Source organism: Chiloscyllium punctatum, chromosome 7 (assembly GCF_047496795.1).
Source record: "Chiloscyllium punctatum isolate Juve2018m chromosome 7, sChiPun1.3, whole genome shotgun sequence".
Lineage (NCBI taxonomy): Eukaryota > Metazoa > Chordata > Chondrichthyes > Orectolobiformes > Hemiscylliidae > Chiloscyllium > Chiloscyllium punctatum.
In genome coordinates, this window is record NC_092745.1 from 116,987,413 (window position 1) to 117,275,770 (window position 288,358).

Below are 288,358 nucleotides of genomic sequence, written 5' to 3' on the forward strand. Positions count from 1 at the left end.
CTGTAGCATCAGCTGGTGCAGGAATTGAACCTATGCTGTAGCATCATCATCATCGTCCAGCATTGCAAGTCAGCAGTCCAGCCAACTGATTCTGTATTTTAACTTCAATTACTAAAAAGAAACCAACTCCACTAAATAGAGATATTGACCAACTTCTGTCCGCTCCAAACTGGCTAGGGAGACAATGGCATTAACCAGTTTGAAAATCGAGGAGACAACGGAACCCTTCGGAGGTAGTTCACACATTGTACAAAATTCAAGATCAGGAGTTTCCATTGTCCCACAATACTAACTAGATGAGGAACAGGAAATCCAATATGGATTTAAACAGAGCTTTCTGCAAGCTGAGCATTGGGGTGGAGAGGCTGAGTGTTTATGGATGTGATGCCAATCAAATAAGTTGCTTTGTTGCTGGATGGCATCAAGTTTCTTGAATGTTATTGGTGCTGCATTCATCCAGTCAAATGGGGAGTATGCCATCACACTCCCAACTTGTGTTTTGGAAGATCAGACTTTGTGGAGTCACGGGGTGAGTTACTTGCTGCAGGATTCTGAGCTCTGACCTGTACTTGGAGCCACAGTATTTGTAGTGATTTGTACCATTTAGTTCCGAGTCAATCATAATCCCTAGAAACCAATAGTCAGGAATTCAATGATTGTGAAGTCATTAAATGTCAAGAGCGATGGTTTGATTTTCTCTTTTTCGGAATATTCATTGCCTGGCACTTGTGGTGACATAAATCTTAGTTTATACTTGTCAGCCCAAACCTAAATTTTGTCCCAATCCTGTTGCCTTTGGACACGCTTTCTTCAGTATCTGAAGATTTGCAAATTGTGCAGAATATTGTGTAATCATCAGTGAACATCCCTACTTCTCAACTTATGATATTGATGAATCGGCTGAAGATGGTTAGACCTAGGACACAACACTGAGGAACTCCTGCAGAACTGCCCTGGAGCTGAGATGACTGACCTCCACCAACCACAACCAGCTTTGTCAGTTGTGGCTCCAACTGAGGAAAGTTTTCCCCCAATTCCCATTGAATCCAAATCTGTTAGGGTTTCTTAATGCCACATTTAGTCAAATACAACCTTGATATCAAGTGCAGTCACTTTCACATCTCCTCTGGAGTTCAGCTTTTTTGTCCATGTTTGAACCAAAGCTATATTGAAGTCAGGAATTGAGACACCCTGTCAGAAACCAGGGTCAGCAGGTTATCACTAAGCAAGTGTTGCTTGATAGCACTGTTGATGATACTTGTCATAAATTCACTGATGATTGAGATTAAAATAGTAAGATGGTAATAGGTTGGAATTGTCCTGTTTTTTGTGAAGTAATTGAATGTCAAGAGCGATAGTTTGATTCTCTCTTGTTGGAGATATTCATTGCCTGGCACTTGTGGTGGCGTAAATCTCAGTTTTCACTTATAAGCCCAAACCTGAATTTTGTCCCAATTCTGTTGCCGTTGGACATGGATTGCTTCAGTATCTGAAGATTTGCAAATTGTGCAGAATATTGTGCAATCATCAGTGAACATCCCTATTCTGACCGATGATATTGATGAAGCAGCTGAAGATGGTTCGATCTAGGACACAATTACCCACATTGTCAGAAAAATGCTTGTGTTATACCTGTACTGGAACAGCTTGAAGGGAATGGCAAATCTGGAGTATACTTCTTCAGTACTATTCACTAGTGATCTTGGGAGGAGGCAAGATGCATCATCTATTCAGCACTCCTGGCTGAAGATTGTTGCAAATGCTTTTGTCCTACTTTTGCACTGATCTACCATTGTCGAGAATGGGGATATTTGTAGATCACAAGTTTTTTCTTGTAGTGGTTTTGTTTCGTAGCTTCACCAGATTAACACCTGATGTTCAAGTAGGCCTGGTGCTACTCCAGCATTCTTCGTTGAACCAGGCTTGATCTTAGTATTAGATTGGGGGGGTATGCCAAGCCATGAGGTTGCCATTAGTATTTGCATACAATTCTATTGCTGCTGTTGGTCCTCAGCGCCTCATTGGATGGCCAGACTTGATTTGAGAGATATATTCAAAGTCTATTCCATTCGGCATGCTGTCAGTGTCACACTTTGTGATTAATGTGAAGGCAGGACATTGTCTCCACAATGGTTGTGCGTGGTCATTCTTCTCAAGGTTGTCATGACAGATGCATTTACTGCATCGGTGTGAATGAGGTCAAGTATATTCTTCTCTCTTGTTGGTTCCGTCACCACCTGCCACAGATCGAGCATAGCAGCTATTTCCTTTTGGACTTGACCAGCTCGATTAGTAATGATGCTTCAAAGCCATTCTTGGGGATGGACTCTGAAATTGCCCGATTACAGTACATTCTGAGCCATTGCCAATTTCAGTTTTTCCTCCAAGTGGTGTTCAGCATGGAGCACTGATTTATTATCGGAGGTGGGGACCTCTCGTGGTAATCAGCAGGAGCCTTCCTTGCCGATGTTTGACTTGATGCCATGAGACTTCACAAGGTCTGCTTTCAATGTTGAGGACTCCTGGAGCAGCTCCTTCCTGACTGTATGCCACTGGGTTCAACCGCGGATGCATCTGTCCTGGTGGTGGGACAGAGATAATGATGGTGTTGTCTAGGACATTACATATAAGGTATGATTCTGTAAGTATGAATACGTCAGACCAATAGCTCTCCCAATTTTGGCAGTAGCCCTTATATGTTGGTGAGAAGGGCCAATGTCATTTCTGGGTGTTTTGGTTGATGCCAGGTTTTTAAAGTTTGAGGCAACAGAGTCCATTGCTAGAGGTACTTAAGAGTGAACCACATTGCTGTGGATCTGTAGGCCAGACTAGGTTTTCTCTTTCTAAAGGACATTAGTGAACTAGATAAGATTTGATTCCAATGGTTTATTGGTCATCATTTTGATATTTATTGAATTCAAACTCCTCCATCCACTGTTGTGAAATTTGAATCCAGGTCCCCGCAGTAAAATAACCTGGATTTCTGGATTACCAATCCAGTGACAATAACATCAAACTTCTCTTTCATGTTTTGAAAATTGAGGTAATGTTTACCTCATTCACAATTTTGATAAATGCTTCAAAACATACAGTGGAGGCAGGCCCTAATTTTTCTAGCATATTAAGTGTTCCTGATATATACTTCTTTAAGTAGCCAAATAGTGCATACCTAATCATCCCTCTTTAGTACTGACAACAAACTTCTGGGCCGAAAGGTATCCTATACTGTCTTAGCTCCCTCATTAAAAATAGGAACATTAGCCTTCTTCCAGTCGTTGGGGGAAGGAGGGTTGGTTAGGTTGGAAGAAGGGTGTTAGGAGAATCTGTTCCTATTTCCTTGAGATCCACTAGAAGGACATCATTTCAACTATCTACTTATTTTATATCAAGATTTCTAATTCTGTCTAAAACAATATTTTAATGTTTTGATATTAACAATGTTAATGACATAATTAAATTGGTTAAGCACCAACTTCAAAAGTGAGAACGGATGCAAGGTACTCTTTTAATGTTTTCGCCATACCAAAATCTGTTTCTTTATAGGCTATTTCAACGATTTGATATTAGTGCTTGAAATCTTCATATTACAGATAAACTTTTTTCCCATTACTATCACAGTTGTTCAGAATCTTCTTTTCCATTAAACTTTGTAGCTGCTTTTGGAATTGGAAATGTCCTTGTATTCACAGTGTTTTGTTTATGTGAATTTCCATTTAAAATGGTGGTGCTGTCCTACGCAGCTGAAGCTTGGTCCATGCCCGTGGAGTCATCTGTTGCATCATTTCTGCTTGCATTATGTTCCAAGCAGTTAAGTATGGAAGCAATTTATCTCTTCGCTCAAAGAAAAATCATGTAAACAGTGGTATTGTTGAGCGGGATGTATACTATGTGAAGAAATGCAACCAAAACAATGGCTGAAAAAAACCCATTTTATTTGCAAAAAGTATAGGACTATAATGATAAATGCCAAACAGATCAATGAAAATTATGTGCGGGGAATGGAGTGGTGAAAGGTCGAATTCTGGAATTTTGACAGGAATCATGCCTGAATTGTAAATAAGCAGTTAAATCGTTTGTCAACAATTTCCCAGGACGTGCTGTCAAGCACCAGCAGCCACAAAGCCAAGAGTCATGTAGTCAGCAGTACTCCGGTAAACACCTTCCGGAATATTAATTAAGATATTCTTTCCAAAGGCTTCTTTGTAAAACATCCATGCAACTATTAAAATAAATAACCGCACATTTGCAACGATCTTCCCATGTGTGATGACGAAAGATTGATTTGTTTTAAAAAGGCGCAATGGATGTTTATTTTTTTTTCACTCCCCAACCGATAAAGTAAAATGTTATTTGGCCCCTTTCTCCTGAAGGCCTGATTCCCCAGTGTCCCATGGGGAACTCGCCCAACTGGCCATTGATGATTATTTTTCTCGCAGCGTCGAGTTTCCTTCGACTTGACACCTGCCTTGTTGATCTGATGGGAGTTCATTCCCATTTTGTTTTTCTTCAGACAGGAAACCGGGTGCTGCGAGAAAAAGATCAGTGGTATTATTTTTTTCTCTCTCTTAGACCACCCCCAACCAACCCATCCAATTTTTCTTTTCCAGTCAGGATCCTGCTGTCTCTCTCTCTCTCTCACCTGGTCAGGAAGCCGCCACCATTTCCATGCTTTCCTGAAGCCCCAGCTGCCACTTTAAAAAAAACAGCGACAGGGGAGAGAGGCGTCGGTGAGGGGGAAGGCGCTTCCACTGGCGGAGGGAAAGGAGGGGGGGAAGGCGGTTGGTGATGGTGGTGCTGGAAGAGCAAACACGCACTTGGCGGGGACAAAGGATTGCGCCCGCTCGTGTTTCTGACAGGAAGCCGACCGCCAGGCTGTACCCAGCCGATACCACCAAGCCGGTTCCCGCGGGGAGGGCTCAGCGACGGCCTGCCTCCCCCCCCACCAAGCGTCCCACCGCCCCCTTCTTTCCCCTCCCCTCCCCCCACCCTCCCGCCTTCACCATCTCCGGGCACAATAGCGAGCAAAATGGCGGCGGTGCCTGGATGGATGGAGGACGAGCGCTGACAATAAAACCCAGCCCGCCGCTCCTCCGCGCATTTCCTTGTGCCAAAAAAAACAAGGTATGTGCGTGTTTTTTTTCCTCCTTCCTGTTGCAATAAGCTCACCTACAGTAGAGAGAGAGAGATAGCGATGGTTGGGGGTGGGGGAGGACGAAGATCGGTTGGGAGTTTTGCTTTATTTTTTTTGCTTGCCATCCATTCCACCACCAATCTCCCCTTTCTCTCTCTCTCTCTCTCTTCCCAGTTCCTTGGCTGTTGGGTTGTGGTTTGGACTCAGCCGACTCGACAGCGTGACAGGCAATTCAGGCGGGACGGGGCACACACTCCTTGCATGTCTTCCTTTGCCACGCAACATGGCATCTCCGACCAATTCTTGCACCCCCCCCCAACCTTGGATTTTATCATTCTATTTCCCACCACTCCAATAACTACAACAGCAAAAGTTGGTTTAGTCTTTTTTAATGTCAAATTTTGAGCTTTGTGCAGTTCTTTATTTTGAATAGATTCTGCTCTGCACTGCAACTCTACCCCACACGCATAAAGTGAACACTGGCATTGATCTTGGGCAAAATGGGGAAAGCATGTCAGGAGTGTGTTGTAGAAATTGAAAGGAGCTGTGCTGTACTTCAGAGCCTGTGCCTCCAAACTGGATTGTTGGTCTTTAAATTTGCCCTTATTTGTTTTGAATGGTATTTGGTGGCTTTTGTCACCATATTCAAGGTCAATGATATACAATGCCATTCATCTTTGGATTCTATGTAAGGCAATTGAAGTATTTTTTCAAATGCTGTCATAGAACAATGGCTGTACAATGGATTCACAAGTAATTTAATTTAAATCTGGAGAAGATTTAACAGAGTGCTATGAATTACGTTTTGAGTACTTGTATAAAATTTCTAAATACCTGTAAATTTTGTAATCCTGCCCCTTCCTTTTACGTATGTTTAATCAATTGCAGATTATAATAAACTCTTCAAGGGGCACGAAAAAGTTCACAACTATTGGTCACTTGATGACTGGTGAAGAGCAAAGTTGTTTTCAAGTTTTAATTGTGATTGTAGTATATTTAGGTCCAGAAATACAAGGGTCTGATGCTATCTAATTTTGGTCTTTTATTTTGTGTGCGTGTTCAGATCTTCCTGAATTTCATTTAGTAGTGCAAGATTCTTGTAGGATGTTTAACTTGCTTTTTATGGCATGCTGCCACAACAATATTCACTATACTTCAAATATTTGCAAGCTATCTATGGCCAGGGTGTCTGGCAAATACTCTTTTAAAAGCTTCTATGATAATTGGTTTCCAGTATGAATGTTCGGCTTGCATGTGCTTTGCATGCAATTTGTTGTTTCGTTTTAAACTAAACACTAAAATGTAATCTTGTCCATTAAACATTTCAAACTGGATTATTTTCATGCAAACAGTAAACCAGCTTGATGTGAATAATACAGAATCGTTGTCACTATCTAATTAAACTTAACTGATTTGCTTCATAAATAAAGGTAAAAAAAGTTCTTGTTTCTCTTTGAGACAAAGACCACCTTTTTTATCATCTGAGATATTTGGTAGGGTTCTGGTAGGTGACTGCTGAAGTGACCTGGACCTGGAAAGTTCTGTTGTAAGTAGGATTTAGCAGATAATTGAGTTTTGGACAAGTTGGCTTTGGAATTCCATCTTTGCACATATCAGAAGCTGAGAGAAAATACCTATTCAAAGGAGGCCACAATGTGTTTTGTATTTGTTGTTCCATGTACATGGATCCTAAGTGAGTTTCTCACAGCAGTCTTAAATTGTTGATGTGAAAACTCTGAAGTTTTCAGATTAGCCAAAAGAAGCACTACAAGGGCAATGTGAAAGCGCAGAGCTGACTTAAGTTCTACATAGAAACTTTGTATTGGTAAGCAAGCAAAGTTACAAAAGTAAGTAATGCCCAAATGAGTGAACTAAATGTGGTGCAAGGTCTTGGCAGTTGTATATCCAAGTTGCATGGTTTATACCCGATGGAATGCTCTAAAGTTTTTTTCTAAACTTGTGAAGATTTGTGGTGGAAAGTTATATTCAGCATTAAACAAATCTATCTAGTTCTTTCTAATTAGAAGTTGGGAAGAATTTGAAGTTGGATCTGTGATTTAAAGCATTAATATAAAATAAGCCATACTGCAACCAGTAAAGGTAGTGGAAATAGGGGTGGGGGGGAGGTGGTAGGGGAGGAGGTGTCTAGATTAGAGTGGTAACGGGGAAAAGCACAGCAGTTCAGGCAGCATCAGAGGAGCAGTAAAATCGACGTTTCGGGCAAAAGCCCTTCATCAGGAATACAGGCAGAGAGTCTGAAGGGTGAAGAGATATGTGAGAGGAGGGTAGGGGTGGGGAGAAAGTAGCATGGAGTACAACAGGTGAGTGGGGAGGGGATGAAGGTGACAGGTCGAGGGGGGGGGGGTGGTGGGAAAGGGTGGAGTGGATAGTTGGAAACGAAGATAGGCAGGTAGGACAAGTCATGGAGACAGTGCTGAGCTGGAAGTTTGGAACTGGGGTGAGGTGGGGGGGGAAGGGGAAATGAGGAAACTGTTGAAGTCCACATTGATGGCCTGGGGTTGAAGTGTTCCGAGGCGGAAGATGAGGTGGTCTTCCTCCAGGCGTCTGGTGAGGGAGTGCCGGTGAAGGAGGCCCAGGACCTCCATGTCCTCGGCAGAGTGGGAGGGGGAGTTGAAATGTTGGGCCACGGGGCGGTGTGGTTGTTTGGTGCGGGTGTCCTAGAGATATTCCCTCAAGCTAGGTGTGAGTTCACAATCCGAAGGTGTTGAACTCAATATTAAACCCAGAACTTTGTAAAATGCCTAGTCTGAAGATTGTTAAAAATCTCACAACTGGGTTATAGTCCAACAGGTTTATTTGGAAGCATTAGCTTTTGGAGCACTGCTCCTTCATCAGGTGGTTGTGGAGTATTAAGATTGTAAAACAATTTATAGCAAAAGTTTTCACTGTGTTGCAACTGAGATGATATCTCGAAAAAGACCTGGATTGTTTAAGAGTCTCCTCTTTTAGAATGACCATGTTGGTTTCAGTTCTTTCATATATAAACCCCAGACTTTTTTAAAGTTACATTCTCAAGTGAACTTTAACAATAGGTGATATGTCAGTTCAGATAATGCATTGAAGGTTTAAGGTTAAAGTCTGTGTCTCAATGCCCTAAAAAAGGGGTTTACAGAATCTTACATGGATTCATACAGTTCTTTAGCAAAAGAAAATATAATTCTGCAAGTATGAATTCACCCCACAAATTTGTGTAGGTTGGGGTGGGGGGGAGGTGAAGGGTGGTGAATGTCAGAGTGTGTGTGTATGTGAGGGGGTGTGTATGCGTGAGTGTATGAGAGGAGGTCTGTGTATGGGTCTGTAGGAGTGAGTGTATGTCTGAAGATGAGATTTTATTCCTCCAGTTTACATAGTGATTCGATGGAGCATTGCAGGACCGACAAGTGGGCATGTGAGCAGGATGCTGCATTAAACCAATTGGCTAAGGGAAGATCAGGGGTCATGCTTGCACATGGACTGGAAGAGTTCTACAAAGTGGTCACCTTGTCTGACTTCATCAATATTCACTGTTGTAAAACTGACAGTAAGTTCTGAAGACCACATGCATTGCTAAAGGCAGAAATCTAGTTAGAATATGCTGTCAGTTGGTTCTACACTTTTCAGTACATTGCACAGTTGAAGTTCCAGCATGTGGTAGTCAATTAAAATAATTGGAATTGAGAATTTGCCCTTTTTATAGTGTTCGTCTTGGTGTAAAATATACTCTTCAAAATGTTAAACAGTGAATGAGATGTGTCTAGGTTTTTAACGGTACTCCTTTCATAATTACCAATGAGAGCTTTCTCTGGAACGGAAGAACTTCTGTTTTCAAATATGAAATTTTTAAATTATGTTTTTGTTTCACTTGTGTTAATCTGGTGTATGTGTCTGACCTTTTGGATTATTCATTAGGGAAACAGATTTATTGAGGTCAAATTGTGTACAACCTAACTTTGAATTTTTGAAGAATTAATAGGAAGTGTTGATGACGATGATATGGTGTGCATGGACTTCCAAACAACTTTTGACAAAAGTGACACATAGGCTTTCGAGGAATGTTGAGTAAAAGAGATGGTTGCAACATGGATATGGAGTTGGTTATTTTGGATGGGAGGAAAGTGTACAGAGATCTGTAGGGAATGGCACTAGATCTATTGCTTTTCTTGAATTTTTTTATTAATGGCCTAAATTTGAGTAAAAGGCACAAATTAAAAATTTGAAGATGGCAAGAAACTGGGAAACATTGACATTTGAGGATGATAATGATTGACCGAGAGACCAGAGATGAAATTGGTAAGTATGCTGTTGAAATGTAATGTCGCGAAGTGTGTATTTTGGGAGGAAGAATGAGGAGAGGCAACATACAATAAATTGTGCAATTCTAGAGGATTTTCAGGAACAGAGACCATGGTACAAATCATTGAATTTGGTAGGATTAGTTGAGAAAGTCACTTAAAAGGTTTTGGGAACCTGCGATTCTACTCCCTATCGTCATTATATTACAAACAGAGGAAAAGTGAACTTTGCTAATTGAACCTCAACTTGTGTATTTTGTTCAGTGGCATGCATCATGTTTAGGGAAGAATGTGATGATGTTAGAGGAAGTGCTGAAAATTTTGAGAATGGTTACTGTGAAGACGGTCTTCAGTTATATGGATAGCTTTGACAAGTTGATGCTATTCTCCTCTAAAAAGAGAAGGTTGAGGGCTTTGATGAGCAGAACTTGAAATCGTGATGGACCTTGTCACAAAGCTGGTCCATTTCTCAAAGTTGGTGTGTCCTTGATTTTTTTTTCCCCAGGGGGTTCATAAAGCAGCCCAGGCTCCCAAACGGCTGAGTTGGTGCAGAGATGATTGGTTTATTGGGGCCCTTTATTTTTGTTTACCCCTAAACAGACGATACCTCAGGCCAAAGGCTCTCATGTTTTAGAAATAATTTTTGTCATGAAAGGGGAGTGGCTAGTCCTGGCAGCTGAGGTTTTTTTGGTTCTGTTCAGCAGTTGTGTGTGAAACAAGCTGCTGACTTGTTTCTCTCCTTGAACTGTAAAGCTTTGTTTGATTTTACCTTTTGTGTAAAGGGATGTGTGTATTGGGATTGTTGCAAGTGTTTTCAGAACAGCATTATTAAGTCAGGTTTGGATAGGATAAGTTATCCGGTATGCAGAGGCTCACTGAAGACTTTACCTAATACGGTGATGATATGTCTGAAAACTCACCTTCCAGCTCAGCGAGAAAATCTATATCCAAGTATTCTGTTTCATTCTGTAATTTTGTGAATTACTCTTGTTTGTTTGAAATGTGGCAGTTGTCCCAGCTAATTTACACCGGGAATATCCACTATACACCTAGGTAAACAAATAGTAAAGTTACGGTCTGGGCTACCTGCTTACAAATGTTTTGAGGAGTCTGGCCTAATCCATAACAATCTGAACAGACAAACCATTCCCATTGGCAGAAGGGTTGAGATTCTGATTTTAATACAAGGAGTAAATAGGTTAAGCAGATGAGTTTGAAGCTTGGATAAGGACATGGAATTATGATCTTGTAGCCATTAAAGAAACTTGATTGAGAGAAGGGCGGGACTGGCAGCTCAAAGTATCATGCCTGAAACTTCTAAAGAGACGGCTGTATAAGGGGTGGGGCATTACTGATATCATAGCTGTGACATGGTGAGGGCATCTTCGGGTGGGGGGGGTGGGGGGCTCATCCAGTGAGGCCATATGAGTGGAACTCAAAAAAAAAAGGTGCAGTCACTATGATGGGGTTTATATTGTATGCCTTCCAAGAGCCAATGGGAGACAGAAGAACAGATATGCAGGCACATCATTGAAAGATGCAAAAATCATGTTGTAATGAGTAATTTTAACTTCCCCAATATTGATTGAGGCTCCATTAATGGGGCTTAGTGTCAGGGGCTTAGATGGGTCGGAGCAAGGATAGACTGGAACTTTTTTTTTCCCCTGAAAGCATAGTGTGTTGAGGGGTAACCAGTTAGATGTTTATAAAATCACGAGGAGCACAGATGAAATGAATAGCAAAGACCTTTACATGAGGATAGGGGAATTAAAAGCTAGAGATCATATTTTTAAGATGAGGGTAAAGATTTAAAAGGGACCTGAAGGTAATGTTTTCATAGTGTGGGACATACATGGAATGAACTGCCAGAGGAAGTAGTAGGTGCAGATGCAGTTACAATATTTACAATACATTTGGACAGGCACATGGATAGCAAAAGTTTAGAGGGGTATGGGCCAAACCCTGCAGACATATGGGGCTAGTTTAGTTTGGGAAAACCTGTGCACAAGTTGGACCAAAAGGTCTGTATGATGCCATAACTGCATCCAGGAGGGTATCTTGAAACAATATGAAGATGGCTCAACTAGGAAAGGAGCTATATCAGACCCTATTTCTTGGGGATAAGTCTGGCCAGATGATCAAAAGTTTGTGGGAGCATTTTGAGAACAGGGATCGTAATTCCATAAGTTTTAAGATAGCTATGGATAAGGATAGGCTGGTCCTTAGATGAAAGTACTAAATTGGGGTAAGGCCAATTACAATAGTATTAGACAAGAATTGGAGAAACTGGATTGGTGGCAGTTATTTGCGGTTAAGTATACATCTGACATGTGGGAGTCTTTTGAAGGCCAGTTGATCAATGTCCAGGCCCAATATTTAGCTGTGAGGATGAAGGATAAGGTTGGCAAGATTTGGGAACCCTGGATGACACAAGATATTGAAAGTTTCCTGAAAAAGGCAGTGTAATGTAAGTTTAGGAAATTGAGATCAAACTAGGCCCTTGAGGAAACTGAAGGAAGTGGGAAAGAAAGTAAACAAGAAATTAGAGGGCTAAAAGGGACCATGAAATAGGAGCAAGAGGCTGGTTAAGGAAAGTGCAAGTCTACTCGAGGACAAAGGAGGGATTTGTGTGTGGATCTAAAGAAGTAGGTGAGGTTCCCTAATCAGCACTTCACATCGGTATTCACTGAGGAGGACAAAAATGATGCTTAGATTAGGGAATGCTGTTGGTAGTCCAGAGCATGTCGATTTAAGGAGGTGATGCTGGGTAACTTGAAAAACATAAAATTAGGTAAGTCAAACAGTCAGGGCAAGCAGCGGCAAGGTAGGATTAATAAATTTAAACTGCATTTATTTCAATTCAAGAGGCCTAACAGGTAAGGCAGATGAACTCCGGGCATGGTTAGGAACATGGGACTGGGATATCATAGCAATTATGGAAACATTGCTCAGGGATGGGCAGGACTGGCAGCTTGATGTTCCAGGATACAAATGCGACAGGAAGGGTAGAAAGGGAGGCGAGAGAGGAGGGGGAGTGGCATTTTTTGGTGAGGGATAGCATTACCACTGTACTGAGGGAGGATCTTCCTGGAAATCCATCCAGGGAAGTTATTTGGGTGGAACTGAGAAATAAGAAAGAGATGATCACCTTATTGGGATTGTATTATAGACCCCCTAATAGTCAGAGGGAAATTGAGAAACAAAGTTGTAAGGAGATCTCAGCTATCTGTAAAAATAATAGGGTGGTTATGGTAGGGGATTTCCAAATATAAACTGGGACTGCCATAGCATTAAGGGTTTAGACTGAGAGGAATTTAAGTGTGTACAAGACAATTTTCTGATTCAGTATGTGGATGTACCTACCAGAGAAGGTGCAAAACTTGACCTACTCTTGGGAAATAAGGCAGGGCAGGTGACTGAGGTGTCAGTGGGGCCAGCGACCATAATTCTGTTTGGTTTAAAATCGTGATGGAAAAGGATAGACCAGATCTAAAAGTTGAAGTTCTAAATTGGAGAAAGGCCAATTTTGACGGTATTAGGCAAGAACTTTTGAAAGCTGATTGGGGGCAGATGTTCACAGGTGAAGGGACAGCTGGAAAATGGGAAGCCTTCAGAAATGAGATAACGAGAATCCAGAGAAAGTATATTCCTGTTAGGGTGAAGGGAAAGGCTGGTAGGTACGGGGAGTGCTGGATGACTAACAAAATTAAGGGTTTGGTTAAGAAAAAGAAGGAAGCCTATGTAAGGTATAGACAGCAGAGATGGAGTGAATCCTTAGAGTATAAAAGGAAGTAGGAGTATACTTAAGAAGGAAATCAGGAGGGCAAAATGGGGACATGAGATAGCTTTGGCAAATAGAAATAAGGAGAATCCAAAAGGTTTTTACAAATACATTAAGGACAAAAGGATAACGAGAGATTAGGGCCCCTCAAAGATCAGCAAGGCGGCCTTTGTGTGGAGCCGCAGAAAATGGGGGAAGATTCTAAAAGAATATTTTGCACCAGTATTTACTGTGGAAAAGGATATGGAAGACATAGACTGTAGGGAAATAGATGATGACATCTTGGAAAATGTCCATATTGCAGAGGAGGAAGTGCTGGATGTCTTGAAACGGTTAAAGGTGGATAAATCCCCAGGACCTGATCAGGTGTATCCGAGAACTCTGTGGGAAGCTAGAGAAGTAATTGCTGGGCCTCTTGCTGAGATATTTGTATCATCGATAGTCACAAATGAGGTGCCGGAAGACTGGAGGTTGGCAAACGTTGGGGCCACTGTTTAAGGGTGGTAAGGACAAGCCAGGGAACTATAGACCGGTGAGCCTGACGTCGGTGGTGGGCAAGTTATTGGAGGGAATCCTGAGGGACAGGGTGTACATGTATTTGGAAAGGCAAGGACCGATTAGGGATAGTCAACGTGGCGGCTTTGTCCGTGGGAAATCATGTCTTTCAAACTTGATTGAGTTTTTTGAGGAAGTAACAGAGGATTGATGAGGGCAGAGCTGGTAGATGTGATCTATATGGCCTTCAGTAAGGCGTTCAACAAGGTTTCCGATGGGAGACCGATTAGCAAGGTTAGATCTCATGGAATACAGGGAGAAGTGGCTGTTTGCTTACAGAACTGGCTCAAAGGTAGAAGACAGAGGGTGGTGGTGGAGGGTTGTTTTTCAGACTGGAAGCCTGTGACCAGTGGAGTGCCACAAGGATCAGTGCTGGGCCCTCTACCTTTTGTCACTTACATAAATGATTTGGATGCGAGCACAAGAGGTACAGTTAGTAAGTTTGTCGATGACACCAAAATTGGAGGTGTAGTGGACAGCGAAGAGGGTTACCTCAAATTGCAATAGGATCTTGACCAGATGGCCCAATGGGCTGAGAAGTGGCAGATGGAGTTTAATTCAGATAAATGCGAGGTACTGTATTTTGGGAAAGCAAATCTTAGCAGGACTTATGCACTTAATGGTAAGGTCCTAGGGTGTGTTGCTGAGCAAAGAGACCTTGGAGTGCAGGTTCATAGCTCCTTGAAAGTGGAGTTGCAGGTAGATAGGATAGTGAAGAAAGCTTTTGGTATGCTTTCCTTTATCAGTCAGAGTATTGAGTACAGGAGTTGGGAGGTCATGTTGCGGCTATACAGAACATTGGTTAGGCCACTGTTGGAATATTGCTGCAATTCTGGTCTCCTTCCTATTGGAAAGATGTTGTGAGACTTGAAAGCGTTCAGAAAAGATTTACAAGGATGTTGCCCGGGTTGGAGGATGTGAGCTCTAGGGAGAGGCTGAACAGGCTGGGCCTGTTTTCCTTGGAGCATTGGAGGCTGAGGGGTGACCTTTATAGAGGTTTACAAAATTGAGGGGCATGGATAGGATAAATAAAGTCTTTTCCCTGGGGTTGGGGAGTCCAGAACTAGAGGGCATAGGTTTAGGGTGAGAGGGGAAAGACATAAGAGATCAAAGGGACAACATTTTCATGCAGAAGGTGGTATGTGTATAGAATGAGCTGCCAGAGGAAGTGGTGGAGGCTGGTACAATTGCAACATTTAAAAGACATTTAGATGAGTATATGAATAGGAAGGGTTTGGAGGGCTATGGGCCAGGTGTTGGCAGGTGGGACTAGAAATGGGTTGGGATATCTGGTTGGCATGGACGGGTTGGACTGAAAGGTCTGTTTTCATGCTGTACATCTCTATTACTGTCTAAGTCCCCACGGTCTGATGTGGTCTGTTCCAGGATATTGTGGGAGGCAAGGGAGAGATCTTCGATAGAGACTGATTGTGTTTTCTTTAACTACAGATGAAGTCCAAGAACATAAGAACGAGGAACAGGAGTAGGCCATTTGGCAGCTCGTGCTTGCTGTCCCATTCAATAAGATCATGGACTCAGCTCTGCCTGACTGCCCACCCGCCATAACCCTTGATTCCTTTACTGTTCAAAAAAATCTATCTACCTTTGCCCTAAAATCATTCAACGAGGTAGCCGGAACTGCTTCATTGGGCAGGAGATTCCAGCAGTTCGCAACCATTTGGGTGAAGTAGTTCCTCCTCAACTCGGTCCGAAATTTGTTCCCCTTAAGTTGAGGCTATGCCCCCTTGTTCTCGTTTCACCCGCCAGTGGTAACAACCTCCCTCCTTCTGTCTTATCTATTTCCTGCATAATCTTGTGTTTCTATAAGATCAGCTCTTGTGCTTCTAAATTCCAATGAGTATAGTCTCTGTCTACTCAACCTCCCCTCCGAAGCAAACCCCCTCAACTTCACAATCAACTCCCCTGTATGCCCTCCAGTACTAGTACTTAGTGTCTCAGTTAAAACAACAGTACACAGTACACCTGGTGTGGCCTCACCAGCTCCGCATACAGCTGCAGCATATCTGCTTTTAACTCCAATCCTCTAGCAATGAACGATTGCATTCCATTTGCTTTCTTAATTACCTGCAAACCAACATTTTGTGATTCATGCACAAGGACAACTAGGTGCCTCTGCGCAGCAGCATGCTGCAACTTTTCACCATTTAAGAGTCCATTTTGTTATTCCTACCAAAATAGATGACCTCGTATTGTACTCCTTCTACAAAACCCTTGCCCAATCACTTAATCTATCCATATCCCTCTGCAGACTTTCACTTGTTCCATGCATGCTTTGCACTACCACTCATCTTAGTGTCATCTGCAAACTTTGACGCATTTGGTCCCCAATTTCAAATCCTCTATCTAAATTATAAATAGTTGTGGTCCCAAACTGATCACTGAGGCACACCTTTAGCAACTGACACCAACTAGAAAACCACCCATTTATCCCCAGTCTTTGCATTTTCTTTTCGCTAACCAATCCTCTATTCATGCTAACACATTACTTGTAACAGAATGCAAGTTTATCTTCTCCAGCAGCCTTTGTGCGGCACCTAGTCGAATACCTTCTGGAAATCCAGATGCACCACATCCACCAGTTTCTGAAGACTGGAGAATAGCCAGTGCTATTTCTTTTCTTTAAGAAGAACAACAAGGAGATCCAGAAAACTATAGACAAGTGAGCCATACGTCAGTGGAAGGTAAATTATTGCAGAAGATCCTTGCCATAAAACACAAGAACAGAAATTAGGCTATACATATAACATTAAGTAATAAATAGGAATCAGACTGGAGGAGCAGATAGTGTTTTCATGTTGACAAGTTGTGACTAGTGGATTGTCACAAGGATCAGTGCTTGGACTTTAGCTATTTACAATCCTAAATTACTTTGACAATGAGCCCAAAAGTAATGTATTGAAGTTTATTATGATACAAAGCTAACTGGGAATTAAAACTGTGCACTAACAGGTTGCACAGAGACTGAAGAAAGGTTAGGTGTTGAGAAGCAAGGTGGCAGATTGAATACAATGAGAATATGAAGTTTTTCACTTTCACTATCCGAACAGAAAAAGCAGAGCTTTTTTTTAAAAGGCATGAAACTTCTAAATGTTGATGCTTGGAGACTTGAATACATTCATGCGAGGGACAAAGTTGTTTTACAGGAACAGCAAGTGACTAAACAGGCAAATAGTGTTTATGCCTGTATTGCAATGGGATTGGACTGTAAGAATTTTTTTATTCATTCATGGGATGAGGGTGTTGCTGGTTGGGTAGCATTTATTACCTATCCCTAATTGTCTAGAGGGCAGTTAATAGTCAACCACACTGCTGTGGGTCTAGAGTTATATGTAGGCCAGACCAGGTAAGGATGGTAGTTTCCTTCCCTAAAAGGCATTAGAATCAGCATAACTTCATGAAAGGGAAGTCATATCTGACTATTTGAGTTTTTTTTAAGGAAGTCTAAACCAAATTGGGTAGAGGGGAGCCATTAGATGTGCTGCATTTAAACGTTCAGCCGACTTATGACAAGATACTTCACTAAAGATGAAGTGTTGTCTCCCAGGTTCCAGGGTTCGTGATGTCTCTGATCATGTTTTTGGGATCCTTGAGGGGGAACAGCCCCAAGTCATGGTCCACGTAGGGAGGCAGAGATGGGCGTTTGAAAGCAGAAATTCAGGGAGCTGGGGTGGAAGCTTAGAGATGGGACAAACAGATGTTATCTCTGGTATGTTGCCTGTGCCACGTGCTGGCGAGGTAAGGAATAGGGAGAGAGAGGAATTGAACACTTGGCTACAGGGATGATGTAGGAGGGAAGGTTTTGGATTCCTCGATAATTAGGGCTTATTCTGGGGTAAGTGGGATCTCTGCAGTCTTTACCTGAACCAGAGGGGTACCAATATCCTAGGGGGAAATTTTGCTAATGCTGTCTGTGTTTAAATTAATTCAGTGGGGCGATGGGAACCCACATTGTTGTATGAGTACACAGGAGGTTGAAACTAGTGAGGTCATAAATAAGGTTTCAAGGTTGCAAGAGGGCACTGGCAAGCAAGAAGTTGGTTTGAAGTGTGTCCATTTCAATGCAAGGAGCATCCAAAGTAAGGTGGGTGAACTTGCAGCATGAGTTGATAAGATTTTGATGTGGCCATTTCGGAGACATGGATAGTGCAGGGACAGGAATGGTTGTTTCAGATTTCGGGATTTAGATGTTTCTGTAAGAACAGAGAAGATGGTACAAAGATGTGGGGGCGGGGACAGAGGGATGGTGGGAGTTGTGGCATTTTTATTCAAGGACAGGATTGCAGTTGTAGGAAGGATGTTTGAGGACTCATCTACTGAAGTAGTATGGGCTGAGGTTAGAAACGAGAAAGGAGAGGCCACCCTGTGGGGAGTTTTTTATCGGCCTCCAAATAGTTCCAGAGATGTAGAGGAAAAGATTGCAAAGATGATTCTGGGTAGGAATGAAAATAACAGGGTAGTTGTTATCGTGACTTTTTAACTTTCCAAACATTGACTGGGAATACTATAGCTCAAGTACTTTAGATGGGTCAATTTTTGTTCAATGCATGCAGGAGGGTTTCCTGACACGGTATGTAGACAAGACACCATGGGGCAAGGCCGCATTGAATTTGGTACTGGGTAATGAACCTGGCCAGGTGGTAGATTTGGTGGTAGGTGCGCACTTTGGTGATAGTGACCACAATTCGGTTATGTTTAGCAATGGAAGGGATAAATATATACCGCGGGCAAGAGTTATAGCTGAGGGATAGGCAAAAACGATGTGATTAGGCAAGATTTGAGATGCATAGGATGGGGAAGGAAACTGCAAGGGATGGGCACAACTGAAATGTGGAGCTTGTTCAAGGAACAGCTACTGCGTGTCCTTGTTAAGTATGCACCTGTCAGTAGGGAGGAAGTGGTCGAATGAGGGGACCATGGTTTATGAAAGAAGTTGAATCTCTAGTCAAGAGGAAGAAGGTTTATGTTAGGATGAGATGTGATGGCTCAGTTGGGGCATTTGAGGGTTACAATTTAGCCAGGAAAGACCTAAAGAGAGAGCTAATAAGAGCCAGGAGAGGACATGAGAAATCATTGGCACGCAGGATCAAGGAAAACCCTAAAACCTTGTGTAAGTATGTCAGGAATAAATGACTAGGGTAAGATTAGGGCCAGTCAAGGACAATAGTGGGAAGATGTACGTGGACAAAGAGTTAGGTGGGGTGCTAAATGAATATTTTTCATCAGTATTCACATAGGAAAAAGACTGTTGTTGAGGAGAATATTAGACTATTACAGGCTATTAGACTAGACTGGATTGCGATTCATAAGGAGCAATTCTGAAAAGTGTGAAAATAGAATGAGTCCCCTGGGCCAGATGGGATTTATCCTAGGATTCTTTGGGAAGCCATGGGGAGATTGCCAAGCCTTTGGCTTTGGTTTTTGTTGTCATTGTTTATAGGAATACAGAGGAACCTTGATTATCTGAATTAAATGGGCAGGCATTATTTCATTTCGGGTAATTGATTATTCGGTTACTTGATTTTCTCCGGGCTCTGCGTTTTCTGTGAAGTCTGCTCCCCGTTCAGACTAGGCAAAAGAATACCGTACGTGAGAACCCCCACCCCACGTCACCAGCCCTGTCCGCTCCTACCCCGCCCCTCTGCCAGGCCCAACCCTGCCCTTTCCCACCCTGCCCCCGATGTCCCCAACCCCATCCCCTCCAACAACCCCCTCCTGTCTGCTCCCACCCCGCCCACCTCCAACACTCTTCGCTCCCACTCCATCCAACACTGCCCCCTTATCCACCTCCCGCCCATCCCAACCCTGCAACCCTGTTGATTCTCCACCTCCCACCCCAACCGTCCAATCCCCGTTTGACCCAACCCCCCCCCTCCCTGTGGCAGCCGGACTGTGTGTCAACAGTAACTCTGCTGATTTAGTGCGGTAAGTCTCCAAATAACACACACGCGCATGCGCACAACATTTTGACAGCTTCCAAGTTTCCCTTGTACAGGAAGGACTGTGTTGGAAAGATTATCTGGGGACGGGAGATTTAGGGTACATCCCTCTGTAGAACTGCAGGGAAAGTGTGTGTGTGTGGGGAGAGAGAGAGAGGGTGGGAGATCATTAATTTAGAGATGGTGCCTGGACCGCCCAGGACTGTTCTTGGCAGCAATGAGCTGAGTTTGTTTTTAACCATTATACCTGTAAACAAAAGATGTGGTCCGGTTTGAAACAGCTCTTTGACGTAATGTTTCTATCTGAACTTTGAGATCCCCTTTGGATAGTCTGATATTCGGATAATTGTTCGGATAATTGGGGTTCTTCTATAGTCAGAAGACTGGAGGATAGCAAATGCTCCCTTGTTCAAGAAGGAGAGTAGAGATAACCTGGTAATTATAGACCAGTGAACCTTACTTTGGTTGTGGGCAAAGTGTTGGAAGTTATAAAGGTTATAAATCCTATCTTTTATCATCTGGAAAGGAATAATCTGATGAAGGATAGTCAGTACAGTTTCGTGAAGGGTAGGTCGTGCTTCACAAACCTTATTGAGTTCTTTTGAGAAGGTGACCAAACAGGTGGATGAGGGTAAAACGGTTGATGTGGTGTTTGAGTTTCCGTAAGGTGTTTTGATAAGGTTCCCCACGGTAGGCTATTGCTCAATGTATGGAGGTTTGGGATTGAAGGTGATTTTGCAGTTTGGTTCAGAAATTGGCTGACTGAAAGAAGACAGAGGGTGATGGTTGATGGGAAATGTTCACCCTGGAGTTCAGTTACTTGTGGTGTACCGCAAGGATCTGTTTTGGGTCCACTGTTGTTTGTCATTTTTGTAAGCTATCTGGATGAGGGCGTAGAAGGATGGGTTAATTTGTGGATGACACTAACATCAGTAGAGTTGTGGATAGTGCCGAAGGATGTTGCAGGTTGCAGAGGGATGTGGATAAGCTGCAGAGCTGGGCTGAGAGGTGGCAAATAGAGTTTAGTGAGGCAAAGTGAGAGGTGATTCACTTTGGAAGGAGCAACAGGAATACAGATCAAATCTAATGGTCAGGTTCTTAGTGTGGATGAGCAGAGAGATCTGTGTCCATAGATCCCTGAAAGTTGCCACCCAGGTTGATAGGATTATTAAGACATACGGTGTCTTAGCTTTTATTCAGAGGGATTGCCTTTCGCAGTCATGAGGTCATGCTGCAACTGTACAAAACTCTGGTGCAGCTTTGCTTGGAGTATTGCATACACTTTTGGTTACTGCATTATAATAAGGATGTGGAAGCTTTGGACAGGGTTCAGAGGAGATTTACTCTGATATTGCCTGGTATGGAGGAAAGGCTGAGGGACTTGAGACTGTTTTTTGTTAGAAGAAGGTTGAGTGGTGACTTAATAGATTATCTTGTATGTCTGAGGGTTTGATAGGATGAACAGTGAGAACCTTTTTCCTTGGATGGTGGTGGCTAATACAAAGGGACATTGCTTTAAATTGAGGGATGATAGATATAGAACAGATGCCAGAGGTAGTTTCTTTACTCAAGTAGTAGGAGCATGGAACAGCCTGCCTGCAACAGTAGTAGACTCGCCAACTTTTAAGGGCATTTAAATAGTCATTCGAGTGAAGTATGGACGAAAATGGAATAGTGTAGGTCAGATGGACTTCAAGTTGATTTCACAGGTCGGCACAACATGGAGGGCCAAAGGGCCTGTACTGTGCTGTAATGTTCTATGTTCTATATGGTAAAAGCCCACACTATTGGCGGTATTTAATGGCATAGAGAATTGGCTCATGGGCAGGAAACAGCGAATGGAAATAAGCGGTATGTTTTTCATATTGGCAACCTGCGACGAGTGGAGTTCCGCAGGGATCAATGCTGGGACCACAGCTGTTTATGGTTTGTGTTTGTTGACATGGAAGGAAATGAAGATACTGTAGCGAAATTTGATGATTCTGGGTGGGGGGGGAGAGGGGGAAGGCAGGCAGAGAGGGAGGGAGGGAGGGAGAGAGAGAGAGAGAGAGAGAGACAGCAATTTAGAGATATTGATATGTTAAGTAAGTGGGCAAAATGTTGGCAAATAGGAGTACAAAACTGCAGAAAGCAAAGGGACTTGAGAGGTACTATTTCAAGGGCTTAGAGTATGAGAAGATGGAAGTCTTACTGCAATTATGCAAGGCGCTGGTGAGACTATATCTGGAATACTGTGCAGCTTTGGTCTCTTTATTGAAGGAAAATAACATTTTATTAGAGGCAGGTCAGAGAAAGTTCACTAGGATGAAAGATCCTTGATACGGATGGACTTTCGTGAGAACAAAGGCTTACAGGTTTGGATTCTACTCATTGGAGTTTAGAAAAATGATAGGTTATGTCATTAAAGCATAAAGGATTCTTAAGTGGCTTGACAAGTTGAATGTTGAGAGGACATTTCCCCACCTTTTGTAGAATTTAGGACCTGAGGACAAAGTCTCAGAATTAAGGTCCACCAGTTTAAGACACTGGTGAGGAGGAATTTCTTTTCTTAAAGAATTGTCTTTGAAATTCCTTGCAATCGAGCGTCCTATGGCCAGTGTCCTTTTATATATTTAAGGCTGAGAGATTTTTGATCAGTGGGGAGTTGAGGGTTCCTGAAAAGGGCAGGAAAGTGGATGTGTGACATGTCGGACCAGTCATGATCCGATGAATCCTACACGTTCTTATTTCATATGGTCTTATTGTAAATGGGATTACAATGGGATGCTAATTTATTTTGCTGAAGCAGACTTAATGGTTTGAATGACCTCTTTCTGTTTTGTAATTTCACTGTGGTTCTAATTTTCTAATCAGTCCTCGATGTTTTTTAATGATGCATTGGGTGGAGGTAACCATGGTTTTTGTTGTGCTTCTGTTAAGGGAGGACAAGTTACAAGCAAAAATGAGACAATCTGAGAGTCTTTGTCGCTGGATTTCTGCGTGAGTGACTTGTGACATCAATGTAGGGTTCCCTAATCAGAACATGATGCATTTTTATGTCTTTTGTATTCTGAGCCAGCATCACTGAATACAACCTTTTTTCTGTGTCCTATACTTCTTTGCAACTGATGTTGTTCATTGCTTCCAGTGAAGAAGCAAGACTGCTGAGAGGTAATGCAGAGTGAAGAAAAATATATCTAATCTTGGAAATAGCAAATTATTGATATTGTGCTACTGAGACATTGAAGGTCATAAGTTTGATTCTGTGCTGTTAGCTGATATCAGTGCATTGGCAATGCCAGGTGTTAAAAATGCTTCACCACCTTGGGGGGCAAAGATTCTGAACTTTGAATCTTTTTGATTTTTTTTAATGAATAGTCAAGACAGGAAAATGAAACCGAGAGCAAGGTCAAATAAATGATCTTATTGAATGGTAGCACTGGATGAAGTGCTGTAAATCTTCTCGTCTAAGTGTATGATACTGGAAAGGCACAGCAGGCCAGGCAGCATCCGAGGAGCAGGACAATTGATGTTACAGGCATAAGCCCTTCATCAGGAAGGGTTTATGCCCAAAATGTTGTTTCGCTTGCTCCTCTGATCTGACTGTGATCTCCAGCATCAGTGGTCCTCACCTTCTCCTAGCTGTAAATCTTCTATTTGTTTAGAGGGCTCTTACAGATGCTAAACCATATTACCTGGCATTTGTTTGCCATGCATGATCATCTCCATAAAGGGAGGAACCCCTTGACATTCTATGACGTGACTAGTGTTAAATCCCATCTATAAAAATCCTCAGGGCTACCATCAGTATTCCTACTAAGCTTCGTGGCTACACAGCCACTTGCAAAGTCCAATCAGTGTGTGGACGCAGCAACTTCAGATTCTAGAAGACACTGCTGTGCATGGATATCAGAGGCAGGTACAGGACAAGAAAACTAAAAGATGACCGGTTACTGTTGTATAGAAACTGAATGAGAGTAGCAAAAGAATGTAGATACAAGAATAATTCAGAGACTCCGAATTCAAGCTGATGTATCAGGTAATATTTTCCTGGATAACATGGGAACACCACCACATGCAAGTTCACTCCAAGCCACTCACTGATATCTCTTGGAAATATAATTGTTTCTTCAGTGTTGCTGGGTCAAAATCCCAGAATGCTCTACCTGACAGCATTGCTCACATACAACAAATATGTAGCCGTTAAAGGAGGCAGCTTGCCACCATTAGGGATGGGTAATAAATACCAGCTCAATCAGCAACATGTTTTTAAAAAAAAGAATAGTGAAATAACATTCTTCACTTGGTTAGGTATAGTTCCAAAGTCCCCATTTCCCAAAGCTTTTCAAATAGCAGTGTCAAAAATATTTTGACACATACCATCTGGAAGGAGACAGGAATCAGGAATGTGGAAACCTCATCACCTGTATATTCACATCCTAAATTGTGCATTGGGATGACTTGGAAATTACTTGATTGTCATTGTGTCCTGGGACAAAGACAGTAACAACATGGATTGCAGCTGTTCAAGGAAATGGTTCATCATTGGCATTGGAGATACCCACATGCCATCAGCAATACTGTTACCTATGTAGTGCCTTTTTTTAATGTAAAGTATCCATGAAACAATAGTCCTTTGTACAGGAGTGATAGAGTTGGGCGTCCAATTTTGCATTATCGAGTGTTATTGGGGCAAATGGCCAAAAGCTTGGTCAGAGGGGTCCACCTGGGGGAGCATCATAATGGGGAGATAGAGATATTTAGAGTGGCTTCCAGGACAGTGTTCAGACAGCTAAAAGCATGACCCTGAATTGTAGAACCATACAAATGGGAATGGTCAAGAGGCCACACTTAGCTGAATTCAAATACCAGACTAAATGTAGGTTTGAAGATTAGGATAAGGAGGGTGAGGTAAAAGATGTCAAAATCAGGGCAAGAATTTTAAACTGAGTGTTGCTTACTTGCAGGGCAGTGCAGATCAGCAAGTGTGGTTAAAGGGTGAGTGAGACTTGAGTGAAGACCGAGACAGTGTTTTGGATGACTCCAATTTGCAATGAGTAGAATTTGCTCTGTTGAAGTGTTTTGAAATATATCTGTTGAATTTATTAGGAAGTTGAAACTAAACAGATGTGATGTGCATTTTTTTCTTAATGCTGTCTTCATACAAGAACAGTAATATAAAATTTTTCAAGGCTGGACTGATGCTGAAAAGAGGGCATTAAGTGACAAGAATTTCAAATTTAGTTAGGTTTAATGCCAGAATAAATACAGTTGCAAGAATAGTCAGATGTAACCAGTGCAGAGTATTAACTATGCATTATTAACTTTACATTGTAAAAATACAAAATGCTGGATGTACTCAGCAGGTCTGATAGTGTCTTTGGATGCAAAAGAGGTAATATTTTTATTTAGTAATCTCTTAGCCAAACAGAAAATCATTACAGTTGTGCCATTTTTAATTTAAAAATTCCACATCTTTTCTATCCAATATTGCTATATTCTGGATTTATTAATGTACCATCTTACAGAAAATGTAAGCTTATGTAAATAGTTTATTACGTAAGTGGTTTGGCGATTCTTATAATCCCTTACTGATACAAAATTATGCAACCAAGTTTATTTTTGATACTGCAAGCTGACCTAATTTAATTAGGCCACCAACTCTGCAGTAGTAAATACCTTTTATGCTTTAACGAGCTGCAGGTTAGTTGACACGACCCCTAAAATCACCTGAAAATGCAGGTAACTATAAGAGAAAAGACTTTGCATAACCAGTTTAACTGGATAATGAAAGACAAGTCCCTAAGGAATTTTTAGCGTACTGTAGATAATGGAATAATCTTGCATGGGACATAGAAGCAGAAACTAGTTCCTTAAAACTATTTGGCCATTCAGTAAGATCACTTTAAATCAGTTTGTGTCGTAGTTGTGGGTATGTTAGCTGAGCTAGGAATTTGATTTGCAGACGTTTCGTCCCTCGTCTAGGTGAGGCTTTGGAGCCTCCTGTGAAGCATTGCTGTCTTGTCACTTCTGGAATTTATTTGGTTCCATGCTTGCTACCTCCAGTTGCCAGTTCAGGTTGTTCATAGTGGCCAGTGTATTGCACCTAGGTCTATGTTCTTATTAATAGAGCATGGCACTCATCCACAGGCTTCGAGAAATTCTCTGCCTGTCCTCTGTGGTGGTGTTGTCCCAGTTGAGTTTGTGGTCCTTGTCATTGTGTGTGTGTATGTGTGTGTGTGTGGCAATGAGGGAAGCTGGTTGTGGCGTTTAGTGGCTAGTTGGTGTTCATGAATATGGATTGCTAGTTGTCTGCCTATTTGTCCTATGTAGTGTTTCGTACAATTTTGCATGTAATCTTGTGAATTAAGTTTGTCTTGCACATGATAGGTATAGGGTCTTTTGTCCTGGTGAGTTGTTACTATTGGTTTATGGGCTGTCATGAATCCCAGTGGTCCGAGAAGTCTGGCTATCAGTACCGAGATTTTTGTTATATAAGGTAGCGTTGCTGGTGACTTTGGTTGTGACATGTTTGTCTAGTAGGCATCTGCAGATGAAGTTGTGGGGATATCAGGTTCTTGGCGAATACTTTCGTTTTTCCAGAGAATTTCTAGAAGAATGGCACTTGCCCAGAGACTCCAACAAACACACAGATGTAGACCCAATATACCGGCCACTACAACGAATGCTGCTGGAACCGGCTACCGGAAGTAGCAGGACCGCAACCAATAAATTCCAAAAGAGATAGCACAGCAGCGCTTCACAGGAAGCTCCAAATCACTGAAGGTGTCACCTGGACAGGGTTGAAACATCTGCAAATCAACTTCCTGATATCCCAACCCAATAGAGTCCCACCTGCCAGCACCTGGCCCATATCCCTTCAAACCCCTCCTATTCATAGACCCATCCAGATGCCTTTTAAATGTTGCAATTGTACTAGCCTCCACCACTTCCTCTGGCAGCTCATTCCGTACACATACCACCCTCTGCGTGAAAACATTGCCCCTTAGGTCTCTCTTTTATATCTTTCCCCTCTCAACCTAAACCTATGCCCTCTAGCTCTGGACTCCCCCACCCCAGGGAAAAGTCTTTGTCTATTTATCCTATCCATGCCCCTCATGATTTTGTAAACCTCTAAGGTCACCTCTCAGCCCCTGAAGCTCCAGGGAAAACAGCCCCAGCCTGTTCAGCCTCTCACTATAGCACAAATCCTCAAACCCTGGTAACATCCTTGTAAATCTTTTCTGAACCCTTTCAAGTTTGACAACATCTTTCCGATAGGAAGGAGACCAGAATTGCATGCGATATTCCAATATGGCCTAACCAATGCTGCAACATGACCTCCCAGCTCCTGTACTTGATACTCTGACCCGTAAAGGAAAGCGTACCAAGCACCACTTTCACTATCCTATCTACCTGCGACTCTACTTTCAAGGAGCTATGAATCTGCTTTATTCAGCAACTCTCCCTCTGATCTTACCATTAAGTGTATAAGTCCTGCTAGGATTTGCTTTCCCAAAATGCAGCACATCATTTATCTAAATAAAACTTCATCTGCCACTTCTCAGCCCATGTGCTGTGTAGATAGTTTTCCTGCAATGATAGGGATTAAGAATGATGAATTTACATGTAGTGATGGTTGAGCAGGAGAGATTGTGTAGCACCCCCCAGATCTCCTGTGAATTAATAGAAAGCACAAAGGGTGGGTAGGGTCAGTAGCTTTGGAAGGTGAGTGGATATGATGCATGTAATATTGTGTTATGGTTTATGAGCATAAAATGATTGTACAGTGGCAGAGCTCCAGTTAATGTCGCCCGGTGAATGTGAGATGACAGAGAGAACTTGGTGTCACTTATCCATGAAGAACACAGAAGACATCTTCCTGTGCTACTGGGCAGTCCTTGTAACCTGAGTCACAGCACGAGAATTAAAATCTTTGTCTTTGCAAGCTGTGGTGTTAACTTGTTTTAACTGACTTATTTTTGCACATAAATTGTTTTTGATTTACAATAATATTGAAATCTTGTGGCATAGACCTGTCATTTAATTATTTGGTGATTTTTTTTTGTTTTAATCTCTTTTTAAATTTTTAATGGTTCTTAACATTAGTGTAATGCTTTTAGAAAGAGATCAGGTTGTTAGATTCAAGAATCCAAAAACTTTGTGGTCCTTCTCCAGTTCCTGGGGCGTCACTTGTTAATTTGTCATATTGTGCAAAGGTTTCTAGGCCAAATTTATCAGTTTACAGTTAATAAGTGAACAAAACCATTATTAACTCTCAAACAAAACTGCAGTCGTCATTCACTGAGAGCAACTAGTAGTTTGCGTTGACAGAATGGAGGTAATAACAAGGGTAAGAAGACATTGGTAGGAGCAGTCTGTAGGCCCCCTTTTAAAAAGAGAGGCAGTACGTTAATCATCAATTTTAATCTTCTTGTAGATTGGGAGAATCGAATTAACAAAGGTAGCCATAAGGTAGAATTCATAGACTGTGTCGGAGAGAGTTTCTTAAAGCAAAATGTTGTATACCCAACCAAGGAGAAGATAAAAAATATAACTAAGCAGCTAAATATGTGATCTGAGTAAAATATCCCTCTGAAAATAGTAAACATGACATGGCAAAATTCTTCAGAGTTTAGTGTGACAATCAAGGGTTGGAACCACAGTGCTAAACTTAAAAAAGGGGAATGACTGAAATGGAGTGAGCTAAGGTTAGAGTTTAATGGAAAAAATGGTTGAGGAGAAATGGCAAATGTTTAAGAAGACCGGTTATGACTCTGAAAAATGACGTCTCAGTGAAGAAGGATTTTAAGAGGTTAAACCCTTGACATTGCTGTTGACGTGAAACCATAAGACATTTGACAGGATGCAAAACTAGGCTGATAAGTGGCAGATGGAGTTCAACCTGGGAAAGTGTAAAGTGATTCACTTTGGAAGGTTGAATTTGAATGCAGAATACGGGGTTAAAGGTAGGATTCTTAGCAGTGTAGAGGAACAGAGGGATCTTGGGGTCCATGTCCATTGATCGCTTAAAGTTGTCTCCCAAGTTCAGGATTTCCTGAAGAAGGGCTTATGCCCGAAACGTCGATTCTCCTGTTCCTTGGATGCTGCCTGACCTGCGCTTTTCCAGCAACACATTTTCAGCTCTGATCTCCAGCATCTGCAGTCCTCACTTTCTCCTCTCCCAAGTTGATAGGGTTGTTAGGAAGGTGTATGGTGTATTGGCTTTCATTCAGCAGGGGGATTGCATTTAGGAGCTGCATGGTTATGCTGCAGCTCTATAAAATCCTGGTTAGACCATACTTGGAATATTGTGTTCAGTTCGCCTCATTACAGGAAAGGTGTGGAAGCTTCAGAGAGGGTGCCATGGAAATGTATCAGGGTGCTGCCTGGACTAGAGGACATGTCTTATGAAGAAAGGCTGAGGGAGCTAGGGATTTTCTCATTGGAGTGAAGAAGGATCAGAGGTGACTTGATAGATGTGTACAAGACATTGATAGGTATAGTTAGTGGATAGCTAGAGACTTTTTCCCATGGTGGAAATGTCTATCATGTGGGAGTGTAATTTTAAGGTAATTTGAAGGTAAGTTTAGGGGATGTCTGAGGTCAGCTCTTTACCCAGAGTGGTGGGTGCCTGGAGTGCACTACTGGCAGTAGTGCTAGGGTCAGATATGTTAGGGACATTTTAAGCAACACTTGGACAGGCACGTTCAAGTTAGTACAATGAAGGGTATATTGGTTATTTTCTCCTTTTTAGAGTAGGATATAAGGCTGGCAAGACATCGAGGGCGGAAGGGCCTGTGCTGTGCTGTACTGTTCTATGTTCTATATTTTTTAAAATGTCAAACAAATTGCTCAAATTTACTGTTTTTTTTTAAAAAAAGCAAAGCATTAGCAAATGAATGGTATAATCAATGGGGCTATCATGGTTTCATGAAAGGGATGTTATGCCTGAGAACTTTTGAATTCTTTGGGGTAGTAAGCAGGGTAGGTAAAGGGTGACCAGTAGCTTTAATATATTTGGGTTTCCAGGTGTTTGGATTTAAAAAAAAATTAGGCTACTTAGTAAGAAAAGAACCATTAGGGTTGGAAGTTGTATCGTAGTGTAGACAGTGTTAGCTAATTCATGGAAGAGACAGAAGACATTAGGGGCATTTTTGAGGATGGTAACTGAAACTTGCCTGTTATGGACCAGACCAAACCCTCTCAAAACATTTCAAGAAACTGGCTCAGACCCAAACTTTTTGCAAGTTGTTTTAAGCAGATGTAATGCAGATACTCCAGGAGTGATACAGGTGGTCAACCTGAGAAAGTGTGTAAGGTATGAGCAGGTGTGGAAAGAGTAGGATTTAGGGTTGCTTGACACAGGCTCAATTAGCATAACTTTGATCAGATAAGAACTTGCAGTAAACAATGAGGTGCTGGAGGCAAGCGCATTGGTTTAACGTGGTAAAGAACATTTGTGAAATGCCAAATGATTTAATCATTATGTTGATGCTCACTGATTCTAATGGTCACTTAATCGATACAGATGCTGCTTTATTTGAATGAAACACAAACAAACGACAGCAGGATAAGTTAACCTATCGGCGAACCCAACAGATTATCCCAATCTAATGATGCTGTTACCGATGCTGTTACCAATACTTACAACAATCCCCATAAACACCCCTTGGCACAAAAGGTAAAATGAAACATAGATTCTTACAGGAGAGAAGTTGGAGAGAGACTACCAGCCTGGACCTGCTTCTTTCGATCCAGCAGCTTTCCAACACTACTGCTAAAAACCAAACCAAACAGGAAAAGCTGAGCTGGGAGAACTGCCCACTCCCTTTTTATTGGCAAGTATTTTTTTAAAAAACTCGAAAGCCTGTTGCCTGAGGCAGTATCTGTTTGTTACAGTCACACTGGCCTGAAACTCCTCAACTTGGACTTTTGGAGTCTGTTGTTTACAAACTCCTGGAGAAGAAAAACCAAGGACAACATAACTTTGTTAAAGGAGGAACTTCGTCACATGCCACTGGAATTGATGATGGAACCGCAATTAGCTACAATGTATATTAAGCACTTTGGGGAAAATGAATGTGCTGTAGTCAAGTTTGCAGATGAAACAAATGTAGGTTGGAAGGCAAGTGGTGAGGAAGACACAGTTTGCAGAGGGACTTAGAAAGGTTTCATGAGTAGGCAAAAACTAGGCAGGTGGAACATTAATATGGAGAAAATGTGAGCTTATTCAATTTTGGGGGGAGAAATAGATGAGCTGAATGTTATTTAAATAGACAAATGATGCAGCAAGCTACAGCATGGAGATTTTGGGATCCTTGTGCATGAATCTCGAAAACCTAGTCTCTTGACCAAAATACGTGAAATTCATTTAAGCTCAGGATTAAGTCTAGTTGGCATAGATGACTGATTACTTCTATTTTTAAAAGAAATAAGGAAAGTGACATTTGGAATTACAATGCTAGTCAACAATTTATTTCAGCAGTCTCATGTATGCAATTCTTCTCCATCACTTCACTGAACAGTCGCACCTGGGAATTATTAGAGACAATGTAACCCATTTAAGTGTGACCTTACTCCTCCAACTAAGTTCAAATGACCCCCGCCACCTTTCTTGCTGAACAGCACTTCAAGGTGTTCTCAATTTATTGATCTTCTGCCATAAGGTCAAATTGGTACATTTCCACTGTCCCTATCTCTACCCTGTCCCAAACTGAACTCCCCGAAATGACTTTCAACCAGTTTTTTAGATTAACCATTTCTTTCTCTCTCTCTCTCTCTCTCTCTCTCTCTCTCTCTCTCTCTCTCTTTTTTCTTTTCTCTTTTGCTCTTTCTTTCTCTGGCGCACACCAACCAGACGTGTGCTCATTCATTCTCCCAGAACCAGTCATCTTGTTCATAGTTGCTACCCTTGCTAGAGATAACTTGCACAATTTTTTACTGAAGGTGCAGTCAATTTATCAGTAGATGGTTGAATGAGGTATTGATGTGCCTCATTGTTACTGACTCTGTTTCTTGATGTATGAATCTGCTCCTTCGCAGGAACAGAAGAAAGAAATTGAGTTGGGGGTAAATTTGATACAAATGGCTGGTGTAACCATCATGGGTAAAATTATTTGTGACTCTGAATTTTCAAAGTTATGATATACGAAGGTATTTGCAAATCTAAAATTCATAAGTTATCATTCTTTTTTCTCTGAAAAATATTTAGTGTATTTTTCAACCAGCATTTCAAAATAAGGCAGTTAATCAAATCTGATATCTTGCTCCTGTTTATGGAGCTTTGTGCTGTGTGAATTGGTTGCCTGCAGTTTAGTTGGCTGGAAAATGGTGTGATATCCTGAGGTTTTTCCTATTTCTTTATCATGGTCATGGCTGACCCTTCAACTCAAGAGGGTATTTCTCTGGTCTTTCCATAACCTTTTGATTCCATTCACCCCAAGTGGTATATCTAGCTGCCTTTTGAATACATTCAATGTTTTGGTATCAACTCATTCTTGTGGTAATGAATTCCACGTGGCTCACCACTCTGGGTGGAAATGCCTCTTCTCCATCCTAAATGGTCTACCCCAAATCAGGAGACTGTGACCCCTATCAGGAACACTTTCCCTGCAGCTGTGTAGATCCTGTTAGAATTTTAAGTATTTTTTCAGATTCTGTCCCCTGCCTTCATCTGAACTCCAGCGATAACAAACCTAATCTAGTCAATTTCTTTTCATAGGTCAGTCCTGAAATCCCTAGATTCAGTCAGTCTTCGCTGCACTCCCTCGAGTGCAAGAGCATCCTTCCTCAAAAGGATACCAAAACTGCAGACAATATTCCAGATGTGCTCTCTGGAAGTCCAAATATACCACATTGACTGGCTCCCCCTTATCATCTCTACTGGTTAAATCTTAATAGAATTCCAATAGATTTGAACATGATTTCCCCTTCATAAATCTATGCTGACTGTCTGTCTAATCCTGCCACTGCTTTCTAAATGCTCTGCTATAAAGTCCTTGATAGTGGATTCAAGAATTTTTCATACTAATGTTAGGTTTACTGGTTTATAATTCCCTGTTTGCTCTCTACCTCTTTTTTTTTAGAATATTGGAGTGACATTAGCTACTCTTCAATCTCCAGTTGCAGAGTCAGTAGAATTCTGGGAAAAACCACCAATGCATCAGCTATTTTGAGAGCCACTTAACCTACATCCCACAGTAGGTATCAGGCCATGTGGATTTGTTTTCCTTCAATCCCATCAACTTTCTTAGCACTATTTCTCTCCTAATATTGATCTCCCTCAGTTCTTCACTGTCACTAAATCTTCCATTCTTGAACATAACAAATATCTGATTTGTTCTCTTTTGTGAAGACAGAACCAAATTATGTATTTGATTGCTCAGCCATTTCCTTCTCCCCTATTATACATTCCCTCATTTCTGTCTGTAGGGGAACAATATTTGTCTTCACCAGTCTCTTTCTCCTAACGTACCTATAGAAACTCTTACTGTAGTCTTTATGTTCATTTTGTGCTTTATTTCATACTGTATTTTTCCTTTCTTAATCAACCCTTGGTCCTTTTGTTGAATTCTAACTGCTCCCAATCCTCAGCTGTTATTTTTCTTGGCCAATCTGTAAGCTTCTTCCTCTGATGGGATGCTCTCTCTAATTTCCTTAGTAAGATTGGTGCTCTCACCCATTTTGCTTTTGTGCCAGACAAGAATAAACTGTTGTTGCAGTTCCCCCATGTGTTCCTTGAATGCTTGCCATTTCCTATCCACGGTCATCTTTTTAAGTAACTCTCTCCAATCTGTCAAGGCCATTCTCACACCTCCATGATCTTAGTTTCCTTTCGTAAGATTAAGCATCCTAGTCTCTGAATCAACGACCTCACTCTCCATCTTGATGAAGGTCATGCATATTAGAATTCTAATGAGCAAGTTACACAAAGGAGAACCAGTGGATGTGATATATTTGGGTTTCCAGAAGTTCTTTGACCAGGCACTGCAGAGAAGGCTGCCAAATAGGCTACTGGCATGGATAGAGGGTTGTGTGAGTGGCAGAAGTAGAGAGTGGGATAAAGGTGTCCTTTTCAGGATGGTAGTCAGTGACTAATGGAGGTTAGTGTTGCAGCCACAACTATTCACATTATACACAAACAATTTGGACAAAGGAATTGAGGGCATTGTTGTTAAGTTTGCAGATGACACGAAGACAGGTGAAGGAACAAGTATTAAGGAAGCAAGAAGGCTGCCAAAAGGCTTGGACAGGAGATGGGCAAAGAAGTGGCAGGTGGAGTACAATGTAGAAAAGTGAGGTTATGCACACTTGGAGGACAAATAGAGGTGGGGAGTATTTCCTAAATGGGGATAGGCTTTGGAAATCTGAAGCAAAAAGGGACTTGGGAGTCCCGGTTCATAATTCTCTTAAGATTAACATGCAGGTTCTGTTGACAATTTTTAAAACATTAATTCATAGGATATGGACATCTATGACTAGGTCAGCATTTATTGCCCATCCTTAATCTCCTGTCAATGGGGGGGCTAAATGCTAACTGTTTCTGTGGGTCTGGAGTTACATGTAGGCCGGACCAAGTAAGAATGGCAGTTTTCTTCACTCAAGGCATTAGTGAACCAGATGGGTTTTTTGGTAATCGACAGTAGACTCTTGGCCATTATTATACTCTCTATTCCAGATTTTTTTTACTGAATTCAATTTCTACGCTCTGCCAAGTTGGGATGCAAACCCAGGTCACCAGAGCATTAAGTGGGTACCTTGATTAACAATCCAGTGATAATACCACATGTCCATCACCTCCCTCTGATTAGGAAGGCAAATGTACTGTTGGCATTCAATTCAAGAGGGCTAAGAATACAAGAGCAGAGATGGCAGTGAGCGTAGCTCCGTGGCTCAGAAGGGAAGAGGGAGAAGAATAGGAGAGTGAATAGCCTGTCACTATCAATGATGAGAGGAACACAGGATATTCTGTGGCTGTGAGCAAGACTCTCGGATGGTGTGTTGCCTCCTGGGTGCCAGGGTCAGGGATCTCTCGAATAGGATTCTTCAAGGGGAAGAGAGTAGTCAGAAGTCGTGGTACACATTGGTACCAAAGACATAGCTAGGAAAAGAGATGAGGACCTGAAAAGTGAATTTAGGGAGTTAGGTTTGAAGCAAAAAGGCAGGATGAGCAGCGTCGTAATCTCTGGATTGCTACCAGTGCCACGTGCTAGTGAAGCTAGGAACTGAGAGCAAGTGCAGATATGGGTGTAGGAGGGAGGGCCTCATATGTGGATCACTGGGACCTGCATAAGAAATACTGGCTGCACCTGAACTGCAGGGGCAGCAATATCCTGGGTGGGAGGTTTGCTCGAGCTCTTTGTGAGTTTTAAACTAGTTTGGCAGTGGGATAGGAACCGGAGCTATGGATCTGAGGAAGGAGTAGCTAGTGAATAGCCATATACAATGTGCAGAGAGTCTGAGGAAGGATAGACAGTTGGTAGGGCAAAGTTGCAGTCAGTGTGATGGGTTGATGTGTGTCTATTATAATACAATATCAGGAATAAGGGTGATGAACTTAGAGCATGGATCAGCATTTGGAACTGTGATGTTGTGGCTGTTAGAGAGATTTTGATATCACGGGGCAAGAATGGTTGATGGATGTTCTGGAGTTCATATTTTTCAAAAGGAATGGTGGGAGTGGGGAGGTAAGAGGTGGAGGAGTGGCTTGCTAATCAGGCATAGTATCATAGCTGCAGAAAGGGAGTCTGTCAAGGAGGGATTTTCTACAGTTTGAGTGGATATCAGAAACAGAAAAGGAGCGGCCATTTTAGTGGGAGTCTTCGACTAAACCCACCCCAATAGCCACAGAGGAGCATTGGGAGGCAGATTTTGGAAAGGTGCAAAAGTAACAGGGTTGTTGTCATTGGTGACTTCAACTTCCCTGATATTGGTTTAAAACACTTTAACGCAAATATTTTGGATGGAGCAGTTTTTGTCAGGTATGTCCAGGAAGGATTCCTGACTCAGTATATGGATACTGAAGAAGGGCTCATGCACGAAACGTCGACTCTCCTGCTCCTTAGATGCTGCCTGACCTGCACTTTTCCAGCAACACATTTTCAGCTCCGTATATGGATAGGCCAACTAGAGGGAAGGCCGTATTGGATTTGGTGCTTGACAACGAGCCAGGCCAGGTGTCAAATCTCTTGGTGGGAGAGCATTTTGGTGATAGTGATCACAACTCCCTGACCTTTACCATAGTCATGGAGAGGGATCGGGTCAGATTGTATGGAAAAGTAATTGGGGGAGGGGTAATGACAATGCTATTAGGCAGGAACTGGGACACCTAAATTGGGAACATATGTTCCTCATGCATTTCCCAGACAGAAATGTGATTGTTTAGGGGGCGCTGGATAGGTTTGTCCCACTGAGGCAAGGAAGGGTTGGTAGGATGAAGGAATCTTGGGTGACAAGGGATGAAGAACATCTAGTCAAGAGGAAGAACGAAGCTTAAGGTTGAGGGGGCAAGAATCAGACAGGGCTCAAGAGGGTTCCAAGCTAGCCAAAAAGGAATTGAAGAATGGGCTTCAGAGAGCTAGAAGGAGGCATGAAAAATCTTTAGCGGTGGGATTGAGTAAAATCTAAGGGGTACTACATTTTGTGAGGAGTGAGATTGGGTTGATCAGGGATAGTGAAGGAAACATGTGCCTGGAGTCTTAATGAATATTTTGCTTCAGTATTCACTGAGAAGGACTTTGTTTGTGAGGAAAGCATGAAACAGGCTGACGTGCTCGAAGAGGTTGATGTTAGGGAGGATGTGCTGGAAAGTTTGAAAAACATAAGGATAGATAAGTTCCCTGGGCTGGCTGGGATATACCCAAGGTTACTACAGGAAATGAAGGGAAAATATCCTGCACCTTGGTCAACATGGCTTAGTGAGGTGCAGGCCATGCCTCTCAAACTTTTATTGAATTCTTTGAGGATGTGACAAAACACATTGAAGGTAGAGCCGCAGATGTGGGTTTTAGCAAGGTTTTTGATAAGGTTACACATGGTAGGATCATTCGGATAGTAAGGAGGCATAGGCTAGAGAAATTTGGCTGTCTGGATACAGAGTTGGCAGGCCCATAGAGGATGGTACTAGATAGAAAGTATTCAGCCTGGAGCTCGGTTTCCAGTGGTGTTCTGCAGAGATCCGTTCTGGGACCACTAATCTTAGTGATTTTTATAAGTGACTTGGATGAGGAAGTGGAAGTCTGGAAGTGTGGAAGGAAGTTTACTGATAACATGCAGGTTGGTGGAGTGATGGATAGTATGGAGGGCTGTTGTAGGTTGCAACCAGACATTGACAGGCTGAGAAGTGGCAGATGGTAATCAATCTGGAAAAGTGTGAAGTAATTCATTTTGGAAGGTCGAATTTGAATGCAGAGTACAGGTTAAAGGCAGGATTCTTGGTGGTGTGGAGGAACAGAGGGATCTTGGGGTCCATGACCATTGATGCCTCAAAGTTGTCTCCCAAGTTGATAGGATGGTCAAGAAGGCATATGGTATGTTGGCTTTCCTTTAGCAGGGGGATTGGGTTTAAGGGCTGCGAGCTTATGCGGCAACTCTATAAAACCCTCGTTAGAACACACTTGAAATATTGTGTTCAGTTCTGGTCGCCTCATTATGGAAAGGATGTGGAAGCTCGAGAAAGGATGCAAAGGAGATTTACCAGGATGCTGCCTGGACTGGAGGGCAGGTCTGATGAAGAAAGGCCGAGGGAGTTAAGGCTTTACTCACTGGAGCAAAGAAGGGGGAGAGACAACTTGAGGGGTGCAAACGTTGAGAGGTATAGATGGAGTGAATAGTCAGACTTTTTTTCATGGCAGAAATGGCTATCACAAAGGGCTTAATTTTAAGGTGATTGGATGAAGGTTTAAGGGAAGTGTCAGAGGTAGGTTCTTTACTCGAGTGGTACATGCATGGAATGTACTGCCAGCAGTGGCAGTAGAGTCAGACATTAGAACCATTTAAGTGACTCTTGGAGAGGCACATGGATTGTTGAGTGGAATTAATTTTTTGTTTAGCAAGGGGAGCAATGATAGGAGAAGGCAGGAGAATGGCGTAGAGAAACATATCAGTTGTGATTTGAATTGCAAAGCGGACTCCATGGGTTGAATGGCCTAATTCTGGTTCCCTTTCTTGAGGTCTTATGATGAGGTAGTGAATTGAAATTACAAACATCTGGAAGTTCAGAGACGTGCTTTTTGACTGAGTTGAGGTGTCCTGTAAGGTGGTCACTGCGTCAGTGTTTGGTGTCCCCAATTTAGAGGTGGTTGCATTTACGGATTTACCCATGAGCAGTACACTCAACCAGTGTTAGTCTGTAATGTTAAAAGATTAAATGGGACTATCTCTGGATGGTAATTTAATATTAGGGTTAAACTGCACTGTCTTCAGGTGGGTATGAAAGCCATGAAAGAATGTGGATGACTATCCATTGTAATTTACACTTCATTTAAACATTACTCCCCTGCTATTGTCAAGTTAAACTCTCAATTCAATCTCTTCCATTCAGAAATGCTTTCTGGCCAGAGGTATGTCGTACCTGCATTATCTTCAGGATTCACAGTCAGGAAATCGTCTGCATAACAATTCACCAAGATTAGGGCATTAGCATTTGCATTATCTGAGGATGATCTTATCCTACCATTGTACCTGGGTAACATGTGACTGAGTAACTGGGGCTGTTTTGAGGTGGCATGTGACTGGGGGAGTGGCCAGAATATCTGTAAGCAATGCAACTGATCTGTATAAAGGGGATGTTTTCTCTTTGTTCAGTGCCTCTCTTTGACCAGACTTCGCATGCCTGTGAAGAGGATCAAAGGGGATCACCAAGCTTGCACTGTGCTTAATAAATTTGGTTACCTGTTCACAGAAGTTGGTGTGTTGCAGTTACATAAAGTGTGTAAGATCCTCTGGAATAAAAGAACATGTCAATGGTGAATTCAAATGGCAAGTCAGAAAGTAAAATATTTTGTAAAATTCAACCAAGAAAATCCCCAAAAGTAATTAAAAGCTGAATAAGTCGGGCTCTGTCCCTTTTAGATTTTACCACAGTGAAACGAGTAGGACATTCAGCCCAATAGATTAGTGTTAGTAGTGGATGCTGCAGGAGCTTCTTCCGAGCCAGTTCCTCACATTTTATCAAGTTAACTGTCTGCTTTTTTTCAACTTCATAATAGCTATATGCCTATTGTTTGCCTAATTTTTAGTTGTCACATTCTCACCATTTTCTTGGTGAAGACATTTTTTTTCCTGATTTCACAGCTGAATTTAGTTGTGACCGTCTTATGGCCCCAAGTAGCAGAATTCCCCTCATTAAATTTGTTTTATTTGATATGAGTGAGATAAATCTAGTTGAATAATTTTTTTACAGCAAAATGATTGGATCACCATTTTGTTTTGAGGAACATGAGACTTATTGAAGTTTATTTTTCTTAATGGCAGATGATAGTAATTAAAACTTACCATTCTATTGAATCGCACTGAAGTCACCATTCCAGTCTAATGTTTGTGTGTGAAGTTTCATCTGTCTCAATGACAATATCTACAGGAACTTGAGACAATTTAGACAGGCAAAGAAGGCAGCAAAATAGTGCTTTAGGGCAGCAGTGTGTCACATTTTTGAGTGTAACAGTTGTATGTAGATATTTTGTATTTCAACATGTTCAGTTGTTATTAAATACTCCGGGACAGGTGGAATTTGAATCCAGAGGTAGGGACACTACCATTGTACCATGAGCACGACAAATTTCACCATCTGTACGTTGGGATTGTCCTTAGAACATTAGCTTGGAGTTCTGGATTCCTAATCTGGTGACTTTAACACTTTGCCACCAAATCCCTTTTTATTAAAGATTTCACAGCACAGTTGATGACGATTAAGGCTTTTGGTGATGGTCATTTTATGTCAGTGTGTTCAGGCAGGTGGGTTTTCAACCCACACCTCTGACTGAGGATACCACTACACCACAAACCCTCACAACGTGTATGTATGATTGCTGTGAATTGATGTCCAATTTATGTATGACTAATACTAATCATTGTTAATCTTACTTGTGTATTTGTGGCAAAATCTGGCCAAAGTACAAGTCATTAATTTTTCTTTCTTCCTCCTGAGAGATTTCTGGACATGTTGGTGCAAACCTACAGTAGCTGTCAACAAGTGGGATGGACTATTACTTTGCAATTGTATTTATTGTAGCAACATGGGATGAAGAAAAGCTATTCAGTCCCTTGATCCTGGCCACCATTCAACCAGATCATGGCTGATATTTACTCCAAGCACATGCATCTTTTACCCTTGACAATACCTAATTTAGTTATTTAAAAAGATCCATCAGTTTCTGAATCAATTTACAGTTACAACTACAGGTGGTTTTGTTATGATTTGCTTTTTATTAAAGTGAATTCGCTGTAACTCTTTTGGTGAATTGGGGACTCTTTCTTTTCTTCTAAAGTGCGACTTTTAAAATGTGCATTGGCTTTAACATGATAACATTGCCAACACTTTAAGTGCTGTTTCTAAAGCACAATTTTTCTATAATTCAGTGTTGCGCAAGAACACAACCATTGTGTTATAGAAGAGCAGCCTGTACTTATCCTTTTGTTCATTAAAGTGGTAGAGAACACCTAACTGGCTCTGTTAGACAGCATCTCCATTTTAAAATTTTTATCATTTTTCTCAAATCCTTCTATGGCCCTGTTTCCTCCTGACCTCTAATCTGTTCCTGTCCCAAATCCCCCCTCAACTGCACACACTTAATCCTGGAATCTTGAACATCCTAGTTTTTGTCTGCAAGTGGTGGCTATTTCATTTGTTGCCTGGACTCTTAATGTTAGTTTGTTCTGAAACCAGATGCTACTCTTTGAATTGGTACTAAACTTGCTTCCCTTGTTATGATCTACGAGATAAGTCAGACCCCAAAATGAAACTTGGCCTGATAAATCTTGCGTTTTTATTTTAGTTAATGTCATGATTAGTGACTGAAATATATTTCCAATGAAATGTAGATTTTCTTTAACATCAGAATAAAAGTTTTTTTTTATGCTCAAGAAAGAAAAACCTAAGCACCCTAAATACCTGAAGATGACGGTATGTTTTTTTTAAACATCACACAGCAAAGTTTTAACCTGTTTCCTAATACTTTAAGTTGACTTAAGTTAAAGAAATTATACCAATACCTCAACTTTAATGTTTTTATTCAACTAAGTCCTGATAGCTTCTTTACTATAGACTGTGAAGTCATTTGAAGAGCCCTTTCCAAGTCTGATCTTTCCACAAATCTGAGAAGCAAAATGTTCTTTAGTCTAAACTTTCAGATATCTAACTAAATTCCCCTGGTTTGGAAATGTTCCAAATTGAATCCTTCAGCTGAGAATTCTAGGATTTTGACCCCGCGACAGTGAAGGAATGGCGATTATATTTCCAAGTCAGGATGGTGAATGGCTTGGAGGGGACCGTGAAGGTGATAGTGTTCCCATATATCTGCTGCTCTTGACCTTCTAAGTGGAAGTGGTTATGGGTTTGGAAGATGCTGTCTGAGGATCTTTGAATTTCTGCAGTGCATCTTGTAGATAGTATACACTGCTGCTACTGAGCATCAGTGGTAGACGGAGTGGATGCTTCATGGATACAATGCCAATCAAGTGGGCAGCTTTGTCCTGGATAGTGTCAAGCTTCTTGAGTGTTATTAGGACTGCACTCATCCAGGCAGGTGGGGAGCATTCCATCACACTGCTGACTTGAGCCTTGTAAATAGACAGGCTTTGAGGAATCAGGAGATAAGTTATTTGCCACAGTATTCTGAGCTTCTTACCTGTCCTTGTGGCCACTGTGTTTGTGGTGAGTCCAGTTGAGATTCTGGCCAGAGATAGCCCCCAGGATGTTGGTAGTTGGGAGTGATTTGGTGGTGATAACTCCTTTTGAATGCAAGGGATGGTGGTTATGAAGATCTCGATCTCTGCAGGAGTCTCTTGGTTCCACGATTGGTCAATAAACACTCAATCCGTCTGGTCCTTCCAGATTCTACACTTCATTTTATACGGCTGGGCACAGATCATCCAGAAACAGAAGTTAAACACTTGCATGTTCCTCAGAGAAGCTGCGCACACGGCTTAAAACAAAGACATTTTGATACTTTTCTTAGACAGGTATAGGCCAGAATCATACATAATTACCAATTAATTGATGGAATGGTTTTATTGACAGCAACTCAACCCAATGATGTTTCCTGGGAACCAACTTTGTTTTCCAACATTCAAGGTATTCTTACCCCTCGAACTTAATCTTTGCACCTGCACTAAAAAGTCATTTAGGATGGCCAGTAATTTCTTGTCTAGTTATTTCTATGCTGTAAGTGAAGCATTGTCTGCTAATCTCTGTAGAAGCTGACTGTGGTTAGTCAGTTATGCAGCTTTAGCAGAGTTAAAAGCCATTTTATTGCAGCTTTAAGCAGAATTGTCAATTTGCAGCCTCGAAGCCATTTTGTCGTCATATTTGCATTAAGAAGCCATTTTATTTCCACATAACTTTGCAAGAATATGTATTAAGTGGTTGTTCCTGACAACAGCTAGTTACTTCAGCCTATATTCAGGTTTCAGATGCTCAGTTATATTGTGTCTCTTATTGGTGATGGTCATAGATTAGCAATTGTGTGGTTACTTACCACTCATCTGCCCAAGGCTGGATATATTGTCTGGATCTTGTTGCATTTGAACATGGATAGCTTCAGTATCTGAGGACTCACAAAAGGTGTTGATCATTGTGCAATTGTTGACAAACATCCCTACTCACCACCTTTTATGGTGGAGGGAAGATCATTGAAGCAGCTGAAGATGGTTGGGCCGAGGACACTACTCTGAGGAACAGTGATGTCCTGGAGCTGAGATGACTGACCTCCAACAACCACAGCCATCTCCCTATGTGTCAGGTATGACTCCAAACACTGGAGAGTTTGCCCACTGAGCATTGATTCCAGTTTTGCTTGGGCTCCTTGATGCCACAGTCAAAAGCAGCCTTGATGTCAAGGGCTGCCACTTGCCCCAACTCTGGAATTAACTAATTTTGTCCATGTTTGGACCAGGGCTGTAAGAAGGACTGCAGCTGACTGGCCCTGGCAGAACCCAAACTGGGCATTGCTGAGCAGGTTCTGCTTGATAACATTGACACCTCCCATCATTTTCCAGAGAGCAGACTGATGGGGTGGTAACTGGCTGGGTCGGATTGTCCTGCTTTTATGCACAGGGCAGACTTGAGCAATGTTCCGCATTACTGTGTTGTAACTGTACTAGAACAGCTTGGCTAGGGGCATGGCAAGTTCTGGACCTCCAGTTTTCAGTACTGGTGCTAAAATGTAGTCAAGGCCTGTAGCCTTTGTAGTATCCAGTATCACCAACTGTTTCCTGATATCACGTGGAGTGAATCGAATTGTCTGAAAACACGTATCTGTAATTCTGTGGACCACTGGAGGAGGCCAGGATGGATCATTCACATGGTACTTCTGAAGATTTCTGCAAATGCTTCAGCCTTGTCTTTTGCATTGATGTTCTGGGCTCTTCTATCATTTAAGGTTGGGGATATTTGTGAAGCCTTCTCCTCCAGTGGGTTATTGAATTGTCCGCCAACATTTGCGACTGGACGTGGCACAACTGCAGAGTTGAGATCTGATCCATTCATTGTGGGATTGCTAAGCTTTGTCTATCACTTGCTGCTTGTATGCTAGTAGTCCTGTTTGATTCCGCCAGGTTGTCACATGATCTTCAGATATGCCTGGTGCTGCTTCTAACATGGTCTCCTGCACACTCCATTGATCCCCTGTTTTGACTGTAGTGGTTGAGTGGGGGATGTTCTTGGCTATGGGGTTACTGATTTGTGCTGGAGTTCCATTCTGCTGCTGTTTGATGGCTCACAGTGCTTCATGGATGTCCAGTCTTAAGCTGCTACATCTGTTCAAAGTCTGTCCCATTAGCACGGTGACACCGCCAAACAACATGATGGATGTTATTCCCAATGTGAAGACAGGACTTTGTTTCCAAAATGATCGTGGGTGGTGGTCACTCTTATCAATTCTGTCATAGACAGATGCAGTTGACAGATTGGGAAGGATGAAGTAAAGTATGTTTTTCCCTCTTGGTTCCCTCACCATCTGCTGCAGACCCAGTTTAATGGCAATGTCCTTTAGGGCCGTCTGTGGTACTGCTGCCAAGCCACTCTTGGTGGTGGACATTGAATTCCCCCACCCAGAGTACGTTTTGTGCCCTTGTCACTGTCAGTGCTTCCTCTAAATTGGTACTTCATGTTGAGCAACATTTATCAGCTGAGGGAAGATGTCACATGGTTATCATCAGGAGGTTTCCTTGCCTCTGTTTAACCTGAAACCGTGAGACTTCATGGGGTCCAGGCCCCCTGTTGAGGACTTCCACAGCAACTCCCTCCCGACTGTCCTACAGTGTGTCCCCACTCTGCTCGGCCTGTGCTCCTGGTGAGACAGGACATGTATAGGGGTGGTGATGGTGCTGTCTGGGACATTAAGGTATGATTCCATGAGTATGTCACACTTCTCCTTGACTTTGTGAGACAGCTTTCCCAATTTTAGTTCTTGGCACTCTCATGTTAGTGAGAAGGACCTTGCTGGGTCATCAGGGCTGTTTCTGCAGTTGTCTTTTTTGGTGTCTTGGTCGATGCCAGGTGATCTGTCTGGTTTCATTTCTTCGAAACTTTGTAGTGATAGGCCATTTCAGAGGGCAATTGAGAGTCAACCACATTTCTATGGATCTGGAGTCATACAAAGGCCAGACCAGATGAGGATAGCAGATTTCCTTCCCCGAAGGACATTAGAGAACCAGACTGGTTTTTCTGACAGTCTACAATGATTTTCTGGTGATCAGTAGAATCTTAATTTCAGATTTAAAAAAAAAATTAATTCAAATGCAGCCATCTGCCTTGGCAGGATTTGAACCTAGGTCCCCAGAATATTAGCTGAGTTTCTGGATTAATAATCCCTACCGATAATACACGAGGCCATTTGCCTACCCTGAATATATGAATTACACATTGTTCCACGTCGTTCTCATGAGGGGAATGAAAATGATCCTTAAAATTTGTTCTTAATACTGCTGTGTTCCGTTCACAGCAACTTGTTTTCATTACACTCAACACTCAAGTTTTTTTTAAGACCCATAATTTACTTAAGTCCATTCGGGTTGTGGAATTCTGTTTCCTTCAAGAGTACTCTTGGTAAGGTGGCTGTGATTCGTACGGTTTTTGCCAGCTAATGAATAATTCTTTTAAATGACTAGCTGTAGTACTAAACTTCAATAACAAGTTCTTTCTTGAAATTGTTCCAAACAAAAGCTGTGGTCTCTATGAAAACAATAGCTAGATTTGTAAATTGCCAAGTGATGCAGGACCAATACCAGACTTGGTATTTCTTTCTCCACCTTTTGAATATTTCTGCTCGCAAGTATTTGCTTATCTTTTAAGATTTTGTTTATTATTATAATCATTATTGTTAATAAGAATAACTGACAAGTCATTTGATCCCCAATTCATTGCCTCGTAGCAAAGTGGCACCCACACTGACTATGTTGGTGTCAACAGCCAGTTTGAATGCCTTCTCATAATTCAGTGCTGCTAAAAGCCCTGGTACAATTGTCAGCACAACTTTCAAGTTGTCAAAGGCATTCTGACACCTTTTTGTCCATTTACATTTCTGGCTTTTTTACAACAGATTTGTGAAAGGGACTAGTACAGTGCTGAAGTTCAGCAGAGTTAGATAAAATCTTTCCACTCTTGCCAATTTAGTGCAATATTTCATGGCCTAATTGAGACATGGGAAAATCCAAACTAGCCCTTATTTTCAATTCTGTGGGTGCCACTTATGCCACTGTGTGTTGGACAAGATTAAGTTCTTTTTTGCTTTAGAACAATTACTTTTTTCAACCAGATTTATAACTAAATTGTCTTTTTGTTATTGATCAAAATGTATAGTGAAGTATTGTACATTTTCGTCCCAAATTTGCCTGAACATATCCCAGTCATCAATGCAGACAGCACTGTTATTTACTCTTTCAGTTACTTTGTTTTAAATGTTAGAAAGTTCTGGTGAATTTTTTTTATTCCACACTACATGACTGACTTAGATTAAAGTCCATTGGGTATTACAAAAGTTGATGTTTTCTTTTGCTTTACCAGTCAGTGGAACTTTATTATAATATCTTCTAACAAGTCAGTTTTGGTGATCAATTGTGCATGTCCATTTCTTTCAGTGCAGTCCTTCAATCCTGAAATAGATTAAGAATTTGCTTTTGATACTCTATTGACTTTTTTGATAGTCAATGTAAAATCCTTGATACATCTGGCATCACCACCCTCCAGTAAGTGAAGCAAAATGTGGGGTGGGATTCGGTCATTTATACGCTCAGGTATTTGCATCCACTGTGCTGGATTCCCTGGGTAACCAGAGCCCATCGATCCCCAGATCAGAGTGGTATCCCTTCCAGGGACTAGCAACATTGGACCTGTTGAAGAAGCACAGCATTTGAAGCCCAGCCTGGGACCAGCCAGTGATGAGTGCGGGCATGAACAGCAGTGCCCCCAGTTTCCCTGGTTCCTTGCAGCGTCAAGACCCATGGAGGACAAGAAAAAAGGGAGAGAGGTGGAGGGGTGGTAGAGAAATTGACATGTCCCTTGCTTGCCACCCTCCTGAAAAAGATGCCACTCATCAGGGCCTGAACAACTGGGAGAATCTAGTACTAGCAATGCATCCCCTCGGAATGAGGTGGTAATGGCCCCCGAAAGCCCCTCCCCCTCGATTGGGGCAGGGAACATGAGCCTGGCCCCCCCCCGCCCCGCCCCCAAAAAAACTGGACCTAGCACCTTTGGAGGCTGAGATGAGCATGGCTACTTAGGTCTCCCCTATACCATGAGATCTAGAGGCCCTGAGCTGACCTGGGACTACAGTGGGGATAGTTACCCAGAGAGCTCACTGGATGATGCTGATGAAGGAGCAAGCCTCACCCCCTTCCAGACTTATATCGGATGACTCTGCCCTTAGTGGGGATATTTTCCTAGAGACAGACAGTGGCCCAGTGCTGGGAGGAGAGCAAGGTTCCAAACCGCTGCCATTCAGGGAGCTTGCCTTTTGTCAAAGTTTTAGTTGAGTCTACTATTATCAAAACCTGGAGATACAGCAAAGGATCTTCCTGCTGCCCAGCCAAGGGGTGGAATCGCGTAGAACGTAGGACAGTATAAGCCTTTTGGCCCTTGTGTTGTGCTGACTTTTATCCTACACTCAGATCAAAATAACCTATACATGTTCATTTTACTATCATCGATGTGCCTCCCCAAGAGTCCCTTAAATGTTCCTAATGTATCTGATCATCTACCACTGCTGGCAGTGCATTCCATGCACCAACCACTCTGTGTAAAGGACCGACAGAGTTCTGACACCTTCTTTAAACCTTTGTCCAACCGCCTTTAAAATTATGCCCCTTTTTGTGATAGCCATTTCTGCCCCAGGGAAAAGGTCTCTGACTGTTCAATTAATCTATATCTCCTCATCTTGTACCCCTCTATCAAATTGCCTCTTTCCCCCTCCTTTGCTTCAATGAGAAAAACCTTAGCTCCCTCAGCCTCTCTTCATCAGACCTGCCCTCCAGTCCAGGCAGCGTCCTGTAAATCTCCTCTGCACCCTCTCTAAAGCTTCCACATCCTTTATATAATGAGGCGACCAGACATGAACACAGTCTTCCAAATGTGGTCTAACCAGGGCTTTATAGAGCTGCAGCACAATCTCGCAGCTCTTAAACTCAATCCCACTGCTAATAAAAGCCAACACACCATGCGTCTTAGCAACCCTGGACACAGCAGAGTCTGGTTGGCTATGGAATGATGGAATTCTCTGCCTCTACTAGTCATGTCTGCTGGCAGCTGTTAGTGGCTCCGGGAGTGGATAAGAGCAAAAGGCAGTGGTGCCAAGGCTTCCTTTGCAGTGTCCTTGGGGAGTGGAGGGGGAAAACAATCCCTTCTTTGCATAGTAATTGTTTTCAGTTGTTTTAACTGGTGATGTTGTCACGTTTCCCCACCCTCCGTTGAAGCAAAATGCTCAGACAATAGTTTTACCTCCTTCATCTTTATTCCAGGCCCTGGAGGGAGAGAGAACGATCGCCCATGTGCACAGAGACATGAGTTCATGGTCTTCTCTCAAAAAGCAGTTTCTCAATGAATTAATAGTCATTTTACAGGGAAGAGCCTCCAGATAAGACAACATACATATTAATTGGGTGATTGTTACAATCAGGTGAGTATCAGTAGCAGCGACCAAGACTTTTTACTGTTAGAGTGAATGTTTTTAACCTTGTTAACTGGATTCATGCAATGGGTACTTTTCCCCCTGTTAGCTGCCCTTGCATACTGAATGCTTATAATATTGTTGTACATAATTGCTTTTCCACCTTGTTAACCCATTACTGTTGCCTCCAGCACCCCATTGTTAACTAAGTTCCTATCTGATCGGAGTCATGCTCAGCTGAACCACTTGTTTCACAAAACTTCGAACTTTTCCCTGTTTGCTTATACCCTATACACATTCTCAGTGATGGTGGCACATGCTGCAGACATGATATCATCTTTAGCTACCCGCAATGGCATGCAGGAAGGCCCAGCGCAGATTTTATACCCTCTTACTCCTCAGAATGGGAGTACACTGTGAGCATCCTGCTAGAAACTTATATAGTTTCAGGAGACAAAGCCATGTGGGTCCTGGAGTGGCAGGGAAGGGACTTAATGAGTCACCTGGCACCAAGTCTGGAGACGTGGCAATCTTGTTAGCTCCTATTTTTCTCCACCTGGCAACTTTGAAGGTTAAGAAGCACATGCTAGGCTGTCTGCTCCAACTCAGTTCTTTTTGGAGATCCGGTGCTTCACTTTGTGAACATATATGCGTGATGAGATAGGACCTGAGCAGCCATGCTGCTTCAAAGAAATGTCTACTCTTGTCTCCATTGGTGAGGGTGAATTTGTTCTTTTCAGGGGGGAGTTTCAATTACACCTTTTTGAGTAGAAGGAATCATGACAGTATTCGGAAGAACTCAGCATCAGTGGGGAAGTTGAGACCTTTGATTTGATAGGCACCTGATGAAAACTCCATCGCTTTCACTTTTGTGAGGCCTGGGGTCAAAGTGTCCAGAATTGACCACCTCTACATTTCCAGGGTGTACACCACCAGTGTTCTGAAGGCCTCCATGTGGCAAGCTGCCATTTTCTGATCACAACCTGTGTGAGGTTGATGTACTGATACTTCTAACAACCTGCTGCTGGAGGACGAGTGGTTCATGGATGTGTTTAATTACTTCTGGACCAGCTAGAGAAGGAAGCAGGGAGGCATCCCAACCTTAAGGCTAAAGTGGAATATGGGCACGTCTCATGTTCACATCTTTTGTCAGCAGTATGCATGGGTATCGCCGAAGAGGTGGGAATCCAGCATAAAGGAGTTGGAAAAGGAGGTACTGGAGCTGGAGTTGCATCTCAATCAGCTGGATGTGGACCTGTTCCCGTGGGGATGTATGTACTCCACGATCTGCATCTCGTTGGGCGTGTACTTGAGATCGCAGGTCCAGTTCCTCAGATCTTGAGTACGGCGCTCCCTTGTGTGGATGTGTATGGGGTTTAAGCAGGTCGGGAAAGAGTTAAGTTCTGAGTTTTTTGTGAAACTAGGTTCAGCTGAGCATGACTCAGATCAGATAAGAACTTAGTTAACAATGAGGTGCTGGAGGCAAGGATAATGGGTTAACAAGGTGGAAAAGCAGTCATTATGTAGAGCTGTTTAACAATATTGGAAGCATCTAGTATGGGAGGTCAGTTTAACAAGGTGAAAAGTATTCCTTATGTGAAGCCAGTTATTCATTGTGTAACAGCAGATGGCTTAATCTTTTTACTGTTGATGCTCGCTGATTGTAATGATCTCACAGTCAATATGTAGTTGCGTTATTTGGATGCTCCTCCCTGTAAAATGATTATATAGTTCATTTGAGAAACTGTACTTTGAGAGAAGATCGTGAACTCATGTCTCTGTGCACGTGGCCGATCGTTCTCTCTCACTCCAGGATCCATAATAAAGTTGAGGGAGGTAAAACTACAGTGTCTGAGTGTTTTGCTTTGACTGAAGCGGGGAGGGAATGGGATGACAATTCTACTCACTGGGAAAAGGCAGTGGGTCTGCCAGCAGCTCCTTGTGCTGCTTGCCAATGACATCCCTTGTCTCAGATCAGGAGGGCATTAAGGCCTATGAGAGGGACTAATGTACAATTCTCTTTTCTCTCCAGATCCATACAGCTAGGAAGCTCATAGTTCTTTGGGAGGGCATGCCACGGGTCAGTCTTGAAAGTGCAAAGAGGCTAGGCACCCCTCTGAGTTTGGAGGAGCTGATTGGTGCCCTCTAAGGACTAGTCCCCGGGGCTGGATGGGCTGACAGTGGAGTTCCTCGGGACATTCCGGGAGATCCTTGAGGGGTGGGGGGTGACTATATGCAGATCCTGGAGGAATGTGTAGTCTCTGGAGATGCCCCTTGATGCAAGATGGTCATCTCTCTTTTGCCAAAGAAGGGTGATCTCTGTTTGTCAAATTAATATTCAGTCTCCCCCCTCCAGCACAGACTACAAGATCCTCGTCCGGACGCTTTCACCTTGTCTCTGCTGTGCTGGACTTCATGATCCACTCAGACCACTCCTACACCATCTCAGGCCAGGCAGCGGAGTGAATCGGAGTGTCTGCTTGGGATGCTGCGAGCTTTTCAGGTTCGGGGTGCACCTTGTTGCCTGGATTTGACTGCTGCTGCAGAATGTCCAGGGAAGGTCAGTGGGTCTCTGACAGTGGCCCTTGTATTTTGGGAGAGGAGTGCGCCAGGCCTGCACTGTTTCCAGTCAACTTTATTCTCTGCATGGAGCTGTTTCTGTACCTTTATTGAGCATAAGTAGTTGTCAGGTTTGGTCCGGTTTGGAGGTGGTCCTTTTGGCATATACAAGTGATATGTTCTTCATGTTCACAGACCTGTCTGACCTGCAGAATATGCATGGATGCGAGAAGGTCTGCTCTGTGAGGATCTGCAGGAGCAAGTGTTTGGGAACTCTGGTTGGTCTGTGGCAGATATGTCCCCTGCCAGAGGAGCCCTGGTGCTTCATGTGGAGTACCTCTTGCCACCTGTAGTTGGGAGTCCATCTTTGCATCACTGAGGAATCCTGGCTAGCAAATTAATTGAAATGACACTCACCTTAAACACAATAGGACTGCTGAGTGTTGTCTTAGTGCGAGTGCTGGTCATAAACTAGCTGGTGACTGCCATGAAGTGGTACTGGCTGGTCACTTTGCTCCCTCCCCCTGGCTTTGTCACCACCATCCAGAAAAAGCTCATTGACTTTCTGGGACAAAAATTGGATTGCTGCTGTACTTCTGAGTTTCCTGTATGAGGAGGGCAATCAGACCTTGCAGTGATACCTTTTTATATTGAGTTTCCTCCAAGATGGTGCACCCTGATCACACATTTCTGCTGTTGGGTGCACGGCCTCTGCTACAACACAGTTTCTGTCCGTAGAGTTGTCCTGGCCTCAGGATGTCTTCCAGGAGTTTCCTGTCTTCTGTTTGGAACTGATAACAGTCTGGGCCTTGATTGGCTGGCATGGCAGTCCAATTCTGCTCACGAATAGGCGGCTACTCGAGCATGGTTTGTGGTGGCTAAGGGTGGAGAGATCTCTGGATTCAGGCCATTATCAGGATTGGGAATGAGCTGGAGAACGCTGATCTATTTTGCCATGAGAGCATCAATCCGTTTTTGGCTCACAATCTGAGCCATCCAGAGCCTGACGTACAAGGCACTTGGCCCCGACACATCGCATGCACTTGAGGTGGTTCAGGCATGCAGTGGGCTTCTGGACGAACTGATCCCTGTCTGTCTGGAACTCAACATTGCAAGCCAGGCAAGAATCATGCCATCTGCCAGACTCTCTGACTACTGAGTCTCACTCGCAGCTGGTATAATGAAATGCAATTGCTAGACCAAGAACCCCTCAGAAGCCTTCATGAATCCTCCTTTAACTGTTTGTTTGTCAGAAATTGGTTTTCATGGTGCACTTTGAGGGTTCTACAGGAAAACTGAGAATTGCAATTTCCATGATGGCTACCTCTCTCATATATTAAAATGTCTGCAGCAGCTGAAATTTTGAACATTGCATTCAACTGGCACCTTGGGGACGGAACTGTCTTCAGATCTCAGTCAGAAAAGTACATACGGGTGGTTTAAACTTACAGGTATTTGTTAAAAATGGCAATACATTTTATGGGTAAGTTCAATGATTACCTTTCCAAGACGCCATGACTTTATTTTCGAAATGGTGTCTTAGTTATAGAGGCGACTTGAACAGAAGGAAAAAAGTCAATCACAGTTGTTCTGGTGCAAAAGATTATTCAGCTCCTCTTTTTTGCACTGGGTTATCAAGTGAACCTCATTACTTGCTGTCAGTTTCCTCCTTTTCCCATACTCATGCACATTATTTCTTTCATTTACTTTCTAGCCTGGTGTGACAGAAAATTGATGCAGAATGCCACAGACCTCATCTGGCATCTTAAAGGGTAACACCACAACCAACATATTCAATACCCTCTTGAATGCCTCAGTTGAACCTGCCTCCACTACACTTCCAGGCAGTGCACTTCATACCAGATGGTTCACTGTGTGAAAGTATTTACTTTTTGCGTCATATTTGTTCCTTTTGCAAATCACATTAAACCTGTGCTCTCTTTTGCTTGATCCTTTTATGGCCGGGACAGTTTCTCCCTCTCTCTACTGTATCCAATCCCTTCTTGGTTTTGTAATCCTTGATCAGATCTCTGTTTAGTCTTCGCCAAGGAGAACAGTCCCGACCTTTTCAATCTGTCCTTATAACTGAAGCTTCTTATCCCTGGCACCATTAGTGTTGATGCTCGTGTGAGGAAAATATAAAGCAAATCTATTTGCTTGCATGTTGTTTACTTATTCCAAATGGATTTGAGGGGCAAATGTCAACATGTTTGTGCGATACTGTGGAGATAAACCATCGTTAATTTAATGTTTTTGAGTCTGAATAAATTGGATGTGTTTCTTATCCCAAATTAGCTTATTCACATAAATTATCTACTCTACTCTTGTGACATTGGTCATCTGTATCCTTGTCTCAGTCATTCTGTTGCATAAACCCTTATCTACCACTTTACCACGTAAAGACTTAACTATTTCAGTCCTCTCCTGATCACCAATTCTATATATATTTCGGTTGATTCAAAACTCCATGATGCATACGTGCAGCCTTTGTCAGTCTAACCACTAAATAAAACTTTGTTTGCCTTCACTCCTAAGCTCATGTACATGTGAACAGTTCTTTGCCTCCATCATCAGAGTCTGTACCTTTGATCATTTAGACTCCTGGACTTTGGATTGTCCCTGGATATCTTCACTTAGTTCTTAAGATATGTGTTGAAATCTGCCTATTTGACCAATTATTTCTGTCACTTACTATTTCCTTTGACACTCCAGTTTTGTTTAGTTATATATTTGTACATTTGGCGCACTCTCATTAAAAGTGCCATATAAATTGAAGTTTTTGAATTTGCTGATTTTTCCAGACATGAGAAAACAGAGTTGTATAAGTTGCTCAAATAAAGAGCAACTTTTCTATGATGGTTTTCTTTTATGATGGTGAGGTGAGATTTGTGTGGTTCTGTCCCTTTTTGATCTCTTTCATGTCATGGCCTGTAACTGTTGGTCACGTTTGCTGCAATGGTTGGCTGATCCTGCTGCTTTCTGTCACTTGTGCAGAGTTAGTAAATATGTTGGTTGTTCTGTTACCCTTTAGGATGGCAGATTGAGGTCTGTGGCACTCTGCATCAATTTTCTGTCAAACCAGGCTAGAAAGTTATGTAAGGTTGCACTACCTGCTTTACAGTAAGTTACAATAGCTGAGTGGATGTGTTACTATCACTGGATTATAGGCCTGAATTAAAGATTCAGAGACATCAATTCAAATTCCAATGTGATTTAAATTCAGTTAATTAAATAAAGGAGTCCTGACAGCCAGCAATAAAGAAATTCGGTTTACTGGACTGATTGCTGAGCTTGTAGATTTCTCATTTGAAAGATTGGGCCAACTGAACCTTTATTCGATTTGAGTTGCAGAAGAAAGAGAGAGGGTCTTGGTGAAACAGAAAAAATATCAGGGCTGAACATCTTGGATACAGAATGATGTTTTCCCCAGACCAGGGAGTCCAGAACATGGATCATAGTGTCAGGTTATGTGGTAGGCCATTTCGAATGAGATGAGAAAAATCTTCTTCTCATAGGGAATTCCACATGCTCACCATTCTATCACAGATGGCTGTGGAAACCAAATCATAAATCTCTTTATTTCTTAAATATATTCATAAAAGGATAAAGATGTTGAGGTGAATGGGGTGACAGTGTGAGTGTGTCACAGAGGGTCAACCATGAACATGTTCAGTGTTAGATGAGACTTGAATGCCCAAGTGGCCTACTCTTATTTTGTATTTCTACTCTTCTAAACAAACCATAACAAAAATAAATAAAGCAGTCAGTAGAAACTTATTCTGTGTTTGTATGGTTGTGGCAAAGACCACCTCTTGAAGATCCTAGTGACTTGAAACCTGAGTTTGTAAAAGACGTCTGTTCACCAGTGTTTCAGCAAAAAACTGCAGATCCATTAGTGGAAATATAGAACAGGAAAAAGAGATTTACTCAACTGAGAGATCATTTTGAGGTATGAAGCTTTAATAAAGGTGAGGTAAATAGTGATACACATTTTATTCATGTATCTTTGCAAGTGTCTGTAATATAATATTTTCAATCCTTTACAAGCTCTGGGTAAGCAATAGACATATTTAAAATGCAAAAAGACCATTTTGTGGCATTGAAAACCATAATCCAGGACCCAAAGTGTCTGGAAAAACACAAGTCAGGCAGCATTCGGGTTGCAGGTGAATCGACATTTCGAACATTCCTTCATTCCTGATGAAGGGCTTGTGACCCAAACGTCAATTCTCCTGATCCTTGGATGCTGCCTGACCTACTGTGCTTTTCCAGCACCACACTTTCGATTCTGATCTCCATCTGCAGTCTTCACTTCCCAAAGTGTCTGACAATGCCACTGGGATGTGATTGGTACTGTATTAGAATATGAAGATAACTACATACAGTCAAGAACATAGCCTCAAAGTAAGCCAGAGAAGCAGAAAATACATAAAAGCAAAATATAGTGAATGCTGTAAATCGGAAATAATAAAAACAATGCTGAAGAAACTCAGCAGGTCTGGTACGCTCAGTAGAGAAAGCAACAGTCATTGACTCTTTGGAAGAATCCTTTGAGGAAGTATCATTTCGGAGTCCATACATTGTGAAAGGGAGAAACAAAAACAGATGCTGTAAGACCCCTGGTTCGTTTCTCCATGCCTCTGTGTTTTTAAAGCGAAAAAAAAGAAGTTGGAGAAAACGAAATTATAAACCAATTTTGCAGTAATTCTTTATTCAGTTAAGGTTCAGGCGTGGAAGAAGCCACCAAGTAGGTTGGTACACTTAAATGGAGATTTTACAAATATTATCCTGTGTTAGGATAGGAGAACTTCAGTAGCCCTTCCTTGTCCCTAACTTCTGGGCTAAATCTTAGGTTTTTTGGCTACGTCCAACTTACAGTTTTTGGAGGAATTCCTGCCATGAGACAACGTATCTTAAAGTCATTGCATTAAACGCCTACCCTGTCCCATCTTGCCATGTGCTGTTTCCAAAACATCTCACCACTTGGCAATAAGCCCAGAATTCACTGGCGTCCCTTGCATCTGTACCATCTTTAAAGGCCTGTTATGCACTGTATTAAGCACTAAGCCTGGAGCTGTCCTGCACGGTTCCTGACATATGCCCTGGAAATAACCGACTGGGAAAACTGGTGCCTCATTTTGTCAACCGATCCTACTGCACAGAGTGATACTGAAGAAGGACTTCCTCTTTGCCCACCCCCTTGACCAGCAGTGGAGGTCAGGACATTAAACTATGCCATTCTGATCGGAGTTGCCACCTGAATTAAAGCAATCTGTCATCTGGAGCAGTGCCCAGCACTGTAGGAAGAAGGTCAATGTCCTCTTCACTTTGCCAGTATGAGTGCCACCATCAGCTCACCAACTTGACACACACACTCTTTGCTACAATAGCCACCTCCCATCAAGACCCATGTTGTTATCCATTCTTTACTATTTCCTACACCATATTCTCTTAATTGCTCTCATTCATCCCAGGCACCAGCACTTTCAATCCGACATGCCCTTTGTGCTGTCTTCTCACTTGGGACACCTCAGTACATCAATGAGTGTGTCTCTCATTTTCATCTAGAACAGGTTTTCGGATTCAACTTACTGCGCCACAGCCCTTTGATTGGAGGCTTTCTCCTATGACTTGACTAAGGCCTGCTGACCACCATGTCAAGGTTCCTGCCTTTGTGTTTATGCTAAACAACAAGACAAATCAAAAGTATTGTGAACTTATGACTGAGGGTGTTAAAGCTCAAAAAGGCAATGCAAGGTAGTGATGCTGTATCCAGCTAGGCTGAGTGTCTGGAAATGCGTCCTGGTCCAGTCCCTGAGCTGGGTGTGACGCTCAGTGTATAGTGTCTCCTTGCTGTAGCATTGCACTTATAATTGCCAGTGCTGAAGTGTTCTTCGTGTGGATTGGAGATGTGCCATGAAGGCTTTTAGAGACTGGCGTGTATTGGCTACCAATGTCAGTGGACGTTTTTAGCAGTACGTACAAAGGAAGAAAGTATTTCAAGTGAATGGTCCCTTGGAGGACAAGACTAGGGAGTTAATGGGGAAATAGAAATGGTGGAGTGACTAAAACAATATTTTGCTTCAGTTTTTGCAGTAGAGGGGAACCCCCCCCCCCCCCCCCCCCCCCCCCCCCGAGTAATAAATAATGCAATAGTTGGACAAAAGGAGGAACTTAAAACAATAAACTCTGGGAAGGAAATACTGAGCAAATTATTGGGTTTGAGGGCAGACAAGTCTCGAGGGCATAATGGCCTAAACCCTCTGGTCTGAAAGGAAGTGGCTGCCGACATGTTGGATCTGTTGATTGCAAAATTCTAAGATTCCTTGGATGTGGGAAAGGTTGCATACTTTAAAAAGGGAAGGAGGCAGAAAGTAGGAAACTGTAGACCAGTTAAAGAAGTTTAACACTTAATTGGGGAAATGGTTAGAATCCATTATTAAGGAAATAATACAACATTAATGAAGTAGAAACATGATCCATCAGAGACAGTATGCATTTTTTTTGAAGGATAAATCATACTTGACTAATTTGTTAGAGTTCTTCAAAGACTTAACAAGTAAGGTGAATAAAAGTTATCCTGTGCATGTGGTATATTTGGATTTCTAGAAGGCATTTAGTCAGTGCTACCACACAGAAGCTTAATATACAAAGTAAGATCACATTGGGTTGTCGTCCCATTTCCCTATGCTCATATCAGTCGAAGCAAACACTCAGACACAGTCTGGCTTTACCTCCTTCAACTTTCTTCTGGGCCCTGGTGAGAGAATGATCTTCCATGTGCACAGAGAAGGGGGAGAACAGTAGATTCTCAAGGAATTCAATAGCCACTTACAGGGAGCAGCATCCAAATCAGGCAACATCTGTATTGATTGGGTGACCATTACAATCGTTAAACCACTACCCTTGCCTCCAGCACCTCATTGTTTACTGCAAGTTCCTATCTGGTCAAAGTCCTACTAGTTGAGCCTTTGTCAAGCAACCCTAAACCTAACTTTTCCTACCTGCTCATAACCTTGTACACTTCAGGTTAGAGGTAATTTATTAGCTTGAATGGAGGGTTGGCTAACCAATTGAAAGCAGAGAGTCAGGATAAATGGGTCTTTTTCTGGTTAGCATGATGTAACTAGTGAGGTGTCACTGGGTTCGACCCTCTGGCCCCAACTGTTTACAATATATATTAATGACTTGGATGCAGGCACAGCAAACCAAATTTGCAGATGACACCTAAATTAGGTGGGAAAATTAAGTTGCAATGAAGAAATTTTAAAAATAGATGTGGATGGGTTAGGTGAATGGGCCAAAATATGGCAAAAGTTTGATGTGGTCAGATATGTGAACAGCAGGGAATAAAGGAATATAGGCCATGTGCAGGTAGATGGGATTAGTTTAGAATAGCATCAGGGTTGACATGGTGGGTTGAAAAGCCTGTACCTTTGCTGTACTATTCCATGTTCTGTGTTCAAGAAGAGATTATTCATTTTGGTCAGAGGAATAAAGGAAGTTTTTTTTAAAAATCTCAATGGAGAGCAACTTGAAGCTGGTTGTTCCAGAGTTTAGTGTCCTTGTGCATAAATTGCAGAACACTAGAATGCAGGTACAGGACATAATAAGGAAGGCAAATTGTATTTTGGCATTTGAGGTGAGCTAAGGACATTGACACTTGGAACTATGGTGTCATTGACATCAGAGACATGGTTGAAAGTTGGACAAGACTGACAATTTAACATTCCGAGATACAGCATCTTCAGGCAGGACAGGGTTGGGGGGGGATGGAGTGATGAAGAAGTGGAGGTTGTGTTGTATTGTTATTTAGGGAGCTAGTTACTGCAAGAAATTAGGTTTTGTGGAGAGAACTTGAATAAAAAAAGGGTGCAATAATGCTGTTAGGGGTATGTCATTGCCCCCAAGCAGTCAGCAGGCAGTTGAGCAGATAAGTCAATTCACCAATGTGTGTAAAAGCAATAGCAGTTACTATTAGGGAATTTCAACTACTCCAGTATTAATAGGGATAACATTATCAGATTTAGAGGGGTAGATTTATTTGAAATATACACAAAAGCTTTTTATGTCAATATGCAAATAGCACTACAAGGAAAAGTGTAGTGCTGGGCCTAATTCAGGGCAATGAAGCAGGCAGTTGTTCAAAGTGGGAGCATTTTCGTGATGTTCAGAACATTTAAGTTTTAAGTTTGTTATGCAAAAGGAGAGAGTCTGCAAAAAAGGATTTTTGGTTGGGATATGGTAGATTTTATTAAATAAAATCTGGCCACTTTCTCCTGTCTGGGAGCAGTGGGAGACCGAGCAGAGGTGACGTGGAGACCAGGAGAGTGCCTGGAAGGTAAGGGCTTAGTATATATTCTGGCAGCAGCTAAACCTGAGATACGACACATGTAGTATCTCTTCCCCCTCCTCCACCCACCACCACCACTAAGGTTTTTTTTCCTCTCCTTTCTTATATTTATGTGCATTGTTTGGTTTTAGCTTTATATCAAATAACTAAGGCTTACAATGGCAGGGGTCCTCTGACCCATTGCATGTGCCTCTTGCTTGATGTGGGAGCTCAGAAATGTGGCTTACGACCCTGACTCTTACACTTGCAAGGAGTGTCCATCTGCAGCTTTTGTTTGACCACATGACGGCTCTGGAGCTGTGGATGGACTCTCTGGAGCATCCACGATGCTGAGGAGGTAGTGGATAGCATGTTTAGTGAACTGGTCACTTCGCAGGTTAGAATTGCTGAGGGAGACAATGAACAGGTGACCAAAAGACAGAAAAAGAGTAGGAAGGCAATGCAAGTGTCCTCTGTGGTCATCTCCCTCCAAAATAGGTATACACTTTTGGGCACTTGGGGGAAGATGGTGAACCAGGGGGAGGGTAGCAGTAGTCAAGATCATGGCACTGATGGGCACTGCTGTTCAGAAGGGTGGGGAAAAAGACTCCTAGGGCCATAGACATAGGGGATTCTCTTGTAAGGGGAGTAGATAGGCAGTTCTGTGGCTAAAAACGGGACACCCGGATGATATGTTGCCTCTAGGTGCTCAGGTCAGGGATGTCACCGATTTGGCTGCAGAGCATTCTAAAAGGGGAGGGTGAACAGCCAGTTGTCTTGGTGCATATAGGCACCAACAATATAAGTCAAAAAAACAAGATGAGGTCCTGAAAGCATAATTCAGGGAGCTAGGTGAGAAGTTGAAGAGGAGGACCTCAAAGGTAGTGATCTCAGGATTACTACCAGTGCCACATGCTAGCCAGCGTAGAAATGGGAAAAAAAAGGCAGGATGAACACATGGCTTGAGGGAGGGGGTTCAGATTTGTTGGACATTGGGACCGGTTCTGAGGAAGGTAGGACTATTACAAATTGGACGGTCTACACCTGAACCAGACTGGAACTCATGTCCTTGGGGGAGTTTTTGTTACTGCTCTTGGGTAGATTTTAAACTAAGTGGCAGGTGGCTAGGAACCAGAAGAGAAGACCAGTAGACAGCAAGGTGGAAACTAGAGACTGTAAGAATCATGAAGTTAGCACTAATAAGGGGAAGAATAGACAGAGAGCAGAACTGGTGGGCAAGACGATTAACTAAGGGCTTGGATTGGTGCCTGGTAGTATGACATTATTGCAATCACTGCAAATTGGTTGAGGCAAGGGGATGATTGGCAACTAAATGTTCCAGGATATAGATGCTTCAGAAGGACAGGGAGGGAAGTAAAAGGGGGATAGGAGTTGCATTGCTGGTCAGGGCTGTGCTAAAGGAGGACACTATGGAGGGCTTGAGTAGTGAGGCATTATGGTTGGAGCTGAGAAATAAGGGTGTAGTTACATTGTTGGATCTATGTTACGGGCCTCCCAAGGATGACTGAGGTAGAAGAACAAATAGGTAAACAAATTCTGGAAAGATGTAGAGGCAACAGGGAGGTGGTTTTGGGAGATTTTAATTTTCCAAACATTGACTGGGATACACTTAGTGACAGAGGTCTGGATGGGGCAGAATTTGTAAGAAGCGTCCAGGAGAGTTTTCGAGAGCAGTATGTCAGTAGTCCAATGAGGGAAGAGGCCATATTGGACCTGGTGTTGGGGAATGAGCCAAGCCAGGTGGTAGAAGTTGCAGTGGGGGATTTCTTTGGGAACAGTGACCACAATTCTGTAAGTTTTAGAATACTAGTAGATAAAGATGAGTGGTCCTAAGGGAAGAGTACAAAACTGGGCCAAGGCTAATTATATCAAAATTAGGCAGGAGCTGGGAAATGTGGATTGGACACAGCTATTTGAAGGGAAGTCCATATTTGATATGTGGGAGGCTTTCAAAGATAGTGCAAGATAGGCATGTCCTGTTGAAAGCAAAGGATAGGAACGGCAAGATTCGTGAACCGTAGATGACAGGTGAAATTGTATGATTAGCCAAGAGGAAAAAGGAAGCGTATATAAGGTCCAGGCAGCTAAAAGCTGAACAGGCCCTGGACCAGTCTTAAACGAGGAATCAAGCTGACTAAAAGGGTTCATGAAATAGCTTTAGTAAGCAGAATTAAGGAGAATCCCAAAGCATTGTAAGTAATCTAATTTTCTTCTTGTATAAGAAGCAAGCAGATAACTAGAGAAAGGATTGGTCCACTAAAGCATAAGGAAGGAAGGCTGTGTGTTGAACCGGAGAGAATGAGTGAGATTCTGAATTATCACTTTGCATCAGTGTTCACAGAGTCATAAGAGATGTACAGCATGGAAACAGACCCTTTTGGTCCAACCTGTCCATGCCGACCAGATATCCCAACCCAATCTAGTCCCACCTACCAGCACCTGGCCCATATCCCTCCAAACCCTTTCTATTCATATATCCATCCAAATGCCTCTTCAATGTTGCAATTTTACCAGCCTCCACCACATCCTCTGGCAGCTTATTCCATACGCGTACCACCCTCTGCGTGAAAAAGTTGCCCCTTGGGTCTCTTTTATATCTTTCTCCTCTCACCCTAAACCTATGCCCTCTAGTTCTGGACTCCCCCACTTCAGGGAAAAGACTTTGCCTATTTATCCTATCCATGCCCCTCATAATTTTGTAAACCTCTATAAGGTCGCCCCTCAGCCTCTGCTCCAGCGAAAACAGCCCCAACCTGTTCAGCCTCTCCCTGTAACTCAGATCCTCCAACCCTGGTAACATCCTTGTAAATCTCTTCTGAACCCTTTCAAGCTTCACAACATCTTTCCAATAGGAAGGAGATCAGAATTGCACACAATATTCCAACAGTGGCCTAACCAATGTCCTGTACAGCCGCAATATGACCTCCCACCTCCTGCACTCAATACTCTGACCATTTAAAGGAAAGCATACCAAACCCCTTCACTATCCTATCTACCTGCGACTCCTCCACTTTCAAGGAGTATGAACCTGCATTCCAAGATCTTTGTTCAGCAACACTCCCTAGGACCTTGCCATTAAGTGTATAAGTCCTGCTAAGATTTGCTTTCCCAAAATGCAGCACCTCGCATTTTTCTGAATTAAACTCCATTTGCCACTTCTCAGCCCATCTGGTCCAGATCCTGTTGTGATCTGAGGTAACCCTCCTTTGCTGTCCACTACACCTCCAATTTTGGTGTCATCTGCAAACTTACTAACTGTACCCCTTATGCTCGCATCCAAATCATTTATGTAAATGACAAAAAGTAGAGGGCCCAGCACCGATCCTTGTGGCACTCCACTGGTCACAGGCCTCCAGTCTGAAAAGCAACCGTCCACCACCACCTTCTGTCTTCTACCTTTTGAGCCAGTTCTGTATCCAAATGGCTAGTTCTCCCTGTATTCCATGAGATCTAACCTTGCTAATCAGTCTCCCATAGGGAACCTTGTCGAACACCTTACTGAAGTCCTTCTAGATCACATCTACTGCTCTGCCCTTATCCAATCATCTTTGTCACTTCATCAAAAAACTCAATCAAGTTTGTGAAACATGATTTCCCACGCACAAAGCCATGTTGACTATCCCTAATCAGTCCTTGCCTTTCCAAATACATGTACATCCTGTCCCTCAGGATTCCCTCCAGCAACTTGCCCACCACTGAGGTCAGGCTCACCGGCCTGTTGTTCCCTGGCTTGTCTTTACCACCCTTCTTAAACAGTGGCACCACGTTTATCAACAAGTTTGCAGATAACACTAAGAATGGAGTAGCAGAAAGCATAAGGGACTGCCAAAGAATACAAGAGAATATAGGTACACTGGAGAGTTGGGTTGAGAAGTGACAGAGTTCAATCCAGGTAAATGTGAGGTGATGCACTTTGGGAAGTCTAATTCTAGAGTGATCTATACTGTAAACAGAAGAGCCTGGGGAAAAGTTCATGAGCAGAGAGATCTGGGAGTGTAGGTCCATTGTACCCTGAACGTGGCTGCACAGGTGGATAGAATGGTCAAGAAGGTATGTGTATGCTTGCCTTCATCGGACAGAGTACTGAATATAAAAGCTGGCAGCCCATGCTAAAATTGTACGAGACATTGGTTTGGCCGCATTTAGAATACTGTGTACAGTTCTAGTCACTGCATTACCAAAAGAATGTGGACGCTTTGGAGAGGGTGCAGAGAAGGTTTATGAGGATGTTGCCTGGTATGGAAGGTGCTAGTTATGAAGAGAGGTTGAGTAGGTTAGGATTGTTTTCATTAGAAAAAGGAGATGGTGGGGTGGGGAAACCTGACTGAGATTTACAAAATCATAAAGAGTATAGACAGGGTAGATAGAGATCAGCTTTTTCCCAGAGTGAAAGATTCAATAACGAGAGGTCACCATTTCAAGGGGTACACATGGCAAGTACTTTACACACAGGTGCTTAGAACGCATTGCCAGTAGAGGTGGTAGAGGCAGGCATGGTAGATTAATTTAAGATGCGTCTGGACAGATGCATGAGTAGGTGGGGAGCAGAGGGATACAAATGTTTAGAAATTGGGCAATGGGTTTAGACAATGGATTTAGATTGGCTCAGGCTTGGCGGGCCGAAGGGCCTATTTCTGTACTGTAAATTTTCTTTATTCTTTTAAAATAGAGCGGGTAGCTACTTGAGGGCAAATCTACAACAGAACAGTGGGGTGTCTTCAAATAAGTTACAAGCCCAACATATTCTTTTTCAGAGTAAAATGGAGCAACAGGCCTAAAGACCCATGGGTGTTCTGGAATATTCCGGAATGGTTTAAAAAGGAACCGGTATAACGGAAATAAAGGGAGCAAAATAAGAAGCTGTATGGGAGAATGGGACGTGCAGGACCAAGTCAAGAAAGCAATTAGGAGAGTAAAGAGGTGGCCTGAGCAAATGCTATTCGACAATATAAGGGAGATGTAGAATATCTTGGCAAGAGAATAATCAGAAAGAGTAGGGTCTATTTGAGACTGGGGTGGGAGACAATCTGTGCGTTAAGCTGGATGACGTTGGTAGAGTGTTAAATGAGTACTTCATGGTCTGTCTTGGGTGAATGAAGATGCAAGTATGGAATTCAAGAAGCTAGGCTGTTAGGTTCTTGAGCCAATTGATATATGAAGTGAGGATGTTTTGGCAGATTTAAGTTGATCAAGCCCCAGGTCTGAATGAGTTGTATCCCAGGCTGCAGGGGGAGATGAGGGAGGAAATTACAAGGATCCTGACCCAGTTTTTTAAATCATCTTTAGCTACAGTGGGGGTGCCGGAGGACTAGAGGATGGCTAATGCAGTACCACTTTACGCGAAGTGTAAGAGATGGACGAGGGAATTATTGGTCAATGAGTATAATCTCAGTGGTAGGAGCAAGTGAGGACTGCAGATCCTGGAGATCAGAGTCTAAGAGTGTGGTGTTGGAAAAGTCCAGCTGGTCAGGCAGCATCCGAGGAACAGGAGAATAGACTTTTTTCTGGCATAAGCCCTTCATCAGGTGCTCCATCTCCGTGATAGGGAAATTATTGAAGACAATTGAAGGAGAAATTTAATCTCCATTTAAAGAGGCAAGATTTGATCAGAGTCAGCATGACTTTGTCCGAAGGAGGTTGTGACTAACAAATCTGGTAGAATTTTTCGAGGAGGTGACCATGTGTTTGAATGAGGGTGGGGCAGTTGGTGTAGGTTATATGGAATCTTGTCAAATACCCAACTGAAATCCATGTGGGAAGCTGACCAAGAAGGTAAAAGCTCATGGGTAACTTGGCAAGATGGATCCAAAATTAACTTAGTGATAGAGAGGGTGGTAGTAGAAGGCTTTTTGTGATATTGGAGCCCATTGAGCAGTGTCATACCATGGGTCAATGTTGGGTCCCTCATTGTTTGTGATGTTCGTAAATGATGTAGATGAGAATGTGAGACGGATGATGAGTCAGTTTGCAGGTTATAAAAAGATTGTCAACCAGCTGGCCAATGCAAGTGTTAGGTTGCTAGAAGTTATAAATGGCTTAGTCAGATGGGCAGATCAATGGTAGGTGGAACTTAACCTTGATGAATGTGAGGTGGTGTACTTTGGAAGACATGTGCAGGAGACGTTGGACTGGGGTGGACAAGTACTAGCAAGAAGATACTCAACAAATGGCAAGGCACTTTAGAAGCTCAAAGTGACAGATCTTGGGGTGCTTGTCCACCGATCCAGTTAACAGGACAGGTTAATAGGGTAGTTCAGGCTTACAAGACATGTGCATTTTTATCAGTCATAGCATAGCTTCTAAGAACAGGTCATGTTGGCTCTATACAAAAGTTTGGTTAGGGCTCAGCTGGATTACTGTATTTGACAGCTTTGACAAAGGGTCAGTTAGACTCGAAACATCAGCTCTTTTCTCTCCTTTACAGATGCTGCCAGACCTGCTGAGATTTTCCAGCATTTTCTCTTTTGGTTACTGTATTACTGTTCTGGTCACCACATTATAATATCTGTGATTGTACTTGACGTGTGAAGGATATTTGCCTTTGGGATAGAGCATTTCAGTTCAAAAGAAAGGTTGGATAAGCTTGGATGTTTTCTTTGGACCAGAGAAGGTATATATGATGATGAGGGGCTTGGGCAGAGGGAATAGAAAATAGCTGTTTCCATTGGTTGAAGAGTCCTTAACAATGCAGGAAGTTTAGGGGGGAGGTGAGGAAAATTCTTTTACCTGAGAATGGTGGGAGCCTGAAATATACTGCCTGGGAGGAAAGTTGAGGCAGGAAACCTCCGTCTTTGGATGAGTAGAACATGGAAAATTACAGTACTGGAACAGGCCCTTTGACTCTCCAAGCCTGCACCAATCCAGATCCTCTATTTAAATCTTTTGCCTATTTTCTAAGGATCTGTGTCCCTCAGCTCCCTGCCCATTCACATATCTGTCTAGATACATCTTAAGTAATGCTATCATGCCCTCCTCTACCACCTCTGCTGGCAACATCTTCCAGGCACCCCCTTCCTCTGCGTAAAGATATTTCCACGCATACTTCCCTTAAACTTGGATGCTCTCACCTTGAACTCATGGCCCCCACTCTTGGAGGGGGGGGTGCAATATTTCTTGCTATCTCCCCTGTCTATACATCTCATGATTTTGTAAACCTCAATCAAATCCCCCCTCAACCTCTCTTTCTAATGAAAAAAATCCTAATCTTGTCAACCTCTTTTCATAGTCTAGCACCCTCCAGACCAGGCAATATCCTGGTGAACCTCCTCTGCACCCTCTCTGAAGCATCCGCATCCTTTTGGCAATGTGGTGACCAGAACTGTACGTAGTCCTCAAAGTGGCTGAACCAAGTTCTGATACAACTGTAACATGACCCGCCAACTCTTATACTCGATACCCCGTCCAATGAAAGAAAGCATGTTCTGTGTTGTCTTGATGAAGGAGCCTGATAAAGGAGCGGCGCTCCAAAAGCCAGTGCTTCCAATTTAAACCTGTTGGACAATAACTTGGTGTTGTGTGATTTTTAACTTTGTACACCTCTGTACAACATCGGCATCTCCAAATCACGACTCTCTTGTCTTGAGCACTCTTGACCTGCACTGCCACCTTTAGGTTACAATGGACCTGAACAACCAGATCTCTCTCTCTACATCAATTTTCCCCAGGGCTTTTCCACTTACTGTATAGTGTGCTCTTGAATTGGATCTTCCACAATGCATCACCTTGCATTTGCCCAGATTGAACTCCATCTAACATTTCTCTACACAACTGCCCAATCTAGCTGTATTCGCTCCCAGTTCCATTCACTATCTGCGACTCCACCAATCTTAGTGTCATCTGCAAACTTGCTAATCAGACCACCTATACCTTCTTCCAGATCATTCATATATATCACAAACAACAGTGGTCCCAACAAGTGTCCCTGTGGAACATCACTGGTTACAGTTCTCCATTTTAAGAAACTCCCTTCCACAACTCCTTTTCTGCTGCCCAGCCAGTTCTCTATCCATCTAGCTAGTAAACCCTGGACCCCATGCGACTTCACTTTCTCCATCAGCCTACCATGGGGAACCTTATCAAACGCTTTACTGAAGTCTGAGAAAGTGAGGACTGCAGATGCTGGCAATCAGAGTTGAGAGTGTGGTGCTGAAAAAGCACAGCAGATCAGTCTGCATCCGAGGAGCAGGAGAATCAACGTTTTGGGCATAAGCCCTTCATTGGGAATGAGGCTGGTGAGCAAGGGGGCCTGAGAGATAAATGGAAGGGAGGTGGGGGTGGTAGGGGAAGTTAGCTCGGAATGTGATAGGTAAATGAAGGTGCGGGAGGAAGTGTTAGGTCGTTGGGGAGGGTGGAGCAGATGGGTGAGAAGGAAGGAAAATGGACAAGTAGGAGATTCAAGAGGGTGGTGCTGACTTGGAGGCTTGGGACTCTTAAGGTGAGGGGAGGGGAATTGCCCCTGCCCCCACCCCCACCTTAATCCAGTCCCAGCCAACACACACTTTACCGAAGTCCATGCATATGACATCTACAGCCCTTTCCTCATCAATCAACTTTAGACCATAAGACATAGGAGTTTAAGTAAGACCATTTGGCTCATTGAGTCCACTTCATCATTCTATCATGACCGAGCATTTCAACGCCACTTATCTGCACTCTCCCTGTATCCCTTAATTACTTGCAAGATTAAGAATTTATCAGTCTCTGCCTTGAAGACATTTAACGTACCGACCTCCATTGTGCTTCGTAGTAATGAATTCCACAGGCCCACCACTCTCTGGCTGAAGAAATATCTCCTCATTTCTGTTCTAAATTGACCCCCTCTAATTCTCAGGCTGTGCTCATGGGTCCTAGTATCCCCACCTAACTGAAACAAATTCCCAGCGTCCACCGTTTCTAAGCCATGCTTGTAGGTTTCTATTAGATCTCCCCTCAATCTTCTAAACTCTAATGAATACAGTCCCAGGATCCTCAGCCGTTCATCATATGTTAGGCCTACCATTCCAGGGATCATCTGTGTGTATCTCCACTGGACATGCTCCAGTGCCAGTAAGTCCTTCCTGAGGTTTGGGGCCCAAAACTGGATACAGTACTTTAAATGTGGCCTAACATAGAGTCTCGGTAGCACATCGCTGCTTTTATATTCCAACCCTCTTGAGATAAATGACAACGTTACATTTGCTTTTTAACCACAAACTCAACCTGCAAGTTAACCTTTAGACAATCCTGGACTAGCACTCCCAGATCCCTCTGTACTTTGGCTATAGGAATTTTCTCACTGTTTAAAAAATAGTCCATGCCTGTTTTCTTTTTTCCAAAGTGCAAGATCTCGCATTTGCTCACGTTGAATTTCATCAGCCGTTTCATGGATCACTCTCCTAAACTGTCAAAATCTTTCTGCAGCTTCAGAACTGCCTGTCCAATCTGAACCCTACGGGACGCCACTTGTCACTAACTGCCATTCTGAAAAAGAACCTTTTATCGCAACTGTCTGCCTTCTGTCAGACAGCCAATCCTCAATCCATGCCAGTAGCTCACCTCGAACACTGGGCCCTTGCCTTACTCAGCAGCCTCCTGTGAGGCACCTCCTCAAAGGCCTTTTGGAAGTCTACATAGATAACATTTATTGGGTTTCCCTGGTCTAACCTACTTATTACCTCTTCAAAGAATTCTAACAGATTTATCATGCACTACTCCCCTTAGTAAATCCATGCTGACTTGTTCTAATCCAACCCTGCGCTTCCAAGAATTTATAAATCTCATCCGTAATGATGGATTCTAGAATTTTACCTATAACCAAGGTTAGGTTAATTGGCCTATAATTTTCCATCTTTTGTCTTGATCCTTTTTTGGCCAAAGGGGTTAAAACAGCAATTTTCCAATCATCTGGGACTTTCCCTGACTCTATTGACTTTTGAAAGATTACAACCAACGCCTCTGCGATTTCTTCAGCCACCTCTTTCGGAACTCGAGGATGTAGCCCATTGGGGACAGGAGGTTTATAAATTTTTAGACATTTTAGCTTTTCTAGCACTTTCTCTTTTGTAACGGCTACCATACTCCACTCTGCCCCTTGACTCTCCTTTAATTGTTGGGAGATTGCTCACATCTTCCACTGAAGACTGACATACAGTATTTATTAAATTCTTCAGCTATTTCTTTATCTCCCACCACTAGCCTTTCTGCATCAATTTGGAGTGGCCTAATGCCTACTTTTGCCTCTCGTTTGTTTCTTATGTATTGTAAGAAACTTTTACTATTCTTTTCTAATATTACTGGCTAGCTTATCTTCATATTTGATCCTCTCCTTCTTTATTTCTCTCTTTGTTATCCTCGGTTTGTTTTTGTAGCCTTCCCAATCTTCTGATTTCCCAATCTTTCTGATTTGAATCTATAAAGTGCTCTTGGCCACTTTATAGGCGCTCTCTTTTTCTGTGATACATTTCTTGAATTCCTTTGTCAGCCATGGCAGTCTAATTCCCCCTGGATAATCTTTATCTTTGGAATGGACCTCTCCACTCTCCTCATTTACACCCAGACACTCCTGCCTTTCTTGCTCAACTGTCTTCCCACTAGGCTCTGCTTCCAGTTGATTTTCGTCAGTTCCTCTCTCATGCCCCTGTAATTACCTTTATTTAACTGTAACACCATTACATTCGATTTTGCCTTCTCTTTCAAACTGCAGACTCAACTCTATCATATTATGATCGCTGCCTTCTGAGTGTTCCCTTACTTTCAGATTTTTTCTAAAGTCTGGCTCATTACATTGCACTAAGCCCAGAATAGCCTACTTCCTTGTAGGGTCCATCACAAGCTGTTCCAAAAAGCCGTCTTGTAAGCATTCCATGAAGTCCCTCTCTTTGGATCCACCGGCAACATTATTCACCCATTTGCATGTTGAAGTCCCCCATGATCACCGTGACCTTGCCTTTCTGACATGCCCTATCTATTTCCTGGTTCTGACCACTGCTGGGAGCTCTGTACGTAACTCCCTTTTTTTTTGCTTTGTGGTTCCTCAAATCCACCCACACAGACTCCACATTCTCTGACCCTATGTAGTTTAGTGCCACAGACTTAGTTAAGAATGAAATTAACAAGCAGCCCCACCCCCTCTGCCCACCTCCCTGTCTTTTCAATAAGTTGTAAATCCTTGGATGTTTAACTGCCAGTCCTGAATCCCCTGCAACCATTCTCTGTGATGTCTACCACATCATAATCATTCACAATGATTTGTGCTGTTAATTCATCTACTTTGTTACAAATACTATGAGCATTCAGGTAAAGCACCTTAATGCTAATTTTCTTATCCTCATGATTTTCATCACCTCTAGTAGTATGTCTTAAGTTATCCTTCCATTTTGCTTCATCCCTAGTCTCCCTCGAACTTCAGACCTGCACACATGCTAACCTGCTGTCTATCTTTCAACTTGGCTCCATACTCCCTACTGCTTTTCTTCCTCTTCCTCCTGACCACCCTATTTATCCTTTTTGCCAGAACGCTCGTTCCAGATCAGTTCAGGTGGAGACTGTCCCATCGGTACATATTGCCCCAGTTCCAAAACTGATGCCAGTGTCCCATGAAATGGAATCCCTCTTTCCCATACCAATTTCTTAGCCACGTGTTTACTTCCCTAATTTTCTTATCCCTGTGCCAATTAGCACGTGGCTCTGGCAGTAATCCAGAGATTATGACCCTCCAGGACCTGTTCTTCAATTTCCTTCAAAGTGCTTGATACTCCCCAAACAGGCCCTCCTTCCTCGCATTGGCTATGTTGTTTGTGCCAATGCAGATCACAACAACTGGATCCTCCCCCTCCAACACCCTTTCCAGCCAGCCTGTGATGTCCTGCACCCTCACACCGGGCAGGCAACACGCCATGCAGGATTCCCGAAATGGCTCACAAAGGATACTGTCTATTCCCCCTAATTGTAGAATCCCCATAACAACTACTTGCCTTTTTGCTCCCCCCCACCCCCCCACTTCTTGAATGGTCTTCAGCATCTTGTGTCGTGGTCAGCTGGCTTATCCTATCCACAGCCCTTTTCCTCTTCCATACAGGGAGCAAAAATCTCCTGTAGGTTTGCTCTTTGAGCTGGAAGGTTCATTTTCAGATGTTTTGTCGCCATACTAGGGAACATCTTCAGTGAGCCTCCAGACGAAGTGCTGCTGATAATTCCTGCTTTCTGTTTATATGTTTGTGTTTCTTTGGGTCGGTGATGTCATTTACTATGGTGATGTCACTTCCTGCTCTTTCTCAAGGCGTGGTAAATGGGGTCCAAGTCAAATGTGTTTGTGGATAAGAGTCCATCTTGGAATGCCCTGCTTCTCTGAATTCTTGTACGTGTCACAGCTTGGCTTGTCCTAGGATGGAGGTGCTGTCAGAGTCAAAGTGGTGTCCTTCCTTATCTGTATGTAAGGACACTAGTGAGAGGATCATGTCGTTTTGTGTCAACGACATGATAAATAGGCAAAGTCTTTTCCCTGGAGTGGGGGAGTCCAGAACTAGAGGGCATAGGTTTAGGGTGAGAGGAGAAAGATATAAAAGAGACCCAAGGGGCAACTTTTTCACGCAGAGGGTGGTACGTGTATGGAATGAGCTGCTGGAGGATGTGGTGGAGGCTGTGTACTGGATAATTGATTGATACTTTATTCCTACAGCAATGTGGGGAAGTATTGCTGGCATTGGTGAAACTACACCTGGAGTGCTGTGTACAATTCTAGTCCCTTACCCGAGGAGGGAAGCAGGAGCACTGGCAGAAGTTCAGAGGAGATTCTCTCGATTGATTCCAGAGCTGAGGGCTGTGTCTTGGAGAGATTGGGACTTCAGGCCTTTCCCCTCGAGTTGAGAAGAATGAGAGAGGAGATATAATTGAGATATATATGACGCTAAAGGGGGTTCACTCAGAGATGAAGAGAAAATGTTTCCTTCCATGAGGCCATCTAGAATGAGGTTTTAGTTTTATTATAAAGGATGTCTGGTTTAAAGCTATTAGATTAGATTTCCTACTGTGTAGAAACAGGCCCTTCGGCCCAACAAGTCCACACTAACCCTCTGAAGAGTAACCCACCCAGACCCATTTCCCTCTGACTAATGCACCTAACACTATGGGCAATTTAGCATGGCCCGTTCACCTGACCTGCCTGTCTTTGGATTGTGGGAGGAAACTGGCCTGCCTGGAGGAAACTCACGCTGACACGATGAGAATGTGCAAACTCCACACACAGTCTCCTGAAGCTGGGATCGAACCTGGGTCCCTGGCGCTGTGAGGCAGCAGTGCTAATCACTGAACTACTGTGCCACCCCCATGCCAATAAGTAAGAAATGACTACTTTTAACTGGTCGTGAATCTGTATCCCAGAGTTCGATTGATACTGGGGCAATGGGTTAATTGAGTACATTTGAATTATTATGGAGAGTGAGCAGGAAAGTGGTGTTGAGACCAACCATGATCATATTCAACAGCTGAGCTGGTTTGAGGGGCTGATTTGCCAAATGCTGCTCCTAGTTCTTAGGTGCATGTGGCTCGTGCCCATGAAGTGTGCTTTGCCTGGTCATAGAGTCATAGGGATGTACAGCATGGAAACAGACCCTTTGGTCCAAAGCGGTGAGCTGAATTTGCTGGGTACCTGCTGAGGTTCAAAGTCGAATTTTCTTGGGTCTAGCTTGTTTGGTAATATAGCTGAATATTAATGGAGAGTCGGCCCTTCAAAACATTTACCAAGCTGTGGTCCTCCTCATTTGGCGTTTTGGCTCTGCCTAGTGAGAATTTTGCCTGCTGAATTTTGCTGCTGAACCAGCAAAGCTGCTTGGACAAATTTGGAGCTAATCTGAATCCATTTTTAACATTCCTCATCTATTGAAGTTATTCCATCGCTATCAAGTTACCTGATGAAGGAGCAGCACTCTGAAAGCTCGTACTTCCAAGTAACCCTGTTGCACTGTAACCTGGTGTTGTGATTTTTAACTCCGATTTAGTGTAGCAGACAGCCTTTACGATTCTGAAAAAGGGTCACGAAATGTGAAATAGTATCTTTTGAATGCTTTCCACAGATGCTGCCAGACCTGCTGAATATCTCCAATTTCTGGTTTTATTATTGATCTTTTACAGTTGGTTAGTATCAGCAAATATCTAACAAAACATTTACTGTGGAGAAAAAATACCCAAAATGAACAATTTTAAGCCAGTTGAATGTTTCAACCTCACCAATTCAAATGCCAGTTTTGGTTCACAGTGCATTGATTGCCATCAAATACTTAAGGTATACAGAAATAAAGAGAATTTGAACCTGGTGCATTGTAGACCAGCCAAAGGATTCCTATCCATCAATTTTCTCATTGTGATAGCAAGTTTACACACTCTCTTGCTGGTTGTGAACTGACTTTGTTGTTCACAGTTGAAATCCCAGACAGGGCATATGCATTACGTATTTGAGAGCAACAGTGTTTTTGCTATTCAGTACTCTGGATCATTTTATCCCAGATGGGACCATTATTATTGTTTTTGTGCAGATAACATGTAAATGTGGTACATCTTTCCATAGAGCAGCTACAGATAGTTAAATTCTAGTTAATGTATTAGATCCATAGGCATGGAGATCAACAGCTGGAAACAGACCCTGTGGTTCAACTACTCCATGCTGATAAGATATGGGGGAAAAAATCTCTCGTCCCATTCGCCAGCACCTGGCCCATATCCCTTTTAAACCCTTCCTTTTCATATACCCATCCAGGTGCCTTTTAAATGTTGTAATTGTACTAGCCTCCTCCACTTCCTATTGCAGCTCATTCCAACATGGACCACACTGTGCATGAAAAAGTTGCCCCTTCAATCCCTTTTAAGTCTTTCCCCTCTAGGTTTGACGACCAAGCCTCCCATGCACTCGGAGGCTATTCAGCCTCTCCCTATAACTTAAACCCTTCAACCCTGGTAAGATCCTTGTAAATCACCTCTTTACCTTTTCAAGTTTCACAACATCCATCCTATAGCAGGGAGACCAGAATTCAAATTCATTTTAAATTTTGAAGCTGCTTTATCAATTAGAGTCATAGAGGTGTACAGGACGGAAACAGACCCTTTGGTCCGACTTGTCCATGCCGACCAGATAGCCCAACCCAATCTAGTCCTACCTGCCAGCACCTGGCCCATATGTTGCATTTGTACTAGCCTCCACCACTTCATCTGGCAGCTCATTCCATACACACACCACCCTCTGCATGGACAATGTTGCTCCTTAAATCTCTTTTTTTTAATATCTTTCCCCTCTCGCACTAAACCTATGCCCTCTAGTTCTGGACTTCCCCACCCAAGGGGACTTTCTGAAGAAGAGCTAATACCCAAAACGTCGATTCTCCTCCTCGGATGCTGGCTGGCCTGCTGTGTTTTTTCCAGCACCACATTTTTCGACAAGGGAAAAGACTTTCTGTTTATCCTATCCATGCCTTCTCATGATTTTATAAACCTCTAACGTCACCCCTCAGCCTCCGACGCTCCAGGGAAAACAGCCCCAACCTGTTCAACCTCTCCCTATAGCTCAAATCCTCCAACCCTGGTAACATCCTTAAATCTTTTCTGAATCCTTGCATGTTTCACAACATTGTTCCAATAGGAAGGAGACCAGAATTGCACGTAATATTCCAACAGTGGCCGAACCAATGTCCTGTACAGCTAGAACATGGCCTCCCAACTCCTGCACTCAATACTCTGACCAACGAAGGAAGCGTACCAAATGCCGCCTTCACTATCTATCTGCGACTCTACTTTCAAGGAGCTATGAACCTGCATTCCAAGGTCTCTGTTTAGCAACACTCCCTAGGACCTTACCGTTAAGTGTAAAAGTCCTGCTAAGATTTGCTTTCCCTAGATTCCGCACATCTCTTTTGTCTAGATTGAACTCCATCTGCCACTCCTCAGTCCATTGGCCCATCTGATCAAGATCCTGTTGTAATCTGGGGTAATCTTCTTTGCTGCCAACTACACCTCCAATTTTGGTGTCATTTGCAAACTTGCTATCTGTACCTCTTTTATGCTCACATCCATTTATATAAATGATGAAAAGTAGTGGATCCAGCACGGATCCTTGTGGCACTCCACTGGTCAGAGACCTCCTTTTGATTGCAAGACATGACAAAATTTTATATATTGCTTTTTAAAGCTGGTACTTTTAGTAATGTGAGGAAGGTGGCAAAACAAACGCTTCAAAATGGTTAATGTGGAACTTTTTAGTATGAAAAATTTAGTTGAAGTGAATCTCGTTGAAATGCTGTAAGACTTATCCCTTTTAGTTACAGACGAATTCTTTCGACTTGGAAAAAGACAGATAGCTCAGTGCATCTGAGGAGAAATAGCTTTGGCGAAAAAAGCAAGATTGTGAACAATCAGAAGAGACTAGGAGACGGAAGCAGCAAGTGAAAAGAACTTGAAAGAAATGTAAGAAGTGTAACAATTTTTCATAAATATTTTAACTTTTTTCTTTGTCAGTTTTTCTTGACATGGAACATTTGAGAGATGCTGGAATACTGTTGTATACCAGTGTGTTTCACATTTCTATGTAATTTTCTTGGAAAATTGTTTTCAGAATTTGTTGTTAATTATCTTTCCAGGTTATACTATTCGAGTCAAATATTTACATGATACTTTTAAAGTTTTATGCTAGGTTGAATTTTCTAACTTTAAAGTATTTTTGGTAGCTGGGACAACTTTCTGCACCATATCAATTCTTGGAGAAACCAGTCTTTTAGTTCAAATTTCCGTAAGGTCACCAATTCGGCTGCCTTGGTATAGCCATCTCATTAAGGGTGGTAGATATGTTGAAGAGGAAGAAGGAACTATTGGTTCTCAGGCAGTCTTCACAGTGAAACAAACAAAAACAGAAATTGCTGGTGGAGAAACTCTCAGGTCTGGCAGCATCTGTTACCATTGAGTGTAGTGACCCATCAGAACTGGTTGTGACTGAGGGCCACTGGACTCGAAATATTAACTGTTTCTATTTCCATAGATGCAGCCAGATCTGCTGAGTTTCTTGTAGTTTCTGTTTCTGTTTTTGTTTGTTTCACATCTCCAGCATAGGCAGCTCTTTGTTTTATTTTAGCCTTCTGGAGTATTATTTTGTTACTGAGATTAACTCTTTAAAGGACAGTAGAACAAAATGGCAGACCATAACTTAACCATAGGAGTCCTTCCAAGAGGTGCTCTTGCAATGGCAAACCTTTTCCTGCAGATGTCCTTAGACTTGGTTTGTTTCATTAAATGTTCAGACTGCATTTCCACTCAAGATTTTGACCGAGCATAGGATTGATGTTTGCTGCTGATTACCCATTTAATTGGCTTTCTGCCACTGCTGGGTGGGTTGCTGTCACTGAACAGAATAGATTACTGGGAAAAAAAATAGCAGGGGGCAAGAGCACATTTCTGTATCACTGTGATGCATTCTTTTTCAAATTTTGCTCTCTCAATGCTTTCAAATCCTACTTCCAAGTGTCTCCTAAAATTTTCCCAATTAAGAAGAGGCACTTGAAAGATGTAAACTTGCAAGGCCAAGGGGCAGTGAGGCTGACTGGATTGCTCCATGGCAACTGGCATGGACATGAATGTTGTAGTGTCGCCTTTCGGTCCATATGAACAACATTAAAACAGGCATTTCAGCCCAACTGTTCACTGCTCCATACAAGTGTCTGCCTCCTGATCATCATCAAATTTGGCCTGAATATCCTCCTATCGTTTTCCTCTTGCTTATTTAGCTTCCCTTTAAAGGCCAGTTGCTTTAAGAGTAGTCAGATGTTATCAGGTGTACGGCATTCAAAAGATAATCATCATTTTGAAGACCAGCATGAAGTTATGAATTTGTATACCTTCAATACAATAACTTTAGTTTTGTAAATTTGTTGGAGGTTCTCCTTGTTATTGTTACCTGCAAAATAATATCAGATTCTGGAGATGAGTCTTAAGTTTCTGTCACCTCTGGATTTTGCTACTTATTTCAATTCAACTGCTCTTGCATCCACTTTACCAAGAGAGCATTGAGATTTGGTGCTTTTGATGCCAACAGCAAGTTTATTCTCTAGGGAAACTCTGAGAAGGGATGTTGGAGACAACAAGGTGACCTAGATAATTGAACAGGCAAATGAATTTGTGAAGTTAGGTGTAAAATATTATATTTTGATGTCAAGAAACCCTGAAAAGTTTAGAGGAATTAAAGTGATGACTTGACATATGATGTTGACAAGGCTGCAGTTTGAACTTTGCAGGCAGTTATCACTGCTTTTTTTTTGGGACCTTGCTGTACAGAGTTTGGCTGCAGCATTTCCTATGCTACATCAGTGACTTTGGTATATACTTAATTACAAGATGATTAGGGGTTTTGATAGGGTTGACCATGAGAACCTTTTTCCACATATGGAGTCAGCTATTACGAGGGGGCATAGCTTTAAATTAAGGGGTGGTAGGTATAGGACAGATGTTAGGGGTAGATTCTTTACTTAGCGAGTCGTGAGTTCATGGAATGCCCTGCCAGTAGCAGTGGTGGACTCTCCCTCTTTATGGGCATTTAAACGGGCATTGGATAGGCATATGGAGGATAGTGGGCTAGTGTAGGTTAGGTGGGCTTGGATCGGCGCAACATCAAGGCACAAAGGTGCTGTACTTTGCTGTATTGTTCTATGTTCTATGTTAATTGGCTGTAAAGCATTCTGGGACACCCTGAAGTCATGAAGTCGTATGCAAGTATCCATGTTGAAGATGGCGTTGTAGTAGCAGTTTGCTGTATTTTGTAAGGTGATGTGATGTAAATGTAACCTGCTGAACTCTGTGCTTTGTTGATACATGCATCTCTGGGGAATAAGATGAAGGTTGCATTTGTTTGTGTTGAAACACCACATGGGGAGAACATTTTGTGCAAATGTAGCATCCGTGTCAATTTGTGACCATGATGGTGAATTGTGCATGTTTTTGATTTCTGGTAGCCATTATGATGGATTTCATTTTGAACTTTAAGTATTAGAGTTTTATTTAAGGAAGGGACTTAAATGAAGTAAAGCATCACAGTCTTTCAAGTAGTTATTTCAGCATGGTAGAGATAAGGCCTGACAAGTAAACTTTCCTACAAGCCCATTAAAAGTTTGAGAATTCTCAAAAATCCTTAGCATATTTAAGAATATAAATTTATCATTAGTTGTATGGCTGAGAACTGTGCCCTTTGGGGTTTAGGCCCAGAGCTTTTCTCCTGGGTCAAGAGTGTACATATGGGATATTTCCTGGCTGAATAAATAGTCCTGGAAGACTGATTTTTGTTGGTATGGGGCATCCCTGGGGAAAGAGCAGAGGCTGTGGGCTGAGGATGCAGGTAGGTTGTAAACTGTCTCCATGTGCCGGAGACTAATAAAATCAAATTTTGTTCTGAACCCTTATACCTCCTTTTATTTCTCACACAACACCCGTGCCCTATCAACACCAACTAGTGCCATCCTATGATATTCTTCTAGCCACCCTCATTCAACTTTACACCTATAATATTCTCCTCGACACATCTTTCTCCCCATTTCTTTCATGACATAAATTGTTCTCGCTGTCTTATTTTTGTTAACCAATCCTGAATCATGTCAGTACATTACTGTCAATATCTTGTGCAAACACCTTCTATGTGGCGTGCTATTGAATGCCACTTGGAAATCCAAATACAGTGCGACAGCTGGATCCTGCAATAATACTGTGCCTTTAAGAGCCAAGTTCTGTCCTGTTTTTCTTGCAGAGGGGGTGTTGTCACAGTGGTGTGAAATGTCTCCTTTAGACCGGTAAACAGCTTTTGAGTTCTCCCTGGGTGTGTTTTTCAACATCATAGAGATGTACAGCATGGAAACAGACCCTTCGGCCCAACCTGTCCATGCCGACCAGATATCCCAACCCAATCTAGTCCCAGCCAGCACCTGGCCCATATCCCTCCGAACCCTTCCTATTCATACATCCATCCAAATGCCTTTTAAATGTTGCAATTGGACCAGCCTCCCCCACATCCTCTGGCAGCTCATTCCATTCCTGTACCACCCTCTGTGTGAAAAGGTTGCCTCTTCGGTCTCTTTTGTATTTTCCCCCTCTCACCCTAAACTTATGCCCTCTAGTTCTGGACTCCCCCACCCCAGGGAAAAGACTTTGCCTACTTACCCTATCCATGCCCTTCATAATTTTGTAAACCTCTATAAGGTCACACCTCAGCCTCCGACGCTCCAGAGAAAACAGCCCCAGCCTGTTCAGTCTCTCCCTATAGCTCAAATCCACCAACCCTGGCAACATCCTTGTAAATCTTTTCTGAACCCTTTCAAGTTATACAACATCTTTCCTACGGGAAGGAGACCAGAATTGCACGTAGCAATCCAACAGTGGCCTAACCAATGTCCTGTACAGCTGCAACATGACCTCCTAACTCCTATACTCACTACTCTACCTGCGACTCCACTTTCAAGGAGCTATGAGCCTGCACTCCAAGGTTTCTTTGTTCAGCAACACTCCCTAGGACCTTACCATTAAGTGTATAAGTCCTGCTAAGATTTGTTTTCCCAAAATGCAACACCTCGCACTTACCTGAATTAAACTCCATCTGCCACTTCTCAGCCCATTGGCCCATCTGGTCCAGATCCTGTTGTAATCTGAGGTAACCCTCTTCGCTGTCCACTACACCTCCAATTTTGGTGTCATCGACAAACTTACTAACTGTACCTCTTGTGCTCGCATCCAAATCATTTATGTAAATGACAAAAAGTAGAGGACGCAGCACCGATCCTTGTGGCACTCCACTGGTCACAGGCCTCCAGTCTGAAAAAAAACCCTCCATCACCACCCTCTGTCTTCTACCTTTTGAGCCAGTTCTGTATCCAAATGGCTAGTTCTCCCTGTATTTGTGAGATCTAACCTTGCTAATCGGTCTCCCATGGTCAACCTTGTCAAATGCCTTACTGAAGTCCATGTAGATCACATCTACCGCTCTGCCGTCATCAATCTTCTTTGTTACTTCTTCAAAAAACTCATCAAGTTTGTGAGACATGATTTCCCACGCACAAAGCCATTTTGACCAACCCTAATCAGTCCCTGCCTTTCCAAGTACATGTACATCCTGTCCCTCAGGATTCCCTCCAACAACCTGCCCACCACTGAGGTTAGGCTCACTGGTCTATAGTTCCCTGGCTTGTCCTTACCCCCCTTCTTAAACAGTGGCACCACGTTTGCAAATCTTCAGTCTTCTGGCACCTTACCTTGACTATCGATGATATAGATTTCCCAGCAAGAGGCTTAGCAATCACTTCTCTAGCTTCCCACAGAGTTCTCGAGTACACCTGATCATGTCCTGGGGATACATCCCACCTTTAACCATTTCAAGACATCCAGCACTTCCTCCTCTGTAATCTGGACATTTTGCAAGATGTCACCATCTATTTCCCTCCAGTCTATATCTTCCATATCCTTGTCCACAGTAGATACTGCTGCAAAATACTCTTTTAGAATCTTCCCCCATTTTCTGTGGCTGCACACAAAGGCTGCCTTGCTGATATTTGAGGGGCCCTATTCTCTCCCTAGATACCCTTTTGTCCTTAATATATTTGTAGAAACCCTTTTGGATTCTCCTTAATTCTGTTTGCCAAAGCTATCTCATGTCCCCTTTTTGCCCTCCTGATTTCCCTCTTAAGTATACTCCTACTTTCTTTTATACTGTTCTGAGGATTCACTCGATCTATCCTGTCTATACCTTGCATATACTTCCTCCTTTTTCCTAACCAAACCCTCAATTTCTTTAGTCATCCAGCATTCCCTGTACCTACCAGCCTTTCCCTTCACCCCCACAGGAATATACTTCCTCTGGATTCTCGCTATCTCATGTCTGAAGGTTTCCCATTTTCCAGCTGTCCCTTTACCTATGATCGTCTGCCCCCAATCAGCTTTTGAAAGTTCTTGCCTAATATCATCATAATTGGCGTTTCTCTAATTTAGAACTTCAACTTTTAGATCTGGTCTATCCTTTTCCATTATTTTAAATCTAATAGAATTATGCTCTCTGGCCCCAAAGTGCTCCTTCACTGACACCTCAGTCACCTGCCCTGCCTTCTTTCCTAAGAGTAGGCCAAGTTTTGTACCTTCTCTCGTAGGTACATCCACAAAATGATTCGAAAATTGTTTTGTATGCAATTAACAAATTCCTCTCCGTCTCAACCCTTAACACTATGGCAGTCCCAGTCTATGTTTGGAGAGTTAAAATCCCTTACCATAACCTCCTTACAAGTTTGTTTCTCAATTTCCCTCTGACTATTAGGGAGTCTATAATACAATCCCAGTAGGTGATCATCCCTTTCTTATTTCTCAGTTCCACCCAAATAACTTACCTGGATGTATTTCTGGGAATATTCTCCCTCAGCGCAGCTGTAATGCTATCCCTTATCAGAAATGCCACTCTCCCTCCTCTCTTGCCTCACTTTTTCTATCCTTCCTGTAACATTTGTATCCTGGAACATTTTAAGCTGCCAGTCCTGCCCATCCCTGAGCAATGTTTCCGTAATTGCTATGATATCCCAGACCCATGTTCCTAACCATGGCCCTGAGTTCATCTGCCTTCTCTGTTAGGCCCCTTGCATTGAAATAAATGCAGTTTAATTTATTAGTCCTACCTTGTCCCTGACTGTTTGACTCAAAGAATCATGTGTGAGGCTTTTAGTTTTGCTTTCACTTAGTTGGTGGTTTTTGCTGGCTTCTGGAGCTAAAAGCTTGAATTCTCTACTGCCAGAGTGAAGTCTTAATCAGCAAGACTTCCTTTTCACAATCAAAAGGGGCAGATTTTTCTTTGGGATTGCAGAGAGGTAGCTTGTGAGAACGATGATTTGGAGACACCGGTGTTGGACTAGGGTGTACAAAGTTAAAAATCACACGCCAGGTTTATCGTCCAACAGGTTTATTTGGAAGCACTAGCTTTTGAATCTTGCATGGACTTATGCAGTTTTTGAACAAAGTAAAATGTAATTCTGCAAGTAAAAATTCACTCTATAAACTCGTGTATGTGGTGGGTGGGGGGGTGCGAGTTATGAGTGACCTGTGAGAGTGTAAAGGGGTTTAATTCTGTGTGTGTGTGTGTGTGTGTGTGTGTGTGTGGTGCAAAGGGGTCACCTATACTGTGACATGAACCCATGGTCCTAGTTGAGGCCGTCCTGTGGGTACTGAACTTGGCTATCAGCCTCTGCTCAGCCAGCAGTCTGGGGCATTCAACCTCTGACCTTTTGGGTGAGTGTCCTCCAAGGTGGACTTTGGGACTGGCAACAATGCAAAGTGACTGAGCAGAGACTGATAGCCAAGTTTGGCTCAACTGGGATCATGGGTTCATATCACACTACAGGTGAACCCATTGCACCAGTCAGACACACATATCTCTCTTTTTTTCTCTTTCTCTCTCTCTCTCTCTCTCTCTCTTTTTTTGTCTCTCTTTTTTTCTCTCTCCCTTTTTTCTCTCTCCCTTTTTTCTCTCTCCCTTTTTTCTCTCTCCCTTTTTTCTCTCTCTTTTTCTTTTTCTCTCTCGCTCTCGCGCTCTCTTTTTCTCTCGCGCTCTCTTTTTCTCTCGCGCTCGCTCGCTCGCAGGGGTGCGCCCTCTCGCCCTGCAGGTGCTCGCTCTCTCAGACCAAAACCCCTTTACACGCTCACTCGCATGCATACACACACCCTCTGACAGACACTCATAACATCTCCTCCCTCCCCCCCCCCCCCCCCCCCCCCCCCGCGCACACGTGTGCACATAAACACATATAAGTCTGTGGGGCTAATTTGTACTTGCAGAATTACATTTTACTTTGCTGAAAAACTGCATGAATCCATATAAGATTCTGCAAATCCCTTTTTTTTTTAAGATTAACATCAGTCTGACAGGGAGTTAACACCTTCAATATCTTATCTGGGCTGACATGGCATCAATTGTTAAAGTACACGTGAGCATGTAACGTTTTTATAAAAAATTTGCGATTTACACATGAAAGAACTGAAACTAACATGATCATTCTAAAAGATGAGAGACTTAACAAACAATCCGGGTCTTTTTAATACATAATTTTAGTTATATCGCAATGTAAACTTTTGCAAATTCTGTGTCTTACAATCTTATTCTCCACAACCACCCGATGAAGGAGCTGTGCTCTGAAAGCTAGTGCTTTCAAATAAACCTGTTGGACTGTAACCTGGTGTTGTGATTTTTAACTGAGAATGATAACTGTGTAAATGTGTTGCTGAACTGCCTTTGCCAAGGCTCTGTTTACGGGATACCTTACCATCTGTTCCAATATAGAATGGTGAGTTGTTAAATAATACGTTATCTTGTTAAGTATTTCCATAGAATAAACTTGCATCAATTCTTTCTTTTGTTGCATTTAACTGTTACAAGAATAACGTGTGTTTTGATTAAAGCTTAGTAGTGGGCCAGTTGAGTCATATCTGGCACACCGTGCCTTTATACTTATCTTTTAAAAAAAAATGTAAACCTTAGGGCCTAGGCTATCCCCAAGGTATACTTGGGGCTGGCGGAATCTGGGTTGGTCCATAACAATTTTTTTTTGTCATAGAGACTGCTACAAAACCTTTCCTCTTTATCAGCTATTTTTCAGACATTTTGGGATGTTTATTGTATCTTCCATCGTGAAGACCAATGCAAAATATTGTTTATCTGCCCTTTCCCTGTTCTTTATTATTATTTCCACAGTTACATCCTCCAAGATTACCACACTCAATTTTGCTGCTCTTTCTCTACACCTATAGAAGCTGCTTTTTGTTTTTAAATTTCTTGCCAATTTACTTTGACAATCAATCTTTTCCCTTTTTGTTAGCTTTCTAGTCATCCACATTACACCTCTAAATTTTGTCCTTGAATGTTAAATATATTTTTTTCTAAAATTGTCACCTAGTTCATGTTACTTTAGTTTCAGAACGTATTTTGGAGAAAAATACTGAATAAAACTAAAGAGAATGAATGTGTTTCTCAGTTTCTGTATTCTAGTTATACATTATTGGATGGTTTCATGAAGTGATCGATCAGTTATTGTACTAAAGCTTTGTCCTGATTGATAGGTATTTTAGAAATGTATAGTTCAGTTTCAATGTATATCATCACGTAATTTCAAAGAACAACTCTTCTGTTGCCCATTTGTTTTAGTGTGTATTTTGTCTCACTGGGGTAATTTGCTAGATAATCCTAAAAACATTGCAAATGTTCCAGATTTCATAAAAATACGCAATTTCCCAATTTACCTCCGGTTTACACCCCGGTTGATAGAAAACGCAAACCAGATTTAAGTACTTTGCTGAAAGAAATAGCTATTCAAATCTTCATGCACACAGACACCAAAAAATCATGTGTTGCAGCTGGAGGGAAGGACTGGAAGGATTGTTCCATGCCTTCTGTCAACAGGACTTGCTGAGACAATCCTTTTCCTTTGTCAGGATTTGCTGCTCCTCAATCTTCCTTCGCCAGATACTTTCACTTGCTTGCAGGAGACACAGAACATCTGTTTACACTTGTGAAGTATATGACTGCTTGATTAAGGTCCACAGCTTATGAGGTGAAATATACTGGTTTTATTTTTCAGACCTGATCTTAGTGGTCATCTCTGCAGTAAAACTCCTTTTCTTTCCAGGGATCCAATTAGCTTTTTCCCAAACATTTGCACCCACAAGCTGTTCAGTTACCTGGGAGTGATCACATAATGGTTGGCAGACAAAGCCTTCAACATCAATGATTGACCATCACTCCCCAGACCACTCAATGACTTGTTGCAGGCCAAATCTCCATTCATACACTAACTTTTACAACAATTCTTCTTCTCTTTCAGTCCACAATCAGAAATGCAGAAAAATAAAAAAAAGCAGTCGTAATGGTTTGTAGACTTTTATAGTCCCTGAATTGTAACATCATGTACAGTGATTCTGTATTTATTACATGCAGAATTATTATTTTGAGGAAGTTTGATTATACAATTTCTGAACTGTCATGTTGCTATTTGTCTCTTTCTCCCTTCCTCCTTTAACCCTTCACCTCTTTGTATGCTATTTGATCTTTCAGCTTATTTTTGCTTGCTCTTAGATGGCATTTGGTGAGTAGAGTGTCAGGTAAGGTTCATGTTGTTGTGTTGCAAGCTGCATATTGAATGGCTGATTTGGTCTGATCACTGACTGTTGAACAGAGATGTGTATGTCAGATGTTACCAGAACTGCTCAATATCTGGAAGGGATTTGGCTAATGATGTATGCGCGTCAGAATGTCACAAGCAGGCAGACTGTGGGTTGGGTGCGAGACCTGGACAGAATGACATACGTCTAATGTCGCTGTAATTGAATCATTCAAAAAAAAACTTTTGGAGGGAATATTTCATCTGCTATTACAATCAGAAATTTTTGTTTTACAAAATTAGGCTTCACTCCGAAGTTGTGGATGGAAGCTTGGATTCTATATTGTGTGCCCAAATCTGTGACTGTTGGTTGAATGTAGGTGCTGTCTAAACATATGCAATGGGAACAATTTCCCAGGAAAAAAATTCCCAGGAAAAAATATGTAGTTCAGTCATTCAGCTACACCACTGTTTCCTTTCAGCTTTCAGAAGCATCCATCTTACTATGTTTGAAGAAATCTCAAAAGAGAAATTTTGAAAATATTTTGTATTATGTTCATTTAAAAAGAAAAAGTTGCATGTTTGTCTGGAAAGGAAATGGTACCAGGACTTTTGTGCTGATATGGAGGTAAGAATAGAATCTGCTCGGCATGTTATTCCCCACTGCTAGCCAATATTTGACTTGCAGGCATCATTCTGCCAATTTTCCTCGAGGTTGTTTTTGGGGTGACTGTTACCCTTCCCACTTGCCTGGATGAGTGTGGCTTCATTGCAACATTCAAGCAACTAGATACCATACTCTACAAAGCAACCCACTTATTGGCACCCTACCCATTTCCTTCCACATGTACTTTCTCCACCAATGTGCATAGAAACTGTAGTGTGTACTGTTGTCCATGTTTTGGACATTTTGAGCACTTTAGACTCCTCTTGTATATTAAAAACACTCTTCTCAAAGACTCTTTTCAGTGAAGTGGACAAAGGGACACAGTTTGGTTTGTGGTTCAACTCAAATATTTTGTTAATAAAATATTCCACCTTAAAAATACAATTCCAAACTCCTGCAATATTTGCTGTCTATCCAGCTCTGTCTGAGAATATTACCCATAATGATCCAGGTGTTTGAGCTGCACAGTTGGAATCTTCTTCCAGTCCAACCTAAGGCTGGTTGTCATCCAAGAAGGTGGGTCCCGCAAATCGGTGTGGCTTTTCTCTTGGGTGGTCTTGGGTTGCTGCACAGTCTTATGTAATGAGTTTTGCTGCAAGTCTTCACTGTGGGAGTAACTTCCAGGGGTGTGTCCTTATCCTCTCACCCTGGGCCACCTACAATGTTGGATAGTGGAATCATGAGCAGGGATTAACGCATCCATTTGGATTTGCGCTCTTGCCATGCTGGGGAAGTGAAAATTTTTTGTCCTCAAGCACTGGCTGGAAGTGAAAGTGCCAGGAAGTCTGATGGAAACATCTCCAATACACAACCCTCAGGCTGACTGTAACTGGTTCTCCGTGACTCTTTTTGATTTTTTTAAACTTTGGTTTTGACTGTTCTCTGCAGCAGATAGCTGTTAGCTGCTGTTTAATTGAGCCAACTTTGACTGGCTCAATTTCTATTGCTGTGGATCAATCTAAAATGTCCAATTTTGGGCCCATGATTGCTTGACCACAGTATAATGAGCAAATTTCATTGCTGCAATTTATCAAGGCTCCTTTGATCTTTTCAAATCTGACCTTTTTGTAATCTACTATCTTGAATAAGAACAGCCAAAGACTTGTAACACCATTACCTGCATGTGTTTTTTGTTTTTGCATACCATCTTGAGTTGGAACTCAAATAGAACATAGAAAAGTATAGCACAGAACAGGTCCTTTGGCCCATGATGTTGTGCCGAGGTTTAGTCCGAATATAAAATATAGTAACTTAACCTACACACCCCCCAACTCACTGCTATCTATGCGCATGTCCAGCAGTCACTTAAAATGTCCCCGATGATTCTGCTTCCTACAGCACAGCTGGCAACACATTCCATGCATTCACAACTCTCTGCGTAAAGAATCTACCTCTGACTCTAGATTAGAGTGGTGCAGGGAAAGCACAGTAGTTCAGGCAGCATCGGAGAAGCAGGACCGTCGACATTTCGGGCAAAAGGAATAGCGGCAGAGTGCCTGCAGGGTGGAGAGATAAATGAGGAGGGTGGGGGTGGGGAGAAAGTAGCAGAGAGTACAAGAGGTGAATGGGGGTGGGGATGGAGGTGATATGTCAGGGAGGAGGGTGGGTGAAGGTCGCAAAGAGTACAATGGGTGAATGGAGGTGGAGGTGGAGATGAAGGTGATAGGTCAGAGAGGAAGGTGGAGTGGATAGGTGGAAAAGAAGAAAGGTATGACAAGTCATGGAGACAGTGCTGAGCTGGACGTTTGGAACTGGGATGAGGTGGGGGAAGGGGAAATGAGAAACTGGTGAAGTCCACATTGATGCCCTGGGGTTGAAGTGTTCTGTGGCGGAAGATGAGGCATTTTTCCTCCAGGCGTCGGGTGGTGAGGGAGCGGCGGTGAAGGAGGCCCATGACCTCCACGTTCTCAGCTGAGTGGGAGGGGGAGTTGACCTCTGACGTTCCTTTATACCTTCATCTTAATATCTTCAAACTATGACTCCTCGTACCAGTCAATCCTGCCCTGGGGAAAAGTCTGTAGCTGTTGACTCTATCTGTTCCCCTCATTATTTTGTACACCTCGATCAGGTCTCCTCTCTTCCTCCTTCTCTCCAGAGAGACAAGTCTGAGATTATTCAACCTTTCTTCATAAAGCAAGCCCTCCAGTCCAGTTCTTTGCACTTTCTCCAAAGTCTCTGAATCTTTCCTATAGTAGGGTGACCAGAACTGGACACAATATTCCAAGTGTGGTCTCACCAGGGACTTGTAGAGCTGCAGCAAATCCTCAGGGCTCTTAAACTCGATCCCCCTGTTCATGAAAGCCAAAACACCATATGCTTTCTTAACAACTCTATTGACTTGGGTGGTAACTTTGAGGGATCTGTGTACTTGCACACCCAGATCCATGTGTTCATCCACAGTGCCAAAAATCCTGTCTTTAATCCTATATTTAGCATTAGAGTTTGACCTTCCAAAAAGCATCACTTTGCATTTATCCAGGTTGAATTTCATCTGCCATTTCTCAGCCCAGCTCTGTATCCTGTCTGTCGCGCTGCAGCCTGCAGTAGCCCTCTATACTATTGACGACACCTTCAACCTTTGTGTCATCTGCAAATTTACTAACCCACCCCTCAACCTCCTCATCCAAGTCTTTGATAAAAACTACAAAGAGCAGAGACCCAAGAACAGAGCCCTGTGGGACCCCACTCAACACTGACCTCCAGGCAGAATGCTTTCCATTTCCAACCACTCTCTGCCTTCTGTCAGTCAGCCAATTCTGAATCCAGATAGCCAAGGCTCCCTGTATACCATACTTCCAGACTTTATGAATGAGTCTACCATGGGGAACCTTATCAAATGCCTTGCTGAAGTCCATATACACCACATCCACTGCTCGACCTTCGTCGACCTGTCTTGTCACCTCCTCGAAGAACTCAAAAGATTTGTGAGGCATGACCTCCCCTTCACAAAACCCACTGTCTTTAATCCCACTATGTTTTGCCAAATAGACATCAATCCTATCCCTCAGAATTCTTTCCAAAACTTTGCTGATCACAGATGTAAGACTTGTCTGTAATTGCCAGGGATTTCCCTAATATTCTTCTTGAAAAGAGGAACAACATTCGCTTCCTTCCAACCTCCGGTACAATTCCTGTGGAGAGTGAGGAGGCAAATATACTCGCCAGCGGCTCCTTTCTCGCTTCCTGGAGCAGCCTAGGATAAATCTGGTCTGGCCCTGGAGACTTATCAATCTTAATGTTTTCAAAAATTTCTAGCACATCAACTTCATCAATCTTGATCTGGTCAAGACTGTACCCCAGCTCCTCTAAGTTTTCACTTTCAACAAGTTCCCTTTCCTTGGTGAAAACTGAAGCAAAAGATTTAGGGCTTCCCCTATCTGCTCAGACTAAAATTGGTGTTTCTCACTTTTGCGGATTCAAAATTCTCAAACTCTTTCCTCTCAGCAATTTTGATACGTTTACACTGTGTAGCCTACAGCAGTTCAAGAGACAGTTTGCCTGGCTAGCTAATAATCCTTGCATCCCAAAAATGAAATTTACAAAATTACTTCGAGTGCCAGAGAATAAAACATATTTGGCCATGCTTGCTACTCCAACTTTCTATCTAGTGATCCCTATGATTAAAAAAGCTTAATTTTTCTTTGTGCTGAATCAGAAGCTATACAAGAAACTGATTTGCCATCTTCTCTCTCCTCGACCTCAAAAGAACTACTGGCTGGAATGACTAAAATTAGTAGTTTTCATTTAGTGATCGATAGATGGGAAATGATGTGCTGTAGGAAGCAGTCATCGGGGACATTTTAAGTGACTGCTGGACATGCGCATAGATAGCAGTGAGTTGGGGGGTGTGTAGGTTAAGTTACTATATTTTATATTTGGATTAAACCTTGGCACAACATGGGCCAAAGGACCTGTTCTGTGCTATACTTTTCTATGTTATATTCGAGTTCCAACTCAAGATGGTATGCAAAAACAAAGTATGAGTTACTTTTGGATTTGTGAAGAACTGAATTTATGGGGAATGATTTGTGATTTCAAGAAATAGTAAGTACTCAATTTTATTCAAAAAAAACGCCAGTATTATCAGGATGGTAACTGAAGGGAGTATGCTTTTTGTATTTGCATGCCTTTTTTTTAAAAAAGGCTGAAATCAACATGACTAACATTGGTAAATATCAGATAATTTGCTTGCATCAAAAGAATTGTATGTTCTCATAGCCACTAATTTAAAAACATATTCCAGAAGATTCAATTCCAGCACTGTAATTATTTCGACTTGCATTAATCTGAATTATTGCAGCAAAATTGTACTGTGTAATCTTTTGAGGCATTTGTGTCATTATTGCCATTTGTGAAGGAGAAACATAGTGTGTATGAGCATCTCTATGAGCATTGAGATGGGAGGATGAATTTGACAAATTTTTCCCTTTTATTTTGTAAGTATCACTTCAGCCTTATTTCCACCCAATCCATTGGTGCACTTTTACTATTTTACATTTTTAATTGATTTTTTTGGTAGTGTTTAACTGTGTTATATTCTGAGTTTGACAACAAAGCACCAAATGACATACTTGTGATGTGATATTTTGTTTCCTGGAACAAAGTGGGGCTGTTGGTAGAATGTGTTACATGCAGTACTCGTTTCATCAGTCAAGACCATCATGTTTGAGAATATCTGCAGGAAAATGTGGCTGATAAGTGATAGAGATTTGTCTTTTGATAGTTGGCTTAAGCAGATTTCTTCAAATATAATGGAACATATTTTAATCGTGAGTTCTGTATAGTCGGATGAAACAGTGTGAACTTTTTTGTTAGAACATGAGTATGAGTGATTTTTCAAAAAGATTGCTTGCCATTCTACTTAGTTAGTCATAGACATGCACAACAACAGACCCTTCAGTCCAATTTGTCCACGCCGACCAGATATTTTAACCTAATCTAGTTCCATTTGCCAGTACTTGACCCATATCGCTCTAATCCCTTCCTATTCATACACCCATCCAGATGCCTTTTGAAATGCTGTAATTGTACCAGCCTCTACTACCACTTCTAGCTGCTTGTTCCAAACACGCATGACCCTCTGCGTGAAAAAGTTGCCCCTTAGGTCTGTTTTATATCTTTCCCCTCTCACCCTAAACCTATGCCCTCTAGTTCTGGACTCCCCCACACAGTGGAAAAACACCTTGTCTATTTATTCTATTCGTGTCCCTCGTGATTTTTCTAAACCTCTATAAGGTCGCCTCTCAGCCTCCGACACTACAGGGAAAACAGCTACAATCTACTCAGCCTCTCACTGTAGCTCAAACCTTCCAACCCTGGCAACATCCTTGTAAATCTTTTCTGAACCTTTTCAAGTTTCACAACGTCCCTCCTGATAGGAGGGAGACCAGAATTGCATGCGATATTCCAACAGTGGTCTAACTAATGTCCTGTACAGCCAAAACATGACGTCCCAATTTCTGTACTCCTTACTCTGACCAATCAAGGAAAGCATATGAAACGCTGCTTTCACTATCCTATCTACGGTGAGGCTCTGCTTTTCAAGGAACAATAAACCTGCACTCCAAGGTCTCTTTGTTCAGCAACACTCCCCATGACCTTAGCATTAAGTATATAAGTCCTGCCTTAATTTGCCTTTCTAAAATGCAACACGTCTCATTTATCTAAATTAAACTCCATCTGCCACTCCTCAGCCCATTGGCCCATTTGGTCAAGATCCTGTTGTAATCTGAGGGTAACCCCTTTCACTGTCCACTACGACTCCAATTCTGGTGTCATCTGCAAACTTACTAACTATACCTCCTATGTCCCCATCCAAATAATTTATATAAATGGCAAAAAAGCAGTGGACCCAACATGGATCCTTGTGGAACACCACTGGACTGTTGAAATAGAACATAGAACATAGAAGAATACAGCGCAGTACAGGCCCTTCGGCCCTCGATGTTGTGCCGATCAAAGCCCACCTAACCTACACTAACCCACTATCCTCCATATACCTATCCAATGCCCGCTTAAATACCCATAAAGAGGGAGAGTCCACTACTGCTACTGGCAGGGCATTCCATGAACTTACGACTCGCTGAGTGAAGAACCTACCCCTAACATCAGTCCTATATCTACCCCCCCCTTAATTTAAAGGTATGCCCCCTTGTAATAGCTGACTCCATACGTGGAAAAAGGTTCTCACTGTCAACCCTATCTAACCCCCTAATCATCTTGTACACCTCTATCAAATCACCCCTAAACCTTCTTTTCTCCAAAGAAAACAACCCCAAGTGCCTCAGCCTTTCCTCATACAATCTTCCTACCATACCAGGCAACATCCTGGTAAACTTCCTCTGCACCCGTTCCAGTGCCTCCACATCCTTCCTATAGTATGGCGACCAAAACTGCACACAATATTCCAGATGCGGCCGCACCAGAGTCTTATACAACTGCAGCATGACCTCAGGACTCCGGAACTCAATTCCTCTACCAATAAAAGCCAGTACGCCATATGCCTTCTTCACTGCACTATTTACCTGGGTGGCAACTTTCAGAGATCTGTGTACATGGACACCAAGATCCCTCTGCTCTTCCACACTACCAAGTAGTCTACCATTAGCCCAGTAATCCATCTTTTTATTACTCTTACCAAAGTGAATCACTTCACACGTAGCTACATTGAACTCCATTTGCCACCTTTCTGCCCACCTCTGCAGCTTCTCTATATCCCGCTGTAACCTGCCATATCCTTCCTCACTGTCTACAACTCCTCCGACTTTCGTATCATCCGCAAACTTGCTCACCCAACCTTCTAACCCTTCCTCCAGGTCATTTATAAAAATGACAAACAGCAATGGTCCCAATACAGATCCTTGTGGAACACCGCTAGTGACGGCACTCCAAGATGAACCTTTGCCATCAACTACTACCCTCTGTCTTCTTCCAGAGAGCCAATTCCTAATCCAAACCTCCAACTCACCCTCAATGCCATATCTCTGTATTTTCTGCAGTAGCCGACCATGGGGGACCTTATCAAACGCCTTACTAAAATCCATATATACCACATCTACCGCTTTCCCCTCATCTACCTCCTCGTCACCTTCTCAAAGAATTCAATAAGGTTTGTGAGGCACGACCTGCCCTTCACAAAACCATGCTGACTATCCTTGATCACATCATTCTTATCCAGATGTGCATAAATCCTATCCCTTACAATTCTCTCTAAGACTTTGCCCACAACAGAAGTGAGACTCACTGGCCTATAGTTACTAGGATTATCCCTACTCCCCTTCTTGAACAAGGGAACCACATTTGCTAGCCTCCAGTCCTCTGGCACTACTCCTGTCGACAAAGAGGACACAAAAATCAAGGCCAATGGCTCTGCAATCTCCTCCCTTGCTTCCCAGAGAATCCTAGGATAAATGCCATCAGGCCCAGGGGACTTATCTATTTTCACCCTTGCCAGAATTTCCAACACCTCTTCTCAACATATCTCAAAGCCATCCATTCTACTTATTCGTGCCTCAGTATTCATATCGACAACAATGTCCTGTTCCTGAGTGAATACTGACGAAAAGTATTCATTCAGTGCCTCCCCAATCTCTTCAGCCTCCACACGCAACTTCCCATTACTATCCTTGATTGGACCTATTCCTTCCCGAGTCATTCTTTTATTCCTAACATACCTATAGAAAGCCTTAGGGTTTTCCCTAATCCTACCAACTAAGGACCTTTCATGTCCCCTCCTTGCTGCTCTTAGCTCCCTCTTCAGGTCCTTCCGGGCTACCTTCTAACTCTCAATCGCCCCTATTGAACCTTCACGCCTCATCTTTACAAAGGCCGCCCTCTTCCATTTAACAAGGGATTCCAACTCCTTATTAAACCACGGCTCCCTCACACGACCCTTTCCTCCCTGCCTGATAGGTACGTACTTATCAAGGACACTCAATAGTTGCTCCTTGAACAAGTTCCACATATCAATTACGCTCTTGCCTTGGAATCTACTTTTCCAATCCACACATCCTAAGTCATGCCTCAACGCATCATAATTTCCCTGCCCCCAGCTATAACTCTTGCCCTGTAGTACACACTTATCCCTCTCCATCACTAGACTAAAAATCACCGAATTGTGGTCACTGTCCCCAAAGTGCTCACCTACCTCTAGTTCTAATACCTGGCCTGGTTCGTTACGCAGAACCAAATCCAGTATGGCCTCACCTCTTGTTGGCTTATCTACATATTGTGTCAGGAAACTCTCCTGCACACATTGCACAAACACTGACCCATCTAACGAACTTGAGCTATAGCTTTCCCAATCAATATCAGGAAAGTTAAAGTCTCCCATAACAATCACCCTATTACTGTCACTCTTCTCCTGAATCATCTTCGCAATCCTTTCTTCAACGATTCTAGGACTATTAGGAGGCCTGTAAAAGACTCCTAACAGGGTGACCTCACCTCTCCTATTCCTAACCTCAACCCAAACTACCTCAGATGGCAAATCTTCATCCATCTTCCTTTCCACCGCTGTAATACTATCTTTGACAAGCAAAGCCACACCCCCCCCTCTTTTACCCCCACCTCTGACCCTACTAAAACATTTAAACCCTGGAACCTGCAACAGCCAATCCTGTCCCTGATCTATTGAACATATATTTGTTTTTCTTTGAATAGAATCACACTCCATGTTAAGGTATTGAATATAGAAGAAAGACGACTGAATTGATCAAAGTTGCTCATGCACCATCCATTCAATCTTGTTCTGTAACTGACTACCTAATCTTTTGAGGGAGGATCCTCCAAATATAACTCACCAAAGTAAAATTTCCAAAATTTTGCTGGATATTCACATTTGAACAATTCAACACTAACCTACTTTGCTGTACATATTTCTAAAACTGTATGAACAAAAATCAGAGCTCTAGTCCCTTTGCACTGTTTGAATATTTCTGTCCATACCTCTCCAAAGTGATATTTATCAAGCCTATTTAGAAGAAATTACTCTTTCTATTGTAACTAGCTTTTACTGCACATTAGTTCAATGCAATTGTAATTTGCAAAGAAAAGTCTCTTCCAGTCTCATTCCGTTCATTCATTTTAAAGCTGTCGTCTTGTGTACGTAGAACAGTCATCACTCATCATGCTTTTATTTATATTAACAATACCTTTTTTTGGAAATCTTGATTATATCCCCACTTTATCTTTTCAAATAAACCAGAATACTGTGCATGCTGGAGATCTGAAATAAAAACAAAAGTAGTACTGGATAAAGTTTGCATCTGTGGAGAGAGAAAAAGAGTTAACATTTCAAATCTAATATGGCACAGAGGTCTTCAAAAGAAGAATCATATTGGCATTGAAAAATTGACTGTGCTTTTCTTTTTCTGCAGATGCTGTCAGACCTGCTGAGTTTCTTCAATACTTTGTAGATTTTATCATGTATTGTGGATGCCACAGTTGTTAGTTATTAATCACTGAATGTCCTTCAATTGAGATGGAAACCCATATTTGAAAACAATATTATGTGTACCTAACTATGAATGTTGTAATGTTAAAATCATCTTGTCCAACTGTTACCTGTATAGCATTTGATTACTATTGTGAACATTGTCTTAAGTTCATGATCAGTTGTTGTGGTCAACCTTTGCTGATGCCCACATTTTCATCATGCATATGCAGGAGCACCTTGCATGAACCTACGGTAAAATTCATGCATTACTCCATAATCCAGTTGCTACAATTGTTCTGATTGCTTCTAAAGCTGTTTATCATCAATCCACAAAGTTTTGTCTTAAAATTAAGTACTTTTTGAATAAATTCACTGGAATGAAAATGCAGTTATTTTCTTTACTTCATTGTACTTGAATTTATTATTTACTTTGAGCCTAGATTTACTGCAAACATGTCTAATATACCTCATTCCATTTAAAGAAATTTCTGTTTAATTTCGTTTAACTAAAGCTTTGACACAGGTTTCCCTAAATCATAGCTACTTTCAGAAAATGTACAAAAAAAAGAAATCAAGTTGAATCATTGTCTGGCTACCTGACAGCGCATCAACAAAATTTAATAAAAAATTTAAAGGACCCTCTGAATAATTGCAGAATAAGAATACATTAAATTTATCTACTCCCTTCAGTGCAACAGAACATCCCAGTGCTCCTCATACGATCCTCCATGATCAAAATTTACTAAAATTCTTTGGCAGTCATTTGAACTGTTCTGTTAGATCAGTTTCAATACTTTCCATAATGTTTCATATTTACATAATTTCAAATCTCCTGTTCTGTCTGCTCTGCTGTTGAAACCTTCACTCATCTTTTGGCTTCTTTTGAAACTCCTTAATTCTTCATATTAGAATAATTAACAGTGCAATACAGTGCAGCACAGGAACAGGCCCTTTGGGCCACTAAGACTGTGCTGACATGACACCTTGTAAATGAAAAACCTTTTGCCTTTATGTGGTCCATATCCCTGTATTCCCTGCCTATTCGCGAATCTATCAAGATACCTCTTAAACATTGCTGTTGCATCTGCTCTACCAACACCTCTGGCAATGCATTTCAGGCACTTAACCACACTCTCTTTTTAAAGAAAACTTGCCTGTTCTATCTCCTTTAAACCTAACCCCTTTTACCTTAAACCTATGTCCACAAGTAATTGACATTTCCTTACTGGAAAAGAGTCTGACTATATTATGCACAGAATGGTTTGTTCTAAAGACACTTTGTGTTATGAATGAAGCCTGACTTGGCCAACACGTCTACCAGGCAAAGCAGCTGCATAGTCAGCAAACCTGATTGGAGCCAGAAAGTGGCTCTGAAGTCAAAATTGGTCTCCACTCAAGATGCAATATTTTGTGGTTGTCCCATGCACATCTTTGAAAAGCTGTCCAATGTCAGCTAATTGTGTTGAAAGGCCAGTGACCTGACAGATGTAAGCTGCTGAACATTCTGGCTGCTTTTTTTGTTGTGAATCCTGGCATCTGAGAAGCAGTACCCTGTACTGCCAATACCACTTCATTGATTGCTCCGATGAAATGAGACATTGTATTTGAACTATCTGATGGAAATACGTGGCATACAACCTCCTGTGTTGCAGCCCTGTATTGTGGCAGCCTGTGTTCCCTTGAATTTCTTCTGTGCGGATCTCAGGTTTTTGTATGGCAGTGACTTCCAGAACCAAAGTCCATGCTGTGATCTGCCTGGGTACACCTATTGCTATATGTAGAACATTGTAATTCTTACTGATTTGGAGCATTAGTATTGAGTAGTATGTGCCCTTGCAGACTGTAGCAGATCTCTGCAACACCAGAGCCAAGTTCTCTTGAGCCACCACAGGTGCTGACCTCTGCACCCACTGCTGTCCAGCTGCGTTTGTCAGTTGAGATGACTTCTTATTGGGATCCCAATGAAAATAATTTCCATTCTGGCCAGTATAGGCTTTAGGAGAACATCTGAAGTGTGCCACTGCTTTTTGTCTGTTCTCATGACATCACTGGGTGGGTGGGGATGATGAACAAAGGTTGAGTTTTTAAATATGGCACCTGGATGTTTGAGACCAGAGCTCTTGGCAGGCTTCATAACTTTCTGCTTATGAAATTTTGGCACTTTATGCATCAGTGCATATGTAATAAGCTGAGAAAAACATAATCATGTGGGAAAATCTGACCTGCTCTGAAGCAGAAATCCTGTTCACTTTTCGGATTAGCCATGACACTTAGCCTCAGAAGAAAACCTTGTGCCCATTGAGTCCAGACGTGACATTGGATCTGTATAAAACTTTGGTTAGTCCACAACTTGGATCTTGCAGTCAATATGGTCGTCACACTTCGGGAAGGATCTCAGAATTCATGGAAGGCTGCAGAGGTAATTTCCCAAAATGATTTTGGGGATGAAGAATTTTAGTTTTAAGGCTTGATTGGATGACCTGGAGTTGGTTTTGTTGGAACAAACTAAATTGAGGGGGAATTTGATAGTGTACAAGGTTAGATAGGTTGAATCAGTTGACAAGCAAAACTGCGAATTAAAGATGTTTTTTAAAGAGAAAAGGGCTGATTTAAAGATATGAATAAAAGATGCAGGGAAATATTTTTACATAGCAAATGGTCATGACCTGGACCTTAGTGCATACTGTTTACTAAAATCACTTACTGGATTGAAGAAATAATGTCAGAAACCTGGAACATATTAAATGGTTATAACATGTAATTCCAAATAATGAGAATGGACTGAGTGAAGTGAATTGGTCTCATTACAAGTACAATGTGAGCTCCAAACAAAAAAAAATCCCTGAATTGCATAATAACAATAGAATTTATAATTCTCCATGGCCTGAGAAGTGAGGATTGATGAAAATAAATAGTTTAAAGACTTAAAGTTGACAAGTTTTGCAGTTGTTGAATTTACACACCTAAAGTTTTATTAATCTGATTTTTGAGAAGATTTGTAACTCCAGTTGAGGTTCCGGTTGTAAGTTTGCTTGCTGAGCTGGAAAGTTTGTTTTCAGAAGTTTTGTTGCCATGCTCGCTAGCATCATCAGTGAGCCTCTGGTGAACTGCTAGAGATATGTCCCATTTTCTATTTGTGTGTCTTGGTCTCTTAAGGTGGGTGATATAATTTCTGGTTCTTTGCAGAGGTTGGTAAAATGGGGTAGAAAACTAGCAACCACAATACACTAACACCAACTAGCCACCAAAGGACATGACCCACTGTAACTAGTATCCTTACACAAAGATGAAGGACACCACTTTGACTGGGACGACGTATTCATTCTAGGACAGGCTAAACCGAGACATGCACTGGAATTCCTGGAGGCCTGGTATTCAAACCGAAGCTCCATCAATAAACATGTTGATTTGGGCCCCATTTACCAACTTCTGAGGAAAAAGATCAGGAAATGTTATCACCCACCTTAAGAGACCAAGACCCATAAATAGTAAGTGGGACATAACACCAGCGCTTTCACTGGAGTCTCACTGATGTTACTAACCTGATGACAAAATCTATGAAAGCAAACCCTACAGCTTGGTGAGCAAACTTACAGAATTTATTTCTTACCTACTGTTAGTTTTGTTTATTTTGAATCAATACATGCTTTACTTGAAGCCATAAAATGAGAAATAAACTTAAGTGAAAGTATCAGCCTGTGGATGGCAGCACTTCATCACAATTGACAAGTTTGGTATTGCCTGATTTAACATAAATCACAGTAAAATGCTCACTTTGTAAACAAGCAAATGAATTTTTGTTCCATTGCATCTACAGGCAAAAATAAATGATGTGTATAGTTAATACCCATGTTTACAGTTATGGGGTCTTCAATGTAATTTGTTCATTTTTAAAATTGGCAAGTTATAAGGATTTTGTAGTGGTGTGAGTTGGAATACTGATCTGAAACAGATGGGACTGAAGTCTCTCTGAGGGTTCTAAGTGAAATGTGTTTGGGCAGCCCATACCCAATTCCCAACAGATGAAGACCAAAACACCATTACAGTTCACAGTTGGCACAAAACTGAATAAATCTGGCAAGTTTATGAAATGTGTTTTTAAATAATTGTCATTGAAACAACAGAAGTTGTGGCCACAATATTTACAATTTGTTTGCTGTGATATAACTATGTGATACTTGCAGGAGAAAATTAACATGTTTTTGTGAATTTACTGCTAATAATAGTGACATCTAGTGATGTAAATTGTAACTGAGTATCAAAAGCAAGAAGAAAAAATGACCACTAGATGGTGCTGATATTTTCTTCATTTCTGAAGATTGATCTGCCTCAAATCAGGATGCTCAAAACTTGATGTGAGGCTGATTTCATTATACATCTCTTCACTTCCTGGCATTCTGAGCATCCGTTTCTCCCCAACACTTCACTGCTGTTTTCTTTCTCTACTTGCCTGTTCCTTCCTTTTTTTTCTCTCACGTCTATCTGTGATACACTCCAACCAGAGCAGATTTACTTGTTTAATGAAACAACTCAGCACTTGCTTATGAAAGGAATTTTAATTCATTGAGCTTTCTTTCTTTCATTCAATATCTATTATTTTCTTTCTATAATCCATTATTTTTACTGCTGATTTGCATTGATATTAAAGTTTGAAGTTGAAATTTTAATTTGAAAGATGCTCTTCTGACCTCAGATCAATTCAGTAATTTTTGCCCTTCTGCTATTAGCGTAGTACTGAATCTAGTAGGCTGATGCACATTATATAAATAAGACACCATTTTAAGTATCTTCGCCACATGGCTCCCATTGCTTGAACATTACTCAATGAGTATTTGAGCAGTAAGTTCCAACGGTTGATTCTCTGTCTTTTTTTAATTAGTTAACTGATGACCTTGGAATTGGTAGTACAGGTACTGAAACTGGCCTGTATGTCTTCGGGTTAGGGCAAGGTGGTCTGCTTCTTATCACTAGCCACTAACTCCTGCTGTAAGTTCAAAATGTTTGCATGTCAGTTGAAGGGCTTATGCCCGAAACATCATTTCCCCTGCACCTCGGATGCTGCCTGACCTGCTGTGCTTTTCCAGCACCACCCACTCTACTCTGTTCTTAGGTGAAAGTGAGAACTGCAGATGCTAGAGATTTACAAAATTTGAGGGGCAAGGATAGGATAAATAGACAAAGTCTTTTCTCTGGGGTAGGGGAGCCCAGAACGAGAGGGTATAGGTTTAGGGGGAAGAGGGGAAAGATATAAAAGAGACCTAAGGGGCAACTTTTTCATGCAGAGGGTGGTATGTGTATGGAATGAGCTGCCAGAGGATGTGGTGGAGGCAGGTACAATTGTAATATTTAAGAGGCATTTGGACGGGTATATGAATAGGAAGGGTTTGGAGGATATGGGCCGGGTGCTGGCAGGTGGGACTAGATTGGGTTGGAAATTGAAAATTTTTACATTTGCCCAGAAACTGATAGTGACACTTCAAAAATTAAAATTCCAATTTAAATCTACATGAGCAGAGTGTGATGGAGATGACTGGTTCAGGTGATGTGTTGGATTGATTGATGGATATCAGTTGATTCAAAGCAATTGCGTCTGCAGCAAGTGATAGGGCGGCACGGTGGCACAGTGGTTAGCACTGCTGCCTCACAGCGCCAGAGACCTGGGTTCAATTCCCGCCTCAGGCAACTGACTGTGTGGAGTTTGCACATTCTCCCAGTGTCTGCGTGGGTTTCCTCCGGGTGCTCTGGTTTCCTCCCACAGTCCAAAGATGTGCAGGTCAGGTGAATTGGCCATGCTAAATTGCCCGTAGTGTTAGGTAAGGGGTAGATGTAGGGGTATGGGTGGGTTGCGCTTCGGCGGGGCGGTGTGGACTTGTTGGGCCGAAGGGCCTGTTTCCACACTGGAAGTAATCTAATCTAAAAGTGATTGTACCTTGAAGACATTTCAACTTAATTGATGAGCTAGAATTCAAGCTTCTGAAACTGACAAGTATCAGGAAAAACAAAGGACAAAAGGAACAGAAGTAGGCCATTCACCCCTCTGAACCTATTCTGTCATTCAGTGAGATAGATCGTGGTTATCTATTGCCTAACTCCATATGGCTTTTGGCCCATTTCCCTTAAATTTTTGTTCAGTAAAGGTATTATCTATCCTAAATTTAAAGCTAGCAACTGATCTGGAATCATCTAACATTTGTGGAAAAGAATTCCAAACCTTTCCCAACCTTTGTGTGTAGAAGTGCTTCCCAGCATCTCTTCTGAACAGTTGAGTCCTAATTCTCAGATGATGCTTCCTAGTTCTAGAATGTCCAGTGGCAAAACTTATCTACCCTGCCTTTTCCCATTGAAATCTTGAAGACTTTGATTAGATCACCCTTTAACCTTCTAAATTCTATAGAAACAAGCCTAATTTATTTAATCTGTCACAACTTAACCCAAGACCAATTGTCTTTTTGTAAATGTACATTGTATCCCTCCGAGGCTACGATGTCCTTTCTAAAGTGTGGTGCCCAGATCTGCTCTCAGTACTCCAAGTGGCATCTAACCAATGTTTTGTATAGCTGTAGCAAAAGTTCTGCATTCTTTTACTGAAGTCCTCCAGGTATAAATGTCAGCATTCTATTAGATATCTTGATTTTTCTTTTAAACCTTTTATTCCAAGAGGTAACCAAAGTTTTGAATTTGATGCTTCAGGTTTAGTTCGTGGTCAGGGACAGGAGTGTGTGATTTGTTTTGGAATCTAGAAGTTAACAATGGGGGAGCCTTAGTCCTTACACTTGTTCAACAGGTACAGGTTCTTACAAATCGAATGGATGAGAGCAAGAACTTCAAATCAAATGAGCAAACTGACTGCTGTATTGTGTTTTGGGGGGAGTGGGTGAGGTATGAACAGTTTAGAGCTAAGTTAATAAAAGGAGAGCCACCAAGATTTGCAATTTTTAAGATTTGTAGCTCAGGTTGAGGTTCAGGTTGTAAGGTTGCTCGCTGGGCTGGAAGGCTTTCAGACATTTCATCACCATGCTAGGTAACATCAATGAGCCTCTGGTGAAGCCATCATGTTATGTCTCATTTTCTATTTGTGTGTCTTGATTTTTTTTAAGGTGAGTGGTGTTATGCTAGGCATTCAAACTGGAACTCCATCAATAAACACATCGATTTGGACCTTCTGAGGAAAAGAACTGGGAATGATATCACCCACCTTAAAAGACCAAGACTGAAATAGAAAGTGGGACATAACACCAGGGCTTCACCGGAGGCTCACTGCTTATGTTACCTAGCATGGTGACAAAACGTCTGAAAACAAACCTTTCATTTCAGTGAGCTGACTGACAACCTGATCCACCAAAATCTCTGGGTTTACCGCCTGATCCATGAGCAGCAGATTAATATAGGGTCAGCAAGGTGAGAAAGTTGAGTGCATGCCTCAGAGATTGGTGTGTGAGAAACAGGTTTTGATTTCTGGGCCAGCAGCAGTACTGCGGAAAGAAGAAACTGTTTGGGCCAGGCTTCACTTGCACCAAATTGAATAAGCAGGGCTGCAGATGGGGCAAGATTCACATGATGTGAATTTTAGTAAGGTAATGGTGGGACTGTCTGTGTGGAGTTTGCACATTCTCCCCGTGTCTGCATTGGTTTCCTCCCACAGTCCAAAGATGCGCAGGTCAGGTGAATTGGCCATGCTAAATTGCCCGTAGTGTTAGGTGCATTGGTTAGAGTGAAATGGGTCTTGGTGGGTTACTCTTCAGAGGGTTGGTGTGGACTGGTTGGGCCGAATGGCCTGTTTCCACACTGTAGGGAATCTAATCTAAATGATAAAGAACAAGGCAATAGTGCAGGGGAGTGGTGCAGGTGATGTGTACCAAGTGATGTGAGACAGAAAGGACAAAGTACATGCAAATTAGGATTCAGTAAAGGAAACTAGCAAAATTCAAATCAAGGCGGGATTAGTGGGCAGCATGGTGGCACAGTGGTTAGCACTGCTGCCTCACAGTGCCAGAGACCCGGGTTCAATTCCTGCCTTAGGCGACACTCTGTGTGGAGTTTGCACATTCTCCCAGTGTCTGCGTGGGTTTCCTCCGGGTGCTCCGGTTTCCTCCCACAGTCCAAAGATGTGCAGGTCAGGTGAATTGGCCATGCTAAATTGCCCGTAGTTAGGTAAGGGGTAGATGTAGGGGTATGGGTGGGTTGCGCTTCGGCAGGGCGGTGTGGACTTGATGGGCCGAAGGGCCTGTTTCCACATTGTAAGTAATCTAATCTAATCTAATCAGAGGCCTTTAATATGCACAGCAATTGGAACAAGGTGGGTGAATTAATGGGAAAAGGAGAAATAAATATGATTTGGAGCAATATTATTGCAAGATGACCAAGCTGAAAACTGAAGTAATAACAAAAGCTGGAAAGCTCAGCTTCTGCTGCATCAGAAGAGGCATGAAATGATTATTTCATGCTGGGAAATAAAGCTGGGAAAAACTGGAGTTGAGTTTGGAAGAAATAAGTTCAATAGGATAAGAATAGGTTGAGATGGTCAGTTGCCTGGCATATAAATCATAAAGGACATCTGAGAATTTTTAATTTGGGGATTCTTGACATTTTCAGACCAATAGAATCTCTACAGTGTAGAAGCAGGGCATTTGGCCCATCACACCCACATAGACTATCCAAAGTACATGCCACCCAGATCAGCCCCACCCCCCCCACATTCCTGTAACCTTGCATCTCCCATGGCTAATCCACCTAACCTGCACATCCCAACACTATGGCAATTTAACATGGCCAACCTACTTAACTGGCACATCTTTGGACTATGGGGGTAAACCAGAGCACCTGGAGGAATCCCACACAAACATGGGAAAAGTGTGTAAACTCCAAAATGACTTGGGTGGACTTGAACCCTCGTCTCTGGTGCTGAGAGGCTGCAGTGCTCGCCACTGTACCACCCTTGGTAAAAGAGGAGAAAGCCAAGTAGCTCCATTAATAAAGGATGAAATCTGTAACAGTAGTGAAAAATAAACTTACCTTGGAAAATTAAGGTGCAGAATATATTTTATATCGAGATATGATATAGCAAGGCAAATATTTTGAGGGTTGGAGTAATATCTAGGCCTGGATTAGTGGTGCTGGAAGTCATCTGCAGTCATTGTTTTTACCTCATAATATCTAGGGCCTCTAACAGTCCCTGTACTTTAGGATGGTTTAAATCAAGTCATGCAAAATTGTAGAAATGTTACTGTGAATGATTTGAATTTCAATATTGTGATAATGGTTTATAATGATTGTTGTTTGGGAACTCAAAGGAATTCTCGCTGTTGCTTAATGTTAATATCACTGAATTAGTAATCAAGAACCCTAGACTAATGTTCTGCAGACATTAATTCAAATTCCACTTTTAATTCCAGATTCCAGTCACTAATAAACTAGACTAATGGTGACTGTGTAACCATTGTCAATTGTGGTTTAAGACAATATCTCGTTTGCTCATGTCTCTTAAGAAAGGTAATCTGCTGTCCTTAGCAGATTTGGCCTGCATATGATTTGAGATCCAAAGCAATGTAGTTAACTCTTAATTATCCTGTGAAATGGCCCAAGGAACCACTCACTTTCAATTAGGGGTATGAAATAAATGCTTTTTTTTTGTTTTTTGAAAAAAGTTGAAAGTGGAGCTAAGTGGGTGTTAATGTGTGTAACATCTAATGTCCACAAGTATGTCACTCAGCAAGCTCCACTGCCAATCTTAAATCGGTTGTCAGTGTACACACAGGATTTTTTTGTACACACAGGATTATCCTGCAAACATTGTCCAATTGAAGAATTTAACCTAATGTTGGACACTGCTGCAGGTTTTGAAAGCAAGGATATGATCAGTACCTTGCGTGTTCTGAAGTGCTGAAGGGATACCCTGTTTGATAAAATTCACCATTCCTTGGGACATATGATCTAAATATCTGTTGTCATTAGCATTGAAATTCATATATTTTGTTATATAGTAATGCACATTAGTAGTAATAATATACAGTAATTTTACATTTCATCCCAAACTCTGTTTTTCACATACAGAAGAAAATGGGCATGTTCTGCACATGTTTCAGTTTAACAAAATAAGTGATGACCATTTTGCTGGTTCATTTCACAGGGTGATACCTTGATCAGTCAAAATCAACTTCCTTGTTTTAAAACTTAAAGACTAGCAATTAGCTGTTGATCATCATAAATCCATGGTGGCACCTTTACCAGCAAGTGTACTCGCAACCAATCAGCACTGTCCTCTCAGAGTATTAGTATTGGTTTTCACTAAAATTGGAATTTCTATGAAATATTCAGATGAGTGTAATGCAAAAAGCTTTAACAAAATGTTTTCAGCAGTATTCCAATTCTGTACTGGCAAATGACCATGAGCTATAATTATTATACCACAAACCATTTGTTAAATTTATATTTTATGATTTGGTAAATACCAAATTATTCCTACAGTAAAAGATTATTTCAGGCTTTTCCCTTTCTGTTTCATCTTGCATGATGCCACATCCAAATGGCGGACTGTTTGGTTTCTCTTCTGACCTTACTAGAAGGTGCCGTTTGTGGTTGCACTCAGTCCAAGCAGTTTTGTTTCTGGCAAACAAAGCATAAATTTTGAAGTCTGCCACATAGCAAAATGTGCTTGTAACATTAAAGCATTCAGAGTACCTTGGCTCTTTTGTGCAAGGCTGGTCATGTAATTCAACCTGTAATGAAACAGCTTGGTTATTAGTTAGTTGGTTTTCCTCACTAACTGAGATATCGGAGCTTTACCTGTAATGAGCAATGTTCCACAACACTGAAATGCAAACTTGACTGATGTTTCAACAACATCATGAAGTCTTGGAGTGATCAGGAGTTATGGAAAATATTTAAGAACCTTGGGATTGATGCGGACTGTTTATTTGTTAATTTTTAGATTTTCAAAGGTCTGAGGAAGCATGAAGTATTTGCACAATGCTAAAGTCAGGTTGACAACCAGTTTTGTTCAATAGTAGCGCATAATACATTTCCAATGTTAATATTTTCATTTAATAAGGAGGGGTTTTTTGCATATGCATTATTTTGCACTATTAGCTTCCCTTGTTTTGCTACATGATATTGACAGCAAAAGGTAACTTCTCGAAAGCAGGTATTTCTTTACAATAAAATTCCCAACTCACATTAGACTTCCATACTTGGCATCGTTTCTACGATGAGACTTGTTTAGTCAGGATAGAAAAAACAAAGTTGCTTGATAACTGCAACCACAAGTGGTAGGTCAAGAGAGCAGTCTACCAGCCGACCATTTAGATGTATTGTCCAAGATAAACAGAATAAGTAAAAGTTAATTTAAAAATATCGTTTGATATTTACCAAGTTACGATGAAATGCAAATAGCCTGTAGTATAATAACTGTAGCTCAAAGTAATTCCCATGAATAAGAATGCAAGAAATAGAAGGAAGAGTCACTTGTTAGAACTTGAAGATTTCTGAAAATAGGAGTCAAGCCATCAAGTCTTTTTACATTCTGCAGGACAGCACTTACCACATTTCAAAGGGAACAATAATTCAGATTGTCAAATTTTTGGACTGTCTTGTTGCGTCCATGATGAAATTCTTTGACAGCATATTTAGTGTTTCAGCAAGACAGAAGCAGCAGAAAGTCTTCCATATATTAAGATTTTGTCTGATTTGATCTTGCCCTCACCAAACAGGACTATGCCTGTTCCCCATAATCCTTGCCACCTTTACAGCTATCGTCATCAATGTTGTTTCATGTGAATTAATGGAAAATGTACTCTGAGGCTTCAGATATGAGCCTACCAGTTTGAGATAGACTTTACCAATGTAAGACCATGAATCATTGAAGTAATGATATTTAAATGTTCAAGCTAAGCTTCAGATCAAGGTTATCAGAAAGGTCTGCAATGCAGAAAAATGCACTTTCAGCCCATCAAGTCTGTGCCATTTAAAAATAAGTACCGAATTATTCTAATCCCATTTTTCAGCTCACGGCTCATAGCCTTGTGTGCCTTGACATGCAATTGCCAGTCAAAGTATTACTCAAGTATTATGAGGATATCTGCCTTTGCCACTGGTGCAAGCAAGTTTCTGTCTGTCTTCAGCAGTGAAGCTAGAAAATGTACCTGTATATAAAGCTAGCATGTATTCATTTCTTAAGTGCATTGTTGGCAGTCTTAGTATTCTACGTTTAGCTGTGCAATTGCACTACTATTTAAAGATTTTGTTTTTAAATCTGAAAACATATCAATGTGACCGGTCAAGTCTTTTGAGCTTGGAAGCCCCAAAATTTGTGCCTGAAGAAACACTATCTTTTTATGTTATTGATGATTTGAAATTATATAAATGTTTGTTTGTTTTTAGAAACAGGACACATCAGTAGTATTATTTTTCAAGCCACTTATCTTCAATTGCAAGGAAACACATCATGGGCTTAAATGATGCAGATATGGATGAGGAGAGTAAGGAGTAAGTACTTACAGTTGTTGCTGATTATTTTTAAAATAAAATGTTTAGAAGTCTCAACTTTAGAATGTTTTACAGTTGCTCTGTCAGATTTCTGTTGTGGTAACTACTCTGAGCTATACTGTTTCAATGATTTGACATTCTGAATGTGAGTTTCATTGATAAAGCAAGCACATATAAAACTGGACTGACAGCCTACTGATTTAGGAAAAAGTGAGGCTGGAGATCAGAGTTGAAAAGTGTGGTGCTGGAAAAGCACAGCAGGTCAGGTAGTACCGAGAAGCAGGAGATTAGATACTTTGGACATAAGCCCTTCATCGGGAATGTGGGTGTGGGTAAGGGGGTTGGAAGATAAATTGAAGGGTGGGGGTGACAACTATATTGGGGAGACAACACTAACTCGTGGAACGTTTTAGGGAGCATCCCTGGGACACACGCACCAAACAACCCTGCTGCCCTGTGGCCGAACACTTTAACTCCCCTTCCCACTCCTCCAAGGTCATGTAAGTTATGGGCCTCCTCTGCCTTCAAATCCAAGCCACCCATGCCTTCTGACTTGGGACCTTCCAGCCACACAGGATCAATATCAATTTCACCAGTTTCCTCATCTTCCCTTTCTCCACCTTATCCCAGCTCCAACCCTCCCATCTCGGCACCGCCCTCTTGAACTGTCCGACCTGTCCATCTTCCTTCCCACCGATCTGCGTCATCCTCCCCTTTTGACCTATTACCATCACCCCTACCCTGCATTTATCTACTGCCTTCCCAGCTACCTCACCCCCCCCCCCCCCAACGCTCATCTTTATCTCTAAGCCCTCTTCCCCACCCCAACGTTCCTGATGTAGGGTTTATACCTGAAATGTCGATTCTCTTGTTCCTAGGCTGCTGCCTGACCTGCTATACTTTTCCAGTACAATACTTTTTTTGATAGTCTGCTGATTTGCTTGTTTTGAGAAAATGCTATTTGTATGTCCTGATACCTATCCAAATTTTAAACTCGTGCTAAGAACAGAAAATACTCAGTTGGTCAGCATCTCTAGAGGGAAACGCAGATAATATTCGATATAGTCAGAATGGAGTATTGTTTAACGTCTCTGTACTATTCCCCATGATTTATTTTGTCCCCGTTTCTAAGGAATTAATGTTTACTTTTATCTCTTCTTTTTTTATATGCTTGTGAAAGCTATTGAAAACTGTTTCTATATTCCTGGTTGTTTCACTCTTGAATGTGTACAAGATGATTAGGGGGTTAGATAGGTTTGACAGTGAGAACCTTTTTCCACGTATGGAGTCAGCTATTACAAGGGGGCATAGCTTTAAATTAAGGGGGGGGTAGATATAGGACTGATGTTAGGGGTAGGTTCTTCACTCAGCGAGTCGTAAGTTCATGGAATGCCCTGCCAGTAGCAGTAGTGGACTCTCCCTCTTTATGGGTATTTAAGCGGGCATTGGATAGGTAAATGGAGGATAGTGGGTTAGTGTAGGTTAGGTGGGCTTTGATCGGCGCAACATCGAGGGCCGAAGGGCCTGTACTGCGCTGTATTCTTCTATGTTCTATGTGTTGTTTCCCTTTGCATCAACATTTTTCTGGTTCCTTGCTGGTTAAAAAGCCACTCCAAATCACATTATACCTTTTCCCTTAGTCTTATACTACTTCTAACCTCCTTAGTAAGTCATGGATGAATCTTTCTTGCTGAGCTTTGGGTTTTCAACAGAAATGTATATTTTGGGCATTTTGAATTGTTATTTTAAATGCTTCGTACTATTATGCATTGCTTCTTGATCTATAAGGCCAGTTTCATTCAGCCTGGTGAATGAGGTAGCGTTAGTTTGGAAAGTTACAAGCTTCTGGCAGGCATCAAAAATAATCTCAAGCTGATGGAGAATGTGTTTATTACTGTAATATGGAAGTTGAGCATATAGAAGTTGTTAGATTTTTCCACTGCTTTGGAGGTCATGACACAGAACAGGAAAGAACTTAACTTTTACAGATATGTTTGCTCTAGCTGGATAGCCAACAGTGCACTATAGACAATAAACCTGAACTGGAAACTGTAGGTGAGACTTTGGAGACCTGGCACCTACATTTGCAGATGCTACAAAAATAGGTAGGAATGTATGTTTTGAGAAAACAAGGAAGTTGCAGACCAATTATAGTTTGGTTAAGTGGGCAAAAATCTGGCAGGTGGAGTACAATGTGGAGCAGTGTGAATCTTTTCACTTAGCCAAGAAGAGTAATTAAAGCAGAATATTAATTAAATAGGAAATAGCTTTGGAATTCTGTGATGCAGAGAGATTTAGCTGTTCTTATACGTGAGTCTCAATGTTAGTAGGCAGATGCAGCAAGGCTTATGAAATACTGTTCATTATATCAAAAGGAATTGAAAATATAAGTAAGAATGTTGTGCTCCATTTTTGCAGGACATTGGTAAAGCACATTGAGTATGGTATGCACAGTTTTGGTCTCCTCATTTAAGGAAGGATGTGAATACTTGGGAGGCAACTGATAGGAGATTGCCACGCTTCAGGCTCACTGCCTTTATTCCTGATGAAGGGCTTTTGCCTGAAACGTCGATTTCGAAGCTACTTGGATGCTGCCTGAATTGCTGTGCTCTTCCAGCACCACTAATCCAGATTATTGAATTGATAGTTGTCTTATAAGATTGGTTAGACTGGGCATGTTTCTCTGAAGTTTAGGAATATAAAGGTTGATTTGATTGACAGAGATGCAATTCTGAATGGTCTTGACAAGGTGGAAGTGCGTATTATTATGCTTCCCCTGGGTGAACCAGACAAGAGGCGCTGTTTTTAAAATTAGAGTTCACCCATTCAGGACAGAGATGATAAAATTTGGGGTTGTGGGAGGTTGGAACAGGAGTTTTTGGGATGGGAGCAGGGGGTGACAAAAGCAGGCAGCCAAATAGCTACCAAAGGGAAAGATATAAAAGAGACGTAAGGGGCAACTTTTTCACGCAGAGGGTGGTATGTGTATAGATTGAGCTGCCAGAGAAAGTGGTGGAGGCTAGTACGATTGCCACATTTAAAAGGCATCTGGATGGGTATATGAATAGGAAGGGTTTGGAGGGATATAGGCTGGGTGCTGGCAGGTGGGATTAGATTGGGTTGGGATATCTGGTCCAGATGGACAAGTTGGACCAAAGGGTCTGCTTCCATGTTGTACATTTCTATAACTCTGACTCAAAATGGCATATTAAGCCTATTTAACAGAAACAAACTGCAAATAGCATCATTGAAATAGAAACTAAGAGTAGGAGTAGGCCATTCAGTCCTTCAAGCCTGCTCCACCATTCAATATGATCATGGCTGATCACCTATCTCAGTGCCATGTTCCTGTTTTCTCCCCATACCTCTTGACTCCTTTAAAATTAAGAACATTTATTCAGTGACTTGGTCTCTACAGCTGTATGTAGTGGAGAATTCCACAGGTTCACTATCTTTTAGTTGGAAGTATTTCTCCTTACCTCATTCCTAAATCGTCTGCCCCATATCCTGAGACTGTCTCCTGCTTCTAGACTCCAGAACCTGCATCTAGCGAGCGTGTCCAATCCTGTTTAGAATTTTGTATCAGATCCAGTCTTATCCTTCTAAACTCTAGTGAATACAGAGATGAAAATGTGTTGCTGGAAAAGCGCAGCAAGTCAGGCAGCATCCAAGGAGCAGGAGAATTGAAGTTTCGGGTATGAGCCCTTCATCAGGAATGAGGAAGGTGTGCCAAGCAGACTAAGATAAAAGGTAGGGAGGAGGGACTTTGGGGAGGGGCGTTGGAAATGCGATGGGTGGAAGGAGGTTAAGGTCAGGGTGATAGGCCAGAGTGGAGGTGGGGGCGGAGAGGTCAGGAAGAAGATTGCAGGTTAGGAAGGCGGTGCTGAGTTAGAGGGTTGGGACTGAGACAAGGTGGGGGGAGGGGAAATGAGGAAACTAGAGAAATCTGAGTTCACCACCTTCCTAACCTGCAATCTTCTTCCTGACCTCTCTGCCCCACCCCCACTCTGGCCCATCACCCTCACTTTTACATCCTTCCACCTATCGCATTTCCAACGCCCCTCCCCCTATCTTTTATCTTATCCTGCTTGGCACACCTTCCTCATTCCTGAAGAAGGGCTCATGCCCGAAACGTCGATTCTCCTGCTCCTTGGATGCTGCCTGACCTGCTGTGCTTTTCCAGCAACACCTTTTCAGCTCTGATCTCCAGCATCTGCAGTCCTCACTTTCTTCTAGTGAATACAGACCCAATCAAACCAGTCTTCTCTCTTGTGTCCTGCCAGTCCTGGTATTAGCCTGGTGAACCTCGGCTGCATTCCCTCTGTGGAAAGCATATTATTTCTTACGTCAACAGACCGAAACTATATGCAGTGTTCCAGGTTTGGTCTCATCAAGGCTCTCTATAACTGCAGTAAGATATTCCTACTCCTGAACTCAAATTTTCTTGCAGTCAAGGCCAGTGTGTATGTTCTGAACCAGTGATTTCAGTTCATACTGCTGATTTTCACAATCACAGCATCTTAGCTTTTAAGCATCTGACTTATTGATTCATTATCTTCAAGTATAAATGGTTGATAGTGCATCTAAATATTATTCAGGAAATCGCCAAAAATTGACATCACCCAGAAATGGTTTGATGGCAACTTTGCACAATGTTTCTATCGTAATTTTTTTGGAACCAGACAGTTAAGCCAATCAGCAATAAAATATCATTTGTTCAGTTTCAATTAGTGATTTAAATTTTTTTAACCTTCTGTAGACAAACTTAATTTTAATAAGCTAATTTAACCACTCAAAGACCATGATCATGCAATATTCTACCAGTGAGTCATAGCAGCTGTTACTTGGTGCTCTCTCTCAAATCAAAGGCCAGCTTCACAGATTCAGCCAGATTCTAACTGATAGCCTAGTGAAAAACTTGGAGTTTAGTACCATTTGTAGTTGATGTAACAGTGGCTTCCTGAAAAATGCTATGAACAAAACTTATATAATCTAAACAGAGACAATTGTACATGAATGTGTTTGTTTTAATATATTGTCAGATGTGTTGAATTTTTAAATGCTTTAAACATCTTTCAGCCCTGGGACTCAATCCAAATCTATTAGAATGTATGCAGAAGAGCTGCATTTAATTAATGTTTTCAGCATCTCTCTGTCTCTGTGTCTGTCCCTCTGGGTCCGTCTTGGTCTCTCTATCTCTGTCTGTCTGTCTGTCTCTGTCCCCAAATGATTCATATAAAATAAATTACTTTGTAATGACTATTGTTATCTAATATTTGTATGTACACACTTGTGTCTATTTCTTTTTGATGTCAAGGTAATGAATAACATTATAACTTGATTCTCCAACGAATATAATACTTTTTACTTTCATTGGAACAAGTAAACAACTTAATAACTCATACAAAGGATAGTGTCCACAACTGCTAACTTACAAAAAATAATGTTACCATCTGAACCAAACTCAATCACTATGACAGTACTTTTTCCCTCCAGAATGTTTTCCTTGTGAAATGAATGAAAGTGGTCTGGAGTTGAATCCTTCCACCTAGAATCACGCTCTCTTAGAGGACGGAGGACTAGGGTGCATTTAGCTCATCATTCGTGTGTCAGAGTAAAGGCCTGTCCAGTTGGTCACCCTGTTTATTCCTCAGAGCTTTGTAAACTTCTCCTTTTCAAGGTTAGGTCTACTACTCATTCTATTTGCAATTGAATCTTCTACTGGCAAACTTTCAGGTGTAATCACTAAGTACCTTTGAAAAAGCTGTGGTGAGTTACCTTCTTTGAACTCTTGCAGTCTACGTGGTTTAGGTACATTTGAAGTGCTGTTCGGATTGGGAATTGACCCAAGTGAAGAAATAATGATGACGTTCCAAGTCAGGATGGTGTGTGGTTTGGAGAGGAAGTTGCAACCAGTGGTGTTCCCATGTACTTGCTGCCCATGTCATTTTAGATGGTGGTGGTCGTGGGTTTAAAATATATTGTCTCAGGATCCTTGGTGAATTTCTGCAGTGCATCTCAACTGATACTGAGCTTTGCTGCAGAGGGAGTGAATGTTTTGTGGATGCGATGCCAATCAAGTGGGCTGCTTTGCCCTGGATGGTGTCAAGGGCAAAGAGCTGAACTCATCAAGCCAAATTTTGGAGTACTGCATTGCACTCCTGATTGGTGCCTTGTCAATGGTAAACAAACTTAAAGAAGTCAGGAGGTGAATTATTGCTGCAGGATTCCTAACCTGTGACCTGCTCCTGTAGCCACAGTACTTACATTTATAATATGGCCATTCTGGTTCTGTTTTAAGTAGATGGAAATCCTCAGAATGCAGATAATAGGAGTTTAGCAATGACCAGTGTCAAGGAAGGATGAGTAATTTCAGTATTGTTGGAGACAGTATTTGCCTGGCACTTGCGAGGCATAAGTGCACTTGTTGCATATCAGTGCAGGCCCAGGTCTTGGTACATTTGGATACGATATCTGAGGCGTCCTGAATTGTGCCGAATATTATGCAGATCATCAGTGATTTTTCCCCTTTGATCTTATGGTAGAGGGAAGGTGATTGAATCAGTTGAAACAGAACCTAAGGAAAGGCTCTTGAGGCACAGTGGGAGCCTCCCTACCTTCTCCAGAGGTGTCTTATAACATCTCCAAGCAGTTTGATTTGAAAATATATCTTCAAGAGCTCCCACGGGAAAGCCCTGGGACTGAAGATGATTTACCTCCAACAACCATAATTAGCTTTGTTTACACTAGGTATGACTACAGTAAGTTGAGAATGTTCCTCTTGTCACTGAGTTCAGGTTTCATGGGCTCCTTCATTATACACTCAATCAAGTGTTATCAAGGGTAGTCACTCTGATGTCACCTCTGGGATTGAGCTCTTCAGTCTGTTGTAAAGAACAGGTGAAAACCAAGGTTGTGATGAAATCTGGAGCTGAGTGGCCTTCTTGAAACTCATTGTTAGTGAGCAGGCTATTTACTAAGTAAGAGCTGCTTGATAGTACTGTTGACCATGCTTTCTGTCACTTAGCTATGATCGAGAGTAGACTTTTTTGGTGTACATTCCTGGGTTGAGTGTTGCTGGCTAGACCTGCATTTAATGCCCATCTCTAGTTTGCTTGCAGAAGGTGATGTTGAGCTGCCATCTTAAACTATTGATGCAGTGGAAATTGACTGTGTTTGAAAGCTTTTTTGTGCAGGGCATGTGTGGGCAAGTTTTCATGTTACCAGGTAGATGGTAATGTAACTATACTAGAACTGCTTGATCAGGCCACGACTAGTTCTGGAACACAGGTTTTCAGTGTTATTACTGGAATGTTGTCAGAGCACGGAACCTTGGTGATATTCAGTGCCTCCAGCCATTTCTTGATTTTGTGGATTGTATCAAATTATCTGAAGACTGGCATCTGTGATGCTGTCTGAAGTCATATGACACCAGGTTATAGTCCAACAGATTTATTTGAAATACAAGCTTTTGGAGCACTGCTGCTTCGTCAGGTAGCATGTGGCGCAGGGTACATAAGGCGCAGTATTTATAAGAAAAAGACCAAAGTGTCATACAACTGATGCGATGCATTATACGAACATACATGGCCATTAATTCTGTAATCACCTAGAATGGTGATGCAGATTTCAATTGATTAATATGTAAATCCCAGAATTTACTGCCCTGAGATAAGGGATCTCAGGAGGTAACTGAAGGGACTGTCTACTTGGCACTTGTAGCCAATGATGGTTGCAGCCTTAGGTACTGGGCTGGGCTTTCCTGTTATTGAGAATAGGGATATTTGGTGTTTCATTCTCCTGTTAGTAGTTTAATTTCAATTGTCATAGCTTTTACAATGAGCTATTTCAGAGTGTACAGCTTAGTGCTGATCTATTCGTTAGATAGCTTAAGTCATTCTGTACTTACCCAGGAAACGTTGGAAATGCACTGGACTTTAGGTGAGACTGAAACTTCAGGGTTTCAAGTTCCCACTCACCAGTATACTCCTGGCAAATACCCAAGCTATTGAGAACAAAATGGATAAACTTAAAGCTAGACTTCCCTTTCAGTTGGGATTGAGGCTTCTGTGTGCTCTGTTTTACAGAGAGGTGGCTCTGTCCTTCTGTTACACCAGACTGTACCTTATAACATGAGGGTTTTTCAGTTCACTGGACCACTTGACATCCTCTGGCAAAGCAAGGGATGGTAGGGCTGCCTCCTAATCCACACCACCTGGTGCTCAGTTGTGGTAACCTTGATGAGTTATTGCTGCCCAGACCTAGAATATCTTACAGGGGAGGTGATGGCCCAGTGGTATTATCACTGGACTGTTAACCCAGAGACACAGATAATGTTCTGAGGGCCTGGGAGGGGTTCGAATCCCGCCACAGCAGATGGTGGAATTTGAATTCAGTAAATATCTGGAATTAAGGATCTATTGACTACTATAAATCCATTGACAATATGGGTGTCATATTATACAGTTCCCATCTGCTTCAAGAAAATCACCATCCCAGTGCCAAAGAAGAATCATGCAACCTCATTGACTATTGCCTGACATCTCTGACCTCCATAATTATAAAATGCTTCAAGATGTTAGTCAATGCTCACATCAGCTCCAGCCTACAAAACTGTCTTGATCCTTTGCAATTTGCTTACCTGCGCAACAGGTCCACAGCAGATGCTATCTCCCTGGGCCTATCCTCATCCCTGGAACATCTGGATAACAAGATACATATGTCAGGCTCCTACATATTGACTACATTCTGTCTTCAACACCGTAATTCCAAACAAACTCGTCTCTAAACTCTGAGACCCAGGTCTCAGCTCCCTCCTCTGTAGCTGGATCCTTAACTTCCTGACCCGTAGACCTCAATCAGTAAGATTAGGTGTTGATGCTGCCTCCATCATAATCCTCAACGCTGGTGTCCCGCAACATTGTATACTCACTCCCCTGCTTTACTCCTCATACACTCTCAACTGTGTAGCCAAATTCCACCCCAACTCCAGTTACAAGTTTGCTGACAACGCCACCATTGTAGGTCAGATCTGAAACAGCGATGAGCTGGAATACGGGAATGAGATTGAGTGCTGAATGGGATGGAGTAAAGACAACAATCTCTCCAATATCAGAAAAATGAAGAAGCTTGTCATTGACTTCAGGAAATGGAGTGGAGGGCCCCTGTCTGCATCAATGGTGCTGAGGTGGAGATGGTTAGTGTGTCAAGTTCCTGGGTGTGGTGATCACCAACAATCCATCTTGGTCCACCCTCGCCGACATGTCAGTCAAGAAAGCACAACAATGTTGTTACTTCCTCAGGAGGCTAAGGGAATTTGGCATGTCCACCACAGAAAGCATCCTATCTGGATGCATCACAGTGTGGTATGGTGACTGCTCTTCCCAAGACTGCAAGAAACTACACAGCCCAGTCCATCATGCAAACCAGCTTTCCATCGACAGACTCCATCTACACGTCCCACTGCCTTGGGAAAGCAACCAACATAATCAAAGACCCCTCCTACCCTGGTTATACACTCTTCCACCCTCTTCAGTCGGATGGAAGATATATAAGTTTGAGCACGTTTGAACAGATTCAAGAACAGCTTCTTCCCTGCTGTTATCAAACTTATAAATGGGCATCTTAAATGTTAATTCTGATTGCTCTCCCCTGCTCTCTCCCCATAACACTATTCTGCACTCTATTCTGCAACCCTGATTCACTGTATGGTACAATCTGCTCATATAGCACACGACATTTTAGGCAGTATCTCGGTATATGTGATGACAATAAATCAAGAATAAAATATTGCTTCAACTTTTAACAGAAGCTTTTAGCCTTGCATTCTATCTTTGCATTCTGCCTCCCTTTATAAAGCCAAAAAGCCTCAATGTCTCTTTCCTTGCTTTTTCAATATCTTCCTTTTTTCTTGGAAGATTGTTGTGGTACTGACAATGCTACATTTATAGATTATCTTTAATTATCCTGAATTGATCATTACCTGCATTTTCTTTAAATGTAGCAGCCCATGGAAATTTTTCAGTTCAACCATTGGTAATACTTGTCTGTCCAAGTCATGTTTGACTTGTTGGAAAGCTTGGAGGTTATCATACTTGCAGAAATTTGCAGCTCTCTTCCTTCTTGATATCCCAGGATGTTGGGAAGCAGCTGCTATTAAAGTCGGGAGATTTGTAGTAGTGCACACTGTGGTTCAGAATACAGTAACAGTGTGCTGAGGATAAAAGGAGTGAATTGAATGCAAACGTGGTTAAGTTTGCAATCCAGCAAACCCGTGTGCTTCCTGCAATGTTGAGATTTTTGAATGCATCTATGACTGAACCCTTTCAGATAAGGAGTGAGATATGAAGCATGTAAATGTTGGAGAAATGAGCCACTCATTACAATTTGAGCAAATTAATTGTTTTAATATGAAACCATGATTAGTTCTTCTTTGCTTTGAAATATTTTTGAAGCTTATCTTTTCTTTAATAGAGAGCTGTTTCACTCACAGCTTTAAAGTGTGTTTGAATTTTAAGTAGAGCAACAAATCTGTGGTTCTGCCCATAAGGGATGCCTCACTTGACTTGTTCAAATGCTTCTGCTTAGCAATAACACAAGAAAAACTGTAGAATTGTTTTTTTTAATTTATTGAATTGGCACTCTCCATTGTGACTTCTTACTGAATTATTACAATTAGTTTAAATTCAAATGATAAATACACAACTTGTAAAAGAAATTTAGTTCTTGCTGCTTCCCTTAATATTGGTTCTTTTTTGTAAACTGCGTGATTCATAGGACAGACTGGTGTTTGTCCTGTCGCCAGAATGTGATTAGTGCAATAATACAAACTGTATTAGTAAAAAGGATCTTTTATACTGTAATCAGCAAACCTGTTAACTAGGCTAGGTAGTTGGAATTCACATGATACTTGAATTTTAAATTGATACACTTGATCTTAGGACGTGAAACACTTTAGTTAAGACGTAATTTCTGTTTCCCTAATATGCATGGATTGAAATAATCAGTTGAAGGGTCCATTTGCTGTAATTTGTGTGAAGATCTTTTGTTGCTTAGTCTGAAAAAAGATTAATTTTAATTCCCTTGTATGCAGTTTTAACTTTGCTTGATCTGGCAATTTAAAGCTGAATTAGAATATTTAGTTTTCTTCTTTTTTTAAATGTTGAATGGTGTGAAGCACCAATATAGCAATTATACAAATTGTAACTTTTCACAGGATTTACAGAATTTAGCTGTGCATTTTGCATATTGCAGCATATCTATTTTTCAATTGAGTGGCAATGCTCCAAAACCACAATTTTGTTAAGAATCACAACTATTTGGCAAGACAGCACAGATACTTCTTTATGGTGACATATCTCCAGTACTCATGGCTGGTTCATCATGCAACAGCCTTCAATAAAATGTTCAGCATTTTCTGAGTTGCACCTTGTCTGTGCATTTAATTATCTGTGTACAAAAAAAACTAAACTGGCAATCATAATGTTTTCCACAAATACGTAACTTTTGTGCTAGCTTATTGGGCTCAGCCAGTTACAAATGACTAACTGAAGCGTATTCAGCCTGTGTGGACCTCATGAGCCAATTGCAGTGAGGAAGGAGTATTTTAAGAAGAAGGACAACAACATTAAATTGCTCCAAGCATTTTGACTTCACACCTGGAGAACTTTGACATTGTACTCCAGATAGTGGGTAGGGCGGATCATAAATGACTAGTGATCTTCAACACTGGATCAGTGAAGTGAGGAATTCTTTAAAGTTTAACACAGGATGAAAACTGTGTGAGGTTGTAAATATCAAAGTTTTGTATTTGGCCGAATTTTTTTTCATCTGAGATCAAGTGTGGAGGCAGATCTGGAAATGGAGGATAGTAGTGCTATGGAGTGAGTTGAGTTCTGGCATGATTCTTCATCTCTGCTCATTGCATATTCATGCATGGATGAAAATTCAAATTTTATGGCAGCTGTGCAGAAAGCTCTGCCGTCTTCCCAGGAACTTCTGGGCTTCAACTTCCAGGCATATTTAGAACATGACTAGACATGCTTTACATGGCTCATTCCTGCATCAGCTGATTGTGCCTTCCAACTGGAGGGCTTCTCAAGTCACTGAATGGACTGCAAAGCATCCTTGCTAAGGCACTGGCCTCCTGGTCAATACCTCTGCATGTCTGACATGAAGACCCTGGTGAGTTAATACTCCCTGGACCTAGATTATTTAACAGTGAAGTGCTGTCCCTACTACCTGCTGCGGTGGTTCACCTCTGCTATCATGACAGCAGTTTACAATCCACTCTGTGAGGAAGTAGGGAGAACACTTGATGAAAAAGACACTGCCGTAAGTAGCCTTGAGACAGAATATGCCAGGCCTTGTTCATCGGAGCTGGTGACTTCAACCAGGCCGACTTCAAGTGTGCTACCAAGGTGTGACCAACATGTCTCCTGTCCCACAAGAGGCCCAAATACCTTGGATCATTGCTACACAACCATCAAAGACGCCTACTGCTCCATCCTCTGCCGCATTTTAGTAAATCAGGCCATAAGGCTGTGCTCCTTCTCCTGGCTTAAAAGCAGAAACTGAAGCGTGAGGATCCAGTACAGAAAGGTGTATAGTGCTGGTCTAAGATAATTGACAAGCACTTACATGACTGCTTGGAGTTGGTGGGCTGCACATTCAAAAACTCAGAGGCCAACCTAAATGAATATGCTACTACTGTGACAGACTTCATCACTAAGTGTGTAGGGGACTGCGGCCAAAGAAGTTAATCCAAGTGTTCTCGAATCAACAAACATGGATGAACCACAAGATCCGCTCTACTGAAATCTAGATAAGGGGCCTTTCATTCGGGTGACCCTGACCTAGATAGGATGTCTAGGTACGATCTTTGTAAAGCCATCAGGGATGCCAAGAGACAATATGAGACTTGCCACAGTCATCATGTTTGTGTAGCTAGTCTGGTACTTAACTAGGGTCCCAGACTAGTTACACAAACATGTGTCGACTGTGGCAAGGCTCACACAGCATAATGAGCTACCAAGTGAAGGTAGAAGGTGATAATGCATGTCTCCCCATTTGAGCTCAATGCATTCTATGCTCGTTTTGAATAGATGACCAGTGAAATTATGTCACCTGTCCCAACAACATTGGATGCATTTGTTCCCACAGTCACCGCTGCAGATGTACGATTGGCTTCCTTGAATATGAACCCACAGAAAGCGACTGGCCCAGATGGAGTGCCCAGCTGTGCGTTCAAATCCAGTGGACCAGCGGGTGTGAGCATTTGCATAATTCTTTAACCTCTCTTTACTACAATGTGAGGTTCCCACCTGCTTCAAGAAGATCACTATCGGCCCGGTGCCAAAGAGAAGTCAGGTTAATGTGCCTTAATGGCAACTGCCTGGTGGTTCTGGTATCCATAATTTATAAAGTGCTCCGAGAGGTTAGTGATGGCACACATCAGTTCCATGTTTCCTTGATCCACGACAATTTGCTTACTGTTACAATAGGTCCACAGCAGATGCCATCTTCCTGGCCCTACGCTTATCCCTGGATAACAAGGACATCTATGTCAGACTCCTATTTATTGATTTATTGTTGTCACATGTATTGAGATAGTGAAAAGTGTTGTTTTCTGTGGTATGCAGGCAGATTATATCATACAAAGTCCATCAAGGTAACAGATTTGATTACTGTAACTCATATTTAACAGCAAAATTCCAACCAAACTCTGAGGCCTAGGACTCTGCTCCCACCTCTGTAACTAGATTTCAAACTTCCTGACCCATTGACCGAAATAGGCAACAAAACCTCGTTCAGAATAATCTTCTACACTGTTGCCCTGCAAGGTTGTGTACTCAGCCCCTTACTGTACTCCTTATATAATCATGTGTGGCCACATTTACACTAACTCCATTTATAAATTTGCTGACGACACCACAGCATTGGACTTCAAACAACGATAGACCAAGTACAGGAAAGAGACAGCTTAGTGGAAGGGTGTAAAGACAACAATCTCTCCCTCAGTGTCAGCAATGCTAAGGAGCTGGTCATCAGGAAGTGGAGTGGAGGACATGTATGTCAATAGGACTGTGGTGGAGGTGGTCAAGAGCTTCAAATTCAGAGGAGCAAGTATCACTAACAATCTATTCTGGTCGATCCATATCTGTGCTACAGTTAAGAAAGCACACCAACACCACCACCTCAGAAGGCTAAGAAAATTCGGCATATCCACAGTGATTCTTACTAATTTTTATAAATGCACCACAGAAAACATCATGTCCAGTTGCATCTCAGCTTGATATGGCAACTACTGTGCCCAAGAAATCAGAGTTGTGAACACTGCCCAGTCCATCATGAAAACCAGGCTTCTTTCCATTGACTCTGTTTACACCTGCTGCTGCTTCAGGAAAGCAGCCAGTGTAGTCGTGAAAGCAGCCACCCTGGTTATGCTGTCTTCCAATCTCTTCCATTGACCAGAAGATACAAAAGTTCAAAGATGTGTACCAACAGATTAGAGGTCAGCTTCTTCCCACTGTAATCAGACTTATAAATGGACGTCTCATGTGTTAGAGTTCATCTCTCTCCACCTTCGCTGCAGCTGTCACACTGTATTCTGCATTCTGTTCAATTGCCCTGGTGTACTTACATAAGGTATGATTTATAATTAATAAGCAAAACAATACTTTTCACTGTCTCAGTATGTATGAAAATAATAAATCAGGTAGCTTCACTCTCTTGCAGCTCAGGAACATCAACTCCACCGAGCCATAGAGATATTATAAACCTGGAAAAAGTGATTTCCCTCGAGATCGCAGCAAGAGACCATATGACTGAAGGTTGCTTTGGAAGTCCGCACCATTGGTTGGATGAATAATTGTTTATACTCTGCCACTTGCCTACTCAATGCTTCATGCCCAATGTGTGTGAGTTAACATTGTAAGGTTTCCACAGCACAGAAGTGTCGCACACAATATTGGGTGCCAGACATTTCCATTAGAGGCCTCATGCAATCAATGTTTGTCACTTAATTGCAGCTACCAGTAACACTACTTGCACCAAATGCTGCTGCCTCTAACATCTGCTCTGGTTCACACTTAAAAGGAGCTGCAACATCCAGTAGCTCACACGCTGACAGCTCACTGACCTTTTGTTACAGCTACAAGAACATGCATATGTGTTAGCTCATCACCAAAGGCTTGCCTGAAACAAAAGTGCCACCAGAAAGTATGGTTTAAGAGTGAAGATCTCATACACGTGCCAGGCACACATCATATAATTTTTATTATTGGTTTGCAGCTCAGCTCCTTGATGATATTGAACTACCTTTCAAACAGAAGTCATTAACTCTCAACCTCCCCTATACCACATTCTTCTTACAAGTAACACAAATGGACAATCTCAGGCCTGGGGATTGACATCAGTATCGTCTCTATCAATGTAGGCAAAACGCCCTTGTATCTATGCAAATGTCTCTTAATGTTTCCCTCCTTTTGCAAGAGAGGATTGTACACAGGCAGGTGGGATGATGCCTTACATATGACTTCTCTCCGCATTTTGAGGAACAGGCTGCTGAGCTGGCAGGAGAACAAGATCTGTGGTGAAGAGTCCCCCCCCCACTCTGCCGCAGTATAATTAAACCCATTTCCTCAAAATGTTTGCCAGGGTTTCTAGGTTACTCGTGTAGAGGCATTGGCACTAACCCACCACCTCCCCAAGATAACCATAACTATCTAGTGAGATAATAGGCGGAAGTGGGTGCTGCAGGTGCTGGAGAGTCAAAATTAGAGTGGTGCTGGAAAAGCACAGCAGGTCAGGCAGCATCCAAGGAACAGGAAAATTGACGTTTCGAGCAAAAGCCCTTCATCAGGAATGATGCGATAATAGCCAAGCAGCTGCTTTCAGTTGCACATCAAGCTCCAAAGTCTCAAAAAAACTTTGGGTAAGCGTACCTTGTGACACCAACTTTTTGTTTTTTACATTCAGCCTATTGATCCTACTTCCAAGCCAGGTGCAATAGAAGAGTCCTAGTCCCCAGGCCCACCACTACCAGCACCTTGCAGGACACCTCTGAGGAGGAATAATTGTGAACCTCAAAGGATGCATTGTAAAGGCCTTCCTTTCCATTGTCCACCAGGACGGAGACAAACAACTCAGTGGATAATCTCTCTAGAGCAGACTTGGGGTCATATTAGCAGCTCGAGGAGAAAGAACTGACCAAGGTCACTGACATTTCACAATTTTGGGAGAACAGAACTATGCAGAGTTCAGTCTAGAGCCTGAGCCTTTACACTTTGCATCTCTGTCAGCTCATTAAATGCTTAGACAGAATATCTGATGGAAGTGCCAGAGATCATGCACAGAATGAAGAGCAGGGAAGAGGAGTCTGTTCAACTATTTCCTATGATGTGACATGAGCACATATCTATGCCCACTATGGAGAACCAAATTCAGCAGAACAATTAGTACCTGCATGTTGAGAGTATTTTTACTCCATTGCATGAGCTATGGATGCATTCATTTATTGCTTAAGCAAAAAAGGGGCCAAGGTACCTTGACCACACTCCAGGTGACTAATCCTCCAGGGATGAGGAGGTCCTGTTGCACACCAGGAAGACAAGTGACAGTCAGACATCCAGAGATTGTCGTATCAGGGCACTTCAGAGTTGCTGTGTTGCACCACCTCCCCTCTGTTAGGGACCCAAGTGCATCCATCAGGTTGCACATGCACCTGTTCAAGAGGTCTCCAGTACTCCAGAAACCTGTAAATCCTGAACCACCAATGAGCACTGACAGCTTTATCTGAGACAAACCAGCAAAGCAATTGGCAGGCTTCCATAACTTCAGCTGCAGCTGTCAAAGGGTAGGGAAGAAAAGATGAATACAAGTTGAAGTCACTTCGGTTGTACAGGTGATAATTTTCTGTACAATATTACACTTTTACAAATTACTGTATTTGTGTCGACTGTCTTGTCTCTTCCAATCTGTTAAGTCTTCTGATTATTTATATTTCTTGTGATCTACTTTGAGAGGTACTGATATCTGTACATGCTCACATGTGCACCATGTAATTAATGATTTGGATTAAGGAATTAAATATAATACCTCCAAAATTTTGCAGATGAGACAAAGCTAGGTGGGAGGGTGATCTGTGAGGAGGATATAATGGTGCTTCAGTGTGATTTGTACAAGTTGAGTGACTGGGCAAGTGCATGGTAGATGAAATCAAATGTGAGTAAATGTGAAGTTAGCCACTGAGGTTGCAAAGTCAGGAAGGTAGATTATTATCTGGCTTTCGATTAAGAAATGGGAGGTGCAACAAGACCTGTGTAACCTTGTGCGCCAGTCACTGAAATTAAGCGTGCTGACGTATCAGGTGGTGAAGAAGGTAAATGATATGTTGGCCTTCATAATTCCTTTTGTTAGAGTTCAAGAGCAGAGATATCTTGCTGCAATTGTACGGAGCTTTGGTGAATTCACACCAAGAATTTCATGTGCGGCTTTGGTCTCCTTGCCTGAGGAAGGTTGTTTTGGCTATGGAGAGAGTGCAGTGAAGAATTATCAGACTGATTTGATTCCTGGATAGCAACTCTGATGTATGAAGAGAGACTGCATCGGTTAGGACTGTATTCACTGCAGTTTAGAAGAATAAGGGGGTATCACCTGCAAATGCATAAAATTCTAACAGGGCTAGAGGGCAAGCAGAGGAAGAATATTCCTGATGATTGGGGAGTTCAGAGCCCATGGTCATTGTCTAAGGATATGAGGCATGCTATTTAGGATTGAGATAAGAAATTTCTTCATCCAGTCAGTAGTAAACCTGAGGAATTGTCTGCCACAGAAAGTGATTGAAGCCAAAGCATCGAGTGTTTTAAAGGAGGAGTTATATGTTCTTAGGGTGAAAAGGATTGAAGGTTATGTGGAGAGAGCGGGAATGGGTACTGAGTTGGATGATCATGTTGAATGGTGGAGCAGACTCAAAGGGCTGAGTTACTCACTCTTCTGCTTTTTGTTTCTATGTGCAACAATTTGAAGAGTGGAGGCTGTCTCCTTTCTCTGGCATCCCTTCTGTCCTCCTTCAGTCTCCCCCTTTGACTCCGAGTCTGGATTAGTGGTGCTGGAAAAGCACAGCAGTTCAGGCAGCATCCGAGGAGCAGTAAAGTCAACGTTTCGGGCAAAAGCCCTTCACCTTCAGTTTGCTCTTACACTGATTATACTCCTATCTAAAAACCTATGCCCAATGTCAGTTTTTCATAGTCCCTTAATCAACTCACCTGCTTATTTTCTCACCCCAGCACTCCTAATTATCTAATTTAGGTGCACCCTAAATATGCTGCACCAAATGTTTGTTGCCCCCTCCTTCACTGTGATAATCTTCCCTATATCCCCAGGATCATTCCACTGCACCTGACAACCATGCCCTTTTAAGTTCCTTTCCACTCCAGTATTTTTTAACTCCCTTCTTTGAGCATGTTGCTTTTTGTATTCACCCCCTTTACATTTTGACCCCTTTGTATTTTGATCCTACTTGCCTGCCCTGGTGAGATTTGCTGGTATCGGCCAGTATGACTGCCTCACTGCTCTATCATTACTTCTTACACTTGAAGAGTTCAACTACAAACTAGACTGCAAATGACTGAGATTTCCCATGAACTGGTTTGCCCAGTGTCAGACTTCACCCCTCACACTAAACATTTGCACAAAGAAATAGCTTGATTATGAAGGGAGCCAGTACTGAGAACATTTGTGTTCAATGAAACTTGAATGAAGAATTCTACCTCACCTGGTGTATGCCTCTCATTTCAATCTGTTTTTGCAGACCAGTGTTTGCCATTTTTGGTTAATCAAGGATGTGCCTGGGAATGTGATTCCACTGAAAAAATTTAATCATTCATGGGATGCTAAAGAATGCAAAATGGTTGACAATCATGAAGGCAAGGAGAGCTGAACTGCCTAAAAGGTTCTGAGAATTTGATGGTAAAACTTTAACCTGCTGTCAGAAACTGCATTTTTGCTTCTTACCTAATTAAGGCCCTCCCATCTGCCATGCTAAAAAGCCAGGGCTGGCCTGGATGAGCCGCCTTTCCGTTCTCTTTTATTGCCGATATAGAAATACTACAAATGTAGTTTAACTGCAAATGGAAGTGTTGGTCAACCAATTTTAACAGCTAATCAAAACCCCAAATTAATCATACTGCCAATGATAAATATGCAGCCAGTTCTAGACTCGGGTGAGAAAGGTTGTCTTGTAATTGGTAGGAAGAACTTCTCTACATGAAGGACAGTAGATGTTTGGAACTCAGTTCTACAAATGGCAATGGATACTAGATTAGTTGTTAACTTTAAGTCTGGGATTGATAAATTTTTGTTTAGCAAGGATATTTAGAGATAGGGATTGACTGTCCTTGATTAGGGATGGTTAACTTGGCTTTGTGTGTGAGAAATAGTGTCTCATTAATTTAACTGAATGTTTTGAAGTTATGTGACAAAAGAGAATTGATTAGGGCAGAGGGGTGGATGTGATCTGCAGGTTGTTCTGTTATAATGTGCATTTCGTCAACGTGAATTTGCTGTAACTTGTTTGACGACTTTCAGTGCAAACTTTTGAAATGTCTGTTGGCTGTAACACGATTGCAGTGCCAACACTTTAAGTGTTGTTTCTAAAGCGCAATTTTTCTATAATGCTTGAGGTTGCACAAGCAAGACCAGCAGTGAGCCACGAGGATCAGTGCTGGGTCCACTGTTTTTTTGACATTAATATAAATATTTTGGGTGTGAATGTAGGAGATACAGTTAATAAGTTTGCAGGTGACACCAAAATTGGAGGAGTAATGGACAGCAAAAAAGGTTACCTCAGTACAACAGGACCTTGATCAAATGGGCGAGTGGCAGGAGTGGCAGATGGAATTTAGTTTAGATAAATGTGAGGTGCTGCATTTTGGAAAGGCAAATCATGGCAGGACTTAATACTAGCTCCTGGGGAAGTACACTGAACAAAGAGACCTTGGAGTGCAGCTTCATAGATTCGAGAGTCGCAGGTAGACAGGATAGTGAAGAAGGCATTTCGTATGCTTGCTTCATTGGTCATTGCATTGAGCAAAGGAGATCAGAAGTCATATTGTGGGTATTGGTTGGGCCACCTTTGGAATATCTCATTCAATTCTAGTCTCCCTGCTATAGGAAGGATGTTGTGAAATTTGAAAGGATTCAGAAAAGATCTACAAGGATGTCAGGATTTGGAGGGTTTGAGGTCTAAGGAGAGGCTGAATAGGCAGGGGCTGTTTTCCCTGGAGTGTTGGAGGCTGAAGGGTGATCTTATAGAAGCTTAAAAAATTGAGGGGCACAAATAGGGTTAATAGACAAGGTCTTTTCCCTAAGGTGAGGGAGTCCAAAACTTGGGGGCATATGTTTAAGGTGAGATGGGAAAGACTTAAAAGGGACATAAGGGGCAAATGTTTCACGCAGAGGGTAGTGTGTGTATGGAATGAACTGTCAATGGGAGTGATGGAGACTGATACAATTACAACATTTAAAATGCATCTGGATGGATGTATGAAAAGGAAGGGTTGAGACAATATGGGCCAAATGTTGGCAAGTGGGACTAGGTTGATGTAGGATATCTGGTTGGCATGGATGAGTTGCACCAAAGAGTCTGTTTCCATGCTGTACAGTTCTATGACTCTATATGGGCAAAAGGCAAGTTTATGGAGTTAGGCCACAGGTCAGCCATGATCGCATTGAATGGTGGACAGACTTGAGAGGCTAAGTGGCCTACTTCTGTTCCTGTGTTTGGTGGTTCAGTCACTGAAGGATAACTGATTTTCCAACATTTGCCACTTATTACATATAAACCTAGTAATACTAAACCAGAGCATTATAGAGAAATTTTGTTATGGTAATATTTTTGACACCCCAACTCAACCAGAAGTGTTTTGTTGAGATTATCTTTTAATGACACTTCTATCTGAGACATTTCCATCGCTTGATCACATTAGTTCATTTGATCCTACTCTCAAGATCATGTGACCTTTCAATTTCAATTGTTATTAGGATCTGAATACAGGAATGAGTGATTCAACACTGTGATGCTTCCAATGCTCGTTTTCCAACTGGAGATGTCTACTCTAATCCCCATTCATTGCCCTTACCTCTGCCCTTTTTTATTTATTTTTGAGAGAGTTCTCCGATGTGGCAATGATTGCCCAGTGGTATGATTGCTGGACTGTTAATCCAGAGATACAGGTAATGTTCTGGGGATCTGGGTTCTAATTCCGCCATGGTCAATGGTAAACAGAAAATCTGGAATTCAGAGTCTAATGATAACAATGATTGTCAATTATTGGAAAAACCCATCTGGTTCACTAATGTCATTTAGGGAAGGAAACTACCATTCTTACCTGGTCTGGCCTACATGTGACTCCAGACCATAGCAATGTGGTTGACTCTCACCTGCCCTGAGGGCAATGAGGGATGGGCAATAAATGCTGCCCTAGCCAGCGATGTCCACGTCCTATGAGTTGATGTTTTTTCCAAAATTCTTTTGAGTGATGTTAGACTTCAGTTTAATAGTCACTTGATTATTCTAGTTGTGCTTTGGCTAACCTCCCATTCTGCAGCATCTGTAAACGTCAGCTTATTTAAATCCCTTTAGCCTAACTTCAACGTTTCTGCTCATGCTTCCAGTATTACAATGCCTCTGATACCTCAATCCTCATCCTTCTTTTCAAAACCACTTATGGCATTACTGTTCCTTGTTGCTGTAATATTCCAAGTGTTCTATATCCCCACCAGTTTCTCTGCCTTCCGAGGTATTCTTTTTCTTTCTCTCTTTCTTTCTCTCTCATTCCATCTCCTTAGGACTCCCCTCTGCTTTTAGTCATCCTTTCATTATCTTTTAGAGTCATAGAGATGTATAGCACGGAAACAAACACTTCGGCCCAACTCGGCCAAGCAGACCAGATGTCCTAACCCAATCTAGTCCCACCTGCCAGCACCTGGTGCATATCCCTCCAAACGCTTCCTAGTCATATACCCATCCAGATGCCTCTTAAATGTTGCAAGTGTACTAGCCTCCACCGCTTCCTCTGGTAGCTCATTCCATGCACGCACCACCCTCTGCGTGAAAAAGTTTCCTCTCTCACCCTAAACCTACGCCATCTAGATTTGGACTCCCCCGTGCCAGGGAAAAGACTTTGTCTATTTATCCTGGCCATGCCCCTCATGATTTTGTAAACCTCTATAAGGTCACACCTCAGCCTCCGACACTCCAGGGAAAACAGCCCTAGCCTATTCACTCTCCCTATAGCTTGAATCCTCCAACCCTGCAACATCCTTGTAAATCTTTTCTGAACCCTTTCAAGTTTCACAACATCTTTCCGATAGGAAGGAGACCAGAATTGAATGCAATATTCCAACAGTGGCCTAACCAATGTCCTATACAGCCGCAATTTGACCTCCCAACTCCTGTATTCAATACTCTGACCGATAAAGGAAAGCATACCAAACGCCACCTTCACTATCCTATCTACCTGCGACTCCACTTTCATGGAGCTATGAACCTGCACTCCAAGGTCTCTTTGTTCAGCAACACTCCCTAGGACCTTACCATTAAATGTATAAGTCCTGCTAAGATTTGCTTTCCCAAAATGCAACACCTCACATTTGTCTAAATTAAACTCCACCTGCCACTTCTCAGCTCATTGGCCCATCTGATCAAAATTTCATTGTAATCTGAGGTAACCCTCTTCGCTGTCCACTACACCTCCAATTTTGGTGTCATCTGCAAACTTGCTAACTATATCTCTTATGCTCGCATCCAAATTTATTTTGTCTCACAATCCATTTTTTAAAATTATACCACTGAATTATTTTGGAGAATTTTGTTATTAAAATGTGCTATATAAGTCCAGATTGTTACTTGTGGTGAATAGCTTGCAAACCAGTGGGAAAACTCTTGGCCAACTATACCTGTTAGAAACTTGTCTGGGACTCCCTTTGACTTTTTCTGTTTCACTGCGAATATCCCTAACTTTGTGGATCCTTTCTCCAGAATGCTAACTTCTCATTCGTGATTTCATCCTAGTGATAGGTCCATTATCATTCTTATACCCAGAAGTGCTTTGAATGCTTCAACCCAAATTAATCAATTTCTTGTACAAATTCAACCTTAATTTCCTTCTTTTGTTTTTGATGACTGTTTTTGCTGTGCAGTGATTTGTGTACCTCATTGTGGTTTCTTTCTCGAAGGGCTATATAAATTTTCCATGTGTATTTTGTACCATAGTACTTCACAATTCCATGTGCTGAATTATGTCTGCTACCTATTTTTTAATGTTTGGCAAATCCATAATTTGGGATTGGAAAAAAAAGTAACATGATCGTTTATGTGAGTGCAAAATCAAACATGCAGGTTGCATAACTGTTTAAAGCACGTTATTCATACCAGTTAATACAAAACCATTCATTATCATAGAACATAGAACAGTACAGCACAGAAAGGCCCTTCGGCCCACAATGTTGTGCCGAACATTTGTCCTAGCTTAAGCACCTATCCATGTACCTATCCAATTGCCGCTTAAAGGTCACCAATGATTCGGACTCTGCCACTCCCACAGGCAGCGCATTCGATGCTCCCACCACTGAGTAAACAACCTACCCCTGACATCCCCTTCACCTTCCACCCTTCACCTTAAATTAATGTCCCCTTGTAACACTCTGTTGTACCCGGGAAAAAGTCTCTGACTGTCTACTCTATCTATTCCCCTGATCATCTTATAAACCTCTATCAATTCACCCCTCATCCTTCGTTGTTCCAATGAGAAAAGGCCTAGCACTCTTAACCTATCCTCGTACGACCTATTCTCTATTCCAGGCAACATCCTGGTAAATCTCCTCTGCACCCTCTCCAAAGCTTCCACATCTTTCCTAAAGTGAGGCGACCAGAACTGCACACAGTACTCCAAATGTGGCCTTACCAAGGTCCTATACAGCTGCAACATCACCTCACGACTCTTGAATTCAATCCATCTGCTAATGAACTGGCTAATACACCATAGGCCTTCTTACAAGCTCTATCCACCTGAGTGGCAACTTTCAAAGATCTATGAACATAGACCCCAAGATCCCTCTGCTCCTCCACCTTACTAAGAACCTTCCCGTTAACCCTGTATTCCGCATTCTTATTTGTCCTTCCAAAATGGACAGCCTCTCACTTGACAGGGTTGAACTCCATCTGCCACTCCTCAGCCCAGCTCTGCATCATATCTAAGACCCTTTGCAGCCGACAACAGCCCTCACTATCCACAACTCCACCAATCTTCGTATCGTCTGCAAATTTACTGACCCCACCCTTCGACTCCCTCTTCCAAGTCATTCATAAAAATTACTAACAGCAGAGGACTGCTGATCCCTGCAGAACTCCACTTGTATCTTATCCGATCCTTGTTCTTCCCCATGATCCCTTTCTTCACTGATCTATATTTGTTTTAGTACTGTACATTTTAATTTTTTTCTGAAATCCATAACTATATGATAGCTTATGTTTGTGTAACTGTACATTCTAGGGTAATCTTTATCCATAGGTGGAGGTGGGGTACTGTATTTGTGAACTTTGGTTATCAGATTTAGGATTGTCTGACCCATGCTCATGCCAGTGCAGCGTCGCATTTGGGTAACGAAACAGTTATCTTAAATTCTTATAGAATAATCTGGTAATTTACCTTTTACAAGTTCATGTTGACTATTCTAGAATAGCCATCATGATCAAAACTGAATAATTAGTTATCCATCAAGACCAAAACTAAAACAAAATTTATTCATCTCATTGTTTATGGGACATTACAATGCATAAATTGGCTGTATTTGCCTGGAAAGTAGCAGGTACTGCAACACAAAAGTAATTTATTATCTGCGAAGTGCTCTGTGGATGTGAAAGGCACTCTGTAAGTTCACTTTCTTTACTTTCACACTACATGTTCCTAATGTTCTTATCAAAGTACCCTTTTTCCATTGGATTTTTAATTATTGTGCTTCCCCCCCCCCCCCCCCCCCCCCATCTACAATATAACATAATAGTGTACAATGTTTTAGAATATAGAACAATACAGCGCAGAACAGGCCCTTCAGCACCCAATGTTGCGCCGACCTGTGAACTAATCTAAGGCCGTCCCCCGACACTTTTGGCAGATATTAGTAAGTTGGGTGAGCTAGTTTCAGGTGGAAGAGTTGGTCAAACCTCAGCAGAAGTCTAGGGGCAGCAGCGCATGTGGAAAGCACAGGGGAAGCAGCTGGAGAGCAGGAACAACAGGGAATCACACTACAGTCCCCTGAGAGAAGCTTATGACCAGCACAGGAGCCTGGGAGAACTCTGCAAATCTCTGGCTGCTGTATATCTGCTTATTGTTGACAACACGGCTCTGCATGGTTGCAGTGACAGCATATCTGTTTGCTAGCCTTCAATTCAGAACTCCTAAAACTTGCTGCAGGTTCTGGTTTTGGAACTAATATTATAGATTCGATATGGTCAATCATCAATTTCCAGTCTGCCAGATTTCAGTTGAATTTGGATAGGGAGCCAGTAAAATAGTTTCTTTGGAGAGTATTGCTTGTTTAGGAATTTCTTTCTTCTTTGGAATAACAGTGTTGTTGGCATGTTGTGGGGAGAAATATTAAACAGGTGCCTTGAATTCTATGTTCAGCAGTACAAGCGACCTTTATTCAGAGCTCTCACCACACGTGTGGCAGAGGTGAAGATATCTGCAGGTTGGAGTCACCTGGCACAAATGAAGATGGTTGTGGTTATTGGAGGTCAGTCGTCTCCATTTGTGAAGTTACTAAGGGTACCATCCAAGGTCCAACCATCTTCAGCTGCTCCTTCCTGTCATAAAATCAGAAGTGGAGATGTTCACTGATTGTGCAATCTTCAAAAATATTCACGAACACTCAAAGAAATCCATGTCCAAATGCAGCAACACCTGGATACTGGTCAAATTTTGGACTGACCAGTGCAATTAACATTCATGCCACACAAGTGCCAGGCAATGACCATCTCCAGCAAAAGACAATCTAACCATCACTTGACTTTCAATTATATTGCCATCACTGAATCAACACCTTGGAATTACCGTTGATCAGGCACTCAACTGGGCCAACCATATACTATGAGTACAAGAGCAGGTCAATGGCTAGGAATCCTGCAAAGAATAATTTGTCTCTTGACATCCCATAGCATGTACACCAAGTAGAAGGCACAGTCAGGAGAGTGATGGAATACTCCCAACTTGCCTGGTTGAGTGCAGCTCCACCATTTGGGGGAACAACCCACTTGATTGGCACCACATCGTTGAAATTCAGTCCTTTCTCCAGTGTTGCTCAGTAGCAGTAGTGTGTACCATCTACAAGATGCAGAAATTTACCAAGGCTCCTTTGGCAGGACCTTCCAAATCCATGACAGGCCAATAGAGAAAGGCAACAGATAAATGGGAACGCCACTGTTACAGGACTCTCCCCACCTCTGCCCAACAAAAGCCATTCACCATCTTAACTTGGAAAAATATCTCTCTCCTTTTTGTGTCTCTGGGCCAAAATCCTGGAAGTTTCCCCCCCCCCCCCCCCCCCATGACATTGTTGGTCTACCTTTTCGAAATGGACTGACATGGTTCAAAGAGGCAGCTCACCACACTTTCTGAAGAACAACTAAGGAAGAGCAATAAATGCTGCCTCAGTCAATATTGACCACATCCCATGAATTAATTTGGGAAAAAAAGAACAGACTGGAATGTGGATGTTGGTTTTGGAGGTACATGTTTGTTACATGTGTCACAATAAGTAAAAACTTCAGTTATCTCTCAGATTGTTTGACTCTTTAAATAGGGTGCAGCAATGGTTGTGTATTCAGTTTACATGATGATAATGACGACTGGATACGATGATCTTAGTTACATTCAGCATTGCTGTGGTCGGCAAAAGTCTCATGACATTTTCATTTCCATTGGCAAGTGAGTGAAATGGTGACTGCAGGCAGACCATGGTTCAATGTTCACAAGGGGATGGGTGGACACGGTTAGCTCCAATATTACAGGGAGCCAATACAGAAGCGAAGATGGGGTGAAAAATTCAAATTGTATGTCTCCCCTGTTAAGTTCTTTTACTCTTGAAATTCTTAACACACGATGCAACTGCAAATGCCCCAACTTCTGTGAACAAGCAAAATTTATTAAGCACAGTTCAGCACAAGCTTTGAAGAAACCTTTAACACTCCTCGCAGGGCTTGTGGTGTCATGGCAACAGCTCTCTGGACAAAGGAAACAGTCTTTCCTTTGTACAAAAATCTTTGTCACAGTTAGTAATGCCCACAAGACAATCCCCAGCCATCCCCTCATAGTCACATGCCACTCAAGATACAATGCAGTGACCACCCCACCTCCAGAAACAATGTAATGCAAATCATCCCTTAATGGTCAAATCTGTGGCACATTGTTTTTGTAACTGTAGGGGAGTAGTCAAATTGTAACTATAACGTACTTATTGATTTTTGGATGAAAATGTAAATCATCCCTGAATGGCAAGGAAATAGGCATGTAAACCTGCTACCTTCCACCTACAAGACAAAGACACACCATTCAACTTTCTTGCAGGTCAGCAGAACAAATTAACGCATTGATATCATATCCCTCACCTTGCGCAATATTACTTTAACTATGCTTATAACACCGACACAGCAGACTTGATAGGTCAGATGGTCTACATATCATATCTTCTCTATGGTTTGGGCTGAACAGTTGCCAGTGTGGATGTTTTTTTGATAGCAGGAAAACCTAGTAGGTAACCAAGAATCCAACAACAATTAAACAGCTCTCCTTTATTCACCACCACCTGATTGGCTGGCTGGAGAAACTATGAGAATGGAAGAGACTGAATCTGAGGAGCTGCTACTGCAATCTTGCATTCTGTCTCTTCCAGGCATATACTTCAGCTTTTAATCTGATGTCCCTCCCTCCCACCAAGGAACACCTTCAATTATGGATTCTGTCTCTGGAGAGGCAGCAGGAGCACATGGGAGGGAAGCTGTGTTTGGAAGAGCTGGAGCAACAATATGGGATAGACAGATGAATTGGAAGCAAAAATAAATTACTTCCCCAGAGCGGGAGTAGGGAATTCAACTGTTTGGGCCTGCTCCATCACTTAACGTGATCATGACTGATCTTATCCTGGTCTCAACTCCACTTATCTGTCTACTCCCCATAGCCCTTTATCCAGTTTTTCATCAGAAACATTTCTTTGTTTCTTGAAACTGTTGGTTGGTTGGTTGATTCTGCCTCCACTGCACTCTGGGGCAATGAGTTCTACTGATTCTCAACCCTCTGAAAGAAATAGTTTCTCAGTTTTGAACCTGCCTCTTCATTCTATATATCGTTGCCCTCTTGTTTGAGACACTCCTACAAGGAGAGCATCTACATGTCCACCTTTTCAATCCCCTTTTATGTACCTCCATCAGATCTCCCATCAGGCAATTGGAGGAAAGGCTGTTTCTAACGACCGCTGCGGAGGCTTGTCTTTTCAAACAAAATATTCATAAATGAGCTGTTCCCTTCCTAACCCTTCTCCTAGTTAGGACAACCTTCCTTTTTCATTATAAAAGGGAGAAAATTTCAATCTTGGCATTGCCATTGATCTGGAGGAAAGAGGGAGGTCATGATGGAAGTCAATCTACTGCAAGTCAGGTGGCTTCAGATACATAGTAAAAGTGAGAAGAAGAAATGTGAGGAGGAGGAGGAGAGACCAATGGGGAACGAAGAGAGATAGTGAAAGAGAGGGGTGACTGGGGGAGAAATCAGCCCCTTGCGTAAGAGAGAACGTGTGGGCAACAGGTAACATTGCTTGTTTTCACTTAAAGCATACTTGTGTTTATGATTTCCAACACTTTTTTAAAGAAAATAATTTTTCCATCTGAAACCCCAACTCCTTTGACCAATATTTCAAGTTTAACACTACTGAAACAAAAATAACTGAACAGAAAAGAGTTGAACTTTTTCCAGTAGCATTCTTCCTCTTTTTCTTTCCATTTAGAACATAGAACTGTGCAGCACAGGAATGGGCCCTACTAGCTCACGATATTGTGCTGAACATAACGCCAAATTCAACTAATCCCTTCTTCCTGGACTTGGTCCATATCCCTCCATTCTTTGCATATTCACGTCTGTATCTAAAAGTGCCTTAAACACACATCATATCTGCCTCCACCACTACCTCTGGCAGCAAACTCCTACCACACTCTATATTTCAGAAAAAAAACTTGCTTCTTGCATCTCCTTCGAATGTCCTCCCTAGTTTTAGAGATTTCAACTCCGGGGAAAAAGATTCTGACCATCAACCCTATCTATGCATCACATAATTTTATAGACTTCTATCAAGTTTCCCCTCAGCCTCTGCAGCTCCAGAGAAAACAACCTGAGTTTTTCGAGCCTATCCTTATAGCTCATATCCTCTAATCCAGGCAGCATCCTAGTAAACCTCTTCTGTAGCCTCTCCAAAGCCTCCACATACTTGCTGTAAATGTGGCAATCAGAATTGAACACAGTACTCTAAGTGCAGCCTAATTAAAGTATTATAAAAATGCTATATGACACCCTGACTCTTGTACTCAACACATCGACCAATAAAGGCCATACACCGCCTTTACCATTCAATCTACTTGCATGGGAGCAATGGACTTGAACCCCAAGATCCCTCTATATATCAGTGTTGTTCAGGATCTTGCCATTAAGTGTATACTTTTCCTTAACATTTGATCTCCCAAAGTACAGCACCTGACACTTGCCCAGATTAAACGACATCTGTCATTTCTCCACCCATATCTGCAACTGATCTCTATCCCGCTGTATTATTTGATAACCTTCTACGCTATCCACAACTCCACTGATCTTTGTGTCGTCTGCAAGCTTACTAACCCATCCATCTGCATTTTCATCTTAGCCATTATCACAAACAACAGAGGTCCCAATATGTATCCCTGCGGAGCACCACTCGTCATGGGCCTCCAGCCTGAAAAACACCCTTGCACCACTGCCCTCTGCCTTCATTGGGCTACCCAATATTGAATCCACACAACCAAGTCACTATGGATCCCATGCATCTTAATCTTCTGGATGAGTCTACCATGAGGGATCTTGTCGAAAGCCTTCTAAAATCCATGTGGACAATATCCACTGCTGTACCCTTATTGAACTTTTTCAAGGAGGTGAGAAAGTTACTTAGTCAAGTTAGTTTTGACCTACCCCACACAGAGTCAAATGTGCATAAATCCTATGCTTAAGAATTATCTTCAATAGCTTCCCAACCGCTGATGTGAGACTTACCGCTCTATAGTTTCCTGGATATTCCCACTTTCTCCTCTTGAACAGAGGAACAACATTAACTACTTGCCAGTCCTCTCAGATGTCTCCAGTGGCTAGTGTGGATACAAAGAAATTGGTCGAGGTTCCAGCAATCTCCTCTCTTGCCCCTCTCAATAATTTGGGGTAGATACTATCAGGCTCTGGTGACTTATCCACCTTACTGCTCTTCAAGAGACCCAAGCTTATTACTTTCTTGATCTCAAAATGCCATAGCATATCAACATGCTCCATATAAATCCCACTATCCTCCATGTAGGAAATAGAACAATACAGTGCAGAACAGGCCCTTTGGTCCTCAATGTTGTGCTGACCTGTGAACTAATCTAAGTCTATCCCCCTACACTATCCCATCATCATCCATATACTTAGTCACATTAGGGGCATTTAACCAGTCTTTGGATGAGTTAACTACATTGGCAAGAAGGGCATTCCATGCCCTTACCACTCTGAGTAAAGAACCTGCCTCTGACATCTGTCTTACATCTATCACCCCTCAGTTTGCAGCTATGTCCTTTTGTACAAGCTTACGTCGTCATCCGAGGAAAAAGTCACTCACTGTCCACCCTTTCTAATCCTCTGATCATCTTCAGTGTCTCTATTAAATCCCCTCTAAGCTGCCCTATCTCCAATGAGAACAGACCCAAGTCCCTGAGCCTTTCCTCATAAGACCTTCCCACCAGCATCTGTGGAGAGAAGGCGGAGTTAACACTTTGGGTCCAGGAACCCTTCTTCAGAACTCAAGACCACACTTCTGAAGAAGGATCATTCAACCCGAAACGTTAAGTCTGCTTTGTCTCCAGCGCTGCTGCCAGATCTGCAGAGTTCTTCCAGCAATTTCTGTTTTAGAAAAACAACTGCAGCTGTACATCTCAGTACGGTCAGTTCTGCTAGAAAGCATATTTCTGTTCTTGTGCAGTCCCATGTTATAAGAAAATTGCGTAAAGCAGCACCATTTAAACTAATGGGGCCAAAATCGTGTTATAACCAATACATGTTTTAACCGTTTGCTCTATAGAAACAGGCGTCTGCAATTCATCAATCACATTATAACAAATTAGCGTTAACGAAATGCACGTTACAATCGAACGACCTGTAGCAAATCACCAACCACTTAAATCAATCTTTTATGGTTTCCCTTCAAATCCTTTAGTAATTATGACAGCTTCAATTAAATTCCAACTTACAACTACTTTACTCATTAGGAAAGCCAGCAGAAAGTGAGAGCCAGAATTCTTCTCATTACAACACAACCCAAACTCACTTTTCAGTCTTGCTCATCATTTTAAAGTTAGACATCACCTTCAGGGTAGAGAAGATCAGACTTTTATTTTCCCCTTCAGAGGGTTGAGAGACCTTTGAAACACTGTCTCAGAAGGCAGTATAAGGATGGTCACTGAATATTTTTAAGGTAGAGGTAGTTAGATCCTTGAGCAGGGAATGAAGTGTAACTTGGATTGGATGGGAATGCAGAATTTGAAATAAAAATAGATTAGTCATGACCTTATTGAATGGTGCAATTGGCATGGAGGACCAAATGGTCTACTTCTACTCCAGTTTTATATGTTCATTCACATGGTGTAGATCTGAATTGGGAAAACTGCTTTATTACAGTTGCTTAACATAAAATTGTGATTTAACAGTGCAATATTATTACCCTCCCCACCAATAACAACCCTATAACAGAATCACTTACAAATTTAATGAAGAGCATACTAAGGTGCTTTCCAAAATGTGATCAGACAAAAATGTAAATCAAGGTAAAGGAAATATGAGACGCACAGCAACCAAAAGCTTGGCTAAACAGGTGGATCTTAAAACATGGCAATAACAGAACAGGGATTTGAGGAATGGACTATTTGAACAGAGATGGAACTCAGGCCTGTGCCTGTGCTTCACCCACTTAGTGCCAGAATCAGGGGCTATATAGCATACAGTGAGCTCGTCATTATTATATGACATTTAAAAATTTCTAAAAGGAGACAGGAAGTTTCTGTCCTGCATTCATACGAATGGGGAGTGGTATGATGCTGTAGGTATCAACAAGACGTGGCTGCAAAGGAATCAGAGTTGAGAACTAAATAACCAAAGATACAGGACCTATCGAAAGGACAGGCAGATGGGCAGAGGTGGGGAAGGGCTGCCTTGTTAGTAAGAAACTAAATTAAATCAATAGTAAGAAGTGACAGAGTTGGGAGGTGTAGAATCTGTGTGGGTAAGAGTTGAGGAGCAGCAAAGGAAAAAGACCCTGATGGGAGTTATGTACAGGCCTCCGAGCAGTAGTGAGAATAGAGAAGAAAATAAATCAGGAGATAGAAATGGCAGGTCAGAAAGGCACTTGCAATAATCATGGGAGGGCTTCAATATGCAGATTGACTAAGAAAATCAGATTGGTAGCAGGTCTCAAAGAAAAAGAAAATCGTGAAATGCCCACAAGATGATTTGTTTGGAGCAGCTTGTGGTAGAGCCTAGTAGGGAGCAGGCAATTCTGAATTTGGCGATGAGTAATGAGGTAGACCTCATTAGGGCACTGAAGGTAAAGGAATCCCAAGGGAACAGTGACCAGAATTCACCCTGCAGTTTGAGGGGGTGAAGCTGGAATCAGATGTAACGGTATTACAACAGAATAAAAGTAACTACAAAAACCTGAGGGAGGACCTGTTGAGAGTTGATTGGAAGGGGAGCCAGCAAGGAAGATGGTGGAGCAGCAATAGCAGGTGTTTCTGGGGATAATTCTGAAGGCATTGCAGAAATTCATCCCAAGGAAGAAAGAACATTGTAAGGAGAGGATGAGGCAGCCATGGCTGACGAGGGAAGTCAGGGACAGCATAAACTCAAGAGAAAAACCATTCAGTGTGGAGATTAGTGGGAAGCTAGAGGATTGGGAAGCCTTTAAAAACCAGCAGATGTTAATTTAAAAAAGCCATAATCTTTCGCCTGAATGAATACCAGTGCAAAGTACTCGTTTTAGGATCTTGCTTACTCCTCTGCCACCAAGCACAAGTTCCCTCCTTTATTCATGAGTGATCCTACCTCCTCCCTACTTTATCATCATCTTTTTAAGGTGCTACAGAGCACCTTAGCTTTCTCTTTAACCTTTTTTTTTAAGATTAGATTAAATTACTTAGTGTGGAAACAGGCCCTTCGGCCCAACAAGTCCACACCAACCCTCTAAAGAGCAACCCACCCAGACCCATTTCCCTATATTTACCCCTTCACCTAACACGATGGGCAATTTAGCACGGCCAATTCACCTAACCTGCACATCTTTAGACCGTGGGAGGAAACCGGAGCACCTGGAGGAAACCCACGCAGACACAGGGAGAATGTGCAAACTCTACACAGACAGTTGCCCGAGGCGGGATCTGAACCCGGGTTATAAAGGTCATTTCATGGGCCCTTCTTGCTCTCCTAATTCCCTGCTTGAGTTCTTTATTGCTTTCTTTATGTTCCTCCGGGACCCTGTCCAGGTTTAGCTTCCTAAACTTTACAAATGCTTTTTTCCTTTAACTAAATTCACAACCACCCTTATTATCCAAGAGTCCCTCACCACGCCATCTTTGTCCTTCCTTTTTACCGGAACATGACAGTCCGAACTTTGATCGATAAGTTTGTAAACAACTTCCACATGTCAAATGTGGACTTGCCCGATAACAGCTTCCCCCAATTAACACTTCCTGGCTTCTGCCTAATGCTGACTTAATTCATCCTGCCCCCAACTTAGTACCTTCCCACAAGGTACTAAATTATTCTTATTCATAGTGTCACCTTGAAGTTTTAAGATAACTGAAAACTAAAGAATAGCTCCCATAAATTGAAAAGTAGCCCTTGAGGGAATCTAAAAGAGCACTTGAGAAATGATTAATTTGACCCTTACTGCAGACACTTAGAGTCATAGAAACTTTGGTCCAACTTGTCCATGTTGACCAGGTATCCAAAATTAACATTGTCCCATTTGCCAGCATTCGGCCCATATCTCTTTCAACTCTTCCTATTTGTACACCGATCGAGATGCTTTTTAAATGTTGTAATTGTACCAGCCACCTCCAATTCCTTTGGCAACTCATTTCATACATGCCCTACCCTCTGCATGAAACATTTGCCCCTCAGGCCCTTTTTAAACTTGCCTCTCTCACCTTAAACCTATGCCCTCTAGTTTTGGATTCCCCTACCCTGGGAAAAAGACTTCATGCCCTTTGTGATTTTATAAGGTTTGTAAAAGCACCCCTCAGCCTCTGACACTCCAGGGAAAAACGCCCCAGGTATTCAGCCTCTCCCTATAACTCAAACCCGCTCTCCACCCCCCCCCCCCCCCCCAAAGTCCAGGTAACATCCTTGTAAATCTTTTCTGAATCCCTTCAAGTTCAACAACAACTTTTCAATAGCGAGGAGAGCAGAATTGAATGCAATATTTCAAAAGTGACCTAACCAATGTCCTCTAGAGCCACAATATGATATCACAACCTCTATACTCAAATCACTGACCAATAAAGACAAACATACCAAATGCCGCCTTCATTACTTTTGAAGAAACTACGAACATGTACCCCAAGATCTGTTTGATCAGCAACGCTCCCCAGAACCTGACCATTAAGTGTATAAGTCCTGCCCTGATTTGCCTTTCCAAAATGCAGTACCCCACCCCTTTATTTAAATTAAACTCCCATCTGCCACTCCCCGCTCCATCAGCCCATCTAATTAAGGTCTCTCTCTATTCTGAGATAACTTTGTTCACAGTCCATAGCGCCACCAATTTTGGTGTCACCTACAAACCTATTAACCATACATCTTCATTCTTATCCAAATAATTCATATAAATGACAAAAAGCAGAGGACCCAGCGTCAATCTTCATGGCACTCTGCTCGTCACAGTCCTCCAGTCTGAAAAGCAACATTCCACTGCCACCCTCTGTCACCTACCTTCCAGCCAATTTTGTATCCAAATGGCTAGCTCTTCCTGTATTTCATGTAATTCCTTGAGACATCTTAGAGCTAAACTACTGCATTAAGATGCTGTGCATTGACCATGGATATTACACAGTTCTGTAAATACAGAAGACCTTACCTTGGAGGTTTTCTTAGAGGTTTGAGTAAAATGAACAGTCTTGTAAGTTCCTCGTTTGTGACCTTAGAGTGATACAGCACAGAAGCAGACCCTTTGGTCCGACTTGTCCATGCCAACAGGTTTCCCATACTAAACTAGTCCCATTTGTCTGTTTTTGGCCCACATTCATCCAGACCTTTCCTATCCATGTGCCTGTCCAAATGTTTTTTAAATGTTATAACTACCTGCATTTACCACTTCCTTTGGCAGTTCATTCCACATACGAACCACCCTCTGTGAAAACGTTGCCCTTCAAATCCCTTTTAAATCTTTCTCCTCTCGCCTTAAAGTTATTCCCTCTAGTTTTGAACCACCCTGCCCTATGGAAAAGACAAAGAACAAAAGAAATTACAGCACAGAAACAGGCCCCTTGGCCTTCCAAGCTTGTAAAATCCAGATCCCCTAACTAAACCTGCTGCCTATTTTCAAAGGATCTGTATCGTTCTGCTCCCTGCCCATTCATGTATCTGTCTAGATATATCTTAAGTGATGCTATCATGCTAGCCTCTACCACCTCTGCTAGCAACGGGTTCCAGGCACCCACCACCGTTTGCATAAAGAATTTTCCACGCATGGGACCTTTGCTATTCACTTTATCTATGCCCCTCATGATTTTATAAACCTCTATAAGGTCATCCCTCTGCCTCCTACATTCCCAGGTTTAAGAGTCCTAACTTTATAACTCATACCTGATGAAGGGCTTCTGCCTGAAACGTCAAGTTGCCTGGCCTGCTATGCTTTTCCAGCACCACTCTAATCTCCCGCATCTGCAGTCTTCACTTTCACCTTCTAACTCATACCCTGCAGTCCTGGTAACATCTTTGTGAATCTTTTCTGTACTCCTTCCAGTTCAATAATATCTTTCCTAGAGCAGGTGAGCAGAACTATGCTCGTCACCAGCATCCTGTAGAGCTGCAACATGATATCACAACTCCTATATTCAGTGCTTTGACCAAAATCATGCCAAAGGCCACCTTTGCTACCCTGAGTACCTGTGACGCCACTTTCGAGGACAATGCACCTGAACCCCTCAGTCTCTCTGTTCGACATCACTTTCCAAGGCCCTACCATTAACTGTTAAATCCTGCCTTTGTTCATCTTACCAAAATGCAACACCTCTTATTTTTCGAGATCATTCCTGATGAAGGGCTTTTGCCCGAAACGTCGATTTCGAAGCTCCTTGGATGCTGCATGAACTGCTGTGCTCTTCCAGCACCACTAATCCAAACTCCCATCTGCCTAGTTGATCAAGATTCTGTTGTACTGTTAAATAACTTTATTCATTTCCCCAATCTGTCATCTGAAAACTTACTAACCATCTTCCTATATCCTCATCCAAGTTGTTTATATAAATGACAAACAAAAGTAGACCCAACACCGATTTCTGTGGAACACTGCTGGTCAGGGCCAGACAAAAACTTTGAACTGCAAAATTGTAATCCATTGTGGCATTATTTGGATATAATGAGCAACATCCGAGGTCCTAAATGGAAAATGTTTATTTGATTGTAAATCATGTCAGATGCCATATTTGTGAGCTGTTGGTATATGTCTACTTAATGTCCATCTCAAGTGTTCAGAGTGTGCAAATCATGATGTTAGTCAGCACATAATTCTTTTATGACGCCAGTACTGGCATATTGTAGTTCAAAGATCTACCTAACACTGTCTCTTCATTGTTTCTGGCATTTATTGCCTATCCCTAATTATCCAGTGGGTCAAACACATGTCAGTCTGGAGTCATATGTCAACTAGATCAGGTAAGAATGGCAGTTTCCTTCCCTAAAGGATGTTGCTGAACTAGATGGATTTTTCTAACAATTGACTGTATTTTCATAGTCATTATTAGACTTTTAATTCCAAATATTTATTGAATTTGAATTTCACCATTTCCTGTGGCGAGATTTGAACCCCTATCCCCAGAACTTTATATGGGTCTCTGGATTAGTGGTCCAGCAATAATGCCACTAGGCCACTGCAACTACCTACATAGCATATTTTCATGATGTACCAGTTCCAGATCAGAGTCAGTTAAAGATTGACTCCTATCTCCTGCTCCAACCATAAGTACCACACCTTTAAGAAATGCAGTCTAGGTTTAAGTAGTACAAGTTAGCTTTTCTTTTTCAATGTTAGACTCCCTACTGAGAAATGTACCCAAACTACTATGAAATTAGGTGTGCTTGCATGCTATAATTGTGGCAAGGAGCAGGCAGTACAAAATTGACATCAGAAGCAGTGGGTGTAGTTTAACTGGACATTGTGATTCTCATGGTCCATTTGAGTTATGTTGTCTTACCAGTGTTGATTCTCTCAACCTTCAGTATTCCAGGTGCATATTGCCTCTAGATTAGATTAGATTAATTACGGTGTGGAAATAGGCCTTTCGGCCCAACAAGTCCACACCGACGCACAACCCACCCAGACCCATTCCCCTACATTTACCCATTCACCTAACACTACAGGCAATTTAGAATGGCCAATTCACCTAACCTGCACGTTTTTTGGACTGTGGGAGGAAACTGGAGCCCCCGGAGGAAACCCACGCAGACATGGGGAGAATGTGCAAACTCCACACAGTCAGTTGCCTGAGGCGGGAATTGAATCTGGGTCTCTGGTGCTGTGAGGCAGCAGCGCTAACCACTGTGTCACCGTGCCACCTCTAATTTGTGCCTATCTGAATTTTAGTTGAAAGAAGTTAGTCTATTCCTTTTTCCAATTGAAAGCTTGTTCTGTGGCTCTTCTGTGCTCTCCATGGATGATCCTGGTCTTTTCCTTCCCCTTTTCCTGAAACAAAAATCTGCCGTTATTTCACTTTCAAGGATATCTTGCTCTGAACAAAGAGGTCTGTGCCTGCTTTGACTTCCGTTTTAGGAAGAAACTTCACAGAAAGGAAATTTCTTTTAGATTCCCTTGTTATTTCACTTAATGTTTACTACCAGTCTTTCTTCACTCCTTTTAGTTTTCCTGTTGTCCTTGTTTGCTTCCCTCATTGCTGCTTATATTATGGTTTTCTTTAATTATCCTTCTTCAGTCAAAAACTCAGTGATCCAGCAGTAGAAGAATTCAGTTTAATCTTTTCTCATCTTGTAATTAATTGAGGAGTCTTCCAACTTAGCATATTTGCCTGATTATCTAGTTCAGCTTGAGGCAGTTTGTTTTTGCTGTGCATAGATGGGACCCATTCTTCACCTCATTGGCTCTTTGAGACACCAGCTGCAATGTACTGTTCATAGTCATGTCAGTTTGATAATTTATGCTTTACAAATATCATGCTGTTATTTTGGTGAAGACTGGTGGAAAGAGAAGCAGGAAGAAAGAAATACTAGCTTCAGGGACCACAATGTCTGAATTAATCCTCAGTTTCAGTCTGAGCCATGCATACATGAGAATCCAAATTAAATTGTTACAAAGACTTCTGATAGTTAATTGTACTTTGTTTTTCAGGGAATTAGATTAGGAGATTGGAGTATTTTTCTGAACAAGTATAGATTTAATGATCACCGGATAAGATGAGCATTTGTGCCTTATTATCATGTAGCTTCCTAATAACTTTTTTCATTCTCAAACTAAAAGTTGTTTTGTCATGAACGCAACTCAATGAACATTGCAGTGTGCAGCTTAATCTGAATATTTTTAAACATATATGTAAAATTTGAATTCTGATGATTTGCCAATTATCTGCTATATTGACTTGTTGAAAGTTCATGTATTTACATTTATTGTCTTTAGTCTTGATTATATTTTGTACATGAATTTCATTGTTCTAATGCAAAAATTTTAGATCTGTTGTTAGTCTAGAAAATGGTCTTTCAATAAACAATATTGATTTAAAATACAAGAATATTCCATCATAAATGATGGTTAGAGAACAAAAAGTGGGCAGCATAGTACTGATGACAGAAAGGTTGTACTTAATCTGTATTACTAAATGACCCAGGAAGCTTGCTCAAAGGGATTACAGAATAATTATGTTAATATGCAATTATCACCTCATTTTTTCTGCAGTAACCTCAAGATGTAGTGCAATATGGGTGTTATAGCAAGTGCTGATAGTTTGCAAAAATACTGACATTTGAGATTTCTAAAGGAAAGTCAATAAGGATAACTTCATTTTGATCTCTTGTCATAATGAAAGAAAATGCCTGATTCTTTATGTACATGTTTTGCTTGCGAGCACAATTTTTGTATTATTACATTTGTAGCTTTCAAGGAAGCTTTAATACTATGCAATATTAAAGGGAATTTGGAATGCTGGCATTTAAAAAAAAACAGGATAAAATTGCACAATATAATATTTACAATGTTCATGGGATTGTGACAAAACAACAGCTTTTACATCTTGAGGATTAAAAAAAATCATTGTAGAAACTCCATGCTGAACTACAATGCTTATCTTTGGAGTTATTTTTTGTACAGTGTCCTGTGTTGTAATTTGTTCATTTAATGACTTGCAGAACAATAATAGATGAAAATTGTTTTTGTTAATTTTGTGAATTTTGCTGGACCTCCAAAATTTAATCTGATGTTTTATTTTTAAGCATTGATTTATGAGCCCATAAGACTGTGATGATAAAGGATTTGGATGTGCTGTCTTTAATAAACTTGTAGAGAGGGATCTTAATCTAATAATTCTAATAATGAGAACTGCAATTTGAGTCCATTCGTGATATTATGAGGGTTTGCTATCCTGCTGTTCAGTGGGTACCATTGAAGTTTGCTTTAAATGGGAAGCGTCTGTTCTTTCTTTGAACCCCTAACACCAGAACAGATGGGTAGAATATGGAGCACGGAAGGTTTTACCTCTGAGGTGGTAACAGTGAAGCCACCACTCATTAACACTGAATTTACCACTTCGTTAGCAACGTCGCTTCCTGTTGTGAAAAGCTAGTACAGGTACAGCATATTAAATTAACTGAGCATACATTTGGCTATGGATCTTGGACACCAGAGTCATTTGAAATTAAAGCTTTCACCATTTCTGAGTGTTGCAGCTGGTTTTAAATGCTTGTTATTTTTTTCTGTTTGATTACAAATTAAATGAGAGCTTTTGGAAGGAAGGATGTGTTATAAAACTCCCAGTGCTCACTGTCACAGCAATTAATTTTACAGCACTTGTTCTGTACAGGTTGCTCATATTGATTAAAATCAGTTAAGGTAAATGAGACAAACATTATAGCATTTCCAGGCTTGTTTTCCTATTCATTGACATTTTCAGTCGTGATTCTTAGCACCTGTTTGTACGTGCCCACCCCTTAGCTTCTGCTGCGTATTTAACACACAGACTCATGCTGGGAACTGTTTTAGCACCATTTTAGAGTGATAACATTGAATATGATCTCATTGGAAGTGTATTTTGTTCCCATGGAAATTGGTCAATTTTAGCAGCAGCTGAGAGTTTTGAAGGGGAAACAGGAAGGTTGTAACTAAAATGTGTGGAATCTTGATTCTTCACACATAATTAAAGTTCCCAGTATTTGAGAAAGACAGCAGGAATCGTTTTTCTTCAGCAACAGACAAGATGTAGATGTAATAGATGTTGAAACCACTAATCTCCTGGTTGATGAAGCAGTAGCACCTTAAATTCAAAATTGTTTAAGGTTTTTACAATCGTTTCAGTCATGCAGTTAATCTAATGGAAAGATATTGTAAATATAATAAAATTAACTGTTTTAAGTATTCCATTGAACTGTATTTGAATAATATAATTGTGTGTGTTCTGGAGATTTTGAATAGTAATTTGAAAACCATGGAGCTCTAAAGGTTAAATTTGTTTCATAACTTGCCTCACTTTTATTTCATTTCTGTACATATAGGATTCATGAAAATAGAAATCTAGATAGAAATTTCTTCATATCATTGCTTATCATTTTTTAACAATTTAATTATGGTTACTCCTTTTAGATGCATATAGAAATACTAAATTGGAATTTAATAAAATTTAATCAGCTCTTATAGTATTTTAGTTGACATTTAAATTTATGGTGTGGATTTGTGTACCAAGTAAAGCCAAAGCCTTTAGGCTGTACATCTTGTCTTGGAACTCTGCATTGTTAATGTTTTATTGTATCCTTCTATAAAAAGCTTGCCTTGAGTCTCTACAGTTCTGTAACTTTACAACCTGCCTGTAAGGCTATTATTTTATTGCTAATAAACTGATAGCTTTATTGTTCTACACCAGCAGTTGCCATACTAATTTCCAATGATCATTGAATTTCACGAGAATCGTTGTTATGAATGTTAATAGTTAAAAGATTGGGTTTATATTGTTTTTTTGGTAGTAACTTGTTTCTCTTTCTGACTTGCAGGATGAGCATAATTGGAGGCTCTGAATCTAAGCTGAATAATGCTGATAATGGGAAGACCCATATTAATTCCCTTGGTGCTAAAGGAGAATTTGAAGATGAGAAAAAGATCTCATCAACCACTGTTACTTCCAGTATACCTCAAACCTTAAGTGGGAATCAAATGTCAGTTCCAAAAAGCAATACTTTAAGCTTATCTAAACATCTGTCCAGGGATAGTCCTGTAAAAGCCTTAAGTGGAGCCCAGCAGACTACATTTATACAAAGCGGTGCTCCTACTGTTTCAAATGCAAAACTTACCTTGCCTATAGGAACTGCTGTGAGGGACCCAGTTCTACAACTCTCTACAACTAAATCTTCCGTTGCAAAGCAGCCTGATGTTTCTTTAAGTATTTCTCAATCCCTGTGCCAGTCAGTTGCAGCTTCTAGCTCATCGTCTCGCTTTGTTCAATCCGTTCAGGTTCCAAAATTGTCTGGTACTTCAAGTAAAGTTCAGACCTTAGCACCAGCCCCAGTTCTGTTACTGGTTCCCAATTTAGTGCCTTTCCAGGGCCAAGTTAATACACAACCTAAAATGCTGAGTTCTTTGCCAATAGTGGATCACAAATCTATAGCCCAGTCAAATGGTGCTTCTACAAGCCAGCTACTGTATGGTGCAGAAAATGAAAATACAAAAGATAATAGAGGACAGATAAAGGGAAAAAGAAGTTTAAGTTCTTCTGAAATTCGTGGAGGTGAATCAGAAACTTTAAATGATGGCTTAAACTGGGACCCTGAAAAAGAGTTCATGCAGTTTTTGCTAACAAAAGAAAAGGATGATGATCGGATTGTTCAAATTGATAGAAGTTCCCAAGTCCAACCAAATTTACCCTTTGGAAGAAAAAGAAAACGAAAAATGGACATTGTTCAGATGGTAGATTTCTCGGAATTAGAAAACACAGATGCACACCTAACACCGAAAAACTCTGCTGGTACTCTAGAGGGGATGGAAAATACTAAAGTTTCCATTGTCAAACCAAAATACTTGCCTGCAAAAAAGAACCTTGTTGGTGAGACTGGATCAAATCTTCCCAAAGAAACAGTAGAAGCAATTAAACAGTTGATCTTTAGTGATTATAAGCTTCCAGTCAAAAACTTAGAAACAGCTCGAACAAGTGCGCCTACAACGACTTATGTCGAAGAAGCTTCACCATTTGTTTCAACAGTTTTTCCACCAGGCAGTGCTATACAGATAGATGATATACAAACTGGATCTGAATCACCATCAGATGATGATACTGAGGCAGAACCATCATTTTACCCCTGCACAAAATGCAATGTGAATTTTAGAGAGAAAAAACATTTGCAAAGGCACATGATTTATCATTTAGAAGGACACAGTAAAACAAATCTGCCAAGACCATATATATGTAAAGAATGTGGAATTGCATTTCGTGACCGTGCACCACTCCAAAAGCACAGGAGCCTTCATCAAGAAAAAAGAGAGAGGTTGATGGAGGAGATTCGTGAGCTCCGCACATTTCAGGATGAAGGCCGGAATGCAAAATTGCAGTGTCCGCAGTGTATATTTGGAACAAACTGTCCTAAAACATTTGTGCAGCACGCTAAGACACATGAAAAGGACAAAAGGTACTATTGCTGTGATAAGTGCAACTTCATGGCAGCATCAATGGATGAACTTGAAGGTCATCAAATTTATATTCATGATGCAGTCATTAACAAGTCCAGCCAAAAACCTTTGAAAGGTGTATCATTAGAAAATTTATTAAATCACTGTAAGTCAGGAGGTGTATATGTGTGCAGCAAATGTCCTTTTACCACACCAGCTAGGAGTATTTTCAAAAAGCATGTAAAATACTTGCATCAGCGACTTTACCACGTTCAGCATAAAAGTGAACACGGAGCAAAGGTACCTGGCTTCAGCTCACAACCATTTGATTTGGTGAGGAGCAATAAGGCTATATCACAACAGTCTGAATACCTAAGCGAATTCGTCATGAGACGAAACATAAAAAGGGATTTTGAAGCACCTGGAGCATTGGGGAATTCCTCTGCATTGTACAGCAAAGTCTGTGATTTTGCTGGTACACAGAAGCCATGCTATATAACCACAAAAGAGATGCATCACTCGCCTGGTTCTGTGCTGGATTATAGTAAATCTTCAACAAAGATTGTGACAGGATTAAGTATTGGTAACAAAAAGAGTAGCTTTCTACAACAGGAGCATGTTAGAGAGCAGGAAGAAATTGATGTCAAAAGGAGCAATGGAGGTCTGTCGTTGAAGGATCATGTTATTGGTGATCAGATGTATGAGAAATCTAAAAATGATATTGATATAGTAAATGACTTGAGTCCTGCATCTACATTTATGGAAACAAAGCACACAGATGGGGAATGTAGCTTCAACTTTCACAGCAATGATGATGGAATATCAGAAGAAACAGAACATGTAGACGGAGTTATTTCAGTTAGAAATTCTGTTAAGGATGTCATGGTTAGTGTCTCTGTAGGAAATGATATTTTAGATCAGTATCCAGATGTGTTTCACAAAGCACCTGTTGTGGTTTTGAATAAACTTGAGCCATGTGCAAATGCATCAGAATGTGATGGTGAAGAAAACTTACCTGAAAGTGATATTATTGAAACTAGTAATTGCATGGATGGTGCTACGGCAGTCACTATTGCTGAAAATAATTTTGATATTGGTGACAAACAAACTCATTATTTCAGTACTGAAGTTCAGATAATTGACGAAAATGGCATCGATGATTTTGATACTTATGATGAGAGTGACGATGATGACGATTTCGATGATTTTGATACTAGCATTCATGATTATGGCAACAATGACTATGGTAACCAAAGTCTTTACTCTACAGAATATCAAGATCCTTCCCACGACCATTTTGTTAATGAAGATTTTCATTTTAATAGTGACGCTAGATGTATAGATGTTATGGATCCAGTCCTTTATCAACGTGATGCACCACTTAATATAACCTACAATTGGACTGATTTTCATACTGAGAAACGACCATGCCCCTACTGTCCAGCTGTATTTGACACTGGTGTGGGTTTGTCAAATCATGTGCGAGGACATCTTTATAGAGTTGGCTTAACTTATGATGCTCGGCACCTGGTTCCACCAGAGCAAATAGCATCCAGTGACAAGAGGCGGCGTATCAAAAAAAATGATGCTCCTGTTAGGAGAATAAAGAAGGGTAAGCTTAATTTATTTCTGTAAAATCCATAGGAATTCAATTTTTATATTTTTGTGAATTTTTGTCTAAAAAGTGCAAAGTATTTCAGATAAATGTGCAATCTTAAGAAAGCAAGTAGATAATAATTGCTTGTAAATCAGAATAAAACATAAAGACACAAAACAGTTAAATCATTTTGAACCTATGAAGATCTGATGTCAAGAGATAGAAAGAAACAGCAGTAAAATAAATAGAGGAACCTCGATTATCTGAACGAGATGGGTGGGCACAATTTCATTTGGATAATTGTTTAATCGGTTAATTGATTCAATGCCTCTCCTCTGGGGGTTGAAGGTTTCTGAAATTTCCTTTTTCCTCACTCTGCCTGCCTTGCTCCCTCTCTCTGTCTCAAGCTTTGTTTCTGAGCAGACACACTTGTGTGTAAGGGATCTGCAACATTGCCGAAGCCTCCCCATACCAATCAGTTCAATGAGATTGACAGAGCGAGCACTTGCTAAGTCCACTGCCCGTTAGGAGACATTATCACATGAGCACCCATCCAGCCAAAACCCCAGTCTGCACCTCCCCACCCCGTCCCGCCGCCGGCAGCTGAACTAAACACTAACAGTAAGACTGCTGCTGTCTTTGGGGGATGAGTCTCCAAATAGGATGTGCGCACAATTTTTTACTGCAACTTTTTGACAAGTTCCACCTTTGCCCTGTACAGGAGTGTTGGCGAGATTATCTGGCAGGGAGGTGGAGTGGGGTTTAGGATACACCTCTGTGTAGAACTCCAGGGAAATTGTGGGGAGAGGGAGAGGGATGGTGGGAGGTCAATCATTTGGAGAAGGTGTTTGGGCTACCATCGATGTCCAGCCCTGTTCTCGGTAGCATTTCAGTAAGCAGAGTTCATTTTTAATCATTGTAAACAAAGGTCACAATCAGTGTTGGAAACACCTCTTTGTAATGTTTCTATCAGGACTTTGAGATCTCTTTCAGATAATCCGAAATTCGGATAATTGATATTCTGATAATCGAGGTTCCTCTGTAGTACGTAATTAAATAGAAGATGGATATACCCTCTCTCTGGATGCCGGGTCCAAACTTTGACACAACCAATCTTGTGAGGGTGCTGTGAACCTACCTCTGATATCATTGCATCTATTACTGCCATTCATCTCGAAAACCCTCCGGGTATATTAGAGAAATTTCAACTGATACGTAATCCAATATTGCTTCAAATGCTCCACAGTCACAGGAGAAGCAGACTCCATGAATAGCCCCATTGTCAAGATGGTGGATCCTAGGATATCAGTTAAAATAATAATGCTGAAATATTTGTAACAAACTTCAACCAAAGCTGCCAAGTGAATCATCCATTTCAGCATCCTCCAGAGTATCCCCACAGCATAGGACATAGAAAAGTGCAGCACAGAACAGCCCCTTAGGCCCACAGTGTTGTGCCGAGGATTAATCCTAATCTAAAATAAAATAACCTAACCTATGCACCCCTTGATTCACTGCTGTCAATGTGCATGTCCAGCAGTCGCTTAAATGTCCCTAATGACTCTGCTTCCACCACCACGACCACTGGCAATACGTTCCATGCATTCACAACTCTGTGTAAAGAACCTACCTCTGACGTCTACTCTATACTTCCTCCTAACATCTTAAAACTATGATCCCCTTATGCCAGTCAATTCTGCCCTGGGGAAAAGTCTCTGGCTATCAACTTTATCCACGCCTGTCATTACCTTGTACTGGCCCTACCTGCTCCCTGATCATTCTCTTATTCCTCACGTATGAGTAAAATGCTTTTGGGTTCTCCCTATTCCTTCCCGCCAAGCCTTTTTTGTGCCCTCTCCTGGCTGTCCTCAGTACATTTCTGAGCTCCTTTCTAGCAAGCCTGTAATCCTCTAAAGCTGTGCTACACCCCTGCTTCCTCCACCTTAGACCTCTGCTGCCGCCTTCCTTTTGACGAGAAGCTCCTCTGTTCTTGTCATCCAAGGCTCCTTAATCTTACCCCTTCTTGCCTATCTCAGAGGAACAAATTTATGTATCACTCACAACAACTGCTCCTTAAACAGTCTCCGAATGTCTGTCGTGCCCTTTCTGTGGAACAATTGCTCCCAATTTGTACTTCCTAACTCCTGTCTGATAGTGTCATAATTTCCTTTTCCCCAATTAAATATCTTCCCATGGTAACCGCTCCATTACCTCACCATAGCTTTAGTGAATGTGAGGCAGTTATGGTCACTGTCACCCAAGTGCTCTCCCATGCAAGATCTGACACCTGTCCTGTATCATTGCCAAGCACCAAATCCAAAATGGCCTCTCTCCTCGTCACCCTGTCTACATAATGAGTAAGGAAACCCTTCTGAACACACCTGACAAAAACTGCTCCATCCACACTATTTGCATTAAGAGGTTCCAGTTAGTATTGGGAAAGTTGAAGTCACCCATAACACCGACCCTGCTACATCTGCATTTTTCCAAATCTGCCAGCCTGAGTTCTTCGATCTCACAATCCAATTCAATCCACGTGATACCAAGAAATGGTGAAAGTACTGAACACTGCAAAGGCTATGGGCACCAGCAGCATTTTGGCAAGAGTGCTGAAGACAAATGCTCTAAACTTGTCATGTCCCTAGCTAAGCTCTTTCAGTTCAGTGGCAATACTAGATCCACCTGATAATGTGAAAAATAGTCCATCTACATCCTGTACATCATAAGCCAGACAAATCTAAACTAACCAATTTCAGCCTCCATTATTCTTTTAATTTTCTGTAAAGTGATGGAAGGAGTCATCAGCAATGCTATCAGGTAGCACTTGCTTCACAATAATCTGTTTGCTGATGTTCTCTTTAGGGTCTGCCAAGACCTCATTGTAGTGTGGTTTCAAGCGTAGATAAATGAGTTGAATTTTAGAGGTGAGGTAAGATTGATTGCCCTTGAAGTCAAGGCCATATTTGAAGCACTTGCAAAGCAAAGAAATTATGGGAAAGCTGGTTGGAGTCATGCATAACACAAAGATGGTTATGATTGTTGGAGATCAGTCCAGGCCTTCTCCGCAGAAATTTCTCAGGTCTAGATCCAACCACTTCTAGCTGTTTCATCAATGACCTTTCCTCCATCACAAGGTCAGAAGTGGGAGTAATATTTAGTACCATTTGCGGTTCCTCAGGTGCTGGAGCAGTCAATGAGGAAATTCCACCAGACCTTGGGCTGAGAAGCAACAAATGACATTGATTAAGACTTGCAAGGCATAAGTGATTATTTGCAACAAGAGGAAATCTAACCATCATTCTTAACAATCAGTGCTGTTAGCATTGCTCAATAACCCGCTATCAACATCATGGGGATTAACATTGACCAGAAACTGAACTGGCCTAACCAAATAAATACTATGGCTGCAAATCCAGGTCACAGGCTAGGAATTCTGCAGCTTGATCCCAAGACCTTTACATCACCTACAAGACAGGAGTATGATGGAACATTTCCCAATTACTTGGTTGGGTGGAGCTCCAGCAAGCTTTTTTTCATTCAGGTCAAAAGCCCATCGATTATCACATTTATTGACATTTGCTCCCTCCAACACAGATACACAGTGGCAGTGTGAACCATCTACAAGATCCACTGCAGAAATTCACCAAAACTATGCTGAGATTTCTGATCCAAGACCACTACACTCTCAAAAAGATAAAGGCACCAGATAAGTGGAAATGCCACCACCTGCAAGTTCTCAAACAAATCACTCAATGTCCTCACTTGGAAATGTTGTCACTTTTTCAGTGTTGCTAGGTCAGCATTCTGAAATTCCTTTTTAAATGGCATTTTGGATGCGCATGGACCAAATAAACTGCAGTGGTTCAAGCTGGAAACTCACCACCCCTCTCGGACGATTTGTAATTAGCTCTAAACATTGGCCCAGCCAGAGAAGCCCACATCCCATGAATGAATAAAGATAAATTCCTTTTGAAATTGTAACAGCAATAAACAATGGATAACATTCATGTTCTACCTTTCAGTTACTTAGGTCTATAACCAGTGGTGATTCATTCTGGTATGTAGCAAGCCAGAATTGTCCAGTAATTATAAAAATCCAGCTTACAACCTGTAATTCCATCCGATGTTGAAAAAGTGGGGATCCTTGGAACATGGCACATTTTAAGAACAAGGACAGACCTTCTGAAGTTTTACAATTGTGTCCCTTTCATTGATCATTCTCTTCAGAAATTTCTCTTGAGTCTGCATCAGTGACTTTCTCTCGTAATATTTGTACCACATTGTACTCTCCAAATTTTGTTCCACCTTTAGTGGTCCTAACTTCAGCTGCTGAGTTCCTTAATTTCTGTAATTCTTTCCTTTAAATCCAGTTTCAGTTTAGATGGAGAATAGATTTGTAAAGTAAAGATCATTCAGAGATGTTGCCATGAAAGAATCTATTGGCTGGATGACAGCCTTGCTGCTCTGATGCATGATTGTTGAGCTTGGCAACAATATCCTACTCAAAACATCTCCTTATGAATGTTGCAGAAAGTTGATTCCCCAAGTACTTGTTCTTAGGGAAACAGTTGAGAAGATATCTTTGACCTGTGATGACAACTAACAAAACCCTTTCCAGACAAGGTCCTTATCTTGCTGAAGTGACTTCAATTGCAGACCTTTTAAAACACTTTTTTTTAAAACCGATGACAACATTGTTTCCTGTATCAAAGTTGTTATCAGTTCTTAAGCAAGCAGATTTTTTGGGAGCTTTTGGAAAGGTTTAATTCATTTGAGTGCACGTGTGGGCTAAGAGTGGAGTATGCACACCAGGTGCAAGCCTGAGGAATAGTACAGTTATGTTTTAGTGTTGCCAGTGTATTCATTTAAGAGGAAGTACTCTGAGCCATCCCTGCCATCTGTAAAAAAAGAATTTGCACAAATGAGATGTTTATGTCTCATTTGTGTATGGTATTCTTGTGTTTTCATGTAGCTGAAACTTCAAATATGTAACTGTTAGAGTTGCTTGTTTCTGGCTTTAATGCTATTGTCACATGAATCATCATAGCCAAGCTTCTTAATTTGTTAGTTTTTCCACTGCTTTTGTAAGGAAAATCAGTCCTTGTGTCAAACAGTTACAGACTCCAGTTGATTCGTGGAGCATTAACATTCCAAGTCTAGGAGAGGTTGAGAAAGAATTGTTCAAGCAGGGTTACAGTGGTAGACTTGAAGAAACACAAAAATAAATTGTAATCATGGAGAAGAGATTAAAGTTCTGCCGGACAGAAAACAAGACTGATAGTAAAACTGAAACATAAAATAATGAAATTTGTGAATATAGGAGAAGACATGAAAACATTACATTCTAATATATATCTTAGTGCAATTATTGTCACAATTTTTATGCACCTGAGCAAAGGAATGTAACTCCAATGCACCAGGTTTTCTTTGACAGTGCATTCCAAACCTCGACCTCTATTATAGAAGAACAAAAGCAGTGCCACTACTTTCAAATCCTATCCAAATCACACATCATCCTGATTTGGAACTGCATTCTTCAATATTTCTGGTTCAAAAACCTGGAATTCTATCTTATACAGCACTGTAGGTGTAACTTCACATGGATGTAGTGATTAAAGAAGACAATTCACTATCACCACCTTGAAGGCAAATATGGATGGCCGATGGCCCCACCCCCACCCCCTCTCTGGCCTATCACCCTCACCTCCTTCCACCTATCGTATTCCCAGTTCCCCCCCACTTTTATCTCAGCCCACTTGGCACACCAGCCTCATTCCTGAAGAAGGGCTTATGCCCAAAACGTCGATGCTCCTGCTCCTTGGATGCTGCCTGGCCTGCTGAGCTTTTCAACTCTGGCCGATGGCTAGCTCTGTCAGTAATATTTGCATCCTGGGAACAAATAATTATTTTAAGAATCAAACTTTGCATTTGCTGTACATTGTGGTAGATTACTAAACTGTGTTGAGTAGGAACAAAATAGACCTGATACCACTTCAAATTAGCACAATTTCTCCACTTTTCATCTGATAAAATTTGACCCAAATATTATAATTTGTGCCTCATCTCAAGCCAGGGAAACTTGTGGAAAACTCTACTATGCCAACCAAAAATCCTTAATGGGCAGTATCATTGCCATTGTTTTGCAACTACAATATTGGCACTAGGTTATAAATTGTATCGTTAAAGTTTAATGTAAAAAAAAACTGATTTTCTCGTGCATAAATGCAAATATTTCAAATAGTTGTGGTATTCAGTATTACTTTACTGATACCATTTCTTTTATAAAGCTGAATCTTTTTTAATACTAGTAAAATTTAAATATGGGAATTTACAGAAATAGATGCAGAGTAATTGATTATCATATTTTCACTTGAGTCCACCATTACTGTTATTAGAGTAACCTTTTATTTGTGTTTTGTTTTAACAGAAGTAAAATCTGGTTCCTCAACTGAAAATACATGTCCTTTGTGTGGTGGTTGGTTTGATACAAAGGTTGGGTTGTCGAATCATGTCCGCGGTCATTTGAAGAGGTTGGGGAAGACTGAGTTAGAAGCACACAAATCTCCACTGAGTATTTTGACTGAAATGATGCAAAACGAAGCAGAGGCTGAAAATATTGCAAAATTACTGAGTAGCAAACAGTTTAGGTACAAACCTTTTGTATCACAGAAATTTGCATCAAGTGATGGCTTATTTCTTGCTCCAAATGGTATAACAATAAAACTGCAGCAAAATGAATTGAAAACAAAATCCTTCCCCTCACCACAATCAGACTTGCATGACCTCTCAGATCTGCAGCCAAAAAAGCTTAATGAGACAGATGAACAGTCAAGTTCCCTAATGCAGATTCTTAAGAATAAATTTGGAGAGGAAACGTCATCATTAATAAAATCCCAGCCGGGAAGAATTTATGCTCAAACTGCAAAGAAACGACTACCAAATCACAGGCGCCCCTTTCAACTGCAGTTTGGCAGTTCACTTCTGCAGCCCAGTACATCATCACAACCAGTGACAAGTGCGGATATAGCTTATCAAACAGGTAAGCCATCTTTGTTTTGAGGCATGATGTATTCAGAAGCAAAGGAATTAAGAAGATCAATTATGGCAATTGAAGAGTTTAAAAATTTTCATGCACTTTCAAAATGCACTTTCTTTGGCACTAATGTGCCTGAACGTTGTTAATTGTCTATCAATTCATTATGACATGATTGACACCAAAGATTTCTCGGGTTATTATTCTGTGGATTATGAGAACTTGGCTATGACATTTCACCTTGTGCTGTTCAAAGATTAGTACCATCTAACCTTTTAAAGGAATAAAATTACCTCTAAAACCCAGAACATCAGTCACAGTCTTGTCCGTTTGTTCCCTGATAGAAATGTGCATAATACTGTTTTGGACCAGATGTTCTTTTAGGCATTCAGTAATCCATCTGAATCAGTGATGCCCCTATGTGAAAATTTAAGTTAAGACCCTATGCTTATTAGGGACCCAGAATGAGGCATTAACAGGTCATCAGCTCTACAATAATTCTGCAGATCATGGATGGGAATAATTGAGATTTCTCTATCCAGTATATTTGAAGTAATTATTTATCTATTCTTGGGTAATTAATTAGCTTCAGGGAATAAAGGATCATTCCAAATCTGGAAAAGATTGACTTACATATCCTCAAACCTCATTTACTGCATCCATTGTTCTTGATAATGTGGAGGAAACCACATAGACAAAGAACATACCTGCGGAGCAGTTCAGGGATCGTCTCGGGTCCATACGCATCAACCAACCCACCTACCTATGGCCATCCAGTTCAACTCCCCAATAACATGTCCCTTCTGGGCCGCCTTCACCAAAACAAGGCCACCCACAAACTGGAGAAGGAACACCTCATCTTCTACCTCCGAAGCCTACAACCACAAGGCCTCAATGTTGAATTTACCAGTTTCCAAATCTGTCCTCCCTCCACCCCACCCCAGATCCAACCTTTCGACTTGGTTCCACCCTCTTGATTTGATCCACCTGTTCATCTGCCTTCCCACCTATCCACTACATAGTTCCGACCAACCTATCACAATCACCACTACCTTCATCCACCTATTGCCATCCCACCTACCTTTTGCCAGTCCTACACCCCCATCACCTATTTATTCCTCAGCCCTCCCCTTTTCCCCCCATCCCAGCTCTTATGAAGAGTTATGCCTGAAAACGCGACTCTCCTGCAACTCAGATGCTGCCTGATCTGCTGTGCTTTTTCCAGCGCAACACTTTATCAAATCTAACTAATTAGCTTGATGATTTTTCTAGCTGATTTTGCAATGGCTTTACATTGGCTACTGGAATTGGCCTTAAAGTTTGCAGGAAGTTATCTGTTTGAGTTAATGCAGGATTTTAGCCAGGAGCTTCTGGAAAATTCTAGTTAGAATGTCATTGTGGCTGCAGGATGAGTAGTAGTAGTAGTAACAAGTAGAGTCCCATAGTTGCATCAGGTTTTTAGCCCAGTTGAATGTACAGGCCAGGTACCTCAGCTGTAACAAAGAGCATTAATGCAGGGTCATTGGGCTTCAAGCACTAACTCTGTTTTTCTGTATACAAATACTGCCATACCCACTAATTTCTTCCAGCGTTCTGTTCCAGATTTCCAGCATCCACATTTCTTTGTTTTATTTAACTCGTTGTTCCTCCATGAATCAAAACTATATTTAAAGGGCATCTGGATAATTGTATAAATGGGAAGCATTTAGAGGGATATGGGCCAAATGCTGGCAAATGAGTTTAGATTAATTTAGGATATCTGGTCAGCATGGATGAGTTGGACCGAAGAGTCTGTTTCAGTGCTGTACATATTTATGGCTGCAACACCAACCACAATCAGTACTTCACTGAAACTGAAATCACTTGATCCCAAATTTTATTCATCAGGCTATTTCAATGAAGTAGGTGATATTTGTAACATTGTGCGAAAAAAAACCTCCTTTCACTGGAAAATGAAAACAAAAAAAGATGCTGGAGAAACTTAGCAGGTATGATGACATTTGTGTATAGAGAAATGAGTTCCGAAGAAAGGTCCCTGGACCTGAAATGTTAACTCCCCTTTCCACAGGTGCTGCCAGACCTGCTGGGTTTTCCAATTAATTTCTGTTTTTGTTAGGACATTGTGACTTTATCTACATGAACACAACAGGGATAAATGACCTATCTGCCTGAGTCAAAGACTTAATCTCTCTCCCTGTGGGGTCTGTGAAGCAGGAAGATGGGGCATGCTCCAGATTATCAAGTATCATTAACTAATGTACTTGACTTTGCAGGCGTCAATGCAAAACCTAATTGTACAGCATGTGTCAGTGGGAAGAATTCCTACTTGCAATTGCACTCTAAAAGAATTTGCAGGAAGAAGCTCTGTTGACTGGGGCATCTTACTTTTTAAGTGATGATACAGTGAAAATAGCGAAAGACAGTGTACAACTGAAATAAACTATGAACAGATGTCTTGGCAGTTCGAGCTGGTCATTGGGTATCTTGTGGCTTTATCTCCATCTCTTGAAGCAATACCTAGGTTGTTTACCTTTTCCCGAACCCTTTACTATCTGAAGAGGTAGAAGATTTTCTTCCTTCTGGTGACCTTGCTACTACTAAAGGCAGCACGGTGGCTCAGTGGTTAGCGCTGCTGCCTCATAGCGCCAGGGACGCAGGCTCGATTCCAGCCTTGAGCAACTGTCTTTGAGTTTCCTCCGGTTGCTCCAGTTTCCTCCCACAATCCAAAGATGTGCAAGTTAGGTGAATTGGCTATGTTAAATTGCTCATAGTGTTCACGGGTCTGTGGGTTAGATGAATTAGATACGCGTAAATGTAGATTAATAGGGTAGGGGAATGGGTCTGGGTGGGTTACTCTTCGGAGGGCCAGTGTGGACTTGTTGGGCCAAATGGTCTGTTTCCACACTGTAGGGATTCTATGAATCTATACCTCCAGCAAACTGGGGTGCACAACCAAGAATCATCGTATTCCAATGCTGACAAAGCAGTTGTGTTCCAGACTACACTGAACTTCCCTGTAAGAGGTACAGAATAGCTTTAAACAGCACCGTTCCCAGTCATCATAGTTATCCAGTAGCCAGTGATTTGTTCTCAAGTTTCCCACTATTAGAGGCAACCTGAAAATAGTTTTATTATATAAATGTCATCAGTCTAATGACATGACTGTTCTTGGTTACTTCTCTCCCATTGAGTGAAAATTGAAAATTGCTCACAAGATGCCAAGTTTTTTTGTTTATTTTTGCATAATTTCCTCAATTTCATAGTTTCATTGGAAAAATAGTATATTTGTAAAAGGACAATCCTACCATGATGGTGACACATGCTTAGCAGATTAATCTGTCAGGTATTTGCAATTCCTTTTAAAAGTTTATGGCACTTTTAGATGCACCTGAAATTGTGTACTACATTTTACAACTACCATCGAATAAAAAGCTGTCTTCGATTTCTCTAGTTATAACCACCATATTAAAAATGTAGCAATGACCACCACTAATGACAAATTGCATACCAGTTTTTAACATACATTTATTCACAAAATAGCACATTGAGTTTGTTTCTACAGTTGCGTAGCTGTTTGTCCATTCTTTTGTTCAGTCAGTGGTTTGAGCACAGCCATCAGAATTACAAATCATGAGATTTCATTATTGACTGCACATGCAAAATGATGACTATACAAAACTCATTTAAGTGTTGTATTCAACAGCTGTTCACCAGTTTTTTTTACCACTTTGCCTCCCATGCCTTCATCAGCTATTTCATGTAAAGAGCCATTTACAGTCTCCCCATTCCCTGAACAGTTTCTTGCAATATTGGTGTAACCACTGCCTTTATAAATTTGTCACTGCTTGGGTTCAGTCCTGTTTGATTTCCAGTGTGCTTGATACCTCTGAAGTTTTCCTGGGCAGCCTGTTGCTTAATGATTGATCATACATTGTGCTTTTTTTAAAATATCTGTCCTACCACAATATTGGAAACTTGTAAGTGATTGTGAATAAAATATGTGGTGTATATATAATTCATTCAGTTATGAAGGCTTTTATGAGCATTAGCCTTGGGAATGATAAGAATTGCAGCTGTATCTACTGAGTGTTTTTATAGAGAATATTAATTTAGGATTGAAAAGTTGGAATTTGTGATCTAGGAAAAGAGGTGTGTTAAATGTAATTTTGATAGAACATGTTTAATTAAATGCAAAAATGAGTACTTTAATGTGCTGTATATTATTTTTTAGATATGCAAAGTTTACTTGGGTAGGAAGTTTTTGAATCTTCCAAATTGATTGATTGATCTTGCTGTCCATAAGTAACGATAATTAAATTAGCATGTCTCTAATTTAAATTATAACTTTGCATTCCTGACAAAAGGGCATCCTGTGAAATTAAGAACTTGTGTTCATTGCCATGCAACTTTTACAAGTGCAGTTAGCTTGGCAAACCATCTCAGAGTCTATGCAAGACGAAAACAAGCTGGGGATCTGACTGGCACACGTAAGTCTTCATTTTTTTCATGTTCAAATTCTTTTGATGTGCTTCAAATACATGGCATGAAGTGTTTTAAAACTGGCAGCAACAATAACTTGTCAAAAATACGTTGTTACTGTTGAGTGCTTGAATAATTGATGTAAACGCTAGAGAGAGAGTGTGTCTTGGGAATTAATAGTGGAAAATAGGGAAATGGCAGATGAACTCCAAGTGATATCAACAATGGTTGGAAGCACAGAACAGTACAAAGGTTATGGACCCTGACAGCATTCTGGCAATAGTACTGAAGACTTGTGCTCCAGAACTTGCCACTTCCCTGGAAAGGTATTCCAGTATAGCTGCAACACTAGCATCTACCCAACAGTGTGGAAAATTGCTCAGGTAATGTCTTGTACACACAAATCAAGACCAAATCCTACCCAACCAATTGCCATCCAATCAGTCTACTCTCCATCACTTTACTAATGATTGAAAGTGTCAACAACAGTGCTATCAAACAGCACTTGCTCAGTGATGCCTAGTTTGGCTTCTGCTAGGACCACTCAGCTCCTGACCTCATTATAGCCTTGGTTCAAAATGGACAAAAGAGCTGAATTCCAGAGGTGTGATAAGAGTGATAGCCCTTGACACCCAGGCTGAATTTGATTGAGTGTGGCATCAAAGCCCTAGCAAAACTGGAATCACTGGGTATTGGAGAAAACTCTCCATTGGTTGGAGTTATACCTCGCGCATAAGAGGATAGTTGTGGTAGTTAGAGGTCAGTCATTTCAGATCCAGGATATGTCTGCAGAAATTCATCAGGGTAGTACCCTAGGTCCAACTATCTTCAGCTGCTTTATCAATGACTTTCCCTCCATCATAAGGTCAGAAGTGGGCATCTTTGCTGATAATTGCAGAGTGTTCAGCACCATTTGTGACTTCTCAGATAATGAAGCAGTCCATGTTCAGATGCAAAAAGATCTGGACAGTATGCAGGCTTGGATTAACAAGTGGCAAGTCACATTCGTACCGCACAAATGCCATGTAATGACCATCCCTAATAAGAGACGATCTGATCACTTCCCCTTGACATTCAGTGATGTTGCCATCACAGAATTCCCCCACTATCAATATATTTGGGGTTACCATTGACCAGCAATTCAACTGGACTTGGCATGTATACACACTGGCTACAAGAGCACATCAGAGGTGAGTAACTCCCCTCCTGACTCCCTCAATGCTTGTCCACCATCTACAAGGCACAATTCAGCAGTGGGACTTTTTTCTCTGAAGATTAGGATATTGAGGGATGACCTTTATAGATGTTTATAAAGTCATGAGGGGCATAGATAAAGTAAATCACCAAGATATTTTCCCAGAGTAGGATAGGTACACTGATAGAAAAGATTCAGAGGAAAATGGGCCAAATGCAGGCAAATTACACTAGTTCAGTTTTGGAAACCTGGTCACAAGGACAACTTGGGCCAAAGGACCTGTTTCAGTGGTGGATGCCTCTATGACAAGTCTCCTTGATGGCCCTGATGGACCTCATCCCTCGGGTGACAAAAAATAGTTGTAATTTTCCAAAATTCCCTAGATTTTGAGAAGGTCCTGTCCAACTGGAAAAAAAACAAATATTACTCCTCTTCAAGAAAGGATTGAGATGGAGTGCTATAGGCAGGTTTGCCTAATACCTGTAAGAAATAAATGCTGGAATCTATTATTAAGCAGTTATAACAAGGCAGTTAGAAATCATTATGCAATCAAGTAGAATCAGCATGGTTTTGTGAAAGAAAAGTCATGTTTGACTAACTTATTAGAGTTACTTGAGGAAGTAACATCCAACTTAGGAGAGCTTAGGTTTCCAGAAGCAATTTGATGAAGTGCAACGTCAAAGATTACCATATAAAGTAATTGATTGTGGTATTAGGGTAACGTATTGCCATGATCAGAGGGTGGCCAGAATGCTAGATGGTAGGATGCGACAAGTAAAGTACTGCAGAAATCAGTGTGGGACTGAATGTATACTGGCTAAATTTGCTGATGAAACGAGGGCACACAGGATACAAGGGGTTTACAAAGATTATAGTTCAAATGAGTGGCACAAATTTTTTTCAGGCGGAGTATAGTTTGGGAAAATGTTATCTAGTCATCTTTAGCAGGAAAAGTAGTAAATCAGCATATTAAATGGAGAGAGATTGCAGAACTGAGAAACAGAAGAATCTGGATATACTGGTACACGAATCGCAATGTTTGCAGGTACAACAAGTGATTAGAAAGGCAAACTGAATGCGGTTGTTTATTGCAAGGGAATAAAGTATCCAAGTAGTGAAATTCTACTGCCATTGTATAGAACATTGATGAAACCACATCTGGAATATGTGTACAGTTTTGATCTCCTTATTTCAGAAATGATTGCAAGTGCATTCGGAGCTGTTCAGAGAAAATTCACTTGACAGATACCTGGGATCTTGTTATCTTGTGAGGAAAGGTTAGACAGGCTGGACTTGTATCCATTGGAGTTCAGAATAATGAAAGGTGATCTTTTTGAAACATGTAGGGACTTGACAGAGTGAAGGGAGAAAGGACGTTTGTCCCTTGAGGGACAGAGTAAGGCTAGGGGAAACACTTCAAAAACAAAGATGTTATTTATCTTGGTGATGAGGAGGTTTCCCCCCCCCCCCATTAGTGAGCCATGAGGCATGGTCATTGATGAAATTGGAAGCTACGCTTTAAAAGTATACAATCAAAAACTACATCGATCGGGGTAGGTGGGAATGTGGATTTGAGGCCGCAATCAAATCGACCATGATTTTATTGAATGGTCTATTCTTGCTGTGAATTCATGTTTGTATGTAAAGCTAATTTTGACTCCATACTCAATCTACATAAAGTGGATTGTCTGCTTAACTGGAACAATCAAGGGAACCACTCTTTTGAGGTATATAATCAAAATTATTAGGTAATTGTAAATTAAGGCAACCCAGCTGTTGTTTCCTGATCGTAATGCAACACATCACCTCTAACACAAGCACACACAAATATATTCCAGACTGGCGAAAAGGCTCAGTCCTTAGTCCAGTACAGATTCTGATCTCAATTTCTAGTCCAACCACCAATGAAATGTATGTAAAACATCAGGCTTAGAAATTGTGGCATCACAGTTAACACTAGTTCCAACTCAAAAGCTTTCGCATCTTCTGTTCGACTAATTAATTACAACTCTAAAATGTGAAATCTTCTGAATTTGTCATAATTATGCTCAAAGCAGACAACGATATGCCAGTCACCCAAGTACATTGGGCTTAGTTTTTAAGGATTTCTGTTCAAACCCAAAATGCAAAACAAAACCAATTAACTACAAGCAAAATTGTATTAGAAACTCATGGAATCTTGGGACAACAATTGGCCTGTCATTTCATGCTGATTCTCCAAGATCATATCTGCTAGTCCCACTACCCTGCCTTTTTCCCCATGATCCTGACTCAAAGAATCCCTACGGTGTGGAAACAGGCCATTTGGCCCACCAATTCTGTACTGACTTTCTGAAGAGCATCCCATCCAGACTCACTCCTCTACCCTATCCCTGTAACTCTGCAGTTCCCATCGCCTGTCCACCTAACCTACACAAACCTGCACACTATGGGCACTTTAGCATGACCAGTCCATCTAACCTGCAGATCTTTGGAATGTGGGAGGGACCAGAGCACCAGGAGGTAACCCACACAGACCACCGGGAGAATGTGCAAACTCCACTCAGACAGTCGACAGAGGCTGGAATTGTACCGGGTCCTTGGGTGCTGTGAGGCAGCAGTGCTAATCACTGAACCAACATGCCACACACTACATGTTTCTTTAAAATAATTTTCTAATTCCTTTTAGAAAGCTATGATTGAATCTACCAGCACCATGCTCTCGGGCAGTGCATTCTGGATCCTAATTGTTCACTTTTTAAAGAAGTGTTTTCTTCTGTTGCCTCTGATTCTTTGGTCAGTCGCCTTAAGATCTTTCCACCAATTGGAATAGTTTATCCCTATCTCCTTTGTCATCTCGTCTTTTTGAACAGGTTTATCAAATCCTTTCTTCACGTTTGCAAAGAAGAGCATTCCTAGCTTTACCAGTCTATCTATGTAATTGAAGTTCCTAATTTCTCAACTAAAACACTTCTTCAGAAATAGACATGATCTTCCAATAGAGGCCAAACTTACTGTTTGTTCGGATTCTCCATAACTTCCGTGCCTTTGTCCTCCGTGACTCTATTTACAAATGGTTGGGATCTTATTTGCCTTGGCTGTTTCTCAACCCATTCTGCCACCTTTTGTGATTTGTGTATTTATACACCCTGCTCCCCACATCTCCTATAGTATCATTTCCTTTGTTTTATATTACTTATTCATCCTACCAAAATGCATCACTTCACACTTCCCTGCATTAAATTTTATCTGCCATGTGTCCACCCATTCCACCAACCTGTCTATGTCCTGCTTAAGTCTGTAATTATCCTCCTAACCATACCCTCAAGTTTCGTGGTCTGGATGATAGCACCATCTGTATATTAGCTGCATTGGTTAAAATGGAAACTGCTACAGTATTATATTTCACCTTCAAAAATGATTGAATACTGAAGTTTATTCTATACATTGCAGTGAAATTATTTTGACATGTGCCAGTTCTTGCACAATTAAAATGGCATTTATTATTCTGCAAAATACTGTTATTTATAACTTGTAATTTTAATTGAACTTTTCTCTGAGCATTAAAATTTGATTTTTATTTTCTTTTTTAAATAAGAAATCCTTTCCAATCTAAATAGGTAAAATGTACAATGGTATTGGCATGATTATTGTAAATTTTCTAGTCGATGATGGTGTGTTTATCTTTCACCAATTTACTTCTTCATCTCCTCTCACCACCTAATGAATATATGACTCATGCTGGTACATAGTTCTGTGGTTTTATAACAATCCTCTAGCAGCTCGCCCATATGGTACGCTTTTTCATGCAAGATTATAGTGAGGCAATAGCAGGCTATTCTTTCATATGTATCATCACAGCGGAGCCAAATTCTGTTCTCATCTGCCAAATAAATGTTTCCATGGGTAAGAAATAAGAAATGGCATTCCCCTTTTAATATCAGGGTGTAGTAAAGCCACAATTTAAGTCAGTATAGGTGAGAGATCAATTTTGGCCCTTCTATAAACATAAATATCTATGTATATAAATACTGTATTTTAACCTGCTAAAGAAACCATGATGTCACCACGTTAGTTTAAAAGTTGTGCATAACCAAGATGCTGACTGTACTTCAAGAACTGTTTTCCTTGAAATTCTTTTAACTTTTAACAACTGGCTGGATTTCTCTGGTGTTTATCTCAAATATTTACAATAGTGCAAACCTGGTAACTGAGGAAATTTATTTTCAAAATTTGTTAGTAATGCCCTGTTATTAATTTATTAATTTTTGTGAAACTTGCTCCATAAAGTATATTTCATTTAAATTGTTTATTGTTTACATGGAGAATAATTACATTCCTATGTCTTTTTCCAGCTTTTGACTGCAAGCAGAAGAGGTCACGATCACGGTCAGGAACCAAGAAGAAGTCTTCCCTATTTGTTCCTTCACTTGATGATGCTTATGTACTCAAATGCAGGTGAATGGATTGCTGTTTCAGGGTCAACTTGCAGATTTAATTTGTTACGTTGCATTCTACAGTGAGACTACTTTGTAACAGATTAATTATTTTTCATTTCGTAATGAAGTATTCAAGTATTCTTAGAAGTAGGAGAAATTGAACACCAAATTTCTGGTTACTTTCCATCACTTGCTTTGCAGTTCAGTAAGCATTTTCAGATTTTCTAACACTCTTTCAAAACTATGCTTTGCTAACGTGAATTTTAAAATCATGCTATGTGGGCATAAGCATAAGTGTAATCGTACTAACCAAAATTATGATTTTGTTGTATCTCTACAGGTTCTGTGATCTGGTCTTCCGAGGTCCACTTTCTGTTCAAGAAGATTGGATCAAGCACTTGCAGAGGCATGTCGTTAATGCAAATCTTCCTCGCACTGGTGCTGGAATGGTGGAAATCTCATTGCCATCAAAAGAAAATTTTCCAGTAACTGAATCATCATTTTCTCTGCTAATGGCACAGGCAGCTTCCTAACTTTTTCAGAATTGTGGTTAATTAATCTGTAAATTTAACGTAGTGTTTTGCCATAAGCGCCTAGTAAAAGTACATTCTGCCCTCCCATTATGAAAGATCAATGCAACAATGTAAACTACTTATAACCTTGGGATTATTTTAAATGGCATGACTTCCTCAAAAACCTCAAATAATTATGCATCTATTTGGAATTGCAAATCAATAAATAGATCACCAGCAGTCCATCAGTTTTAGAAATTCTGTTTAAATTTGTCACAATTTGGTCAAAGTTGTAGATACATCGAAGAACATTTTACATTTGCTAAGAATTTGCATATATCACTAGTCAGATATTTCCCTAATCGTTTCAGAAAAATAGTCCTTTTGCCTGAGGAACCTTATGGCAGCAGGAAATGAAGCATAAAATTTCATTGACACATTTACAAACACTATTCTAACTTCCAATTTTGCAAGGAAGCAATATTCTTGTTTAGCATTGTGTACATCCACTGTGGATAGTTATCTTTGTTTGCACAAGAAATGATTTGGCTGTATAATTTTGGAAAAAAGTCTTAGTGCTCAATGTAAATTTGCACAAAATATTCACTTAATTGAATTACAGTTTTCAACATATTGTTGTACTTTCAGCAATGAAAAGTTAATTTAGTTATTAAAAGTATTTTATTCCGTTGCTATCCTAATTTTTCTGCCATTGCATCCCTTTTCTCGCCAGGAGGGCAGAGTGGCCTAGTTGCCATAAGTGCTGTCCCGTGATTGGCTGCAAGAGGTGCAACTCACCCAAGGATGTAGGACATGATTCATTTTAGAATAACGTATGTTCATGATAGGAAGAATGAAAATGTGCCTGTTTGAAGCAAGTATGTTACCAATAGGCTACTCATGAATTCAGACTTCTAGCATCATTGTACATTGAACAATCAACCACTTTGACGCCCAGACCACTTGAAAATTATGAAGAAATTAACACTGATAATATTGTAAAGCATGATGCATATGGTGTTTCTTCCCTTGAGAAACCAGTCTAAAATATATTTAGTGCACGATTCAACATTTGACAATAAATAGTTTTTTACTGGCCTAAAACATTCTAAGCGTGCTTTTTAAGTAGCAATATTATTTACCTATTTTGTTCTCAATTTATTTCTGATACTGTTTTCATCTGTTTTGATGAAATTGAAATCTGTATATGGCTACTTGCTATTAAGCAATTATGAGGAATTATAGCCCTATAACAATACATTTAACAAATTGGTAGCAAGTTTTCTAGTACCCTATGCCATTTTTGAATATAGTAGTGTGTAGATAGTTCCCCAAGTCTAGTGATTACTGTATTGCTGTACATTTGGCATTCGAATGTTTTAGATTTATCATGTTTTTAGAAACAGACCTTTAAATATAAATTTTGTTCCCTGCAAAGGTCAGTATTCACTGAGGACATCTCAACAAAATGTATGAACTCGTCTTTTATTAGTATAGCATGTACAGAAACAATGGGGTGCATTGCTATTAAGATGGATATTATTGGATTTTATATTTGTATTTTCTAAAATAGGCTGAGATAGTAATTAACCAATTTAGTTACTTGCAGAAATAGGTTTACAGGTACTAATTCAGTGTAGCTCTTAATTTGCTAAAAGTTATTCTTCCTGCTTATCTTTTGTTTCTGAGCTCCCTATATTTCAAGAATTGGATAATTTAAAATTATATTTTTTCTCTACAATCTTACTTGTAAAGAAAAGCATGTTCTTCATAACTTCGAGGTCTCCATACAGTTATGAGTTTCCCAAAATTTAACCATTGTATCCTTTAAGCATTTTAACAAAATTGATGATACAATTACTGTATATGGAACAAGTACACTGGTACATGATATCAAGTGCTCAGACGTGATTGTGCACGCTCATATTTGTAAGTAAACTGTGTAAACACTATGTGAAAATGTGCTATTACTACAAGTCTACTTATCTAGTGGCAGAAATAAAATGTACAGTCATACATTAATTATGGTTAAAGGTCTTGTGTCCTTATTGTCTAGCAGTTACTTTATTCAATAAACTGATTATTATTTGAATATATAAATATTATAGTGGCGTATATAACAATGAAGGACGTCAATTTACAAACGCAAATAATGAGTAATGTATAATAGCTCCTCTTCTGTGATTCGTTTGTTTTATTTCTTAATTTTGCAATTCAGCTGATTCTTGTTGACCTCTTTGTAAGCTAATTGCAAGATATAGACTGTTGATTTGTAGCACTATGAGGTCTCCTACAGCGCTCCACAGCGGTTTAGATGTAATGCCAACCAATTCGTTAAGATTTTTTTTCCCAGTGCTTAATTTGTTTTATTGTATATGAGGATAATTTGCCTTCCATTGAGAAATCCTCCTCCTCCCCTGCCTTTCAAGCCATAGGCACATTTCGCAGAAAAGGCATGCTTCTAGGTGGTTATATTTGTCACTTGCTCTGCCACTAGGAGGTGCTGTGTTGAAAATATCTGAGCCCTTTTCTGCATAATGATTTTAGCATAAAATTATTTGTTTGGAGTAATATATCTTAATATACTCCAATGTCTCAGTATTGCTAATAAATTTAACCTCTTTTATAATGTTTTCACTTGTTTTTACTAAAATAGCAATGAGATGCACTGTGATTATTGTGATAATATAGATGGTGACCAGCTATTTTTCATTTTTCAGGACAGTAGAACAGAGGATGTGACCTGTGCTTTGAAGGTGGATAAATTCAAAATAAATGTGCAGAAACAATATTTCAGTGAACCAGTGGCCAATTTATGGAACAGGCTACTATGGGGCCAATGTTAGTATTGTTGAAGTAGATTTTTTTTCAGAGAATGACATTTTACAAGACAGTATACAAACAATTCAAAACATGACATGGTAAGTGGAGCTGGAGTGGAAATGGCTGACAATGTACCTGTGAATCTTAAAGCTTTACACCACTGAATTTTCCTCTTGTTTTTGAGTCTGTGTAGACTAACAGGAATTAGAGGGAATAGTTCGTCAACACCTCCATATTAGTACTACATGAGACTCCCAGGTTTTTAGAAGATAGTCATCCACTGATTCCTATGTCCCTGTAAGCTAATGCTACCCTCAATCTCAGTACAAGTAATATCCCACGTGCTTAAAGTGTCAGAAAAAGTGTGATTATTCTTACCATTTGTATTTCTGTATATTTTGAATAATAATGCAAACTTTTTGCTTTTGTTTTTTTCTCTCTAAACTATTTGCATGAACACAGCTGCTGGAATTTCTTCAGTATGATTGTTTAGGAAAACCCTAACTTATGAAGACTGGCAAAATCCCACACATGCATCAACTGGGTTTCAGCAATCTAGCTACCTATAAACTGTTTACAGAAATTTTATTTGAAGATTCTCGATTTAAGAAATATTTGAGAAACAGACTTCTAAGCTTGTAATGCATTTCAGGAATGTATCTTTAACTCACATTCATAATACCTGTTTTAACCTTGACTGTGCATTAAGTGACACACCTAAGCAAAATCAAGTGAGTTTTGAACTGCTTTGCATGAGTATGATGCTTTTTCATACAAGTGGGCTTTACTTTTATCACAGAGGGTTCTTGCCAATTCCACTTTAGAGTTCATGGAGGAACAGCAAAAGTCAAAGAATAATTTTCTATCTCACCAATATTCATAAAATAAAAGTCAAAGATATTGGTGTCCCGTGTTTTAGATTAGATTAGATTAGATTACTTACAGTGTGGAAACAGGCCCTTCAGCCCAACAAGTCCACACCGCCCCGCCGAAGCGTAACCCACCCTTACCCCTACATCTGCATCTACCCCTTACCTAACACTACGGGCAATTTAGCATGGCCAATTCACCTGACCTGCACATCTTTGGACTGTGGGAGGAAACCGGAGCACCCGGAGGAAACCCACGCAGACATGGGCAAACGGAGACACGGAGAACGTGCAAACTCCACACAGTCAGTCGCCTAGTGGGAGGAAGTCTAAGTTGCTAATTTTTTAAAAACATTACCATGATGCAATTGTTTTCAGATAAAAACTTTTTTAATTGACATGAGGTGATAGTTAATGACCATCCCCGAATTGTTTTTGAAGGTTGTGGTGAGCTGAGTCCTTCAATTGCTTGTGGTGTTATGTCGACACATGAGCATATTGGAGATTCAGGTTTGAAAAGTTAATTTTTTTTAAAAATTGCAGAGAGTTACAGCAATGCATTTTGTATAGGGTGCCTTTGTGCATCATTCTTAGAGGGAAGTGGTGGATGGCATGTTGATTAGGTGCGTTGCTTGTTCTTGAGTGTTGTGAAGCTATTTGAATGTTGCTGAAAATGCACACATTCAGGCAAGTGATGAATTTCCATCACATTCATGATTAGTAAACAGGGTTTGGGGGTCAAGTGGTGAGCTTACTCACTGCAGGGTTTCCAGTCTTTGATTTCCTCTTGTATTCACGGTATTTATACAGCTGAACTAGTTAAATTTCTGATCAGTAGTAAACCTGAGATATTGATGAAGGATTCTTCAGTGGTAGTGCCATTGAATGTCAAGGGGTGATCGTCATTGCAATGATGTTATTTTCAGTACTTGAGTCCTTCAAAATACTATTATATACGTTTTAAAGTGTGTCCTGTCTGCACCTGTCCAAGTAAATATGTACTATACTCCATTCCGCTCTAGAGCATCATAGACAATGAGAAGCAGTGATAATCATAGAAGTATACAGCGTGGAAACAGACCCTGCAGTCCAACTCATCCCCACCGACCAGATATCCCAATCTGACCCAGTCCTATTTGCCAGCATTTGTCCCATACCCCCCTCTACCCTTCCTATTCGTATCCCCATCCAGATGCTTTTCAAATGTTATAATTGTACATGCCTCCTCCACTGGCAGTTTGTTCCTAAATGCAACACCCTCTGTGAAAAAGTTACCCCTCTGGTCCTATTTTTAAAAATCTTAATTTTTAAATCCCTCTCACCTTAAACCTACGCCCTTCAGTTTTGGACTCCCCTACCCTCAGAAAAAGACCTGGGCTGTTCACCCTGTCCATAACCCTCATGGTTTTATAAATCTCTATAAAGTCACCCCTCAGCCCCCCATGCTCTAGGGAAAAAGTCCCAGCCTATTCAACCTCTCCCTATAACTCAAACCCTCCAGCAACGTCTTTATAAATCTTTTCTGCATCCTCTTAAGTTTAACAACATCCTTCCTATAGAATGGCGACTAGAATTGTATGCAGTATTCTAAACGTGACCTCGCCAATGTCCTGTATAGCTTCAACATGAACTCCCAACTCCGATGTGTTCTGGCCAATAAAGGTAAGTGTGCCAAACGCTGCCTTCGCCACCTTGTCTACCTGCGACTTCACTTTCAAGGGGCTATGCACCTGCACCTGGAGGTCTCTTTGTTCAGCAACACTCCACAAGACCCTGTCATTAATTGTATAAGTTCTGCCTTTGTTTGCCTTACCAAAATGTAACACCTCACATTTATCTAAATGAAAGTCCATCCACCACTCCTTGGCCCATTAGCCCATCTGATCGAGGTCCCATTGTACTCCGAAATAATCTGAAAATTAAAATTAACACTTACTCACATAAGAATGTGAAAGATTTACAAGTTGCCTCTTACAGTGCCATCTTAAGAATCTGTACCTAGATACATTTGTACCTAAGTACAAATTCTTAGGAAAAAATGAGAAAAATAATAAAATAAAAAGTACAGCATTACAGTTCTTTGTGCCATTTTTGGTACAAAAGTACAAAATCAGAGGAATAAATTAGAAAATGGAAGTTCAAAATAACAATGCTTCCTATTCAGTTTATGCTGTCACCTAGCATCTAGTCTCTCCTCCAGATTGTGCCAGGCTTCACCTCGAAGTTCTCGAGGCCAGGATTTGGCTCTGGAATCATCTTGGGGCTGGGAGTCCACGCTGGCTTCACCTCGAGGCCCAGAGTCTACGCTGTGGCTGGGAGTCCGCAATTACTTTACCTGAAGCTCAAGGACAGGAGGCAAGAAGGGAGAAGGAAAAACATGAAGAAAGAAAAACATGAAGAAAGAGAAAAGAAATGGATAGAGCAGAAGAACTGCAGCTGAGGAGTTCTACTCTGCTGTCATCTTGGCGATTTCTTCACTGCTTACTACACCACCTATTTTAGTGTCATCTACAGACTTACCAACCATACCTCCTGTATTCACATCCAAATCATTTGTATAAAAGCAATGAACCCAGCACCGATCCTTATGGTGTAATGCTTATCACAGGTTGACCCTCAACTACCGCCCTCTGTCTCCTCCCTTCAAGCCTATTTTGTATCAGGTTGACAGCTCTCCCTGGATCCCATGTGATCTTACTTACCAATCTACCATGCAGAACCTTGTCAAGCACTTGGTTGAAATCCATGTAGACAATGTCTACTGCTCTGCCTTCATCAATTACCAAGCATCTAGTCTCCTGAATAGAAAATAGGAGCAGAAGTAGGTTATTCAGCCTTTAGATCCTGCTCTAACATTCAATATGATCATCCGTTCTTGCAGTGCTTTCGTGATTTTTGTAACTGCTGTCAACAGCACCTCTCCTTAAAAGACCCACCCAGCTAACAAATCAAAGTCTACTCTCGTTAGGGTTATAAATGGCATTTATCTTGTGTTATAACCATAGTGTCCTTTCTTAATCTCATTTAGTATTCAAAATGCTTGTTCTTGCTATGCTCTTCTATTGTCTCCAGTGAGATTACTGGTCTCTGTTGCAGTGGTCAATTCTATGATAAACCTAGCTCAGCAGCCTGACATTTTTTCTTTGGTCGTCCTCTCAGCCAGCTGAACTTAAATTTCTGCTCCTCTCTTCCAGTGCACTCTGCAGTCAACCTCTAAAGATAATGACTAATGGCCTCTGTTTCCTAGTTGTCAATACCAATTCCAGCATCTTCATATCTTCCTTCCATGTATCCTTGGAGCAGAGGTAAGGATGCCCTGGAGGTTGTGACCTAATGAGTTCATTCCACAATGTCTTTGGCTATGTGGCTACCATCAGTCCCATGAACTTGGCCAAACCAATGCAGATGTCATTGCTTTAGCAATGAACGTGTGCTGATGGAATTAACGTGCTTCAGGGCCTTCTGAGTTGGTAACCTCTACCAAGGAATGTCAAGGATACATCTGAAAGCCACACACACTGACCAGATACTCAAATGCAGGAGCAATCATCCCAACACACACAAATGGCACAGCATCAAGATGTTATTAAATAAGCCACAACACACTGCAGCACCCGGGAACTAAGAGAAGCAGAGGAAAAACACCTGTATAGCATATTCATGAACAATGGCTACCCAATAAGCCTAGTCTGCTAATTCCTACACAACAGACCTAAACAAGAAGAGACAAAATGCCCATACGTTAAAGACCTCTCCGAGATGATGACCAGACTACTCCAGCCCCTGGTCATTATGGTAGTCCACAAACCTACCACTGAAACTGCTCCTGATGAATTTAGCTTAGATTCCATATAGTATGGAAACAGGCCCTTTGGTCCAACAAGTCCACATCAACCCTCCGAAGAGCAACCCACCCAGACCCATTCCACTACCCTATATTTACCCCTGACTAATGTACCTAATGCAGATGCTGGAAATCAGTCTAGATTAGAGTGGTGCTGGAAAAGCGCAGCTGGTCAGGCAGCATCTGAGGAGCAGGAAAATCGACGTTTCGGATAAAAGCTCTTCATCAGGATTCCGTTTTTGCCCATAACGTTGATTTCCCTGTTCCTCGGATGCTGCCTGACCTGCTGTGCTTTCCCAGCACCATTCTAATGCACTTATGGGCAACTCAGAATGTCCAAATCACCTGACCTGCACATCTTTGAATTGTGTGAGGAAACCAGAGAACCTGGGGGGGACCCATGCAATCACAGGGAGCATGTGCAAACTCCACACAGTCACCCAAGACTCGAATTGAACTTGGGTCCTCGGTAGCAGTGCTAACCACTGAATCGCCCACTACAACAGACCAAGATACACAAATAGCAAATGGGGCAGAACACCAGTGCTTCATCGGAGACTCACTGATAATGTTACCTAGCATGGTGACGAAATGTCAGAATAAATGTACCAGCTCAGCGAGTAAATTTACAACCAGATAATGAGGAAATAGATGAAATGAACAATTTTTTTTCTGCCTGCTCTATAGAAGATGTAAACAACATTCCAATAATAGCTATAACTCAGGAGCTGGAACATAGACCGGAACTTGTAGAAATAACAGTCACTCTGGAGGCAGTACTGAGCAATTGGCAAGTTCCTGGGTCCCAATGGACTTCATCCTAGTTTCTTAAAATAGGCGGCTAATGTGATGTAATGTAGGTGTTTGGTGTTAATTTGTCAAAATTCGCTGGATTCTGGAAAGTTGCGAACATTTCTCCTTGATTCAAGAAGGGAGGAAGGTGGAAAACCGAAAACTTAGCTTTAGTCAGTAAGCTTTGTGTCTGTTATGTGAAGCTTTTTTTATGCAATATTAGCATGATAAAAGATTAGCTGGCTAACGGAAGACAGTGTGCCTAAATGATCTTTTTGAGATGTAACAAGTGGAGTCCAGAAAGGTCTGTGTTAGCATTTCAACTTTTTACAATCTATGCCAGTGATTTAGATAAGGGCATCTACGTTTCACATCTACCCTGTCAAGTCCCCTAAAAAAAATCTTGTTTGTTTCAATAAGGTCATCTCTCATTTTTCTAAAGTCTGCTGAAACATCTCTTCCTGGTATCAGCCGAGTGAATATTCTCTGACCTGCCTCCAATACCAGTAAATCTTTCTTTAGATAAGAGGCCAAAATTGTTCACAATATTTCAATGGTGATCTGACGAGTGCCATGTACAGTTTTAACAAAAACTCTGTGCACTCCATTCCCTTTGAAGTAAAGGCCAATATTCCATTTGTCTTCCCTATTACTTGCTGAACTTGGCTGCTAGCATCTTGTCATTCAATGAGAAGGACTCTGAAATCCATCTGTTCTGTAGCTTTCTGCAGTCTTTCTCCATGTAAATAATACTCAGCTCCTCTGTTCTTGTCAAAGTACATAACCACATTTTCACATTTGCTTTCCCATTTACTTTTGTCGTTTACGAACTTGGCTATAGTGCATTCACTTTTCCCATCCAAATCGATCATAGATGTTATTATATAATTGTGACCCCAGCACTGGCCCCTGTGACACTCCATCAGTTACAGGTTGGCATCCTAAAAATGCCTCCCTTATCCTAACTCTGTTATCTATTAAATCCAATTACATTCAGGCTGTTTAGCTCAAAGAATTCAGTAAGTTTGTCAGACATGAGTTCTCCTTCATGAAGTCATGCTGCCTTTGCTTGAAATTATCGTGTATTTCTGCTGTTGCACCTTTATAATAGGCTCTAATATTTTCACAATAACAAATATTAAATGACTGGCCTATAGTTTTTTTTTAACCCCCTTTTTAAATAAAAGTACTATGTTGGCAATATTTCAATCCCCTGGGACTTTTTCGGGAACCTAAGTATTCCTGAAAAATTACTACCAGTGCATTCACTATCTTTGAAGCTAGTTCCTTTGATATCTTCGATATTAAAGGTCTCGAGGACTTACTGGTCTATAGCCCAATTAGTTTCTTCAGTACGTTTTCTCTAGTGATAGCTAGTGTATTTATTGCCTCTCCTCTCTTTTGTTCCTTGCTTATTTAGTGATTTTGGAATTCTGTTATTCTGCTGTGAAAACTGGAAATATTTATTCAACTCCATTTCCTGCTTTCCCATTATTTCCCCAGCCTCATTTTCTAAGGTGCCTATGTTCACTTTGACTTCTGTCTTCCTTTTCATACATTTAAAGAAGCTCTTGCTGTCCATCTTGATATTACTTTAAAGTTTACCCACAAGTTTTCTCTTGCTTTCTGTTATGATTTTAGTTGTGATTTTTTGGTTTTGTCGTTTTCTTGAACCTTAGGCTTACTGTTAATTGTTGTTGATTTGTATGTTTTTTCTTTCAATTTGATGATATCATTAGCTTCCCTGGTTAACCATGTCGGTTTATCCTCTTCCTGGAATCCTCCTTCCTCTCTAGAATATATCCTTAGTGAACCACAAACTATTTTCTTAAATACCTGCCGTTGGTGTTTGTTCCTTTCCCCATCCACTTCAGCCAATTGTGCCCTTATTCCTTCGTAATTATCCTCATTTAAGTTGAGAACAGTTGTTTCTAATGCAGGTTCCTTCTGTTCACACTAAATACTAAACTCTATTACATAATGGTCATTGTTTCCTATGGCATCTTTTACTTGGACATTATTTGTTAAACCTGTCTCATTACCCATCACCAAATCAAAAATAGCCTGATTCCTGGTTGGATCCACAATACTTTGTTCTTGGAAACTGTTTTGAATTCTTCCTCATGGCTACCTCTACTAATCTGACTATCTCAATAGACATGAAGATTAAAGTCACCCATAATTAATGGACTGTCATTACTACATGCCAGCATTATCTCCCAATGTATTGTATTCCACTATATGGCTACCTGTAGACTGCTACTGCCAGTGATGTCTTACCCTTTTTATTTCTTACCTCCATCTAATTAGATTCTGTATCTTCCAATCCAAGATCATTGCTTGCTCTTGTACCTATTTCTTCCCAATAATGCCACCCCACTACCTTTTCTATCCTCTCTGTCCTTTTGAAAAGTCTCACACACTGAACATTTAGTTCCCAACTTTGGTATCTTTATAACCATATCTTAGTAATGGCTATAAAATCATAACTGTTGACATGTATTTGTCCTGTAAATTTTTTTTTCTCCTTTTGATCTGTTAACTCTTGTTTTTCTGTTTGTCTACTCTATCCCTTCCTGTGCCAACAACATTCTCCCGCCCCCCCCAATAAATATAAGAAATTTTGAGTGAAGACATGTAAAGGTCCTTGGGAGTGTTGCTGAACAGAGAGATCTTGGAATGCAGATTCATAGTTCCTTGAAAGTTTTTACAGGTGGACAGGATACTGAAGAAAACATTTGGTATGCCTTTATTGCTTAGTGCATTGAACAGGAGTTGGGAGGTCATGTTATGGCTGTACAGGACATTGGTTAGGCCACTTTTGGAATACTGCGTACAGATTTGGTATCCTGCTATCGGAAGGATGTTGCGAATCTTGAAAAGATTTGCAAGCATGTTGCCAGCGTTGCAGGGTTTGAACAAATGAAAGAGGCTGAACAGGCTGGGGCTGTTTTCCCTGGAGCATCGGAGACTGAGGGGTGACCGTATAGAAGTTTATAAAATCATGAAGGGCTTAGAGAGGGTGAATAGCCAGGGTATTTTCCCCAGGATGAGGGAGTCCAGAATTAGAGGGTGTAGGTTTGGAATGAGAAGGGAAAAATTTAAAAGGGACCTAAGGGGCAACCTTTCATGCAGAGGGTGGTACGTGTATGGAATGAACTGTCAGAGGATGTGGTGGAGGCTGGTACAATTACAAAGTATAAAAGGCATCTGGATGGGCATATGAATAGGAAGCGTTTAGAGAGATTTGGGCCAAGTCCTGGCAAATGGAGCTAGATTAATTTAGGTTATCTGGTCAGCATGGACGTGTTGGACTGAAGAGTCAAGTTTCTATGCTGTACGTTTCTAAGACTTCAGGAATGACTGCAAATTCTAAAGTGCAGAGTGACCTCTGTTCTAGTAAATGAGTCTTAAAATAGATTAGGTTACATTAAGCCATAGTAGAATATCAGTTGCACTTCTGGATTCCACATTATTGAAGATATGTGATTGCACTGGAGAGAGCAGGCGAGATTTACCTGTGCTGGAGAGTTTTCATTATGAAGAGAGATTGGCTTAGACTGAGTTTATTTTCCTTGGAGCAGAGGAGACTGAGAGGGGTACATGATTGAAATGTATAAAATTATGAGGGCAGAAACAGGATAGGTGGAAGAAACTTTCCCTTTGGAGGGTTAAATGACCAGGGCACACAGATTTAAGGTAAGGGGCAGGGGGTTTAGGGGGATTGTAAGAAAAAACATTTTCACCCAAATAGTGGTGGGAATCGAACTCACTGCCCATAAGGGTGGTAAAGGTAGAAACTCTCAACATTGAAGAAATATTAAATATTAAAAGGGACCTAAGTGGCAACTTTTTCATGCAGATGGTGGTGCATGTATGGAATGAGCTGCCAGAGGAAGTGGTGGAGGCCAGTACAATTGCAACATTTAAAAGGCATGTGGCTGGGTATATGAATAGGAAGGTTCTGAGGGATATGGGCCAGGTGCTGGCATGTGAAACTAGATTGGGTTGAGATATCTGGTTGGCGTGAACAAGTTGGACCGAGGGGTCTGTTTCTGTGCTGCACATCTCTATGACTCTAAGATGCCAAGGCTATGGACCAAATACTATAAAATGAGATTAATTAGTTAGGTTGTTTTTGACCAGTGTAGACTCGATGGGCCTAGGGCCTTTTTCAGTGCTGCAACATCTAATTCTACAAATGTAAATATGCAAGTAAAGCATGCATTTTAGAGCATGAAAGCGTGGACTGCAGATGGTGGAGATTAGAGTCAAGCATGTCGTGCTAGAAAAGAATAGCAAGTCAGGCAGCATCCGAGGAACAGGAGCATTGATGTTTCAGGCAAAAGAATCTCAGTGAATCTCTCTCTCATTGCAACCCTCAGGTTATCTCCTCTGCCCTGAAGCTCTTCAGCCATGTCCTGAAACAAACTCACTACCACAGCCACATCTCCTTTCTCCATGCCCACAGAACCGACTGATCCCATGTGGACTCTGGACTACCAATCAGACCAACACAATTTGGATCTGAACAAGTAATTAAGAAGGCCAATAGAATGCTAACCTTTATTTAGCAGGTAATTTAACGTCAAAGTTGGTGAGACCACATCTCAAATACTATGCAGTTTTGGCCTACTCCTTTAAGAAAGGATTTAAATATGTCAGAGATTGTTCAGAGGAGAATTACTAATTTGATGCCTGGAATGAGTAGATTGTCTAATGAAGAAAGCTTGGTCAGATTGGGCTTGTTGCACTGCACTTTAGAGAAAACACTTCTTGAATGAAGTATATACAATCATCACAAGATGGGCATTCAAAGAATATTTCCTGTTGTGGGCAAGTGAAGAGGGGCTCTGCTTTAAAATTAGGGGCCACCTTTATAGGACAATGATGAGATTTTTTTCTGAGAGCTGTGTGACTGGAACTTTACCTCGCATCAATTATTATTAAGGCAATTGAATATTTTGAGATAATGGTAGACACTTTTTCATTGGGGAAAGGAATCAAAGGTTATTGGGGGGGGGGGGGGGGTTGGCAGTAAATGGGAATATCGAATTTGAAACTCAAACAGAGTAGCCACAGTCTTATTGAATTGCTGAAGTGATTAATGGCTTGCCTCCACTCCTAATTCATAGGTTCAAATACACTAATATATCTGCAACCTCCAGTGACACATTGTCAGTGCAATACCAATATCCATTAGCAGTATCCTGGACCATGATGATTGCCTTCCTGACGCTGATAGTGAAACCAAACTATGTGCAGGTATGAATCTGTCCATTTGTTGTTGAAGCTGTTTCTTAGCTTAGCTTATGTGACTTCATCAGCATAAAACAACTCTCTGATAAAGACTTGAAACAAGTTTGTCTTGGGTATCAGGTAGGTGCAGAGTGAGGTACTGCATTCAGGGACAGTTGATGGAGGACCATGGAGTGTAATTGGATATATATAGAACAGGCACTGTTGGTAAAGGATGACCATACAATCCCGACAGTGTGGAAGCAGTCTATTCATCTCAACAAGTCCACACCAACTCTCCAAAGAGGGTTCCACCCTGACCCACCCCACGACCCTGTTCCTATAACCCTGCATTTCCCATGGCTAATCCATCTAATTTGTACATCCCTGGACACTTTGAGCTATTTAGCATGGCCAATCCACCTGACCTGCAATCTTTGGACTATGGGAGAAAACCGGAGCACCCGGAGGAAACCCACACAGACACGGGAAGAATGTGCAAACTCCACACAGACAATCGCCCTAGGGTGGAATTGAACCTGGTCTCTGATGTTATGAGACAGCAGTGCTAATCACTCAGCCACCGTGCTACCCACAAGGAATGATCAAGGAATGGAATGTGATTTGACAAAACCAATAGGGGGTTTCAGTACAGGGTTTGGGATGGAAATGGGATGTTATTGGTTAGTTCAGTTGGCTAAATGCCTAGTTTGTGATACAGAATGATGCCAATAGCGCGGGTTCAATTCCAACACCAGCTGAGGTTAACAAGAAGGACTCTCCTTAACCTCTCCCCCCTTCTCCTGAGGTTTTGTGACCCTTAGATTATTTTACCTTTTGGGGATGGAGCATTTCTACTGGTAGTACACTATAACAGATCTTCCCATAGATTCTGCCAGGCATCAACAATTTCTATCTTTACCACAAATCATTTCTTCGTTGTTGTTTGCATTATTTTCCTGCTCACAGTTAGTTACTGTGTTTTCTACTTCATCGCCTCTCAAATGCTTTGACGTGTTCTAAGATCTTCAGATGTTCTTTAGAAATGTAGGTCTCTTTTCATTCACGAGTTTGAGGATTGAGAAGTACTGGAAGTGATAGGAAAGTGCAGGATAAAGCAGCAAGATGAAGTGTCAGACAAGAGACCAAATCTTTGATGTCCTTAAGTGGGCATTGCTGTGGGGATAAAAAATCTTAGAGACTGAGTTGAGAGAGAGAATCGATCACAGCTAGATATAGTAAATAATTAAGTCTGTGTGGCAGAAAAAGCATGACAAAGTTGTACACTTTTTAAAGCCTGTGTCGCCCCTCAGGATGTGTTTGTTTTATGCAGTGTAATCTATTATCAATAACTTGCCTGCAGAATTGCTAACAAACATTTGATCAGTATAATTTTTATTTGTATGCATAGTGATAAACTTGTCACAGAACGAAGACCAGAGCCTGCAGTTACAACATGATAAAGGCAAATTGAATGAGAAGTGTTGGTAGAAATGGGTGATCAAAAATCATAACTGCTGCAACTAATATATTTGTATAATAGAGTCATAGAGATGTACAGCATGGAAACAGACTCTTCGGTCCAACCTGTCCATGCTGAACAGATATCCCAACCCAATCTAGTCCCACCTGCCAGCATCCGGCCCATATCCCTCCAAACCCTTCCTATTCATATACCCATCCAAATGCCTCTTAAATGTTATCTTTCCCCTCTCACCCTAAACCTATGCCCTCTAGTTCTGGACTCCCCCACCCCAGGGAAAAGACTTTGTCTATTTATCCTATCCATGCCCCTCATAATTTTGTAAACCTCTATAAGGTCACCCCTCAGCCTCCGATGCTCCAGGGAAAACAGCAGCTCCAGCCTGTTCAGTCTCTCCCTGTAGCTCAGATCCTCCAAACCTGGCAACATCCTTGTAAATCTTTTCTGAACCCTTTCAAGTTTCATAACATCTTTCCGATAGGAACGAGACCAGAATTGCACGCAATATTCTAACAGTGGCCTAACTAATGTTCTGTATAGCCACAACATGACCTCCCAACTCCTGTATTCAATACTCTGACCAATAAAGGAAAGCATACCAAACACCTTCTTCATTGTCCTATCTACCTGCGACTCCACTTTCAAGGAGCTATGAACCTGCACTCCATGGTGTCTTTGTTCAGCTACACCCCCTACGACCTTACCATTAAGTGTATAAGTCCTGCTAAGATTTGCTTTCCCAAAATGCAGCACCTCGCATTTTTCTGAATTAAACTCCATCTGCCACTTCTCAGCCCATTGGCCCATCTGGTCCAGATCCTGTTGTAATCTGAGGTAACCGTCTTCGCTGTCCACTACACCTCCAATTTTGGTGTCATCTGAAAACTAACAAACTGTACCTCTTATGCTCACATCCAAATCATTTATGTAAATGACAAAAAGTAGAGGGCCCAGCACCGATCCTTGTGGCACTCCACTGGTCACAGGCCTCCAGTCTGAAAAACAACCCTCCACCACCACCCTCTGTCTTCTACCTTTGAGCCAGTTCTGTACCCAAATGGCTAGTTCTCCCTGTATTCCGTGAGATCTAACCTTGCTAATCAGTCTCCCATGGGGAACCTTGTCGAACGCCTTACTGAAGTCCATATAGATCACATCTACTGCTCTGCCCTCATCAATCATCTTTGTTGCTGCTTCAAAAAAACTCAATCAAGTTTGTGAGACATGATTTCCCACGCACAAAGCCATGTTGACTATCCTGAATCAGTCCTTGCCTTTCCAAATACATGTACATCTTGACCCTCAGGATTCCCTCCAACAACTTGCCCACCACCGAGGTCAGGGTCACCGGTTATAGTTCCCTGGCTTGTCTTTACCGCCCTTCTTAAACAGTGGCACCACATTTGCCAACCTCCAGTCTTCTGACACCTCACCTGTGACTATCGATGATACAAATATCTCAGCAAGAGGCCCAGCAATCACTTCCCACAGAGCTCTCGGGTACACCTGATCAGGTCCTGGGGATTTATCCACTTTTAACGGTTTCAAGACATCCAGCACTTCTTCCTCTGTAATCTGGACATTTCGCAAGATGTCACCATCTATTTCCTTACAGTCTATATCTTCCATATCCTTTTCCACAGTAAATGCTGATGCAAAATATTCATTTAGTATCTCCCCCATTTTCTGTGGCTCCACACAAAGGCCGCCTTGCTGCTCTTTGAGGGGCCCTTTTCTCTCCCTAGTTACCCTTTTGCCCTTAATATATTTCTAAAACCTGTTTGGATTCTCCTTATTTCTATTTGCCAAAGCTATCTCATGTCCCTGTTTTGCCCTCCTGATTTCCCTCTTAAGTAGACTCCTACTTCCTTTTATACTATTCTGAGGATTCACTCAATCTATCCTGTCTATACCTGACATATGCTTCCTTCTTTTTCTTAACCAAACCCTCAATTTCTTTAGTCATCCAGCATTCCCTATACCTACCAGCCTCCCCTTTCACCCTGATAGGAATATACTTTCTCTGGATTCTTGAAAGTAAAGTTTTGTAAGGAGTTAAAATTCTGTGCAGAATGGTTTTAAATGACAGTTCAATTTCCATATGATACAGAAGAGCTGCTGTGCAGAAATATGTTTTGTTTATTCACAGGATGTGGGTGTTGCTGGCTAGGCCAGCATTTATTGTCCATCCCGAATTGCCCAGAGGGTTAATACAAGTCAACCACGTTGCTGTGGGTCTGGAGTCACTTGTCAGCTAGAACAGGCAGTTTCCTTCCCTGGGTGACATTAGTGAACCAGTGGATTTTTCTGACAATCAACAGTGGATTCAAGGTCATCATTCAACTCTTAATTCTAGATTTTTGTTTTATTGAATTCAAAATCTACCATCTGCCATGGTTTAAACCTGGGTCTCTAGTCCAGCAATGATACCACTAGGACATTGCCTCCCCACCTGTATCCATCCATTTAACATGATTTATATTAATCTGTACCAATGTATATCAATCTATCCCAACCTATATCTATCCACATTGATTGGTTGGATTGTTATTGATTAATGTCAATCCATGTTCCTTTAGCTCATTTTAAGAGTGTGCCAATACTTTTGAAAGTCATCTCAGGATACCCTACTTCAGAGTTGCAATACCGTGGACTGGAGAATAATTAACTTGCTTTTAGATTATTGAGTTGCTTTATTGCATTGTCAATACCATTTTGATTTGTTTTTGGATATGGATATATAGATCTTGTAACACTAAAAAGCAAAGTGACCCAGAAAAGCTCCACCAAAAAAATCAATACTCAAGAACACCTGTGGAAATGACCAATTTTTCTTTGGGTATTGTTAATGTAATGTTTCTTACTGTGCATTCACCTTGATCTCCTGGAGATTAGAATTATGTTTTTTTAATCTGTCTTCATGTACTGTGATGCTGTGCTGCGTTTGAGGGAACTGGTTTTGATATTCTTGTGACAAAGTTCATCAGAGAAGTCTTAGCAGAGAAAATTGAGAAAACCCAGAAAATGTGGCTATCTGCATCTGTGCGAAATCTGAAAGTAAATCAGATTGCCAGTAGAATCCAATATGTGGATAGGTTGACCATGTAGAAAGTCTTAAGCAATCTTCTAAATGTGGTGCTTGCTGTGTGTGTCATATAGATGGCAGTTTACTTTTATTTGAATTCAGTCTGTTATGTAGTTCCTAACTGCCATTGAAATCCTGCAGAGCCAATTCAAAGAGAGTAGGTTTTCACTCAATTTCCCACTTCATGAAGGAAATAAATTTAGCCTGCATCCTGCAACTTGCAGGATTCAGTGGAAGATTTGTTGATATGGAGATATCATAAATAATTACATAGATAAAGCATAGAAAAAAACCCATTCAATCCAGTTGGCTAATTAATTTTTCAAATTTGTTCATGGGTTGTGGGCATTGCTGGCTAGTCGAGCACTTATTGCCTATTCCCACCTCAAGGGATCAACCACATTACTATGATCTATGGTCACAGGTCGGTCAGACTGGATAAGAAATGCTAGATTTCCTTCCCTGAAGTACGTGAGTGAATCAGGTGGGTTTTATATCAGTTGTCAATGGTGACCTTTAGGCTAGCTTTTTTTAATTCCAGAATTTTATTAGATTCATTTTCACCATCCGCTATGGTTGGAGTCAATATCATGTCCCCAGAAAAATAGCCTGAAGGTCTGGATTACTAGTCCAATGGCATCTCCCCATAGTCATTATTTTTTTGTACTCATTTCCAAGGTCACATTTAATATCGACAGTGTGAGTCAGAACTATCAACAGAAGCATGGTAGGAGCCTCACATCATTTTTTAATGAAGGTTCACCAGGTGGCTGGTGCAGGCATTCCCCCAGGTCAAAGGCACCATAGCAAAAATGCTGCCTGCTGATTGCCAGCCAGTCAGATACAGTGCATTGCAGGTAGCCTCAGAGGGGACCAGTGTTGCTTCTGGTAATACACTTACAAAAAGATGAGCATGACAACACAGATGAGTGAGGGTGGGCTGAGGGCCACAATGGATGTGATTCATCAGCAAGGTCAGGATTTGGATCTCCTAGGTTTCCCCCTTTTCCTCAATTAGGTGCAGAGTGCCTTAGAATGTGAGGTCTCCTGACAGCATGCAACAGATTTTGTTCTTTGGGCTTCCCAAGTTGCAATTGCCCTACAGGTGTGGGTTCAACTCCAGTTGCAGTGGCATAAGGCCCTTGAGTGGGTTTTTATTATCGACTTAAGGGTGTCATTTGTCATAGGGCAAGAATGTCAATGCAAGCTTGCCCACCCCTGGATACATCAAACAGTAATACTGAGAAAGAGGGATTCTCATTGCTCATGACACTTTTTTTTCATTAAGATTCTTTTAAGAGCAGATTTTATCAAAAAATCTTTCTCATTTAATAATCTCAACACCTTTAAAGATCCATTTTTCTTAGCCATACCAAGCAAGGAGTTCAACTGACTGAGCCACGACTGACATCTTCTGAAAAGACTGGTTGATTTTACACGGATCAAACTAGAGGTAAAGTACTTACTAAGTTTTAAATTCCAAATTAATGGAAGTCTATTATCTTAACAGCATTATTATCATTGAAAGTCTGTGATGAAGGTTCAGGGTTTTATTGTTTGAGCTTTGCTTCTAAAGGGGAACAAATGCTGAATTTAATTTTCGGTTCTGTACAAATTAGATTAGATTACTTACAGTGTGGAAACCGGCCCTTCGGCCCAACAAGTCCACACCAACCCGCAACCCACCCAAACCCATTCCCCCTACATTTACCCCTTCACCTAACACTGTGGGCAATTTAGCACGGCCAATTCACCTAACCTGCACATTTTTGGATTGTGGGATGAAACCGGAGCACCCGGAGGAAACCCATGCAGACACTGGGAGAATGTGCAAACTCCACACCGAGAGTCGCCTGAGGTGGGAATTGAACCCTGGTCTCTGGCGCTGTGAGGCAGCAGTGCTAACCACTGTTTTTAAAGAGGTCAAAGTTAATTTTGAGAAGGAAATTAAAGACAATCAGCTGATTATACCTAAATGACTAGCAAGTAACAATTCCACCCCCCCCCCCCCCACCCCCCCAAACACACACACACACACACACACACACACACACACACACACACAGTTTGATTTTACTGAATTGAGGTTTACAACTGGAGAGAGTTGTGCAATCCGGCCCAAAGTAAATGCATTCAGACAGGATGTCCCTAACTGCAAACGTGCTGTTATGAACAATCCAAGCAGTCTGAATTAGAAAAATCCTGCATTGGCTAGAAGAAGAGCAGTCTCTGAGAAGTCATCCTATAGGGCTCTTGAAGCCATGACATTAAGGATAACAATGTTGAGCAGTAACTGAACTGAATTAGCAGATTAATTATAGTCTTGGTAAGCAACATTTAAAGAAAACCATATGAGTTAAATGCAGAAAGTTGCCAAAAGGGAAACAGTTGCAGCCATGTCAACTGAATGAGCTGCTTTAGTATGCAGACAGGATGACCCTCACCTGAGATTTTTATACAGTTGGGGTAAAGGAATGAATCTTTCTTTGATATTCATAATGAGAACATTTTAAATAGCTTTTGTGTAAAGTGACATAGTTTGTGTTTTGCTATTGTGTGATAAACAATTCTTTGTTAAATCTTTTAATCTTCACTGATCAGGACAATAAGCAACACCATTTTAAAGGGAAACTGGCTTTTATACTGGGATGTGTATATCAGAATCCACTCTTCAGCCAATCAGCATTTTTTTCGCAAAGTATAAATGTTTTCCCTTAAATTGGTGTTCTTGCATGTTCTGACAAGTGCAAGAAGAAATGCTTTTGAGTATTGCTACCAAACAACTAATAAATGTTTGTTCTTTTGTTAAAAGTACATTGGCTTCCTCTTGTGAATATTTTCAGTGACTGACCTCCATGGTAAAAAATAAAATTTAGGATTAATCAAGCCAGCTCTTATCCTTGGATCTGACTTTGTCCAGTATTACCACCAACTAGCATCATAACAATCATTAAAAAGTGGTATACCAGCAAATATGAGTTTCATCACTTGAATGACCAATAATTACGAGCGTTTGTTGAAGGGTAGCCTTTTGGATAATTAAAATATTAGTTTCCAGCTACCAAGTATTTTTTGTGCATTCAAAGAAATCTGAAGCATGGTAGCAATTTACTGCTTGAACCGGTAAGTGATCTCCCAAGTATAGTTGATTTGTTTAGTCTTTGCCGATGCATTAACTTTCAGTTCTTCTCTTGTATTTCTCAATACCAATGTCTACCATATGAACTTTCTGGAAAATTTCTAAATCCAAATTATAAGCAGTTGCATTTCTGCTGCCTGTTAAGCATGACTGTTTTTCCTGTGGCTATCTATTTTATGTAGTGTTTTGTTCTTAGCAATATTCTGTGTAATCTGGTCAAAGTTCTATTCAAACATTGATTCTTGTGGTATCAAACTGTGCACATACGCTCTTAGTGAGACATTTGAAACCAGGTAGGCTTTTGTGTACACTTTCCATACCACTTCATTGTGTTCATTTATTTTGAAGGAATATGAATCACTGGCCAGATTTCTGCATTCTTATCAATAATATTTATATTGTTTATGGATAAACTTTGTGCATTAGAGATTGATTCTATGAACTGTAAATTGTGCCATCTAACAGTCTGATCTTAATGTTGATCATTTCCTCCTGCTTTCATTGATATTCTAATTAAAATATGCCACAGTGAGTCCAGAGCAAATTGAGCACTTGGTATCAGCTGAAGAGTTGAAGTGATATTGTATTCATTGTCAAAACCACGGGAGGGTTTCAGTGAATGAAAATGTAACTCCTTCAATAAACTTTAATCTGCAATTATTAAACTGTGGTGTCCCTTTTTGACTCTGAGATTTTTCAGTCTCAAGGATCTTCAAGGAATGACATTATAAATTAAACTTTAGAAACAAAATTATTGACTTTTTGAAGACTATAGTAGACACGGGCATAAAATATACTATACAAGTAAACTGCAATGTAATGTAGTGGAAAGTTTACATTATTTTGGCTTTGATGCTACCTCCAAAAGAAAGAAATCCTGGCTTTAATCTGAATAGATTGATGTAGGCCATGGTGAAGGATATAATGGGCGGCACGGTGGCACAGTAGTTAGCACTGCTGCCTCATAGCGAGAGAGAGACCCGGGTTCAATTCTCGGCTCGGGCAACTGTCTGTGTGGAGTTGCACATTCTCCCAGTGTCTGCGTGGGTTTCCTCCGGGTACTCCGGTTTCCTCCCACAGTCCAAAGATGTGCAGGTCAGGTGAATTGGCCATGCTAAATTGCCCATAGTGTTCGGTGAAGGGGTAAATGTAGTGGAATGGGTCTGGGTGGGTTGCTCTTCGGAGGGTCGGTGTGTACTTGTTGGGCCGAAGGGCCTGTTTCCACACTGTAAGTAATCTCATCTAATAATTTCCTCATAACTAATTGAAACACTAGTGATCTACAAGAAAATTAGCGATTTGAAAATATATATTTGTTGTGATGATGGTTTTAGTTGGATAACCATTGTAGGAAAACACAATTAAATTATGGGGCCATTTAAATTCTTAACTATTTCCTGTGTTGAATTGCATTCAACATGATGATATTAGTTCAATTGCAGGAACTAGATACTTAAATATCTTTGTTTAATGTTCGTAACAGAAATACATTGTTAACAGCTAGGAGTTTAAACAGGATCTTGAAGCAAAAAATCACATTAGTGCCAGGTCAACAGAGCCAGTATTTCTGTGTCTGAGCTCTGGTGCCTGGTTTATACTGGGAGAAATTGCTACCACCATTGATTTTAATGGAACAGAACAATAATAGTTACTGGAAAACATTTTTTAATGAGTATAATAGGAAAATATAGAGTGGCATAATTAATTATTCAAGATTGACCTTAAGATTTTTTGATTTGGAGGTGCCGGTGTTGGACTGGGATGTACAAAATTAAAAATCTCACAACACCAGGTTACAGTCCAACCGGTTTATTTGGAAGCACTAGCTTTCAGACCACTGCTCCTTTTTCAGCTGATGAAGGAGCAACACTCCGAAAGCTAGTGCTTGCGAATAAACCTGTTGGACTATAACCTGGTGTTGTGTGACTTTTAGTTAAGGTTTTTTTTGCACCATTTAAAAAATCCTTGTGTCATGGTGTAAGCCTGTAGGCATTTTTGGACCAATTGAGTTTTTTTTTAATTAGTAAGCAAAGTTTACACTCAGTTTTGACTTCTGTAACTGAACTCCCATGAAAAGGAGCTAATTTACACTGAATATACACTTGTCATTGTTGAGCTTCATGACATTTCTTGTTCTTCCTGGCTTTTCTAGCATTCACCTAAATGTGATAATATGTTCCTGCTGAGTGAATCATCAAACAATGATGTCATCCTTGAAAGTGCCAATTCCTTCTAAATGCTGAAACAAGATCATAAGTTGCAATCATATACTTAAGAACAGTAGAAATGTTCTTAAATGGGAGGTTAAACTGAGGTCTGATCATTCCTGAGGTGGATATAAAATATTCCTGGCATTATTTTAAAGAAGAGCAGGAGATTCACCCTTATGTCTGGCTAACGCATGATCCTTAGTCGACATCATGTAGAATATCTGATCATTATTACATTGCTGTTCGTAGGAATTCAGTGTGGATATTGGCTATCATGGCTTTCCATTCCATTAGTGACTACATTATCAAAAGTAATGCTGTTTGAAATGTCCTGTGTTTGTAATAGATGCAAGTCTTTTCATTAAGGTTTCATCGCCAGAGTCCATCATCTTTCAACTCTAAGGGCAAATTATACATTTTATTTTCAAATATCATCTATTGACCATACCTTCCAACCTGATGCTATGAGAAGTAATCAAGACCTTCAATGAAATGACTGTAGTCAAATAAACATTGAACCAAGGTTTCTGTTCCTCCCAGGTGCAATGTCATAATTGATTGGAATTATCACTGGTTTTATTCACTACATATTTTTACAGTCCTTCAACTGAAGCAGAGATTGGACAGCAGCACATAGCAGTGGAACCAATGAATTATGTTACTGTTTGTACTGTGCTAGTAAATTATGGAAATATCGCTACCAAAATATCTTGATAGCTCAATGGAATACTTTTCTTTATTTATAAGTTCTTATTGCCCTTAAATTTTATGGTGTGAACATTTGATCCTGTCAAGTCAGGGTTATGAGGCTTTCATTAATGACCATATGAAATGATTCATATCTGTGCTGTTAACAGCATCCATTGCAGGCACACACAGCTGCCACTAGTTGAATCAATATGTTTAAAATGTGCTTTTGATATCTGTTGTGATTCTCTTACAGATCAGTAAACTTTTAATAAGGTGAATTTCCCAGCGTTGAACAAAAAAAAGTAGGGCAGGGTTTCCTGTTTTTAAGATGTTTACTCTTTAACAATCAAATTTAAATCAACAGAAGTCAGTGGCACAGACAACACTTGGCTGGTTTACTGGTATAATGCTTGCCATTTTGTTTCCCTGAAGTCATTTTGGGTTTTTTCTTTGGTTTTTGTTCAAATTAAAAATAAATTAAAAGGCAAAAGGACTTTGGGGAAGTGATAGCAAATTTCAAACTATTGAATGTTAATTTGTCTGAGAAGAGTGAAGGGATATGGAGCATGTATGAAAGGTACAGTTGGGGTACCCATTCAAAACAGAATTAGTTATTATTAAAGATGTTTGTGTAAAGGTATATGAAAACACAAATATTTCTTTATTGTTGCCATGAACATCCAACTCTTTCTGGTTTTGATACATCCTTATTGGAATAATGCATAAAATGTACAGATGGCTTTTTGGAACAGCTTGTCATGGAGCCCACAAGGGAGCAGGGTATTTTGGACCTAGTGCTATGTAATGAACCAGACTTTATAAAAGATCTTAAAGTAATGGAACACTTAGGAAGCAGCGATCATAATATGGTAGAGTTCAGCCTGCAGTTTGAAAGAGAGAAGGCAAAATCGGATGTAATGGTGTTACAGTTAAACAAAGGTAATTATGAGGGCATGAGGGAGGAACTGACGAAAATTGACTGGAAGCAGAGCCGAGCAGGGAAGATAGTAGAGCAAAAATGGCAGGGGTTTGTGGGTATAATTGAGGACACAGTACAAAGGTTCATCCCCAAGAAAAGAAAGATTATCCGGGGAGGGATTAGACAGCCATGGCTAACAAAGGAAGTCAGGAAATGTATCAAAGAAAAAGAGAGATCCTATAAAGTGGCCAAGAGCATTGGGAAATCAGAAGATTGGGAAAGCTACAAAAACAAACAGAGGATAACAAAGAGAGAAATAAGGAAGGAGAGGATCAAATATGAAGGTAGGCTAGCCAGTAATATTAGAAATGATAGTAAAAGTTTCTTTCAATATATAAGAAACAAATAACAGGCAAAAGTAGACATTGGGCCACTTCAGACTGATGCTGGAAGGCTAGTGATGGGAGATAAGGAAATAGCTGGAGAACTTAATGAGTACTTTGCGCCAGTCTTCACAGTGGAAGACATGAGTAATATCGCAACAATTAAAGGGAGTCAGGGGGCTGAGTTGAGTATGGTTGCCATTACAAATTAGATGGTGCTAGAAAAGCTAAAAGGTCTTAAAATTGACAAATCTGGTCCCGATGAGCTACATCCTAGAGTTCTGAGGGAGATGGCTAAGGAAATAGCGGAGGCGTTGGTTGAGATCTTTCAAAAGTCACTGGAGTCAGGGAAAGTCCCAGATGATTGGAAGACCGCTGTTGTAACCCCATTGTTCAAGAAAGAATTAAGACAAAAGATGGAAAATTATAGGCCAATTAGCCTTACCTCGGTTGTTAGTAAAATTCTAGAATCCATCGTTAAGGATAAAGTTTCTAAATTCTTGGAAGAGCAGGGTCGGATTAGAACAAGTCAACATGGATTTAGTAAGGGGAGGTTGTGCCTGACAAACCTGTTGGTATTCTTTGAAGAGGTCACAAGTAGGTTAGACCAGGGAAACCCGGTGGATGTGGTCTATCTAGACTTCCAAAAGGCCTTTGATAAGGTGCCACACGGGAGGCTGCTGAGTAAGGTGAGGGCCCATGGTGTTCGAGGTGAGCTACTGGCATGAATTGAGGATTGGCTGTCTGACAGAAGGCAGAGAGTTGGGATAAGAGGTTCTTTTTCGGAATGGCAGCTGTGACAAGCGGTATCCCACAGGGTTTGGTGCTGGGGCCGCAGCTGTTATATATTAATGATCTGGCTGAAGGGACTGGGGGCATTCTAGCGAAGTTTGCTGATGATACAAAGATAGGTGGACAGGCAGGTAGTACTGAGGAAGTGGGGAGGCTGCAGAAGGATCTAGACAGTTTGGGAGAGGTCCAGGAAATGGCTGATGGAGTTCAATGTGAGCAAATGTGCGAGGTATTGCACTTGGAAAAAAGAATACAAGCATGGACTACTTTGTAAACGGTGAGAAAATTCATAAAGCCAAAGTACAAAGGGATCTGGGACTGCTAGTCGAGGATCCTCTAAAGGTAAACCTGCAGGTTGAATCCGTGATTAAGAAAGCGAATGCAATGTTGTCATTTATCTCAAGAGGGTTGGAATATAAAAGCAGTGATGTGCTACTGAGACTTTATAAAGCTCTGGTTAGGCCCCATTTGGAGTACTGTGTCCAGTTTTGGGCCCCACACCTCAGGAAGGACATACTGGCACTGGAGCATGTCCAGCGGAGATTCACACGGATGATCCCTGGAATGGTAGGTCTAACATACGAGGAACAGCTGAGGATCCTGGGATTGTACTCATTGGAGTTTCGAAGGTTAAGGGGAGATCTAATAGAAACTTACAAGATAATACATGGCTTGGAAAGGGTGGACGCTAAGAAATTGTTTCCATTAGGCGAGGAGACTAGGACCCGTGGACACAGCTTTAGAATTAGAGGGGGTCAATTTAGAACAGAAATGTGGAGACATTTCTTCAGAGTGTGGTGGGCCAGTGGAATTCATTGCCACGGAGTGCAGTGAAGGCCGGGATGCTAAATGTTTTCAAGGCAGAGATTGATAAATTCTTGATATCACAAAGAATTAAGGGCTATGGAGAGAATGCAGGTAAGTGGAGTTGAAATGCCCATCAGCCATGATTAAATGGTGGAATGGACTAGATGGCCTGAATGGCCTTCCACTCCTATGTCTTATGGTCTAAACCATGGGTCTCAGAAATGCTCAAACTTGTCTGATTTTAAATTTTGCATTTTTTTTATTTCTGAAAGAGGATTCTTACTGTCAAAACATTTTGTTTTGTCATCAGGGCAAATGCAAGAACACCAGATTTCAAAGGGGACAGCAGTTTATACTACTGGAAGATCAGTATTATGATTGCTTAACTCATTACCATAGAAAATGTACAAAGGAACAGATCTCAGAACTTGTGTTTAAGTTCTCTAAATGTAGCTCTGCTCAATTAACCAAAATCTTGGAGGATATTGTTCCATGGAAAATGCATAGTGGAACAGTATCCCTGAAGCTTTGTTTTAATTAAACAGGTGCAATGCCTGGTCAAACTCCTTTAACTGGAGAGGACAGGCCATGCATTTAAATGTATGTAGTTTCTGTCAAGTACGTGTGAACCCCATTGCAAGCTCAACTTATCTTGGTTGTTAAATGTGTACATTTGGAATTATTCAGTAAGGGCTGCCCAATCACAGAATCACATCTAATATTAGACTGTTCTGACTTTTCCAGCTATGGACTGGTTGAATATGATCAGGACTCTGCTTTTTTTGTGAACAACCATAAGAATGTGCCATTGGTTATTTTTCACCAGCTATTGAGATATATGCCCTATGGACCAGGCATCAGACTGGAGCCAACATTTGCATAACATAAAAATTTATAACTATCAATAATTTTCAGTGTTATGGATTATTAAGGATTGGGTGCATTTTATTATTGAGCAAAGAAGATCCAAGAAATTTTAAAGCAATAGAAAATGAAAATAAATTAGTAAGGAACTATAAAAGCTTCTGATAGTTATGATGATTGATGTTTGAATTCAGAGGAGATGTTTGTGTGACTGCAGTCTGGATGCGCAGTCAGAAACAGTTGTATTGGAAGTCATGGTGTCATGGACAGATGTTACTTTGTGAAGTTATTCATGGTCAAAGAAAATAGAGGTTTTGTCACTTTTGAAAAGAACTGATGAGTCAGAGCTCTCCAGCTCCTTCAGCTGAATGCCGTATAATGTCAGGTTTCCCTTCAGCATGTGTTTGTAGATCCTGCACAGCTGATGGTTTTTTTGCCTGATAGTAAGTCTTCATGCAGAATTGTCTCAGAATCTTCTATTCAGATTGCAAATCCTTCCCAGAGCAGTTGGTCTTTCAGTAGTCATAGAATCATAACTATGTACAGCACGGAAACAGACCCTTTGATCCAACTTGTCCATGCAGACCAGATATCCTAAATCAATCCAGTCCCATTTGCCAGCACTTGGCCCTTATCCCTCTAAACCTTTTCTATTCATATATGCATCAAGATGTCTTTTAAATGTTGTAATTGTACCAGATTCCGCCACTTCCTCTGGCAACTCATTCCACACACACACCATCCTTTGAGTGAAAAAGTTACCTCAACACTTGTCAACTGGGCTTACTTAAAATTTTGAGATTTGTAATCCAGTCTTGCTGATCAATGCCAAGAATACATCGAAGAACATGCATGTTAGATTGTTCCAACAGCTTTGAGCTTCCATTATAAAATCCAGGACTGTCAATCACAAAGAAGGGAAGTAACGGAAGGAGCATTGCTAGTAAAAGAAAATCAAGATGTATATTCTAATGCTACAGTGGTTTAGTATTCGGGTACAAAATCTTTGAATGCCTGGCTCACCTTGCTGAGGATAGCTGGTATTATTTTGTCTCTACTGGTGGTACAAGTTGTTTAAAGCTATCATCATTCTCCGGCTTTCTATCCTTGCTGGAGACGCTAAGTTGAACAGTACTGGAATTTCACTGGTATAGAGCCTCAAGTCTTTCCAAGATTGATCAATCAAAACAGCTTTGAAGCCTCTGAAAATCTGCCAAACATGATCTGCAAACTTCTCACTTTTAGGGCCACTTGGACACAATTGTTGGCAAAAAGGCTTCCTGAAAGACTTTCACAGAAATTTTGATTTTTTTTCACTGTGATGTTGTTGGTCCAACAGTGAGCTGTCAAATGATATCATAATTACATTCCCTCTTAAAGATATTTGGCAGTGCGGCTAAGGACAAAGGTGAAAAATAGGTTAAAGCGTCTGATGGTACAAAGTATTACTGCTTCACTCTGAGATCTTAATCAAATTAGAGGAAAGTTTGTATTGGTATATAAGAGGAAAACAATTAAAAAAGACAAATGTCGACCTTCCATTGGCAGAAACAGGAAAATTTACATTTGGGAATATTGAAATGGCAGAGAAGCAAATACTTTTCATCTGTCCTAAGGGGTAAAACATGAAAAACCTAGGAATACACAAGAACCAAGAGACCAGCAAGTGTGAGAAATTGAAAGAAATTAACTTCTTTTAAAAAAAAAATAAAGTAGTACTGAAGAAATTAAGGGGTCTGAAAGTCACTGTGACCTGCTCTACATCCCAAAGTTATAAGACATAACTATAGAGATAGTAGATGCATTGGTGGTCGTTCTCCAGGATTCTCTGAACTCTGCAATGGTTCTTCCAGGCTGTAATGTAACCTAACACCTCAATGATTAAGAAGGGGGGGAAGAGAGAAAACTGGTAACTACATACCTGTTAATCACATCAGTAAGGAAAATGTTTGAATCTATTATGAATGATGTAATAATTAGAGACCTAGAAAAAGATGGTAAGATTGAGCATCATCAACATGGATTTATGAATGAGAAATTGCTTTAACAAACCTTTCAAACAGAAAAGATAAAGTAAACCAGTGGATACGGTGTATCTGGATATTCAGAAATTTTTCAATAATGTCCCACACAGGAAAGTAGAAAGTGAAATTAGAGCACATTGGTTGCAGATAATATATTAGCATCCACAGAAGGGGCACAACGAAGGGTTCAACAGACTGATGCCTTGGATAGGTAAAAACAATGACTGCAGATGCTGAAAACCAGATTCTGGATTATTGGTGCTGGAAGAGCACAGCAGTTCAGGCAGCATCCAAGTAGCTTCGAAATCGACATTTCGGGCAAAAGCCCTTCATCAGGAATAAAGGCAGTGAGCCTGAAGCGTGGAGAGATAAGCTAGAGGAGGGTGGGGGTGGGGAGAAAGTAGCGTAGAGTACAATGGGTGAGTGGGGGAGGGGATGAAGGTGATAGGGAGGAGAGGGTGGAGTGGATAGGTGGAAAAGGAGATAGGCATGTAGGACAAGTCCGGACAAGTCATGGGGACAGTGCTGAGCTGGAAGTTTGGAAGTAGGGTGAGGTGGGGGAAGGGGAAGTGTGGAAACTGTTGAAGTCCACATTGATGCCCTGGGGTTGAAGTGTTCCGAGGTGGAAGATGAGGCATTCTTCCTCCAGGCGTCTGGTAGTGAGGGAGCGGCGGTGAAGGAGGCCCAGGACCTCCATGTCCTCAGCAGAGTGGGAGGGGGAGTTGAAATGTTGGGCCACAGGACGGTGTGGTTGATTGGTGCGGGTGTCCCGGAGATGTTCCCTAAAGCGCTCTGCTTGGAGGCGCCCAGTCTCCCCAATGTAGAGGAGACCGCAACGGATACAATAAATGATATTAGTGGATGTGCAAGTAAAACTTTGGATGTGAAAGGCTCCTTTAGGGCCTTGGATAGAGGTGAGGGAGGAGGTGTGGGTGCAGGTTTTGCAGTTCCTGCGGTGGCAGAGGAAGGTGCTAGGATTGGAGGGTGGGTTGTAGGGGGGCGTGGACCTGACCAGGTAGTCACGGAGGGAACGGTCTTTGAGGAAGGCGGAAAGGGATGGGGAGGGAAATATATCCCTGGTGGTGGGGTCTGTTTGGAGGTGGAGGAAATGTCGGCAGATGATTTGGATTATGCGAACGTTGGTCGGGTGGAAGGTGAGCACCAGGGGTGTTCTGTCCTTGTTACGGTTGGAGGGGTGGGGTCTGAGGGCGGAGGTGCGGGACGTAGACGAGATGCATTGGAGGGCATCTTTAACCACGTGGGAAGGGAAATTGTGGTCTCTAAAGAAAGAGGCCATCTGGTGTGTTCTGTGGTGGGACTGGTCCTCCTGGGAGCAGATCCGGCGGAGGAATTGGGAATACGGGATGGCATTTTTGCAAGAGGTAGGGTGGGAAGAGGTGTAATCCAGGTAGCTGTAAGAGTCGGTGGGTTTGTAAAAAATGTCAGTGTCAAGCCGGTTGTCATTAATGGCGATGGAGAGGTCCAGGAAGGGGAGGGAGGTGTCAGAGATGGTCCGGGTAAATTTAAGATTAGGGTGGAATGTGTTGGTGAAGTTGATGAATTGGTCAACCTCCTCAAGGGAGCACGAGGTGGCGCCAATGCAGTCATCAATGTAGCGGAGGAAGAGGTGGGGAGTGGTGCTGGTGTAATTACGGAAGATCAACTGCTCTACGTAGCCAACAAAGACAGGCATAGCTGGGGCCCATACGTGTGATGGCAGCATTTCTCTCTAAGGAGAGATTGAGGAGACTGGGTTTCTATTCTGTTGAGCTTAGATGAGAGGTGATCTCTCGTTCTTAGAGGGCTTAACATGGTAAATGGGAGATCTATAATCGGGGATAGTCTCAGCATAAGAAATAGGTCAATCTCAGTATAAGAAGTAAGATTGAGGTTAGGAGCAATTTCTTAACTTAGAAGATAATGAATCTTTGGAATTCTCTGCCTTCAGTGTTGCAGAGTCTCCATTTTTGAATATTTTCAAGCCAGAAATTGATAGATTGAGATATTAAAATGTCAATAATTTTGCATGAAAATGTCAATGTCGTCCAAGATCAGCTATGATCTGGTTAACTGAGCAGGCTTGAGGGGGCAAATGGTTCTGATTCTCCAGTTCTGATTTTCTATATTCCTCTTAAAATCTAGTTCTTAGTTTGTTTTAAAATATAAATTTTCGTTTAGGAATTTTTAACGTAGATAAGCAGGGCATTTGATGTTGAACCTCATAAGCAGCCCTGAAATAAATGCAATTCAAACAAGTTTGGAGTTAGTTACAGATAATAGTTAAAATGCATTTGTCTTGCACTGTCAGAATTGACAGTGAGAAACTAAATTGCTTATCTTCTCTAAGTCTGTATTGGAACCAAGTAATCTGGAGGAAAGAGTCTCAAAAATCCATTAGCAATATAAAAGTTATGTTGAAGATTAAACAGTTTATTTGTAATTTAGCCCAAATTATACCATGCTGTCTTTGATATGGTGTTTCAGGGTTGGGACTTGGTTAGATGTTTGTTGATTAGTTTATCTGTGTATGTTTGCTGACAGAAGCAAGCAGTTCAGTTTGGATTTTGTGAGGGAAGAACAGTTGGAAGATGTGCTCTACCTTGCAGCTAATAGAAATCTATAGTGGTCCTGCAGCAGACTAAGAAAAAACAGATTATATACAGTATGCTCAAAATCAAGGTAAGTAGTTGAAAAGTTCACTGTTGTTAGGTCTGTAAAGACAAATATGGAGGATCACTGAGCATAAAGCTAATGCAAGGATCCCCAAATTTGCACCTTTAGGAATGGCTAGGATACGAAGGCAAATTATTCCAGAGAGTTATGACCGACCTCTTGGGTAATTAGATTACTTAGTGTGGAAACAGGCCCTTCGGCCCAACAAGTCCACACCAACCTTCTGAAGAGCAACCCACCCAGACCCATTCGTCTACATTTACCCCTTCATCTAACACTAAGGGCAATTTAGCATAGCCAGTTCACGTTCCCTGTACATTTTTGGACTGTGGGAAGAAACCGGAGCACCCAGAGGAAACCCACGCAGACACTGGGAGAATGTGCAAACTCCACACACACAGTTGCCTGAGGCGGGAATTGAACCTGGGTCTCTGACGCTGCTAACCACTGTGTCACTGTGCCGCCCTATTCCTGTATTATTGTCTGAGCTTTTGCGTGGATTAAAATTAAATTGGATGGCTTGATACTTGTTCATATCATCATTCAATGAGTAAACAGAAGCGATTGCTCAGTATTTTCTGCTGGAACATCAGGATCAATATCAAATCAATAGATACTTGATGACCAGCACAGAGATGATGAGCCAAAAGCCTATTTTTCTCCATGCTGTAGAAACATGTAGAGTGTCAATGAAACCTATACATAAATGGCAAGGAATTCAACACATTAGACATCATCCTATAGCAATGCATTTTAAATGGACTAATTTCCTGCACCAACAGTACCTTGTGTGCTTTTATGACCTCACTCTCTAATAGCTATGATGTCTGTATTTGGACTGAACCTTCACTCAAGTGAGGGGTTGCTGCTGCTTTGACCACACTTGAGAACCTCTGAGTAGAAAAAAAGATAGACGAGCATTTTTTACTATCTGTGATTAAGACATGGACTAATTTGTACTGGCAGGAAGAATCAGAAATTGGGATGCGTACTTCAAAACAATTCCTCTAACAAGTGAAGAAAAAAAGTTTGTGCATGTGTGTTAAGTTTCCAATTCTGTTGACAGTTATGAGAAGTGCCCTTTAAACACCATAAAACTTCATACTCTCTCTGATTCTTGATTTTTAGTTATTTAGGCACCATGTTCTGGAATGTCACCATAACATGTGGCAAATCATGTTTGTTCCCAACAAATGCCAATCAATGCCCATCTCCCATATGAGGCAATCTAACCACCACCCCTTAACATTCAATGAATTCCTCCACTGTCCAGAAATTGAACTGGACCCGCCACATAAATGCAGTGGCTACAAGAGCTGGTCAGAGGCTAGGAATACTAGTAACTCGCCATCTAACTTCCCAAAGTCTGATAATCATTTACAAGGCACAGTTAGGAGTGTGGTGAAATACTGGCTTGGATAGGTACAGCTCCAAGAACACTCAAGATGCTTGATTGGCATCATATCCATAAACATGCATTCCGTATATCACTGACACTTAGTACACACTATTGCTGCTATTTACACAATGCACTGCAATTATACACCAAAGATCCTTAGTACCTTCCAAACCCCATAAACACGTCCATCTGTAGGACAAGGGCAGCAGCTATATGGGAAAAAGACCAACTGCAAGTTTCCCTCCAACCCACTCAATATCCTGACTAGGAATTTATCACTCTTGCTGGGTCAAGATCCTAGAATTCTCTCCATAAGGACATGGTGGGTTAATCTATAGCATGTGGACTGCAGCCATTCAAGAAGGCAGCTCACCACCACCACCACCTCAAGGGCAACCAGGCATCAGCAATAACTGCAGGCCAGCTGTTAATATCCACGTCATATGATCAAATTTTAAAATGCCGACCCCAAAAAAGACATTTATGTCTCTACCTCATTTTCCTCCTTCAAGATCACTCGTTAAAGCCAAACTGACCAGGCTTTTAATCAAATATCTCAAGTGGCTCCAGTGAAACATGTTTAGCACATTATTGAGGTTATATGAAGACAAGTTGTTGTGTTTAGCTGTTTCCTTTTATCTGGCTGTTGAATAGAAACAGTACAACCAAAGTATACTGCATCTGACTGATTATGCATCTGTTAAAGTTGCAGTGTGATTTTAATTGGTGGGATTCATCATTAATACAGGTCAATTGCACATATGGTACAGCCTGCCCTGGCAGGACTTATCACTGAGAAGAGGTTCACTTCTCGAGGGGCATTTAGGAGCAAGTCTGGATCCTAGAATCAGTCATTGGAGTACAGAAACCAGAAGGCCTTGAGGACTTAAAGAATGTTAGAAGGCTTCCAATGGAATGCAATACATATCTTTCTAATTGACCATGCTTACCCAGCATTTCCCTTTTAGATGTCTTTTTGTTGCATATTGGGAACCACTCCAAGACATCTCCGCAGGAGTTCCTCAGTGTAGTGTCTTAGGCTTAACCATCTTCAGTTGCTTCATCAATGACCTTCCCTCTATCATAAGATCAGAAGTGGGGGGTTTTTTTATCAATAATTGCACAATGTTTGACATCATAATTTTCAACAGCAACCTGCTCAGTGACACCTAGTATGGGTTCCACCAGGGCCACTCATTACAAACATAGATTAAAGAGCAGAGTTCCAGAGGTGAAGTGGTAGTGACTGTCCTTGACATTAAGGCAGCATTTATCTGAGGCAGCATAAAGAAACCCTAACAAAACTGGAATCGTTGAGAGTGGAGACAACTCCTTATTGGTTAGAGTCTTACCTAGAAGGGTGGTTCTGGTTGTTGGAGGTCAGTTGTCTCTGTTCCAGAGCAGGGGTTCCTCAGGGTAGATATTTTCCAATATACCACTCCTGCACTATAAGAACCCAAGTCAAGTTCCTCAGGATAGATATTTTTAATCAACCTGTTCAGACATGTTGCAGCACATGTCTGCAGCAGGTGGGACTTGAAACTGGATGTTCTGGCCCAGAGGGAAGAGCACTACCACTGTGCCACAAAAGCCCCCTGATGAGTTAATCAGGATAGTTTCCAAGGTCCAACTATCTTTAGCTGCTTCGTCAATGACATTCCATCCATCATAAGGTCAGAAGTGGGGCTGTTCATTGATGGTTGTACAATATTCAGTCCCATTTGTGATTCCTCAGATATTGAAGCAATCCATGTTCAAATGCAGCAAAACCTGGACAAGTAGCATTTATATCCTGCAAAAGGCAGGCAATGGTAATCTATAATAAGAGAAAATGTAACCACTACTCTTTACATTCAATTATGTTATCATCATTGAATTCCACCATTATCGACATCCTGGGTAGTTACCATTGACCAGAAACTGAACTGTACCAACTATGTAAAGAGTCGGTCAGAGGCTAGGACTCCTGCAGCCTCTGTTAGATGAGTTAGTAACTCATCTAACTCGCCAAAGCCTATCCACCATCTACAAGGCACAAGACAGGAGTATGATTGAATGTTCCCTACTTGGTTGGATGATTGCAACTCCAACAACACTCGAAGTTTGATAATATCCAGGGCAAAGCAGCCTGTTTGATTGGCATCACATGCATAAATATTTAATCCCTTCATCATAGTAGCAGCAATGTGTACCATCTGCAAGATGGACTGCAGAGATTTGCAAAAGATCTTTAGCACCTTCCAAATTCACTACCCTCTAGAAGGACAAGGGTAGCAGAAGCGTGGAAACACACCACCTGCATGTTGCTATCCAAACCACACACCATCCTGACTTGGAAATATATCACTGTTTCTTCAGAGTTATTGGGTCAAAATCCAAGAAGTTCTTCCCTTCTGGCATTGTGTGTCTACATACATCAAATGGAGTGCAGCAATTCAAGAAGGTAGCTTACCAGAAGTGCTCAAGGTCAACTTGGGGTTGGTGAGAAACACTGGTCCAGCCAGCGATCCACACAACCCATGAGTGATTTTATTTTTAAAATGCTGAGCTAGGTCAGATGATGAGAACTGCATCTTTCTGCTTATTCCTGTCCCAATGATCACTCGTAGCTGAGTGTTAGTTATTGTCCTCTTTGTGACCATGGTGTGATTTAAAGGCCCATTGCAGTGACCTGAACACAGCATCTAAAGTAATATTCCAGGAGAATACAGAAGGGTGCTGCACTGTCACGTGATGTTTTTAGGTTGAGATGTTAAGCTGAAATCATCTATCTCTCCCTTCTCTTGACAGGGCTTTAAAGATTCCATGCCTTTGAAGAGCAGGTGTTCTCTGCCTGATATCCTGACCAATATTTGTCCTTCAGCAACATCACCAAAACCAACCATTTGGTTATTATTATGTAGTTTTTCATTACACCTTGCTGTGCACAAATCCTAAATCACAAGAGTGACTGCACTTCACACAGTACATCATGTCTGCAAGACACTGGGAGTTCCTGAGATAGTGAAAATCAGTTCAAAGGTGGAAGTCTTTATCATACCATCTTTCGAAAGGCCAAAAGTCTTTAGCAATGAGAATGGGATGGCTCATGATGTAAAACATCACTACATATTCATTTAAAACATTTTCTTTCCAAAACATCTTGAGTTCCACTGAGCTCTTCAAAGCTGGTGGACTTCTGCTTTCTTCTAGACACCATGTTGATTAATCCAATGAATTTGGGAGGAGAATAAATTCACCACCTCACTCCTGCCTCTCCCTGACTCTGACAATGTGACAATTTAAACTATCTTTTCAAAAGGATCTAAATTATGCCATGGTAAATATTGAAATGCTTTCCCGTGGTTCAATGACACAAAAATGCTTTTTCTTGCACACTTCCTGTGGCGGACCAAATGTTTCCAGCCACAGGGTAGTTGTAGAGTTTAGAGGGCTATCTAACTATATCTTTGAACAGTCCAAGAAAAATGCCAGGATCAATACCAACATCATTGCAATCTCCAACCTGACCAAAGGATTTGGTAAATGACGTGGATTATGTTTCAAAGGTTTGGATGTCAAAGAAACTTCTCAATCCTGCAACTGCGTCATAATAAAATGACTGAAATTGTCTTGAGTAGGAGATCTAAAACAGGCACCTTTAAAATCTAGACTGGGTCAAGCAAGGCTGTGAGATAATCCTATTACAATCTACCTGATAGTGGCTATTCATTCCATTGAAGATCAACTGCCCTCTGGTGTCAGTAATTAAAACTATCTACAGAACAACCTCGGTTATCCAAACATCAAATATCCAAATTTTGGATTATCTGAACAAGATCAAGGTTCCATGAAAGCATTATCCATTGTCCGAACAAAATACTCCCTGCCCCTCTCATTCGGATAATCGAGGTTGTTCTATAGTTTTTAGGTTAGATAACTTGCAACGTGGAAACAGGCCCTTCAGCCCAACAAGTCCACACTGACCCTCTGAAGAGCAACCCACCAAGACCCATTCCCCTATATTTACCTTTTCACCTAACACTATGGGCAATTTAGCTTGGCCAATTCACCTAACCTGCATATTTTTGGACTGTGGGAGGAAACCCACGCAGACACGGGGAGAATGTGGAAACTCCACACAGTTGCCTGAGGCGGGAATTGAACCCGGGTCTCTGGCACTGTGAGGCAGTTGGAAAATACTTTAAAAGAAAAGTGGAAAATGCTTTATTCTTAGTTACCACAGAAAAGACCATCGTTGATAAGAAGACCCAACTCTGGATGAGCTACAGTTCAGCTTTCCATAATCTACAACAGTGAGTATTTAACAACAAAGATCTCTGCAAGTCAGCAAATATCTTAGTGTATCAGGCAGTTGTCACCATTGCAATCCTATATTGCAATAAGATTTTGCAAGAGCACTAGATAAATTCTAACAGCAGTGCCTCCACTCAATCTCTGAGATTCAATGCATTATGGTCAAGCAGTGCTACGTTCTTTTGAAGTTAGCTGTTCAAGCATTCAGGCAAAGTTCCGACCAATTTTACTCAATTTAAATGGTCAACATTCCAAGGGAGGATAATGAAAATGCTTCAAATCCACTGGGACATTTTATAATCAATGGGATGCTGGATCTCTACTGAAAATAAAAAATGCTGGGAATCACAGCGGGTCAGGCAGCATCCATGGCAAGAGAGCAAGCTAATGTTTCCAGTCTAGATGATTCTGGATGTGCGTTTGCTCGCTGAGCTGAAAGGTTCATTTCCCCAGATGTTTCATCACCTTACTGGGTAACATCTTCAGTGGGCCTCCGGGCTAAGCACTGCTGATAATTCATGCTTTCTATTTATATATTTGGGTTTCTTTGGATTGGTGATGTCATTTCCTGTTCTTTTTCTCGGGGGCTGGTAGATGGAGTCTAACTTGATGTGTTTGTTGATAGCATTCCAGTTGGAATGCCATGCTTAGAGGAATTCTCATGCATTTCTCTGTTAGAAACCTAAACATATAAACCCAAACGTGGAGGAATCGTAGATATAGGTGGGCAGGGTCTGGACAAGTGGAGAGAGGATGGAGTCAAGGTAGGAGGAACTGAGCTTAGTGGGGTAGGAACAGATTGTCACAATAGTTGATTTTGTATTCGACCTGTTCAGAGATGTTATTACACACCTTTGGAGCAGGTTTGTAGAGGCATAGGCCTCCTGGCTCAAACATAGGGACACTAACACTGAGCCACAAGAACCTTTCAAAGTGACTCTGAAACTCTTTAAAGTGTGGTGACATTGACATTAATGTTTGACCTGACATTGTTACCAAACATTCAGACTGGTGACAATCCGTCCATAACCTGCAACACGGTTTGAGCTTCAATGTTATAATAATAACCAGCAGAGAAGGAAGCAAATCCTCCATTTGGGATCCCATTTCAATATGTACAAGGACTGTACAAGGTAGGAGTAGAAGTCGGCTATTCAGCCACTGAGAATTCTCTGCCATTCAATAACATCAGCTGATCTGTTAGCCCTGAAGTCTACTTTCCTGCCTTATCCCAATAACCATTGCTTCCCTTACCGATTTTAAAATCGGTCCATCTCAATCTTGACTATACTTAATATACCCACCTCTACAGGCCCTTAGCAGTAAAGAATTGCACAGATTGCCTCGTCTGAAAGAAAATGCTCATCTATTTTAAATTGACAATCCCTAACTCTGAATAAATGAAACCTCTCTACATCTATTCTGTCAAGAACCCTGACAATCTTTATATATTTAAATAAGGTTTCCTCTCATTCTTATATTCTCCAATAGGTACGAGACCAACCTACTCAATCTCTCCTCATAAGAAAATCTCTCCATGCCTGGAAATAACCAAGTGAGCCTTCTCTGAACTGCCTCCAATGCCAATGCGTTTTTCCTGAGGTACGGAAACCAAAACTGTTCACAGCATTCCAGCTGTAGCCTGACGACTGCCTTGTATAATTTTAGCAAAGCCTCCTTATTTTTACACTCCGTTCCCTTTGAAAGTCGGATGTCCTGCCCCATCTGTCAAGAATTGACGTATTCTGTGACATGAAGAAACATTGCAGAAACTCAAGATTATGATTAGCCATCATCTCACATAGAAAGATACTGATAACAATGACGCTTCAAACAGTATTTCAGGGCAGTAAAACATTTTGGGACATCCCGTAATTGTAAAACATGGAACATAAATGCAAAAATGTCTTTACTGTGACATCAATATTGCTGTCATTTCCTGAAATCCTGAGCAAAGTGAAAGGGATGAAACCTGGTGTAATACAACCCTATGTGTTCACACAATAAATGTTTCCTGTCCATTATATCTGGAACACGAACATTCAACGGATGCTCCAGTGTGTAATTGAGCCAAAACTAATTAACCAATATTGATAGAATCAAATTGCTTAAAATCAAGATATATCCATTCATTTCTCTAACCTCATTTAGCACCTATTGATGCCCTTGTTTGTGTGGAATGACTTCATCACTTTTGGTGAGTAGGTAAAAATGCTTTAAATTATATAATCCGCAATTTGCTATTTGGACCTAGCACAATCCCTTGGCGACTTTTTTTAAAACAATACTGTAGCTTTGCCTTGTGTTGTTTATCATGATGTGAATATCCATCCTGTTTCAGACTGCACTGGACCCAAGCTCACCTGGTTTTCTATTCATGACAATGTTGTTTGTCTTGACTGTATGGTAATTGACTGCCTTTCAGCACCAAAAGGACCAATTGTCAAGCATATCGTCCACTGTAACTGACAAGTGCTCATCACTAATCCTGATTTGTGAACTTGGAAGTCAGCTGCTACAAAATTTACTCCACAGCTGAATAAATGAAATATTCCAGATTAAAACAAGTATGAATGTTGTGAAATTTGAAAGGGTTCAGAAAAAATTTACAAGGATGTTGCCAGGTTTGGAGGGTTTGGGCTACAGGGAGAGGCCGGATACACTGGGGCTGTTTTCCCTGGAGTGTTGGAGGCTGAGAGGTGACCTTATAAAGGTTTATAAAATCATGAGGGGCATGGGTATGGTAAGTAGACAAGGTCTTTTCCCTGGGATGGGGATTCCAGAACTAGTGGGTATAGGTTTAGGGTGAGAAAGGAAAAATGTAAAAGGGACCTAAGGGGCAACTTTTTCACGCAGAGGGTGGTGCGTGTATGGAATGAGCTGCCAGAGGATATGGTGGAGGCTGGTACAATTATATCATTGAAAAGGCATCTGGATGGTTACATGAATAGGAAGGGTTTGGAGGCATATGGGCCAAATGCTAGCAAATGGGAGTAGATTAGTTTAGAATATCTGGTCGGCATGGACGAGATGGACCGAAAGTTCTATTTCTGTGCTGTGTATCTCTTTGACTTTATGACTCTGCAAATGGTGGTTTATTTGATTCAGAAACATTAAGTCAGGTTATTAATGGCAGATTTGTGGTAAGGAATATGCACATAGTTATAAATCATTCACTCCCTTGAACCTGTTCCACCACTAAGTGAGATCATCATACCTCAATCCATTCCTCTCCTATGATACATACCCTATTGATGCCTTACAATAACCTACCAATCTCAATCTTGAAAATTTCAATTGACCTGTCACCATTGCCTTTCAAAGTATCAGGTTCCTTGTGACAATGCACCATGGTGTAGAAAAAAATGCTTCCTGAATTTTAATTCTGTTTGGCCCACCTGGCCCTGACAGAGGAAATTATTTCCTGTGTTTATCCTATTATGTTTCTGTTGTGTAAAACACATTGGTTAGATCACAGTTCAATCTTATAAATTTAAAGGAATACTCGTTACGTTCCTTCCACGTGCCTTCAGAATTTATCCCTTTAAACTCTGGAATTATTCTGGTGAATCTATACTGTAACTCTTCCAAAGCCACTATATCTTTCCTGAGTGTCTGGTATCCACACTGTATTTGTATTGCAAGTGAAGTTTTTTTTTTATTCATTCATTGGATGTGAGGATCACTGGCTGGCCAGCATATATTGCCCATCCCTAGTTGCCCTTCAGAAGGTGGTGGTGAGCTGCCTCCTTGAACTGTTGCAGGCCAACTGCTCTGGGTTGACCCACAATGCCATTTGGTAGGGAATTCCAGGAATATAATGGAGCAGCAGTGAAGGAATCATGATATTTTTCCAAATCAGGGCAGTGATAGGCTTGAATGAGAATTTGCAGGTGGTAATTTTCCCATGTATCTGCTGCCTTTGTCCTTCTAGATGGAAGTGGTCATGGGTTTGGAAGGTGCTGCTTCAAGATCTTGGGTGAATTTCTGCAATGCATCATGTAGATAGTACGCATTGCTGCCACTAAGCATGAGTGGAGGGAATGGATGTGGTACCAATCAAGCACGTTGCTTTGTCTTGAATGATGTTGAACTTCTCGAGTGTTGTTGGCGCTGCACCCATCTGGGCCCATTGGTCGTATTTCATCACACTCCTGACCTGTGCCTTGCAGATGATAGGCAGGCTTTGGGGAGTCGGAGAGTCAGTTACTCACCTCAGTATTCCTAGCTTATGACCTGCTGTTATAGCTACTGAGTTTGTGGTGAGTCCAGCTGAGTTTCTGATCATTGGTAACACTCAGGATGTTGGTAGAGGGGGATTCAGTGATTACTGTTGCATGTCAAGGGGTAGTGATTCGATTGGCTCTTACTGGTGACAGTCATTGACCAGTATTTCTATAGCATGAATGTTACTTGCTGCTTGTTAGCAAATCTGGATATTGTCCAGATTTTGTTGCATTTGAACATGATCTATTTTAGTATCTGAGGAGTTGTGAATAGTGCTGAACATTGTACAACCATCGATGAACATCCCAACTTTTGATCTTTATGATGGATGGAAGGTTGGTGATGAAGCAACTGAAAATGGTTTGGCCTAGGACACTATCCTGAGGAACTCAGATGTCCTGGTGCTGAGATTACTGACCCACAACAATCATGACCATCTTCCTATGTACCAGATATGACTCCAACCAGAGAGTTTGCCCTCTGATACCCATTGATACCAGTTTTATGAGCATTTCTTGATACCACACTCAGTCAAATCCAACCTTAATGTCAAGGGCTCTCACCTCACCTCTGGAATTCAGCTGTTTTGTTCATTTTGAATCAAGAGTGTAATGAGGTCAGGAACCGATTGGCTCTAGTGGAACCTAAATTGGGCATCATTGAGTAGGTTATTGCTGAGCAAGTGCTGCTTAATAGCTTCCATCACTTTACTGCTGATTGAGAGTAGACTGATGGGGCTGTAATTGGCTGGGTTGGAGTTACCTTGCTTTTTAAGTACAGGGCCTACCTGGACAATTTTCCATATTGGTCAGGTAGATGCCAGCATTGTAATTATACTGGAGGAGCTTGGCTAGGGGAATGGCAAATTCTGAAGCAAAAGTCTTCAGTACTATTGCCAGAATTTTGTTGGGGCCTGTAGCCTTTGCAGTATCTTGTTCCTCCAACCATTTCTTAATATCATGTGGAGTGAATCAAAGCAGCTGAAAACTGGTATCAGTAATGCTGGGGACCACTGGATGAGGCCGAGATGGATCATCCATTCAGCACTTCTGGCTGAAGATTGCCGCAAATGCTTCAGCCTTCTCTATTTCACCGATGTGCTGGGCTTTTCCATTGTTGAGGCTAGAGATATCTGTGGAGCCTCCTCCTCCAATGACTTGTCCGCTACCACTCACGACTGGATGTGGTAGGACTTGCAGAATTTTGATCTGATCTACTTGTTGTAGGCTTGCTTAGTTTTGTCAATCACTTGCTGTTTGGCGTGCAAGTAGTTCTGTTTGGTAGCTTCACCAGGTTTATACCTCATTTTTAGGTATGCCTAGTGCTGCACTTGGCATGCCCTCCTGCACTCTCCATTGAAACAGGGTTGGTCCCCTGGCTTGATGGTAATGATTGAGGGGAATATGCCAGTCATTGAGGTTAAAGATTGTGCTGGAATTCAATTCTGCTTCTGTTAATGGCCCATAGCACCTCATGGATACCCATCCTTGAGTTGCTAGATCTGTTCAAAGTCAGTCCCATTTAGCATGGTGACGGTGCCACACAACACAATGAAGGGTGTTCTCAATGTGAAGGTGGGACTTCATCTCCACAAGGACTCTTAAAAATACTGTCATGGATGGCAATACAAGTTTTACATAAAGTTTTGCATGGAAGTCTGAACAAGACTCCATAACTGCAACGTCACTTCCTCCCTGTTAAATTGAAACATCCTTCAGGTAAACCCAACAATCTGGTTGGCATTTGACTACATTTTATACTAATATGCTAGCTTCTAGTGATTTGACACCTAAATTTACTTGTTCCTCCACAATCCTTGGCCCCTTGCCAGTTAGGAATATATTGCAAATTATCTTTCTCAGATCTGAAGCGAAAATCTCACACTTCCCAACATGAAACTCAATCTGCCATTATTTTCCACACCTATTAAACTGTCCATATCCAATTGCAACATCCTCCTCCTATTCACTCAACTTACTGTGCCTCCTAACTTAAAATCATTTGAAAACTTAGAGATGTTCAGAGCGCTGTATATCTGTCAGGAAAGCTAGATAAGAAGATTCCTTAAAAAGGACAGCAGCAATATTGATATGAAATTGGCTGAGTGATGGGAATATGAAGAGTTGTGATTCATGCTTTTCCAAGCTAGAGGGTTGAGTTCCCAGGGCTCAGTATTAGGATATTTGCTTTCCCTTATGTATAGTAATGACTTAGATCTTAGTGTACAGGACCACGATTGCAAAATTTGTGGATGATAAAAAACTTGGAAGCATTGTTAACTATAAGTAGGAGGATAATTTAAAATTATAGAAGGATATAAACAGGTTTATGGAATGTGAGGCCAATTAGTAGATGAAGCTCAATGTAGAGAAATGTGAAGTGATTCAAGTTGGCTGAAGCAAAGAACACAGAGAGCCAATATAAATCAAAGGGTGCAATGCTAAAGTGGGTGCAAAAGAAAGGGGACCCAGATGAATATTTGCATAAGTCACTGAACAGGACAGGTTGAAAAAATGGTTGATGAAGTCTCCATTGGGTTCCATTGATAGGGGTGGAGTATACATGAGCAAGGAGGTTTTGTAAAACTTACATTGAACACTGTTGCTGGTTCTGTGGAAGGATCAGTGGACCCGAAATGTTAACTCTGATTTCTCTCCACAGGTGATACCAAACCTGCTGAGCTTTTCCAGCAATTTCTGTTTTTGTTGCCACTTCAATTTGTGTATTTCACCCAATTCTGGGCACCACACTTTAGGGAAGATGCAATGGCATTAGAGGGATTGTCAAAAAGATTAACGAGTGTGTTTCTATTTAGTTTTCTCATATGTTATTACTATTTGACAACTTAGAGTTCTGTCGTAGAACAAAATTGATTTTAGTTTTCTATTCTTTGAAGATATGGGTAAGTGAAGAACTAGGGGTCACAGTCTAAGAATAGGAGCGCTAAGGCACTCAGGATTGAGATGAGGATGAATTTCTTCACCCAGCCGGTTATGAAACTATGAAATTCCCAGCCACAGAGAGCTGTTGAGGCCAGTTAGTTAGATATATTCAAAAGGGAGCTGGATGTAGCCCTTGTGGCTAAAGGGATAAAGGGGTATAGAGAGAAAGTAGGAGTGAGATACTGAAATTGCATGATTAGCCATGATCATATTGAATGGTGCAGGCTCGAAGGACTGAACGGTCTACTCTTGCACCTATTTCCTATGTTTCTAAGATATGACCTTAGTTTAAAGAGTTCAAAACAATATTTACAAGTCATGTCATTTCAGCTAAGTGATCAACAAGACTACTTGAAAAATATTTGCTATGCTGTTTTGCAGAATTGAATTTTACAAACACAAGAGAAAAGGAGGTGGAAGCAGATTCATGTATGGGCAAGAGGCCCACAGTGGCAGGGGTGGTGTTTTAGCAGTCTCCAAGCAGCCAGGGCTGGTGAGAAGTCCTGAGAAGTTTAGAGATTAGTGAGAAGAGAGCTCCAAAGCAGACGACAATGGAGATGTCAGAAATAAAGGAATGAAAGGCTGCTAAGTTTATGGATCCCATGTTAAAGTAATAAGGAGCTGAGTTAGTTTCTTCAAGGGACAGTAACTGAAGAGAATAACATCCAGTGAATGTGCAACCATTTGCAGTAAGGAAACTGATTACTGCTATGCCAGCTGAGCAAGAAGTTTTAGTGTGATTCTAGGGGTGACCCATACTGAGTTTTGAGTAAGAATAAACTGTGATAAAACAGGATTTTTTTTTTCCTGATATTTGTAGTAAGATCATTCCAATAATTCTTGTCTAATGTAATACAGTCTGTGTTTTATTTCCCTGTTAAATAAACTTTGATCTTTTATTTAAAAATACATTGGCAACCCCTTGTGAATATGTAGAGTGACTGATCTCTACAGTAAACAATGGGAAAGTGGAAATGATTGACCATTAGGCTCGGTTTCACTCTGAGATCTGACTTGTTCAGCATTATCATTTGCTAGGATCACAACAGGCTCCAGTGATGAGGAACTTCATTCATGAAGATATATTGGAGAGAGTAGCACTCAGAAAAAGATCCCGAGAGGAGAACTCTTTAAAATCATGACGGTTCTGAAAGAATAGATAAGGAAAAACAATTCCTACTTATGTTTGTTAAACAAAGCAATGCAGAAGCAATATGAAGAAAGTCTTTCTTTTTCGTGTGGCTATTGATTAGGATTTAGATTTCACTGTCAGAGTGTGGTGGAATCAGGTTCAATTGAGGCATTCCAAAGGTAATTACATAGTCATCTGATAATGAAGAATGTGAGAGTTACAGGGAAAAGGTGAGGCTCTGGAACTGGATGGTTGCTCAGTCAGAGGGCTGATGTAGACAACAAGAGCTGAATGATGTCCTTTAGAGCAGACACAGTTTTGTGGTTCTGTGAAGTACGTAAGAGAGAAAGAAACCAAAAGATATGTCGATAAAGTGAGATAAATAGATTGAGTGGGAGGAAGCCCACGTGAATCACAAACACCATGCTGACCCATTTTTGATAGCACACTCTATCATCACCAGCCCAGAAAGCTACTGTTTTAGGAGCACCTGTTGTTCTCAAATGTTTTGAGCAGATCAAAGCAAATAACAGTATCTTGTTAACACAATACTTTAGGAGCAGAAACATGAAAGATAGTGTTCAGATAATTAAACCTGTGTTTATTTCTATTTCAAATATTTGAAACATTTTTTGGTTCACACAGTTGTGGTTAAGCAGTCTAATGTCTTCTAGATCCAGAATATTCCAAAATTCAGGAATAACTTAGTCCTAAACATTCCAGATTAAAGAAGTGACAGTTCATTCTCTCATACCAAGTCTCTCTACTTAAAGGTCAATACTATTCTCTCATCATTTATCTGTTAATATAGCTAGGGAAAATGTGAAGTTCCAGGCCAGATCCTTACTGAAAACCATTTGTATGATTCTTGCAATTAACCCTTTATGTCTCCTGCCATTCAACTCATTACTGACCACTCTCAAAAATCAATTCTGAATTCCAAGTGCTTTCATTTTTACTAATAGTCTCTTGCATTGAATCTTATCAAGTGTCTTCTGGATGTCTATTTGGACAACATCCATAGGCACAATTCTATCCAACATATTAGTGTCCTCTTCAAAAAATTCAACTAGATTGGTCAGACATAACCTATTCTTCACAAATCCATGCTGACTCCTTTGATCAACTGCTACTTGTCCAACTGCTCAGTCAATCTGTCTCTGATGATAGATTCTAGTAACTTCCTCACAATTGATATTAAACTGACAGATTGGCTGATTTACTGTCATTTCTCAGGGTGAATTAATGTTTCATGAAATTGACTGCAGGAAAATTGTGACCAGCTTCTTTTTTGATTGATAGCTGCTAAAATCCACAGACAAGATTGATAGTTGTGTTTCTAACTAAAGCAAGAAAATGTTGTCCTGATTTCTTAATCTTAGTCTTCTTCTTCCTCAAATCAGTTCCAAATAAATTCCCTTTATTTTGTCTTTGTTAAATTGTAATTTGGGAGCCTCAATCATTCTGTTATCTTCTGTAATGTTAAAGCAGCATTTCTGAGTATGTTATTTCTGACTATGTGCGATTTTATCCAGGAAACTATTTGTATCTTATTTGTCTCATTCAGCCAATTAATTCTACCTCTCAGGTAAACAAGGGAGGTCAAACAGCCCATTTTTGTTTGCCACAATATCCATTGATTTGAACTGATTCCTGGGATTTCACCTCCATTATTCAACTAAATGTCCATTCCCCATGTCAGTCAGTAATTAAAAAGGAGCACTCTAACATCAATGCTAAATATGCTATTTACTACTTTGAATCTATGCACCTTTGCTCATGTTTACAATTTAGCTTGTAGCAGTTTACTATCATTTCTGTACAGTATGCAGCTTGATATACCAGTATAAAATCATCTGAGTTGCATTCTTTCAACATTGAAAGCATAAACTTCTCCATTGTACCTTAACCTCCACTGGTAGAAGCAAACAGAATTGGGTGCAAATTACTGACGCGCCTGGAAAATTGTTTGAGTGGCAGGCAATGGAACATAGGGACAATGGGTAGATCCTCAAATTGGAAAGATGTAACCAGTGGTGCCCCACAAGGATCAGTGTTAGAGTCTCAACTATTTACATTATTTACTTGTGTGACCACTTTCAGGCAGCTGTGGACTTACACCCAAAGAATCCTCTGTTTATCAATGCTGTGAAGGGTCCTGCTGTTAACTGTATACTTTCCCTTAACATTTCATCTCCCAAAGTGCAGCATCTCACATATTGGTATTAGGTTAAATATCAGTGTATGTTGAAAGAGATTTGGGGTTCAGGTGCATAGATTTTTAAACTGTCATGAACAGGTGCAGAAAATAATCAAGAAAGCTAATGGAATCCTGGCTTTTAAGTGTGGAGATCTGGAGTACAAGGATGCAGAAGTTATGCTGCAATTATGCAACATCCTGCTTAGTCCCGACTTAGAGTAGTATGAGCAGATCTGGATGCCACACCGTGGAAGGATATATTGACCTTGAAAGGAGTACAACATAGGTTTGCAAGAATGATACATGGATTTCAGGAGGAGAAATTGCACAAATTAGGCCTGTTTTCGCTAGAATTCAGAAGGTTAAGAGGTTATCTGATTGAAGTCTTCAAGATATTAACTGGAAAAGACAGAGTAGATAAAGAGAAACTACTTCCACTGGGTTCCTAGATTCTAGAACTAGGAGTATAGTCTGAAAATTCAGGAGAGATGTTCAGAAGAACTTTTATAAATAAAGGACAGCAGATGTTTGGAACTCCCTTCCAGAAATGGCAGTGGATGCCAGGTTAGTTGTTAATTTTAAATCTGAGAGAGAGAAACTTTCGTTAAGCACAGATATTAAGGTATTTGGGCTAAAGGCAGGTATATGGAGTTAGGCCATAGACCAGCCATGATATCAGTGAATAGTAGAGGAGAACAGATCCTGCTCATATGTTAAGAGTTCAATTTTCTGACACAATTGATCAGGCGTGGGTGCTTTGATCTCTAGTCTACTGCCTGGATGTCTATTCTGTTTCTTGGTGATCCAAAATGGATATAATAACTAATGTGTAATTGTTCCATACAGTTTGAATAAAGCTTCCTCTGGCTTTTATTTTCTGGTTTTAATTTTACAGTCAACATTTTTTTCCTCTGTTAATTGATATTCTGTTGTATTAGATATATTGATCATGACATTTCCTAATTCTTGAATTTCTTTCCAGTTTAGCCATTCAATGGTTTTCACAAATATTAAGTTTGTCCATATTATTTCTGCCCTCTGTATACTACTTAGTGTGAAGTTGTATAAGATTTTTTTGGGGGGGGGACACAGACTTTAATTTAGAGTAAACTGTATGAATGAAGAGGGTCCTGTGACTTGTACTAAATTCTAATAACAGTGTGTCTAGATGGCTTGGTTGTTAAAGATTGAAGGGGCAGGTTGTTTTATTGGGAAGTAGGTTACAAGATGTTCACAACATATATAAAGACCAGAGCATCCAAACTGACAGTGGATAGACTGTTAATTTTCAAAGTCTCAGGAAAATGTTATGAAATTTCAAGTTTTTAAATGGTTATTCATTAAATTATTTAGCTTCAAGATAAAATGCTTTTGTTAGTCTAAAGGATAGCTAATTTCTACCTAGATACAAGGCCCATATGATTCATGTTGCTATGAACTTTGAGAGATGGGGTGGGGAAGAGTCCATAGAAAGCCATTGTTGGTTTGGCTTATAGGATGTTTTCTTAAAGACACACTCAATTCTGCCAGAATTTGATAAAGAAAGCTGAGAGGTAGCATCTCTCTGGTTCACCAAATGACTAGGAGCTCACTCTTGGAATAAAGATACTGATCTCAACAGTATTTAAGTGTGACTGGAAGACTCACTTGACTTTGTCTAGAGGGAAGAATCTCCAGGTGAACTCCATGTAAAAGTCAGTTTAGGGGTTAGAAGTTATCAATTGTGAAGAGGAACTGAAGGCAAGCATGGGGATTAAGAATTATGTTGGACTGAATCTTAGAGAATAGAGTGTCTTCTTAAAGAATGAAATAAATATAAAGGGAGATCTTCAGTCATATTAAATAACTAACAATGGGCTTTTTTATAGATTAGTGTCTATCAAGGAAATCAATGTTAGAAAATATTACTTTTTTTTTGTAGACGACAGGAAAGTCCTAAAACTTATGACCTTGTCATGAAATTCCTTTAAGTTAGTCACTGGGAACTTGAAGTTCATGTTTAATGTATTTAGTCTTTATCAGAATCATAGATAGAGTCTGAACTTTTGCCTCTTCATCCACCCTCATCTCCAAACAATAGGTGTGAGGAGCTCAAAGTATTTTTTGATAGAAAGATCGACACTCTCTGATCAGCAGCCATTGCTGTTTCTCTCACTTCCCCAAATTGTCAATGAGACTCACCTCTTGCTTTCTAGATTCTAACCCTGCTTAACTGTTGATCATCCAACTTGCTTTCCTGGCTCCAATGTTAGCTGATATTGTTAAATGTTCTCTATCCTCTGGTATGTTGCACTTTTGCTTCCATTTTGCCATCATTATCCATCTCCTCAGAAAGCCAAACCTTGAAGTTTTCATCCTTCTAAACTGTGCTCATCTACAATTTCATCATCCCCTTTCCAAAATTCTTGAATTTATTATTACTCACCAAATCCATGTCAATCTGCCTTGGTATTCCATATTTGAATCCTTCTCATCTGATTCTGTGCATACAGTAGCATAAGATCAACTCTTGCCAAAGTAACCATTGTATCTTATGTGATTTTGACAAAGTCAGCTTCTATCTTCAAGCTTCTAATTTGCTCTGTATCCTCTGCACGTGAAATTCCGCACTTACAGATCACCACTGCTGTCCTATGGACGGAACTGCTGCAGCCTGGTTCCATTATTATTGATTCAACCACTTGTGCTTCTACCCTCACTACCTTCCTGTTAGCTTTGGTGTTCCCCAAGGATTGATTCTTGACACCACCCTACCTTCCCCCTACCTCTGTTTCTCTTTATGCAATCTCTTCCCCTCAGGATTGAAAACTAGATCTATGTTTTCGTCTAAATTGGGAAAAAGATACATTAAAATATTAGGTAAACGTAAAGGTCTAACCCTTCCTTTCAGCTTTTAAATTAAGGTGTGAAGTTCTTATGTAGGAATTAAATTGAATGGGACAGGTATGCACAGATGCTTCTTGCTGTTTGACCAAATATGTATAGAAACACATTATAAAATGTGAAACTAACAGACTTCAACCCACTTTTCATTTCTCCTCTATGTATCTGAAGCTGATTATGTAAAGATTTTGCTAAATGTTTTGGTCACTTTGTTCATGCTGTGAAAGTGTTGCGATGTTACCTGAATTTGGTGCCTCTGTTCTGGATAGTTGTGCTTACTTTTAAAAAAAAATCACCAGCTGATGGAAGTTGGTGATAATTCATTTGCATTTTATAGTTGATGTCATCTTCTAGTGTTACTATTTTCATGTTACAAAACTCTTTAGAATGATGGTTGTGAGCACAGCCAGTCAGGCAGCATCTGAGGAGCAGGACAGTCAACATTTCAGGCATAAGCCTTTCATCAAGAATGAGGTTTGTGGGACAAGGAGGCTGAGAGAGTCCTTACTTTCTCCCTCTTTAAAATGATGCTCGACCTCACAGTGGTATTCATCAGAATCTTCAACTAATTGCTCTTGATTAGCATCTATACCTGCTGACTGCCCTACATTCCAGCCAGTCTTCTGATCCCATCCAATGGTAACACTGTATAAATCAGATCTCAATGAAACCTGCCTTGATAGATTAAGGTTGAAAATGTGTTGCTGGAAAAGCGCAGCAGGTCAGGCAGCATCCAAGGAACAGGAGAATCGACGTTTCGGGCATCAGCCCTTCTTCAGGAATGAGTCCTGAAGAAGGGCTGATGCCCGAAACATCGATTCTCCTGTTCCTTGGATGCTGCCTGACCTGCTGCGCTTTTCCAGCAACACATTTTCAGCTCAGATCTCCAGCATCTGCAGTCCTCACTTTCTCCTTGATAGATTAAGGGCTGAATTCTGCTATTTTGCTAAGTGTGTGTTTTGTCAAGTTTTTTGGGGGGGTTTCACACTGATGCTTGGGGATATCTATCACATTATTTTATAAAACCTGCCTTGATTTATTACCTACCCTACCCTTTACTGTCCCCCTCTCAGATTCTAGCACCACAATATCATGTGCCATTTCCAAAATAACTCGCCTCTTCCTGGATATCCCAGACTTTGCCAACATCCAAGATGCAACACCATCTTTAAAAAGATATTGTGCACCCAGGCAAGAGCTGTCAGATCGGAGCTGCCCCATGTGGTTCCTGACATTGACCCTGGACATAGCAGACAGTGGAAAATTGGTGTCTCTCTTTGTGGGCAGTGACACGGAGATACTACTGATGCAGTTGGGGCGATGCAGAGGCAGAACATACTTTTCTCTCAGGCCAACAGAGGATGCCATTCTATTGGCATCTATAGGGTTACCACCCAGGCCAATGCAGTCTCAACTATCTGAAGGAATTCACAGCCAGGAAGGAGATCAATAACCTTCTCCACTCTGCCAGTGAAAGTGCCACCATCTCCTCGTTGATACCTCCAACTCCATCTCTGTTACTATATACCCAACATTTCCTGCAATATCTTCCCCACTCACTGTCGTCCTTGCTAACATCTGACCCTGTCTAACCCTGAATCTCTTCTGCACGGCCTACTCACCCCTAGGGGACATCTCCACCCATGCACCAAAAGTAGCAGTGTGCCACTCACCTTTCTCTCCCTCCCTCCTGTCTCTGAACCCCCTGAGCAGCTGACTGACCATGCCCAAACCCCTGTATTGGTATTTATTTGTAGTAGGTTACCATAATGATTAGTCACTGAAACAGATTCATGAGTCTTCAGATATTCTTTAACATCTAAACATATTTTTTGAGAAAAACCTGCTCTGAACACAAACAACAAAGCCAAATTTCAAACTGCGCCTCAAGGCTGTCATTTTACTATGAGTCAATTCCAGTGAAATTTCATTCTTATCTCAGCTCTTTAAGTTTTTATCTTAACAGATCACTCCTGGATTCTTGTCCTCAGGCTGTAGGTACATTGTAACAATGCTTTTCCAAGTCCACTAATACAAACATTTCACAATAGTTTTTACGGCGAATGGGAGTTCACTTTATTTTAAGAAAACTGGTCGGAAATTCACAAATTGCATTACAAACAAATCACATTTAATAAACGTGTATTATCAGAGAACTAGCTATACTGGAACTTCAAGTACAGTTGATATGGGTGACCCAGTGGATGTGGTTTACTTGGACTTTAGAAGGCTTTTGAGAATATCCAATTGAAGAGGTTGGCATGTAAAATTGAAGTGCATGGGATTGGAGATAATCTACTGACATGGTTAGGGAATTAGTTGTCAGGCAGGACAGGTATTTTTCTGGATGACTAGTGAGGTACTTCAGGGGTCAGTGCTTGGACCCAAGCTATTCATAATATATATTAATGATTTAGAACTATATGTAATAACTCCAGATCTGCAGATGACACCAAGCTGGGTGGGAGGGTGAACTGTGAGGAAGTACTTCAGTGTGATTTGGACAAGTTGAGTCGTAGGCAAATGCATGGTAACTGAAGTATATGAATAAATGTGAGGTCATCCACTTTTTTTGGCAAAAACGAGAAAGCAGATTATTATCTGAATAGTGCTAGATTTGGGAAGGGTGACTTGCATCAGGAACTGGGTGTCTTTGGACACCAGTTGCTATTTGTAAGCATACAGGTGCAAATCGTTTGTTGACCATCATAGCAAGAGGATTTGAATACAGGAGCAGGAATGTCTTGCAGCAATTGTACAGAGCCTTGGTGATACCACATTTGGAGTAATAGGAGGTTTTAGTTTCTTTATCTGAGGGAGGATGATCTGGCTATGCAGGGAGGTGTAATGAAGGTTTACCAGACTGATTCCTGGTATTGCAGATCTGATGTATGAAGAAAGACTGAATCAATTAGCACTGTATTCACTGGAGTTTAGAAAAATGAGAGCGGATCCTAAGTGAATACTTTGTGCCGGTACTTGCCAAAGAGAGGGAATTGGTAGAGGATGATTTCAGGAAAGGGAGTGTCAAGTTTCTAAGGCAAGTTTCTATTAACAAGGAAGAGGTGTGGTCTGTCTTAAAAAGTATTAAGGTAGATAAGTCTCTGGGTCCTAATGGGATCTATCCCAGAATATTGATGGATGCAAGAGAACAAATTGCCGGAGCATCCTCTTTGGCTGTTCTCCAGTCCTCTGGGACCTCATCTGTGGCCTGTAGTCCTGTTGTTTAAGAAGGGTAGCAGGGATAATCCTGGAAATTACAGGCCTGTGAGTCTCACATCGGCGGTAAGGAAATTATTTTAAAAGATTCTCCGAGACAAGATCTATACGGCATTTAGAAGCAAGTGGACTTATTAGTGATGGACAGCATGGTTTTGTGTGGGGGAGGTCATGCCTCACTAACTTAATTGAGTTTTTGAGAAGGTGATGAAGATGTTTAATGAGGGAAAAGTACTTGTTGTCTACATGGGCTTCAGTAAAGCCTTCGATATGGTCCCTCATGGCAGACTGGTGCAAAAGGTGAAGTCACGTGGTATTGGGGTGAATTGGCAAGTTGGATACAGAACTGGCTTTGACATAGGAGACACAGGGTAGAGGTAGAGTGATGCTAAGATTGGAAGAGTTGTGGATAGTGTGAAGGATTTTCAGAGATAAATGGCAGGATATAGATCAGTTGGAGGCACGGGCAGAAAAGTGGCAGAGTTTAAGCCAGACAAATGTGAAGTGATGCATTTTGGAAGGTCAAGTAGAGGTGAAAATTATACAGTGACTGGCAGAACACTTTGGAGTATTGATATGCAGAGGGATCTGGATGTGTAGGTCCTCAGATCACTGAAGGTGGCAGTACAGGTAGGTAAGGTAGTAAAAAAAAGCTGATGCCATACTTGCCTTCATTGGAAAGGGCATTGAGTATAAGGATAGATGAGTTATGCTTTCTAGATCATCAGTTAGGCTACACTTGGAATATTGTGTACAGTTCTCGTCACCACACTACCAAAAGGATGTGGTTGCTTTGGAGTGGATACAGAAAAGATTTACCTGGTATTGGTGATTTTAGCTATGAAGAAAGGTTGGATAGACTGGGGGGTTTGTTTTCACTGGAATACAAGAGGTTGAGGGACAACGTGATGGAAGTTTATAAGATTGTGATTGGCATGGAAAGTATGAGGCTTTTTCCCAGGGTGGAGGTGTCAATTACTAGGGGACACAAGTTCAAGGGTGAGGTGGAAGGGGTGGGGAGTTTAAAAGAGATGAGGCATTTTTCTCACAAAATGCGGTGAGTGTCTGGAACACACAGCCAGAGGAGGTGATGGAAACAGACACAGTGGCAGCATTCAAGAAGCACCTGGACAAATAAATGAATAGGAAGGAAATAGAGGGATACAGATTCTGTAAGTGAGGACAGTTTTAGTATGGAAGGAAAGAGGTGCTGCAGGCTTGGGGTGGCCAAAGGGTTTGATCCTGTGCTGTATTGTTCTTTGTTCTATCTCACACAGGCCTATTAAAAAAAATCCTACCAGAACCAGGGTCACAGGTTAAGAATACAGGGTTGCCCATTTGGGACTGAGATGAGGAGACATTTATGACATACTTAGAACAAATAAATCTTTTGCTCAAAATTGAATAAAACAAAAAATGATAATGATCCATAGTGTACCCTGACAATAATTTGTTTTTCCTGAACGCAGCATTATAAAAGAACAATCTCCCTTGTAACATGAATGAAAAGCTTTTGGAAGTCAAGATAAGGAATGCTAACCACTGTTACTACAAAGATAAATGAGAAGATGAAATAATCTATGGAGAGTTTTTAACAAAGGAGCTGCGAAGAGATTCTGGGTGCAACATTAAGCCCATCTTAACCAGGGGAAAGCTTTAGTAAAACAAAACAATGTTAAATAGTATCAAATAGACAATTATTAGGAAAATAGTAACTAAAGTCATTGTGAACGTTTGAGAATTGCAGAGTGCTCAACCTTTGGTTAAAGCAATACGTGGACAGGAAGAACAGAGATGCCGTGAAAAAGACTGCATTTATGTACTGTAGACAGGATTCTTGGCTGAATCACTGGTTTCGGGTACATTCCGATGTTGGTGTGACAACATATAGACTGCAGACACCCAGTTCACTGAAGAGTGGATGCAGAGCACACCATTTCACAGATTTGAGCTCCCATAAAAAGTGCGTTATAAATACGGAGCAAAAGATCCTCCCAGAAAGTTTGTCAATAAAAGTCTGGGTTAAAGCTGAGAACCACTCTGATCCTTTGAATTCAACTTTTGGCTTCAAGGACTTTAAGGGAACTCATCCCTACGACAGAAAATAAACAGGGCGTTGAAAGAAATCCGAATTGGAATCCTGTCTTATTGATGCCCAGCTTCAGGCTGAAGATAGTAGACGCTTTGACACCCCCCTCCCCACCCCACCCCACCCCACTTCCCTTTGTTTACAGTCCAGCCATGGTGAGGTCCTGGCGTTTTTTGCATTGGTGTTAGTGTTTCTATTCTGCAAAACCGGTAAGTTCATGCTGGTTTGGAGTGGATGGTGGTCTCACATCCGAGGTCCCCACATGTACATCTTTAACCGTCTATTTGTAAAGGCCTATATAAAATAAGTGGTTTGATAGTTACAAAAAAAGATAAAACGACTAGATTTGGACAACAGCCTGCATGAACAATGTGTCAAGTGATGTTTGTGTGGAAGCCTGTCTAGGTATTAACTTCCTTGTTGAGTAAAGGAAGTGTTAATTAAGTGACACAGGACTCCTTTTTACTCGGAGTGATCGCGTTGTTTGGCTGCTTCATTAGTTGCAACGAGTGTATCAGGGACATGACAGAAGGACCAGAACCCAGATGAGGGTAGAAGTCGTATTGTGACCAGACAACAACACATGGAAACTAAATAAAAGAACATGTAATGTGATTTAAGTACCATGACGAAATTCTATTAAAGGCAGCATGGTTACCGAGACAAGAAAGAAAGCAATCTCTGAAGAGATGTATTTCTCCTAGCGATGAGTACACCAACCATCTGGCTCTGAGTCTAGCCTTACAGCTTACTATAGAAAAACTCAAGTCTGTAAATAATGACATAACCCCTCAGGGATCTTACTGTAGTCAAAACTGTATATCCAAGAAATCCCCTAAAGATGAGACGGACTAAAACGTCTGGATCCCTTTGCCAAAATGCACATTTAGGTTTGATTTTTTTTAAGCATTCTGAAAATAGTTTTGTTTTCGCAGTGATTACAGTTTATTGCTTTCAGAAATGCTGCACACTGCAATCTGAAATAAGCTGCCAAACCATTATCTGGAGTATGTTTTTATTTTTAAAAAATTAACAGATGAATTTAACGCAGGAAGTAAGTTGGCTGAAGCTAAGTTGCTGTAGGTGGTGACAGTATTTGCTGCTGGGTCCATTGAAAGCCTAATGCGTGTTAAGCGAAACACGAGTTACACATTATTACAAGGTAAAGTACCATTGTTTGCAATGCTGCTGCTGCTATTATAATGAGAATAATGAACATGCGATTTGATTAAGTAAATATTTACATGTGAAACCTTAAGTATTCCCACAAAGTACCTTGGTGTATTATCTGCAAAACAAAGGCATAGATTGTGTAAATGTCAGTGTTTCATATATGCGTTTCTTTTCGTAAGGCAAACCACAGCAGGATTTATACAGCTAATGACAGGGCCCTGGAGGGCATTGCCAAACAGCGACCTAGTGCTGCAGGTGCACCGTTCCTTGAAAGTGGAGTCACAGGTAGACAGGATGGTGAAAAAGGCGTTTGGCATGCTTGCCTTCACTGGTCAGTACATTGAGTATAGCAGTTGTGATGGCATGTTGCAGCTGTACAGGACATTGGTGAGACCACTTTTGGAATACTGCATGTAATTCTGGACGCCCTTCTAAAGGAAGGATGTTGTTAGACTTGATAGGGTACAGAAAAGATTTACAAGGATGGTGCCAGGTTTGGAGGGTTTGGGCTATTGGGAGATTGAATAGGCTGGGGCTCACCCCCGGGAGCTTCAGAGACTGAGGGGATGACAGTTATAGAAGTTTATAAAATCAGGAGCATAGAGAGGGCCAAGGTCTTTTTTTTTTCTCAGGGTGGGGAAGTCCAAAACTAGAGAGCTTAGATTTAAGGTGAGAGGGGAAAGATTTAAAAAAGAACCTGAGAGGTAACTTTTTCACGCAGTGGGTGGTGTGTGTATGGAATGTGCTGCCAGAGGAAGTGATGGAGGCTGGTACAATTACAGCATTTAAAGGGCATTTGGATGGGTATATGAATAGGAAGGGTTTAGAGGGATATGGACCAAATGCTAGTAAATGGGACTAGGTCAGATTGGGATATCTGGTCGGCACGGGGGAATTGGACTGAAGGGTCTGTTTCTGTGCTGTATAACTTTTTATCTGATCGTAGTTTGAACTAAAAATAACTGTGCACTTGTTTGCCATGTGTGAAACATAATGACCAGTGAGTTCTTCATTTTATTTCGAGAGTTTGTGGAACTGCATTATCATTTATAATCTGGAGAACAGATTGGAATCCGGTGTTACTCGAGACCAACACATGCGATGGCACAAGAACAGTCGGTCAGTTGCGAGACCTTGAGCCTGAAAAATCGATGGGTTTCCATTATCAGGTTCGGGCGGGTCACTGGTCTGTCAATGAGCTGTTAGAGGTGGTGTACAAAGGTGAGCTTGGCCAGTCAATCGGCGCTGACAAGAGGATAATATGCTGACAGCCAGAATGAACAAGTCAGGACACAGATTTGCACTTCAGCTTCTGCCCAGAGAGATTTTCCAGCAAGACCACTTACATCGCTGGGCATGCTCAGTTCCAACGAGATGTGGACAGCCTGAAAACCCGACTGAGGCTCAATCTTCCCCGACCACTGAACATTTCCAAACCAGCAGCAGTTATTTTCATGGAGTCAATTAAAAAAAAAAGTAATGGTTTATCGTTTTAGTTCAACATCTACAAACGATTCACTTCTGATGGTGCTCTGATGAAACGCAATTGACATAGTTTGTCTTTACTATAACCTCATAAACCTCCTTAAAATCTGCTTGTTTCTTTTATCAACCCATTTCCCGAACGCATTCCATTACACATTGAAATTCCGCGAATAATTCACTTGCATTGCTAGATTACATCTCTAGTTCACCAGGAACCATACTCCTGAATGACATTAGCTTACATTTCCATTCAACATCATCAGAACCGCACTGAAGGTCAGCTGTCTAAATTCACTTCGCCACTTTGCAGGACTTAGGGCCGATTATTTTTCTACATGTTAAGTTTCTTTGGAGATTTTCTTGGTTGTTTCAAGGGGGAAAAATGCTTTGCGCTTGGTACTTAAATTAGCGCCTTAATTTTAATGATTTTATCTAATCTGCAATCTCCTGTTTAAATGTGCTCAAAATGCTTCCGGTATTGTTATTGGGGATACATATACACAGAGAATGGGTTTAGCAGAAGGCTTTTGCAGGGCTAACCATAATTAAACATGTTGTGCGAAAACTTGCGCTAGAATTAAAGGGAATTGGAGTCTGAAAATTTGGCTTCATTGCTTTCTGTCTCATTCTGTTTTTAATCTACCAATCGTAGTCGGAGGGGCTGCAGGGAATTCAGGTTAATATGTTGACAGACTTAACAATTCAGGGTCATGTTGCACAACACGCTTCACTGGCTTGGTTGAGTACAACCCCCTGACAGGTTCTAATCATCTAGTGCCCTAAAGGCAGAGGTACAGATAGGATTTTAATTACTGCATTAAAGACAATTTTGCCAGTACAAAATTGAGACATAATTAAGGCTCAGAATTTTAATAATTGTCTTAGCTAATTGGGCAGACAAGTATTTTATTCAGCAATTGTTAAACCCTGGGACGATTAGATAATTAGTTTTTCAAAATGACTAAATTGTGCTCTTGATTACAAATTACAGATGAGGGTAGGGCATCGACCGTGTCTCTACAAGTGAATTAAATGAAAAAAGATTATTTTTTTGTGTTACAAGGAATGTCTGCATTATATCAGTGACATTAGTTCAAGTGCATACAATGAGAGTCAGTTTTTAATCGAAGTATTTGTGCAAGAATTCTAGGGATGGGCTAAATGTACTGACATTGTGTGTTTTCTGAAGCACTAAATTTCAGATTCAGACAAATGAACATAAATACATTGTGTTGAAATGTAGCCACTCTATTATCATAATGTGCCCAAAGGCGTGCACCGGCAGTGTTCAGTTCTTCGCTGGCGTGGATTGATTTGTATTATCAGAAGCTCCAGTATACATTTCTCTGCTTATACCGATGACTTGATTTCGTGTCATGACAGGACTCTAACGTAGAGATAATGCGAATCAGTGCATTTAAGCTTAGATCTGGCTAATGTCTAGTATGGTTACTAACAACATCACAGTGAAAAGCGGAAAAAAACAAACTGCGTGTTCATCTACACAATACTGACCTTCTATTTTTATTTCTCGGGTAAATGAATTATTGCAGGAACAAATGGCTGTCTTTTTCCTACGCTCATCACGTCAGTCAAAGAGAGTTGTTCGTTAGGTCGGATTAGATTCAGTGTAGTGAAGTGACACTTTCCTAATGCGTCTTTATATTGTGTCGTTTTTTTAAACTCTATTGCCAACAAGCTGGATGTGTCACACTTTAAACAGTGAGGCTATGCTATGGCTGATGTTAATTTCATGTTGCGGACTTATCCGAGCACTGTATTGATCGCTGAAGACCTAGTCTTTGAGGACTTCTTGCTGTGCCCTGGTGCACGCTGATCTTGTTTGCTGTTGGTGTTGCACAATGCAACAATTCCCTCCACGGTGTTTAGACAATGATAGCAATTGCACATAGGCTTCCTGGCAACAATAGCATCCGAGTACCCGGGAATAATGATGATTATTTGACGACTTCGGCAGATTGTCTTGGGTTAGAATCTGGCTCCTGCAGCACCTCTGGCGAGACCATTATTTCGTATTTAATTACTCGCTAAAGCATGCCTTTAGAAGTGGAGCTAGGTGTGACAGGGTGCTGGTCAGTAAACAGCTGCCCCACATCGCCAGAGGCAAAACCCTGACCTCCTTTTCCATCCTTCCTTTCAATGAATATGAGTGGTCAAGCAAAACATGATATTTTTGTTTTGAAGGTTAGGGAATGTAGAATTTATATTTTATGTCTGTTAGTGGGTGCGCCTGGGAAAAAAAAATCGTTCTAACATTCCGGTTTTGATGCTTCTAATAGGAAGTACCTTGTGTTACAATCAGAATCCACACGTTTTAAACGAGAAGCGGAGATTTTCTCAGACAATATAAGATTTTAAAGTCACCTTTAAGTCACCAGGAACTAACTCGATCTGGTCTTTTCTGCCCAGGAAATATGTGAGAGATCTGTCGCTGAGTGGAATATTCACAATATATATTGTGTATGAAATAGTGTTTTATTTTTATATACAAATAGTGTGTTTACAGCACCATAGTCAGAAAGATTAATTGCAGAAATATCTATCTCTCCTGTAAGAATTGGGGGTGTCAATTTATATCGCAGCAGGGGTGCTAACTTATCGTTTCAAATCATCTCCAATCTGTAGTAAAACAACTCGGGTCCACTGACCACAGCTCTGCTCCCGTGATAACTATAGCTTTATTTATATATGACTATAGCATTTGGTGATTGCTAACACTTTTTTGAGATGTAGTCTGCTTTCTCTTTGTCATCGGGATTCGCCGGCTGATCTGCAAATCCACAGCTAGACGCGAGAGGGTGCTCGACATTTACACGGAAGCGAGTGTCTCTGTCTCTCTAAAGTCATGCTTGGGGGTTGCTTTACAAATGTACACGGGGTGCTGGAGTTTTACAAAGTGATCCGTTAAGATACAAACGGCGAGCGTGCTATGCTTTTTGAAAAATTCTCCTGTAACCTTTTCACCGTCTAAAACTCAGTGACTTACTGTTCTGCCAGCATTTGGTAACAAAATATCAGTGAATCGGTTCCACTGTTTGATGACTCAAAAAAAAATAAAACGATTCAACGTACGGTCACTTGTTCCCGCATGACAACTTCTCCTTCAGGACCAAGTCGTCTTAAAGGCTTTCATTGTCCTTTCATTGTAGGGCGAAATGCAGTATCGGCTGATCCTTCGGTAGCCCTGTTAAAACTTACCTCCGATTCTGCACATTTGCTGGATATTTTACTGTAACTTCGCGCTACCCAGGATCCTAGCTGCAAATAACCATGAAATTCACTGCACCTAGGGACAAAGTAAGTAACAAGCATGTTGACAATGAGTTTAATTCCAATACAATTCTAACATGGTTTATCTTCTCTGTGCAATGCCGCCAATCAGCCTCCTTGTCTGTTTTATAAACTGGGAATCATAAACGTGTGTTTCTCGGAAGGAGTGGAAATTGTGAATATATTCCCTATCGGCAGAGTTGTATTGACTTGTAAAAAAAAATCAAAATACCAAGTGATGGCCAAACCGCAAATGCATTAACCATGATTAAGGAGAACCTTAGCAATAAAATTAATTACTGTGCTCAACATAATCTATTGGTGCCAACCAAGTACAAACAAGACGGCAATGCTGTTTCAGTCCATTCACCTCCTGTGTCACACTCGGGCGGCAGCAGAGACTTCCTTCGGCTGATCTTTTAAAACGAAGCCTTTTTTTGTAAAGAATTTGATGGGGATCAGGGAGGGGTTGCTCGCCGCCACAATGACTGGGGGTGGGGGGTGGGGGGAGGTGGTGTTCGTTTCAGGTAGTTTGTGAGCAGACCCGTGAAAACTTCAGACAGTAATCATTGCGAACTGTTGTTCAGCTAAATGCCGGAACCTTGATGTCAAAAATCACTCGAAAGACTGTTCCCTTCTCCCGCCCCAAAGGCCGCACGGTTTTGTCACCTCTGACCTTAAACCTTCAATAGGCCAAGGGGAGCTCCAGGAACCAGCCGACGGTGCAAAAGCACCCAGTCAGTTTTGTCTTCGCGAAAGATAAATATTTACAGAAATTGGCGGATTTATACAACCAAGAAGAAATCTACTGCACTCAAAATTGCATTAAGGTGCTCTCAAACTGAGGAATTCGTTGCACACACCGTTTGTACTGTAGGATAGCTTGAAATCAGTCCCACTGCTGGAAGAGTCGTGGTGTGTTCAAATCGCTCCTGATGAACCACAGGACTGTGTTCATTGGTCAGGGCTCAGGGGAGTCTACCCAGTGTATCTTCAATGGCATAGCCCGGCTGCCTTTTGTTGAGATTCCAGCGTTGTTATGAATTCAGGGGAAAGGACATGACATTTTAGACAGGTTTATATATCCTGCCTGTCACCATTACCCAGAGCGTTTTACCAGCAATGAAGTGACGGGGGAGTTTTGAAACAAAAGCAAAAATTTGGTGGAAATCTGCGGGCAGAGCAAAACCGAGTTAACAGATCCATGATCTCAACTGGGAGGATAAGCTCAGAAGCCGGGGCGTCATGAGTCACCCCCAGTTAGCAGTTTGCTTTAGTATAAGTGCTTCTGCATTTTCTGATCAATCTGTTTAAAGACTTTTTTTCATTTCGAAATATACCTTATTCACAATAAAAACCCCTTTTGTATGTGTGCATAGTCACAAATGCAGTTCTGTTCTGTTCAATAGCATAGCAAGGAAGCAGCTGAAAATGTGTTGCTGGAAAAGCGCAGCAGGTCAGGCAGCATCCAAGGAGCAGGAGAATCGACGTTTCGGGCATAAGCCCTTCTCCTGCTCCTTGGATGCTGCCTGACCTGCTGCGCTTTTCCAGCCACACATTTTCAGCTCTGATCTCCAACATCTGCAGTCCTCACTTTCTCCTAGCAAGGAAGCAAACAACATTGGAGTTTGACCCTATCCAAACAAATCAAAGGCATCTTCTTCAACATACAAGATGTTAAGACACGCCCTCCAGAGCAGGTCGGAGTTGAACCCGGGTCTCCAGGCCCAGAGGTTCTGCTGAGCCACAAGAACGCCTTTGAAGTGCAGGAACCGTCATGTTGTAGGGAACACAGCAAATCTCTCCAAATACCAACCAAGTGATAACTAGACAATGCACTTTAATGATACATTTATCTCAATAATAGTAAGTTTAAAAATCACACAACACTAGGTTATAGTCCAACAGGTTTAAACTTAAAATATAAGCCATAACTATTCATTTAACCTGGGGCAGTGTTTTGTAGAGGAATAAGACGGTGTTATTTTCTGGGTCTGTAGATTGTGAAGGAGCAAATATGGCCTTTCGAACAGTGATATGTGCTTCTTGTCAGATGTGGGAGTTTAAAGAGAGTTTAAGGTTTACTGTGGATTATCTGCAATAAATGCTGTTGGTTGTGAATCCTATCAGATCGAATGGATCGGTTGGATACACAGTTAGAGGCAATGAGGAATTTGCAACAGCAACAGTATGTGATGGATGGCAGTTATAAGAAGGGGGGAAAGTCGCAGATACAGTTACATAGCCCATCTAACTCCAGGAAGGGTAAGAGAGGTAGGCAGCTAGGGCAGGAGTCTTCTGTGGCTATCCCCATCTCAAACAGGTATGCTGTTTTGGAAAACGTAGGGGGTGATGGATTCTCAGGGGAACGTAGCACAGACAAGTTTCTGGTATTGAGACTGGCTCTAATGCAATGATGGGTATGTCGGCTTCCAAGAGATCAATTGTGTTAGGGGATTCTCTAGTCCGAGGTACAGACAGACATTTCTGTGGCCAGCAGAGAAAAAGCAGAATGGTGTGTTGTTTCCCTGGTGCCAGGATCAAGGATGTCTCAGGGAGGGTGCAGAATGTTCTCACAGGGGAGAGGGGCCAGCAAGGTCAATGTCCGCATTGGAACTAAAGATATAGGAAGGGAAAAGGTTGAGATTCTGAAGGGAGATTAGAGAGTTAGGCAGGAATTTAAAAAGGAGGTCCTCGAGAGTAGTAATATTTGGATTACTCCCGGTGCTACGAGCTAGTGAGGGCAGGAATAGGAGGATAGAGCAGATGAATGCATGGCTGAGGAGCTGGTGTATGGGAGAAGGATTCACATTTTTGGATCATTGGAATCTCCTTTGGGGTAGAAGTGACCTGTACAAGAAGGATGGATTGCATCTGAATTGGAAGGGGACTAATATACTGGCAGGGACATGTGCTAGAACTGCTTGGGAGAATTTAAGCTAGTAAGGTGGGAGGGGGAAGGTGGTGGGAGATCGTGAGGAAAGAGATCAATCTGAGACTGGTGCAGTTGAGAACAGAAGTGAGTCAAACAGTCAGGGCAGGCAGGGACGAGGTAGGACTAACAAATTAAACTGCATTTATTTCAATGCAAGGGGCCTAACAGAGAGGCCGATGTACTCAGGGCCATGGTTAGGAACATGGGACTGGGATATCATAGCAATTACGGAAACATGGCTCAGGGATGGGCAGGACTGGCAACTTAATGTTCCAGGATACAAATGCTACAGGAAGGAAGGAAAGAAAGAGAGGAGGGGGACTGGTGGTTTTGATAAGGGATAACATTACAGCTGTGCTGAGGGAGGATATTCCTGGAAATACATCCAGGGAAGTTATTTGGGTGGAACTGAGAAATAAGAAAGGGATGATCACCTTTTTGGGATTGTATTATAGACCTTATTGGGATTGTATTATAGACCCCCCAATAGTCAGGGGGAATAGAATGTAGGGAAATAGATGGTGACACCTTGAAAAATATCCATATTACAGAGGCAGAAGTGCTAGATGTCTTGAAACACACAAAGATGGATAAATCCCTAGGACCTGATCAGGTGTACCCTAGAACTCTGTGAGAAGTAGAGAAGTGATTGCTGGGCCTCTTGCTGAGGTATTTATATCATCGATAGTCACAGGTAAGGTGCCAGAAGATTGGAGGTTGGCAAACGTGGTAAGAAGGGTGGTAAGGACAAGCCAGGAAACTATAGACCAGTGAGCCTGACCTTGGTGGTGGGCAAGTTGTTGGAGGGAATCCTGAGGGACAGGATGTACATGTATTTGGAAAGGCAATGACTGATTAGGGATAGTCAACATGGCTTTGTGCGTGGGAAATCATGTCTCTCAAACTTGATTGAGTTTTTTGAAGAAGTAACAAAGAGGATTGAGGAGGGCAGAGCGGTAGATGTGGTCTATATGGACTTCAGTAAGGCATTCGACAAGGTTCCCCATGGGAGACTGGTTAGTAAGGTTAGATCTCATGGAATACAGGGAGAACTTGCCATTTGGATACAGAACTGGCTCAAAGGTAGAAGACAGAGGGTGGTGGTGGAGGGTTGTTTTTCAGACTGGAGGTCTGTGACCAGTGGAGTGCCACAAGGATCGGTGCTGGATCCTCTACTTTTTGTCATTTATATAAATGATTTGGATGCGAGCATAAGAGATACAGTTAGTAAGTTTGCAGATTACATAAAATTGGAGGTGTAGTGGACAGCAAAGAGCGTTACCTCAGATTACAACAGGATCTTGACCAGATGGACCAATGGGCTGAGAAGTGGCAGATGGAGTTTAATTCAGATAAATGCGCGGTGCTGCATTTTGGGAAAGCAAATCTTAGCAGGACTTATACACTTAATGGTAAGGTCCTAGGGAGTGTTGCTAAGCAAATAGCTCCTTGAAAGTGGAGTCGCAGGTAGATAGGATAGTGAAGAAGGCGTTTGGTATGCTTTCCTTTATTGGTCAGAGTATTGAGTACAGGAGTTGGGAGGTCAAGTTGAAGCTGTACAGGACACTGGTTAGACCACTGTTGGAATATTGTGTGCAATTCTGGTCTCCTTCCTATTGGAAAAATGTTGTGAAACTTGAAAGGGTTCAGAAAAGATTTACAAGGATGTTGCCAGGGTTAGAGGATTTGAGCTACAGGGAGAGGATGAACAGGCTGGGGCTGTTTTCCCTGGAGTGTCGGAGGCTGAGGGGTGACCTTATAGAGGTTTACAAAATTATGAGGGACATGGATAGGATAAATAGACAAAGTCTTTTCCTTGGGGTCAGGGAGTCCAGAACTAGAGGGCATAGGTTTAGGGTGAGAGTGGAAAGATATAAAACAGACCTAAGGGGCAACCTTTTCACGCAGAGGGTGGTACGTGTATGGAATGAGCTGCCAGAGGAAGTGGTGGAGGCTGGTACAATTGCAACATTTAAAAGGCATTTGGATGGGTATATGAATAGGAAGGGTTTGGAGGGATATGGGCTGGGTGCTGGCAGGTGGGACTAGATTGGGTTGGGATACCTAGTCGACATGGATGGTCTGTTTCCGTGCTGTACATCTCTATGACTCTGAGGTTTAACTGGAAGCACTGGGTGGTTCTGAAAGCTAGTGTTTCCAATTAAACCTGTTGGACTATAACCTGGCATTCTGTGATTTTTAACTTTGTCCACCCCAGTCCAACACCGGCATCTCCAAACTATGAGTTAGAACACCAGGAGGTTGACACTGTTATCCATGGAATAGTGTGGACTGTTGCGATCAGCCAAGGACATGGGATCCTCGGTAAATGTCTAATCCGAAATCTGACACGTCTAACAGTGCAGCACTCCCTCAGTGTTGCTTTGAAGAATTAGTTGAGACTATGAGCTGAAGTCTTTTGAAGTGACATACACCTCCAGTGCTACAATTGCTCGAAACTTGACAGCTACATGAATAGGAAAGATTTAGAGAGATATGGGCCAAGTGCAGGCAAGTGAGAATAGCTTTGTTTGGCAAACTTGGTTCGCATGGTTTGGTTCGACCAAAGGGTTTGTTTCAGTACTCTCTGACTCTCACTATGAAATTAATACTCAGCAGCTCTGGTGGTATCGGGGGTGTGTGGGGGGTGGTGTCGGGGGAGGTGTGGGGGGTGGTGTCGGGGGAGGTGTCGGGTGTGTGGGGGGGTAGTGTCGGGTGTGAGTGGGGGGTCGTGTCGGGTGTGTGTGGGGGGTCGTGTCGGGTGTGTGTGGGGGGTGTGTGTGGGGGGTCATGTCGGGTGTGTGTGGGGGTTGTGTGTGTGGGTATGTGTCGGGTGTGTGTGTCGGGTGTGTGTGGGTGGTGTGTGTCGGGTGTGTGTGGGGGGGGGTGTGTGTGGGGGGGTGTGTGGGGGGGTGTGTGGGGGGGGGTGTGTGTGTGGGGGGTCGTGTGGGGGGGGGGTGTGTGGGGGGTCGTGGGGGGGGGTGTGTGGGGGGGTGTGTGGGAGGGGGTGTGTGTGTGGGGGGGGTGTGTGTGGGGGGGTGTGTGGGAGGGGGTGTGTGTGGGGGGGGTGTGTGGGGGGGGTGTGTGGGGGGGGGTGTGTGGGTGGGGTGTGTGGGGGGGGGGTGTGTGGGGGGGGGTGTGTGGGGGGTGTGTGTGGGGGGTCGTGTCGGGTGTGTGTGGGGGGTGTGTGGGTGGGTATGTGTCGGGTGTGTGTGTCGGGTGTGTGTGGGTGGTGTGTGTCGGGTGTGTGTGGGGGGTGTGTGTGTGGGTATGTGTCGGGTGTGTGTGTCGGGTGTGTGTGGGTGGTGTGTGTGGGGGGTCGTGTCGGGTGTGTGTGGGGGGTGTGTGTGTGGGTATGTGTCGGGTGTGTGTGTCGGGTGTGTGTGGGTGGTGTGTGTCGGGTGTGTGTGGGGGGGGTGTGTGTGGGGGGGTGTGTGGGGGGGGTTGTGTGTGTGGGGGGGTGTGTGGGGCGGTGTGTGGGGGTGTGTGTGGGGGGGGTTGTGTGTGTGGGGGTGTGTGTGGGGGGGGTTGTGTGTGTGGGGGGGTGTGTGGGGGGGGTTGTGTGTGGGGGGGGTGTGTGGGGGGGGTCGTGGGGGGGGGTTGTGTGTGGGGGGGTGTGTGGGGGGGGTCGTGGGGGGGGTGTGTGGGGGGGGTGTGTGGGGGGTCGTGTCGGGTGTGTGTGGGGGGTGTGTGTGTGGGGGGGGTCGTGTCGGGTGTGTGTGGGGGGTGTGTGTGGGGGGTCGTGTCGGGTGTGTGTGGGGGGTGTGTGTGGGGGGTGTGTGTGGGGGGTCGTGTCGGGTGTGTGTGGGGTGTCGTGTCGGGTGTGTGTGGGGGGTGTGTGTCGGGTGTGTGTGGGGGGTGTGTGTGGGGGGTCGTGTCGGGTGTGTGTGGGGTGTCGTGTCGGGTGTGTGTGGGGGGTGTGTGTCGGGTGTGTGTGGGGGGTGTGTGTCGGGTGTGTGTCGGGTGTGTGTGGAGGGGGTGAGTGTGGGGGGGGGTGTCGGGTGTGTGTGGGGGGTGTGTGTCGGGTGTGTGTGTGTCGGGTGTGTGTGGGGGGGGTGAGTGTGGGGGGTCGTGTCGGGTGTGTGTGGGGGGTCGTGTCGGGTGTGTGTGGGGGGTCGTGTCGGGTGTGTGTGGGGGGTCGTGTCGGGTGTGTGTGGGGGGTGTGTGTGTGGGGGGTCGTGTCGGGTGTGTGTGGGGGGTGTGTGTCGGGTGTGTGTGGGGGGGGGTGTGGGGGGGGTGTGGGGGGTCGTGTCGGGGGTGTGTGGGGGGTGGGTGTGGGGGGTCGTGTCGGGTGTGTGTGGGGGGTCGTGTCGGGTGTGTGGGGGGGTGTGTGTGGGGGGGTGTGTGTGGGGGGTGTGTGTGGGGGGGGTGTGTGTGGGGGGTTGTGTCGGGTGTGTGTGGGGGGTCGTGTCGGGTGTGTGTGGGGGGTGTGTGTGTGGGGGGTCGTGTCGGGTGTGTGTGGGGGGTGTGTGTGTGGGGGGTCGTGTCGGGTGTGTGTGGGGGGTGTGTGTGTGGGGGTCGTGTCGGGTGTGTGTGGGGGGGGTGTGTGTGGGGGGTGTGTGTGTGGGGGGTCGTGTCGGGTGTGTGTGGGGGGTCGTGTCGGGTGTGTGTGGGGGGGGGGTGTGTGGGGGGTGTGTGTGTGGGGGGTCGTGTCGGGTGTGTTTGGGGGGGGTGTGTGTGGGGGGTGTGTGTGTGGGGGGTCGTGTCGGGTGTGTGTGGGGGGTGTGTGTGTGGGGGGTCGTGTCGGGTGTGTGTGGGGGGTGTGTGTGTGTGTGGGGGGTCGTGTCGGGTGTGTGTGGGGGGTGTGTGTGTGGGGGGTCGTGTCGGGTGTGTGTGGGGGGTGTGTGTGTGGGGGGTCGTGTCGGGTGTGTGTGGGGGGTGTGTGTGTGGGGGGTCGTGTCGGGTGTGTGTGGGGGGTGTGTGGGGGGTGTGTGTCGGGTGTGTGTGGGGGGTGGGTGTGGGGGGTCGTGTCGGGTGTGTGTGGGGGGTGTGTTTGGGGGGGTCGTGTGGGGGGTTTGTGTGTGGGGGTCGTGTCGGGTGTGTGTGGGGGGTCGTGTCGGGTGTGTGTGGGGGGTGTGTGGGGGGTGTGTGTCGGGTGTGTGTGGGGGGTGGGTGTGGGGGGTCGTGTCGGGTGTGTGTGGGGGGTGTGTGTGGGGGGTGTGGGGGGTGTGTGTGTGGGGGGTGTGTGTGGGGGGTGTGTGTGGGGTGTGTGTCGGGTGTGTGTGGGGGGTGTGTGTGGGGGGGGTCGTGTCGGGTGTGTGTGGGGGGTGTGTGTGTGGGGGGGGTCGTGTGGGGGGTGTGTGTGGGGGGGGTCGTGTGGGGTGTGTGTGTGTGGGGGGTCGTGTCGGGTGTGTGTGGGGGGTGTGTGTCGGGTGTGTGTGGGGGGGGGGGGTGTGTGGGGGGGGTGAGTGTGGGGGGGTGGTGTGTGGGGGGGGTGAGTGTGGGGGGGGGTGTGTGGGGGGTGTGTGTGTGGGGGGTCGTGTCGGGTGTGTGTGGGGGTTGTGTGTGTGGGGGGTCGTGTCGGGTGTGTGCGGGGGGTGTGTGTGGGGGGTGTGTGTGGGGGGGGGTGTCTGTGGGGGGTGTGTGTGTGGGGGGTGTGTGTGTGTGGGGGTGTGTGTGGGGGGGGTCGTGGGGGGTGTGTGTGTGGGGGGTCGTGGGGGGGTGTGTGTGGGGGGTGTGTGTGTGGGGGGTCGTGTCGGGTGTGTGTGGGGGGTGTGTGTGTGGGGGGTTGTGTCGGGTGTGTGTGGGGGGTCGTGTCTGGTGTGTGTGGGGGGTGTGTGTGTGGGGTGTCGTGTCGGGTGTGTGTGGGGGGTGTGTGTGTGGGGTGTCGTGTCGGGTGTGTGTGGGGGGTGGGTGTGGGGGGTCGTGTCGGGGGGGTGTGGGGGGTCGTGTCGGGGGTGTGTGGGGGGTGGGTGTGGGGGGTCGTGTCGGGGGTGTGTGTGTGGGGGGGTGTGTGTGGGGGGTGTGTGTGTGTGGGGTGTGTGTCGGGTGTGTGTGGGGGCTGTGTGTGGGGGGGGTCTTGGGTGTGTGTGGGGGGTGTGTGTGGGGGAGGTCGTGTCGGGTGTGTGTGGGGGGTGTGTGTGTGGGGGTCGTGTCGGGTGTGTGTGGGGGCTGTGTGTGGGGGGGGTCTTGGGTGTGTGTGGGGGGTGTGTGTGGGGGAGGTCGTGTCGGGTGTGTGTGGGGGGTGTGTGTGTGGGGGTCGTGTCGGGTGTGTGTGGGGGTTGGGTGTGGGGGGTCGTGTCGGGTGTGTGTGGGGTTGGGTGTGGGGGGTCGTGTCGTGTGTGTGTGGGGGGTCGTGTCGTGTGTGTGTGGGGGGTGTGTGTGGGGGGTCGTGTCGGGTGTGTGTGGGGGGTCGTGTCGGGTGTGTGTGTGGGGTGTGTGTGGGGGGGTCGTGTCGGGTGTTTGTGGGGGGTCGTGTTTGGGGGGTCGTGACGGATGTGTGTGGGGGTCGTGTCGGGTGTGTGTGGGGGTCATGTCGGGTGTGTGTGGGGGGTCGTGTCGGGTGTGTGTGGGGGGTCGTGTCGGGTGTGTGTGGGGGGTGTGTGTGGGGGGTCGTGTCGGGTGTGTGTTGGGGGTGTGTGTGGGGGGTCGTGTCGGGTGTGTGGGGGGGGTGTGTGTGGGGGGTCGTGTCGGGTGTGTGTGGGGGGTGTGTGTGGGGGGTCGTGTCGTGTGTGTGTGGGGGGTGTGTGTGGGGGGTCGTGTCGGGTGTGTGTGGGGGGTGTGTGTGGGGGGTCGTGTCGGGTGTGTGTGGGGGGACGTGTCGGGTGTGTGTGTGGGGTGTGTGTGGGGTCTCGGGTGTGTGTGGGGGGTGTGTGTGGGGGGGTCGTGTCGTGTGTGTGTGGGGGGTCGTGTCGTGTGTGTGTGGGGGGTGTGTGTGGGGGGTCATGTCGGGTGTGTGTGGGGGGACGTGTCGGGTGTGTGTGTGGGGTGTGTGTGGGTTGTCGGGTGTGTGTGGGGGGGTCGTGTCGGGTGTTTGTGGGGGGTTGTGTTTGGGGGGTCGTGACGGATGTGTGTGGGGGTCGTGTCGGGTGTGTGTGGGGGGTCGTGTCGGGTGTGTGTGGGGGTCGTGTCGGGTGTGTGTGGGGGGTAGTGTGGTGGGTCGTGTCGGGTGTGTGTGGGGTTTGTGTGTGGGGTGTGTGTGTGTGTGTGTGGGGGGTCGTGTCGGGTGTGTGTGGGGGGTCGTGTCGGGTGTGTGTGGGGGTCGTGTCGGGTGTGTGTGGGGTTTGTGTGTGGGGGGTGTGTGTGTGTGTGGGGGGTGTGTGTGTGTGTGGGGGGTCGTGTCGGGTGTGTGTGGGGGGTCGTGTTGGGTGTGTGTGGGGGTTGTGTGTGGGGGGTAGTGTGGTGGGTCGTGTCGGGTGTGTGTGGGGTTTGTGTGTGGGGGGGTGTGTGTGTGTGGGGGGGGTCGTGTCGGGTGTGTGTGGGGGGTCGTGTTGGGTGTGTGTGGGGGGTCGTGTTGGGTGTGTGTGGGGGTTGTGTGTGGGGGGTGTGTGTGTGTGTGGGGGGTCGTGTCGGGTGTGTGTGGGGGGTCGTGTCGTGTGTGTGTGGGGGGTCGTGTCGAGTGTGTGTGGGGGGTGGGCGGTGGGGGGTGTGTGGGGGGTCGTGTCGGGTGTGTGTGGGGGGTCGTGTTGGGTGTGTGTGGGGGTTGTGTGTGGGGGGTAGTGTGGTGGGTCGTGTCGGGTGTGTGTGGGGTTTGTGTGTGGGGGGTGTGTGTGTGTGTGGGGGGTCGTGTCGGGTGTGTGTGGGGGGTCGTGTCGGGTGTGTGTGGGGGGTCGTGTCGGGTGTGTGTGGGGTGTGGGCGGTGGGGGGTGTGTGGGGGGTTGTGTCGGGTGTGTGTGGGGGGTCGTGTCGGGTGTGTGTGGGGGTTGTGTGGGGGTTCGTGTCGGGTGTGTGTGGGGGGTCGTGTCGGGTGTGTGTGGGGGGTGCGTGTGGGGGGTCTTGTCGGGTGTGTGTGGGGGGTGCGTGTGGGGTGTCGTGTCGGGTGTGTGTGGGGGGTGCGTGTGGGGGGTCGTGTCGGGTGTGTGTGGGGGGTCGTGTCGGGTGTGTGTGGGGTGTCGTGTCGGGTGTGTGTGGGGGGTCGTGTCGGGTGTGTGTGGGGGGTGCGTGTGGGGGGTGTGTGTCGGGTGTGTGTGGGGGGTCGTGTCGGTTGTGTGTGGGGGCTCGTGTCGGGTGTGTGTCGGGGGTGTGTGTGGGGGTTCGTGTCGGGTGTGTGTGGGGGGTGTGTGTGGGGGGTCGTGTCGGGTGTGTGTGGGGGTTCGTGTCGGGTGTGTGTGGGGGCTGTGTGTGGGGGGTGTGTGTGGGGGGTCGTGTCGGGTGTGTGTGGGGGATCGTGTCAGGTGTGTGTGGGGGGTCGTGTCGGGTGTGTGTTGGGTGTGTGTGGGGGGTCGTGTTGGGTGTGTGTGGGGGGTCGTGTTGGGTGTGTGTGGGGGGTCGTGTCGGGTGTGTGTGGGGGGTGCGTGTGGGGGGTGTGTGTCGGGTGTGTGTGGGGGGTCGTGTCGGTTGTGTGTGGGGGTTCGTGTCGGGTGTGTGTCGGGGGTGTGTGTGGGGGGTCGTGTCGGGTGTGTGTGGGGGTGTGTGTGGGGGTTCGTGTCGGGTGTGTGTGACGGGTGTGTTGTGGGCTGTGTGGGGGGGGTATTGTCGGGGGTTGGTGTCGGGGGTGTTGTCAGGGGTATGTGTGGGGTGGTGGTGTCGGGTGTGTGTGGGGGGTGGTGTCGGGTGTGGGGGGTTGTGTGTGGGGGGTGTCTGGGGGTGGTGTGGGGGGTGGTGTCTGGTGTGTGTGGGGGGTGTGTGTGGGGGGTGATGCCGGGGGTATGTGTGAGGGTTGGTGTCGGGTGTGTGTGAGGGTTGTGTTGCAGGTGTGTATGTGGGCTGTGTGTGGGGGGTGGTGTCGGGGGTGTGTGTGGGGGGTGGTGTCGGGGGTGTGTGTGGGGGGTGGTGTCGGGGTGTGTGTGGGGGGTGGTGTCGGGGGTATGTGTGAGGGTTGGTGTCGGGTGTGTGTGAGGGTTGTGTTGTAGGTGTGTATGTGGGCTATGTGTGCGGGGTTATGTCGGGGGTGTGTATGGGGGGTGGTGTCGGGGATGTGTGTGGGGGTGTTGTCAGGGGTATGTGTGGGGGGTGGTGGCGGGGCGTGTGTGGGGACGTGTGTGTGAGGTGGTGTCGGGTGTGTGGGGGGCGTGTGTGGGGGTGGTCTCGGGTGTGTGGGAGGGCATGTGTGGGGGGTGGTGTCGGGTGTGTGTGGGGGGTGGTGTCGTGTGTGTGGGGAGTGTGTGGGTGGTGTGGTGTGGGGTGGGGTGTCAGGTGTGTGTGGGAGGTGGTGTCGGGTGTGTGTGGGGGGTGGTGTCGTGTGTGTGGGGAGTGTGTGGGTGGTGTGGTGTGGGGTGGGGTGTCAGGTGTGTGTGGGAGGTGGTGTCGGGTGTGTGTGGGAGGTGGTGCTGGGTGTGTGTTGGGGGTGTTGAGGTGTGTGTTGGGGGTGTTGAGGTGTGTGTGGGGGATGGGTGTGGGGTGTGTGTGTGGAAGGTGGTGTTAGGGTGTGTGTGGGGGGTGTTGGGGTGTGTGGGGGGTGTTGGGGTGTGTGTGGGGGGTGTTGGGTGTGTGTGGGGTGTGGGGGTGTCGGGTGTGTGTGGGGGGTGGTGTCAGGTGTGGTGTCGGGGGTGTGTGTGGGGGTTGGTGTCGGGGGTGTGTGTGAGGGTTGGTGTCGGGTGTGTGTGACGGGTGTGTTGTGGGCTGTGTGGGGGGGGTGATGTCGGGGGTTGGTGTCGGGGGTGTTGTCAGGGGTATGTGTGGGGTGGTGGTGTCGGGTGTGTGTGGGGGGTGGTGTCGGGTGTGGGGGGTTGTGTGTGGGGGGTGTCTGGGGGTGGTGTGGGGGGTGGTGTCTGGTGTGTGTGGGGGGTGTGTGTGGGGGGTGATGCCGGGTGTGGGTGGGGATGGTGGCGGGGCGTGTGTGGGGGTGGTCTCGGGTGTGTGGGGGGTGGTCTCGGGTGTGTGGGGGGTGGTGTCGGGTGTGTGGGGGGTGGTGTCGGGTGTGTGTGGGGGGTGGTGCCGGGTGTGTGTGGGAGGTGGTGTCGGGTGTGTGGGGGGTGGTGTCGGGTGTGTGGGGGGTGGTGTCGGGTGTGTGGGGGGTGGTGTCGGGTGTGTGTGGGGGGTGGTGCCGGGTGTGTGTGGGGGGTGGTGCCGGGTGTGTGTGGGGTGGTGTCGGGTGTGTGGGGGGTGGTGTCGGGTGTGTGTGGGGGGTGGTGCCGGGTGTGTGTGGGGGGTGGTGCCGGGTATGTGTGGGAGGTGGTGTCGGGTGTGTGGGGGGTGGTGTCGGGTGTGTGGGGGGTGGTGTCGGGTGTGTGTGGGGGGTGGTGCCGGGTGTGTGTGGGAGGTGGTGCCGGGTGTGTGTGGGAGGTGGTGCTGGGTGTGTGTGGGGGATGTTGGGTGTGTGGGGGATGGGTGTGGGGTGTGTGTGTGGAAGATGGTATTAGGGTGTGTGTGGGGGGTGTCGGGTATGTCTGGGGGTGGTGTCGGGTGTGTGGGGGATGGGTGTGGGGTGTGTGTGTGGAAGGTGGTGTTGGGGTGTGTGTTGGGGGGTGTTGAGGTTTGTGTGGGGGATGTTGGGTGTGTGGGGGTGGTGTCGGGTGTGTGGGGGATGGGTGTGGGGTGTGTGTGTGGAAGATGGTATTAGGGTGTGTGTGGGGGGTGTTGGGGTGTGTGTGGGCTGTGGGGCATGTTGGGTGTGTGTGGGGGGTGGTGTCAGGTGTGGTGTCGGGGGTGTGTGACGGGTATGTTGTGGGCTGTGTGTGGGGGGTGGTGTCGGGGGTGTGTGTGGGGGTGTGTGTGGGGGGTGGGTATGGGGTGGTGGTGTCGGGTGTGTGTGTGGGGGGTGTTGTCGGGTATGGGGGGTTGTGTGTGGCGGGTTTCTGGGGGTGGTGTGGGGGGTCGTGTCGGGTGTGTGTGGGGGATCATGTCGGGTGTGTGTGGGGGCTGTGTGTGGGGGGTGTGTGTGGGGGGTCGTGTCGGGTGTGTGTGGGGGATCGTGTCAGGTGTGTGTGGGGTGTCGTGTCGGGTGTGTGTTGGGTGTGTGTGGGGGGTGTGTGTGGGGTGTCGTGTCGGGTGTGTGTGCGGGGGGGATTTCGGTGATGTGTGTGGGGGGTGATGTCGGTGATGTGTGTGGGGGGCTGGTGTCGGTGGTGTGTGGGGGGCTGTGTCGGGTGTATGTGGGGGGCTGTGTCGGGGGTGTGAGTGGGGGCTGGTGTCGGGTGTGTGTGGGGGGCTGTGTGGAGGGTGTGTGTGGGGTGGGTATCGGGTGTGTGTCGGGGGTGGGTGTTGTGTGTGTGTGGGTGGTGGTGTGGGGTGTATGTGCGGGTTTATGTCGGGTGAGTGTATGGGGCTTTATGTCGGTGGTGTGTGTGGGGGGTGATGTCGGGGGTGTGTGTGGAGGGAGGTGTCGGGTGTGTGTGGGGTGAGAGTGTGAGGTGTGTGTGTGTCTGTGGGGTTGATGTCGGTGGTGTTTCTGTGGGGGGTGGTGTCGGTGGTGTTTCTGTGGGGGGTGGTGTCGGTGGTGTGTGTGGGTGGTGGTGTCAGTGGTGTGTGTGGGGGGTGGTATTGGGGGTGTGTGTGAGGGTTGGTGTCGGGTGTGTGTGAGGGGTGTGTTGCGGGTGTGTATGTGGGCTGTGTGTGCGGGGTGGTATGGGGGGTGGTGTTGGGGGTTGGTGTCGGGGGTGTGTGTGGGGGTGGTGTCGGTGGGGTGTGTGGGGGGGTGATGTCGGGGGTGTATGTGGGGGGTCGTGTTGGGTGTGTATGTGGGGGTGGTGTCGGGTGTGTGTGGGGGCTGTGTGTGGGGGGTTTTGTCGGGGGTGTGTGTGTGTGGTGGGGTGGTGTCGGGGGTGTGTGTGTGTGGTGGGGTGGTGTCGGGGGTGTGTGTGTGTGGTGGGGTGGTGTCGGCGGGGGTGTGTGTGGTGGGGTGGTGTCGGCGGGGGTGTGTGTGGTGGGGTGGTGTCGGGGGTGTGTGTGTGTGGTGGGGTGGTGTCGGGGGTGTGTGTGTGTGGTGGGGTGGTGTCGGCGGGGGTGTGTGTGGTGGGGTGGTGTCGGGGGTGTGTGTGTGTGGTGGGGTGGTGTCGGGGGGGTGTGTGTGGTGGGGTGGTGTCGGCGGGGGTGTGTGTGGTGGGGTGGTGTCGGGGGTGTGTGTGGGGGGACGTGTGTGGGGAGTGTGTGTGGGGGTGATGTCGGGTGTGTGTGGGGGCAGTATGGGGTGTGGTGTCGGGGCTGTGTATGGGGGGGTGATGTCGGGTGTGTGTGTGGGGCTTGATGTCGGGGGTGTGTGTGGGGGAGGTGTCGTGGGTGTGTGGGGACTGTGTGTGGGAGGTGGTGTTGGGGGTGTGTTGGGGGTGTGTGGGGGTTGTGTGTGGGGTGTGGTGTAGTGTGTGTGGGGTGTGTGTGTGGAGGGAGGTGTTGGGTGTGTTTGGGGGGTGGTGTCGGGTATGTGTGGGGGGTGTGTGTGGGGTGTGTGTGTGGGGGGTGGGTGTCGGGTGTGTGTGTGGGGTTGATGTCGGCGGTGTGTGTGGGGGGTGGTGTCAGTGGTGTGTGTGGGGGGTGGGTGTCGGGTGTGTGTGTGGGGGGTGTTGGGGTGTGTGGGGGGGTGTCGGGTGTGTGTGGGGTGTGTGTATGGGTGGTGTGGGGCGGGGTGTCAGGTGTGTGTGGGGGGTGGGGTCGGGTGTGTGGGGGGTGTGTGTGGGAGGTGGTGCTTGGTGTGTGTGGGGGGTGTTGGGGTGTGTGGGGGGGTGTCGGGTGTGTGGGGGGGTGTCGGGTGTGTGGGGTGTGTCTGGCGGTGGTGTCGGGTGTGTGGGGGTGTGTGTGTGGAAGGTGGTATTAGGGTGTGTATGGGGGGTGTTGGGGTGTGTGTGGGGGGTGTTGAGGTGTGTGTGGGGGATGTTGGATGTGTGGGGGTGTTTGTGTGGGGGGGGTGTTGGGTGTGTGGGGGGTGGTGTCGGGTGTGTGGGGGTGTGTGTGTGGAAGGTGGTATTAGGGTGTGTATGGGGGGTGTTGGGGTGTGTGTGGGGGGTGTTGAGGTGTGTGTGGGGGATGTTGGATGTGTGGGGGTGTTTGTGTGGGGGGGGTGTTGGGTGTGTGGGGGGTGGTGTCGGGTGTGGTGTCGGGTGTGTGTGGGGGATGTGTGCGTGTGGGGTGGTGTCGGGTGTGTGCGGGTGTTGTGTATGTGGGCTGTGTGTGGGGCGTGGGTGTCGGGGGTGTGTGTGGGGTGTGTGTGGGGGGTGGTGTCGGGTGTGTGTGGGTGTTGTGTATGTGGGCTGTGTGTGGGGCGTGGGTGTCGGGGGTATGTGTGGGGGTTGGTGTCAGGTGTGTGTGGGGGGTGTGTGTGGGGGGTGGTGTCGGGTGGGTGTGGGGGATGTGTGTCGGGTGTGTGTGTGGGGTGTGTGTGGGGGGGTGGTGTCGGGTGTGTGTGTGTGGGGGTGATGTTGGGTGTGTGGGGGGGTGGTGTCGGTTGTGGGGTGTTGTGTGTGGGGTGTGTGTGGGGGTGGTGTGGGGGGTGGTGTCTGGTGTGTGTGTGGGGGGGTGTGTGGGGGGTGATGTCGGGTGTGTGTGGGGGCTGTGTGTGGGGTGTGGTGTCAGGTGTGTTTGTGGGGGGTGGTGTCGGGTGTGTTGGGTGGGCGTGTGTGGGGGGTGGTGTCGGGTGTGTGGGGGCGGCGGTGTGTGTGGGGGGTGGTGTCGGGTGTGTGAGGGGTCTGTGTTGGGGGTGGTGTCGGGTGTGAGTGAGTGTGTGTGTGGGATAGGTGTCGGGTGTGAGTGAGTGTGTGTGGGAAAGGTGTTGGGTGTGTGTGAGAGGTAGGTGTTGGATGTGTGTGTGGAGTAGGTGTTTGGGTGTGTGTGAGAGGTAGGTGTTGGGTGTGTGTGTGTGGAGTAGGTGTTTGGGTGTGTGCGTATCGGTTAGGTGTTGGGTGGGTGTGTGTGGGGGGGTGTAGGTGTTGGGTGCGAGTGTGTGGGCAGGTTGGTGTTGGGTCTGAGTATGGGGGATAGGTGTTGGCTTTGAGTGTGTGTGGGTATGGGTGTTACATGTGAGTGTGTGGGGGGTATAGGTGTTGGGTGTGAGTGTGTGTGGGGGTGTAGGGGATAGGTGTTGGGTGAGAGCGTGTGGGGGGTAGTTGTTGTGTGATTGGGTGTGAGTGTGTGTGTGTGTGAGGTAGGTGTTGGGTGTGAGTGTGTGGGAGGTAGGTGTTGGGTGTGTGTGTGTGTGGGGGTGTAGGTGTTGACTGAGTGTGTGGGGGATAAGTGTTGGGTGTGAGTGGGGTATAAGTGTTTGGTGTGAGTGTGAGTGGGGTTGGTGTTTAATGTGAGTGTGTGTATGGGGTAGGCGTTGTGTGTGGTGGGGGATGGATGTTGGGTATGAGTGTGTGAGGTAGGTGTTGGGGGTGAGTGTGTGTGTGGGGGGGGTTAGGTATTGGGTGTGTGTGTGGGGTTAGGTATTGGGTGTGTGTGTGGGGGTAGGTGTTGGGTGTGAGTGTGTGTGGGGTAGGTCTTGGGTGTGAGTGTGTGGGTGGTTTTGTGTTGGGTGTGAGTGTGTGGGTGGTTTTGTGTTGGGTGTGAGTGAGTGTGTGGGGGGAGTAGGTGTTGGGTGTGAATGTGTGTGTGTTGGGTAGAGGTGTTTTGTGTGTGTGAGGTTAGGTTTTGGGTGTGAGTGTGTGTGGGGTAGGTGTTGGGTCTGAGTGTGTGTGTGAGGTAGGTCTTCGGTGTGAGTGTGTGGGGGGTTTGGTGTTGCGTGTGGGGAGTTGGTGTTGGCTGTGAGTGTGTGTGGGGTGTAGGTGTTGGGTGTGAGTGTGTGTGTGGGGTGTATAGGTGTTGGGTGTGAGTGTGTGTGCGGGGTGTAAAGGTGTTGGGTGTGAGTGTGTGTGTGGGGTGTATAGGTGTTGGGTGTGAGTGTGTGTGGGGTATATAGGTGTTGGGTGTGAGTGTGTGTGGGGTATATAGGTGTTGGGTGTGAGTGTGTGTGGGGATGTAGGGGGGTAGGTGTTGGGTGTGAGAGTAGGGAGCTGAAAATGTGTTGCTGGAAAAGCGCAGCAGGTCAGACAACATCCAAGGAACAGGAGAATCGACTTTTCGGGCACAAGCTCTTCTTCAGGGGGGTATAGGTGTTGGGTATGAATGTTTGTGTGGGTTCTCCTGTTCCTTGGATGCTGCCTGACCTGCTGCGTTTTTCCAGCAACACATTTTCAGCTCTGATCTCCAGCATCTGCAGTCCTCACTTTCTCCTGTGAGTGTAGGGAGGTTGGTGTTGGGTATGAGTGTGTGGGGGGGTTGGTATTAGGTGTGAGTGTGTGTGTGTGGGGGGGTTGGTGTTGGATGTGAGTGTGTGTGGGGGGATTTGGTGGGTGTGAATATGTGTGTGGGAATAGTTGGCTGTGAGTGTGTGTGTGGGTATAGGTGTTTGGTGTGAGTGTGTGTGGGGGAATAGTGTTTGGTGTGAGTGTGGGGTGTAGGTGTTGGGTATGAGTGTGTGTGGGGGTTATAGGTTTTGGGTGTGAATGTTTGTGTGGGTATGGGTGTTGGGTGTGATTGTGTGTGGGTATAGGTGTTTAGTGTGAGTGTGTATGGGAGGTATAGTGTTTGGTGTGTATGTGTGGGGTATAGGTGTTGAGTGTGAGTGTGTGTGTGGGGTGTAGGTGTTGGGTGTGAGTGTGTGTGTGGGGTGTAGGTGTTGGGTGTGAGTGTGTGTGTGGGGTGTAGGTGTTGGGTGTGTGTGTGGGGTGTAGGTGTTGGGTGTGTGTGTGGGGTGTAGGTGTTGGGTGTGTGTGTGGGGTGAAGGTGTTAGGTGTGTGTGTGGGGTGTAGGTGTTGGGTGTGTGTGTGGGGTGTTGGCGTTGGGTGTGTGTGTGGGGTGTTGGCGTTGGATGTGTGTGTGTGGGGTGTAGGTGTTGGGTGTGTGTGTGTGGGGTGTAGGTGTTGGGTGTGTGTGTGGGGGGTATAGGTGTTGGGTGTGTGTGTGTGGGGGGCGTAGGTGTTGGGTGTGTGTGTGGGGGGGCGTAGGTGTTGGGTGTGTATGTGGGGTGTAGGTGTTGGGTGTGTGGGGGTGTAGGTGTTGGGTGTGTGGGGGGTGTAGGTGTTGGGTGTGTGTGGGGGGAGTGTGGGTGTTGGGTGTGTGTGGGGGTGTGTGGGTGTTGGGTGTGTTTGTGTAGTGGGTGTATAGATGTTGGGTGTGAGTGTGTTTGGGGTGTGTGTAGGCGTTGGGTGTGAGTGTGTGTGTCGGGTGTGTGGGTATGAGTGTGTGTGTGGGGTGTGTAGGTGTTGGGGGTGTGTGTGGGGTGTGTAGGTGTTGGGGGTGTGTGTGGGGTGTGTAGGTGTTGGGTGTGTGTGTGGGGTGTATAGGTGTTGGGGGTGTGTGTGGGGGTATCGGTGTTGGGGGTGAGTATATGTGGGGTATAGGTATTGGGTGTGAGTGTGTGTTGGGTATAGGTGTTGGATGTGTGTGTGTAGGGGGTATATAGGTGTTGGGTGTGAGTGTGTGTGGGGTGTGTAGGTATTGGGTATGAGTGTGTGTGTGGGGTGTGTAGGTGTTGGGGTGTGTGTGGGGTGTGTAGGTGTTGGGGGTGTGTGTGGGGTGTGTAGGTGTTGGGGGTGTGTGTGCGGTGTGTAGGTGTTGGGGGTGTGTGTGGGGGTATAGGTGTTGGGGGTGAGTATATGTGGGGTATAGGTGTTGGGTGTGAGTGTGTGTTGGGTATAGGTGTTGGATGTGTGTGTGTGGGGTATGTGTTGGGTGTGAGTGTGTGTGGGGTATGTGTTGGGTGTGTGTGTGTGGGGTAGGTATTGGGTGTGTGTGTATGTGGGGTGTAGGTGTGGGGTGTAGTGTGTAGGTGTGGGGTGTAGGTGTGGGGTGTAGTGTGTAGGTGTCGGGTGTGAGTGTGTGTGGGGTGGGTGTCGGGTGTGAGTGTGTGGTGGGGTGGGTGTCGGGTGTGAGTGTGTGTGGTGGGGTGGGTGTCGGGTGTGAATGTGTGTGCGGGGGAGGTGTCGGTTGTGTGTGTGTGTGTAGGGGGTAGGTGTCGGGTGTGAGTGTGTGTGTGGGGTATAGGTGTCGGGTGTGTGTGTGTGGGGGGTAGGTGTTGGGTGTGAGTTTGTGTGTGGGGTAGGTATTGGGTGTGAGTTTGTGTGAGGGGTAGGTGTTGTGTGTGAGTTTGTGTGAGGGGTAGGTGTTGGGTGTGAGTGTGTGTGTGGTAGGTGTTGGGTGTGAGTGTGTATGGGGTAGGTGTTGGGTGTGAGCTTATGTGTGTGTGCGGTAGGTGCTGGGTGTGAGTGTATGTGTGTGTGGTAGGTGTTGGGTGTGAGTGTATGTGTGTGTGTGGTAGGTGTTGGGTGTGAGTGTGTGTGGTAGGTGTTGGGTGTGACTGTGTGTTTGTGTGTGGTAGGTGTTGGGTGTGACTGTGTGTTTGTGTGTGGTAGGTGTTGGGGGTGAGTGTGTGCATGTGGTAGGTGTTGGGTGTGAGTGTGTGTATGGGGGAGGTGTTGGTTGTGTGTGTGTAGGGGGTAGGTGTCGGGTGTGAGTGTGTGTGTGGGGTATAGGTGTCGGGTGTGTGTGTGGGGTAGGTGTTGGGTGTGAGTTTGTGTGTGGGGTAGGTATTGGGTGTGAGTGTGTGCGTGTGGTAGGTGTTGGGTGTGAGTGAGTGTATAGGGTAGGTGTTGGGTGTGAGTGTGTATGGGGTAGGTGTTGGGTGTGAGTATGTGTGGTGGGGGGTTTGTGTTGAGTGTGTGTGGGAGGTAGGTGTTGGGTATGAGTGTGTGTGGGGTTATAGGTTTTGGGTGTGAATGTTCGTGTGGGTATGGATGTTGGGTGTGATTGTGTGTGTGTGGGTATAAGTGTTTAGTGTGAGTGTGCGTGGAAGGTATAGTGTTTGGTGTGTGTGTGGGGTATAGGTGTTGGGTGTGAGTGTGTATGTGTGGGTATAGGTGTTTAGTGTGAGTGTGTGTGGAAGGTATAGTGTTTGGTGTGTATGTGTGGGGTATAGGTAGGTCTTTGGTGTGAGTGTGTGGGGGGCTTGGTGTTGCGTGTGAATGTGTGGGGTATAGGTGGTGGGTGTGAGTGTGTGTGGAGTAGGTGTTGGGTGTGTGTGTGCGTGTGGTAGGTATTGGGTGTGAGTGTGTGTATGGGGGAGGTGTTAGTTGTGTGTGTGTAGGGGGTAGGTGTCGGGTGTGAGTGTGGGGTATAGGTGACGGGTGTGTGTGTGTGGGGTAGGTGTTGGGTGTGAGTTTGTGTGTGGGGTAGGTATTGGGTGTGAGTGTGTGCGTGTGGTAGGTGTTGGGTGTGAGTGAGTGTATAGGGTAGGTGTTGGGTGTGAGTGTGTATGGGGTAGGTGTTGGGTGTGAGTATGTGTGGTGGGGGGTTTGTGTTGAGTGTGTGTGGGAGGTAGGTCTTCGGTGTGAGTTTGTGTGGGGTATAGGTGTTGGGTGTGAGTGTGTATGTGTGGAGTGTAGGTGTTAGGTGTGAGTGTGTGTGTGGGGTGCAGGTGTTGGGTGTGAGTGTGTGTGTGGGTATGGATGTTGGGTGTGATTGTGTGTGTGTGGGTATAGGTGTTTAATGTGAGTGTGCGTGGAAGGTATAGTGTTTGGTGTATGTGTGGGGTATAGGTGTTGGGTGTGAGGGTGTATGTGTGGGTATAGGTGTTTAGTGTGTGTGTGTGTGGAAGGTATAGTGTTTGGTGTGTGTGTGTGTATGGGGTATAGGTGTTGGGTGGAAGTGTGTATGTGTGGAGTGTAGGTGTTAGGTGTGAGTGTGTGTGTGGGGTGTGTGTGTGGGGTGTAGGTGTTGGGTGTGAGTGTGTGTGTGAGGTGTAGGTGTTGGGTGTGTGTGGGGGGGTGTAGGTGTTGGGTGTGTGTGGGGGGGTGTAGGTGTTGGGTGTGTGTGGGGGGTGTAGGTGTTGGGTGTGTGTGTGGGGGGTGTGTAGGTGTTGGGTGTGTGTGTGGGGGGTGTGTAGGTGTTGGGTGTGTGTGTGGGGGGTGTGTAGGTGTTGGGTGTGTGTGTGGGGGGTGTAGGTGTTGGGTGTGTGTGTGGGGTGTAGGTGTTGGGTGTGTGTGTGTGGGGTGTAGGTGTTGGGTGTGTGTGTGTGGGGTGTAGGTGTTGGGTGTGTGTGTGGGGGGGTTTATATGTGCTGGGTGTGAGTGTGTGTGTGGGGTGTATAGGTGTGTGTGTGTGTGGGGGTATAGGTGTTGGGGGTGTGTGTGTTGGGGGTTTAGGTGTTGGGAGTGTGTGTGTGGGGGGTATAGGTGTTGGGTGTGTGTGTGAGGTATAGGTGTTGGATGTGTGTGTGGGTGGGGTATGTGTTGAGTGTGAGTGTGTGTGGGGTATGTGTTGGGTGTGAGTGTGTGTGGGGTATGTTTTGGGTGTGAGTGTGTATGGGGATAGGTGTTGGGTGTGAGTGTGTCTTTGGGGATAGGTGTTGGGTGTAAGTGTGTGTGTGGGGAGTAGGTATTGGGTATGTGTGTGTATGGGGTAGGTGGTGGGTGTGAGTGTGTGTGGGGTGTAGGTGTTGGATGTGTGTGTGTGGGGTATAGGTGTCGGGTGTGAGTGTGTGGGGTATAGGTGTTGGATGTGTGTGTGGGGAGGGGTTTGTTGTGGGTGTGAGTGTGTATGGGGGTAGGTTTTGGGTGTGAGTGTGTGTGTGTGGGGTAGGTGTTGGGTGTGTGTGTGGGGTAGGTGTTGGGTGTGAGTTTGTGTGTGGGGTAGGTATTGGGTGTGAGTTTGTGTGAGGAGTAGGTGTTGGGTGTGAGTGTGTGTGTGGTAGGTTTTGGGTGTGAGTGTGTGTGTGTGTGGTAAGTGTTGGGTGTGAGTGTGTGTGTGTGTGGTAGGTGTTGGGTGTGAGTGTGTGCGTGGTAGGTGTTGGGTGTGAATGTGTGTGTGTGGTAGGTGTTGGGTGTGAGTGTGTGTATGGGATAGGTGTTGGGTGTGAGTGTGTGTGAGGTAGGTGTGAGTGTGTGTTGGGGTGGGCATCGGGTGTGAATGTGTGTGTATGGTGTAGGTGTTGGGTGTGAGTGTGTGTGACGGGGTAGATGGTGGATGTGAGTGTGTTTGAGGGGGTAGGTGGTGGGTGTGAGTGTGTGTGGTGCGGTGGGTGTCGGGTGTGAGTGTGTGTGTTGCGGTGGGTGTCGGGTGTGTGGGTGTGGGGAGGGTGGGTGTCGGGTGTGTGTGGGGTGGGTGTCCGTTGTGAGTGTGTGGTGGGGTGGGTGTCGGTTGTGAGTGTGTGAGGGGGATGGGTGTCGGGTGTGAGTGTGTGTGCCGGGAAGGTGTCGGTTGTGTGTGTGTGTAGGGGGTAGGTGTCTTGTGAGTGTGGGGGTTAGGTGTCGGGTGTGAGTGTGTGTGTGTGTGTGGGGTATAGGTGTCGGGTGTGAGTGTGTGTGGGGTATAGGTGTTGGATGTGTGTGTGGGGAGGGGTTTGTTGTGGGTGTGAGTGTGTATGGGGGTAGGTTTTGGGTGTGAGTGTGTATGTGGGGTAGGTGTTGGGTGTGTGTGTGTGGGGTAGGTGTTGGGTGTATGTGTGGGGTAGGTGTTCGGTGTGAGTTTGTGTGTCGGGTAGGTATTGGGTGTGAGTTTGTGTGAGGCTTAGGTGTTGGGTGTGAGTGTGCGTGTGCTAGGTGTTGGGTGTGAGTGTGTGTGTGGTGGGTGTTGGGTGTGAGTGTGTGTGTGGTGGGTGTTGGGTGTGAGTGTTTGTGTGGTAGGTATTGGGTGTGAATGTGTGCGTGGTAGGTGTTGGGTGTGAATGTGTGCGTGTGGTAGGTGTTGGGTGTGAGAGTGTTTGTGGGGTAGGTGTTGGGTGTGAGTGTGTATGGGGTAGGTGTTGGGTGTGACTGTGTGTGTGAGGTAGGTGTTGTGTGTGTTGGGGGTGGCCATCGGGTGTGAATGTGTGTGTATGGGGTAGGTGTTGGATGTGAGTGTGTGTGGAGGGGTTGGTGTTGGGTGTGAGTATGTGTGGGGGGTTGGTGTTGGGTGTGAGTGTGTGTGGGGGGTTGGTGTTGGGTGTGTGTGTGTGGTGGGGGTAGGTGTTGTGTGTGAGTTTTTGTGAGGGGTAGGTGTTGGGTGTGAGTGTGTGTGGTAGGTGTTGGGTGTGAGTGTGTATGGGGTAGGTGTTGGGTGTGAGTGTATGTTTGTGAGTGGTAGGTGTTGGGTGTGAGTGTGCATGTGGTAGGTGTTGGGTGTTAGTGTGTGTATATGGGGTAGGTGTTGGGTGTGAGTGTGTGAGGTAGGTGTTTGTGTTGGGGGTGGGCATCGGGTGTGAATGTGTGTGTATGGGGTAGGTGTTGGGTGTGAGTGTGTGTGACGGGGTAGATGGTGGATGTGATTGTGTGTGGGGGGTAGGTGGCGGGTGTGAGTGTGTGGGGGTGTAGGTGGTGGGTGTGGGTGGGTGGGGGTGTATGTGGTGGGTAGGTTTTGGGTGTGAGTGTGCGGGGCAGGTGTTGGGTGTGAGTGAGTGTGTGTGGGGTATAGGTGTTGGATGTGTGTGTGGGGAGGAGTTTGTTGTGGGTGTGAGTGTGTATGGGGGTAGGTTTTGAGTGTGTGTGTGGGGTAGGTGTTGGGTGTGTGTGTGGGGTAGGTGTTGGGTGTGAGTTTGTGTGTGGGGTAGGTATTGGGTGTGAGTTTGTGTGAGGGGTAGGTGTTGGGTGTGAGTTTGTGTGTGTGGTAGGTATTGGGTAATGTGTGCGTGGTAGGTGTTGGGTGTGAATGTGTGCGTGGTAGGTGTTGGGTGTGAGTGTGTGTATGGGGTAGGTGTTGGGTGTGAGTGTGTGTGAGGTAGGTGTGAGTGTGTGTTGGGGGTGGGCATCGGGTGTGAATGTGTGTGTATGGGGTAGGTGTTGGGTGTGAATGTGTGTGTGTGTGGTGGGTGTCGGGAGTGAAGGTTCAGTTGGGGCGATTGAGAGTTATAAGGTAGCCAGGAAGGATCTAAAGAGAGAGCTAAGAGCAGCGAGAAGGGGACATGAAAGGTCCTTAGTTGGTAGGATTAGGGAAAACCCAAAGGCTTTCTATAGGTATGTCAGGAATAAAAGGATGACTAGGGTAGGTATCGGTCCAGTCAAGGATAGTAGTGGGAAGTTGTGCGTGGAGGCAGAGGAGATTGGAGAGACACTAAATCAATACTTTTCGTCAGTATTCACTCAGGTACAGGACGTTGTTGCTGATGTGAATATTGAGTCACAAGTGATTAGAATGGATGGCTTTGAGGTATGTAGGGAAGAGGTCCGGGGAATACTGGAAAGGGTGAAAATAGATAAGGCCCCTGGGCCTGATGGCATTTATCCTAGGATCCTCTGGGAAGCTAGGGAGGAGATAGCGGAGCCATTGGCCTTGATTTTTATGTCGTCGTTGTCTATAGGAATAGTGCCAGAAGACTGGAGGATAGCGAATGTGGTCCCCTTGTTCAAGAAGGGGAGTAGGGATAACCCTAGTAACTATAGGCCAGTCAGTCTCACTTCTGTTGTGGGCAAGGTCTTAGAGAGAATTGTAAGGGATAGGATTTATGAACATCTGGATAGGAATAATGTGATCAAGGATAGTCAGCATGGTTTTGTGAAAGGCAGGTCGTGCCTCACAAATCTTATTGAATTCTTTGAGAAGGTGACCAAGGAAGTGGACGAGGGTAAAGTGGTAGATGTGGTGTATATGGATTTTAGCAAGGCGTTCGATAAGGTACCCCATGGTAGGCTACTGCAAAAATTACGGAGGTATGGCATTGAGGGTGAGTTGGAGGTTTGGATTAGGAATTGGTTGGCTGGAAGGAGACAGAGGGTAGTAGTTGATGGTAAAGGTTCATCTTGGAGTGCAGTTACTAGCGGTGTTCCGCAAGGATCTGTTTTGGGACCATTGCTGTTTGTCATTTTTATAAATGACCTGGAGGAGGGGCTTGAAGATTGGGTGAGCAAGTTTGCGGATGATACGAAAGTCAGTGGAGTTGTTGATAGTGAGGAAGGATGTGTCAGGTTACAGCTGGATATAGATAAGTTGCAGAGCTGGGCAGAAAGGTGGCAAATGGAGTTCAATGTAGCTAAGTGTGAAGTCATTCACTTTGGTAGGAGTAACAAGAAGATGGATTACTGGGCTAATGGTAGGCTATTTGGTAGTGTGGATGAGCAGAGGGATCTTGGTGTCCATGTACACAGATCTCTGAAAGTTGCCACCCAGGTAAATAGTGCTGTGAAGAAGGCATATGGCGTACTGGCTTTTATTGGTAGAGGAATTGAGTTCCAGAGTCCTGAGGTGATGTTGCAGTTGTATAAGACTCTGGTGCGGCCGCATCTGGAGTATTGTGTACAGTTTTGGTCGCCATACTATAGGAAGGATGTGGAGGCACTGGAACGGGTGCAGAGGAGGTTTACCAGGATGTTGCCTGGCATGGTAGGAAGATCGTATGAGGAAAGGCTGAGGCACTTGGGACTGTTCTCATTGGAGAAAAGAAGGTTTAGGGGAGATTTGATAGAGGTGTACAAGATGATTAGGGGTTTAGATAAAGTTGACAGTGAGAACCTTTTTCCGAGTATGGAGTCAGCTGTTACGAGGGGACACAGCTTTAAATTAAGGGGAGGTAGGTATAGGACAGATGTTAGGGGTAGATTCTTTACTCAGCAGGTTGTGAGTTCATGGAATGCCCTGCCAGTATCAGTGGTGGACTCTCCCTCTTTATGGTCATTCAAGCGGGCATTGGACAAGCATATGGAGGTTATTGGGCTAGTGTAGGTTAGGTCGGCTTCGGTCGGCGCAACATCGAGGGCTGAAGGGCCTGTACTGCGCTGTATTTTTCTATGTTTTCTATGTTTTCTATGTGTGTGGGGTATGTGTTGGGTGTGAGTGTGTATGGGGGTAGATGTTGGGTGTGAGTGTGTGTGTGTGGGGTAGTTATTGGGTATGGGTGTTTGGGGTAGGTATTGGGTGTGTGTGTATGGGGTAGGTGGTGGGTGTGAGTGTGTGTGGGGTGTAGGTGGTGGGTGTGAGTGTGTGTGGGGTGTAGGTGGTGGGTGTGAGTGTGTGTCGTGCGGTGGGTGTCGGGTGTGAGTGTGTGGGGAGGGTGGGTGTCGGGTGTGAGTGTGTGTAGGGTGGGTGTCGGTTGTGATACTGTGGTGGGGTGTGGGTGTCGGTTGTGAGTGTGTGGGGGGGTGTGAGTGTGTGTGCGGGGGAGGTGTCGGTTGTGTGTGTCTAGGGGGTAGGTGTCTTGTGTGTGTGTGGGGTATAGGTGTCGGGTATGAGTGTGTGTGGGGTATAGCTGTTGGATGTGTGTGTGGGGAGGGGTTTGTTTTGGGTGTGAGTGTGAATGGGGGTAGGTTTAGGGTGTGAGTGTGTGTGTGTGGGGTAGGTGTTGGGTGTGTGTGTGCGGTAGGTTTTGGGTGTGAGTTTGTGTGGGGGTAGGTATTGGGTGTGAGTTTGTGTGGGGGTTAGGTGTTGTGTGTGAGTGTGTGTGTGGTAGGTGTTGGGTGTGAATGTGTGTGTGTGGTAGGTGTTGGGTGTGAATGTGTGCGTGTGGTAGGTGTTGGGTGTGAGTGTGATTGTGGGGTAGGTTTTGGGTGTGAGTGTGTATGGGGTATGTGTTGGGTGTGAGTGTGTATGGGGTATGTGTTGGGAGTGAGTGTGTATGGGGTGTGTGTTGGGTGTGAGTGTGTGGGGTATGTGTTGGGTGTGAGTGTGTGTGGGGTATGCGTTGGGTGTGAGTGTGTGTGGGGTATATGTTGGGTGTGAGTGTGTGTGGGGTATGTGTTGGGTGTGAGTGTGTGTGGGGTATTTGTTGGTTGTGAGTGTGTGTGGGGTAGGTGTTGGGTGTGAGTGTGTATGGGGGTAGGTGTTGGGTGTGAGTGTGTGTGTGGGTAGGTATTGGGTGTGTGTGTGGGGGTAGGTGGTGGGTGTGAGTGTGTGGTGGGGTGGGTGTCGGGTGTGAGTGTGTGGTGGGGTGGGTGTCGGGTGTGAGTGTGTGTGGTGCGGTGGGTGTCGGATGTGAGTGTGTGTGGGTGGGTGACCAGTTGTGAGTGTGTGGGTTGTGAGTTGTTGTGTGGGGTAGGTGGTGGGTGTATGTGTGGTGGGGGTAGGTGTTGTGTGTGAGTTTGTGTGAGGGGAGGGTGTTGGGTGTGAGTGTGTGTGTGGTAGGTGTTGGGTGTGTGTGTGGTAGGTGTTGGGTGTGAGTGTGTATGGGGTAGGTGTTGGGTGAGTGTGTATGGGGTAGGTATTGGGTGTGAGTGTATGTGTGTGTGTGGTAAGTGTTGGTTGTGAGTGTGTGTATGGTAGGTGTTGGGTGTGAGTGTGGGTGTGTGGTAGGTGTTGGGTGTGAATGTGTGTGTGTGTGTGTGGTGTTGGGTGTGAGTGTGTGTGTGTGGTAGGTGTTGGGTGTGAGTGTGTGTGTGGTAGGTGTTGGGTGTGAATGTGTGCTTGTGGTAGGTATTGGGTGTGAGTGTGTGTGTGGTAGGTGTTGGGTGTGAGTGTGTGCGTGTGGGAGGTGTTGGGTGTGAGTGAGTGTGTGGTAGGTGTTGGGTGTGAGTGTGTGTGGGGTAGGTGTTGGTTGTGAGTGTGTGTGGGGTAGGTGTTGGGTGTGAGTGTGTGTGTGGTAGGTGTTGGGTGTGAGTGTGTGTGTGTGGGAGGTGTTGGGTGTGAGTGAGTGTGTGTGTGTGGTAGGTGTTGGGTGTGAGTGTGTGTGTGTGGTAGGTGTAGGGCATGAGTGTGTGTGTGGTAGGTGTTGGGTGTGAATGTGTGCGTGTGGTAGGTGTTGGGTGTGAGTGTGTGCGGGGGTAGGTGGTGGGTGTGAGTGTATGTGGTGGGTAGGTTTTGGGTGTGAGTGTGTATGGGGTAGGTGTTAGGTGTGAGTGCGTGTGTGAGGTAGCTGTTGTGTGTGTTGGGGGTGGGCATCGGGTGTGAATGTGTGTGTATGGGGTAGGTGTTGGGTGTGAGTGTGTGTAGAGGGGTTGGTGTTGGGTGTGAGTGTGTGTGTGTGGTGGGGATAGGTGTTGTGTGTGAGTTTTTGTGAGGGGTAGGTGTTGGGTGTGAGTGTGCATGTGGTAGGTGTTGGGTGTGAGTGTGTGCGTGTGGTAGGTGTTGGGTGTGAGTGTGTGTGACGGGGTAGGTGTTGGGTGTGAGTGTGTGTGGGGGGTAGGTGGTGGGTGTGAGTGTGTGGGGGGGGTAGGTGGTGGGTGTGAGTGTATGTGGTGGGTAGGTTCTGGGTGTGAGTGTATGTGGTGGGTAGGTTCTGGGTGTGAGTGTATGTGGTGGGTAGGTTCTGGGTGTGAGTGTATGTGGTGGGTAGGTTCTGGGTGTGAGTGTATGTGGTGGGTAGGTTTTGGGTGTGAGTGTGCGGGGTAGGTGTTGGGTGTGAGTGTGCGGGGTAGGTGTTGGGTGTGTGTGGGGGGTAGGTGTTGGGTGTGAATGTGTGTGTGGGATAGGTGTTGGGTGTGAGTGTGTATGGGGGGTAGGTGTTGGGTGTGAGTGTGTGTCGGAGGTAGGTCTTCAGTGTGAGTGTGTGGGGGGCTTGGTGTTGCATGCGAATGTGTGGGGTATAGGTGTTGTTTGTGAGTGTGTGTGTGGGGTACAGGTGTTGGGTGTGAGTGTGTGTGTGGGGGCTAAGTGTTGGGTGTGAGTTTGTGTGGGAGGTAGGTCTTCGGTGTGAGTTTGTGGGGGGTTTGGTGTTGCGTGTGAGTGTGGAGGGGGTAGATGTTGGGTGCGTGTGTGTGGGGGGGTTGCTGTTGGGCGTGTGTGTGAGGTAGGTGTTGGGTGTGAGTGTGTGTAGGGGGTGTATAGGTGTTGGGTGTGTGTGTGAGGTAGGTGTTGGGTGTGAATGTGTGTGTGGGGTAGGTGTTGGGTGTGAGTGTGTGTGGGGTAGGTATTGGGACTCTGTGTGTGGGAGGTAGGTCTTCGGTGTGAGTGTGTGTGGGGTTTGGTGTTGCATGTGAGTGTGTGGGGGGTTTGGTGTTGGGTGTGAGTGTGTGTGGGGTATAGGTGTTTGGTGTGAGTGTGGGGGGGGTTGGTGTTGGGTGTGAGTGTTTATGGGGGGTATAGGTATTGGGTGTGAGTGTGTGTGTGTGGGGTTGGTGTATTGTGTGCGTGTGTGTGTGGGGTGATTGGTGTTGGGTGTGAGTGTGTGTGTGGGAATAGTTGGCTGTGAGTGTGTGTGGGGGTATAGGTGTTTGGTGTGAGTGTGTGTGTCGGGGAATAGCGTTTGGTGTGAGTGTGGGGTATAGGTGTTGGGTATGAGTGTATGCATGGGGTATAGGTGTTGGGTGTGAATGTTTGTGTGTGGGTATGGGTGTTGGGTGTGATTGTATGTGTGTGGGTATAGGTGTTTAGTGTGAGTGTGTGTGGGTGGTATAGTGTTTGGTGTGTGTGTGTGGGGTATAGGTGTTGGGTGTGAGTGTTTATGGGGGGTATAGGTGTTGGGTGTGAGTGTGTGTGTGGCGTGTAGGTGTTGGGTGTGTGTGTGGCGTGTAGGTGTTGGGTGTGTGTGTGGCGTGTAGGTGTTGGGTGTGTGTGTGGCGTGTAGGTGTTGGGTGTGTGTGTGGGGTATAGGTGTTGGGTATGTGTGTAGGGGGTGTATAGGTGTTGGGTGTGTGTGTGTGTGGGGTTTGGTGTTTGGTGTGAGTGTGTGTGTGCGGAGGTGTGTGTCAGATGTAAGTGTGTGTGGTGTGTGTGTGTTGGGTGTGTGGGGGGGCTAGGTGTTGGTATGAGTGAGTGTGTGAGGGGTACATGTCGGGTGTGAGTGTGTGTGGGGGTGTAGGTGTCGGCTGTGTGAGTGTGTGTGTGTAGGGGATAGGTGGTGGGTGTGAGTGTGTGGGGTAGGTGTTGGGTGTGAGTGTGTGTGTGTTGTGGGGGGTGGATGTTGGTGTGTGTGTGTGGCTGGTGTTTGTTGGCTGTGAGTGTGTGTGTGGGATAGGTGTCGGGTGTGAGTGTGTGTGGTGGAGTGGGTGTCAGGTGTGAGTGTGTGTGCTGGGGTGGGTGTCGGGTGTGAGTGTGTGTGGTGGGGTGGGTGTCAGGTGTCAGTGTGTGTGGTGGAGTGGGTGTCAGGTGTGAGTGTGTGTGCTGGGGTGGGTGTCGGGTGTGAGTGTGTGTGGTGGGGTAGGTGTCAGGTGTGAGTGTTTGTGGTGGAGTGGGTGTCAGGTGTGAGTGTATGTGGTGGGGTGGGTGTCGGGTGGGGGGGTGGGTGTTGGGTGTATGTGTGTTTGGGGGGTAGGCATTGGGTGTGAGTGTGTGTTTGGTGAGTAGGTGTTGGGTGTGAGTGTGTGTATGGTGAGTAGGTGTTGGGTGTGTGTGGTGGGGGCTTGAGTTGGGTATGAGTGTATGTAAGGTGGATGTTGGGTGTGAGTGTGTTTTGGGGGGTGGGTGTGCATGTGTGTGATAGGTGTTGGGTGTGAGTGTGTGTGGGGGGTAGGTGTTGGGTGTGAGTGTGTGTGGGGGGTAGGTGTTGGGTGTGAGTGTGTGTGGGGGGTAGGTGTTGGGTGTGAGTGTGTGGGGGGGGTAGGTGTTGGGTGTGAGTGTGTGGGGGGGGTAGGTGTTGGGTGTGAGTGTGTGGGGGGGGTAGGTGTTGGGTGTGAGTGTGTGGGGGGGGTAGGTGTTGGGTGTGAGTGTGTGGGGGGGTAGGTGTTGGGTGTGAGTGTCTATGGGGTTACGTTTTGGGTGTGAGTGTGTGTGGGGTGTAGGTGTCGGGTGTGAGTGTGTGTGGGGGTATAGGGGATAGGTGGTGGATGTGTGTGGGGGTAGGTGTTGGGTGTGAGTGTCTATGGGGTTACGTTTTGGGTGTGAGTGTGTGTGGGGTGTAGGTGTCGGGTGTGAGTGTGTGTGGGGGTATAGGGGATAGGTGGTGGATGTGTGTGGGGGTAGGTGTTGGGTGTGAGTGTGTGTGGGGGTAGGTGTTGGGTGTGAGTGTGTGTGTTGGGTGTGGATATTTGGAGTGAGAGGTAAGTGTTGGGTTGAGTGTATGTGTGGGGTGTGGTGTTGGGTGTGTGTGTGTGTGTGTTGGGGGTGGGCGTCGGGGGTGAGTGTTTGTGTATGGGATAGGTGTTGGCTGTGAGTGTGTTTTGGGGGGTGGGTGGTGTGTGTGAGTGTGCGTATTTGTGGGATAGGTGTTGGGTGTGAGTGAGTGTGTGGGGGGGTGGGTGTTGGGTGTGAGTGCATATGGGGTTAGGTTTTCGGTGTGAATGTGTGTGGGGGGTAGGTGTCGGGTGTGAGTGTGTGTATGGTTGAGTGTGAGTGTATGTGTGGGATAGGTGTTAGGTGTGAGTGTGTATGTGTGGTGGCTAGGTGTTTGGTGTGAGTATGTGTGGGGGTAGGTGTTGGGTTTAGAGAGTATAGGGGGGTACATGTCGGGTGTGAGTGCGTGTGGTGGGTAGGTTTCGGGTGTGAGTGTGTGTATGGTTGGGTGTGGATGTTGGGTGTGAGTGTGTGTGGTAGGTGTTGGGTGTGAGTGAGTGTGAGGGTGTGGGTGTTGGGTGTGAGTGTGTGTGCGCATGTGTGGGTTAGGTGTGAGTGTGTATGTGTGGTGGCTAGGTGTTTGGTGTGAGTGTGTGTGTGGGGGTAGGTGTTGGGTTGCGTGAGTGTGGGGGGTACGTGTCGGGTGTGAGTGTGTGGGGGATAGGTGTCAGGTGTGAGTCTGTATGGGGGTAGGTTTTGGGTGTGAGTGTGTGTATGGTTGGGTGTGGATGTTGGTGTGTGTGTGTGTGTGGTAGTTGTTGGGTGTGAGTGAGTGTGGGGAGATGTGTGGTGTGTGTGTTGGGTGTGTGTGGGGGGAAGGTGTTGGGTTGAGTGAGTGTGTGGGGGGGTACGTGTCGGGTGTGAGTGTGTGTGGGGGGTAAGTGTCAGGTGTGAGTGTGTGTGGGGGTGTAGGTGTCGGATGTGTGTGGGGGTGTAGGAGATAGGTGGTGGGTGTGAGTGTGTGGGGGTAGGTGGTGGGTGTGAGTGTGTGGGGGTAGGTGGTGGGTGTGAGTGTGTGGGGGTAGGTGGTGGGTGAGTGTGGGTGGGGGTAGGGTGGTGCGTGTGAGTGTGGGTGTGGGTAGGGTGGTGCGTGTGAGTGTGGGTGTGGGTAGGGTGGTGCGTGTGAGTGTGGGTGTGGGTAGGGTGGTGCGTGTGAGTGTGGGTGGGGGTAGGGTGGTGCGTGTGAGTGTGGGTGGGGGTAGGGTGGTGCGTGTGAGTGTGGGTGGGGGTAGGGTGGTGCGTGTGAGTGTGTGGGGGTAGGGTGGTGCATGTGAGTGTGTGGGGGTAGGTGGTGGGTGAGTGTGGGTGGGGGTAGGTGGTGGGTGAGTGTGGGTGGGGGTAGGGTGGTGGGTGAGTGTGGGTGGGGGTAGGGTGGTGGGTGAGTGTGGGTGGGGGTAGGGTGGTGGGTGAGTGTGGGTGGGGGTAGGGTGGTGCTTGTGAGTGTGGGTGTGGGTAGGGTGGTGCGTGTGAGTGTGGGTGGGGGTAGGGTGGTGCGTGTGAGTGTGTGGGGGTAGGGTGGTGCATGTGAGTGTGTGGGGCTAGGTGGTGGGTGTGAGTGTGTGGGGCTAGGTGGTGGGTGAGAGTGTGTGGGGCTAGGTGGTGGGTGTGAGTGTGTGTGTGTGGGGGTAGGTGGTGGGTGTGAGTGAGTGTGGGAGGTACATGTCGGGTGTGAGTGTGTGTGGGATAGGTGTCGGGTGTGAGTGTGTGTGGTGGGGTGGGTGTCGGGTGTGAGTGTGTATATGGGGTAGGTGTTGTGTGTGTGGTGGGGCTGGATGTTGGGTATAAGTGTGTGTAAGGTAGGTGTTGGGTGTGAGTGTGTTTTGGGGGTGGGTGTTGGGTGTGAGTGTGCGTCTGTGTGGGATAGGTGTTGGGTGTGAGTGTGTGTGTGGGTAGGTTTTGGGTGTGAGTGTCTGTATGGTTGGGTGTGGATGTTGGGTGTGAGTGAGTGTGGGGAGGTGTGTGGTGTGTGTTTGGGGAAGGTGTTGGGTTGAGTGAATGTGGGGGGTACGTGTCGGGTGTGAGTGTGTGTGGGGGGGTAAGTGTCAGGCCTGAGTGTGTGTGGGGGTGTAGGTGGGTGTGTGTGGGGGTGTAGGGGATAGGTGGTGGGTGTGAGTGTGTGGGGGTCGGTGTTGGGTATGTGTGGGGGTCGGTGTTGGGTGTGAGTGTGTATTGTGGGGGGAATGTTGGTGTGAGTGTGTGTGGGATAGGTTGTGGGTGTGAGTGTGTATAGGGGATTGGTGTTGGGTGTGAGTGTGTGTGGTAGGTGTTGGGTGTGAGTGAGTGTGAGGGTGTGGGTGTTGGGTGTGAGTGTGTGTGCGCATGTGTGGGTTAGGTGTGAGTGTGTATGTGTGGTGGCTAGGTGTTTGGTGTGAGTGTGTGTGGGGGTAGGTGTTGGGTTGAGTGAGTGTGAGGGGTACGTGTCGGGTGTGAGTGTGTGTGGGGTTAGGTATCAGGTGTGAGTCTGTATGGGGGTAGGTTTTGGGTGTGAGTGTGTGTATGGTTGGGTGTGGGTGTTGGGTGTGTGTGTGTGTGGTAGTTGTTGGGTGTGAGTGAATGTGGGGAGATGTGTGGTGTGTGTGTTGGGTGTGTGTGGGGGGAAGGTGTTGGGTTGAGTGAGTGTGGGGGGGATACGTGTCGGGTGTGAGTGTGTGTGGGGGGTAAGTGTCAGGTGTGAGTGTGTGTGGGGTTGTAGGTGCCGGATGTGTGTGGGGGTGTAGGATATAGGTGGTGGGTGTGAGTGTGTGGAGGTAGGTGGTGGGTGTGAGTGTGTGGGGGGCTAGGTGGTGGGTGTGAGTGAGTGTGTGGGGGGCTAGGTGATGGGTGTGAGTGTGTGTGTGGGGGTAGGTGGTGGGTGTGAGTGTGTGTGTGGGGGTAGGTGGTGGGTGTGAGTGAGTGTGTGGTAGTAGGTGGTGGGTGAGAGTGAGTGTGGGGGATACGTGTCGGGTGTGAGTGTGTGTGGGGGTAGGTTTTGGGTGTGAGTGAGTGTGGGGAGGTGTGTGGTGTGTGTTTGGGGAAGGTGTTGGATTGAGTGAATGTAGGGGGTACGTGTCAGGTGTGAGTGTGTGTGGGGGGTAAGTGTCAGGTGTGAGTGTGTGTGGGGGTATAGGTGTCGGATGTGTGTGGGGGTGTAGGAGATAGGTGGTGGGTGTGAGTGTGTGGGGGTAGGTGGTGGGTGTGAGTGTGTGGGGCTAGGTGGTGGGTGAGAGTGTGTGGGGCTGAGTGGTGGGTGTGAGTGTGTGTGTGGGGGTAGGTGGTGGGTGTGAGTGAGTGTGGGGGGTACGCGTCGGGTGTGAGTGTGTGTGGGGGTAGGTTTTGGGTGTGAGTGTGTGTATGGTTGGGTGTGAGTGAGTGTGGGGAGGTGTGTGGTGTGTGTTTGGGGAAGGTGTTGGGTTGAGTGAATGTGGGGGGTAAGTGTCAGGCGTGAGTGTGTGGGGGGGTGTAGGTGGGTGTGTGTGGGGGTGTAGGGGATAGGTGGTGGGTGTGAGTAAGTGGGGGTCGGTGTTGGGTGTGAGTGTGTGTGTTGTGGGGGGAATGTTGGTGTGAGTGTGTGTGAGGTAGTTGTTGGGTCGATTTTGTGTATGTGTGCGATAGGTGTCGGGTGTGAGTGTGTGTGGTGGGGTGGGTGTCAGGTGTGAGTGTGTATGGGGACTAGGCATTGGGTCTATGGTGAGTAGGTGTTGGGTGTGAGTGTGTGTGGGGGTGTAGGTGTCGGCTGTGTGAGTGTGTGGGTGGGGTGTAGGGGATAGGTGTTGGGTGTGAGTGTGTGTGTTGTGGGGGGTGGATGTTGGTGTGAGTGTGTGTGAGGTGGTTGTAGGGTCGAGTGTGTGTGTGTGGGGGGTGTTTGTTGGGTGTGAGTGTATGTGTGGGATAGGTGTCGAGTGTGAGTGTGTGTGTGGGATAGGTGTCAGGTGTGAGTGTGTGTGGGGGGGATAGGTGTTGGGTCTGAGTGTGTGTGTGGGGTAGGTGTCGGGTGTGTGTGGGGGTAGGTGTCATGTGTGTGTGGTGGGTAGGTGTGTGTGTGTGTGGGGTGTAGGTTTCGTGTGTGTGTGTGGGGTGGTAGGTGTTGTGTGTGTGAATGCAGGGGAAGGTGTTGGGTGTGAGTGCATGTGTGGGGTAGGTGTCGGGTGTGAGTGTGTGTATGGGGTAGGTGTTGGGTGTGTGTGTGTGTTGTGGGGGGTTGATGTTGGGTGTGAGTGTGTGTGAGGTAGGTGTTGGGTGAAGAGTGCGTGTATGGGGTAGGTGGGTGTGAGTGTGTTTGTGGGGTAGGTGTTGGGTGTGAGTGTGTGTGGGGGGTAGGTGTGGGGTGTGGGGTTGGGTGTCGGGTGTGAGTGTGTGTGGAGGTTGGTGGCGGGTGTTAGTGTGTCTGTGGGGTAGGTGTCGGGTGTGAGTGTGTGGGGGTAGGTGTTGGGTGTGAGTGTGTGTGGGGGATAGGTGTTGGGTGTGAGTGTGTGGTGGGGTGTAGTGTCGGGTGTGAGAGTGTGTGGGGGTGTAGGGGATAGGTAGTGGGTGTGTGTTGGTGTTGGTGGTAGGTATTGTGTGTGAGGTAGCTGTATGGCTGTGTGTGGGGGGTAGGTGTCTGGTGTGTGTGTCGGAGGTAGGTGTCAGGTGTGTGTGTGTAGGGGTAGGTGTCGGGTGTGAGTGTGTGTGTGAGTTGTAGGGGATAGGTGTTGGTGTGAGTGTGTGTGTGTGGTAGGTGTTGGGTGTGTGTGTGTTGTGGGGGGTGGTATTGGGTGTGAGTGTGTGTGTGGGGGGGTAGGGGATAGGTGTTGGTGTGAGTGTGTGTGTGAGGTAGGTGTTGAGTGTGAGTGTGTGTGTGGGGTAGGTGTTAGGTGTGAGTGTGTGTGTGGGGTTGGTGTCGTGGATTTTGTGTGTGAGTGTGTGTATGGGGTAGGTGTTAGATGTGAGTGTGTGTGTGGGGTGTAGTGGATAGGTGGTGGGTGTGTTGGTGGTAGTATGGTGTGTGAGTAACGTGTGTGGGATAGGTGTTTGGGTGTGTGTATGGGGTAGATGTCTAGTGTGAGTGTGTGTGGGGGGTAGGTGTCAGGTGTGAGTGTGTGGGGAGTAGGGGTCGGGTGTGAGTGTGTGGGGGGTAGGTGTCAGGTGTGAGTGTGTGTGGGGGGATAGGTGTTGGGTGAGTGTGTGTATGGGGTAGGTGTTGGGTGAGAGTGTGTGTATGGGGTAGGTGTTGGGTGTGAGTGTGTGGAGGGTAGTTGTTGGGTGTGAGTGTGTGTGTGTGTGTGGGGTAGGTGTTGGGTGTGAGTGTGTGTGTGGGGTATGTATTGGGTGTGACGGGGTGTGGGGGGTGGTGTTGGGCGTGAGTGTGTGTGTGGGGGATATGTATTGGGTGTGAGGGGGTGTGGGGGATGGTGTTGGGTGTGAGTGTGTATGGGGTAGGTGTTGGTTGTGAGTGTGTGAGTGGGGTGGGTGGATGTTGGGTGTGAGTGTGTGTGTGAGGTAGGTGTTGTTGTGTGTGAGTGTGTGGGGAGTAGGTGTTGGGTGTGAGTGTGTTTGTGGGGTAGGTGTTGGGTGTGAGTGTGTTTGTGGGGTAGGTGTTGGGTGTGAGTGTGTTTGTGGGGTAGGTGTTGGGTGTGAGCGTGTTTGTTGGGTAGGTGTTGTGTGTGGGGGGGTAGGTTTTGGGTGTGTGTGTGGGGTAGGTGTTGAGTGTCAGTATGTGTGTGGGGTAGGTGTTGGGTGTGTGTGGGGTAGGTGTTGGGTGTGAGTGTGTGTGTGGAGTAGGTTTTGGGTGTGTGTGTGGGGTAGGTGTTGAGTGTCAGTATGTGTGTGGGGTAGGTGTTGGGTGTGTGTGGGGGCTAGGTGTCGTGTGTGTGTGGGGTGGTAGGTGTCATGTGTGTGTGTGGGGTGGTAGGTGTTGTGTGTGTGGGGGGAAGGTTTTGGGTGTGAGTGTGAGTGGGGTTGGTGTTTAATGTGAGTGTGTGTATGGGATAGGTGTCGGGTGTGAGTGTGTGTATGGGGAAGGTGTTGGGTGTGAGTGTGTGGGGGGGTAGGTGTTGGGTGTGAGTGTGTGGGGGGGTAGGTGTCATGGGTTTTGTGTGTGAGTGTGTGTGTGGGGTAGGTGTTGGGTGTGTGTGTGGGTGGGGTAGGTTTTGGGTGTCAGTATGTGTGTGGGTTAGGTGTCGGGTGTGTGTGTGGGGGGTTAGGTGTTGTTTGTGAGTGTGTGTGGGGTAGGTGGCGGGTGTGAGTGCGTGTGTGGGATAGGTGTCGGATGTGTGTGTGTGGGGGTGTAGGGGATAGATGTTGGGTGTGAGTGTGTGTGGGGGGTAGGTATTGGGTGTGTGTGTGTGTTGTGGGGGGTTGATGGGTGTGAGTGTGTGTGAGGTAGGTGTTGGGTGAAGAGTGCGTGTATGGGGTAGGTGTTGGGAGTGAGTGTGTTTGTGGGGTAGGTGTTGGGTGTGAGTGTGTGTGTGTGTGTGTGTAGGGTAGGTGTTGGGTGTGTGAGTGTGTGTGAGGTAGGTGTTGTGTGTGGGGGGTTAGGTGTTGGGTGTGAGTGTGTGTGGGGTAGGTTTTGGGTGTGTGTGTGAGTGGGGTAGGTGTTGAGTGTCAGTATGTGTGTGGGGTAGGTGTTGGGTGTGTGTGGGGTTTAGGCGTTGTGTTGGGTGTGTGTGGGGTTTAGGCGTTGTGTTGGGTGTGTGGGGGATTAGGTTTTGTGTGTGAGTGTGTGTGGGGTAGGTGTCGTGTGTGTGTGTGTGGGAGTAGGTGTCGTGTGTGTGTGTGGGGTGTAGGTGTCGTGTGTATGTGTGTGTGTGTGTGTGGGGTGTAGGTGTCGTGTGTGTGTGTGGGGTGTAGGTGTCGTGTGTGTGTGGGGTGGAAGGTGTTGAGTGTGAGTGGAGTTGGTGTTTAATGTGAGTGTGTGTATGGGATAAGTGTTGGGTGTGAGTGTGTATGTATGGGGTAGGTGTCGGGTGTGTGTGTGGGGGGTTAGGTGTTGGGTGTGAGTGCATGTGTGGGGTAGGTGTCGGGTGTGAGTGTGTGTATGGGGTAGGTGTTGGGTGTGAGTGGGTGTGTGTGTGTGTTGTGGGGGGTTGATGTTGGGTGTGAGTGTGTGTGAGGTCGGTGTTGGGTGTGAGTGTGTGTGTTGTGGGGGGAATGTTGGTGTGAGTGTGTGTGAGGTAGTTGTTGGGTCGATTTTGTGTATGTGTGCGATAGGTGTCGGGTGTGAGTGTGTGTGGTGGGGTGGGTGTCAGGTGTGAGTGTGTATGGGGGCTAGGCATTGGGTCTATGGTGAGTAGGTGTTGGGTGTGAGTGTGTGTGGGGGTGTAGGTGTCGGCTGTGTGAGTGTGTGGGTGGGGTGTAGGGGATAGGTGTTGTGTGTGTTGTGGGGGGTTGATGTTGGGTGTGAGTGTGTGTGAGGTAGGTGTTGGGTGAAGAGTGCGTGTATGGGGTAGGTGGGTGTGAGTGTGTGTGTTGTGGGGGGTGGATGTTGGTGTGAGTGTGTGTGAGGTGGTTGTAGGGTCGAGTGTGTGTGTGTGGGGGGTGTTTGTTGGGTGTGAGTGTATGTGTGGGATAGGTGTCGAGTGCGAGTGTGTGTGTGGGATAGGTGTCAGGTGTGAGTGTGTGTGGGGGGGATAGGTGTTGGGTCTGAGTGTGTGTGTGGGGTAGGTGTCGGGTGTGTGTGGGGGTAGGTGTCATGTGTGTGTGGTGGGTAGGTGTGTGTGTGTGTGGGGTGTAGGTTTCGTGTGTGTGTGTGGGGTGGTAGGTGTTGTGTGTGTGAATGCAGGGGAAGGTGTTGGGTGTGAGTGCATGTGTGGGGTAGGTTTCGGGTGTGAGTGTGTGTATGGGGTAGGTGTTGGGTGTGAGTGTGTGTATGGGGTAGGTGTTGGGTGTGAGTGTGTGTGGGGGGTAGGTGTTGGGTGTGTGTGTGTGTGTTGTGGGGGGTTGATGTTGGGTGTGAGTGTGTGTGAGGTAGGTGTTGGGTGAAGAGTGCGTGTATGGGGTAGGTGGGTGTGAGTGTGTTTGTGGGGTAGGTGTTGGGTGTGAGTGTGTGTGGGGGGTAGGTGTGGGGTGTGGGTTGGGTGTCGGGTGTGAGTGTGTGTGGAGGTTGGTGTCGGGTGTTAGTGTGTCTGTGGGGTAGGTGTCAGGTGTTAGTGTGTCTGTGGGGTAGGTGTCGGGTGTGAGTGTGTAGGGGTAGGTGTTGGGTGTGAGTGTGTGTGGGGGATAGGTGTTGGGTGTGAGTGTGTGGCGGGGTGTAGTGTCGGGTGTGAGAGTGTGTGGGGGTGTAGGGGATAGGTAGTGGGTGTGTGTTGGTGTTGGTGGTAGGTATTGTGTGTGAGGTAGCTGTATGGCTGTGTGTGGGGGGTAGGTGTCTGGTGTGTGTGTCGGAGGTAGGTGTCAGGTGTGTGTGTGTAGGGGTAGGTGTCGGGTGTGAGTGTGTGTGTGAGTTGTAGGGGATAGGTGTTGGTGTGAGTGTGTGTGTGTGGTAGGTGTTGGGTGTGTGTGTTGTGGGGGGTGGTATTGGGTGTGAGTGTGTGTGTGGGGGGTAGGGGATAGGTGTTGGTGTGAGTGTGTGTGTGAGGTAGGTGTTGTGTGTGAGTGTGTGTGTGGGGTAGGTGTTAGGTGTGAGTGTGTGTGTGGGGTTGGTGTCGTGGATTTTGTGTGTGAGTGTGTGTATGGGGTAGGTGTTAGATGTGAGTGTGTGTGTGGGGTGTAGTGGATGGGTGGTGGGTGTGTTGGTGGTAGTATGGTGTGTGAGTAACGTGTGTGGGGTAGGTGTTTGGGTGTGTGTATGGGGTAGATGTCTAGTGTGAGTGTGTGTGGGGGGTAGGTGTCAGGTGTGAGTGTGTGGGGAGTAGGGGTCGGGTGTGAGTGTGTGGGGGGTAGGTGTCAGGTGTGAGTGTGTGTGGGGGGGATAGGTGTTGGGTGAGTGTGTGTATGGGGTAGGTGTTGGGTGTGAGTGTGTGGAGGGTAGTTGTTGGGTGTGAGTGTGTGTGTGTGTGTGTGGGGTAGGTGTTGGGTGTAAGTGTGTGTGTGGGGTATGTATTGGGTGTGACGGGGTGTGGGGGGTGGTGTTGGGTGTGAGTGTGTGTGTGGGGGGTATGTATTGGGTGTGAGGGGGTGTGGGGGATGGTGTTGGGTGTGAGTGTGTATGGGGTAGGTGTTGGTTGTGAGTGTGTGAGTGGGGTGGGTGGATGTTGGGTGTGAGTGTGTGTGTGAGGTAGGTGTTGTTGTGTGTGAGTGTGTGGGGAGTAGGTGTTGGGTGTGAGTGTGTTTGTGGGGTAGGTGTTGGGTGTGAGTGTGTTTGTGGGGTAGGTGTTGGGTGTGAGTGTGTTTGTGGGGTAGGTGTTGGGTGTGAGCGTGTTTGTTGGGTAGGTGTTGTGTGTGGGGGGGTAGGTTTTGGGTGTGTGTGTGGGGTAGGTGTTGAGTGTCAGTATGTGTGTGGGGTAGGTGTTGGGTGTGTGTGGGGTAGGTGTTGGGTGTGAGTGTGTGTGTGGAGTAGGTTTTGGGTGTGTGTGTGGGGTAGGTGTTGAGTGTCAGTATGTGTGTGGGGTAGGTGTTGGGTGTGTGTGGGGGCTAGGTGTCGTGTGTGTGTGTGGGGTGGTAGGTGTTGTGTGTGTGGGGGGAAGGTTTTGGGTGTGAGTGTGAGTGGGGTTGGTGTTTAATGTGAGTGTGTGTATGGGATAGGTGTCGGGTGTGAGTGTGTGTATGGGGAAGGTGTTGGGTGTGAGTGTGTGGGGGGGTAGGTGTTGGGTGTGAGTGTGTGGGGGGGTAGGTGTCGTGGGTTTTGTGTGTGAGTGTGTGTGTGGGGTAGGTGTTGGGTGTGTGTGTGGGTGAGGTAGGTTTTGGGTGTCAGAATGTGTGTGGGTTAGGTGTCGGGTGTGTGTGTGGGGGGTTAGGTGTTGTTTGTGAGTGTGTGTGGGGTAGGTGTTGGGTGTGAGTGCGTGTGTGGGATAGGTGTCGGATGTGTGTGTGTGGGGGTGTAGGGGATAGATGTTGGGTGTGAGTGTGTGTGGGGGGTAGGAATTGGGTGTGTGTGTGTGTTGTGGGGGGTTGATGGGTGTGAGTGTGTGTGAGGTAGGTGTTGGGTGAAGAGTGCGTGTATGGGGTAGGTGTTGGGAGTGAGTGTGTTTGTGGGGTAGGTGTTGGGTGTAAGTGTGTGTGTGGGGTATGTATTGGGTGTGACGGGGTGTGGGGGGTGGTGTTGGGTGTGAGTGTGTGTGTGGGGGGTATGTATTGGGTGTGAGGGGGTGTGGGGGATGGTGTTGGGTGTGAGTGTGTATGGGGTAGGTGTTGGTTGTGAGTGTGTGAGTGGGGTGGGTGGATGTTGGGTGTGAGTGTGTGTGTGAGGTAGGTGTTGTTGTGTGTGAGTGTGTGGGGAGTAGGTGTTGGGTGTGAGTGTGTTTGTGGGGTAGGTGTTGGGTGTGAGTGTGTTTGTGGGGTAGGTGTTGGGTGTGAGTGTGTTTGTGGGGTAGGTGTTGGGTGTGAGCGTGTTTGTTGGGTAGGTGTTGTGTGTGGGGGGGTAGGTTTTGGGTGTGTGTGTGGGGTAGGTGTTGAGTGTCAGTATGTGTGTGGGGTAGGTGTTGGGTGTGTGTGGGGTAGGTGTTGGGTGTGAGTGTGTGTGTGGAGTAGGTTTTGGGTGTGTGTGTGGGGTAGGTGTTGAGTGTCAGTATGTGTGTGGGGTAGGTGTTGGGTGTGTGTGGGGGCTAGGTGTCGTGTGTGTGTGTGGGGTGGTAGGTGTTGTGTGTGTGGGGGGAAGGTTTTGGGTGTGAGTGTGAGTGGGGTTGGTGTTTAATGTGAGTGTGTGTATGGGATAGGTGTCGGGTGTGAGTGTGTGTATGGGGAAGGTGTTGGGTGTGAGTGTGTGGGGGGGTAGGTGTTGGGTGTGAGTGTGTGGGGGGGTAGGTGTCGTGGGTTTTGTGTGTGAGTGTGTGTGTGGGGTAGGTGTTGGGTGTGTGTGTGGGTGAGGTAGGTTTTGGGTGTCAGAATGTGTGTGGGTTAGGTGTCGGGTGTGTGTGTGGGGGGTTAGGTGTTGTTTGTGAGTGTGTGTGGGGTAGGTGTTGGGTGTGAGTGCGTGTGTGGGATAGGTGTCGGATGTGTGTGTGTGGGGGTGTAGGGGATAGATGTTGGGTGTGAGTGTGTGTGGGGGGTAGGAATTGGGTGTGTGTGTGTGTTGTGGGGGGTTGATGGGTGTGAGTGTGTGTGAGGTAGGTGTTGGGTGAAGAGTGCGTGTATGGGGTAGGTGTTGGGAGTGAGTGTGTTTGTGGGGTAGGTGTTGGGTGTGAGTGTGTGTGTGTGTGTAGGGTAGGTGTTGGGTGTGTGAGTGTGTGTGAGGTAGGTGTTGTGTGTGGGGGGTTAGGTGTTGGGTGTGAGTGTGTGTGGGGTAGGTTTTGGGTGTGTGTGTGAGTGGGGTAGGTGTTGAGTGTCAGTATGTGTGTGGGGTAGGTGTTGGGTGTGTGTGGGGTTTAGGCGTTGTGTTGGGTGTGTGTGGGGTTTAGGCGTTGTGTTGGGTGTGTGGGGAAATAGGTTTTGTGTGTGAGTGTGTGTGGGGTAGGTGTCGTGTGTGTGTGTGTGGGAGTAGGTGTCGTGTGTGTGTGTGGGGTGTAGGTGTCGTGTGTATGTGTGTGTGTGTGTGTGGGGGGTGTAGGTGTCGTGTGTGTGTGTGGGGTGTAGGTGTCGTGTGTGTGTGGGGTGGAAGGTGTTGAGTGTGAGTGGAGTTGGTGTTTAATGTGAGTGTGTGTATGGGATAAGTGTTGGGTGTGAGTGTGTATGTATGGGGTAGGTGTCGGGTGTGTGTGTGGGGGGTTAGGTGTTGTGTGTGAGTGTGTGTGGGGTAGGTGTTGGGTGTGAGGGAGTGTGTGGGGTAGGTTTCGGGTGTGTGTGTGGCGGGTAGGTGTGTGTGTGTGGGGTCGGTGTCGGGTGTGAGGGTGTGTGGGGGGTAGGTGTTGGGTGTGAGTGTGTGGGGGGTGTAGGGGATAGGTGGTGGGTGTGTGTTGGTGTTGGTGGTAGGTATTGTGTGTGAGGTAGGTGTTTGGCTGTGTGTGGGGGGTAGGTGTCGGGGGTGTGTGTGGGGGGTGTAGGTGTCGGGGGTGTGTGTGGGGGTGTAGGTGTCGGGGGTGTGTGTGGGGGTGTAGGTGTCGGTGGTGTGTGTGGGGGGATAGGTGTTGGGGGCGTGTGTGGGGGCGGTAGGTGTCGGGTGTGTGTGTGTAGGGGTAGGTGTCGGGTGTGGGGGTGTAGGGGATAGGTGTTGGGTGTGAGTGCGTGTGTGGGGTAGGTGTCGGTTGTCTGTGTGTGGGGGGTAGGTGTGTGTGTGTTTGTGTGTGTGTGTGGGGTCAGTATCAGGTGTGAGTGTGTGTGGGGCGTGTAGGTGTCGGGTGTGAGTGTGTGTGGGGGTGTAGGGGATAGGTGTCGGGTGTGAGTGCGTGTGGGGGGTAGGTGTGTTTGTGTGTGTGTGTGTGTGTGGGGTCGGTGTCGGGTGTGAGTGTGTGTGGGGGGGATGTAGGTGTAAGGTGTGAGTGTGTGTGGGTGTGTAGGGGATAGATGTTGGGTGTGAGTGTGTGTGGGAGTGTAGGGGATAGGTATCGGGGGTAGGTGTTGGGTGTGTGTGTGTTGTGGGGGGTGGATGTTGGGTGTGAGTGTGTGGGGGGGGTAGGTGTTGGGTGTCAGTGCGTGTATGGGGTAGGTGTTGGGTGTGAGTGTGTTTGTGGGGTAGGTGTCGTGGGTCTTGTGTGTGAGTGTGTGCGTGGGGTAGGTGTTGGGTGTGGGTGTGTGGGGGGTAGGTGTTGGGTGTGAGTGGTAGGTGTTGGGTGTGAGTATGTATGGGGTAGGTGTTGGTTGTGAGTGTGAGAGTGGGGTGGGTGGATGTTGGGTGTGAGTGTGTGTGTGTGTGTGTGTGGGGGTTAGGTTTTGGGTGTGAGTGTGTGTGGGGGAGTAGGTGTTGAGTGTGAGTGTGTATGGGGGGTAGGTGTTTGGTGTGAGTGTGTGTATGGTTGGGTGTGGTTGTTGGGTGTGAGTGTGTATGGGATAGGTGTTGGGTGTGAGTGTGTGTGGGTGTATGTGTGTTGGGTTGAGTGAGTGTGGGGGGGTACATGAGTGTGTGTGGGGCGTAGGTGTTGGGTGTGTGTGTGTCGGTGTGTAGGAGATAGGTGGTGGGTGTGAGTGTGTGGGGGTAGGTGGTGGGTGTGAGTGTGTGTGTTGTAGAGGGTTGATGTTTGTGTGAGTGCGTGTGAGGTAGTTGTTGGGTCGGGTGTGTGTGGGGGGGTTTGTTAGGTCTGAGTGTGTGTGAGGTAGGTGTTGTTTGTGAGTGTGTGGGGGGCTAGGTGTTGGGTGTGAGCGTGTTTGTGGGGTAGGTGTTGTGTGTGAGTGTGTGCGGGGGTAGGTTTTGGGTGTGAGTGTGTCTGGGGTAGGTTTTGGGTGTGTGTGTGGGGTAGGTGTTGAGTGTCAGTATGTGTGTGGGGTAGGTGTCGGGTGTGTGGGGGGTAGGTGTGTGTGAGTGTGTGTGGGGTAGCTGTTGCATGTCGGTATGTGTGTGGGGTAGGTGTCGGGTGTGTGGGGGGTTCGATGTGTGTGTGCGCGTGGGGTAGGTGTTGGGTGTGAGTGTGTGTGTGGGGTAGGTGTCGGGAGTGTGTGTCGGGGTAGGTGTCATGTGTGTTGTGGTGGGTAGGTGTTGTGTGTGTGTGTATGGGGGGAAGGTGTGTGTGTGAATGGGGGAGAAGGTGTTGGGTGTGAGTGCATGTGTGGGGTAGGTGTCGGGTGTGTGTGTGTGTATGGGGTAGGTGTTGGGTGTCAGTATGTGTGTGGGGTAGGTGTCGGGTGTGTGGGGGGGTTAGGTGTTGGGTGTGAGAGCATGTGTGGGGTAGGTGTCGGGTGTGTGTGTGTGGGGTGTAGGAGATAGGTGTTGGGTGTGAGTGTGTGTGGGGGGGTAGGTGTTGGGTGTGAGTGTGTGTGGGGGGGTAGGTGTTGGGTGTGTGTGTGTTGTGGGGGGTGGATGTTGGGTGTGAGTGTGTGTGAGGTAGGTGTTGGGTGAAGAGTGTGTGTATGGGGTAGGTGTTGGGTGTGAGTGTGTGTGGGGTAGGTGTCGTGGGTTTTGTGTGTGAGTGTGTGTGTGGGGGGTGTTGGGTGTGTGAGTGTGTGTGAGGTAGGTTTTGGGTGTGAGTGTGTGTGGGATAGGTTTTGGGTGTGTGTGTGAGCGGGGTAGGTGTTGAGTGTCAGTATGTGTGTGGGGTAGGTGTCGGGTGTGGGGGTGGTTAGGTGTTGGGTGTGAGTGTGTGTGGGGGGCGGGTGTCGTGTGTGTGTGGGGGGTTGTAGGTGTTGTGTGTGTGTGGGGGGGAGGTGTTGAGTGTGAGTGGAGTTGGTGTTTAATGTGAGTGTGTGTATGGGATAGGTGTCGAGTGTGAGTGTGTGTGCATGGGGTAGATGTTGGGTGTGAGTGTGTGGGGGGTAGTTGTTGTGTGTGACTGCGTGTGGGGTAGGTGTTGGGTGTGAATGCGTGTGTGGGGTAGGTGTTGGGTGTGTGTGGGGTAGGTGTGTGTGTGTGTGTGTGTGTGTGTGGGGTCGGTGTCGGGTGTGAGTGTGTGTGGGGGGTAGGTGTCGGGTGTGAGTGTTTGGGGGATGTAGGGGATAGGTGGTGGGTGTGTGTTGGTGTTGCTGGTAGGTATTGTGTGTGAGGTAGGTGTTTGGCTGTGTGTGGGGTGTAGGTGTCAGGTGTGAGTGTGTGGGGGGGTAGGTGTTGGGTTTGCGTGTGGGGGGTGTAAGTGTTGGGTGTGAGGGGGTGTGGGGGATAGGTGTTGGTTGTGAGTGTGTGAGTGGGGTGGATGGATGTTGGGGGTGAGTGTGTGTGTGAGGTAGGTGTTGTGTGTGGGGGTGTAGGTGTTGTGTGTGAGTGTATGTGGGGTAGGTGTTGGGTGTCAGTATGTGTGTGGGATAGGTGTCGGGTGTCAGTATGTGTGTGGGGTAGGTGTCGGGTGTGTGGGGGGGGTTGGATGTTGGGTGTGAGTGTGTGTGGGGAATAGGTGTTGAGTGTCAGTGTGAATGAGGTTGGTGTTTAATGTGAGTGTGTGTATGGGATAGGTGTAGGGTGTGAGTGTGTATGAGGGTAGGTGTTGGGTGTGAGTATGTGTATGGTTGGGTGTGAGTGTGTGTGAGGTAGGTGTTGGGTGTGAGTGTGTGTGCATGTGTGGGATAGGTGTTAGGTGTGAGTGTGTATGTGTGGTCGCTCGGTATTTGGTGTGTGTGGGGGTAGGTGTTGGATTGAGTGAGTGTGGGGGGATACGTGTTGGGTGAGAGTGTGTGTGGGAGTGTAGGGGAGAGGTGATGGGTGTGAGTGTGTGTGGGGGGTAGGTGTTGGGTGTGAGTGCGTGTGTTGTGGGGTAGGTGTTGGGTGTGAGTGTGTGTGTAGTGGGGGTGGATGTTGGTGTGAGTGTGTGAGGTAGGTTTTGGGTTAAGTGTGTGTGTGGGGGGTGGTTGTTGGGTGTGAGTGTGTGTGGGGATGTGGGTGTTGGTTGTGAGTGTGAGTGTGGGTGGGTTAGGTGTCGGGTGTGCGTGTGGGATTGGTGTCGGGTGAGAGTGTGTGGGGGGGTGGGTGTCGGGTGTGTGTGTGTATGTGGGGGGGGAGGTGTCGGGCGTGAGTATGTATGGGGAGTAGGTGTTGGGTGTGTGTGGGAGTGTAGGGGTAGGTGTTGGGTGTGAGCGTGTGTGTTTGTGGGTATGGGTGCTGTGGGTGTGTAGGATAGTTGGATGTGAGTGTGTGGGGGGGGTTTGATGTTGGGTGTGAGTGTGTGGGAATGTGTAGGTGTCGGGTGTGAGTGTGTGTGGGGGTGTAGTGGATAGGTGGTGGGTGTGTTGGTGGTAGGTATGGTGTGTGAGTGGCGTGTGTGGGGTAGGTGTTTGGGCGTGTGTATGGGGTAGATGTCTGGTGTGAGTGTGTGTGGGGAGTAGGAGTTGGGTGTGAGTGTGTGGGGGGTAGGTGTCAGGTGTGAGTGTGTGCGGGGGGTAGGTGTTGGGTGAGAGTGAGTGTATGGGATAGGTGTTGGGTGTGAGTGTGTGTATGGTTGGGTGTGGATGTTGGGTGTGAGTGTGTGTGGGATAGGTGTTAGGTGTGAGTGTGTATGTGTGGTGGCTAGGGGTTGGGTGTGAGTGTGTGTGTGGGGGTAGGTGTTGGGTTGACTGTATGTGGGGGTAATGTGTCGGGTGTGAGTGTGTGGGGGGGTGTAGGTGTCTGGTGTGAGTGTGTGGGGGTGTAGGGGATAGGTGGTGGTGTGTGTGTGTGGGGTGTAGTTGTTGGGTGTGAGTGTGTGTGTTGTGGGGGGTGAATGTTGGTGTGAGTGTGTGTGAGGTAGGTATTGGGTTGAGTGTGTGTATGTGGGGGTGTGGTTATTGGGTATGAGCGTGTGTGTGTGTGTGTGGCGATGTGGGTGTTGGGTGTGTGTGTGTGTGTGGGATAGGTGTCGGGTGTGAGTGTGTGTGGGGGGTGGGTGTTGGGAGTGAGTGTGTGGGGGGTAAGGTGTCAGGTGTGAGTGTGTGTGTGTATGGGGTAGGTGTTGGGTGTGAGTGTGTGTGGTGGGTGGATGTTGGCTTTGAGTGTGTGTGTGAGGTAGGTGTTGTGTGTGTTGGGGTAGACGTCGGGTGTGAGTGTGTGTGCATGGGGTAGGTGTTGGGTGTGAGTGTGTTTTGAGGGGTGAGTGTTGGGTGTGAGTGTGTGTAGGATAGGTGTTGGGTGTGAGTGTGTGTGGGGGCGTAGGTGGGTGTGAGTGTGAGGGTAATAGGTGTTGGGGGTGAGTGTTAGTGGGGTTGGTGTTTAACGTGAGTGTGCGTATGGGATAGGTGTTGGGTGTGAGTGTGTAGGGGTAGGTTTTGGGTGTGAGTGTGTGTGTGGGGTAGGTGTTGGGTGTGAGTGTGTGTGTTGTGGGGGGTGGATGTTGGTGTGAGTGTGTGTGAGGTAGGTATTGGGTTGAGTGTGTGTATGTGGGGGCGTGGTTATTGGGTGTGAGTGTGTGTGTGTGGGAATGTGGGTGTTGGGTGTGAGTGTGTGTGGGATAGGTGTCGGGTGTGAGTGTGTGTGGGGGGTGGGTGTCGGGTGTGAGTGTGTGTGGGGGGTAGGTGTTGGGTGTGAGTTTGCGGGGGGTAAGGTGTCAGATGTGAGTGTGTGTGTATGGGGTAGGTGTTGGGTGTGAGTGTGTGGGGGGTAGGTTTTGGGTGTGAGTGTGTGAGGGGTAGGTTTTGGGTGTCAGTACGTGTGTGGGGTAGGTGTCGGGTGTGTGTGTGTGGGGTAGGTGTCGGGTGTGTGTGTGTGTGGTGGGTGGATGTTGGCTTTGAGTGTGTGTGTGTGAGGTAGGTGTTGTGTGTGTTGGGGTAGACGTCGGGTGTGAGTGTGTGTGCATGGGGTAGGTGTTGGGTGTGAGTGTGTTTTGAGGGGTGAGCGTTGGGTGTGAGTGTGTGTAGGATAGGTGTTGGGTGTGAGTGTGTGTGGGGGAGTAGGTGGGTGTGAGTGTGTGTGGGGGATAGGTGTTGGATGTGTGTGTGTGAGGTCGGTGTTTGGGTGTGAGTATGTGAGGGATAGGTGTTGGGTTCGAGTGTGTGTGGGGGGTAGGTGTTGGGTTTGAGTGTGTGTGGGGGGTAGGAGTTGGGGTGTGAGTGTGTGTGTGCTGGGTAGATGTTGGGTGTGAGTGTTTGTGTGTGAGGTAGGTGTGTGTGTTGGGGGTGGACGTTGGGTGTGAGTGTGTGTGTATGGGGTAGGTATTGGGTGTGAGTGTGTTTTGGGAGAGGACGTTGGGTATGTGTGTAGGATAGGTGTTGGGTGTGAGTGTGTGTGGGGGATTAGGTGTTGGGTGTGTGTGGGTGACAGGTGTTGGGTGTGAGTGTGTGTGGGGGATTAGGTGTTGGGTGTGTGTGGGTGACAGGTGTTGAGTGTGAGTGGGGTTGATGTTTAATGTGAGTGTGTGTATGGGATAGGTGTTGGGTGTGAGTGTGTGTATGGTTGGGTGTGGATGTTGGGTGTGAGTATGTGGGATAGGTGTTAGGTGTGAGTGTGTATGTGTGGTGGCTAGGGTTTGGGTGTGAGTGTGTGTGTGGGGGTAGGTATTGGATTGAGTGTGTGTGGGGGTAATGTGTCGGGTGTGAGTGTGTGTGGGGGTGTAGGTGTCGGGTGTGAGTGTGTGGGGGTGTAGGGGATAGGTGGTGGTGTGTGTGTGTGTGTGGGGTGTAGTTGTTGGGTGTGAGTGTGTGTGTTGTGGAGGGTGGATGTTGGTGTGAGTATGTGTGAGGTAGGTATTGGGTTGAGTGTGTGTATGTGGGGGCATGGTTATTGGGTGTGAGTGTGTGTGTGTGGCGATGTGGGTGTTGGGTGTGAGTGTGTGTGTGGGAATGTGGGTGTTGGGTGTGAGTGTGTGTGGGATAGGTGTCGGGTGTGAGTGTGTATGGGGTGTGGGTGTTGGGCGAGTGTGTGTGGGGGGTGGGTGTCGGGTGTGAGTGTGTGGGGGGTAAGGTGTCAGGTGTGAGTGTGTGTGTGTATGGGGTAGGTGTTGGGTGTGAGTGTGTGAGGGGTAGGTTTTGGATGTGAGTGTGTGAGGGGTAGGTTTTGGGTGTCAGTATGTGTGTGGGGTAGGTGTCGGGTGTGTGTGTGGGGAGTAGGTGTTGGGTGTGAGTGTGTGTGGTGGGTGGATGTTGGCTTTGAGTGTGTGTGTGAGGTAGGTGTTGTGTGTGTTGGGGTAGACGTCGGGTGTGAGTGTGTGTGCATGGGGTAGGTGTTGGGTGTGAGTGTGTTTTGAAGGGTGAGCGTTGGGTGTGAGTGTGTGTAGGATAGGTGTTGGGTGTGAGTGTGTGTGGGGGAGTAGGTGGGTGTGAGTGTGTGTGGGTGATAGGTGTTGGGGGTGAGTGTTAGTGGGGTTGGTGTTTAATGTGAGTGTGCGTATGGGATAGGTGTTGGGTGTGAGTGTGTAGGGGGTAGGTTTTGGGTGTGAGTGTGTGTGTGTGGGGTAAGTGTCAGGTGTGTGTGTGGGGGTGTAGGTGTGTGTGTGTGTCTGTGGGGGGGGTAGGTGTTGGGTGTGTTGGGGTAGACGTCGGGTGTGAGTGTGTGTGCATGGGGTAGGTGTTGGGTGTGAGTGTGTTTTGAAGGGTGAGCGTTGGGTGTGAGTTAAGACTTTATAAAGCTCTGGTTAGGCCCCATTTGGAGTACTGTGTCCAGTTTTGGTCCCCACACCTCAGGAAGGACATACTGGCACTGGAACATGTCCAGCGGAGATTCACACGGATGATCCCTGGAATGACAGGTCTAGCATATGAGGAACGGCTGAGGATACTGGGGTTGTATTCGTTGGAGTTTAGAAGATTAAGGGGAGATCTAATAGAGACGTACAAAATAATACATGGCTTTGAAAAGGTGGATGCTAGAAAATTGTTTCTGTTAGGCGAGGAGACTAGGACCCGTGGACACAGCCTTAGAATTAGAGGGGGTCATTTCAGAACGGAAATGCGGAGACATTTCTTCAGCCAGAGAGTGGTGGGCCTGTGGAATTCATTGCCACGGAGTGCAGTGGAAGCCGGGACGCTAAATGTCTTCAAGGCCGAGATTGATAGGTTCTTGTTGTCTAGAGGAATTAAGGGCTACGGGGAGAACGCTGGCAAGTGGAGCTGAAATGCGCATCAGCCATGATTGAATGGCGGAGTGGACTCGATGGGCCGAATGGCCTTACTTCCACTCCTATGTCTTATGGTCTTATGGTCTTATGGTGTGTGTATGGGGGGGGGGTGTAGGTGTTGTGTGTGAGTGTGTGTGGGGGGTAGGTGTTGGGTGTGTGTGGGGGGCGTAGGTGTTGGGTGTGAGTGTATGTGTGTGGTAGAAGTTGGCTGTGAGTGTGTGTCTGGGCTAGGTGTTGGCTGTGTGTGTGTGGTCATGTAGGTTAATGGTGTGTGTGTGTTGGGAGGGTGATGTTGGGTGAGGGTGTGTGAGGGAAATGCTGCGTGTCAGTGTGTCAGGGAATTATTAGGTGTGAGTGTTTTGAGGAAGGTGTTGTTTGTGAGTGGATGTGGGAAGTGCTGGGTGTGTGTGAAGTGTAAGGATGTGTGTGTATGTTAGAGTGGGTAGCTTTGGGTGTGAGTTTTTTCGAGGTTGAGGTATAGGATTTGACTATGTGAGGTCGGTGTTGGGTGTGATTGTGTAGGCAGAGATGTGTACAGGGCAAATGTTGATTGTGAGTATAAGTGGAGGTGTTAAGTGTGAGTGTTTGAGGATATGTGTGTGACTTGAATCACCTGCGAATAGTACAATTATATCAACAATTTGGATTAAAAAGAGGACGTATGATTGGCAAGTTTGTGGATGACACAGAAGTTGGTGGTACAGTGGGCAATGAAGAAGGTTATCTCAGAGTACAATGAGATTTTGATCACATTGGCTGATGGGCTTAGAAATGGCCGATGCTGTTCAAATTAGATAAATGTGAGATGGTCCATATTGGTGAGACGATCCAGGGCAGGATTTACCCAGTTATTGAATAAGACCCGAGGAAATGTTGTTGAGCAGAGGGACCTAAGGGTGCAGGTGCATAGTTCCTTGAAATTGATGTCACATGTGGATAGGCTGGTGAAGAAGGCTTTTGGCATGCTTATCTTCACTGGAAAGAGCATTGAGTACAAGAGTTAGGACATCATGCTGCGGCTGTCCAAAAAATTGGTGAGACCACTTTTAGAATACTATGTACAATTCTATTTGTCCTGCTATAGGAAGGATTTTGTTAAACCAGAAGAGGTACAGAAAAAACTTACAAGGATGTTACTGGGACGAGAGGATTTGAGTTATATGGGCAGGCTAGATAGGCTGGGGCTGTTTTCCCTGGAGTGTCAGAGGCTGAGGGGTGACCTTCTAGAAATTTATAAAATCATTACTGGCATGGATAGGGTGAATAGCCAAGGCAATTTTTTTCCAAGGATAAAGGACTCCAAAACTAGAGGGCATAGGTTTAAGCTGGGAAAGGAAAGATTTAAAAGAGAGCTGAGGGACAAACTTATCACACAGAGGGTGATACGTGTATGGAATGAACTATAAGAGGAAGTGGTAGATGAAGATACTGTTACAACATTTGGAAGTCTTTTGGACAGTTACATGAATAGGACGCGTTTTGAGTGATATGGGCCAAATGCAGGAAAATTGGGCTAGGTCAGTTGGGATACCCCATAGGCATGGACAAATTGGACTGAAGGGTCTGTTCCCAAGCTCTATAATTAAGTTTATGTGTAAGTTATCCACTTTGGTGGCAAGAACAGGAAGGCAGATTACTACCTAAATGGAATCAATTTAGGTAAAGGGGCCGTACAGAGAGATCTGGGTGTTCTTGTACACCAGTCAATGAAGGCAAGCATGCAGGTACAGCAGGTAGTGAAGAAGGCTAATAGCATGCTGGCCTTCATGACGAGACGGATTGAGTATAGAAGCAAAGAGGTTCTTCTGCAGCTGTACAGGGCCCTGGTGAGACCACACCTGGAGTACTGTGTGCAGTTCTGGTCTCCAAATTTGAGGAAAGACATTCTGGCTATTGAGGGAATGCAGCGTAGGTTCACGAGGTCAATTCCTGGAATGGCGAGATTACCTTACACTGAAAGACTGAAGCGACTGGGCTTGTATACCCTTGAGTTTAGAAGACTAAGAGGGGATCTGATTGAGACATATAAGATTATTAAAGGATTGGACACTCTGGCAGCAGGAAACATGTTTCCACTGATGGGTGAGTGCTGAACCAAACGACACAGCTTAAAAATAAGAGGTAGGCCATTTAGGACAGAGATGAGGAGAAACTTCTTCACCCAGAGAGTGGTGGCTGTGTGGAATGCTCTGCCCCAGAGGGCAGTGGAGGCCCAGTCTCTGGATTCATTTAAGAAAGAGTTGGATAGAGCTCTCAAAGATAGTGGAATCAAGGGTTATGGAGATAAGGCAGGAAGAGGATACTGATTAGGAATGATCAGCCATGATCATATTGAATGGCGGTGCAGGCTAGAAGGGCTGAATGGCCTACTCCTGCACCTATTGTCTATTGAAATGTTGAACTCAAAATTAGGATATCTTTTCACAATAACTTAATCAGTTCCTGGAGATATTTTCTAATTGATCTGTTCAGAGATGTTATGAAACACCTGGAGCAGGTTGGACTTAAACATCGGCCTCATAGCCCAGAGATAGAGACATTACTACTCAGCCATAAGTGCCCAGATCAGTCCCTCTGTGCTAGACTAATGGACACATGGGTATCATTATATTCATATTTTAGAATTGCAGATTACAAAGTAGTGTGGTAGTATTTGAAATGTTTAAATTATATACATTGCATGTAAGTTGTGGTTCCCAGCATATACCAGCCTTTGCTGTAGCCACTATCACTGATAGTTAATTGCTTCCTAACGAGTTTCTGAGGCCTACGTTTACATTTCCTTACAGTAATTGCATTTTAAAGAACTATTAAGAATATTAGTCTTACATTCTATGGACCTATGAAGAAAGTAAAATGACTGATATGACAGTTTTTGTTCCGTGATAACTGTTGACATTCCGGTAGAGAGGGTGGGATTAAAAACACAAACTGAAGCGATATTGTTCAGGAGATCAAAGAACTACGATGTGTCTGGTCCTTGTTTCAAATAAAGGGCTGAAACGGAGTTTTTGCTGCTAAGTGGTATTTATTTCAGCCTATATCAGGTCAAAAGCTGATGTCCTTCAGATTTATGAACACAAAATAGTCAGGGGCTGAAAACTAGATGTGATGAGCAAATAGCAGAGGTGGGGGTTAGGAAATGAGTATAAAATAGAGAGTTACCTCAAAAGATTCATCTGATTTTGACGTGGAGTTTATAAATAGCAGAGATAAACGGAATGATTAGCCATCTCAATAGTCCATTAACATCAACTGAAATTGTTTGCAAAGACATATAGGGTGGTCTGTGTCCAACTAAAATTAATGACTGATAACTGCTCAGAGCAGTGTAACATGAAGACGTTGTTGAACTAGGAAAATCCGCAGCACCTCTCTCACAGGGATTCACATTGTTGGATAAATGTTAATGTTTGCAAATGGGAAGTGAATCAGTCTCCTCTCTGCTAATGCTGGCTGTCAATGAAGTTTCACTGGGCTATTGAAGAGGTTCAGGAACTGTTCGTTGCAGCCATTCTGATGATATCGGAGCTGGTTGAGAAACCGAAGAAAGATGAAGATCCTCTCGGAGGGAAGTCTCACCATATGAGGGAAACCTCACTCCCAAACACGCTCCCTTCACCCACAGACCATTTCCTTTCTCCCAGATGAATGGTTTATGCTTTTCCACTGAGTTTGAAGTTATCAAAGTAATCCCAGAAGTGGAGCCAGTGTTGCTGATAATTTG

General features: G+C 43.9%; 1 protein-coding gene and 1 long non-coding RNA gene across 10 annotated transcripts; one reads left to right on the forward strand and one right to left on the reverse strand.

Annotated features, from left to right (window-relative positions):
- Window positions 1–3,915: 3,915 nt before the first annotated feature.
- On the reverse strand, window positions 3,916–4,961 carry LOC140480083 (uncharacterized). The gene is made up of 2 exons (XR_011961188.1): window positions 4,640–4,961; window positions 3,916–4,525 (listed from the first exon to the last, which is right to left on the reverse strand). It is a non-coding gene; the product is annotated as an uncharacterized lncRNA (long non-coding RNA).
- Window positions 4,808–172,288, forward strand: LOC140480081 (zinc finger protein 644-like). 9 transcript variants are annotated; one of them, XM_072574705.1, is made up of 10 exons: window positions 4,808–5,121; window positions 15,209–16,461; window positions 75,210–75,354; window positions 107,516–107,620; window positions 120,782–120,886; window positions 149,416–152,633; window positions 159,046–159,657; window positions 164,016–164,138; window positions 169,660–169,762; window positions 170,084–172,288. In XM_072574705.1, the coding sequence occupies exons 4-10, from the start codon at window positions 107,580–107,582 to the stop codon at window positions 170,274–170,276; spliced, it is 4,395 nt and encodes a 1,464-aa protein (XP_072430806.1). In that variant the 5' UTR covers window positions 4,808–5,121; window positions 15,209–16,461; window positions 75,210–75,354; window positions 107,516–107,579; the 3' UTR covers window positions 170,277–172,288. The 9 variants fall into 9 exon arrangements, with proteins under 9 accessions (XP_072430806.1, XP_072430807.1, XP_072430805.1 ...); XM_072574706.1 differs by lacking the exon at window positions 15,209–16,461 and adding an exon at window positions 47,869–48,026; XM_072574704.1 differs by lacking the exon at window positions 15,209–16,461.
- The last annotated feature ends 116,070 nt before the right edge of the window (window positions 172,289–288,358 follow it).

Coding starts and splice junctions, on each gene's coding strand:
- LOC140480081 (XM_072574705.1), top strand. CDS start 107,580: ATGGGCTTAAATGATGCAGATATGGATGAGGAGAGTAAGGA. Junction 152,634..159,045: donor TGTTAGGAGAATAAAGAAGG/GTAAGCTTAATT, acceptor TTGTTTTAACAG/AAGTAAAATCTGGTTCCTCA. Junction 159,658..164,015: donor GGATATAGCTTATCAAACAG/GTAAGCCATCTT, acceptor TCCTGACAAAAG/GGCATCCTGTGAAATTAAGA.